The following is a 245,023-nucleotide window of genomic DNA, read 5'->3' on the forward strand; positions in this document are numbered from 1 at the left end:
CTGCTTTTACGCGCACACACACACAAACGCATACACACAAGCGCGCACGCACATCCTGAAACACAAGCTCCAATAACATCCACAGAGGTAACACTAGAATTTTTATTGTATCAAACAGGTGGCGCCGACCTTCACGCCCGCTCAAATGTTGGGCATCAGGCACGCTCGGAGTCTGCGTGCGTGTGTGTGTGTGTGCGTGCGTGTGTGTGCTTCACACCTCTGGAATAAATGAAAATGCGTGACAGACACACACACACACACACACGAGCGCACAATGGCTACCCATTATGTGTTTGGACAGTAACGTTATTCCGGATGATTTTTGAGGAAGCAACCTGTTGAAAATAATTCAACCCTGTGTCAAAACACACACACACACACACACACACACACAATCGCAGTGCAACTTTAGGCCTACCCGTCAAGACGAGCGCGATGAATTGTAACTTGCTAGCTACAAATGAATGGGAAGCAAACTCGAGGCTAAGCTAACTTTAGCAAATCAAATGTCGCTGCCATTCTAAACAACATTTTTATATTACGGCTTTTTTCGAAATAGTCCAAGCTGATGAATTGGCATATGGATTGACAGGGTAAGCAATGTTTTTTTTGAAGTTTCTTATGTTGAGGAGCCCCGCCCGTAGCTTTGGTTCTTATTGTTGTGATGAAGCCGATATCAATCTGTCATCAAGTTCCTTCCAAAGAAGCGCAATTAAAGACAGTCACGCCGGGTCATCAGAAAGCATCAAGGCGGCGCGAGCGTCCGCGGGATCAGACGGCGGTTTCGGGTGACAAAGGTCCGTGTTCTTTACCCACCGTGGCGCGGCTTTGCTACGTGTTGTTTTAAACGCGGGCCATCGCGCCACATGATGTCAGCGCCCACATCCATCAATATCCCCTTAGATTCTCTCTGGAGCCGGCGGCATTAAAAAAAAAAAAAAAAGCCTGATGTTTATCTGGTAACGCCATCCGCTTTGTTGTTTGGCGGAGGAGCTCCGCTTGCCAATTCGGGAACTCATTTTAAAAAGTTTGCCGGCATTTGTTGAGAGGTATGAAATCTCTGTCGCAAATACAAAATCATTTGAGGACCGACCGAGATCTCGGCCCACGTCGTGATCGTCTCGTGACATCAAAAGCCTACGGAATTTTTTTTTTTGTTGGAAGCGCCTCCAGACGAGAGGTTGGCCGGCGGGGTCAGACGAGATGGCCTATCGTCTGCCCGCTGACTCCACGTTAGTCCGGGTTACTAATCCGTCACTTTCCCAAATGAAGACAGAATCAATCAGGATGCGAGCGCGGCTCACTGACAAGTCAACGGCGATACGCGGCTTTTATTACGAGAGCGGTCCGTCGAAGAGACAAGGCGAAAGGCCCGGCAGCTGCCGTCCTGTCGCTAATTAGCCCCGGCGGCCATTGGCCAGAACGACGCGATTGAGTCATAACGCCGCCAGCTCATGGAGAGTTAGCGGCCGGCTCCTCCTCGCCGCTAATTGACAAACCTCAGCCGTTTGCACTTTGAAGGCACCCCCACCCCACCAGGCCCACCAGGCCCATCGGGGCCTCCCTACCCGAGCCGCCTTTGAAACCCAAGCCTGCCGCGTCGGCCGCCATCTCGGGCCACGAGTGAGAGGAGCCGTCTGTTAGCTTAGCTTAAGGAAGGAGGGGGCGCTTGCTTTTGTTTTGGGTTTGACTTTTAGCTAGCGTGCACTTGCAGACTTGAGCGAGACAGGTTGAATCTTTTTGAACCTCAGGCCGAAACGGGTCTGGTAAGAAAGACTAAAAATGATTTTCAAGCGGGTGAGAGTCAAGTGACAGTACTTACAGGTCCTTCCGACCGCGTTGAGGTCCCGGTCCACATCCAAACCAACAAAGAGACAATTAAAGGAGATTCCTACGGGAAAGAAAAGCATATGTCAGCAACGATCTTCATTCTGTATGTTATAAACATGTCTTTTTTTTATTGTTGCTTAAAAGTTGCTATCTTTATTGAGATGAGCTCACTTTTCCCGTGGCCCCTCTTAACATCATGAGCCCCCCCCCGCCCGGGCCGATCTATTTCCCAGGTGTGTGCGAGCCCGCCCGGAAATGGGCGTCCTGTCGGGAAGGGAAAGCGGACAGGGGGGGGTTGCAGGGCGAGGGGGGGGTTGTCCCAAAGTTCACGTTCATTAACAAGTCTGCTGCTGAGTGTCCGTGTCAGCACTGCCACTAAGTAGCTCCCAACTGGAGGCAACACACACTTGCAAAACAAAACAATTGCGTTTTTACCATCACTTAGTTCTGCTATGGTAATGAATGACGACGTCAATTGCATGAATTGATTTGGTCATACGATTTGCATCGTTAGTCTTCGCTACGCTCGCGTTACCTTTAACTATAAAGCAAAAAGAAGACGTAGAAGAAGAAGCGGTCCATCCATGACGAGAAGTATTTGTAGCGTTAGAATTGGGATGTTTGACGACTTTTGGGGGGGCCGTGGGACAGATTTACGCTCGGAGTGGCCTGCTTGACTTTGCGCCCGGGATATGTCATGATTCTCCCTGACAGCTGAAGCTTCGGCACCCCCGCACGCCCCCCCCCCGACGCGAATGCTGAATTTACGGCACAGTAGCTCGCTGGCGAGAAGATGCGATCGGGGGGCCGTGGCAGGGAGGCTGAGGAAACAATACATTTATGTTAGAAAATGCATCTCAAGCTAAAATATTCAGAAATGGAGTCTCTTTTAGGAGTCGTTGGCTTAGAGCTAACATTAGCACTGAACTGGGGGCAGGTCAACATTTTACTAAAACACAATATTTTGTTCCATTTTACTCAAAACGAATGAATACACTTTAATGAACTCATTTTGAAGAAAAAAAAAAAAAAACCAACAAATATTACAGGACTGGTGATAATTCGAAATTTTAGCGTCATTCAGCATTTCCTCAACGTCCCAAAATGGCTGCCACAATACAAGCGTGACTCCATTTCCACGCCAGATGTGTGCTAAAAAGCGTACAATTGGCCTTCATGGCCAGGTCAAGTTAGTGTTTGGGAGAGATGCAACAGTCCACCTTTGTTTTGTTTACAAGGCAAGAAACGGCACAGCCGGCTAGCGGCTAACGCTAGTTAGCACTATGACATCACACAAGGTCAGGCAGTAAAACTATGCTTTTTTTTTTTTTTTTTTTTTTGTTCACGCTCGACTCGGATTAGATTCGATCCGAATTAAACTGGCACGGCTGTTGTTTGATAGCGGGGAGTTTAGCGAAAATATTCCGTGTTTGCCGCACCTGTTGTGAAACGTGAGGTGACGTTAAGTATGGCGTGTGTGTATTCCCCGCACAGTGTTTGTAAAAAAAAAAAAAAGATGGCCGCAGGGTCGAGTTTCACCTTCTATATATAAGCCTGGCGGGTGCCGAGTGTCGCGGCTATTTAAATGCCACGCCAGCGGCGCTGGAGCAAGCACACGCCGCGTCGCCACCGCCGCAACATGATGGACCTTTTCGAGACCAACGCGTACCTCTTCAGCGATTTGCGCTACTTGGACGAGAGCGAACATGGCGCGCTGCAGCACCTGGACATGGCGGGCGTGTCGCCGCTGTACCGCGCCGCCGACGAGGACAGCCCGCCGTCGCCCGGCCGGGACCGGACGGCGTCCGAGACGGGCGAGGACAGCGGCGACGAGGAACACGTGCTGGCGCCGCCCGGCCTGCGGGCCCACTGCGAGGGCCGCTGCCTGATGTGGGCCTGCAAGGTGTGCAAGAGGAAGTCGGCGCCCGCCGACCGCCGCAAGGCCGCCACGCTGCGCGAGCGCCGGCGCCTCAAAAAGATCAACGAGGCTTTCGACGCGCTCAAGAAGAAGACGGTGGCCAACCCCAACCTGAGGCTGCCCAAGGTGGCCATCTTGCGCAGCGCCATCGGCTACATCGAGAGGCTGCAGGAGCTCCTGCACGGCCTGGACGAGCAGGACCGCTCCGCTGAACGAGACGCTGTAAGGGGACCGGGCTAACGTGCTAACCGCATGACGGCTAATGCCTTTCCATGCCCGGTGATGTCATAATGAAGTGGAAAGAAGAAGAAAGTGAGCTCAAATTAGGAAAAGACAAAAGCACCGCGACTTAAAGCTGAAGGTTCAATTGAGACGTGACCTTTTTGATTTGTTTGTGTTGCGATCGTGCGTGGCGCCAACGTTACGTTCATTCCACGATTGACATATCGGGTTGCATCTCCAGGCGATCGCTTCGGCAACCCATTGGAAAAAATCCTGCGAGACCTGGACCGACGCGGCCGACCATTCCGGCGACGGATCGGCGAACCCGAGGGAAGGTAAAGAGCGGCTAAGGTTTTTCCGCCACGACTCGTTCTCACGGTTTTTATTTCCAGGGTCCGGCGAGTCGTCGGCGTCCTGCAGCCTGCTGCGTCTGTCCTCCATCGTGGACAGCATCAGCAGCGGCGGCCTTGCCGCCGCTTCGGAAAAATAATTTCCCACAGTTCCCTCTCCTGGTGTACATATTTTCTAAGTGTCAGAATTCAGATGTATTTATTTTATAATGGAGTGAGGACAAACTTAGGAAGCCGTTGTACTCATTTAAATAAATGGCTTCATCTTGAAAAAAAAAAGCCTGTTGCTTTTGAATGAGCGCATCCAACACAGGTTCGGTGTGTGAGCTGTTTTGAGCGGCGAGCAGACACAAGAAACTCGATAGCGCCAACAGTGATGTGATTTTTTTTTTATGGTGCTCCGCACTCCCCCCCGACTTCACCCGTGACTTTTTTTAAATAAAGGATGACAATGAATTAAAGTGACATTCCAATCTAACTTCCCATACAAAGTAAACCTTATCAAAAAGAAACTTTTAGAAATGCATTTATTTCTTATTCAACTTTGACCATCTCGTAAATATTTCAAATGTGTGTGTTTTTTTTTTTTTTTTTTTAAATATCTAATATGTGCAATATTAACAAATCTTAGCAACGTGACCCCTGACCTTTGACACCAACAACGCATGCGAACAAGCACACTCATTAAGCTTCGCCCCACTCTCATTCCCAAGCCGCGACACGCGCTTGATCGCCACCGCCGCCGCCGCCGATGTGTTCGTCAGCTGTGCGGGTACGATTCGGGGGTGTCGCTGTGTTTTTTTAGGTGCGCCCAGTTCCCGGAGAGGCGAGACAAATGCTTTGACACATTGTGCGAGATACCGCGATGTTGCCGTGTGACTGTCAACAGCGCAAGAAGACGACGGCCACTTTCGTTCTCTCTCCCGCCAATCTGACACATTTGTGCATTGTAAAATAAATTCTAGCAATTTCTTCTTCTTCTCCAAATTGCTGGATTTTAACATCTGCAATTTTGGAGTCCAAGTGCTTTGGTGTAGGAAATGGGGGCCAAGACAAACGCTCGCCATTTGTGCTGCGTGGAAGGAGTGTGGCCGAATGTGAGGAAGGTGGCGCTAACACCTCGGCCCGTTTGCTTGAAATGTGACGCCTCGGCGTCGCAGCTGCAACGTGCCGCGCTCAAAAGCGCCACCCGCGTACTGGTGACAAAATGATTCTTCATCCGGGAAACTCCATTTTTTGCCCGTCTCTCGACGGCGAGCGCTTAATTGGCCTGCGCATGGGCAACGTGTGACATTTTGGATTCCTCCAAAGTGCAATTAGTGGCTGAGCAAGTTTGTTGAGGAGCAGGGGTGGGGAAAGATCAGCAAGGGCAGATGTGGGAATGTCAGCAGGCAGGACAGGGCACGGGAGGGGCGGGGCTAATGGGCCACGGTAATTAGATCTGGCCAATGTGGGCCCTGGGGCATAAAAGGGGGGCCCGTGGGCAGCGGAGCCCTCACATCCCTCAGAAGAGGCCTGTGCTCCCCAAAGCTCGGACATGGACATCTTCTCCCCGTCACAGCTGTACTACGCCGCCGCCGCCTCGTCGCCGGACGCCCTCCAGCTGGCCGAGGACGACTCGGACGAGGACGAGCACGTGCGGGCGCCCGGCGCGCCGCCGCACCAGCCGGGCCACTGCCTGCAGTGGGCCTGCAAGGCCTGCAAGCGCAAGTCCAGCTTCGTGGACCGCCGGCGCGCCGCCACCATGCGAGAGCGCCGGCGGCTGAAGAAAGTCAACCACGCCTTCGAGGCCCTGCGCCGCTGCACCTCGGCCAACCCCAGCCAGCGCCTGCCCAAGGTGGAGATCCTGCGCAACGCCATCCACTACATCGAGAGCTTGCAGGAGCTCCTGCGCGAGCAGGTGGACCACTACTACAGCGGCTCCGAACCCGCCAGCCCCTTGTCCAGCTGCTCCGACGGCACGGTGAGAACCCCGCGCACCACCACGTGGAGCACGTTGGACGTCTTTTGAGTTCACGTGACCGAGGTCAGGGAAAATGGTTATTTTTACAATCGTCTGGCCCTCGCATCTCAATGATCTCAAACTTCTTCGATAACAATCTTCCTTCAAGAAAGGTTTCGGGGTTTCTCGACATTTACGACGAGCTCGCCCCCTCTGCCGGGACGGGCACACATTTACAAGGAGAACTTGTCGTCTAGCACAAGCCGCTGCGGCTCAATCGATTGGCCACGCTGGGGAAGGGGAGGAAGGAGCCCTGGCTGCCCTGCTCTGGGCTTCAAGACGCCCCCCCCTAGCAGCCCGGGATTTATTAGGCTCTCCACAATTTTAGGAAGGGCAGAAATATTGATGCATTCTGCTTTTTTTTCTTCCAGCCGGACAGCAGCAGTCCAGTGTGGCAGCAGCTCAACTACGGCAGCACTTATCCCTACGTCAGGAACGGTGAGAGCCCCTCCGCATCACCTCGGCACGCTCGGTGATGAATAACAACAACAATCTCCCTGCAGAGAGTTTGTCGGACAAGATGGCGGGGGCGTCCAGCCTGCAGTGCCTGTCCAGCATCGTGGACCGACTGTCTACGCCCCATCTGGGTCGCCGACCCACCCAGGCCGTCCCGCCCCACACCAACACGGACTCACACCCGTGTACGCCGGGTAGCCCCGTCTACCACGTCCTGTGAGGAGCCCGCCGCGGCGGTTTAGGGGGAACAGTACACGACAAAATTGTAAATATAACATTTAAATGCTCATTTATTGACACACTCATTAAATATTTGCTTTTGTACCTGAGAACTTGGTGTGATTGGTGTCAAAATCAAAGAGATTGACCATTTTTCAGCCTCCCTGTGTGTTTGAAGAGGTGCTGGTGAGGGACCCACCGAGTATACTTATTTGTTCTTTTCACCCAAATGTGAGTCGTCATCATCAACACCCTTGATGATTCCATCAACACATTCACAGCAGAGAGCAAATGGCCTTTAATAGCACGTATTGTTGGATAGGGAGGGTGAGATGGAGGGGGGTCTTTGTGTGAAAGGCATCACTACTTGAAAAACAATAGAGAACATTTGTTTGCTCAAAAACACACACGCCGATGTGGTTTGGACTTACCGATGGCACGGACGGGCAACAGCGGGCATTCCAGGCGGCGGATCGAGTTCCACTGACCTCCCGAACTTTGTGTGCAACATTAAATGTCAGCCATGACATTTTTCCATGAGACACGTCATGCTCAGGAATGGGTCCAATGTCAGGCCTGTGTTGAACAAACCAGGATTAGTATGAATACGAAACAACTTTGCATTAAACATATTTTTTTTTTTTTTTTTTTTTAAACAACTCACCTAGTTGGATCGCGTATTATTCAAAAACCGACTGACTGTAGTACCGCGGTAAGCCACGAGGGGGACGTGTTTCCATCACTTCATTCTTTCTACCGATTTCCGTCACTTGGCTCATCAAATAAAAAACACCAATTCAATTATGGTTTTACTTTATCTTAAAAATATATATATACATTTTTAGCTAGAAGCTTTTTCCCCATCGTGGAATGTTGTTAATGCACTTGACTCACTTGACCAATGAGAAATACCCGGATGTGAGCTTAGTCAGTCACACGACGACGTTTTTATGTCTATTTAACTTTGCCAAGTTAAGTTTACTTTGAGTTAAATTCCCATCAAAGTAATGTAGTGCTGTCGTTGTTTTGATAGACGCAGTAAACATTGCAAGTGAGCCACATTCTTCGTATCAAAGGACGATTAAAGTGAGTAATTGCCATTACCTGTGGCGGGTTCTTCGACATCCGGTGATGCGACGGAAGTTAGCTTGGTTTGCAGCTCCTAATGTGTGCGAGTTTGCTGCCCTCTTGTGGCAAGGAGTGTAGGTACGTGATCGACAGATTCCGTGTAATAAAGTGAAAACAAGGCCATTGTGTTCACTGTACACAAGCACATAGATTTATTTATACAAATATAGCAATTGCATATCAACAACGTCTTATGTTTTAATGATTTCAATATAGAAAACAATGCAATGTGAGCCCCTCCCCCCCAAAAAAATGTATTATGTTTATTATTGTTATCATATGACTTGTACAAATTTTACGAATATTACAAAATGTGGGAATAAAGTATCGATTCTTATGTTTTTTGGTCGGTTTGGGATGGCCAGAAGACAAGGGGAAATAAAACATACTCACAAAATGAATTGTTTAAACAAGGAACACTGGATTATTGTATCCAAGGAAAAACATTCCACATTTTTACCAGCAATGATTGTCATAATATCAACAGCCACATCATCTGCACAATGTAACGATCTTCCATATATGTCAATACACAAAGGGAACAATAAAACTCTCTTCATAAATATAACTATGACAATTAACGATCAATCTCGTGTGACATTCGCCTCGTCGAAGAGAATTATTGCACAAAGGGAAGGGAAGTGTTTTAAGATGAAATCCTTTGTTGAGGAAAAAACCTTTCCAGGTTTGCTCCTATTATTGATCCATATTTATCGATGAGTAATAATTCATAATCCAAAGAATTAATTTCATTGACACTTGCTTGGCTGTTTATTGCTAACGCTACAGAATATTTTTGCTACCATAAAAAAAAAAAGTTTGCCTCAAAAACAATTCTCGTGAGGCGTGATGGAGAAATGGGTCAGTCGAAAGAAAGACAACAAGGAGAAGACAAAAGGTAAAAGTTCTTTTCTTTTCCCAAGCACCGAATGTGCGACAAAATACTTGCTTCGTTTTTCAGCTCGGGAACAAACGCCGGGATTGACGGGACGGTCCACCTCACTCCGAGAACTTGGGATCGCTCGGCACCTCCAAGAGGTCCGGCGGACGTGGCATGGGCCTACTTATTTTGTCTTCTTCTGGAACAACCGTGAGAAGAAAGAGCAGTTGTCTGGCAGGTCATCAAGCAACAATAGGAGTCCAAGATGGCCGCTTCAAAGCAAAATGGCCACCTCGAAGGGCCTCACCTACGAAGTGTGATTCTGCTGAGCGGACGTGTTGTGCTGCTGCTGCTGCATGAGCATCTGCTGCTGCTGGCGGCGGCGGGCGGTGCGCAGCTTCTCGAAGCGCGCTTCCATCTCCTCCAGCACTTTGGGCGTGTAGCGCACCACCAGCTTGACGTTGTCCTTGGCCGCCTTCAGCAGCTCCACCGCCTTCTCGTGGTGCTCGCCCTCCACGCTCTGCACGCGAGCAAAAATGGGAGGAACCGAGCGCAAACATTTCTCCATCTTTTCCCGCACGAGTGGAACTCACCACGCCGTTGACGGACAGGAGCTGGTCACCTCTTTTGAGGCCGCCGTGGCGCTCGGCCACCCCGCCGGGAATGATGCGCGAGATGTAGATGGGCGAGTTCTGCTCCTTGCCGCCCATCACGTTGAAGCCCAGCCCTTCCTCCGTCTTGGGAAGCTCCACCACCCGCGGGTGCGAGTGGCCCTCGCTGGCGGCGAAGGCGGCCACCGTGGCCTGCGTGCGGAGGAGACGCTGACGGCCCGACTCGATCGAAAGGCGGAACTTCTTACCTTGGCCGTGGCTCTGGCCTGGTACTCCGGGCAGCCGTTGACGGTGATGGTTTCATGCATGTACTGGTACACCTGTGGAGAAGAGAGTCAGTCCGGCCGGCGCAACCAGCCCGCTTGACTCGATGGGCGGCTCACTTCGCGGATGGCCGTGCAGAACTCGCTCTGGAGGACCTTCTTCAGCGACTGCAGCTTGTAAGCTGGAACGTCGCCCGACTCCTGCAGCTTCTCCAGCAGTTCGATGGCCCTGGCGACATCTGTGGGCAGAGAGTGTGAGCTTTTATTTATTTATGTCTTTCCCAACAACGTGAAATGGCAAAACGGGCACGATGAATTGCTGAGAACTTTTTCGAAACTTTAGTCTCCCTCAACGTCCTTTTTTGATTCGCGCAATATTGAGTTTTCAGGAGTTGTTTTCTTAAGCATGTTCAAACCTGGAGGAAAACATTCCTGACGCGGGACCAACTACTTCCACGTGACTGTCGAGTTGCAAAATGAGAATCATAAATGTATTTATAGTCTACGCCTGCTTTGCGCCGAGCAGCCGCTGTATCTGCTTTCCGCCGACGTCAGATTTCAGATAGGCGTTTTAAAAAAAAAAAAAAAATGGAAGCAAATAAATGGAACATCATAAATCAAGGTAATTATGAAGCTCAGGGCACAAGAATACGTTGCGAAACGCAACATTTAGAAATATAAGACACGCGAGCACGCCTTGCTCGCACGCGTGCGCGCGCAGCTTACATAATATGAATAATAACAACACCGATAGCACCATAATAACAACGGGTCGCGTGAGAGCACGCGAACGCCCCATCGTGCATGCCAGCACGTGAACGCAACATTGGGATGGCGTTAACGCAGGAAATCTTTCAACGTGATGATCGAGACGATCGAAAATGACGTCGTGTTGAGCGGGGAGAACCTCCTTACCTCGATCCAGAGTGAGCGGCTGTTGGAGCACCGTCGCCATAGCTGGATGACGGAAAAGGTTGAGCGTTGGAGGCGAGCGAGCGAGCGAACGAGCGCCGGATAGATGGATGAATGGATGCACGCTGCACCAGCTCACGAAAAGAAAAAAAAACGACAGAGGGAGGGAGGGAGCGAAGTAGAGAGAGAGCGAGAGAGCAAGAGAGAATAAAAGAGGAGAATAGAAGTTGTAACTACTCGTTCCGTAATGACCTAATACAAATAAATAGGATTTGCATTCACAATGTTAGTGGCTTGTTTGCATGGTGACAATAATGGACATTATTGATTGGCAGTGGAGGACGTCAACGATTGCTCCACATGCACGACTCCATCACATGCAGGTCGCCGACCTCACGTGCAAAAGCTTAACTCGGAGCTAATCCATCCTCCCATCATCCATCCGTCCATCATCCATCCGACATCCTCCCATCCGGGGAGGTTGACGGTCATCAACTTAAGCTCTTAGGCATTAATCCACATGTTGATGTCTTTACACACAGCAAAAAACTCTCACGTGACCGAAGCATCCATCTCCGCATATTTGGAGGGTTTTAGGGGAAAAGTTTGAAATTCACCAAGTTGCTTGTCATTTGCAAAGAGACCAAGGAGAAGTTGACCAAGTCTGCAAACGCGTGAAAGATTCCTGATTAAATTCCTTGGTGATGTCACTTGTTGCTAGGCAGGGATTTTAGCAGCTCCATCTGAAAGGCAGGAAAGATCGTTCATCGAGAGAACGTCATCATGGATTGTAGAACATTTATTCCTACACCATTTCATAATTAAAACACCACTAAATGCTTCCGGTCGAATACTTATTCAATCAAAAGCGGAGAAAAATAATGTGTCTGATATAGCGCTCTCTGGTGGACGGATTGTGTAGTGCACGGGGTAAACAACCCTCGGGCTTTGCTCGCTTCCAGTTTCGCATGGCATGGTGTGGAATATTAATTACATTTCCACCATGTGGATATGCATGTTATTAGTTGGAAGGGCTCAGAAAGGAGTGTGTGTGTGTGTGTGTGTGTGTGTGCGGCGGGGGGGGGGGCGGGGGGGTGCAGTCTGGATTAGTCTGGAGCTCTTGACATCATTCTGCAAGGATGATCCATCAAATTGGATTTTTTTTTTTTTTAATCGAATGTGATGTTTTCCGCACATCATTTAGCTACCATGTAGTCGGGCAGTGATTTCTTAGGGCGTACCACTAGAGGGAGCCCATGTACGCACTGTAAATAAAAAAGTACATTTAATATGTATTTATGTTAAGTTATTTTTTTTACAAAATGTGAAGTAAACATTGGCCTTTTTAAAACATTTATTCTGAATGATATCTGCTTTGTATCGGGGAAATTTGTCCTCTCTCAGGAATGAAGGCATCTCATTAAATCGTGACGTAAGTGTTTTTATCAAAAGGAGGCGTGGTTAAAAGCCAGTTCGAAGTTCAGGCTCTTAAGGATGCAAGTTGGAGGAGTTGTTCACTCAGGTATCCTCCGACGTTACCAAAAGTCTGCGTGCGTGCGTGCGTGCGTGTATGTGAGTGAGCGTGGTTGAGCAAAAGTTTTCAAAAGTAGCAGAAGAAGCAGCAAATATGCACGCGCAAATCTCCAAAGTATGCACAAGGAGCAGAAGCCTTGGGACTCGCCTATGGGGCGTTTGCGTTCGAGGGAAAAGTGCAACTGTGAAACGCGGCTGCGCGGGTGAGGCACACGTGGTGGACTCGGCGGCGGCAGCGGAGCGCTACGCCCGAGCCTTCGCGACGGCCCGGGACCGGCCGGAGCAGTACTGGGCCGAAGTGGGCCAGGACATACGCTGGTTCGAACCGTGGAGTAAAACACTGCACGTGGAGGACCCTGTGTTCCCCAACTGGTAGGGAAAATAACGACGCTGGGAAGTGGAACGTGAATGCACCACCAACACATAACAATAACACGTCTGTTACCCCGAACGGTCTTTTTTGATTGTTCACGTTCATAAAATAAACAAAAGTAACAACACGTTTAAAAAAATGTTCGAACTTTGTTTTGTATGCTGCAGAATTTTTTAAAATGTATTTATCATTATCTGTTAAAAAAAATGAAACTACCGTAATTTTCGGACTATAAGTCGCGTTTTTTTTCATAGTTTGGGTGGGGGGGCGACTTATACTCAGGAGCGACTTATATACATATATATGTTTTTTTTTTTCACTTTTTTGGGCATTTTATGGCTGGTGCGACTTATACTCCGGTGTGACTTATAGTCTGAAAATTACGGTATTTCTGTGGAAGTTCATGCTTGTTAATGCTTTTGTATAATATGCAAAAAAAAAAAAAACGCACAGAATATTTTTTTCTTTTCTAGCAACAGTCCTTGTTAGATGTGCTCGATATAATTTGAATCTTTTTTGGTCTATGAGGTTCGTGGGAGGCAAGCTAAACATGTGTTACAACGCTGTGGATCGTCACGTGGAAGACGGGCGCGGCGAGCAGGCGGCCATCATCTACGACAGCCCCGTGACCGCCACCAAGCGGATCATCACCTACCGGGAACTGCAGGAACAGGTAAGGCTCCATCCACGACAGCTCCGACCAACCAATCAAAGGGCACAAGAATGATGACATCATCAAGAGTGTGAAGGTCCTGATCAGATTGATGCTAAAACGTGATTGGACAAAAAAAAGGGGAGGAGTCAGTTTCGGACATTTCACGAAGCAAGTGTTGCAATTTTTATGCTTCAGGTGTCGCGTCTGGCCGGCGTCCTGGTGAAGAACGGGGTCGGCAAAGGCGACCTGGTGGTCATTTACATGCCCATGGTGCCTCAGGCCATGATGGCCATGTTGGCGTGCGCCCGCATCGGCGCGCCGCACAGCCTCATCTTTGGTGGCTTTGCCTCCAAAGAGCTGTCGGTGCGCATCGATCACGCCCAGGTGAAAAACGGGGGGGGGGGGGGTCCAACGTCTTTTGCATGCTGACTTCCTCAGTCAACATGATGTCAGGAAAACAAACAAACTTGGGGGGGGGGGGGTCCAACGGCTTTTGTATGCTGACTTCCTCAGTCAACAAGATGTCAGGAAAACAAACAAACTTCATTTGCAAACCCCGCAGCCCAAAATGATCGTGACCGCCTCGTTCGGGATCGAGCCGGGCCGGCGGGTGGCCTACGTGCCCCTGGTGGAAAAGGCCTTGGAACTCAGCTCTCACAAGCCCTCCAAAGTTCTCATCTACTGCAGGGACAACACGGTGTGTACCGAGTCCTTTCATTTGAAACGGGTGGCTTCTTGGATTTGGGATCAAAGTGCGATTTTAATGTTCCGATAGGAGAACGTGTCCATGAGGGGGGGCTTGGCCCTGGACTGGGACGAAGAGATGGCGGCCGCCAGGCCCCACGACTGTGTCCCCGTCTCCTCGGACCACCCGCTCTACATCCTCTACACCTCCGGCACCACCGGAACGCCCAAGGTCAACCAAACGTGCTCTTCGATGTGATCTTTTCAAAATATTCTTTAAAAGATGCAAGCCAAATTTGCGATCCCTTTCTCTCCTGCCAGGGTGTGGTGAGGGACACGGGCGGCTGCGCCGTGATGCTCAAGTGGACCATGTCCAACATTTACGGACTTCGACCCGGAGAAGTAAGTAAACGTTTGTGTTGAGCGCGAGTTAGCGTGGAGGCTAACCTGCGGCGGCAGGTTTGGTGGGCGGCGTCGGACCTGGGTTGGGTGGTGGGCCACTCGTACATCTGCTACGCCCCCCTCCTGCACGGAAACAGCAGCATCCTCTACGAGGGCAAGCCCGTGGGAACCCCAGACGCCGGCGCCTTCTTCCGCGTCTTGTCCGAGCACGGCGCCGCCGCCATGTTCACGGCGCCCACCGCCATCCGTGCCATCCGCCAGCGGGACCCCCAGGCTCAAAGCGCCGCAGCGTACCCACTGCCCAGGTATTGGGCGGGATCTCCTGGGCGCTCGACGCCGTGCTTGACGCCGTGTCTGTCCTTCCAGGCTGCGCGCCGTCTTCTTGGCGGGGGAGCGCTGCGACGTGGAGACGCTGGAGTGGGCCAAGAAGAGTTTCGGGGCTCCCGTGCTGGATCACTGGTGGCAAACGGGTACAAGAACGCACAAGCACTTTTTGACACATTGCGCTTGACTTATTTGAGTCATGATTTTGAAATGAATTAGCTCCGGTTTTGATGGCGTCCCTAATATTCCGAACCCCAGTAGTCCTAAAACGGAGCATTGTTATCTGGAGGCCATCATTTTGTGGTTCTTCCACTTGCTGCTCATCCGTGTTAAAGGCTGATATTAATCCTCGTGCTATTTTCGGAGGTGGCCGCTGATGTCATCGGTGTTGCCGGGCAACACACGTGCGTTTTCCAGCTGTTCGCAGAGCTCTGATGTGCCTAACCATCTTCATCGTGTCGGGCCCTTAATTAAAAAGGCTCGGCGCCACACCCGCCCACGCTGCTAAATGTCAATCGCGACGGGAAAAGAAGCGGACGCAAAGAGGACAAAATGAGAGCAGGAGACAAAGACGGTTTCTGTTCTCCTTTCAGAGACGGGCTCTTCCATCACATCCACGTGCATCGGCCTGGGCAACTCACTGACGCCCCCTGCGGGCCAGGCGGGAAAACCCGTGCCAGGCTACGACGGTACCGCTCAAACGCCGCCCCCGAAAAGAAATCAATCGATCGATTGTAAACATTGCCTCGCAGTGACCGTGATTGACGACCACATGAGACAGGTGAAGCCCGGAACTTTGGGAAACATCGTGGTGAAGTAAGCGTCTTGGGCTTCTTCTTCTTCATCATCATGAAGCACAGAAAGACACGATTGAACGAATTTGTGTCGACTCGCAAGTAACAATTGGATACAGTGAGTAATAGATTACTTGTGGACTGTGTGTAGGTTACCTCTGCCGCCCGGCGCAGCATCGTCCCTGTGGCAGAACTCGGAGCTTTTCAAGCAGACCTACTTCACTAAATTCCCAGTATGAATCGCCGCCAGGGCGCCCTCTGGCGGACAAAACCTGCAAAACTATTAGCAGCAACTCGGAAATGAAACGTCCAGCCAACTGCAGCTTTTTTTTTATCTTCCCAGGGCTACTACGACACCATGGACGCCGGCTTCGTGGACAAGGAGGGCTTCCTGTACATCATGTCGCGCTCTGATGATGTCATCAATGTGGCTGGACACAGGCTGTCCGCAGGTGCTTTGGAGGAGGTACAGAAATGCTGGGATCTGTCCATCATATTGGACATTGCTGATTTTTTTTTTTTTTGCAGTCGGTTCTGCAGCACCCAGCAGTGGCTGACTGCGCCGTTGTGGGTTTGGAAGACCCTCTGAAGGGCCACATACCCCTTGCCTTGTGCGTGCTCAAAAATGGTGAGGGGGGGGGGGCACACAAAATTAAAGTAAGTCACCAAAACAGACGGAATAAATCTTGTTTGCGCCCGCAGGAGTGAAGCAGCGCCACGAGGAGGTAGCGAGCGAGACGGTGAAGCTGGTACGAGATACGGTGGGACCCGTGGCCGCCTTCCGGAAGGTCGTTTTCGTCCGCGGGCTTCCCAAGACGCGTTCCGGAAAGATCCCGCGCTCCACGTTGGAAAATCTGGTCAACGGGAAGCCGTACAAAGTTCGTCCAACGTCAACTTCTTCTGGACTGTTGGAGGTTACCATGACAACCTTTAAATTCCTCTGCGCAGATCACGCCCACCATCGAGGACCCTGAAGTGTTCAAGGAGATCGAGGAAACTCTGAAGTCCCACGCAGCCTGAACTCGCCGCGGGCCAAGAAGTCACAAGGGCCGTTCGCTTTGGTTCAGTTGTGAGGGAGGAGTTCAAAAGGGCAGCCGTGAAGATGGGGGGAAAAAAAAGGAAGAAAAAGTTACAAAAGTATAAAAGGAAAAATGAAGTTCAAATAAATTTTAGTTCAGAAAGTAAAAGGTTGGTTGAAATGAAAAACTAGTTCCAATGACAACAATAACATTTAAGCAATTTCAAATCAAATGAAAATATGCAAGTTCAAGTCAAAATAAAAAAGGCTAACTACGATGGTTTACATTTAAAAAAAATATATATATATCTTACCGGCTATTGTGGTGCGTTGGGGCTCCGGAAAAAAATGTGACGTGTAGGCCGTCCTCGTTGAATGACGTCTGCCCATCGTGACGTCATGTGACGTTCAAGAGCGCTCGTTTCTCCGTCAATTCAACCACCTTGCACTTCTGAATGTTTCTTCAAGAATGAAACCATCCACTCGGTCGTTTTTGCTTTTAATGTCTTTTTTTTCTTTTTTGCTCACCACTTGAAGGTTTTCCACCACCAACGTACAAGAAGTCAAAAATAAATCAAAACGTATTCACACAAAATGGAACCGTGATGACGTCTGCGTTCGTGCAAATTGTAAGACTTCCAAAACAAACATTTGAGTCCATCAGAAGTTCAGAGGCGGAAAACGTCGAGTGACACCAAGCGTTTCTGGCCGTTTTTTTTTTTTTTTTTTTTTAAACACACACACACACACGTGCACACAATGAGCTGAGGCTGCCTTCCCCGCTGAGTTAATTCGGGTTGCTCGTGTGCTTTGTTAGTCCTCCGGCCGCTAGAGGGCGGTGATGGCATCCTCCGAGGAGTTTGCAATCCCCCAAATTAAAAAAAGAAAAAAAAAAATAGAAAGTTTGCCAGGGTCCGAGAGCAGCATATATTATTCATCTATGGTCCACTAACTTCTTATTTGCTCAATAATCTTTTTTTTTTTTTTACACATATATATATATATATTAAAAAAATGTCCTATTTATATGAATTTACATAACCAACTTGAAATACACAGTACGCTTTAGGGAAATGTCGACCAGCCCGCTGCGAGAGAGTTTAGCACCGAAGGCGGCGGCTGGCTGGCGTCCACATTTGAGAAATAAGAGATTTGTTGGAGGCATGAGGCGGCGAGACGAGGGGCTTCTTGGCAGTGCGCGGTTATCCCGATGGCGTAGCCCCCCGACCTTGGCCCCTCCCCACACACCCCGTGTGTGGGCCCGTCCGGCGGCTCCGCTCAGAACTGGACCTGCGAAAAAGAAAAAAGCAGGTTGTGACGGGACGACGTGGGGCTGTCGAGGCCCACGGCGGCTGTTCGCCGCCTCGACATGCCATTGGACAAAATCAGGGAAGTCAACAAGTAATAAGAAGAAACCTCACACTCAGCACAGCCCATTATAAAAAAAAAAAGAAAAAAAAAATTGTTGCCGCTGCCAGACTGGGAGAAAAATGTCAAGCAAGCGGCATGGAAGGATATGTCCCATATAAAATATATGCTGTATTGTTTGGAGTATTTTTGTGCACCCCAAAATGGCGACGTGGCTCGGGGAGAGCCGAGCAAAGATGTGCCAAGCCTCCGGGGGAAGAAAAAAAAAAAGAAAAAAAGGAAGCGGCGGTCGGTCGGTGTCGTTCTGTGTGTTACATACAGCGGTACATGTTAAGGTCCGTCTCCTCAGCACGAGTAGGTTCTCACCGTGGAGCTGTCCAGGCGCTGAACCGTCGAGGCGCCCACTGTGGGGAGGGGACAGCAGGGGGCGACAAAGAGACGTGATCAGCGGCGGGGCGAGCAAAGACGACACTTGTGAGCACGGCTGGCCAAACATCGCTTCCTTTACTTTAGTCCGCCTAGCAACAGCTGCGGGCAAAGAGGCTGTTTGCTCGTTGGGGCGAGGGGGTTGGGGGGGGGGGGCACAGCCACCACGACACTCACGGCCCACTTTGATCAGGGGGCGGGACACGTGCGGGGGGGGGGCGGGGCATAGCTGACCTTAGAACCAATCCAAATACACGTTGTCGCAGCCGTCGTCGGGCACCTCGTAAAGGACTGGCGAGCGGCCGGAGCAGAGCGGCAAAGTCAAGTTTGGCCGCGTGTCGGACAATACGACGGGCGGCGGCGGCGGCTTACCGTCGGGCGGGAGCCTGCGCGAGTGTCCCGACGTGGTGGTCAGACGGAAGCCGGCCGGCAGCGTCTCGGCCGAGCCGGGCATCATGCTGATGCCGTGCACGTCCCGCGGCGGGAACTGCCGCCGCCACGACGCCCCTCGGAAGTCCTTGTCGTCGCACTGGCGCACCAGAAACGGAGGTCAAAGTGCAATTGCGAACAACGTTTTGCCCGGCGCCCGCTCTCACCTCGTCCAGCCGCCGGTCGGTGCCCAGCGCCAGCAGGTTATTGTACTCGCGCTCCAGAATCTGACGGGCCTGAAGAAGGGTGAGAACGGAAAGAAAGGGGTCGCCTCGGTTCTTCTTCTGAACCCATGGACTTTGGGGCCCACCTGAGTGTTTTGCATGGGGATCTGGAGGAGCAGGGCCAGGCTGCTGTAATCAAAGTTGTCGTCCAGGGCGACCAGCGCTCCGTGCACGCCGCTCTCGTGCAGGATGGCGGCGTAGTCGCGCAGGCCGATACTCTGCACCCAGCGCACCACCCGCTCGTTGCTCCACACCAGCACGTCTGAAGGACAAACGCGGCTTCTTTACTCGGCCTCTTCGCCTCGGCTTTTGCCTTTGCGAGCGTCACCTCGCATTTCGTGCTGGCTCGTCTCCCGCCGCCGTTCCAGCTCCTTCCTGTCGTAGTTGAGCTTCTTCAGACACATGATGCCGTATTGTAAACTTGTTCTGGGATGAGAGCAAAAAAAAAAAAATCAGGGCAATGTCAAGAGGTTGAGGAGCTTGGCCTGTGTTGGCTTACCTGTGGAAGCTGTCCACCATTTTGAGATGCACCCTCAGGTCCTTCTTGGTGAGGTGGTCCAGCATGCGCGCATCCACCAGGCACTCCATGAAGTAGCTGCGGTACTGAGGTAGTCCGAGACTGGGCAGCCACTCGTTGCCGATCCACTCGTGGTTCATGTCGCCGTAAGCCAGCGTCTGGAGCGCAAATATGGGCATCTCAACGTGGTTCCTATTGGACTCGAGGTGCGCTTGCGTGTTTGTTCCCCTTACTTGTGCCCAGCTGCCCTCTTCAGACTGGGATTTCTGGGAGAACACAAATCGAAAAGTCATCTTTCATGCGGAGGACTGGCTCGACAGCAGCACGCCAGGGTTCACGTGGCGCAAGGAAAAGGCGAGCACGGTCAGGCGGCGTTGGTTAAGGCGTGGCAGGAGAGAGGGGGGGGGGGGGACTGACCGTTTTGGAAGGGGCCGCCATGGTCTCCATCTCCTCATGGGTCACCCATACGTTGCCTGACGGCTACAAGGGCGGCGCCCCGGAGACGGAGGGGCGGGGTGCGGTGGTAGTAGATGTCCAGCAGGAGGCGCAAGCAGCGTTAAAGAAGAAGAGCAGCACCACTGTAAGCCAACAGTGTTAAAGCATCACAGTCAAGACCACCAACGGCCCCACGTCAAAGGGAAGGGAGGGGGGGGGGGGGGGTGGGGAAGGGAGGGGGGTGGGGTGGGGGAGGAGGGGGCACTGGACAAAACACAGCACACACGCGTTAGCATGCACGCTAAAGCTAATTGCAGCAGGGGACAATTTCCAGACGCAGCTGCATGAGGTGTCCGCTAGCTGGAGGCTAACCTACAATGTCAAACACCATAGACAGGCTAATGAAATTAGCATCAATTTTGTGGCAGACCTTCGAAGATGGGTGAACCGCCATTTGGCGGAAGGACACTGTCGTCATGACAACACAGAACACACAAGAAGAAACCCCACCCCGCCGGGTCCTTATTTTGCAAACTCACGGTTCTGGAGGTAGGGGGCGCCGACGGGCTGGTGAGCGAGACCATCTCCTGGATGGCCAGCCGGAGTTTGAGTCTGTGCAGGGGGTTGCTGATGCCGATCTCACGCTGGATCTCCGTGTCGGACAGCGCCGACATGATGGCGCCGCTCTTCACGTTGGCGCGGCAGGCCGCCACGTACCACGCCGGCATCCCCAGCCACAGCTGGAAAGGCAACAGTTTGGACCCGGGCAGCCACGAGGCGTCAAGTGCGCGCTCACCTCCAGCCAGGCCACCACGGTGGGTCCGTCCCACTGCGCGAAAGGCAAGCCCTTCCTCCTGGCCTCCTCCAGAAGCTCGTGTCTACGTGCGCGCAGGAGACACATGAAGGCATCACTCGGACGTAGCGTATTTCCTCACCCCCCCCCCCAACCCCACCCACGACTCTTTATTTCCCAAAGCGTTTATCGTCCGTGTTCGTCTTATTACCCGCTCGACATTTCTCGCCAGCCGAGTGGACTTTGCATGTGTAAGCATAATCCCGCCCACATGCAAAGACCAAATCTCAGACACACACACAAAAACAAATCAGGTGGTATCTCGCGAAATGGAAGGTCCGAAGCAAAACATATCAAATGGACACGGCACAGCATGGAGATCCGTTTTCCCAAAGGCAAGGCAAGCGCTTTGGCTCTTCGTCCGTCCAGCACATGAGGCCAGCTCATGTTTGCATGTTCAGCTCGATTTCGAACGAGGCGTGACGACTGAACATAGCTGGGGAGAGGCAACGGTTATGAGAGAAATCAAGAAGAACACAAATAAAGACGCAGAATTGAAGAGGGTGGCATTCCAGGAGTGAAAATCGGATCCAGCTGTCAATCGACTGTAAGAAGGAAGAAGGGAGGGAGGGGGCGGGGGCTAAGACAGGACAGGATGTGTGACGGTGGAGATCAGCGCCGCGTCCTGGCCACTTACCCGCTTTGTTAGAGGCCAAGGGAGGAGAGAGGAAAAAAGTACACACCAGTTAGTCCACATTTTCACCGTCCGCCACACAAAAGCAAACAGACAGACAGACAGACAGACAGACAGACGTCCGGTTGGCATCTCGTGCGGTGGCGGGAAGTCAAACAAGGACGTGGAAGAAACGCTCCAGTGGCTTTCCACACAACGACAAGTACGAGAGCACGGCCATGGACCAAGATACTGAAACGGGAAGGAGAGCGGCAGGCTGGCATGCATTTGTGCGAGGGAAGATGCAAAAAGATGGCGGCGAGGGCGCCCTCCGTCCCGAAGAAGAAGAAGGCGGAGGAGGAGGGAGGCAGGGCATTCTTCGTTAGGCAACCAACCAACCAACCAACCAAACACAGAGATCCATTGAGACAAAACAAGCCTTGTAGCGGCGCTGACGGGAACCGAGCGGCTTACTTCTTTCTCAGGCGCCGGTCCTTCTCGGCCTGCGTGCCCAGCTTGCTCAGCCCCGCCTCCTGGCCCGCCACGTCGGCGTCCATGGCGGTGGCTGTGGAGGAACGGGACGCCGGTTAGGCGCGGCGGCGGGCGGGACGCGCGGCGGCTCGCGCTAACCTTGCGGATCCAGCATGACGTGGCGGTGCGCCATGTGCGCCGCCATGTGCCCCATGCGGCCTTTCTCCTTCTTGCCGAAGAGGCGGCCGATGGACGACTTGATGCCTTTCTTCTTGGGCTGCTTGTGCAGCGAGTCCTGGCTGCTGGCCACGCTGCTCGCGGTGCCTTCCGCTTCCAGGGAGGACAACCTGGGGAGCCGGCCGGGCCGGCCGGCGCTCGAGTTAGGTGTTGGGCGCTCCGCTGATTTCGCCGAGCCTACCCTCTGGCGTCGTTGTGCGAGGACGCCGGCAGGGTGTGCGTCATCCGGACGGTGCGCGGCGTGGCGGGCGGCGAGGTCTCGCACTTGATGGTGGCCTTGTCCTCGCGCCCGTCCTCTTCCACCGCGGCGATCTGACAGACAATCCGTCACGTGGAGCAAAGGCGGGCGAGCGGATGGCTTTTGCGTACCTTTCGCCGGTGCTTGCGTAAATCGCTGGGCTGTCGGGACACGGTGGATGACAAGATTGAACGCCTGGAAATGGCTTTGGGACGGCTTTGCCGGTCAAGCGGGCTCATACCGTACCAGCGTCATGACCCCCATGCGCTCCATGGCGGGGCTGCGGGGGTCCAGCTTGGGCGTGGAGTGGCCGCTGGGCGGCGACGAGGACGCCAAGGAGGAGGCGGTGGCCGAGGCGGTGATGGAGGCCCCGTGGTGGTGATGGTGGTGCATGCGAGCCAGGTTCAGGCCCTCCAGGCTGACGCTGGCCACGCGGCTCTCGATCTCCTCGGCACGCAGCTCCGTCGACTCCTTCTCCTCCTGGATCAGCCTGCGCGGAATCCCACGCTCAACGTCAGCCTCCGGAAGAAGCCTTGGCGTTTTAAAATCCAAGCGGCCACGAGGTGGGCGGCGGACCGGATCTCCTTGTTGATGGCGTCCAGCTGCTCCTGAAGCATCATGGCTAAGGTTTGCGCGTCAGAGTGTCCGCCGGGCGAGAGGAGGTCCATGGAGCTGAAGAGCGTCTCCCGGTCGTCGTCGTCCATGTCGGACATCTCCGTGTCGCTCTCAAAATGGTGGCCGCCGCCGCCCGCCACGCCCAGCTGCTGCGAGCGCCACTCTTGCTCGCCCAGAGACTTGGCCTGAGCGACAAATACAGATTTATTATTTCCATCATTTCTTTCTAATTATATATATGATGTATATTTTAGACGACATTATTTTATTGATTATTTATCATTATGATGATGACAATGAATAATTTGGAGTTGATATGGGCAAAGTGACCTTGGTTTCCCGCAGGCCCACTCGACCTCGCCTGGGCCTCCGTACGACCTTGGCCGAGCGGTAGTGGTCCGACTGGGTCTCGGCCAGAGAGCCCAGGGAGAAACGGAGCTCGCCCGAAGTGTCCAGGTGAGACCTGGTTGAGACGTCGGGTCATTGTACAATTATTTACAATTATTAAAAAAAAAAAAAGTAGCCGTACCGTGACAGGGTGGGCTCGGTGAGGGACCCCACCCTCAACCTGAACTGGTCCAATTCTGACCGCAGCTTCTCAATCTCCTCAGCCAAATGCGTCTGCAACCCCCCCAAAAAAGAGATCTTCACCAGTTCCCCTCATATTCATCAGTTGAAGAAGTCACCTTCGCGTGAATGGACTCCTCATACTGCTTCCTGTAGCCCTCCGAGTCCTGGATGAGTAAATTCTGGAGGTGCAAAAAAAGAAAAGTGAGACGAGGAGACAAGGAGGAGAGAAGCGAGAGCGAGGGAACCTTCTCCTCCAACGCGGCCATGCGCTCCTTCAGGTGCAGCTGCAGGCGCTCGTTGGACTCGGTGAGGAGGCGGTCCACCGTGTCCGACAGACGCTTGTTGTGCTCCTCGTTCATCTTCTCTCGCTGGCGAGCCTGCCGCAAAGGAGAGGGAGAAGATGAGAGCCGCGCGTCCTCCCGGCCGCCCGCTCGTCCGTCCGTGGTCCTCACCCGGAGCAGCTCCTGGTTTTTCTCCTCCAGCTGGCATTCCAAGTGGCGCATGCGCTCTTCGATGTTGCCGTGACGTTCTTCCGCCTGCGACGCACAGCGAAATAAAAAGACCTCCAACATTTGGTCAGCCGAGCATTTCTTCACCTTAGTGAGCGCGGCGATCCTCTGGGCCAGCTCGGCCTCCACCTCGGGCAGCGTCTCGGCCTTGCGCATGGTCTGCTGGAGCTTCTGCTCGGCCAGCTCCAGCCTCTCTTGCAGCTGCCGGTTCTTCTCCTCCATCTGGGAGTGCAAAAACAACGGCGCCTTGAAGCCGGAGCGGCCGGGACGGACTGAGACGGGGCGGGGCGGTACCCACCTGCCTGAGGAAGGCCTCCTTGTTGGCCAGCTCGTTCTCCAGCTTGTCGTTGATGTCGTGCACCGAAGTGGACTCGCGTTGGGCGCTCAGGTAGCGCTTCTCCAGCGTCACGATGCGCTCCTCCATGTCCTCCTTCTGGCACATGGCCTGCGCGCACGCAAACATTCCCAGGACCAGCTCGCAAAGCGCCACGGCGGGCGGAAATCTCTGCGTTTCACCTCCTTGATGTCCCGCTGGTACTTGTTGTTCATCTCCTCGGACTTGATGAGGTCCTTACGGGCCGTCTCCAGCTCCTGCTCCACCTCGGAGACGCGCGACGACAGCGAGGACATGCGCTCCTTCATCTGGGCCAGCTCGTAGTTCTGCTTCTCCAGCAGGTCCTGCAGCTCCACCACTTGGCCGGCTTCGCGCGGCGCCGACTCCAACGCGCCGTTGGACAGGCGCTTGGGACGGACGGGAAAAGGGCAAGTTGTCGGTAACGGGTTCGCGGCCAGAGTCTCGCCGTCGCCACGGCGACGCACCTTGCTGTGGACCTTGTGCTGCGTCTCGCCGCCCTCCGGGATGTCGTCGGCGGCCTCGCCCGACGCCACCTTCCTCTGGATGTGAGCATTCTGCTCGCGTAAGGCCACGATCTGCAGACAGGGGGCGCTCCAGCGTCATGTCAAATGATTACGAAGGAGGAAAAAAAAAAACGGCTGCCTGCAGCGTCCACCTCCTCATTCAATCTAACCGAGGCGTAATTAGGCCTGGGCCATTGTTCCTGTCACCGATCCAGCTGGGAGATCAAACGACACATTCACGCCAGCGCCTGACACGAACGACGTGGCGCCAACGCTCCTCCGTCCCTGTGCTGCTCATTTGATATTCCCTTCATCTTATTTTTTACGCTTCCGAATGACAACCGTCTGCGTCATTTCAGAAATCGCTCAGCCCCCAGCGGCCCCCCCCGAAGGTGCGGACGGTTCAATTATTCCGAAAGCGGAGCGGAGGTCCGGCGGGTTTGTATAGCGACGACAACTTTGACGTTGGATTTCAAATCTCGGAATTGTGAGGCCGACGGCGGTGAGCGCTTCCTACCTCCTGATTGGCTGCCGTAAGCTCCTCCTCCAAGGCGGACACCCTCTCCAGCGACACCCGCAGTCGCTCTCGCACCTGCGACGGGAAAATCGTTTTCAACCCGGATGGACCCGGCGAGGCGGCTTTTGACGTCGCGCACCTTCTCGTCGAGAGCTTTGTGGTGTTCGAACAAGGACTTGAGGGCCTTGAGGACCTCCACCTCGCTGGAGACCCCCGAGGGGGACTGCGCCTGCCTCTTGACCACCGTCATGCGCAGTGAGCGCTCGTGTCGGGACACCAAACATTCCAGATGCTCCAACAGCAACTGCACGGACAAAGAGGAGCCGTTGGAGGCCCAGGTTGGAGAAGGAGGACGGACGGAGTTGGCTCACCCTGGTGTTGTTCCTCTCGGCCTTCAGCTCCGAGATCTCCTCTTCCTTCTCCAGCAGCTGCTCCCGGCAGGCGTTGAGCTCCTTGGTGAGAGCGGCAAACTCCTGAACGTGGAAGAAGAGCAGATGCAAAGACGTCAGCTCCAATTGCTCTCCACAAGGTTCCGCCTTGACAAACAAAAGTCTTCGAGGTGGGCCACCAGTTGGCATTTTTAAAAGGGCAACAGGTTAAAGATGACGCCATTTGGTTAGCTTGCCAGCTTTGGCCCCTCCCCCTGCCGTGACAGCGGTCAACACGCGTTAGCGTCACGCCCCATGCTAGCGATCGCTGGCATTTGGAGAAAGGTCTCAAGGAAGGAAGGAAGCTCTGTCTGCTTGGAGGCGGGGTCAAAAATTCATCCGATTATTTATAACATTCCTCCCTAATTAAAAACGGAAACCCGAGCAGTTTGAGCAAATCTCGGCGCACGGATGATCAACTTGCTAACGACGATGCCTCGGGGGAAGAAAAAAAAAAAGAGCATCTCCTCATCCCAGCGCGCTGGTCGCCGTGGCAACCGCAGCTCCGTTACCATAGCGAAGCACGTAACCTCGCTATTCCTGTTTGTCAGAAACGCAAAGCGGGGTTCGTCAACTTTTGTAAAAAAAAAAAAAAAATCGATTTTTCTTTCATTTCCAGTTCCAGCGTCTCATGTGATGAGGCCTGGAATAAATGAGTCTAAAAATAGGCGTGGCTCTTTGAAGGGGGGGGGGGGGGAAACAGCATGCTGCCACTTTGCATTGGGAATAACCCGAAAGACGCCGGAGCCAAAATTAGATCCTCGAGTCCCATGCCTGAGAGCGCCCACCTGTGCCAGCTGGCCTTCAACCATTGCAGGCACCCGAGGGTGCGGCCCCGGCCGGATCTTTTGCGAGCGACTGTCTCTGTCGCCATGGCAACCGACTTCAGATGGGCAGGTGCCCCCACCCCTTCCCCAGGGGTGTCGTGAGGCTCAGGTCAGATAAAATCAAATTGTCATCTCGGCATCCCGGCCGTCGCAAACACAAAATCATCTCCCGGTGAGACGGAGATGCACAAAATTTATATCGACATTGATCCAGATCGATATATTCATCGACACTTAATCAATCAGTCAAACAAGAGGAAAATTGTCTTTATCAGCTTGTTACGCTTCCGCGTCACGTTTGTGGTAAACAACAGAGCTAGCCGCTACATGCTATCCCAGCTGACTTGATATTCAACAGATCGGGACAATTCCCTTTCTCGGGCGTAATGGACTCCGTCGCATCTATTGATCGCCCCGAGGCGTCTTTCCAGTCCGAGCAAAAGGCCGCCACCCGCAGATTCCCGACCAGAGCTAAAAATAAAATAAAATAGACCCGCCTGAGGAACATTGGCAGCACTTTAACGGCACAAAAGCAAAGGCGGGCTAATTGAACACATCCGGATTTTTATGAGCTTTGCATTATTCACGAGGGCGCCGGCTGGCCGGCCGTAATAACGCCGCCGCAACAACACAGCGGGAGAGCTCGCCACGCAACAACAAAGCTGACGCCCGTCGCCAAACACGCCGCCACTTAATCCATCCGTGAGAATCTCCAAGAAGACAAGAGAGGGGGGGGGGGGGGGGATTTTCGAGTTAATGACAGAGCACCCGCCGCTCCCTTTACGATGCTCGTAAAATAAAAGAGCCAAGGAGGAGCAACGCATATTTCCTGCTTCAGCACCATGGAGAGCGAGCGAGGCGTTGGAGGTTGGTTGACGTGTCCAGGGCAACGTGATTTTGAGTGTGTTGCTCATGACACACTGAAGCTAATTGCCCGCTACAAAGCTAACTATTTAGCATATCCGGGACATAGATGACACAATGGGGCTGGGGGGGGGGGGGCTTGCATTCGAAAGCGGGCTCATCCTTTTAATCGCAGTGGAATCCATCAAAGTGGGTCAAACGGCATCGCCCATCTGCCCCGCACGGATTTTAAACTCCGATTAAAAAAAAAAAAAAAGATGGAAAATAGGGCAAACGCCTCCTTCGGCGTGCACAGTCAAGTGACCGATGCGGCGTGCGCAATCACACGTGAGTCAACTCGCAAACAATGCCAAAGGTCAAACGTCTCTCTGTGCATCGATCGTGCCCGCCCTGCCCTCATTTGCGTGCGGACGCCAAACGTGTACGTCGGGCAGCACAAAGAGCGTCACTCTGCCACATCCACGCTTGATTGACAGCTGTCAGAGACGTTTCCACACGGGAAGTAGCTTAGCTTCACCCGTGCTTGCTCGCCTACTCCTCAAATCCCCTCGCCGTTAGCAATTAAAGAGAATTCAATTACAGAATGGAGGTGCTGCGTTGTGGCTGAGATGATGATGTTCATCTCCGTCTGTGCCCCCCCCCCCCACCCCGACCATCCCCTCAGGCTGTGCGCAAACATGTTGTCATGCCAGAAGTGTCAGAGGAGGAAGATTGTGCAGCTGTGTCTACACAGATTTGCAGGAAATCAGCAGATTCCTTCGTCAACGACGACTTTCCATAGCAGGAAGTCTTTTTGGGCCATATAGGAGCACCCCACCACAACCTGACACCCGCCCGGACGAGAAAGGACCAAAACCGATTGCTAACAGCTCCAAAGCATTCTCAACAATTCTCTCTTGTCTAATTGAGTCGGGAGATTCCATGTCAAAGTCACGTGACTTGCCTGGAAGGTGTAGAACCTGGTGCCGTTGGGCGGGTGCGCCTTGGGGGAGTTCGTCCCCGCGCTCAGCTCCGAGAAAATCATAATCCCCACCGCAACTCGCCACTATGCAACATCCCAGATCAGGACATGACTGGCGTCGAGCAAACAAAAGACAGGGGAGGGAAAAAAAAAATCCAACACAATCAGCACGCGCGTGCGCGCGCAGCAGGCGGCGAGGGGCGGCGGCGTGCCCGCGCGAGCCGCCCAGCAGCGGAGAGCCCGAGGAGGAACCGCGTCAATCAGGTTCCATGGTGACATGGAGACGCCCGACGCCGCTGCGATGGATTAAGCACGACTCGGCAACCGACAGCCAAGTCCCCCCCGCTCTCTGCCCCTACCTCGGCCCCCGCTACCCCTCTTCCTCCCCGCGAACCAATCAGCTGCGAGAGCATCACAACAAGCCGCGCCCCGAGGCAGCGAGGCGACATCATTGCAAAGAAATACGTCAATGCATGACTACAAATAATTTGGAAAGATTTTGCAACGGACAGACATTTTCATTGGGATTTAAAGTACAGTAGGACAGTAAAGGCTGTCGTGTGCACATTGCACCGACAGGTGGCGCCAGAGCCACAAACTTTGCTCTGAGCCAATTCTATGCCATACCATGTTTAAAACAAAAATGAAATTTGAACTCCAGACATTAAAAACTTAGAAATCATCAACTAGACAGAGAGCATGTTTTTGTTTGAGCCTCATTTTGAATTTGCAGCAAGTGCAATCAAAATGTTGGCCTCCCACTCCTTCTTCTCTACCTTATTTAACTCATCTGTCTTTCCATTGACGACCGGCAGGAGGGAGAGGAAGAGGAGGCAATTTCATAAGTTCCTCATTAACGCCCCCTCGTGAGGGATGGCGCTCACATTTATTTTAAAAAAAAATCAATCAATAAAAAAACAAACATACAAACTAACAGAGGCCCCCAGCAAGTCTAACGAGGTTTGGAGATGAAAAAGCGCGGGAAAATGAGACATAAATCCACATTAGTTCCCCCGAATCTGGTTAGGGAGCCTGCAAAAGTCTTTGCGACGTTACTTAACAGCTAAAATTGCCGTTGGGGAACAACAATATTTTTTTTTTTTTTTTATTGCTCTGTGAATAAAAGTGAGCTGTGTTTAGCCAATTCCCGCATTGCTCCCCAAAATGCAGTTTGGGATGCACAAACTCCTTGCTGAAGGTCATTCCCAATCGGATGACAACAACTTCAAAGTCCAATGGCGCCCTCCGGTGGACAACAATGGACAGCGCGTCAAAATAAACCACATTTGTCAGAAACGTTGATCTGGGTGTAATACATAATTCGGCCACAAGGCGGCGGCATCCAACTAAAGGCAACATCTGTGTGCCTTCATATTTCTTAAATAGGCTTTTTGTGAAGGGAAAAAACTGTCATGTTGAGACTTGAGCATTAAAAACATCAAACCGCTTTATTCTTTTCTCATCTGTGAAATGGTGGAGGGGGTGGGGGGGGGGGGGCAAAGTTATAAACATCTGCTGGCTAAAAATAGCCTGACGCCCACTGCCAATTCAAAACGGTCCCGTGTTCCTCGCCAGGCTGCCGTTTGTCATCAAAAGATTCTTTGGGCCTCCTTGATCTCATGCTAATCGTGCTAATTCAGCTCGCGTGACGAGCGACGGCTAACAAAAGCGGTCTTTGTGTCGTGCCTCGGGTTGTCATGGGTTTAGCGTGCGGCTAATGCTACAAGACGCCGACGGGTGTGGCTCGTCACAAAATCCAAAGTCGTGCTTTGCCAACAGCTTGCGGCGTATGTTACGAAGGGCCGCCATTTAGACAAAAGTAGGGCTTTGCTGCCATTTTCCGGAAGTCCATTTTTTAGTGGAAGCATCAAATACTTTGCAAAATATGACTTACTGGCAAATTTCACAGTTTGATCGCATCTCACCAGCGGCGCCGTTTGGCCGTGACCTACTTTTTTTTTTATTTGTAGCTGTCACTCACTCACACGTGCCGTGCGGCTGCCACGCTCGCACGCGCTACAATCGTATTTTCCCAGCTCGCCGATTAGCGCGCAAAGGTGGCGTCGACACCCATTAGCGTGGAACGAACGGCAGCGGAAACGGCGGGCGATCCATTAAGTCGACAGGAAGTGGCCGGCCGAGTCGGAGACGATGATCGGAGACTTTTCTTCTACGGCGCACTAGGGAGCTGATTTCAGCGTCTGGCTGATGAAATGCCGAAAGGGATATCCATTAGCGGCGCTATCTAAATTCGGATCCCCAATCACAGGTTCCTCTTTGGTCGCCCTGCGGCTCGGCACGGCCAAACCTGTGACGCTCACATGCCGGCGCGGAGGCCTGGCCCTCAAACGCCTCTTTGTCGGGCCAAACAATGGCGACATTTTGCTGCGGCCGACGGGATGCCGCGGGACTACAACGTTGCCGTCAAGGAAAAAAAGAGCAAGGCGGGGGAATGTGACTCGGCTAAGTAGCTTTAGCCTAACTAGCCTGGCTTCAAGAAGGCAAAACCAAGCGCGACCTCCACGTCTGCCCTAACAATTGTTTATCGGCGTTGATCGGCAGTCGAAGGCCGTCGCTGCGCTAATTCCGAGCCGCTAATCACAGCCTTTTCTTCGTTCGTGAGGAAGCGGCGCTCGGTGGGCCCAACCTCTTGTTTAAGAGGAAGTTAGCCTGCGATTATCCACAGTACGTCAAAGAACGACCGTCGTTAATTACTATGTCAAGCCGACCCCGCGGTGACGCCCCGGATGTCGTTCACGTAAGCCCGCCGACACGCGAGCGACGTTCCCCGACAAGGTGGGTCGGATGCCCGAGGCGACGAGAAACATCTGGTTACCTCGTTACGTTTCACCTTCAAAGAGGATTTTGGCCTAAGCACCCGAAGCTAAACCACGAACATAGCCACAAGCTACTGGAATACGATTTCAAACTTATCTCATGACATCACCTTCTATTCCTGGCGTTCAAATGGAGCGACTGATCCCAGACCGGGGTCATCGTTTGCCGGTGAGCGACACAAAGCCTTTGAGGCGTACATTTTGCTGACTCGTGCTCCTCGCGCATTTTCCCTTTCGTAGGATCCCAGCCAAAGATCAATGACGTCTTTTCCGGGAAGACTTTGGAAGTTGCACGTCGCTCCGATCCCAACGACTAGCGATTTTTCACCTTAATCAGGCCTTAACCTTTTGCACCGTATTGATCGGTCGCCTCCGTCGGGACCGCTCCGGACGCCGCCGGAGATGAAAGGCTCACTCAGATGCAAAAACAATCGATGCTTGTCAGAAATAAACTACACAGCGGCACGTACACTCCGCTGCCCTCCCCAACCATCTCAGGGAAGGGTCATGTGATGCAGAGGAAGGGAAGGCCAGCTGACAGGCCTAGAGGGGAAGTACAGTAGCTTAAGATCCAGATTGTGTACTGGTGTGAGCCCCCACGAACGCTATTGGGTAGAAGAAAGAATAGTCAATCTTGCTATTGGAGATTTATATGGCGAGATAAAAAGGTCAGCCGTCGAAGCAACCGGGAATTCAAATGTCACGGTTGGGAAGAGCCTGTTACCATTTTTTTTTCTTTCTTTTTCTCTCAATGCCGCAGAAAGCGAGGCCGGGAGAGGCGCCATTCCTTTTTGAAAAGACAATTCGGGTGCCTATCATAATGTGGGCGCTGAAAGGAATCGCCCTAGCTCGTTCCGGTCCACGATTACCGCTATGAGCTGGCCGAGCAGGAAGCGAAACGCTCAGAAAGGGGGGGGGGTCTACCCGAAGGGCCTCGGCACGGCCCCTCCCCCTTCCAGTAGAGTGCTCAGCAGAGCGCCGCGCAGCCTGCGACGGCGCGATAGTGTCCGAGCTAGCCTCCACTTGCGTCCTTGGCTTTATTTCAGCCGCCGGGGTGCGTGGCAACGTTTGCACGGATACGGCGCCGCCACGCCAGGGTCGAGGCGGGACAACCGCGCAAAGAGGATCCGACCGCCGAGACGTTAGCGGCATCGCATTCAAAAGGCCGCCGCATCTTCAAAACGAGGACACTGATACGCTCGACCGCTTTAGTATTCGATAGCGGCTCCGGAAAAAGATGAGGGGTGACCCTACCTGGGGCAGGGCGGAGCTGAGCTGCCTCTGCAGCGAGTCCCGGTCGTAGACGACGTCCTGCAGGTGCTGCTGGGACAGAGCCAGGCTCTCCTGCGTCTCCCTCAGCGTGTCCAGCAGGCGGTCTCGCTCGTCCAACATGTTGACCATCAGCTGCTCAAAGTGCGAGTCCGGGTCCGACGAGCTGCTCTGCGAGCCGCGCTGGCTCAGCGCCGTGTCCTCGCTGATGGTGGGCATCACCTCGCACATCATCTTGACGCTGAAAGACAACGGTCAATGGCGTCACGCCAACGATGCCGTCTGTCGAAACTTTCATCCCGAGAGAATTGTTGGGAGTCTGATGTCTTGTCCCGAAATCAGACAAATTAGGCTTTCGGGCTAACGCTAGCTCGACTGTCACGTTTATGTCTAATAATGCTGACAGCGCGTCCGACGGGGCCGGCCACGCTTTGCGTTTCAAACCCGAGCGGTCGCGTGAGAAGCGCGTTTGGCCTACATTCGCCATTCGTGGCGAAACTTTGGTCACGGCGAGGAGAAAGACTGGCCAGCAGAGACCAGGAAGCCAACCCCGGTCCTGGCCGGGCTTTTAATGTCGGGCCGGCGTCCCAGCGGGTTCTGGCAAGACTGCCAGACGCTCCGGCCAGAGTCCCCGTGGCTCGCCATTCAGCCGCCATCCGCTAACGTTTAAGCGGGAGAGCGCGCCAACTCGCTCCGAACGGATCGGCGGCTCGCGATCGGCTCGTACATCAAGATGGAGGCCCGTGTTTTATATTTCCTTGGACAAGCGCCGTTAATTGACGTTTTTCTGCTACACGGCGCCCGCCGCCGCCGCCGTGACGGTCCGCTAAATCATTGGCGCCATTTACCAAGAATCGATAGGCAGCCGAGCGGCCATTGAGCGGCCAGCTAACGCGCTAAAAACGAATGACTTTGATCACACGTGAATAGAACCCCGTTAGCGTCCGCAATGCGAACAAACTGGCGAACTCCGGCTAATTCCGTCAATCACCTCCAGCTAATCTCGTTAACGACGTGGAGATAAGTGGGAGCGTGCAAACGAAAGAAATTTGGAGAAAGAAAAAGCGGCGCCGGCCTCAAGCGCACATCAAAAGGTTCTTTAGAGATAAGCGGGAGGAAAGGACGTTCCGATTTTTTGCCGATCGTCGGCTGCTTGACAAGTTCTCAAACAAAACGAGCAGAACGCCAACCCTGATTAAAGGGGGTCAAAGATCAGCTCTGTCAGGAAATCAATGGCTGGATTTTTGACGGGCCCGACTGGATGGCGGGAGATGAAACGGAACCGCGACGGCGGCAGGTGTGATCACGAGCTCATTAGAGATGAAATGTTTGGCGGCGTCCTCTCGCAACACGACTACATTAGCCACAGTGACTGTTTTGCGACGTGCTTATGAATGGAGCGGCGCTGGCACTGATGAAGCCTGTCCAATCGCTCCAGATAATATCAAGCCTTCTCGTGTTGATTCGCTATGAAAGCTAACTCCGGGTTAGCATTTCTGGCTCCGACTCCAGCCAATCAACAGTCGGACAGTGTGACTGCCCACGATGCTTTGCAGCAACAGTCAGCATTCATCCATGAGTGAAGTGGAGGTTTGAGACAAAAGTATTGGGACACACCTCTGAAATGATCATTTTGGCCATTTTTGTCATTGATCACTCTCTGTTTGTGACCCAATACTTTGGCGTGTATTTTAACACACACACATACACACGGTATTTGTTCGATGTGTCCCGATATTATATCTTGTTATATTTGATAGAAATAGTGCGTGTGTGTCGAGGATGTATCGACATTGTGAAAACGATATTCTTGCAGGCATTCCATCGGTCTGAGTGTGTGTGATGCTCATTCATTCATTCGGCTCGACAGTTGAGCGTGTGTGTGTGTGTGTGTGTGTGTTGAACGGAAAGATGACGTCTCCTGCATGCCGCCGGCCGTTCCCCCTCGAGTGCACGTGAGCGTGCGCTTAATGCATGCGTGTGTTCATTCATTCAAAAAGCTTGACGCTAAACAGCAGCGCCTGTGTGTGTATTGGTGGGGGTGGGGGGGGGTTCATGCTTGGCTATTGTCTCAAGTGCATTACATCATGCCACCATGAACCCCCCCCCCCCCTTCCTGGCAATGTCAAGCACGCACACAATCACCTTGGCGATGTAGGTCAGGAGCGCGCTTACCTTCTCTCCGTGCGCGTTCACGATGCCGACGCTCCGCTTGTCTGCAGCCTGCGCATGCACCTCCTTTCCCAGATGAGGAGGAAAAAAAACAAAACAAAAAAAAAACAGGATGGCCTCAGTGGTGCGTCCGCGCAGCAGGAGGAAGGCGCGGCCGGCGCGCTTCCGCGGCCACCGCCGCCACCCTCATCTTCATCATCATGGTCACGGACGACGTGCCCACGACGACATGTTTCCGGGGTGGCTTCGCGGAGAAGAAGAGCTCGAGGACAAGGAGGAGGAGGAGAGCTGGGAGAGACCATTGAGGGAGGTAGGGGGGAGGGAGAGGAGTCTTAAAGTTGCAGCTGTGCTTTTCATCCTCATTAGGAGAGACAACCAATCAGGAGGCAGGTGACACTTGATTAGGAACACGCAAAAAAAAACATCTCGAGGAACAAACGAGTGGAAAGAACGCGGAAGGAAGATAATAGATGTACTTGCGGTTGCCGTGGTAACGCGCACGTGTTGTCCCACCTGAAAGAGAAAAGGCATCCAAATCAATACATTTCACAATTGCCATGGATTTGGATTGTACACGTGTGACGTCGCTGTCCGTGGTGCTGAAAGGGCATTTTCTGCCATTGTTTTGTCAAACGCCAAAACACAACCGCTTTTGTCACATTCAGCAGCCACAATCATTTCCTATTTCAAGCCTGGGCTCAGCGTGGACGTGTTTCCAGATGTTCTATAGGGTTGGACTCCTGTTGCATGCGGACCCGATTAGCCCGAGCAGGGTTCCAGTTGCCAGGCAACCTTGCAGCTGGGGCCGAAAGCCCGCAGACGGCGCTAATGAAGAATTTTTTTTTTTCCTTCTCCATGCCTCGCACGTCCCGCAGCTGCACAGGTACATGCAGATCAACACACAGCAATTTGGTGGCCCTCGTGGGGGTGGAAGCCACGTACCTAACATCTGCTTCGCAACGCCCTCACGCGACAACAAGCGAACAAAACGCTGGCAACTTGCGGGAAAATGTATTTTAAAAAATTGAAATGTGTGGTAAGCTCAAGCCTCCTCTTCCGGTGTCGTCAGCATCATCAATCATTCAGATTGGCGTGCAGGAAAGGAAACGCCGGGCGGCAAAGGGCTGCAGAATTGCCACCTTCTTCCTTTCCGGTTGTGTCCAAAGGATATGGGAGTCATCAAAATCATGAATTCTTGATTGGGTTGGAAAGAAGATGACTCAGCGGGACGTTCCAAGCCCCTCTGATGGGAGTTGGGAAAAGTCACATCATGAGTGTGGTCGCGTTTTTGGACAGTTGGAGAAGGTGAGCTGAGCTTTGGAGTTTCTTCACAAGGATGTTCTCAAACTGGCCCGTATAGAAAATAAAATCCAAATTTTTTGAAGAAAAAAAACAAACTAAAACTATCATGTGTGAAAATACCCCCCCCCCACCCCCAATATTTTTCTGACTTTCTAGGAACTAAACTGCTAAGAAATGTAAGACACAAATTGTCTTTTGTCCATGATGTCTTTTTAAATCTTCCAAGGCCATCTTGGTGCTACTCCACAATGGTGGCATGGAGAGCTCGGTCGGGAGGAGGCGTATCCTAGCAACAAGAAGCGGCCCGAGGTGTTTGGTCACAGTGACGCCATGAAGTCTAGAACGGAGGACACACCTTCCCTACCTCCCTCCCTCCCCATCCCCAAAAAGGCAGCTGTAGCAAAAGCAGCACTGCCGCTAGTTCTTCCAGGGCCAAAATGGCGGCAAACCAGAATGGACAAATATTGCAACACAGTTGAAGCAAGATATGGACAAAAGTATTGGCTTGCAGGTTTACAGCTTTGAAAATGTCATTGTGACCAGAGACAGGTGTGCCTCAGACAATAATATGAGGAAAAATGGATTGGCTTGACTTACAGTGGGGGGGAGCAGCTGAGGTTGACGGGAGCACTCCTGGAGGATCATGCCACTTTCACTTCTGCAAATTGAAGGAAAAAGAACAAGGGAGTTAGAGGGGGGAAAAAACATTGCTGCCAGAATAAAAAAAAAAAAAAAATTAGGAACCAACGTGGTGACGCTGCCCTCTTGTGGAAGAAAAAGGAAGTGCCGCAGGGCAAAAAAACAAAACTTATCCATCCATCCATCCATCCATCCATCTTCTGCAATGGATGAAAACCTTCCCTGATTTTTTCAACTACTACTTTTAGGGTAAGGATGCCCCCATTTTGGCAAAGATTTAAGTGGCAAAATGATAATGGAATGCGAGGGTGCACGAGTGCAAGCGGGGTCTCGTTAGACATGTTGTTGCACCGGTTTTGTGCAGCTGCACTCTTCCTCCCTATCCCTCCCTCCCTCCGAACTCCTCCTTTTCTGTGTCGCACATAAAAGCAAAACTGGGGCCTCCAGCATGTAAACTGCCGGTTATTCCATGAGGCCCGGGGGAGGGGGGGGGGAGCGCTGGTTGGCTTTGGGCCACTTCAGCGAGAGCCAATCAGTGAACGAAGAAGTTGGGGGGCGCGGAGAGGATTGCTAAACTTTTTCGAAGGGGCCCGACGGAGCATCTTGGGTTGAGGTCGGCGGCGTGATGCAGAAGGAGGACGACGGCGCTCGGCGGGACGAGGCGGTACACTTGCGGCGGCAGATCGGGCCGGTGGCCGCCGCCTCTTTGATCCTCGGCACGGTGGTGGGGAGCGGCATCTTCATCGCCCCCAAGGGGGTTCTACTGAACAGCGGCAGCGTGGGCCTCTCGCTGGTGGTGTGGGCCCTCTGTGGGCTGCTCTCCTTGTTTGGTAGATGCGGCCGTTCTTGAACGTTCATTGCGATGGGACGCAGTGGCAGGTTTAAAGGTTTTTTTTGGCCATGTGTGCCATTAGGAGCCTTGTGCTACGCTGAACTGGGCACCACTTTCAGCAAATCGGGGGGCCACTACACTTATCTCCTGGAGACCCTGGGGCCACTTCCTGCCTTTTTACGCCTGTGGGCAGAGTTCATCTTCATCAGGTGGGAGTCATTAGGAGTTATTCACATGGGGAATTACATCATTTAGTCCCATGATGTCACGTAGTTGTTTTGCTGCCAGGCCGGCCGTGGCCTCCTACGTGTCGCTAGCTTTCGGACGCTACGTGGTGGAGCCATTCTTTGCTCCCTGCGAAGCCCCCACGGCTCTCATCCGATTGGTCAGCCTGCTGGGAGTGAGTAAGTACATGCGGCCCTTTCCCCCTTCTCCCACAATGGACTTTTTCTACTCACCGCAGCCTTCGTGGTGGCCGTCAACTGCTGGAGCGTCACCGCCGCCGCTCGCACTCAGGTCACCTTGACCTTCATCAAGACCTTCGCCCTGGTCCTAATCATCGGGGCCGGAGTCACGGCGCTAACCAAAGGTGGGCTGCGGGCTGTGGCGGAAGCCAGACTTTGAAACACGCCATTGGTCTTCTCAGGCAAGACGGAGAACTTCCAGAAAGGCTTCGAGCTGGAGGCGTTGACGCCGGAGAGGCTGCCGCTGGCCTTTTACAACGGCCTGTACGCATACGGAGGATGGTGAGTGGTGGAGACGTGCGTGAGAATCAAACAAGGCGATGATGTCAGACGCTCGGAGCTCAGCTCTTTCTCGTAGGTTTTATCTCAACATGGTGACGGAGGAAATCATCAACCCAAACAGGTAGGACAGCTTATATCAATGCGCTTCGGGGCGAGGTGCGCCAGAGTGTCGCCCTGGGTCCTCAGGACGATCCCGCTGGCTGTCATCTGCTCCATGGTGACGGTGACAGTGCTCTACGTGCTCGTCAACGTGTCCTACTACGCCGTGATGACGCCTGGGGAGCTGCTGGCGTCTGAAGCCGTGGCTGTGGTCAGTCAGTCACAGTCACGCCTTTGACATAGTTGTGACCTTGATTGCGTGAACTTGCCTGTTTGTCCGCGCCAGACGTTTGCCAACCGCGCGCTCCAGGCTGTGTCGCCCGTCATTCCCCTCCTGGTGGCGCTGTCCTGTCTGGGAGCTCTCAACGGGGGCTTCTTAACCGCGCCCAGGTGACCTTTTTTCTCGGCCGCTGCGGCATGACGTCTAATGGGGAAATTCGGAAATGCGCCTTACCGATGCCGATGGTTGCTTTCGTGCCAAGGATGCTGTTTGTGGCGGCCAGAGAGGGTCAGTGGCCCCACATCTTCTCCATGATTCACATCCACCGGCGCACGCCGCTTCCAGCCGTCTTGTTTCTGGTAAAGGATGCGGCCATTTCACGAGAAAGTCAGGAAACGTGACGTGCGCTTCAAACTGCCCGTGCAGTACCCATTGGTGGTGCTGATGCTGCTCACCGAGGAGATCCAACACCTCATCAGCTTGGCCTCCTTTGCACGCTGGTTCTTCATCGCCTTGGCAACGCTGGGGATGTTGGTGCACCGCCACCGCTTCCCGCAGCTCCATCGGCCTTTCAAGGTGAGAAACGCCGACAATTCATTCCCCCGTGGTGGCGGTCGACTCACCCATGGCGTCGGGCAGGTCCCCCTGGTCATCGCCATCACCTTCACCTCGGTGTGCTTCTTCATCGTGGGCTTGTCGCTGTACTCGGACCCCTGGAACACGGGACTCAGCTGCGTGTTGACGTTGACCGGCGTTCCAGTGTACTACGCCACCGTACGTCGGTCCCGACTGCCGCCCAGATGGAGACGCTTGCTCAGTGAGTCGCGTCGGGTCGCGTCCCCGCACCTGACGCCGACAAAAAAAATGTTAGCCATAGGTATCTCCTCCACGACTCACACCGAAGGGAAGTCGCATAGAGATCAGAGAAATTATTTGTAAAGTGACATAAATCAACATATTGGGAAAAAATAAAAATAAAGTTTACATACAAGTTGAGGGACAGTCATAACTAAATCGAAATAAGTACCGTAATTTTCGGACTATAAGTCGCACCGGAGTATAAGTCGCACCAGCCATAAAATGCCCAAAAAAATGAAAAAAAACCCCATATATATGTCGCTCTTGAGTATAAGTCGCCCCCCCCCACCCAAACTATGAAAAAAAACCACGACTTATAGTCCGAAAATTACGGTAAGCCAAATGGAAAAACGCCACAGAAAAGTTTGCAACCGCCCCAAAAAATAAAAACGAAAAAAACATCCCACCACGTTAGAACTGAGAATTTTAGAAAATATACAAAGAATGGGGGGAAAAAAAATCATTTAAAGTGCCAAACATTGAATTGAAAAAAGAATTGAGAAATAAACAAGAAAAACATGACGGGGGGGAAAAAAATGTGACAATACAAATGCATCTTATAAAATGAAACAAATGTTGTTGACATTCACAAACACAACTCAAAGAGTGGAAAAGGTGACGACTTTTTTCCTTCCTCAGATAAGTGCAGCAGAAAGATTCAGATCCTTCTCCAAGTGGCCCAACAGGAGGTGAAGACCTACTGAGGACAAAGGCCAACCTGCCGCCCAACCCATCAAGTGACAATTGTCGAAGACAATATTTGTCCAGCCTTCCTTTCACCTAATCCAAAGGCTGAAATAAAGTTGAGCGCGAAACTTTTTCTTTAGAGGCTGCAACAGCAACCTATTTATTGGACCGATAACGACGCCACGGGAACAGGAGGCTCTTGAATACTAACAGTCTTATATTGCTGCTCGAATACCAAGTAGTGCTTTCTTTTTTAATCCGTCAAGTAGCTTATTGCTAATCAACCGCTAATAGCATCTGTACGAACCGCTGGAAGTATTTCTCCGCGTAACATAGGACTCTCAAAATTAAATAACAACATGTGCAAATTAACAAGGGTATTTTTCTGAAGGCTGAACAAACCAAAAGTGTCAGTGAATAAGTAGGTCAAAGGGGGCGGGGGGGGAAGAAGTCCAAAAGTGATTTGGAGCGCTGTCAGGCAGCTGCAGAAACAAGCACACAAAAACTCCAGTGGGGTGGGTCCGCATGTGAGCGGACTACGCCAGCTGCGGCATGAGCTCCGACAGGCTGACGTCAGACAAGCCCAGCTCGTGCATGTCGTCCAGGCTGAAGCTGAAGTCCACCAGGATCTTACTCAGGCTGTCGTTGGTGGTGTCCAGCACCAGGCCCTCGCTGAGTGAGCGGTTGGCGGGCGGGCTGCCTCCGCCGCCGCCGGCCAGAAGCGGCTCTCCGGAGCAGGCCATGCCGGTGTCCGGGAAGAGGGCCCAGTCCTTGAAGGGGGTGGGGCTCAAGCTAAAGGCGGCGTGGTCGCGCAGGGGCGTGCGGATGGGGCTGAAGTCCAGCGCGCTCTGACCGGCGAGCTCGGCCAGCGGCTTGCTGGGCGTGGAGGACGCCAGGCGCCGGCCCGCTTTGATGGGGGTCTTGTAGGAGTGAAGCCGCCCCTCCTGGAGCTCCGGCTCGTCAACCACACTGGAGTCCAAGTCCGAGGTCTGTGTGTAGAGCAGCAGCGGTTCCTCGTGCTGCTTGCGCACCAGACGCTGCTTCCGTCTGGAGCTGCCGGCTTGCCGTCTGCGGGCGAGCGTCATGGGGCTCCCACGCTTGGGGGTCACGCACGACCCTTCCTCCCTCATTTCTGCTTTCGGTGCCTTCGCCCGATGAGCCGCATCCCTCAACAGCGCCACCTGATGGCCACACACGATCAGCATGCACTCGTTCGCTTTCCTTCCCAATATGGCATGTCAAATAAAATACCATTTCTAAAGCCCTCCCAAAAATGTAAATGTGTCACCTTTGGAATGTTTCTGCGCCTTTTGGCTTTGCAGGGGCTGCCGTCGGCGTGGCGAGCGGGAGCAGGAGCAGGAGCAGGAGCAGGAGCAGGAGCAGGAGCAGGAGCAGGAGCAGGAGCAGGAGCAGGAGCAGGAGCAGGAGCAGGAGCAGGAGCAGGAGCAGGAGCAGGAGCGGGAGGGCCCGGCGTGGAGGAAGAAGCCAGACAAATGGAAGCGCCGAGGGTGAGCTGGATGGGGACCGGGAAGGGGGACATTTGGGGGAGAATCGGTTTCATCCGCTTTGTTGAACCTAAGGGGGAGAAAAAAAATAAAAATAAAATCAACACACTTTCCTTTGTTCATTTTGTGCATACCAAACTCACCAGAGCCAGTATGTGCTTTCTTGGACACAGGAGGTGTTTTCTGCTATTTAAAAATAAACAATTAAACAAAGAACGCAAGTGTCATTGGTGTGACAACAGACTTGCAATCCAGAAGGGCTTACTTGGCGAGGCGATGACGCAGCAGGTAGGGCAAAAGAAGCTGCCACGGGGTTACATCCGGGCTGGAAAAGGAACACTTATTTCAGGATCGAGAGCAAAACCAAAGAAAACATACCGATGCCGTGTCGAGCCGAGCATTCGCGCGCGTGTCAGACCGTGTACACCTGATCCAGCGTGAGTCCTCGATTGGCCTCCGGACGAATGGTCCAAAAGGAAACTTTCTTGTCAGGCGACGTCTTTCGGAGGAACATTTTATGCAGGGAGAGGTTATGGCGGACTGAATTCTGCGAGAAGCAAAAAAAAAAAATCAATCAATTCACGATGGACATTGTTGTCGAGGCGGCGGTGGGGGCGGAAAGAGGCTGTTGGCACCTTCCAGCCCTGCCTTTTCTCATCCCTGAAGAAGTCAAAGTGGTGCTCGAGCCAAGTGTAGATCTCCTTCAAGGTCATGAGGCCGTCCTTAGTACTGTTGATGGCAAACTGGATCATGGTCATGTAGGAGAAGGGCGGCTTCATGGCCGTATCGCCTTGCGGGCAGTCCCCGGATTGCTGCAAAAGACAAAGGGGCAGCACAAGATGAAAAACTCACGAGGGATTATTTTGTAGTTTCCCACATTTCGTTCATTGCTTGGCATAACCTCAGGTGGTGAGCCACACGCTGCTTCACGCACAGGGGGCGTTGCTTCTTCCAACACGGCTACCGCAGTCTGGTTCTCCTTATCGGACTTGTCATGGCCGGGCCCCGACAGCAGAGCATCGCACCTTTCCAACCACTCAATGTTGGTGAGGCTGTTGTTGAAACGGCCGTCCTCATCTTCCTTTTTCCCTGGAATGGGATGAATCATATTTTGATCCATTTTCCTAGCTGAATCAAGTCAACTACGTGGCACAAATACACATTTGGACTAAAAACTGTCAATTCAAAGTCAAAAATTCTTACGTTGTTTAACTCCGGTGAATACGGAGCTCTGAGACAATTGTCCCAGCGCGCTCCCTGAAAAACCGGAGTCCCGGTCCATCTTGTCCAGCCAGCCTGAGTCCAGGCTGCCGCTTTCGCCCAGGAGGATGAACTTGTTGGGCCCTTGGGCGCCGTGCTCCTTGCCTTTAACTGTCAGTGCCTCAATGACACTGCGCAGCTCGGCCGTCTTGGGAATGACCACCACCTGTGTGCCGGGGAGGTGGGGGTGATCCAGGATGCGCACGCCGTCTGGGAAGGACTGACAAGCGGATGAGCTCCCTTGAGGCACTGATGCATCCTGGCTCGCGGGAGGCTCGCTCTGCTGAAAGGGAAGCTTGCGTCTTTTAAGAATCAGGGGTCTCCTTGGGCTCCGTCTCATGGTCAACCAGTTGCACAAAATGTCCCACAGATATGCTGGAGAAAAAAAAAAAGTGAACATATTCAGGTATATTGTCATGGTGCGGTGGGTCTGTCTTTGCTTTGCATGGGTAAATGTTTTTAAACTGTCACGTCATGTAATACTTATAGAGGTTCTAGTATTTTTTACATCGAGACCTTTTATTAAAAATGATAGCTTCAACAGACTGTTCTATTCCAAATTAATTCCGTTATGTATTGGTACGTTTGGTGTAAAGGCTAGTGAGACCTAAGTGATGTTAGAACATGATCTTATTAGCTTAATATTTATCAAACGTCACCGTACTGAGGCATTAAAATACACAATCAAAAGTGACCGTGAAAAACACAGTTCTATCCAATGTTAGGTTTATTGTGAGCGGAAGTGATAGCTAAGCTAGGCTAGGCTACTTAACAGCTAACAGCTAACCAGAATGTTACCTTCACATTACAGTGACGGTCGCGTCTCTTGGGTGGATATTTTCTTGTGGAATTGGTTGTAATGAAGTAATAAAACAAAATTTCACAAACTCACTTTGATGTTTTCAACAAGAAGCCAATAAATTCATTTTTAACAATAAGCGTATTTTGAATTTCGGCGCTGGGGTGCTCCGGTCGTGGCTCTCGTCACGTGTCTAGACAACTAGCCCAACCACCCAATGGTGTGGGGGTAAACAAAGTGTTGGCCAATCGGATGTAACCAGGGCGTGGTTGTCTCGAAACGGCAGCCGAACTACAGCCCAACTAGAAAATTACACATTTAAAGAAAATACAATTGCAGCTAATCCCCACACCGAGACAGAAGATTAAATAAAAGTGATTTGACTCCAAATGTCCCCTTTCGTAGACGTAATTTTGAATTTTGGCGCCGCTCGGGACCTCTCTGGTCACATGGATTGAAAACCAACCAATGGTAGCCGCTCATAGCTGGCCAATCAGATGTGAAACCGGACGTAACCGGAAGTACGTTGGTCAAAACTACGGCGAACTGCAAAGTACAGCAAAATAACATATGACTACAATCTCCACAATGAAACAAAAGAAAATCAAGTTTAAGGTGAGTAACCTTTCAGATTAAATGCAACATGTTCCTTGCTCAATGAAGACACTTGATATCCTCCAGGTCTTTGGACATGTTATTTAATGCCTCGCAAAAGCTCCAAGACTGCAAAGCCTTCGTTGCTGTTCGCCGAGAAGCCTGTGTGCAGCACGAGCCTCTCGTCCTTTCCTGAAGTCCGGGCTGCTTTGCATCCCAAAGAGTTCTTTGCCGAGACGCCAACGCGCAGCCACCTCAGCTCCTGGGTAACTTTACATGCACACATACATTTAGTAGCATACGGTTAATCTCTCCTGTTATATTTAAGGTAAACCCACAGTTTGAAACGTCACTGGAGTCCACGGCTCCCACGAAAAGACGCGGCCGGCGTAGGAAGTGCATCTTGGGCAAGAACCTCCAGGACACTTGCAGCCCGTCCTCCAAGAAAAGCCAAAGCAATTTCCCCCTGCTGTCGTTCCAGTCTAACGGGCACCTGCCTCGACCTCACCGAGCAAAGAGGTCGCACGTGAGCCACGCAGACTCTGGAGGAGAGGCGTCGAAAAATGGGGCGTGCCAAAGGAATGCACCGACGAGGCAAATCTTCAAAAAGCGGGACATTGCCTCATGCTCTTCCTCCTCCAGTCCACCGGTGGTGAACGAAGGGACCTCCATCTGTGCACCACCGAATGTGGATACTCCAAAAGTGATGCTACATGCTGGTCATGACTCCTCCATATCCCCCTCCTCCTCCTCTTCTTCTTCTTCTTCACAATGGCTTCTCACCCAGCCCTGCACACCGCCACGCAGCCAGCCGCCCGAGACGCTGGTGCCGGACACACCTGAGCGCCACTACAACCTGAAAGTGACCTGGAGGAGGCGCCTGTGGTTGATGGCAATGTTGGAGGAGAGAGGACAGCTGACGCCATGGAACAAGCTCATCACCAGCTAACGTTGGCTTACCACTCCTAATGCAAACGTTATGGACAATGTGAGGAAACTGTGCATTTTACATGAAACAATTATGGCTAGAAAGAGTTTTTGGTGTTCAAACGAATGGTTAGCAGCAAGACAATTGACATTAAAGTCACATAAAAACCTTTTATTGGCCCCCAAAGCCAAGCCAAGCGTCAAAACGTTCACTTTGTGACTGAGAAAACACGAGCGCGACGAAAAGTCGACCAATCACACGCCACCTAGCTGGTCCTTCCGCCAATGAGGGCGCGCCTTGTTAGCGTGTGCCGTAACTAAGGACGGGGTTGCTCCTCGGCGAAAAAACGGAGGCACGAAGATCTTCCTTAGCAACCGCGAATAAACATGACTTATTACACCATCAGGTAAGAAGAAACCACTTGATGCTCACTTTTAGTCACTTTTTATGTGTTTCCTGAGCAAGGGCCGAGTTGCCATGGCCACGGCGTTGTTTTCGCCACGCGAAGACGATCGTAACTTTTTGGGCGAGAAAGGGACGACTTGGGCTAATGCTACGTGCTAACAGTAACGATTCTCCGCGGCGAAGAGAAACTTGAACAAGCATATTTTGGGGGAGCTAAAGTGACGTCAACAAACGCGTTTGAACGTACCCCACGACGCGAAAAGCGAGTGGGTGGCGTGTACTTCCAAAGTTTTCTTTTTCACGCACTACATTGCACTTAAATGAGTCATCCAATTGGGGGAAGAAAAATAGGACTTGCATGTTTGAACTCGCTCGCCTGCTGTGCTGCTACATTCCTGCGAGGCAATCCCCTTCACCCCCCCCAAATAAAAATCCCCTTTGCATTTTGATAATAAAAGGAAACGATTCAATTCGCCTAAAATGCATCTGATGCAGAGTACGATCGGGGCTGCACGGCAAATGAGGTGTGAATGTGAGCTTGAATACTCTTTTAATTTTTCCCAACATGTTCTAAATTCAAGCAGGTCGTCCCTGTTATAAAATGGGTCACCCTGGCCACCCCAAATGTTTCTAGCTACGCCCCTGTGAACTGCGACGAGCTCGCCAAGAGCTGTCCTTCAAAATAAATGGGGTAACTTCGCACACATTGACGGCGCTGTTAAGGTGTGATTACCGACACCCGTCACCTTTTTTCCATGCAATTAGTCCTACCCGTCCCCTCGCTCCTCATCAGTCCACTTAGGTGTCACTTCAGCCTCGTCCCTTGAGGACAAACACACACACACAAAATACAAACGGGGCCCTCGCTATGGCAACGAGAGCCTCCTCTTCCGCCGCCTCTCCAGCCACCCGCCCGCTCGCTCGCTCGGTAGCCCGGCCCGGACGCGGTTTGCTCGCCACACGTCTCCAGCGAGCGCCTCGGGGTGGGAATGAGCCAGGATGGAGTCGCAGCCCGTCTACAGCCGCTGGTCGTACAGGTTAGGCGTTTTGGCCGCGTTTGCCGTTCGAAGCAGACAATCGTAACGTTCGTAAACGGGCTCAGAAGTATCAATTGGCTTTTGGAACAAACGATTTTGTGCACGGCAACTTCCAAAGTCACGGCTCTAAACACTTTCCTCTGCTTCTCTTCCTTGGACAAATCGACATCCTGGAGACCCTCCAGCTCTGCCAGCTTGGCCAGGTAACGGCGCCCGGCGACCCACCCTGTCACCGACACCTGTTCTCATCCAGTATCCGGATACTCTTAAGCCAGGAGTATTCCCACAGAAGAGTCCCCCCGCTCCCCGCTGTTGCCCTTTCTGGCCGTCGCTAAGCGACGCAAGGCAGGGCAAGGCAAGGCCTCCCCCCCCTCCTCACCAGGTCCGAGGGTGGCGCCGCCGCCATTCTCTCCTGTACTTCCTTCACTTCTTACTTGTCAGGCACTTTTTGGATCTTCTGTGGGTCTACTCCTGATAAAAAAAAATAAAAAACACTCACCCATTCAGAGAAATTCAAAGAAAAAAAAAAAAAGGTGCGGAGGTGCACCTGTTTCACTTCTCGGCTTCATCTTGCAGCGGATTGGACGAGCACAGCAGCATCATGCAGCAGAAGCTGGAAAAACAGGTCGGTGGGTCGGCAGTCGCCATCCGGAAGCGACGGAAAGGAACCGGCGCCGACCCCTTCCTCTGCTACGTTGCAGAGGTCTTTGCTGGAGCAGAAGCAGCGGCGGAAACGGCAGGAACCGCTCATGGTGCAGCCCAACATGGAGGCCCGGCACCGGCGGAGCCGCTCGCGGCGCGGTGAAGAGCAAGCCCCGCTGGTGGAGTCGCAACTCTGCGACGTCAGCGACATCATCGCGGACGGTGAGCAGCGGCACGAGACGGGCCCGTTCGCCGGATCGCAACCGACGTTTTGATCCTCCTAGGCTTCAACGGCCCGGCGGCATTTCTAGGATCCAAAAAAGGAATGAAAATCCAGATCACATCCGTGCAGCAAGGCCAAGTTAAGACTCAGTCCCCGCTCAGGCCTCCGCCGCCGCCGTCGCCCGCAGAGGACAAGGCCGGCGACGCGGAGACGCCGCACCAGAACAAGACCGACATCCACGAACTTCTGCGCAAACAAGGTGAAGAACCAAGACTTGGGATCCAGCTCGCTCGTAAACCTCAAATGTCTTTGGCCAGGCCTGTCCGGCAGCATGAACTTTGACGAATCTAGCGAGGACGAGGATGACGACGAGCGTCCGCACGCCCCGACGCCCGGCACGCAGACCACCAGTTCCGCCTCCAGCGCCAAGGACCCGGTGAGCTGTCTCGGCGCTCGCCGACGCGTCGGCTGGCCGGCGCCGTTTCACGGGGGTCTTGTGCCGACCGACTAGGAGGCGGTCGCCAGCGGCGGCGGCTCGCCCTCCTCCAGAAGCTCGCCTCTTCTGGAGGTGTCCAACTTGGACGAGTTTGCGTTGCTTCCGGCCCCGCGCGGCGCCACCATCAAATGCCGGATCACCCGCGACAAGAAGGGAATGGACGGCGGCTTCTACCCTACGTACTACATGCACATGGAGAGGGAGGACGGCAAGAAGGTGAAGGCCACGCCCTTCCGCTCATCGAGCTGCTCGACCGACTTGCCGCTTTCCCTTTCAGGTGTTCTTGTTGGCAGGGAGGAAGCGAAAGAAGAGCAAGACATCCAACTACCTCATTTCAGTGGACCCCACCGATCTGTCGCGAGAAGGCGAGAGCTTCATCGGCAAACTGAGGTACAAATCCCAGAAATGCAAATTCCGGGCGAGGCCGTTCCCCACAATGTTCTTCGTCCCAGGTCTAACCTCATGGGCACCAAATTCACCGTGTACAACAACGGCGCCAACCCTTGCAAGAACGGCGCCGCCATGGAGGACGGCGGGACTCGACAGGAGCTGGCCGCCGTCTGCTACGTGAGTCGGGCGGCAAAAGCGCCGTCTCGCAAGCTCTCATTCGGCCTTCTCCCCGTCAGGAAACCAACGTGTTGGGGTTCAAGGGACCGCGCAAGATGACCGTCATCATCCCGGGCATGAATGCCGACTTTGAGCGAGTGCCCGTCAGGCCCCACAACGTGAGTCCTTGACCAGATGAGGCTTCAGTACCACCGACGTCGACTCTATTTTGCGGGCGCTCAGGAGCAGGAGAGCCTGGTGAGCCGCTGGCAGAGCCACTCCTTGGACAACCTGATCGAGCTCCACAATAAGGCGCCCATGTGGAACGACGACACGCAGTCCTACGTGCTCAACTTCCACGGACGCGTCACTCAGGCCTCCATCAAGAACTTCCAGATCGTCCACGACAACGACCGTAAGTGGCGAGACGCGGCGGAACGTCGGCGCGTCTTTAACCGCCCGCCGGCTTTTTCCACCAGCCGACTACATCGTGATGCAGTTCGGCCGAGTGGCCGACGCCATCTTCACGCTGGACTACAACTACCCCATGTGCGCCTTACAAGCCTTCGCCATCGGGCTGTCCAGCTTCGACGGCAAGCTGGCCTGCGAATGAACGCACGACTTTTGTTTTCAAGGACTCCGATCGAACAGAGCGGGCTCTCCTGCAGCGCCCCCCTCAGGACAAAAGCAGACATCCTCAATCATTGGAAGGCTGGCTGACTTCTTTTTTTTTTTTTTGTTGACCTGGATGACAAGTGCATTATTGTTACGGTTGATTGTTTTTCTGTGACACGCATGCAAAATTGCACACACCCTAAGTACTGTAAATAAATTTGGAAATCACCACCAATTTGTCTGAGCAACGGCTCCTTTAATAAACATTGCTTTGGTCCCAGAACAAAACTGCACTCATCCAGTTTTGAACTAAAGTGCAGGCAGTTTCAACAAGGAACATTTCTTCTTCTTCTTGCGCTAACAGTGGCGGTACGTTTTAGAACAAACGTGGATACTCAACAAACACGTGGAAAGAGAACAGAACACTCACAGAAATTCGCCGCCGGGCGGGTCTCAGAGCTCCACGACGCCTTTCACCTCTTTGTACTTGATCAGGTAGTACGGGTAACACTGGCAGCTGTCGAACACGGCAAAAATGCTCGGCCGCGACACGTCGTCCACGCAGGCGTCGTAGAAACCCGGGCCCGGGTCGCATGGAGGCGGGTGGAGATACCCCACCTCCCCCTTGGTCACCTTTCCCACCAGGACTTTGGCCAGGAAAATGTGGCGCAGCCCGTCGGGCGCGCTCTCCACGGCGTAGTCGTGCGACATGCCGGCCGAGACGGCAAAGTAGGAGGCGTGACCCAAGATCTTCCCGTGGACGCCGGCCAAGCCCGGGTCAAAGTTGAGGTAGCAGATGAGCTCGGCCGCGTCTCGGGAGGTCCCGTGGAAAAGGTGACGCTCCGGAAGCTCCTGGGAGTCGCCCAGCTTGTTTTCCATGTGCACCTTCTGCCTAGAGGTACAAAGCCACGTCAACTGCGTGTCCGTCAATCGGTCCGATCGCTTCTTTTACCTTTGATACTTGTCCCAGTGCAGTGGGTTCTGGACCTGCTGGATGATAACGATATCCACCTTGGTCTCAGGCAGGCCCTGGTAGAACAGTTTCTTGATCATCTGGAAGGTCTTGGTCTGACGCGGAACATCGAGCAGCTGGCAGTCCGCCTCGCTGTCCGGTTGCCACACGGGGGGATACCATGTGGTGAAGTTCTCCAAAGGGTCCACGTTGAAGTTGGGATGAAAAGGTTGCGGGATGGCTTCCAAGACAATCCCTGTCCTGTTTCAGAGGAGCATGATAGTAAAGAGGAAAAGCAAAACTCCATGCGGCAGAAGAAGATACCCACTTGAGGTGAGGGCAGAGGGACTCTAAAGGGCGATACGCCGGTCGGCAGCGGATGACCCTCTGGAAGCCCGTCATCACGTTGGTCTGCGTCATGTCGGTGAAGTCCACGACGTACTTCCGCGAGCCTATCATGAAGGCGGCCATCGGCTCCTTGAGGGCCATTCTGGACAGGAGCAGGACAGACACGCCCTGGACACAGCACCGCTTAACATCAGTCGGACGGGGAGAGGGGAGGGGCTACCGAGGTCCAATCGGAAGTAGCGGAGCAAGGGCGGGCACCTGGTCGTACTCGGCCCAGTCGTTCTCGTTCCACCAGTAAACGCGCCATTGGCAAAAGAAATGCGCATTGGCCAGGAAACTGTCCGAGTTGCTCAGTCGCCTGGCGTGAGTGTATTTATACTCGTCGATGATTTCCATGTCGTCCAGGTCCAGTTTGAAGCGGACGGAGCTGCGGAGGAACGTTAGCCCGGATCACAACTATCAGAGGACTGGACTTAGAATCTGGCCCGACTTACCCTTCGATTAGAGTGAGGGTATCCTGGTCCACGTTGCAGTACAGGCGCTCCAGGAGCAGCTGGGCCCGGGACTGGATGTCCACCCAGCGCCCCACCTCGCTGTTGTACAGCTGCCAGTGGAAGGGGAACGGAGTGTGATGCATCGTGCACCTGTACGCCAACGGGCACACCCCCAGCAGGAAGTGGTCACAGATCGCAACGTCGTCAATGCTCCAGGTAAAAAACAGAGGCACGGAAGGGGCGCCGGCGGCGGCGGCGGCTGCAGCGGCGGCGGCCTGGATGGTCAGCGGCGCCGGCAGGCGCCAAGGGCCGCCGGTCATCAGGGGGCACCTGTTGTTGCCGCCGAACACTATCGGGCATGAGGTCCAGGGCAACCTGGGAGTAGGGTGAGCGCTGGGGAGGCGGGGCGACACCGTCCAGGTGACATTCAACTGGGGGGGCAGGAGGTTGCTGTGGCCCACCGGCATCTGCAGGAAGACAGATGGCGGCTCGGGGGCGTTTTGGGGAGGAGATTGGGGATCTGGAGACCTCACCCCCTTCATCGCTGGCAAAGTTGGTCAATCTTTGCAGATGTCTGCAAAATAATAAGTCATCATAATATTAATGGCGAACTTTGCTTTGGGCCAGTCAAAAGCTCTCTCATAACATCGGGGACTCATTTCTAAAAGCAAAACAAGAATCCATCCACGATAACAAGAAGTGTGAGACTCGAGCTCCCTCTAGCGGTTTGCCTTGGAATTATAATACCGATGAGTCAAGTAACGTTACAAAGGTCAAATTCAAAACGGTAACATTGTATCTTTAAAGAGATTTTGTGAATAAATGTATCTTTGTTTGGGGATTTTTTTAATTTAACTTTAATATGCATGTTTGATGTAGGCTACAGTTTTGTATCTTTCCGTTGAACTACGGGGGGAAAAAAAAAAAAAATCACTTTTGTTTTAAATGCACAAACACGCTTAGTGTTGCTCGCAATGTTGCTCCATTTCCAAGGTTCGTTTGGTGTCAATAGTTTGAGAAAACTGATATTTACGTAACACGGTCATTCTGCAAAAATCGCCATTAGCGTTGCAAGTGCGCATTAGAAGAAAAAAACACGAGGTCCAAAAGTTTGAGAACCTACCGAGTGCATTTTTGAAGTCACGCTAGGGTCTATCAAATAAAGGCACTTACTTTTCTTCGTTCGTTTGCTTCAGGTAAGCTAATTGCGCGTTTAGTTGCAAAGAAAAATGGCAAAGCTCACGCCGACGCCATTTTCGTCGCAGCGAAGCACCTCTGAAGATGGAATGCAACTTTGCAATTAAGACCCACGCGCTTCATTTGCAGTCTCGCTGAGTTCATTCCCTTTACCTGTGTGAGTGCCGACGAGGCTGGTCGAGCTCAGAAAGATGAAGTCGAGGAAGATGAAGAAAAAAAAAGTACGGAGGCGAATGCACGGCCGTCCGTCTGCTTAGGACACAAAATGCGCTTGCAGGAAATTACCACGAGGCTCGTTTAGATTTTTTTTTTTTCTTCGAATTATTCTGCTGTCGGAAAAGTAGATCAACAACTTAATTCATTTCATGTAAGAAACATTTCACTCATAAAACTATTTTACCCCGTTAGTCACATGTCATGTTATATAATGGCATGTTACGAAGCTTCATTATTCAATTGTGTTCATTAAAACTTTGCACTTGTTCATTTTTTCAAATTCTACGATATATTCTCTCTAAATATAAAACTTCGAATTATTTTTGTATGAGGTGTTTTTAAAGTGGATGGATGGATGGATGGATGGATGGATGGATGGATGGATGGATGGATGGATGGATGGATGTTTTTAAAGTAGATTCCTATTGGATCTGTATATATCAATATTTCCTCATTTGTACTTTGGAAAGCATATTTTTAAAAGAATCTAATCTAAGAGTCAGCACCTGATTAAAAAAACAGGACAGATTAGTTTTGTCATTATTTATTGCAAAAAAAGAAACAGAATTGAATTGTATGCGGTACGTAGGTCTCGTCCCAAAACGACTCCTTGTTTAGCTAACACGCAAAGAGTCACACACACACACACACACACACACACACACACACACACACACACACACACACACATGGTAGCGTTACTTGACGAGTCTTGTGGCGTCTTCATCGCATCGGTCGCCTTCCGGCGGGCTTGCTGAGATCTCCCCGAAAACCTCCTCGTCCTCCAGCATGCTCTGGAAGCAGACGGTGAGCTCAGGTCAGGTCAGGTCAGGTCAGGTCAGGTCAGGTCAAGGCATTGACTTGGCAGGCCTTTCCTCACCGTCAGATGATTGAGTCCCTCGGAAAAAGCGCCGATCTGCCTCACGGCGCCCTCGGAGTCGTCCATCTGGCCCGAGACAAACTTGTGGTATGGGCGAGGGAGCCACCAAGTGACGGCTGAGGAGCGGTCGTACCTGTTGAAGCTGCTCCAGGTGGTCCTCTGGGTCCCTGTGGAGCCCCACGCCAATGTCCATGTCCACGTCCATGGGGCACACGTAGTCGCCGCAATCGTCGTGACGCTTCTTCCGGAGCGTTCCGAAGCTGCCGAACGACAAACGTCTCGGCTGCGGAAAAGACAATGTGCGCAAAATGCTCCTTCGTCGAGATTCATTTGGAAATGTCGTCCGCTCTCCCACCTTGACCTTGGCGGCGGCAGTGAGCACCACGTAGTCGGGGTTTTCCAGACACTCCTGCTTGAGCCTCTGCGCGTCGGATCCCACCAGCAGGTGGAAGTGCGTGGCCAGGTGGCGCCGCAGCAGCGTTTTTCCTGCCGGGATGTTGAGCAGCAGAGCCAAGGCGTCCGCGGTGAAGCGCGGCTCCAGAACCTTGGAGAAAAGAAAGAAATAAACAATAGCCGGACCTTTGGATTGGCTGACCTGACTTGTTCTGACCATGAGACCGCCGTGCACGCCGCTGCCTCGGAGGTTGGGCGCGTACTCGGCCAAGTCCACCGAGCGCAGCCACTCCATCACGCGGTGGTTGCTCCACTGGATCACGTCGAGCGGTCGGGTGCACGTCTGCGGGCGGGCGGACGGACAGGGCGCGACAGTGACATTGGCGCCGAGCCGGCCCTGGGCTACTTTTACCTCTTGGGCGGGCCGGCGGCGCAGACGGTCGGCCTGGAAGGAGTTGAGGCGCAGGACCTGCACGGCCCGTTTGATGCTGAGGTGGTGAAGCACGCTGCCCACCTTCAGCGACAGGAGATCCTCCTAAAAGAAACAGAGGGTTGTCCAAAGGAAGACATCCTTGAAGAAGAAAGTCTTGTCCTGACCACAGTCATGTAGTGCAGCATGCGGGCGTCCACTCGGGCCTCCTCAAAGTGAGTCTTGTACTGCGGCAGGCCCACGTCGTCCAGCCAGCCTGCAACGCACACGCTCCATGAGGTTCAGGTCCACGTTGCCGCAACACCACCCGGAACACTCACGCGTCACCCAGTGGTGGTCCAGGTGGCCTCGGAGGAGGTCGTCGTGCGACACCAGAGCCTGGAGGGCCAGCTGCAGCTTCTTCCTGTGCAGAGGGTGCTTCATGCCCAGCTCCTGCACAACCACGCCTTGTGTCACTGCGGTCACATTCTGCAGATGTTTGCTGAGCAATGTCTGACCTTCTCCAGGTCTTGCTGGGACGCCTGCAGCAGGCTCTGTCCCGAACGGATCCAGTCGTGAGCCGCCGCCGCGTACAAGCCCAGGCCCTGCTGATGGAGCCACTCGCACACGTCCTCTCGGGTCCAGCGCGCGAAGGGGGCCTCCGTCGGAGATGGCGAGCCGCCCAGGCGAGGCCCCGCCGTGGCCCGGACGCCCCCGCGCCGGAAGTCGGCCTCGTCGTCGGCGTTCAACGACGTGGAGTGGCTCCTCTTCAACCTGAAGGGAATGAGAGCCACGTTGTTGAGGACCAGACGGCGGCCGGACAGGATAGTTCCCTACCTGCCCAAGAACTTCCTCAAGCCTTTGGACTTCTTCTTGCTCTCAGGCGAGGAGGTCAGAGGGGAGGAGGCCAAGTCTAGGTGCTCCGGGACTTTGCGCTCCGTCTCGGCTGCGCCACTGGCATATTTGCCTCCCCGCAGTTTGAAGAAGCCCCGACCGAGGGAGGCCCGGACCCGCTTGGCGCCGAACGCGTCTCGCTCGGCCAAAGTGGCACATTTGCTTTTGGCCTCGAAAGGGAAGACTTGATGAAGTCAGCGGGCGCTTTGGATTTGGGGGGGGGGGTGTGCGCCTACCTCCGCCGAGATCCTTCCCGCCTCGCCCTCCGATGCCGGCCCGGCCTGGGCGGGAAGCGAGCCATCATCTGCGATGTCGGCGTAGTCGGCTTCCTTCGGCCTCTCTGAGGGCAAAAGTAGAAGTTCAAATTGAGCAGGAAGCAAGGATGACATATTTCAAAGCGCTACACGGATTTGAATTAATAGATTATGCTGCCCCCTTGTGGCCAAAGAGTGAATAAATCAATGAGCAGCATCATGAGCTGAGCCAAAAAGGTGACTTGTGTCGCTTTCTACCTTGGACGTTCTCCAGAACTCGGGTGCTCTCCAACTCTTTGATCCTTTGCTCCTGACCACAAGAACAAATCTGTGAGTGACATCAACTTTTGTTTTGGTTTTTTCCCCGCACCTTCTCGTCATTGGCCGACACCAGGGAGTCCAACAGCGTCTTCATCTCGGCCATTTGGGCATCTGGCGGGAAGACAAAAAGCACACGAGGGCCGACACGGTAAGATGAACGAGAAGCGCTGAAGATAAACGAGGAACCGCTCCGATTGAACCTCGGCGTGACCGAGAATCAAGAGAAGCTTTTTTTCCTCCCAAAGTTGTTCTGGTGATCATCAGCGTGGCATCTTAGTTTTGGCGCTCACCCCTCGGCAGCCCCTCGGCTCCGCTCTCCTCCTTCAAGTTCCTCAATTGCGCCTCTCGCTCCTCCAGCTCACGTTGCAGCAGCCGCAGCTCTTCCTGCGTGCCAAAGAAGCGCAGTCAGACCCTGCGTGCCGCTGACGTTCAAAGGTCACGTGACGGCGGCGGCGGCGACGGCGTGTCGGCGGCGGCCGCACTTACACTCGCAGTGCGGGAAAGTCGGGGGAAAGCGGTGAGGGGGGAAGCGGCGGGTTTAAAGGCCACAAAATGAGGAGGAAAAAGAGGACGAGAAGCTCAAACCTTCAGCTCAGCTCCGGCCGCCCGCTTTGGAGGCGACGTTAGGAGCGGGAAAGACGTTAAGAGCGAAGAATAGATGCGGATACAAAAAAAAATAAATGTCAGTCGACGTGCGACGGTGGTCAAATGAATTGAAGGGAGGGAGGGAGGGAGGGAGGAGCTCACTTTGGAAGCTTTGCTTTTCCGGTCACACTGCAGACGCTCACTCTCCAAGTCGGCCACACGGAGACGCAAGTGGCCCACTTCCTGCAAAAGAAGAGCGTGACCTTCCATGTCGAGGCAGGAAACAGCTGGCGGGGCCTGTCACGTGACCCCCCCCCCGCCACGGAACCTCCAAACAATGAGCGGGAGAGTGCCCTTTCCACTACCTGGTGATCTGCGCGGTCCCTCTCCAACGCGCTCAGCTGCAGCTTGACGGCCGAAAGCTCCGTCACCAGCTCCAGCTTCTGGGTCTCCAGCGCCGAGCGAGTCCGAAGTTCCTTGGGAGCAGACGCGGAAGCCGCTTCAGCAGGGGAGCGCGCCAACGCTGGCCGTCTAATACCTTCTGCAGCAGTTCCTCGGTGGCGCAGAGCTTCTCCCGGTGGCGCTCCAGGCAGCTGTCCAGGTCGCGGATCTTCTCCCCTTGCACCTCCACCTGGTCTGTGAGGACGCTGACCTGCGAGTGGAAACCATCTTTAAGCTTTTGCAGCAAGCTAGGAGCCATTTTAGATGATTGACCTGGAGGATGAGGCACTCTTTGTCGCTCTCCAGGCGAGCCAGACGCTCTTGGTGGACGTTCTCGACAGCGTGGCCGTTTGTCTGCAAATGGGTCTGTCAGCTTTGTTTGGACAGGTTCTCCCGGCCGCTTACCATTCGGCCCCGCAGCCACTCAGCCAGTCCCTCGGCGGTGGAGTCGGGGATCTGGCAGCGCAGGTTGTCTCGCTCTTGGTTATCCATGAGCTCCAGCGCCCCCCGCAGGTCCTCCAGCAAGTGCAGCACCCGCAGGCCGCCCAGGAACGGCGACGAGGGCGACTGGCAGTCAAACAGCCCGTTGGAGTAGTCCATGGCCTTGGAGCCTGAGAAAAAAAAAGAAAAAAAGAGCCATCACATGTTGGCCAATCAGAAGTAAGGAAATATGAGCTCAGAGTCTTCTTGAAAACAACCATGACGGCGGCGCTTCTCATGTGATCCCCCTTCCCGTTGGAAAGGACAGCGGAAAAAAAAAAACCCGAAAGCCTGCACTCGCAAGTGCCGAAGCTCGAATAATGATTAGCGTGCGTCACTCAATGGAACAGTGGAAACTTTTTTCGCTTTGCTTTTCAAGAAGGAAGCCGTCCAGTAGCAGCCATCTTCCAGATTCAGATGAGCTCACGTTACACAGCAGGTAGGAGTGGAATTGAGGGGTCGGGGGATCACGCACATTCCCACTGCAATGCTTTCCAGATGTTCCCGCAGCCCCCCTCCCCCATTTCCTACCTGCAATAATCCCATCCATTTGCTCCAAGGCGGCCGCCAACATCTCGCTGGCGTCAGACATCATCTTCTCCTCCAGTGGGCCTGGCAGACAAGAAGAAGAAAGTCATGTGTGGAGCAGATTGCAACTACTACGGTTTGACAGTAGGGGGCGCATTGGGGGGACGTCGGTGGACGTTGATGGATGAAGATTTTTTTTCCCACAACGGGCATGAGCGTGATTAACATCAGGACAGTGGCTTTCCTTGTTCACTTTTCTTGAGGGGGTGGGGGGGGGGGAGTTCTAGGCCTGACCTCATTTCCTGCGTGGTTAGCACAACACAGGACACGAGGCCTGTTGGAAAAACGTCAGCTTCTCCACTCCCAACGTAAAATTCTTTGCAGGTATTTCCGCAGGAAGAGGGAACGAGTCGGCTCATCTCGGCGGGGTGCGAGTTCCATTTGGCCAGCTGCCACAAAAGGAGAAATCGAGCTTACCCCCCCCCCCCCCCCCCCCGAGTCCAAATATTTTCCCTCTCACGGTTCAATCCAAGAGAAGACACGGAAGAATGTTTTGGGTGGCGATTAAAAGATGATTGAAAATCGCAGGGTGGGCCATATTTGATTCTTAAAACAGACACCAGAAGGAAAAAAAAATGCGTCTGGAAAATATATCAGCGAGTTGCAGTGGACCCCCTTCTCGTATCCAGATTTTTGGCAGAAGCCGTGACTTGCTGCCGTCGGCTTCTCCGCGTTGGCTGATGGAACTTGGAAATAAACAAACGTCTGGCGTTGACGTTTGCCAGGTGATCTGGGTCGCTCCGAAGAGGTCGAGCGAGGGTCGCGAGCGCTCCGCATTCCTCAGCAGGTTAACGCTCCCCAAAGCGCCTGGTACGGACCTCCCCGCTGACGTTTTGGACCTTTCGCACCCGCTGCCTCCTCCTCAGCGGCGGCGGCGGTCACGAATCGCCAGATCGCTGAAATGCTCGTCGGGACGGAACCATAAAAGGGATTGAAGAGACCCCTCAGGAAGAGCCTGCCTGCCGTGGGCCTTCCAGGAAGCGTTTCCTGCCTGCTAAATGACCACGGAAAAAAAAAGAGCCACGGAACAAAACAGCCTCCGAAAGTTGTCACGGGGTGGAGATCATTTCAATGACATTAAGATGACCGAGTCATAAAATTGCAAAACAACTTAATGAGTTTAACTCAAAGGCGGGGGAGCTTCAGAAAAGGATCATGCGCAATTTTAATTTGAAGCTCACATCAGCAAATTTTGTCTTTGTTGCAGGCGATTGCAGCCCAACGAGTCGGCTGCCTGGTCGGGCTGCAACATGGAGGAGCTCAGCTGTCATCCTGGAAGCTGAGCATCACCACCGGCTGCCCACCACAGCGTTTTCTAATTTAATATCCCCAAAACAATTTGAGTCACTAATTTTAAGTAGAGTTGCCAGTGACTTTAAAAAGCAATCCATTCAAAATGGAGACAGCAAGAATATTATAATATTATTAGTCAATAAATATTTAAATAACTCACTGCTGTCTATTGGTTGTTTGGTATATCTAGACGAAAAGTATTTTCTTAATGTTCATTTAAAAATCATTAAAAAAAAAAAGAAAAAAGTGGTGACCGCAGTTCTTATGTCGCCCGTCCGCATTGAACGGCAACAAAAGTGTCAGAAAACTTACCGCTTTGGGAAAATGTTAATTCTTCGGGGTGAAGTGGCCTCGCTTCGGAGCACTTTTCATCGCGGACGAGCACCTTTGCGCATCGACGTCCTCCTCGCTCGACTTTGTCTTCTCACAACTGGACCGAACTGAGGGGGAAACGCCATCAAGCTCTCCCTTACGAGACAAGAGCGCAAAAAGAGGTTCCTTTCACGCCTTCAAAACAAAACCGGATGTGGAACAACATTTCAAAATAAAACTAGGAAAAGGCGTTCATCTCCATGGTGGATGATTTTGGTCGTTAAAAATAAAGCACCACGAACAATTTCAATGCGACGAAACGCGAGCGTGAGCCATATTTCAAAATGGAGACGAAACGAACGCCCTATTTTCAGCAGCAGAGGGCGGTAGAGGCCTTTTTATGCCGACGTACCCAAATTTGACAACATTACATAAATGTAGCACTTCGCATTCAAATAACACTCGCAGGCTGCAGTCAGTCATCTTTTATTGTTCTCCACCTTTAATAATAAAATCAATAAAGTCTGGAAAATCAACGTGTCATTTTGCGGAGAGCCCATCACGCAGTGACCATGGTAACCTTGTTGCTTGGAAGTACAAGCGCAGACAGCAAGGAGATTTCTTTTATTACATTAGACCTCTCGGAGGGCGGAATTTGTGTGTACACACAACTTAACACACACAAAGCAGACTGGGTGGGCGGCGATGTGCTTCGCTCAAGGGCATTGTGTTGGGACTTGAACAAAGTGTTTCGAGACGAGTCATCGTTGCCTGTTTGATGGTACGCGAATATAATCAATGAGATTTCAGAATGGAATATTAGTCTCTTTGGATATTTATTTGTTGACGTATTGTTATAATAATATAATATAAATATAATAATTATATATAATAATGGTTATAATAAGCGCCACTAGAGGGCGACTGTTTATGTTTCCGCCTATTGTAGGGGGGAACCCCCGATACTGAATTATAATAACAATAATGATAAAACACGCAGCAAAGACGTTGACGCAAAGACGTTTTATTTGGCAGATAGTTCAAATGACAAGCATCACATACGGTGTGCGTGCGTGTGCACGTGCACGTGTGGCAATAGGTTCACTCCGCATCTCCAAATACCAAGGCAGTCAAGAGGTGGCGATGCGCCGGCAAATCACGCATGACAGCTCATTTGGGCATCAACGGCCGTCCGTTACTTCACCTGGCCTCCCCGCGGGGGGACGCTGGTGGAAAATAGCGAGCGAGAGCACCCCTCCTCTCCCTGATGATAACCCTTCATTTTCTCCTCGTTGTTAATGACAACGTGCCGGACTTAGCGGCCCTGAGAGAGCGCTAAAGTTCTTTTCGCCCCATTGAGTCGCCGCATTACGGCTATTAGTTTGTCACGCCCAGCGGCGTCGGGCCATTAGTCTGTCTCGACTATCGAGCCATCAGTCTAGCGCCGAGTTCATCGTTGCCAACCATCCGTCCGTCAGCGGTCTCTCTCCAACCATCTGACAAGCCAAACGTCTGCCTCCACATGTTCCCGCCATTAGAATGTGTTCAAGGTCATCCCTCACTCTCCCCAGGAATTAGTCTGGTTATTCTTCTGGAGGTCCAGAACGCCTAAACCTTCGCTCCACTCGGTCTTCCAAGCCATCCCTCATGAGATGCAACTACAAGAGCATCAAACGATCGAAACGAGCGAAGATTCGCCAAACGCGCCGAAGCGTGCACCGTGAGCTAAATGCATCATGGATGGATTTTGGTTGCGAGCGGCGTACCGGAAGGAGACGTTTGAAAACAGGATCAAGTGTGAAATCTCGGTATGCTCGACAGGCCTTGGAGTCGAGTTGATGAGCTGCTTTTTTGTTCTCGCAAGCACGTGGCGGCGCCCGTGGCGGCGCCCGTGGCGGCGCCCGTGGCGGCGCCCGCGGCGGCCCGCTGCAACACGATGAATGGCTTTGTCGCCGCCCGGTGATCAATCTGGCTCCCGTGCAGCCCTGATTAAAGATCAGCAGATGTTTGCTTCCTGATGAGGTGGAAGAAATTCCAGGTCCAGAGTCTATCCGATGAGCGGATCGAGCACAAAAGGCTGCAAAGTTTGGAAACGTGATGAGCTCGGCGTTACATAACGGCGAGTCGCGTCTCGCTGCGGCGAATAAACGAGACGTTGGAAGTAAGTGAAAGTGACAGGCGCCCACCAGGGGTGGTGGAGACGCTTTGCATGGCGGCAATTTGAGCTCCTTTCAGCGAGGAGGGAGGGGCCGATCCAAATGTATTGATCTGGAAAATGAAAATTTATTCATCACAAGCCACGTCAGGCAGGAGACCCAGCCAGAAGAAACTTTTTGGAGCGTCTGAGAGTAATCTATTACTCGGGCCTGAATAGTTGCTAGCTTGTCTGCAGTCTGCAAAATAGCTGAACTTTAAAGGTGTCTGCGGCGTCATGGCACTATTTTCTCCCCCCCCCAAGTCTGCTACGATGATATTTGCCCACATTTCGCTCTCGTCACAAATGCCAAAGAGCGGCGGCGGCGACTGCGTCTGAAAAGTAAAAAAAGAAAAGCCAGAAAGGAAAAAGTTAAACATCAAATGATGAGCTCGGGACTTGGAGGGGCATCCGCGCTTATTGCAGAACCAGTTGATTCGAGGGCGGTCGCCATGGCAACAAGCAGCAATATTCTCCGGCTCGCACGTTGCGTGCCGGGCCTTTTTTTATAAATAGACACGACGGCGACTCGAAGTACTTGAAGAAGTTATGAAAGGACTTTCCAGTTGAGGGTCGCGACGTCGAGTCCCGATCGGGTAACGCGATCTCGCCCAATATGAGCCCAATCGCATTTACGACGCCTCCTCATCGCTCAGCAGGCCTGGACAGAAAATGGGCTGAGCCCGCATTAGCCGGCGGCTAATCGAATGAGCCGGATCAGATGAAAGACGCCTCCGTCGAGGAAGTCACGGCGAGAGAAGCGTTTGGGTTCGTGACGTTGCGGCGCCTTCGTCCAGCGGGGGGTGAGAACAATTTCCCATCGAGCGGGTAAATCCCAGCATGTGGCTCCAGAGGTGTTACACAACCTGCGATGTCGCCATTATCTAAGCGCTTCCGACCTCGGCGCCTCCATTGCAGGCAAACTTTTTTTGGGAGCGGCCAACTCGGGATTAGCTGAAGGCTGGAATTTGCCTTTCCGAATAGCTCGCCCGCCCGCAAGCGTGTCTCCGGTGCTCCCCAGGTTGTATTGAGCGGCCCTCCGGTCGCCATGACGACAGCTTTCCCAAAGAGCAACACTGCGGATGCCGCCGCGTTGTCAACAAAGAGCGTTTCAACGGCGTCCATTCCGTAGAAGGGAAAATGGCTTCTTCATCGAGACGCGCTTATTGATCCCTTGCTGGTTTAGCGCGCTAGATTAGCGGGGGGTCAGCAACACGTACGTCTCGGTCAAGTTCAATCAGACAGAAGCTCTTGTTGGCTTTGTTCCAGCCGCTGGAAGCCAATTGGAGCCAAACGTTAAATGATGAATACATTCCTGTCGAGCGAGACCAAAGCGCCTTGTTTGGCCTCGAAAAAAAAAAAAAAAACAAGTCAGCCTGATGTCGAAACACATGTTGGCAACTAGAAAAAAAAAATAAAGAACATTTTGTGTCTCCTTTTGACATTTTGGCACCACCGCAAAGCCAAATTGAACCTTTTGGGCTTTTTTCGATCAACAGATTCCTTTCTTCATCCACAAAAGCTTTTTTAGCCATTTTTTGATGCTCGTCAAGCTTTATTTAGCTTGACATTTTTTTGTCGGTATTTTTGGACGGTTAGCGATTTTTTTCACATTTTTATTTGGCATCTTGAGCCAGTTTTTGAACTGTCTTATTTTTAGCTTCTTTAGCTAAATTATTCTTAGTCTCCATTTAGCCATTTGCGTCATGTTTGTTGTTTTTAATTTTTTGGAGACCTTTCTTCATTTCAGCCACTTGTTGGCCAGAACTTTGAGCTTCTTTGAGCCCGCTCGGGCTGATTTTAGCCACCTTAGCTATCTGGCCGCTCACCATGCTGCTCTCTACTGTTTGTAATGAAAATGTCCTTTTCTGACAGCACATTGAGAGGTTACGAGTGGTATTAATGAGCGTAACCACGGCAACAAGAGGTGCCAAAGCACCAGCCGCCGTGCGTAATTATGATTATCTTTCAAATCGTTAAGGGCAGAGAAACAATGATCAAATTTGGGGAGGATCAACGACAACCCGCAGTAACCTAGCGCACGGAGAGAAAATTGCTTGACCTTGCCTGAGCAGATAAGCATAATATTTGTCATCGTCGTGAAGGTCCATTTGTTGTGTCGCTTATCGGCTGATTTCCCGATAGCGACACACCGGCGAATATGTTTTTTCTCCCTCCATCGCTTTCAGCAGACGAATTGACGGCAGGGGAGATTGCTCGGACAGACGCTTTAACGAACAATTCCCCGTGTGTACTGTTGTCAAGGAGACCGACCGACCCTTTTGATGCACCTGTGTGGCTCGCGTTGGGAGATTTCAAGTTGGGGATTAAGATCAAAATAAGTTGTAGAGTAGAATAAATTAAATTAATTAATTAATTAATTAATAAATTAAAAATATATATTAGATGTTTTATTTCATGTTTTTTTTTATTCTTGTCAAATTAAATGTATTTATTGAAAAGTTTTTCTCATGAAATTTGATCCAAGATAAAAGTACTCTCATTTGATTTTTATGCCTCGTCATGTGAAGGACAAAAAAGTAAATAATAGATTCCAAATTTGTGTTGGTTATAAAAGACTGTTGATAAGCGAGTGGCGTAGCAAGCGAGGGCTTTTACCGTATTTTCCCATGTATAATGCGCAAAATTTAACTAACTAATTTATTTAAATTTTTCTGAAATAATTTTACGTTTACGGACTTAAGTAACCCGGCCGGGTCATACCAAAGACTATAAAAATGGGACCCATTGCCTCCCTGCTTGGCACTTAGCATTAAGGGTTGGAATGGGGGGGTTAGATCACCAAATGATTCCCGAGCGCGGCGCCGATGACAATCATTGGGACTTTAAAAAAAAATAAAAAAAGTCAAAATTTGGGTCCGTATTATACATGGCTTTTTTCCAGCATCGACATGCCATTTTTAGGGTGCGTATTATACATGGGGGCGCATTATACATGGAAAAAAACGGTACTTCTCATGGCCGCAGGTAGAGCGTAACCATGGCGCCACCACTGTGTTTGTATTCAATTTTAATGGCAATGACAGAAGCGCGCTGCGTGCTCCATTTTCACCACTAATATTTAAAAGCAGCCCCGTTTGCTGTCCGCCGCCTTTCTGAAGTCATTTAAAAAAAAAAAAAAACTGGAATCATGGCATTATTTATTTATTTATTTTACCCCTTGCGCAGAATGTATGTCAACTTGTATAAAAGTCAAAAAAAGAGCATTGTAGAAATATCCAAATGTCGTTTTATGTAACAGTACATGCTGCAATCATTGCGTGCTACAGGTGGCCAGTCCCCGAAGAGGAGGGGGTGGTCCCGGGAAAGGAGGGTGGGGGGATGTATTCTCGTGGCGCAACAGGTCCCTCTCACTGTCTCGCTGCACTCGACGCACACGTGGAGGCTCCCCGCTCCACCCGTTGCTCTCGCACGCTCCTCTCCTCAGCACCGCCACGAGCCGGCGCGGATGCCGAGGCGGCCGCCAGCCCGCCACCCGTGACCGGCGGGCCCGATGAACCCCCGCCGCCCCGGCCCCCCCTCCTCCTCCTCCTCCAGCATGCAATGGCTTAATCGGAGAGACATGAGCATCCGGAGTGGGGACGGCGTCACGCTGTGCCAGAGGGCTCTGCAGATCGTCACCGATCTTTGCCTCACCGGACACGTGGACCGTGAGAAATGTTCGGATATTTTCCCCCTGGAGAGCGGCATCCCGGCCAAAGGACACGCAGGTAAAGTCCTCCTTTTTCTCAAACTCCTCTTGTGCAAGATGATGAAAACAAAGCAAGGAATCCCCCCTCTTCCCATCCGTTGCATGGTCGCGCTCGTCCTAGCACGTTTTTGTCCCATCCGTTGCATGATGGCCCTCGTCCTCGCACGTTTTTGTCCTGAACTTTTGCTTTCCGCCGCATCTTCTTCATTCCTGTCGTCTTCTCACCTGCCGTTTGTCTTCTCCGCAGACGTCTCCGTCAGCCTCCTGGCCGTGGTGGTGGGCTTCTGCGGCCTGGCCCTGCTGGCCGTGTCACTCTTTGTCTTTTGGAAGCTGTGCTGGCCCCTCTGGAGGAGCAAGGCGCTGACGGTGCACAGGGGGAACAACGTGGGGCTCCGCGTCGCCTTCCCCGAGGCGCCTCCCGACGAGTCGCCGCCGCTGCCCGCTAAAACGGCGCCGGCGGAGGAAAAGACGAAGCAGTCGCCCGAGGCGAAGCCCAACGGACGCAGCACGGTCAAGCTGCTGGAGGCGGCCATGAAGATCAGCCAGACGTCGCCGGACATCCCGGCCGAGGTGCAGACCACCGTCAGAGAGAAGCTGAGCCACCAGGCCAAGATCCAGAGGCAGACCACCGAGCCCACGTCGTCCTCCAGGTAGAACCCCTCCGTCCGAGTCGCGCTGACCTTGCTCGAGCTGGACGTGTGAATCCAGCTGCCATGGCAACGGCCGCAAGCCGCCGCAGTCGTTAAACAATCGCCACACACTTGGCCTTTGTTTTCGAGGACGTCCGTAATTAGCAACTTGCCCCAAGCTGGGTGTGTTATGAGTGTGTGCGTGCGTGCGTGTGCGCGTGGGCCCTCACAGCACGCACTCGCCACTTAGCATCACTAATTAAACACCGGCGAGCTCTCGGTGACTCCAACGCCTGTCGTTACCGCCACGAGATTCCAGCGAGTTCTTCTTCCACAGGCACAATTCGTTCCGGCGCCACCTGCCGCGTCAGATGAACGTCAACAGCTTCGACTTCAGCGTGGACGCGGCGCCTTTCCGCCAGTCGTCCACGGCCAGCATCGGCAGAATCAAACCGGAGCTCTACAAGCAGAAGTCGGTGGACTCGGAGGGCGAGCCCAGAGAGCCCGCCCAGACTTGCGGAAAGCTCAGCTTCGCGCTGCGCTACGACTACGAGGAGCAGGCGTTGGTGGTGAAGATCCTCAAAGGCTTGGACCTTCCCGCTAAAGACTTCACGGGAACCTCCGACCCCTACGTGAAGGTCTACCTGCTGCCGGAGAGGAAGAAGAAGTTCCAGACGCGGGTCCAGCGCAAGAACCTGAACCCCACGTTCGACGAGAGCTTCCGTTTCCCGGCGGCGTACGACGAGCTGTGCAACCGCAAGCTGCACCTGAGCGTCTACGACTTTGACCGCTTCACCAGCCACGACGTGATCGGCGAGGTGGAGGTGGACAACCTCTTTGAGCTCTCTGACCTTTCTCGCGAGGCCGTGCTGTGGAAGGACATCCACGCCGCCACCACGGTGAGTGGAGCCAAACATTTTCCAACGCCAACGAGGAAGCCAATGTTCTTTTCCTCCCCCTCAGGAGACGGTGGACTTGGGGGAGATCATGTATTCGCTGTGCTACCTCCCCACGGCGGGGCGGATGACTCTGACCGTCATCAAATGCCGGAACCTCAAAGCCATGGACATCACAGGCTCTTCAGGTACGGCCAACCCGACGGCAGGGGGTCACTTAAGGGAGCCGACGCAGAGGGAGGGAGGCGGCGGGAACTCGTTAATAGCCTAAAAAGCACTTTTGTCCTCCAGATCCGTATGTAAAAGTCCATCTGATCTGCGAGGGACGCAGGCTGAAGAAACGCAAAACCACCACCAAGAAGAGCACTCTCAACCCCATCTACAACGAGGCCATCGTCTTCGACATCCCCCCGGAGAACGTGGAACAAGTCAGCCTCTCCATCATGGTGATGGATTACGACCGGTGAGCGTACGCGCCACACGTGAAGCGCGTCGGAGGCGGCGCTGACCGCATCTCGCCCGCAGGGTGGGACACAACGAGGTGATCGGCGTGTGCCGGGCCGGGCCTGACGCCCAAGGCCTGGGACGGGATCACTGGAATGAAATGCTGGCCTACCCGCGGAAGCCCATCACCCATTGGCACGCGCTGGGAGAGGTCCACCTTCTTTTTACTCTGCCGCGGATGAGTTTCGAAAATAAAAACATCCACCATTGTTTTCCTTTCTCGAATATTTCAGTGGCCCGGAAGGGGGGCGAGCTTCGAGAGTCAAGCTTCGTGTCCGTCGCCCAAACCGCCGCAGACGCCGTGATTCCTTCCGTCCATCACATGAAGGCAACTTTCAGGCTTCTACTTGAAGAAAAAACGTATTCTTTTCCTCCAATTTCAGACATTCCTTCCCCCACACTTGACTCCGGAACGGCACAAGGTGTAAGGGCTCCACGGCTCTGTGCCATAAAAGCATTTATAGGGTCAAGAAGAAAAAAAAAAAAATCGATATCGGTCACTGATATCTCAGAGCGAGCAGAGATGAGGAGAACGTAGCAGAGACATGTAGCGGACAAATAGATGAAAAAATAGACACGAGATGGTATTTATTTATATATATATATATTTACATGTAACTACTCCTAACCTGTAGTGGATTCTTCAGTCTACAATCACGGTTCAAGTGCAAAGTGAAGTGATTCTAGTGTGCTTTGGTCCCACCCGAACAACTCGACAGTACAAAATAGCACCTCGTCGTGCGTGCGTACAGTGCAGTGAATTATATCAATGGATGTTTTCATGTGGGCGAGATTTCATGTATCCGTGAGTGAGGAAATAAACGTAAAAAAACAAAAAGAGCTTAGGAGAGCAATTAGCACGTCCGCTACTCTGGGCCCGGATGCTAAGCTAAGCTGACAATGTGAACGTTTTAGTCAAGTTTTTGTCTTTGATCAACTCATGTAAGACTATAATTCGTTTCACTGGACTTGTGCGAATTGTTGTGGGTTTAAAAAAAAGAAAACATTTATGGCTCCCTCTTGAGGTTAAACGTGGGACTACAGAAAACTTGCTATCTTAATAGCTTTACAAATACATACGTTCTTGAATTTATTTTGGTATTTATTGTACAGTACCTTTTATGGGTTAAGTGTGTGTGGGGGGGGGGGGGGGGTAAAGACATGTCCGTTTATTTTTTCACACAAAGCCATACAAGTGTTTGATGCATCCACGACAATTTCTTGTCCGTAATAATAATAAAAAAAAAAAACAGCAAGGCTATGTACTGTTATATTAGCACAAGCACATGATACGTGCAACTGCCCTTCGTGTTCCAAATCCGGATTTTCTTCTGAGCATGCCTCTCATGTGCTGATTTCAAATTGTTTGGACTTGTCTATTGTTTGGTGACCAGTTTCTTCCGCCACATCATGTCAGGACAGTTTGTGAGAACTTTTGTAACTCAAAGTCCACATTTGGAACATTATTTATTGTATCGGTTTCATATGGATTTGATGAAAATAAACCGACATGGATGTCAAACCTGAACGTTTTGCTGTTTGGAAACTTACCGGCTCGGCTTGATCGGAGCTTGCGGTGCCAAAAACTTTGCGGCCAACCTGAAAGGACGACAACATTTATTTGGTGTTTTTCTTTTTTTTTTTTTTAGAAACCATTTTGCCCGACTTTGCGAACCCCGACGGCCGACGAGAAAAAAAAGCTTTCGCTTCGTGCAGTCTTTGAATTGAAATATCAAAGCGAGACGCTTCATTTTGTTAGCGGCGTCCATTAGCATCCCGTTAAATGTCACAAGTGCTTTTAAGGCCTCTTTTTGATGGGCACGCATAAAGAGAATATTCTGATCTTGTGATGGAAACATCTTCCTTTTCCAAATTGGCTCGCACAATAGCGGCCAACGCTAACGTTGGATCCCCTTGGCAACCAGCGCTTCCAAAGGCCTTCTTTGGACGGCCTAATTGGCCCGTACTCTAATATGTGTCATTTCAGCTTAAAAGGCGGGCGGGCGGGTGGGCTGGCTTTTTCCAGGGGGCTAACGTCAACAACGCAGCTGTGGCACTCGAACAAACGTCTTCCAAAGATTTGGATTTCAGCTAGTGTTATAAAGCTTGGTTGTTTTTGCACAAATGGCGCTAAACCCATCCATCCAAATAATTTGGTGTGAAAAGGATCATTATGAAAACAAAGCTTCCTTTGAGACGAACGCTACCGCGGCTTACGCTCGGGCTAGTAGGTGGAGATTTTTCCTCGCATGAATATTTATGAAATTGTGCTCAATTGAATCCGTCGAGGGGGTTTTGCGCCATTTTGTCATTAGGCCTTCCGCCACAAACGTAGCGGGTCAAGAGTCACGACGCTAATGGCGCGCTAGCGGCCCGCACTCCTATTCCAAGGACCGGCGACAATAAAGGACCAAACGGGTCGATGGTTATGCAACGTCGGCGGCCATTATGGCGCCTCCATTAAAATGAAGAATGGCGTCATTGTAAAAAAAAAGACAAGTCGACATGGCTCTATTATTTATTTTTTTCTTAGGCCACATAAAGAGTTTATTGCACGCAAGACGACCGTTGACTTTTTACAAGGCGGTGAGTCACATGCTGCTTCACCAAGTCTCTTGTTTGTGAAAGGCGGCTGTGCGCATTTATAAATAGATGTTTTACCCGACGGCTGCAGCTGCGATCATCTGCTCTCATCACTCGGCCGCCTTTGCTTGATGCGCCACGACAGGACGAAAAAACAACAACAACAACAACAACTCGGGGATAATAGCAAAGAAATTTCCAGCAAACAAATTGAAAGGTAAAACTTGAAATGGGCTCAAATTAGCCCCGAGAAGCCCAATTAGAGCACTTTGAGTCTTTCACCTCCACAACACAGCTCGCTAGCTAATAGCCGGCTGTCGTGTGATTCATCCATCCGGGGCCGCCTCGACACTTTTCGACGGCGAGCGCCCGCGTGTGGGAGTGGCCGTGAATCACGCCCACGGGCACAGGACGTGAGCGTGAATCTAAATGAGGCCGTTCATCAGAAGACACAAAGCATTCGGGAACCAACGTCACCTGACTCGAGTGAGCTACGGTAGCGGTCATGGCGTTCCAATTGATTGGAGAAAAAAAACATTCATCTCCTGGATGCTAACAACTGGTGCTGAGAAGGTTCTTCAATGTTCTGAAGGCAGCAGTAATAAAGTGGAGGGCCCGCCAAGTCGGAGCCGTTGCTGGCTTGAAGACTCGCCCGAGATGATGAACGTGCTGTCGGAGGCACCCGAATCTCGTTCAGACCTCGAGTCCCACCTCAATTTGAGGGAGCCCACAATGGCGGCCTCTCTTTAGTGAGCTACTATATAAAAGAGGATCTTTCTTCTGTCAGTTTTCCTCATCTGGACTTCCTGTAAAATCGGAATCAAAGTCCCAAAAGCCGACAAAAACAGAAGGCGGGGCAAGGCGGCTTTATTTTCATGTGCTTGACCTCATTCAAACATTTGATGGCAAAGACCACAACAACAACAAACAAAGTGAAAGGAAGCTTGGAAAAAAAAAAAAAAAGAAAACGATGTCACTTCCAGGAGCCGGACTTTCCCTTAGCGCCGCGTAAGGTCTTGGGCGCTTTGGAGCCACGCTGGTGGTCGCTGACGCGGTTGCGCAGCACGTGGATGTCGTACTTCTGCCGCTTGAGCTTCTCGGCCAGCTCAAACTTCTCGGCGTGTAGCTGGTGGAGCCAGGCCTGCAAATCCTGCGCCTTCTGGGCCAGCTTGTCCTGGTTGAGGTGCTCGATGTTGAGCGGCTTGCGGCGCTCCAGCAGCGCCTTCTTCTTTTCCTCGCGGGCCGTCAGCTTCTTGCCCTTCTTCTGGTCGGCCCTCTGCAGGTAGCCTCCGAAGGACTTGTTGGTGAAGATCTTCTTCTTCTTGGCCTCCTCCTCGGCGCGCAGCTTGGCCGCCTCCTCCTCGCGCCGCTCCCGCTCCTCCGTCACGCGGGCCTGCCGTTTGCGCTCTTGCTCGGCGCGCTCCCGCTGCTGCTCGGCCCGGTCGGAACGGCGCCGTTCCATCCGGGTGCGTAGGGCCACCAGCTCCTCCTCCTCTTTCTGCCGGTTGGAGAAGTGCAACTCGATCAGGCCCTGCAGGTCGTTGAAGTCCTTCTCCACACGCTTGCGGTGAAGGTCGTCGAAATCCACCTTCTCGCCGTCGGGCAGCTTGGGCGGGGCGATGTTGGGCACGTACGTGGTCTTGGGTCGAGGTTTGGACTCCTGTTTCTCCTCCTCCTCCTCATACTCTTCCAGCTTGTCTTCTTCCTCCTCCTGATCGTACTCCTCCTGTTCCTCCGGGATCTCCTCGCCGTCCGACATGTCTTTCCTGGATGCCGTCTGAAGACTGAGCTCTGGCTCGACTCTTTTAAAGCTTCGCCGGGATCATGTGACGCACACCGTTCTCCACGGGAAAGATGGCGAGACAGATGCGAGCATCTATTTTCTCCAAGTCTCTCGGCCGACCCCCCTTCCCCAAAAATCCCTTGCCTACGGTCTGACCCCGAAGCGTTCCTCATTCCACCACCGGAGACTATTTCGGAGGAGCGACAGATGCACGACGCACTTGTGTCGCTGCCGCCAATAAAATTCAAGCGCGCCCAAGGCTGTTGATAAGCTCCAGTGCAAAATGAAGTTCATAAATCTTTGCAATGACGCCATCGGCGGCCGCCTGCGGAACGGCCCGGGGGTCGCATTAATCCGTCCGGAGCATTTTTGACATGACGCTACAGTTAGCGCTGCAGGCCTGCTGGCTAAAGTTCACGCTGAAAGGTTCACGCAAGGGTGAGCCTTCCTTTGTTTATTCCATCTATCCGCAATTCACCCATTACATCCACGCTTCCGTCCGTCAACATTTGCATGTCTCCGTCTGCGCTCTGGAATGTAATTAAAACGTTTCTCGGGGCTCTCGGAGCATTGGCTTAGTGGGAGGGATTGCTCGCCGACCCTCGGCTCGGGGTTATTTGTAGAAATGGACAAAAGGCGCCTTTGGTGAGGATGAGCTCGCTCGCTAAGTGACGGCAGGGACAGGTGCTCGCTCTGGTTCTGGCGCCTGGGAATCCCAATTCAGAAGGCCCCACCTCCCCCTGCGCCTCCTTCCAGTCATTATTTTCAAGCGGAGTTGAATTTCAGGCAGCCTCGAAAGTTAAGCTCAGCGGGAAAACCGGGACGGGAATGGACTGTTGCGCAAAGGTGCAAAATGAGCCCAACAGGTGGTCACCAAGTGCTTTGCTGGTAGCCACCAACAACTGAGAGTCAGAAATAGCCCAATCACAATTGTTTACTGTCCAAGTATGTTAAAACGCATACTTGGACACGTGAGGGATTTGTTAGTGGGATGGGAGTCAAAATGAATTGTTGTGAATTTGAAGTTGTCCTATCAGTTCTTTTGCAAAAGCAATACACAGACACAACTCAACTGTATTTTTGGAGCACTTTGAAACAAAAACGACCTATTGTATTATGAAGGTTATTTTTTTACTCATTAGCTGATGATTTTTGGCTCATATTGCTTTGGGACCTTATTTGCGCTTTAAACTGATTTAATGGGACTAGTCATATATGAGGTCTCCTCAATCGTGTGAACGCGCATTGAGCGCCCTCTACTGGCCAATATTGGGTGGTACAAGTGATTTGGGTCAATCCAGAAATTAAAAATTTAAAACAAAATTAAACCAAATACACTTTTTCATCGGTGATATTTGAACCCACAACATCATCATTACGTTGAAGTAACCGAGAGTCGTATTACTCACCCATTACAATGCGTTTAACCTGGGAAAGTCCGGTAGAAATGTGCATTTTTTTCCGATGTTGAGCTAGGCTAGGAGATGAAACAGAGAAAATCACTTTCGCAAATGTGTTCATAAAGAGGTTACAAGTATATTTAAGTATATAAGTAATAGAAGTAATTTGACGTAACAGCCTACCTTAATTGCGAGCGTATGTTTGGAATCAAGTACATTTATTAAAGTTAATTCTTCCATTTAAGAAAGTTCACGTATCGCTACTGTCGCCATTACATGACGTCAGAGGCTTTTCGCGCCGGACGGCTGTTGTGACGTCATCGCTACGGCAACCCGACAGATGTTTGAATTCATAATCGATTTTGGACACTTGATAAAAACTGAACCCCGAATTCCATAACGGACGTATGCAAACATATCCCCAAAAAGAATGCAACAGCAGTATTTTTAAGTTATTTTAATGAAACAAGCACATTTACAATCAATTGTTTGAAGTAATAGTTCATATATACAACGGTGGCAAGGTGTCATAGGTCATGAAAAGGTCAAAGTGATTTTGCATCCACAGTGGAAAACACAAGCAGTCAACAAGCACTGAAGCCATTAAATAGGCTCAAATGGGAGGAAGTGAACCAGACAGCAACATTTTTCATCCTTTTTTTTGGGCCCTTTATTGGAGAGCATCACCCCCCCCAAGAAAAAAACATCCATTAATGACTCTTTAGGTTTTTTTTATCATATCAAAAATATATATAATGGATCTATGATGCTACACAAAGAGAGAGGACACATACAATATAGTCAAATATGTACAACTTGTATGTGAGGTTTTTTTTGGGGGGGGTTCTTTATATACACGACAACTTTTTTTGCATTCAACCCTTCGATGAAGAAATAGCACGACGTTCTCCCGGGATGTCGGCATTTCAACAAATGACTGCAAGGTGCAAAAGACAAAATATGAGTATTGGAAATGAATTGTGGCGTGTAAAGGTGACGCGAGAGTAAAAGGACAAACTTTTTTCTTTTTTTTTTTTTGTCCTCTCTCTGTCCTGAGTTAGTGTCTCTGGACTTTTGAGCTTTTGCTGTTTCCCGAGTCCTCGCAGTGACGCTTGCTGCTCATGAGAGCGTTGCTGGAGTGATGCTCCATTCCTGAAAGAGAATAAAAATAGGACGTAAGCACAAATTCGAGGAATAATAGCCATTGCTCCGTCACCCGAGGAAAACCGACCTTTGCGAAGCGCGGGACTCTGGCGGCTGCCTTGAGGGTAGCACATCATACTGGAGCTGACGTAGCCTGCGAAAACAAAATGGCGGGCATGAAGGACTGCGGCTCTGCAGGGAACGTGAGAGAGCTACAGCCTCTTTTGACTACCTTGCTGGTGCGCGCCGGCGCTAGCTTGCGAGTCGGCCTGCAGGTACATCATGACGCCGCCGTTCTGCCAGTCGGCCTGCGGTTGACCCGCCGCCGGGTAGCCTGCGGGGACGAGAGATCGGCGGTCACTCGACAAGTCCGAGCCGCGCGACCTTCCCACTGTTAGTTGCCTCACCGGAAGGGGCGGCGGCGGCGTGAGGCGCTTCGTAGCCCATCACGTCCGACGAGCCTTTATTGTTTCCGTTGGAGGTGGTCGGAACGGACGCCAGGAGACCTGCCCATCAAAATGACACGTCAGACGACAATCGGCGCATTTGCTCGCTGGGCCCGGCCCGGCCCGTTACGTACCGAGGCCTCTGTAGCAGGAGAGCTGCTGGTAGATCTGCTTCATGCGCTCGATGTTGAGGCGGCTAGCCTCGGCGTGGTGCACCATGGGCTTGGGGTAGTGCACGCCCACGATGCAGCGCGCCGCCTTCTGCACCGCCTCGGGCGCGTTCCACGGGTCGTAGATGTACTTGGCCGGGAAGCCTCGCAGCACGGGCAGGTAGCGGCGGATGTAGTCGCCGTTGGGGTCGGTGCGGCGCCCGAACACCACCGGGCAGTAGCAGTGGAAGAACTGCTGGAAGAACGAGCTGCAGGAGAGCCACATCCAGCTGCCGGCGTTGACGCTCCAGTCGGCGTCAAGCAGCAGCTCCTCAAACACCTAAAAAAAAAAAAAAAGGGATTTAAGAACTGGAGATAACAAAAGTTCTCTCGGAATTTTCCGCCTTCCGGCCCGCCGCCTACCTTCATGCCCTCCTCCCAGCTGATCCACAAGTCTCCGCGGGTCAGGAAGCAGGCCACGGCGTGTCGGGCCAAGTGGTGGATCCAGCCCTCCTGGCGCAGCTGCGTCATGATGGCGTCGATCCAGGGGAAACCGGTTCGTCCCTCGGCCCACTTGGCCAGCGCCTCGGCGTTGCGGTCCCACGGGATCTGCACGCAGATGGGGTTGCCCTCCATCTTGTCGAAGCACGGGTTGTTGGTGGCCGCCGTGTAAAAAAACTCGCGCCACAGCAGCTGGCCGTACAGCGACAGCGGCGGCGAGCTGTTCTTCTTCACCTGTCGTTTTGGACAAAAGCCAGTCAATGTGGGCTCCGAGGAAGGAGAATGATGGGAGGAGATTTTCATTGGCACCTTTCGGTAGAGGTCGGTGAGTTTGAAGTAGAAGAGGCGGCACGAGAGACACCCGAATCGCAGGTAGGGGCTGAGGCCGGTGGGGCTGGCCAGCAGCGAGTTGGCGTTCATGCGAGGACGCTCAAAGTTGGCCACCCAAGCCTGCGACCAAGAGACCAGAAGTTGCCGGGAGCGTTTCCTCGTGCTGTGTCATGCCGCCGCGCCACGCTACCGACCTTTCTCTCCAGGTGGCGCTCCAGTCTGGTGAGGGCTTCCGACTCGCCTCCGGGCCACACGGCCGACGACAGGCCCTCGGTGTCGAAACCTGCGAGGGGAAGGTCCAACGTGAGACACGCGGCAAAGCCCACGCCCGGCAGATCTGGCCTGCTGGCGCTGCACTGACCCAGCTCCTCCAGCGACGGCACCCCGAACTTGTCGTCGTGATCCTCTGACAGCGGCGTGTTGCACTTCCCCATCACGTCGGCCGTGATGAACTCGGCCGGGACCTCCACGGGGTCCATGCGGCTGATGAGGCTCTGGAAGCGTTTGTAGGTGAGCGGCGACTGCCCGCCGTTCAACTCGATGATCCTGCCGGGTGACATCGACCTTCAGTGGTGCTCCGATGAAGATGGGCGGGGTGGGGAGGGGGGTGGGGTGGTCCACTTACTTGTCGAGATCATAGAGGGTGTGCGAGATGCGCACTGTCACCTCCACGCCGGCCTCGGAGGCCAGCTTCTTGATGGCGGCGTCCCGCTCCTTCCCGAAGGGCTCCGAGTCGTACTCGTAAGACAGGCGGGATATGTTCCACTCCTGGGGAACCCGACGGCACCATCAGCAAAAACGTCCGTCGGCATTCAAAGCAAACGTCAAAAATAAACATCAGGCGTCCCACCTTGAAGAGTCTCGGAAAGACATCGGTGGGCTGGCCCCGGATCACAAACAGACGGGAATTGAGCTTGCGTAGGTTCGAGTCCAGGTCCTCTAGACTCTGCAGCAGGAATCTGAGGGAAGGATGATGACAATGTTCTCCGATGAGCAAACGGGTTTGCGTAGGTGGCGGGCAACACACAACTTTTTTCCGCCCAACTCACAATAAGCGGCACTAATACGGAGCTTCCCGTGCGGTTGCCGCAGCAACTAAATTTGGGTAGGCGGAAACTGCCGAGCGTCATTGGTCACTTTTTCCGAAGCCTTCTCTAAATTTCAAAAGTGAAGCCCTGAGCATACCGTATTTTCCGCACTATAAGGCGCACCGGAGTATAAGGCGCACCTTCAATGAATGGCCCATTTTAAAACTTTGTCCATATATAAGGCGCACCGGATTCTAAGGCGCACCTTCAATGAATGGCCCATTTTAAAACTTTGTCCATATCTAAGATATATACATTTGGCCCGCGGGCCGGACTTCGGACACGCCTGCTGTAGCGGCTCAACGTTGGTAAGGCGCACCCGATTATAAGGCGCACTGTCGGCTTTTGAGAAAATTGGAGGTTGTTAGGTGCGCCTTATAGTGCAGAAAATACGGTACTTTTTTTGGACTTTGCGGTCACGATGGGCAGGATTAGCTTTCTCCCCGCTCCGCTCGGGTGGGCTAGCCCAAGGGTTAGGGTACCGCTGGCAAATTAGGTCGCAAACACAAGGAGGTTGAGTCACACACTGACCCACTTGTGTAACAGCTGGGGGTTCACCTCGAGTGGTCACTTGCTGAGATGTTCGAGAAAGTTCCCTTTTATGCGCCGGCTTTCCATTCACGCATGACAAAAGGCGTCCGCGTCGGCCGTTGCGTAACCGACACAATTGCGGACTACGTACAAAATAACAACTTTACACTGGCGCTGCAAAAAGGCTGCTCTAAGCCCTTAAGGGTCATTTGAATATTTGAATTTTGCTTGATATCTGCTGAAGCATGAAGAGTATGCAGGCTCCTCACCTCCACCTGTTGATGCCCACGTTGGACGAGCCTGCAAACCAGGGGTCGAGAATGTAGATGCAGCGGACGGTGTCGGCCCCGAGCAGGGACTCCTTGAGGGCCGGATTGTCGTGGAGCCGCAAGCCCTTCCTGAACCAGTGGATCGTATTCACGACCATCACTCAAATGGATGGAGGCCTCAAGACTGGAAATGTCCTTTTATTTCTCTGACTGTTCTGATGTATTGATACGAACGCAAAATCCAGACACAAAAAGGTATTTCTGGAATCTGTGAATAGCCTGGCCAAGGTGTGTAGGAGTTAACCTTGTTCTAATAAAACCTTTTCCATGTTGACAAAGAATTTAGAACGGGTCAGAATCGGAACCATTTGGCCCTTAAGTGCGACACGCGCTGCACGGCAACGTGACAGGCAACCCGGCGGGCGCTAGGACTTGCGCGTCTAACCAAAAAGGCAGCCTCGTTGTGTAACTTGTTTTTCGAAAAGGGGTCAAAAATCAAGCAAAATTCCGCCAATTTAGATTTTTTTTACGCTATGATGCACCCAAAAGACATAATCTCAACCCAAAATTGCAACAAGTGATGCTTTTAGCGAGTTTGCTGTCCGATCAAAATGTCCCCCGCCAAAGCACGGGCAAAGCTGGTTATGTAAATTCACGCAACAACAGCGATTAAATCAAATCAAATAGAAAACCACGACGCAATCTGACACTTATCTTTCCTAAATGCCTCCTGGATCTTTGCGCCTCGTATCCAATGCGGATGAAGAAGCCTTTCGTCTGTTTTGACGGCTAAACTTCCGACGCAACGTACACAAACGTCAACTGAGTCCCTCGCACCGCACCTTCTGCCTTAGTCCCGCCCACTGTGTGACGCACATTGTTTTGCAGCCGGTGATTGGTCCGATTCGCCCTCGACGCAGTCACGTTTCCACAGCGTGGTTTCCTCACTGGAGAACACGCGAGAAGCTTCACAATCATGTAACAGTGGGGCGGATGACGACTTGTGACCTAATTATTATCGTAATCTGCGCATTATTTTCATTTATCATACTCGTGATTGATTTTAAAATAAATACGAATACTCAAAATCCATAACTAGTTCGGGCTGACATTTTAATTCACACAAAGCAATGTACAAAACTCTCGATGGGAGATAAACATTTGTGTTTGTACAATAGCTTAAAAACGACAAATATTCATCAAAAAGGAAAAAAATAACAATTGGATAAAACTAAAAATATCAGCAAGGCGTTTTGCTTGGCTCATATTCTTTGTTTACAAACACAGAAACTCCCATCCATATTTCACCTGCAGTTTTTAATCAATGCACGACTAATTCAAATTTTTGAAATTTGAAAAGACATGCATGTTTTTACGACGGTACCGCTGCTTCTTACGATACGTTTAACTTTGTTTTGGTTCCTCTGCGACATTGCCTTACATAAATACAACTGCTCTAATTATATAAGGGAAGTAAGGCGGGCACGTGCGGAGCACTTTTCACATTTGTCCACTGGGTGGCAGTAAAGCATCGGAACAAACAACAGCCCGTGGGACTTTGCTGCAGAACAATTGAGAGATGATGTGGATGATCCACTGGGAGATGTTTGGATAAATGCTCCTCATCTTTGGATAACGGCATTTTCCATTCCATCGATGAATCGATATTTTCTTCAATCATGACTGTATAGAAATGAAATGAAGCCATTTCGAAACATTTCAGGGGAAAATTACCGCATTTCAATTGCTAACCTTGGACGATATATGCTGTACTTATAATAATATGATGACGACGATTTGCTGTTACCAGGCAACCAGGACTTAACAAATGCGTTTTAGCGGATCCACACTCGTTTCGTGCGTGGATTCATCGAGTGCTGCCCACCTCATCATGCAGCAGGTGCAACTCATGCGCAACAAATGTGTACGGAAACAAATATACGGCGAGTAGATGACGTGGCTTTACGCGTTTTTACATTCACTTATTGACCTTAGGAAAGGGAATAATCGATGAAATGATGGAAGAAAGGAAGAACAGAAGGAGGATGGATGGTCGAAAGGAGGGAGGAAACAAGTATGGAAGGAACAAGGGAGGAACAAAAATATAAAAAGTAAACAAGGGAACATGAAAAGTATGAAAGGATGGATGAAGGAATGGACGATAAATGGAAGGAAATAGGGATGGATGAGAAAAGGAAGGGAGGGAGGAGGGATGTAAGAATAAAACAGTAATCATTTCATTTTATTTGAGGGGACAGGCCTCTTGCGGGAGGGCTATTGCCCTGCAATTTTCCTTATTTGTTTGTGCAGGTTGTTTTGTAGCTGTCACTCAACACGGACTCCTCCTCCGAGTGTTGCGCGAGGAGCCACGCGCGCCTCCGCAGAGCGTCGGGCAGAGGGAGGGAGGGACGGAGGGAGGGTCGCAGGCAAACTAAAGTTTCGTGTGCTCCGCTGCCGGCCCGTGTCGCAGCAACGCGGGGCAATGACGCACAGGGCTCCGTGAAGAGCCCACCGAGCTCGCATGGCTTCTTTTTAAGAGTCGCGCAGGGAACCACGAACGCACGCACGCACGCACGCACGCGTGCCCAGCAGTATGCGGCGCGGCGATGGCAGGCAACGCTGTTGAGAGCACCGCGGTGAGGACGCTGGAGGACCTAACGCTCGATTCCGGTTATGGTGGCGCGGCGGACTCGGTCCGGTCGTCCAGCGTGTCGCTGTGCTGCTCCGAGCCGCCCCTGCAGTCCCTCCCGCACGGCGGCAACCGCTGGCATCTGACGGGATCCATGCACAGCCGACAGAACAGCTTGGACACGGTCAACACCGTGCTGGCCGAGGACACGGAGGCGCTGGAGTGCGCGAGCCAGCTGTGCGCCAAGCTCCCCGAGCCGGAGGAGGTGCCGTGGAGCCTGGCCGAGGTGGAGGGCGCGCTGCGGCGGCGGCGGCAGCGGCCGGGACCCGGGCCGGAAGAGGAGCCGCCGCTGCCGCCGCCGTCCCCGGAGGTGCTGGCGCGGCTCTCGGTGCTCGTCAGCCGCGCGCTGGTGCGCCTGGCCCGGGAGGCGCAGCGGCTCAGCCTGCGCTACGCCAAATGCTCCAAGCTGGAGGTGCACAGCGCCGTCAAGGTGGTCCTCTCCTGGACCATCTCCGTCAACTGCATCGCGGCCGCGCTCAGCGCCTTGTCCCTGTACAACATGAGCGCGGCCGACAAGTTCGGTCGCGGCAAATCAGCGCGCTGCGGGCTCGTCTTCTCCGTGGGCAAGTTCTTCAGGTGGATGGTGGACAGCCGCGTGGCGCTGCGCGTCCACGAGCACGCCGCCATCTACCTGACGGCGTGCGTGGAGAGCCTCTTCCGGGAGGTTCTCGACCGAGTCCTGCGCAGTGCCCTGCTGCAACGGGACGACGGAGCGGCCGACCTCAGCCTGGAAGCTTTGGAGCAGGCCGTGGCTGCAGACTCGGAGATCTGGGGGCTGCTGCAGCCCTGCCAGCACCTCGTCTGCGGGAAGAACTCCAGCGGTAAGTTCCCACCTTCAGGGGGTGAAGTATACTGAGAACTTGGAGTTTCCATAGTCCTGGAAACTTGGAGTTCCCGGAATAGTTGAAGGACTAAAGCCAAATTGTCAGAACTTGGGTGCAATGCAACTAAGACCTACCTTGTTCTGAGGGAAGTTGCTATTAAAACTTCCCGTCTCTGCAGCACAATCCTTTTTAGATTACGTAGACTGTGTAATAGAAACGGAATTTCCTCTGGGGACATCTAAACGTTTGCCAAACGATCCAATTATCTTCATTAACTGTGCGCATTCATTTAGTACTAACGATGTCGCGGTTTCATCATGGCAAACGCGCGCGTTCATTTGGGACGCAAATGCTAATCTGCCTAATTACGATAAATGTGATGATGTCTTTCCAACAGGTGCACGTTTTGCAGAAACGTTCAGAATCCGTCACGATCACATTTGTTGCGACCTTCCCCAAGGAGGTGTCGGGCGCCGGACGGATGACGCGCCAGCCAAAGGTTCTTGCGTGGCCGCTCCATTAAATTAGCAGCGGGACGTCTCCTCCGCCTGCTCCCATCGTTCACGATGCCGTCCGCCACGGGAGGTCGGGGCGAGCGCATTTGCATAATTCTTCCCGATCCTTTGTTGTCCTCGCGATTATTAGGCGCCCTCCGAGCTCGAGGCCGGCCGGCTGACAAATGGCCGTCGTTCCGCCGGCCGTGATGAATTTTTATGCGGTGGGTAATTTCATGATAGAAGACAGATTAAGCCGGATGGCAAAGTTGTTTCCGCATCCCGTTGACCTTTGTTTTCTTTTTGCGCCCTCCGCTTTGCATTCCAAAATGGCTGCTCGGAAAGTAGTAAAACCTTCTCCGCTAGCAGCTCTCTGCGGATGGATTTTCAATCTCAAGAGCTCAAGGACGCCTCTTCGTCTTCGGGTTTTCGGAAAATGCCGATTCGGCCGATATGTCTTTTTATGGCGGTGACAAAAGTTAGCTCGTACCTTTCGACAAACACTTGTTGACATTTTCCGTGTCGCCGCGGTTACCGTGGAAAAGTAACACCTGCTGATTTATCGGTAAATCAATCAATAAGGGTTTTTCTAGATTCATCTGGAGCTAGCTCATCCTATTTCGGACCTTTCGGGTGATCTTCTTGAGCATTTTGTTGCAGCATTTGGTCACGGATAAACTGAGATTAGCCCAAATGCTAACATGGAGATACAGCTTTGCTTTCATGTTGCGTCTGATTAAAAAAAAAAAATTCCGGGTCGCTGTCCTCTGTGAGCTTTTGGAAGGCGACAGGACCGCCGGCTGCTGCTTTAATTAACGAGGGCGAGCGCGGGGCGAGTTCCCGGCGCCTCTGGGGAGAACCATCTGGCGGCACCACCGCGCAAAATAGGCCAGTGAGATGCGCTCGATGGAGAAGAGCATGCAGAGGCGGCCACTCGGCCATGCATTTCGTAACCGTTGTGCTGCAAAGGGGAACTCTGTCCAAATCTGCAGCCGCCTCTGAATTTCACCAGATCCGTTCACTTGTGGCGTTTCAACAAATGCGGGATTAATCGACGACAGACTTCTTCTCAGCCGACAGTGTCATGATCCAAAGAGCCGTCTTTTCTCTGACCTGCATGTTGCGGCGTGAGAGCTTTTAGTTTCTTTTTCTTTTTTTTTTCTTCTAGTCCTTTTTTCTGTAAGTGGATGAGTCAGACACGTTCCACTTGAAACTGGCTGCGAGGTTCGGGCCTGGTATTGCAACCTAAACAATGGCGGCGGCTATCTTTAGTAGGAAGGTGATGAAAGCAATGAGGAAAATTCCAATAACAATCCAGAGGGCCCATCTGTCTTCTTTTTTTTTCTTTTTTTTTATAGCAATTTGAATAAATCTGTCTCTCTTTCTTACTTTGTGCATGAAATGGCTAGCGGTGGCTATCGTTAAAAAAAAAAAACGGGCTGCTGCAAAATCCAAATCTAACTTTTTTGCCTGTCGAAATCTCTAAATATATATTGCCAGAATAGCGAGGATATTTCCCCCCAAACGTTTTGCAACGCCAGAGGTGCTGATCCAAATTTGTTCCCTCCTTCGTGGTTCGCATGTCAGGCGTGACGCCTGCCACTCGCGCTGTGCTCCTGACGTCCCATTTGTGTCAGGAGTCCTCTCGCTGGATTCCTGACACTTTGGCTTCCCCCCCCTCCGCTCGCTCGTGCCACGAAGAATTCACCAGCCAGCTCCTTTATTATTTCACACACACACGCACACGCTCGCCGGAGACGTCAAGCCTTGACAGCCTCCTACGGGCTGGCTGATGTGTCTACTTGAAATTTAGAGGAGCAATATTTGAGTTGAGTCTGCAGGATTCAAATGGGATTCTCTCTCTTCCGTCAGTATTGATAGCAGTAACGCATTAGCATCCATCTCTCTCGAGCACTCTCTCTTTCTCTTTTCATCCATCTCATGCATAAATCAATGCACCACTGTATGACACGACCACCGTGCATCCCGCCGTGACTGTGTGAAAGCGTGCTCGCTCGGTGATTCAGCCGCGGATGAGGTCACGAGCGAGTGTAAACGGCGCCGCGGAGCATGAGGAGCTTGCCCGCGGCCCGTCTAGCGAGGCGCCGGCACGCCGGTTAGCCGTTATAGACATCCTCGACTGGATTCTGGGGGCTTTGCAAAAGTAGGCCAGCTCGTAGCCGAGAGCGCCCGCGACCCGAGAAGTTCGCCAGACGCGGCTTTGGAGACGTTCAAATCCAGCCGACCTTACGAAGTTGCAGGCGGCAGGGTGAAAAGGTGATGAAGACCATTTCAAATTCGGAGTCGACGTGATGACGTCACGTTGGCGCATACTCAAAGGCAGATCCAATGCTACTACGATTAGCATCAAAGTTGCGCATAAAACGCCGTCTCGTCAGCCAAAGTTTGTTTTCTGCACTTTTGGGTTGAAAGGAGGTCGTTTGACTGAAGCCAGCCCATCTGCGACTGCTGAATGATTTTTGTTTTTGGACTTAATTGCTTGGTATTACTTTGAAATATGACACGGAGCCACGCAATCCGTCAAATCTGCCGTCGCGCTCGTGCGAGCGAGCTTATATAAAAACTAATGAAGCCGTTTTGATTAGATTTCTGCAGCCTGCTAGATAATCACCCCGAGAGCCATCCATTCGCTAGTGGAAATGATCCGGAATGTTTTTTTTGTGAGAATCCCAGAAAAAGCATCCGGGAATTTCCCCTAGGCGTGCCAACATCGGCTAAATCTCAACGGAATATTTCAAATGAGCTTATTTGAGCAAAATCGTTTGTAACTGTCGTGCGGATCACAACGTTACCAAGACATTTGATTGGGAAGCGCATCCCGCCGCCCGCTAGAAGAAGACGCGAAGAGGCCGAGCGAGCGTTTGTTTCCGCCTGGCAAAACGGGGATAATCACGGTGGGCAAACGAGCCGAGTCCCGAGCGCCCGGGCCCTCGTCGACCGCCCCGGAGCGACCCCGTGACAAGCTTGATGGATGGCGCCGCTCGCCGAGCTCACTCCCGGAGGAAGCTTTCGGAATACTCTATGGGTGGTCACGAGACCGACGAAACGGGAAGGAACAGAGGCGGAGCTTGATCCGGCAAGGGTCAGCGGGTGAACGTGTTTGCTTCAGCCCACGGATGATGTGTGAGCTCATGTGAGAAATGAGGTGGCGCCAGGGGGCAAAGGTCACTTTCAAAAATCCAAAGGGGGTGTGAGTGAATAACAACGATTATCATCGCGCGGCACGAGACTTGAATAGACTCAAGCGGATGTCAAACGCTGTGGAAAAATCGTTGAGATCGCAGCGGGCGGGCCTGCATTGCCCACTTGGCACATCTCTGTCAACAATCATCAAATAAACAATTTTTTTCTTGCCACTGTGTTGCCATGGCAGCACTCTGAGCCGTGCTGTGGTCACAGCATACATTAGCCCCGCACCATCACAAAAATATTATTGGTAAATAAAAATTTGAGTGGCAACACGGTTAATGTGCTCACCAGTTGGCCCACACACACACAGAAATGCACAAGAGCGCTAATCTCATGGCATGACATCATCCAATCCAGCTACAACACGACACGTTTTCCCGGGCTGGCATCCAAAATGCGCTGTATTCCAAATTGATTCCGGCCCGAGAACAAGCTCCCCCGTGGAAGTTGACTTCATTTGTTTGTTTGTTTTTTTCTGTGCCTTAAATAGTTTGAAGAACGTCCCGACTGATTTGACAAAATATAGTAGCTGTTGCCAAGTGTGGGGCCCATGGTGGTTTTTGGGACATTTGAATGGAAATTCATAATTAATTATTATTTTCTAATTACTTTGTGAATATGTTTCTGAACACGTTATATGCAAATAGTACTCTCTTCTTGTATCAGTGGCGAATATTTGGGGATTTCAATAAGGCACCTGCCTGGGACAACTACAGGGGTCCTCAGTACCCGGAAGTAGTTGACAGTGAGCGGGAGTTTCGCCGAGTGTAATTGACGCTGTAGTGTGTGTTTCAGGTGAGCTAATTATTGTTTTGGAATATGATACATACGGTTGTACAATGTATCATTTTGCGTATAACATGGAACCCGGAAGTAGTTGACAGTGACTAACCGCCGCTGTTGTGTGTGTTTTTCAGTCAATTTATTATTTTAACAACAAAGCCCGCATGCGTGGAGCGACACAAGTAAGCGATTTGTTTTCAATTCACTCGCGCTAAAAACTTGCTCGTTTGAAATGGATAATATTTGACATTTTCATGAATTATGGAATGGTTTTCCATAAATGTTTGAACCAAATTGACTTTTTCCTAAGCATTTTCTTATTCATGATTAGTAACGTGTGCATAAGTCGTGTTTTTAGAGTCATCATTTCTTCCTCTACGATTTTTCCTCCTGAACCAAAGTGCATACACGGCACCCCACTGCCCCTAGAGGCCAAGGCGTGCATAGCCGTAACAGTCCCTTTTTATTTGTAGTCATCCTTTTGTACTGTTGCTATATTATGTGAATTGATGTTGTTACTAATCTTTCGTTATATTTTGAAAATTGGCAGTTGAATATATCGTATCTTTTGAAATTAATTGTGATTTCAATATCAGTCCAAATAATGGTGATTTTTATTCAGTCCATCATTGAGTCAACATCCAATTGTTGGGCCTTCAGAAATAACCTTGGCAAAAGAGCCGCATGCTGCTTCACCAACTTGTTCTTCTCATTTGGTCCCACGCTCGGAATTCATCGCGAACAAGGCCAAGCGCCGCCTTCTCTGAATTGATGGCATTTTTGAGTGTGTGCGTATTAATATTGATGCGTTGCTGATGAGCTTTCCCGACTCACTAACATTTGGAAAGGTCGTAACCCAGGGGAGATGATGGCCATCGTCCCCGTCGCTCGCCGTAAGATTCCGGGTCCTTCCAAGCCAAACGTCTTTCTCCGTTCCTGCTCATTTCTGACCTTGCTGAAATTTGCTGAAGGTGCTTCCCGGCGTTTGCATCGGCACTTGGTATTCCGCTCTCCTCTCGGGCGCCTTCTCCGTATCCGCGGGGAGGCGAGTCAATGTCTTTTTTTCTCCCTCCGGGAGATAATTGAAGGCCGGAACGTTTTATTTGCTGCGCTCGGACAGTCTGACGTTCTTGTCCTGCCGCATCGCAAATCTCGACATTTCTCCGTGGCACGGCCTCGACCTTTCTCTTTTCTGTCTTTGTTTTCTCAGCTTCTCTCTGATGTTAACTTCATCCGGAACAATGTGGGCAATGCTCAGCCCATCAACAACAACAACAAAAAACAATCCCCCACTTTGCGTCCACTCGTGTGAAAACGTTTCCAGCGTCCTCAAATAAACACTCGCTCTGCCAGCAAGTTGACAAATGCTCTCCGGGGAGAACAAGCTGCACTTTTTGGCACCGTTGCTCGCTCTCGCTGCCAGATGCTAAATGGGCTCTCCCGCAAGAAGGCGTGCGCAATATTCCGGAAATTAGCATGACGGATGTCACGCGGCCAATGCTCGTCCATCACTGCTTAATGGCTGCAACTTTCCTGCTTTTTATTCATGTTGACTCTTCTTTTTTTATTTTGCATTCTGTGTGTGTTCTGTAATTATCGAAGAGAGCGCGAGTGACCTGGTTGACCAATTGTGGTCAATGGCGGTCAATGGACTAATGAATGGCGGTTGCGATGGTATAAATCGGGTCGGGCGCTGAGCCGCCTGCCTGCGGGCAGCCGCCAACGATCGCCCGCTCGCAACACGATGACGTCAGGATTGCTCATTGCATTGCGTCTTAGTTTTGCATCATCACCGCGTGATGAAATCGAATGCGCACTTGGGATTAAAACGGAAGTTCTTCTGGCTGTTAAAGGACGACATCATAAGTGATTCATTCGTCTTATTTCCATTTCGCGAGCGAGGCTGCTAATTCCATTGTCTTTGATGCTAACGATAAACTTGTGCGCGTCAGCAAGCCTCGCTGTCACCCGCTAAGAGGCATATCTCACCGCCTCCTCTCTTATCACCCCTTGCTTGGCTTTCTTTTTTCTTTTTTTGTAGGAAGAGATGGGCCGCAAAGACAACAAGCGATGTAAAGATATGGCTGGCTGCGGAGCGCAGCTTGTGCAGCCGCTGACTTTACAATCTGTCGCACTGCAACACGGATGACATGGGGCTCGCTGGAGAGCAAAAACAATCAAGGGTTTTCCTCCCCGGGCCGGCAGTCCATATTTCACCGCCGTAAAGCCCTTATCAGCACGGGCTGCCCCCTTTTGGCTCGGAAGACTTTGCGCCGGGTGGGCTCGAGGGTTGATTTAGAGATGCTTTGAAACGTCTTGTTATTGGCGCCCTCGTGTGGACACGGAAGGAATTGCAGTATCGATTTCCTTGGTAAGCGAGCAGGTGAGCGGCAAGCATTAACGCGGTGCTGAGCTCGTGCAGTGAAAATGGCCGCTGCGCGCGGGAGTCGTTATTGATCAGAGCGTTCGTTGACTCGGTTGATCGGTCGCGATGGCACAAATCGATGGGGCGCGTCGTGTCGGGAGCGGACGCCGCCGGCCTGCGGGCAGCCGTCATCGATCACGATGCCGCGTCATGCTTTCAAAAAGCCCTAATTTGGAACTTGATCACCAACCCTCACCCGATTGAAAAAAATCCAAGTGAGTTGGAAGATTCATTGGCAGCATTTCTAGTGACTTGTTGTCGGGTGTTGGAGGAGGACAAAAAAAAACACGTGAGTGGGGAAGTGTCCAGAAAGCCCGCTATTTTTTTTCTTTCTTGAGGAATGATGAGTCAAGGTGCGAACAATGAAGCCGAGGTATGAAAAAGTGTCGCTTGACGTCGATTCTGCAAGTGACTCACGGCAGTTTCTTCTTTTTGAGTGCGCCTGCATGTGCAAATGTCCTCAGCTGCTCTCCTGGCTCATGCGCGCCGCGTGCACCTGACCCACTTCCCCGATTGGACGCACACTCCAAACCTCAAAACAATAAGAAAAAACTCTGTGGTCCCCGTGGTAGGAGTCATCACGACAATTAAAGTCAAGTTGGGAAAAAAAAGAAATTCGGGAAATTACATGTTCTATTTTAAAGTCTATAGAATGTTGCAGGGATCGGATTTGGGTTCTCGTGCAGGAAAGAAAAGAAAAAACGACCCGACGTGCCCGTTTGACGCTTCCTCCGCTCCGCTGTCACGTCATGGCCGTCCGATGGAATGCACACCTGACACCTCCATTAAGGGCCCGGCTGACGGCCTGCGCCGTCACCCGCAATTTCCCCAGGGATCGTCACGGTGACAGGGAGTGGCAGGCCGGGACACTCCCCCCCCCCCCCCGTGACCCCGACCTTAACCTCCTCCCTCGACCTCAGTCAGCATCGAAGCTGTCAGGGGCGTTGCCGCCCACGCCGCCGCCGCCGCGGTGCTGACAGCGGCCAAAAGAATATGAAGGTCTCGGCCGCTGTCAAGACTTAGCTTAGCTCGTAGCTCGAGGGAGCTTTTGTTTTCATTGCTGTGCAAAATGATTACTCCAGGTAGGTGGACACTAGAAAATGAAATGGCACAAGTTGACGTTTTGGAAAGGAATTTCTTTTCGGGTCGTTTCTTCACGTCACGCCGCCTCGGCGGTGTCGGCCATCGCAGCTGCGAACTCGGCAAGCGGCCAAGCTGGGTGACAGATGGTGCGTTGACCTGGAAGCGCCAAAAGCCGCCCCGAATGTGCCAGAACGTGTGCAATTGCGTCAGAACAATTGTTGCCGCACTTTGCCGGCGCCACCTTTAGGGCGCCGGAAGGTTTTTTTTGACCTTGATGTCAACTGCACCATTTTCAACACTTTCCAATTGCCGTTTTTTTTTTCCCTTTGGGTCGCTTACGAGGCAGCAAATGAATCGCTAACGATATCGCAACGATGCTCTAACGATTGCGCGGACGGAAATCTTTCGACGTGTGCTCTCGCTTCCTCTTTTGCTTTCATCACGGCAGCAAATGAAATGAGAATTGGCCCAAAAATAATGCATTGGTTTATTATTTTGCGGGACCGCATTGTGCCCAAGCACGCGTGCAGCTGTGAGGTTTCCTTTTTTAAATTTTTTTTTTTTTGCTTCCCTTACACTAAGGCCTGCTGAGCCAATCACAGCCCAATCGCCTGTTGCCATGGCGACTACCTGTTAATATTCCGGGAGAGTTTTCTCACCGGTGAGGGGGGATTGCCGCACTCCTTCAGAAGAGAATCGATTCCTGCAGGTGGGAAAAAAAAAAATAAAAAAAAGGGCCACCCGTTTGATTCGGCGGCTCATCATCAATGTGGCCTAATTGACCTTGACCAGGATTACGGCCTGGCTAATCCCACCCAAAATGGACTCCTGCCTTTTCCTTTCGGCTTCATCCCCACATCAATGACAAAGTGCATTTTCATTGAGCGACGTGAAATCGTGTTTGACCCACTCTTGTGTTGATGCTTACGCAGGTGTGCTGAGCCTCCCCGAGAGTCTGAACCTCCACCGGGATCAGCAGCAGCGCTCGGGTCACGGCTGCCTCACGCCGGCCGAACTGCGCACGTTGGAGCAATCGTTGCTGGCCACGCGTGTTGGAAGCATCGGCGAGCTGAGTGAGTATCACGCACCATCTGCAGGCAGGGACATCTATTTTTGATGATCCTGGACTTGATAGGCCTCATTTTTCTTGCCGTGACACGTTGGAAATGAAGGTGAGGTGGAATAGAAGGGGCCAGCAAGACCCCGTTCCTTTCTTCAACACGAGAAACGCCCCCGAGTGCCGATTTGAGCGCTCTTCAGACATCTTTGTTTTCTTGGCCTGACGTTTGCTCAGCCTGCGTCCTCCACAAAAATCTTTCTGGCATGTGTCGGAAGGGCGGCCTTCCGGGAGCGATAGCGAGGACGACACGAGCCGCGCCGGCCTCGCTTGCCAAGGATTCACTTGAAACAATGAATCCATTCATCCTAAACTAGAAGGTCCTTGTTTTTCAAAATAAACATCAAACAGGGATATTATATTATTTGCTCATTTGCATATTTCATCAGCACAGAGGAGAAAGTCGCGAGTCCTTCCGACAGGGAAAAGCAAAAAGATGTGCTTTCCCGTGTGTGTGTGTGTGTGTCTGTGTGTGGTTTGCTGAGCTCATCACAGCATAGACACCCCCCCCCCCCTCAAAAAAAAAAAAAAAAAAAACAAGCAACGACAGCAGAGGAATTAATGAAGCAGCACAAAAGCGCTTCATCAAGGGAGGCATTAGCAGTTTGTCTCGTTAAAAATCAAAGTTGTTATTTGCAGACGCGCTTTGGGCCCCCCCCCCCCTTCCCCTGCCACTTCTCAGCTCGCCAGGCGTGGACGCCTTCTAGGATCTGGCTTTCTCCCTTTTCTTTTATGCTCTTTATCTTCTCGCCGACCGAGGCCGCTTCCTGGAATGCGGGCGTGACAGCCAACCTTCAGCCATTACAAGAATTAAAAAAAAAAAAAAGATCAGATACATCATGCAAGCCTTCATTTGCAGCTGAATTGCATACAAAAGTCCAAGCGCGTCTTAAGATGGCCGTCCAACACCTAAAAAAAAAAAAAAGATCAAATTTGAGAAAATGCTATGTTGCATGAATTTATTTTTTGTTCTCGCAGGCGATTTGGTGTCGCGGGCCATGCACCACCTGCAGCCGCTGCACGTGAAGAACAGCAGCACCGGGAGCCCGCTCCACCACCACCACCACTATCCCCACCACCACAAGATGGCCGCCGCCACCGTCAGTAGCAGCAGCAGCGGCAGCTCGGGCGTGGCGGCGACTTGCGGCGGCGGAGACGTCCACTGGGAGCCCGAGGCGCTCTACACCCTGTGCTACTTCATGCACTGCCCACAGGTGGAGTGGGAGAACCCCAACGTGGAGCCCTCCAAGGTCACCCTGCACACCGAGAGGTACGTTGCCACTGGTGGAAAGTAAGTCGGTAGTTTTCCTCCCAAAACAACAATTTAGAGTTATCGGACAAAAGTAGAGATTTCGCGGCCCCTGAAATATGAAGCTCAGTTTGATTGAGGGCTGCTCGTAAGAGTTTTAGCATCTCTCTCTTCCCCCTCACAGCAAGTCTAAATCAATTTTATGGGCTTGGCTCGGCCTTTATAGAGACGTGTAATGAGCAAGTCGATGCGGCGCGATTCACGCCAGGCGCGGCGGCGGCGGCGCTATTGACGCCTGCGCTGCGGCCCCCTCAGGCCCTTCCTGGTGATGCCGCCGCTGATGGAGTGGATCCGGGTGGCGGTGGCCCACGCCGAGCACCGCCGCAGCCCGGCCGTGGACAGCGACGACGTGCGGCAGGCCGCCCGACTCATGCTGCCCGGCGTCGACTGCGAGCCCAGACAAATCAAGTCAGCCCGCCGGACCGGAGCGACCCGACGATAGACGCTTTTGAAATTCACAATATTTCCGTTTCGGATGGTGTGCAGAGCAGAGGATTGTTTCTGCGGCACCCGCAAGCTGGACGCCGCCTCCACGGAGGCCAAGTTCCTGCAGGACCTGGGCTTCCGGATGCTCAACTGCGGACGCACCGACCTGGTCAAGCAGGCCGTCAACCTGCTCGGACCCGACGGCGTCAACAGCGTCAGCGAGCAGGTGCTAAACGGGTCTTGAATCCTTTTCCAAAAGCAATTGGGGCTCATGGCATGTCTCTAGCGCCCCCCCCCAAGTGGAAGGGAGGTCATCGTCGTCCGTCACTTCTTTTGGCACTTTCTTTTTGGCACCGCCGAGAGTTGAGAGCGAGAAGCATCTTCTGGCGGCGCCTGCCAACATACGCGGTCGTCTCCCACGCGAGCAAATGCTTGTTTGTCTCTCTCAGTTTTTGTTGCCAGCCTTCGCCCAATCAACCCTTTGCTCAAAAACCAATTTCACCAGTGAAAAAGTCCGACTTTTAAAAGAAGCATTTTACATTCAAAGACAAATAATTCAACTATTTTACAAGAAAAAGATCATCAAATTAAATTCAACGTGACCATTGCGTTGCAGGGAATGACGCCCCTGATGTACGCGTGCGTGCGCGGGGACGAAGCCATGGTCCAAATGCTCCTGGACGCCGGCGCCGACGTCAACGGCGAGGTAAGCGACTCCCGGCCGTGCTTCGGCTGCCGCATGATGGTAACGAAATTGCTGTGGCGCCTCTGCGGGGCTTTTTCTTGCTTGTTTATTTTGCCGCTCATCAATAATGCATGCTCATCATTCCCGGAGAGAGCTCGCGTGCGCGCGTGTGACTCATCTAATCGCCGCAGTCCAGAGAGCACGCCGCCGCACGTTTAATGAACGAGTCCGCCGACGTCCATTTTCACAAACGCTCCTCGGCAACCTTGACGTCACCTGTCCAAAGCGCCACCTCACCTGGAACACAATCTCTCAAAGTTTGATGAAAGAAAATGAGCTTGAAGTGGCCATAACGGCTCATTTTCAAAAAAAAAAAAAAAAAAAAATCCCCCAAAGCGAACTCGCTCGACTTTTCTATCGGCTTTTCTAACCAAAAACGACGCTTCTTCCTGCAACCGCCTGCTAGCGCCCCCCCGCTGGCCCGCCGTTAACTTGTGTAATGTGACTCTCCCAGGTGCCCGCCACAGTGCGCAAGCACCCGTCCGTTTATCCCGACGCACGCGGCGGGACGCCGCTCACGTTCGCCGTCTTGCACGGACACGCACCTGTCGTGCAGGTAGTGACGGCCCGCCCCTCGATGGAAAAAAATAAGGAATACAATCACTAATGGATCTCAATGGATTCATGCGCACCACATTCTAAATCAACCTGTTGTGTGTCCATAACTTCATACACACTAACGTCAGCGCTTCCAGACTATTCCATAAGTGTGGGAAAATGCCCACCTTTGACCCCCCACTCCTTCCCTGTTGCTCCCTTAGCTGTTGCTGGACAACAGCGCCGGCGTGGAGGGTTCGCTGCAGGACGGCGCCGACAACTACACGGAGACGCCGCTCCAGCTGGCCTCGGCCGCGGGTGCGCATGAAAAGAAATTTCAAATTTGTCTGAAATATCGCCCTCTTGAAGTTGCCGTCGTCCCACGCAGGCAACTTTGAGCTGGTGAGTCTGCTCCTGGAGCGAGGTGGCGACCCGATGATGGGCACGGCGTGTCGCAACGGCATCTCGTCGGCGCCGCTCGGCGACATGAACTCTTTCAGCCTGGCGGCGGCGCACGGGCACAGGTGGCACCTTTTAGCCCAATATTGAGTTCCCTAAAATGACAGCGGTCCGCTTTGTTTGTAGAAACGTGTTCCGGAAGCTGCTGTCCCACACGGAGAAGGACAAGGCCGACGTCGTTTCCCTGGAGGAGATCCTGGCCGAGGGTTCGGCGCCGTCGGCGCAGAAGGCGGCGGCCTCGCACGCTAACGGCGGCGGCGGCGGCACGTTGCGAACAGGAAAGGCCAAGCTGCGCGCCCTGAAAGAAGCCATGTACCATAGCGCCGAGCACGGCCATGTGGACATCACCATCGACATCCGCAGCTTAGGTCAGAATCACGCATGCATGCCACACCTCAACGTTTTTCGTGCTTTGACTTGAGAGTACGAGTGAACAATTTCTTCTTCGCTTCATGCTAGCAAGCATGGCGCTAACCTCTAAGCATCACAAACGGTGGCGCAGCTCATGCAGATAGACAACTGAACCGTTCCTCTCAATGGGGAAAGATGATTTGAGATACGTGCAAGGCACGGCATGAATTCACTCGGAAGTCAAGGCACCGCCGTCATCGATAAGTGAGCACATTTCACAAGCTTCATTCTCCACCTGACATAAGCGACACTGTCAAAACATTCATTCTCTCATTCATCCGAGGGGGTGGGGGGGGGAGGGTGAAGCTTTTCAAAGTCACATTTTTTTTAAATTCTCATTCTAGTAATGCTCATGAAATGTTGATTTATTTTCCTAACCAAGCAAAAATGTTCCGCCTGTATATCTAATCCTCGACTTGTGAAAATGATGGAGTCTTTCCCATCACGCGCATCCAGGCGTTCCGTGGACGCTGCACACGTGGCTGGAGTCGCTGCGGACGGGCTTCGCCCAGCAGCGCCGTCCGCTGATCCAGGCTCTGCTTAAGGACTTCTGCTGCATCCGCGAGGACGAGTACACCGAGGAGCTGCTCACGCACGGCCTGCCCCTCATGTTCCGCATCCTCCGGTCCTGCAAGGTCCTCCGGCCGCCGCTTGGCTTTTGTACATTTGAGCGCTCCCGCCCTCGCTGACTGTGGAACTGTCCGCTGATGTGTGTAGAACGAGGTGATCAGCCAGCAGCTGTCCGTCATCTTCACGCAGTGCTACGGTCCCTTCCCCATCCCAAAGCTCACCGAGATCAAGAGGAAGCAGACCTCGCGCTTAGGTGACACCCTCGACTTGTTTGCCGCGGCGGGCTGACGACTTGAACGGCTTATTTCTAGCTTCCCGTCAAATGTTAAAGCTTTTAAGATGCGCGGCGAATGTCACCGCGCTCTTTTGCGACAAAATTCCACCTCTCCGATTATTTTTGACATTTATTTTACTTTTTTGAAATATGAATCCGACTGCTCTGAGTGCACTCCAGCTGGAGAATGCACCTCCTGTCGTGTTTGAAGGAAAATATGGTTTGAGAAAAAAATCCAAGAGAAGCTCATGGCTGCGCTGTAGCGCCCCCTACCGTTTGAATGTCGGATTGCACTTTAATTCAACCCCTGATGACAATTTGGCTAAGCGGGATGAAGTTTGGTTGGCATGGAGTACACCTACCAAAAAAGTCTCAAGGATCGACGGCCAAAAAAGAGGAAGTTCACCCTTTTGGGCTGAAGTGTCCATTTTAGGGCGACCATTTCCCAGACCTCTCCTCAAGATTCTGTCTGATTGCCACCAAATTTGGCTCACGCGGACCTGACAGATGGGTGAGAATTTCCATGGGTTCTTATGTTATTGCGTGTTGGCGGAGCATGGCACCAAACGTTGATGACTCACCCAGAAAGCAGGCCAAACAGCACAAGACACGGCATGCGGCTTTAATCTACTAATTGTTGTGTTTTCATTTTTCATAAAGCCACTCGGCGAGGCGTGTAGCACCCGAAGGAGCACGTTCGTTTAAGCTGCTGCCGCCGCACTCAGACGAGATGACTAACGAGGCGTTTTGTGTGCTGCTGTCGGCAGACCCGCACTTCCTCAACAACAAGGAGATGTCGGATGTCACCTTCCTGGTGGAGGGGAAACCCTTTTATGCACACAAAGTTCTGCTTTTCACCGCATCGCCCAGGTAAAGGCTCTTTTTTTTTTTTCTTCTTCTTCCTCATCATCATCTGCAGACTTAAACAAAATGGGTCGATCACTTCCAGGTTCAAATCGCTGCTGCAAAACCGACCGGCGGCCGAGAACACGTGCATCGAAATCAGCCACGTCAAGTACAACATATTTCACGTAAGGCCTCCTCCAAACCACTAGGGCGCAGTGTGGCCACCAGACACCTCAATAAATGTTTCCGTCTGTCCAGTTGGTGATGCAGTATCTCTACTGCGGGGGCGCAGAGTTCTTGCACATACGCAACACCGAAGTCATGGAGGTAAGAGGGCCTTGGCTTAGCCTGCGTTAGCTAGTGCGGGTTAGCATTTGTAACTGAGAGGGACGGCCGCGTGTGTCGCGCAGCTACTGTCTGCCTCCAAGTTCTTCCAACTCGAGGCCCTTCAGAGACATTGTGAGATCATCTGCTCCAAGAACATCACCAACGAGACCTGCGTGGACCTCTACAAGCACGCCAAGGTCAGACAACGGCCAATAGCAAAGCATAAGCGCGATCCCGGCACTAAGCGCTAATGTTGCGTTGATCTCTCGAAACGCACAGTTCCTGGGCGCCTTGGAGCTGACGCGCTTCATCGAGGGCTACTTCCTGAAGAACATGGCGCTGCTGGTGGAGCTGGACACCTTCAAGCAGCTTCTGTACGAGGCCCCGCCGCCGGCTCCCTCCTCCCCAGACGGCCCGGCCCCCCCCTGCTCGGACATCCTGCACGACCTGGAGAAGACGCTGGCCTCTCGCGTCCACTCCATCCACCTGTCCACCTCCAAAGGCTCAGTGGTGTGACGCGCGCGCCGCCATCAATGATCAGTAGCAAAGCCAGCAAAAGGAACCTTTTGGGCCAAACCTTCTGCATCTGGGACACTGTGTTACCAAACTCCTCCCACCCTGATTTTGTTTTTTTTTTTTTGCATGAGGCCCTTTTATGCACAGCCTTCTCTCTGAGGAAGTGGAGGACCCCACTGACATAATGCGAAGTATCATTAGATCCACGTTTGTCCAACTTTGTCATCTCTGGCTTGAATGTGCGCGTCGGACATTTGTAGCCGGCCGCCGTCCTGCTTTCGCGGCACATTTCCCCCCTGTAATATTCTGGTGAGTTCGAGTCAAGCAAAGGGATTGAAATGTGATGGGAAATACAATAGGTATCGATCAGCAGTTGTTCTTAATAAAGTGGCAGCGTGTCCAGTCCAGCAGGCAACCAAAAACATAATAGTAATGCAGTACTGTACTACTATTGATTGTAGGCACTTGAATCGTGTAAATAGAAACAGAAATCCTCGACTATTTCTTTATTTTCATACATATAGCCCCATAGATTTCATTTTAATCTATTTTGTTGATATGCATAGAAAGAGGATGTTTAAAAAAAAAAAGATCAATTATGTAAGTCTGACTGAGACACAATGTGAGAAGCAAGGATGTAGTTGCACTCGTGCTACACTTTCCGTGTTTCCAATAAATGACATTTTCATTTCTATGTTGCAATTGATTGTTTCCCCACGTATGATGTGCATAATATTTAAACGGGGCTTTGACTTTTTGATCTTTTTATTTTGCCGCCTAACCCTGCAGTACTCCAAATGGTCGGTAGTCGGCGGTGTTCGTTCACTTCACCAAGCAAAGAAGAATCGTGCCTCTTCCTTTTTCCCCCCCACTTAGCGAGGGAGAGAAAGTTTGCTCATGTCCGCATTGTGGAGCTTTTATTCCCTTGTAAACGCGAGAATATCAAACCAAATTCAACGTTATCATGATGGGAGACAAGTGACTGAAGACGAGAGAAGGACGACGACGCCTGCGCAGTCGGGAGAGAAAATCGAACCGCCTTTTCCTTCCCCGCCAACTGGCACCGCACCGTAGGGCCGGGCGGACGTCGTCTCACAATCGAACCCCGTAGTACTCTTTATTTCGGGCTTTTCCAAAGACCTCCCTAGCAACATGGAAGCGTTACATCGCGCCGAACACGGTAAACGGAACAGAAATGACAAATGTATCACTCCTAGCGAGTTGACTGTGTTTTCTTTTTTGCCTTGTGTGCGTCCGATTCGTAACATGGCGTAGCCCGCTGTGAGATGGCGCTGAGCTAACGTAGCCGCTTAGTTAGCTGGAAGAAGCTAAGCAACGGCTAGTTATGCTATGCTAAGTCATCATCATATTTTGAGATGTATTCGGAAGGTCAGATGGGCTGAATTTTAAATCCAGCGACCTCCACTGATGAGAAGGTTTACCAACTGACCGATGCTGTGTTTGTTGACTTGACCAGAAACTGGATTTTCTGCCATTACTTGCTTCAAAATTGCAAGGACAAAACTCGATTAAAGTCAAAACCCTGGGCACGCACTAGCGACGAGTGTTGTTGCACTAAAGCGGCAAATGGCGTCAGTTTCACCCCAAATGTTGACGTCCAAAAGTGACTTCTGTCGTTGTGTTTTAAAATTACCACGCAGTTTGTCTGTCCCTGAAGGCAGCGGCAGTTACCGCTTCCTGTTTATTTATTGTGACGTTGAAATGAATGTGTTTGAATTCAATTCAATTAGTGGGAAAATAATGAAGGGGGGGGGGGAAAGAATATTTCTTGATGATCTGACGGCTTTAGATGATTGTTTTGTTTGTTTGATGTGTGTCCAGATTCTCCTCTCCTGCTGCCCTCCCTGCGCCTCTTCATCCCGCCTCTGCGCCTGGTGTCGGCCGCCATGTGGCAGGTCGTGCAGCGCGGCGACGTGCGGGACTACGGCACGGTGGAGGAGTTTGTCGGCACGGTCACCGACATTTTACCCGAGCTGTTGAATCCCGACCAGAAGGCGCAGTTGCTGCTGGGTCTTCGGGCACGGGTAAGCTCGAGGAAAGCTGGAGTGAGCATCAGATAGGTAGCCGTGGGAAAAAAAATGTGTCCTTGGTTTCAGGTGGTTGTGGATTTGTGTCGGTCCGTGGAGAACCCAGAGAGGGAAACCGTCGAGGTGCATTTAGAACGAATCAAAGGCCTCATATCGACGTGGGCATCTCAGGTCGGCGTCTTCAATTCAGATCCAACGAGCTCATCTTTTATTGTCCACTCGAACCGCCCGTGTTTGTCTTCCAGCCGTGCTTTGCCGAGGTCCAGTTTGCCAAATCCAACTTTGTGGATCAGATCGAGCTACTGCTGAAAGACCCTGAAGAGCGGGACAAGTTCTTTCAGGTTTGCTGTCAAAAAGATCTTTTTGTGGCCTGATTTCCCAACAATCCGTCCTTTTCCAGGAGGCCTTTCCAACTGCCTTTGGGCCAGAATATGACAGCGCCCTGCAAGTGCTCATGTTGGACTTCCTCTCCAGGCTGGATAAGCTTCTGCCTGTCCCGGACCTCCAGCAGGTACCAGGACCACAGCCGAATGACGTGATGATATGATACGGTAGTGGGATGATTGTCTGTCTCCTCTCCAGACGGCCGCCATGTTGAGCAATGTCCCGGAGGCCCTGGACGAGTGCGTCCACTCTGTTCCCGACCCGCCTCACTTGAAGGCGGCGCTCTTGCACCACTCTGCGCTCGGACATTTCGATTTAACCGGTGAGGCTCCTCGGTCGAGACGATCCACTCGAGGAAAGTCGCCAGTTTTGGACGTTTGCGTTTGTTCTCCCGGCTAGACGACTCTCAGAGCATCCTGTCCTCCTTCGGGAACTGCATCCTGTCCTCGCTGTCCCTCCCGCAGCTGGAGAAGGTGGTCATCGACGCCGACCACGTCCAGGTGCGGGCGCCCGCCGAGCAGATGGCGGGATGCGTCACGGTGCAGGTGGAGGGCGAGACGGTCACGCTCTTGGACTACATCCACATTGAGGAGGCGCCTGGCTTGATGGAGCCCGGCCCTCAGGAGGATGAAGAAGAAGAAGACAAGGAGGGAGAGAAAGCGGACAACGACGACGCTTCGTTGAAGCCGGCGGCGTTCCAACCGCTCAAGCAGAGCAGGCGTCTGCAGCTGAAGAGGCAAGCGGCCCAGGCGGAGAAAGACGAAGAAGACGACGACGACAGATTGGCCAAGCATCAGAGGAAGAAGCACCCCAACAACAAGACGTGCCCCGTGTGCGGCAAGAGCTTCCTGCGCGCCGCCGCCATGAGGCGCCACCAGGAGACGCACTCGGAGAACCGCGAGCTCAAGTACAAGTGCGAGCGCTGCGACAAGCGCTTCCGCGACCAGTACGACATGAAGCGCCACAACATGCGCGTCCACGAGCGAGACGACGACGACGCCGCCGCAGAGGACGACGAGGCGGCGCCGGCCGAGCCCGAGTCTCCGGAGATGCCCGGCGATAAAAACTGCGCCCTCTGCGGCAAGTACATTGCGCGCAAGGTGGACATGGAGCGCCACATGACGTCGCACTCGGAAGACCGGCCGCACGAGTGCTCCTTTTGCGACAAGAGGTTCAAGACCCGCTACGTCCTCAAGCGACACCAGAAGGAGTTCTGCAAGAGTCAAGGACTCAAGGGTCACGAGGAGCAGAGCCCGGATCGGCGGCCGGCCACGTCCGCCGAGGGCAAAGTCTGCCCCATCTGCAGCCGCACGCTGCCGTGCAGCGCCGACATGGACAAGCACCTGCGCTCGCACACGGAGGAGCGCCCTTTTGTCTGCGTGGGCTGCGACAAGGGCTTCAAGTACCGCGACACGCTCAAGAAGCACCAGATCATCCACGGCCACGAGGGCGTCCGCGAGGAGGCCAGCAAAAGCACCGAGGAGATCCTGGCCCAGGCCGAGAAGAACCCGGAGAGCGCCGGCGACGCCCCCGAGGCGCCGCCGCCGGCCCGCGGCAAAGCCTGCCCGGTGTGCGCCGGCTCCTTCGACAACATCAAGACGCTGAACCGCCACATCCAGAGCCACACGCAGGAGCGGCCCTTCCACTGCGTGCACTGCAAGAGGCGCTTCAAGCACCTGCACGGCCTCAAGCGCCACCAGATCTACGCCGTCTGCCACAAGAAGACGGCCCGCTGCCCCTGGAAGAAGGAGGCCAAGGCCGGGCCCAGCCACGGCGGCGACGGCCAGCAGCTCCAGATCCCCGTCTGGTGCTCCAACTGCGGCAAGCACTTTGAGGTCCTGTCGGCGCTCAAGGAGCACCAGGAGAAGGTGTGCAAGGCGGACCTGCGCGATGTCATGACCTGCGGCGCCTGCGGCAAGGAGTTCAAGAGCCTCACCATGCTCAAGGTACCATCTGCGCACGTTGACTTTCGGCACCTGCTCGCAAGATACCGATCGATGGGCCGATCGATTGAAACGGTTGGCGTCTGTTGTGACGACAGGTGCACCAGAGGATCCACGACCCGCTGTACTGCAAGGAGTGCGGCAAGATCCTGGGCAGCCAGGCGGCCTTCGAGCGCCACCTGCTGATGCACCGGCCCATGGCGTGCAGCATGTGCGACAAGAGCTTCACGCTGATGCGCCGCCTGCGCGAGCACTACGAGAAGCAGCACGCCTTCAGCGGGCCCTACCCGTGCTCGCAGTGCGACAAGAGCTTCTCGCAGCTCTCCTACCTGGCTGTCCACCAGCGCATCCACAAGGGCGAGTTCCCCTTCGCCTGCGACTCGTGCCCCGCCCGCTTCCGCTCCTCCAACTGCCTGACGGTGCACCAGCGCAAGCACACGGGCGAGCGGCCCTTCCTGTGCTGGCAGTGCGGCAAGTGCTACCGCTCGGCCTCGGAGCTCACCGTGCACATGGGCACCCACTCGGAGGCGCGGCCGTGGGCCTGCGCCCAGTGCCCGGCCGCCTACCGCACCAAGCAGCAGCTGGGCAACCACGTGGCGCAGGTGCACGTGGGCGTGCGCTACCCCTGCGCCAGCTGCGGCAAGCAGTTCATGAAGGAGACCTCGCTCAAGCGCCACGAGCTCATCCACACGGGCGAGCGGCCCTACCAGTGCACCGTGTGCGGCAAGACCTTCCTCACCGCCAACGAGCTGCGGCTGCACACCCGCTACCACACGGGCGAGCGGCCGTACAAGTGCGACGTGTGCGGCAAGGCCTTCATCCAGTCGGGCTACCTCAAGTCGCACGTGCGCATCCACACGGGCGAGAAGCCCTTCGAGTGCGACGTGTGCGGCAAGGCTTTCCGCATGTCCTACCACATGAAGAAGCACCGGCGCACGCACGCCGCCAAGGCGGCCAAGACGGCCAAGGTCAAGACCTACGCTTGCGACCGCTGCGACCTGGCCTTCCTGCACAAGAAGGCGCTGTGGGAGCACGCCGCCGCGCACCCCGTCAAGGTGGAGCAAACCTTCGCCCAAGTCACGATCCAGTTCCAGTGACCTAAGACGCCGCCGCCGCCGTCCGTCCTTGCCTATTAAATCTCGTTTTCAAGCTGTCATGTTTTAAATAAACAAACGCCGGATGTACGCTACTCTACTCGTGTTTAGGGTTTTTTGGGCCGGTTCGGAATTCTCTCTTAAGGTAAGGAACATACATTCCATCTTTGAAATGAAAAACTGTTTGTCGGAAGGTTGCTGCCAAATGTTTCTGTAGTTGGGTTTTGCATTAGCGGTTGGTAAGAATGAAAAATAAGTTGTAAATTGTACTTCTTACAAAGTCCGTCCTCAACTAATTGGATCTAAAAAGTGACTTTGTACACAATGAAACTGAAGCGTGTTGTGTGCGTTTCATGTCGTTACCAACTTTGGCCAATAGGTGTCAGCAGAGTAACGCAAATCATCACCGGGCAGCCGACCGCCAGGCGTTGTCGCCCCCTACTGGAGTCCCGCCACGGTACAAGATGCACACTCCTGCAAATGATGCTCGGGCTCGTCCTTTTGTCCTCATGTCAATCTTTCTCGGTGTCTTCCAGCTCGACCTGACCACAATGACACTTTTCAAATGGCGCCTTCCGATGTGTCGTCTGCAGAAGCGACAATGACTCCGCCGAGCCTCTCGCTGTCCAGACCCAAGCTCTGCTCTTTTATGCCGGCCTGTAATTGCTTCAGCGTGCGGCTTCCCTGCACACCGCGAGGTATCGCAATACACACACACACGGGCCTCATATATGTGTGTGTGCGCCGATAAATATTCCATAGCCTTGTGAAGCTCACAAAATGTTCACCCGCCAAAACGACACGTGAGCTCATGTACGCGCATTCTACACCGCTTGCACTTTTTGCCCTTTTCATCTCACAATATTGATTTATGGCCCAAGGCAGGGATATTTGCATAAAAGTGGATTTAAATGAGTACACAGTGTTTTCCCCCCATAAAAAAAAATAATAGCCTCATACATCAAAGCACACCATTTACCTTTGATTATTCTAGAAAGACTTTGTGTGATTTATGGCCTCATCCACCGCTTTCATTGTGTCATGTCAATAACTCTGCCATAGCAACATTGGACAAGCCAGCTTTTATTTGCATGCAGTTTTACAATTCCAACAGCTGGCCAAAAAGCGACATTTACGAGCAGGATTTCTGCGGTAAAAGAATAAACGCTGAGCTTCCCCCCCCCCCCCCCCCCCCCCCCCCGTGTCGTGACGCACTATGTCACACGTCCGACAAGTGCGCTGCAGAATTGCTTTTGATTGTCAGCAGGCGCGCTGGAAACTTTGAAATCCTCCCGTGTGGATGGAGAGCGCATTGGAATTATTCGTGCACGCTTCTCAATTTTAGCGAGTGCAAATTGAACAAACGTTTCAGTCTTGGAATTTCTCCCTTTTTTGGGACAAGATTTCAGAGTCGGAAGCGTCACAGTTAATCTGGAGAGCGGAGGATTAATGGCTTTCTTAATCAAGCATCCTCATGTGACCCTGCTTGCCCGCACGGACATGCTAACTGGCACTTTGCATCGTGGCACTCAATAGATCCACTCGAAATAATCCAGCGAAAAATAAATCAAGAACGATCCGCTGCAGTTGCTTTAGAGCTTTTTGACCCACAGAACATTGTGATGCTTTGACATTTCTTCTGGGACCCCAAAAAGTTTGTGACCAGCCTTTCGGGGTCTTTACCGACAGTAAAACCTATAGGTTGGTATCACCAAAAAAAAAAAAAAAATGCTTTAAATAAACGTGAGTTGAGTTTGAAGCAGTGCAATGCCGCCATCAACTGGCGGCTGTTCGTCATTACAATTGACGTCTGAATTGAACCCACTTCAAAACATACATGACAAATGTGTTAAAAAAGAAAAAAAGAAATGAACCCATCGACCCAAAGTAATCCACACCGTCCACACCGTGCCAAAAGTCCAAACCCAACGCGCCACTTGCCACCACCAACAGGGTCATACTGTGATCCCAAATCAGCTTTCGGCGTCGTCATCATCATCTTCGTCATGGCGCTCCTGCGCATGCGCTTTGACCCACTTCCCCTTAGCGTGTCTTGGCTTCCCTGGTGGCCGATGCAAGCCGGGAGGGCCGCATGCACGCTCGGCTGTCCTGCTTTGAGATTGGCTCTCGTCGTGCCAGCGCTCCCTCCCTCCCTCTTAAGCCCTCCGTGCACTGTCATTACTCAGTGGCGCCCCCTAACACCCCCCCCCCCTCTTCCTTGCAACATGTGTCAAGTTGCAAGGTGAAACCGACCTATCATGTGCATATTGCAAAAAAAAAAAAAAACAACTGCGAGTTTTTTTTTTTCGATTCCTTTTCTAAGAAGGAGAGAAGAAAAAAAAACTGAGCGAGAGAAAAAAAAGAATGACGTGATTTGAGCGCGTGCCCAAAAATCCTTAATGAATAACTTCGGCGGAGGAGCGCGAGCTGGGTTGAAGGCTGGCCCAGCTGTCTTCTCCTGCTCCCTCCATGCGCATGTCTTTGCAGTGTATGCAATGTTAGTAGATAAATGTGAGGGATTTTCTGGCTAAATCCGTCTCCTGTTCGCTAAATCTCACTTCTCTCCAAAACGAGCGTGCGCAATGGAACAAAAGTGGCAACGTTGAGATGTGACATTGGCCCCCGGCCGGCACGCGCATCTCGTCCGTCCGCTTTTTCTGCCCCGTTCGTTCTTCTTCCTCCTCCTCCTCCTCCTCCTCTTTTCCCGTCTTTTCTCTGCTTTTTTTAATGACTTGAAACAAGTTGATTCCTCGCCTCTTTCTTTTTTTTTTTTTTTTTTTTTTTAAAGGTTGCGGAGACCCGCGGGGATGTCCTGCGCTCTTTCCTCCCCCTGTTGGCATTTATGGGACGTCCTCAAGGTAACTTGTACCTGCTCCGCGCGCGCACACTTTTCATGTTCTTTTCATGATGTGCTTTTATTTCCAGCACATGCCATGCGCGCCCGCCGTAAGTTTATTCCCTCGCATGCAACCTTCGCCTTCATTTCTGTCCGCCGTCTTTTTGATCCTTTTCGCGTTTTTCTTTTCTTCGCCTAAATTGCACGCATGGCTTTATCGGTCCTTTCTTTCCCCTCCACGGATGGACGTGATGATTGTTGCCGATTGCGAGCACTCTGGAGGTGTTTATGACGTTTTATAGCACTCGCGGGGCCGCTTTTTTCCCCTCCTCGGGGTGATGCGCATCCGTCAGTGCTCGCAGCGGTGCTTGTGCGTAATTTCGCCAGACATTTTTTTGGGCTGCACATTCAAGCCGGCTTTTTTGTTTTGTTTTTTGGGGGTGACGTGTTTTAAACTCTTGAAGTGTTTCTCCGGTTCAATATTGGTTGGATGGATTTTTTGCAATTTGTTTTTGCGGACGTGAAAGTGTGGCTCTCATGCAAGCGAGCGGATTGCGGGAATGCGTGCGCTGTTCGCGCCTTTGACTTTCTCTCTCTCTGTTGATCTCCGGCAGAGTGCGATGTGCTGCTGGATGTCCCGTAGCCACACCCTCTCACTACTGCTGTGCGTCCTCAGCCTGACTCCGGCGGCTTCAGGGGCGCGGCCAGAGACGCTGTGCGGGGCGGAGCTGGTCGACACGCTGCAGTTCGTGTGCGGAGAGAGGGGCTTTTATTTCAGTAAGTGCAGCCCGCATGCATGCGCGCGCACGCTGCCTTCTTATTTTTTATTCATGACTGAGCTCATCAATAAAAAAGCAGCCGCCTTGACATTCACATCCTTTTCCGGGAGATGCTGGTCCCGTCCCGTTTTCTCACACCTGCAATGGACAATCGTGCAAATAATTGCATTAGGCCGCTATAGCTCGTTTTATTTTTTTTAATTTTTTTTTAAGTGAGTGCATACCCACAAATATTCTGATCATGTCGAGTTGAATCGGTGTGACCTTCTTCCACCTCCAGGACCTCGGCTCCAAAGTTTCCAACCTCCGCTTTTAAATGGAATTCTTTTGAGTTCAGATCATGCCTATTCAAAAATGATGTATACCGTATTTTCCGCCCTATAAGGCGCACCTAAAAACCTAAAATCTTCTCAAAAACCAACAGTGCGCCTTATAGTCCGGTGCGCCTTATATATGGACCAAATACCTAGATTTAAACTGGCACAAAGCATTGTGTCATGAAATAAATCATACGTGGCCCGCTGAAGACTATGAATCAAAAAGACTATGGATCATTATTTTATGATTATAAAGTAATTTGTTCTGTCTGAAGTTGAAATAAAAAAGATAAAATGGAGAATGATTTGATTTGGATTAAAAATCTGACATGATGCATTCATGGTGCGCCTTATAGTCCGGTGCGCCTTATATAAGGATAAAGTTTTAAATTGGGCCATTCATTGAAGGTGCGCCTTATAGTCCGGTGCGCCTTATAGGCCGGAAAATACGGTATTTCAATATTTGATGATATGATGCCAGATATTGAATTGATTGAGCGAAACGTGCGCGCCTGTCTTTAGCGGCCAACGCTAAGCAAGGCGGAGAGACGTGCGAACCGAGCAAACCGCGAGTGAGGCTTCAAGCCAGCAGAAGAAAGATGATGGCGGGTGTCAAGTGGCAGCTTTGGCCATCAGGGAAAGTCTTTAAGGCGGAGTCAGGGGGGTCGGAACTTCATGTTTTCCACCCGAGAAGGGGAAAAGAAAACCAGAAGTTAAATCTCCCCTTGTTCCATTACGCTTGCTTCCTTCCCTACAGTGAAACATGACATTGCCGTTCTTGTTTCTCCAACGTGTCCCCCCCCCCCTCGAAAAAAAAAACCCTTGCCAACCCCTTCTCGCTTATAATCGATGGAACGGCGTGCCGCTTTGACATCCATTAGCGAGGCTTTGGTCTGGTCCCAAAGCTGCGAGAGATTTTTTCCACACAACGTTTGGCAGCTGCCAATTCCAGAAAGACATTTGGGGAGGGGGGAGGGGGGGTGGGGGGTGATCCCTTGCAGCATCTCAAGTGCTTTTCTACTTTTGCCCACTAATTGCTTGCTTTAACCTGAATGATGAAGGATTAGGCCATGAGAGACGGACGGTGGTGCCGGTTCCACATCTCCACCTTGTCATGTGTGCTTCAACTCGAGTCCACTGCTCTCCAATGGCGTCAGAGTGCACCTTGCTCCTCGCTTGGCGCCACGCGTCCTTCCCAGCAGGCGGCTGCCAGGCACTTTGGATCTGGCCGCAGAGGCTCGGTCGGCTGCTGGAGGGGCACCAAGCTTCCGAGCGCCAGCGAGCTCTGCCCGTCCAAAACCTTGCTGGCAGCGCTGGGGCGCCAGATTTCCACCAGTCGCACTTGGCTTTTTCTCTCTTCGTCATTGCCGCTCCGGTCCAACATACCATGTTCTTGTCCGTCTTTAGGACGTGGCCGCTGGTTACGTCACCAAATGTTGGCTAGCCAGCGCTTCTCCTCGCAAAGTGTCGTCTTGACGTGGACGCCTTGAACGGCGGCCAAGTGATCTCGCGGCTCCTCAAGGCGGCTCCTCCTGCTGGCCTGGCTCCACGATCTGGAGAATCCATTTGGGCGGCGTCCAGTTCAGGACCTCCCCTCCCCTCCCCGACCGAGTGTTCCCATCCGCCGTGCTTGTGTTGGCCCGCTGACATTGCTCGCGACCACCGCCGCCGCCGGCCTCGCCGGTCCACCTTCCGCGTGTCACTTAGCCTTCAGGACGAGGAGGCGCTTTCTGCCCTGACGGGATTACTAAATACTTAGCTGGGTGGAAACAAACTGCGGTAGCGCAAGAATCCACATCCGTAGTCACTTTTTCCAATTATTGCTCTGACCTAGAAATCCCGAGTCGGCGCGTGTGCAGAGCTTCTGCCGCCGGACCGGCATCTCGGCTTTTTCCGCCTCGGCCGGAGTCGAAACTCTGGAGTGAGCGCGGGAAAAAAAAAAAAAGCGAAAACTTCCCGAATTGTTTCGGGACGCAGCCACACAGGAAATTGGTCTCGCTCCATTTCACTCCCGATGGAGAATGAGTAAATAGCACGTCACATGCGTGCGCGCAAGCGGCGAGGCCTTGGCCCTCAGCGGCGCTTGCGGATTAGGGGGGATTACGGGATGAGCCAGCGGCCTGCCCGCCGCAAACCTGAATGCGCGGCCCAGCGCAAAGAAAGACCTCCCGTGTCCTCGGCATCTCAAAGACGTCGGCGGGGGGTCCAAAACATCGGCGAGACCTCATTAGTTTGATGCCGTCACACACGCGGGCGGGGGCTTCTCTGCAAAGACGTGAGCTCCAGCGGGAGATTCTCTTGAATTTCTTTCACGACCTTTTGGAGCAATGGCCGCCCCATGTTTCCCATTTTCAGTTCCAATTTTGTGTAAGACGGCCCGGCCCGGCCTCGGAGCCAGCTCACCTTTTCCCAATCAACCGGGGCGTCTTAAAGTTTTTACACCTAAGATTGGATTTGAACACCGCTCCAAAACGAGCTGCTCCCATCGGCCGTAAAGCCTCCACGGCGCCGGCCAGCTCCGACAATCTTTGGGTTTTGAGGAACAGCGTGAGCGCACTGTAAAAGTCAAGGACCTCGGCGTGCCCTTCTGGAATGATGGCGGAAGGAGAATCCAAGCCGTTGATGCTTCCCAGAGCTGCCGCGAGCGTTGGCTCGGGGCGGAGCCGCCGCTACCGTTTGCCGGGCCGGGCCGAGTCGAGTATTCCCGACAGATGGACTTTGAGAGTAAATCACTTGTTGGGGGAAAAAAAAGAAAGAAAAAAAAAAAGTCGGCAGCCGGCCGACGTTGAAGGGGAAAAAGTGTCAATCCGGATCTGGAGACCTCGACGGCGAGTCGGAAAAAAGAACTGGCTGTCGTCGTGCGGCCTTCTGCCTCAACCGATAGCGCGGGCAGATCGGGGAAAAAAACAAAAACTCTTGTTTGCGCGGGATTACGGGCATTATCCGCAGAAGCGTATCGAGCTTTAAGACCTGATTATTATCATCGGCATGATTTTTTTTTCCCCCCTCAACCTGCCCGTGCTGATTATCTTCCGAGCGATGCCATCTGATTTGTTAATCCGGATGGGGGGGGGGGGGGGGGTCTTAGTTAATTTGCTTTTCCTTGAAAGTCCCGACGGCTCCTTCCATAATCTCGCAGTTTGTGCTATCAAGGTGTTTTGGCTTTGCCTGCCGCCGGGCTAAATAATGCAGCCACGCGTCGTATTTTTAGCTCGGGCGACCCGTCGTCACCTCCGCTAGCGCCGTCGCTGGTCTTCTTTGGCTCCGGAACGCGGCCCCGGCAGAACCTAATGGACTTTGTCAGCGCCGGTGAGACTGAGAGCCAAGAGCTATTAAGTGTGAGAGGGAAAGGCATTTCCTCCTTGTAAACGCCATGTTAAATTATGATTCTTTCATTTGCTAACGAGGAAAAGGCCATCAGGTCCTCGAGCCAGCGGGGAAATAGCAAATGGGCCGGGGCTTCCAAAAGCCATTCCACCTGTGGCCCGAACAAAAAATGGTCGGCTAAAAGTTGAAGTGCACTGTTGACGCTTTTGTCACGGAAGCCGCAAGCGCGAGCGGTCGTGAAATAGCTCGCAAATTTACGACGCGGGCGACGCGCAGACCGTTAAACGCGCGAGGCGGGTCCATTTACGCCGACACGTGGACCGCGTAAGGATCCTCAAATATGACGGAATTTTCTTTTGGAACGTATGCAGCTGCACAGACGATTAAATATGGGAGGACATTGAATGCTTGCTGGAGCCACCCACGCAGACAAATGAACTTTGCCTTTCGCCAGGCAAGCCGACGGGCTACGGCCCCAACGCCCGGCGCTCGCGGGGCATCGTGGACGAGTGCTGCTTCCAGAGTTGCGAGCTGCGGCGGCTGGAGATGTACTGCGCGCCCGCCAAGACCGGCAAGGCCGCCCGCTCGGTGCGGGCCCAGCGCCACACGGACGCGCCGCGGGCCGCCAAGGCCGGCGGCGCCGGACACAAGGCCGACAAGAGCTCGGAGCGACGGGCGCCCGCCCAGACGGATAAGACCAAAAACAAGAAGGTGAGCAGAGAATGCGGCGAGTCGGGGAGCCGCCCGTCCATTAATGGTGTCTCCTTCTTCCCGCAGAGACCGTTACCCGCCGCCGGACACGCTCACTCAGCCTTTAAGGTACGCGGGCGGCGTTTTCTTTTGGCGCTCACGCGATGCCTCCAAAGGGGCCGGGTGTGCCACGCGTGTGCGTGCGTGCGCTTCTTTTTCTCCGAAAAACATGAGCTGGCGAAGGAACTAAGTGGTTTTCGTGGTCGGGCGAGTGGCACTCCCGCGCCGCTCTGCCACTGCGCATTACGCGTTCCGCATGCCGGCGTATCGAGCGACACGACACGCGAGGGGAAAAAAAACATCTCTCAGATTACGAAACTGCCACCTTGGATGTTCCCCCCCCCCCTTCCAAAGTGCGCCATTGTCGTCGGATTGAAGGAGCCATTTTGTTTCGTTAAGTGTGTTTCTCCCCCCCCCCCCCCCTCGCAGGAAGCGCATCCCAAAAACTCAAGTCGAGGTCACGCCGCAGGCCGAAACTACCGAATGTAGGCGAGGGGGAGAAGGCCTCGCCCGACCTGACCCGGTCCACCCCGAACCACGTGACAAAAGGATGGAGAGGCCAGGCCAGGCCAGGCATTTTTTCATTGTTTTCCACACTGCAGCGCTCCAAATCGTGCAAACGCGAGCTAAAATATGCTAACTTAGCTGCTAGCAGACAAGTCAAAAGAACCATTTCAAATCTTTCCGCCGTTTTGCCCCTTTTTTGTTTGTTTCATTCTGAACCAAACCCTAAAGACCAAAGTTGGGTATTTCTTTTATTATTATTTTTTAAATCAGGACTTTTGGGTCCCGTCTTTAAACCAAACCCTGACAACTGACCGATGGAGCAATTCTCAAACTTTTTGGGTCCAGGACAAAATACTTTGAGGCCAAAGCGCCATAAACCACCATGACAAAAATGTTGCAAGAGCAAAATCAGATGTATTGATGATGATATTAAAAATCCGTTCGCAATCTGTAAAAAGAAGCAAAAAGGTGTAGAAGAAACAATGACATTTTAAGAATCGAGAAGAGATTATAGATTATATTCTTACAAGAATAAAGTCGTATTTTTCCAAGATGAAGTCTAAAAAATCCAACTTTATTCTCGTCATATTCAACTTTTTATTCTGGTAAAGACTCATTTATTTAAAAAAAAAAAAAAAAATAGGATTATATTTTTGACCAAAACTTTGTTGTGGGGAAAAATAGAACTTTTTTTCTGTAATGATGATCTTTGTTCGGGGGGGGGGGGGGGGGGGAGACAAAACTACTAAGGCGGAACTAATTAAGCATCTTTTAGTGCAAATGATTTTGTCCGGGCACCTTCGTTTGAGAACCGCTGCATTCGGGAAAATTGACGGCCACGCTGCACTCGCGCGACCCCCCCCCCCCTCCCCCCTTCTTGATGTTTCCAAACATAAATAAACACAACTGTATGGAATGCAGGAGCCCAAAGTGAATTATTCTCCTTTTACGGTGCTCGTCACAAATGAGTCGCTTCTGGACTCAAAGTGCATTTGGGCGGGTGCAAGCAGACGGCAAAAAAAAAAAATAAAAGGCCAAATTGGATTCCTGTCAACCGTCCGGTCGGGCCTGAAAGTGAGCAGAAAAGGGGGGGCGGCGGCGTTCAAGGCCGAAATTTGCGAGCAATTTGCGACGCACACGCACTACCACGCACACACCGAGTCATCGTTTTCATGCTCATCGCTCCGCCTGCGTATAATCCTAAACACGTATGTTATAATCTATGCATTACTATTTCCTATACGAGCAAGTGTCCACTGTATCATGGTGCTACTTTGTGAGCGACGGGTGGGCGCTTCTCTTTTGCACAACCTAGCGGCCGCCCGCGGAATTGTCTTTGTTTATTTGAGCGCTTTGCGGCGAAAACCTGCCACTTCCAAAGAGCAGACGGTGCCGCAAATGTCATTTTTTTTCTACTGTTTTTAAATTATTTCTTCCACGCTCCAGAGCCGGAATGCCAAAACATGAACCAATTCCTCCACAAATAAAAAAAAGTACTGTGAAGTGAAACGACATCCCGCTAATGCTACGCTACGAAGGTTGAACCTAATCGAGGTTGTGTATTCCAAGCGAGGCTACGTAACATTTGGACGTTATTCAACACGAAAAAAGGCGCCTAGCGTGAAACGGCTAACCTGAACCGAAAGAGCTAACCGGATCCCATTGCTAGCTAGCGATGACGACGTGTGTTGAATGAACGCGGCGGTTACGTAGTCTCCCTTAAAGTTGAGTTTCACATGTCGGTCATCGGAACTTTTCTGTCATCGGAACTTTTGAAGCACTTTCGGTCGTACAAGCCAAAGACTTTTTTTTTTTTGAACTTCGAAATTGACCCCTCATGTTGACAAAGGTCATCGCTAATTGTCTAAGCCCCGACGACGACGACAAAGACAAGGCCGCGTAATAGTCGCGGCGCACGGTTGCCTTCTGTAGTAAAAAAGAAAAAACGACAAAAGTGACAAAATTGTTCACCATTCCTGCTGAATAAACCACTTGTCAACATCACAGCGAGTGTACGGAGCCTTTTTGGGATTGGGGCGAGCGCTGCGCGCGGCGGGCCGCTTTGTAGCTAGCAAACGACAACGGGCGCCACTTTGCTAGCCGCCTTTTTATTCCCTTTTGGGCTCGGCGATAGCTCGATGGTTATCGATCGCAAACGTATCGCGTGACTGTATCGCTAAGGAAGGTAGGAGAGAGTCGAAAGGCAAGACGGACAGAGAAAGCAGGCAGAAAGGAAGGAAGAAACACGGAAAGGCGGAGAAGAAAAATAGAGTGGCGAGGCGTGGCAGCGCCCGCTGGTTGGAGCTGCCGAGTCAGCGCTTTTTTTTGGGGGGGGGGGGATGCTCGGAATGCACAACCCCCACCTCCTAAATAAAAAAAAACCTTGAAGAGCTGGCCGGCGGACAAGCTGGCACGTCCGCCGCGCCCCCCCAACTTGTTCTTTCTCTCTCGCTGCCATCCTGGATGTTATTTCATCCTGGGAATCGATGAGGTGCACCCGCCGACCCGCAGCATAGCGAGGCCTTGTTCAACAAATCCCAAACGCTCCCCGAGATGCTCCGGCGTTTGGTTCGGTCGGCAGTGGAAATTCACTGAGGCTCCCCGCCGCCGGCTCAGCTGTGAGCTCCGAGAAGCCGTGATGTCAGATCCTTGTTTTCTTTGGAGGGCTCCTCATCAGCTGCATTGTTTCCAGGAAAGCGCGGAGGCTCTTCTCGGGGGCAACCCACAAGAAACCGCAACACTTACCGGGCCCGCGGCCTTCTCCTCTCTCGCTCTCTCTCTCTCTCTCTCTCTCTCGTGTGAAGGAAGAAAAAGAAGATGAAGACTGGCGCTGATGAGGTGTTGCTGATGTCACACTCCCGAGGTTTGCTGTGATTGATGAAAACATGAACAAATGAGCTTTTCTAGGAAGCTTTGGAGGACCGCAGCGGATGCCGACTCGGGGGGGAATCTTACTTATGAATATGGCTGGAGCTTTAGCTCAGAGCGGGCCGCGTCGTCGGTGGCCGCCCGCCCGCCTGGCGCGCCATTCACAGTTTTGCGCTCCGTAATGAAGCCGCCGCCACCTTTGACCTGTTCCCGACCCCTATTACCCAAAGAGACAAAACGACTCCATTCAGTCGGCCTTTAAAAGAAGTATGACATTTGCGAGCGACCCTGCGGCGTCATCTCCTCACGAGCCGTGACGCTCTCGGGCCGTCGGCCTATAAAACGCCGGAGCGCAGGCCAGGTGGGCGCACCCGAGCGGCAACATGTCCTCCGTTCACCGCGTGCTTTTGGCTCTGCTGCTCCTCTCCAACCTGAGCCGGCGAGCCGTCACCGCTGCTACCGACGATGAACTGAGTCCGCTGATGGGGGACGATAGCGTCGCCGCCGCCACCGCCGCCCTCGGGACCAACTTGATGTGGGACGTCGCGGATGAAGACGGAGGCCCCAAAGTGCTTCTGCTGGCGGTGAGCCTCACTAAACCAATTTTACTGGGCGGACAAAATAAGACTATTGACATTTTCCAATGAAATGAATAATAATTCAATGAAAATAATAAAAATCAATTCAATTAATAATGATAATCCAGTTAAAATCATATTAAAATAAATTGCATTGATGTTTTCAAATGAAATGAATAATTCAATGAAAATAATAAAAATCAATTCAATTAATAATGATAATCCAATTAAAATCATATTAAAATAAATTGCAATTTAAATTCATCTTCAATGAAATGAACAAGACTAGTGTATATTTGCAAGCAGGACAAGAGGCGGAGAGGATTGCATTTTCGAGGTCTCCCCCGGCGACTTCCAGCCATGGACGAGCCCCGCTGGAGCCGAAATGCGGCGGCGGCAGAGAGACTCGAGCGCAGGGACAACGAAAACGACATTGACAGTGAGTAGCCTCTGTGAAGCTTCCACGTGCTCTGCTGAGCCTCATTTTGCGTGTGTGTGTGTGTGTGTGTGTGTGTTTTGTCCCCCGCACAGTGTTGCGCTGCATGATCGGACGAGTGTACCGACCCTGCTGGGGAGCGTCGTGAGCGCCGGCCGGTGTCTTCGGCAGAAAGACCGACCACAAGTGTGTAGAACAAAATAAAAGTTTATTTCAAATCAACTCCTATTTACAGCGTGGTTTCATCCTTTCAAAATAAGGCTCGTGGGATCGATTTTTCCCGCACAATAAAGAAACACAAGCGTCTCCAAAATGGCCTCTTAAGCAGTAAGTGACCAAAAAATAAATTCTCTCTGTGGGTCGTCACTGGTGGTTGGAAACTCTGAAGAAGCTGGTGAGCGTGGCCTGTCCCGTGATCATCTTGGTCTTCTTGGTGCTTTTCAGCGGCTGCTTCTTCTTCTTCTCCGGAGCTTGGTTCTCCGTGCCCGCATCAGCCCGCCTCCTCTTCTTTGTCGTCTTTCCAACTGCGCTGTCTGAAGCCGCAGCTCGGACCGGGTCGGAGTTCGCGCTCCTGGGAGCCAAGGCGGCGATGGTCTCGGAAGGTTTAGCTTGACAAAACACGGGCTCGGTAAATAGGCGGGAGAGGCGGCCGTCGTCGCGAATGAAAAATGGAAGCCGTTTTACCTGAGGTCGCAGGTCGGCTTTTGGGTGCCGGGTGCGCGCAGGTGGGCGCTTGGCTGGAGCTCGGGAAGAGCAGAACACGATTGAGGGCCGCTTCTTCGTCCTCCTGGTAGGTGCAAGCAAACTGGGATCGGATTGCTCGGGGTCCCATCTAGAAGACGGAGTTCAAATCAAAACTCCTTCCAGCTGCAACAATATGCTTCCACTACACGGCTCACACCATTTTTTTTTTTTTTTTGGGGTGGCCGAGGGGTTAAGCAGATTCCAGCCCCTCTGTGTTGCCATGTCAACTAAACTGCAGAAAGGACTAGCGGGCATGCTAATTAGCAAGTCAGGGGAAGGAAGCCACGGGATGCCGCGTCTTAACGGGGGACCTTGAAGCCCCTCAAATCCCCTCCCTCCCTCCCTCCCTTTCTCGCTCTCTGGTGCCGGTGGACGGCAGGAAGCCCAAAGGCAGCTGTGCAAACGCTCAGCTGGGACAAGCAAAGCAAAGCTAAACAAGCGTGGGGAGAAATGACAGGATGTGAAGACATTATATGACCTTGGCTTTGAGCGGGGCCAGGCGGCTCCGGGCTCGCTTCTTCAGGGGCTCTGGGGAAGATCCGGTGGACACCTCAGGGGACCTGAGTGGGGGGGGGGGGGGACAATCTTAGGTGATCCATTCCACTTTTGGTGCCGCCGTGGTTGACAAACCTGAACAAGGCGAGAACGGAGGTGGCTTCGGTCCCGTTGAGTACGGGCTGGTCCTCGGACAGCAAGTCGGCCTTGTTAGAGCAAGGCGGCGTCACGGCTTCTTGGTCCAGCAGAGCCAGCAGAACCTTCACCGTATCTCGGCCGCCGTAAGCCGTGGCGCGGTTCACGGCGTACGCCTTCGGCTGCGGGGAGAGCCCGAGAGCCGGAAAAGAATAAGGCCAGAGTTCTATGAAAAGGGGGGACGGGGAGTTTACCCTGGCAGGGCTGATCCCGCTCCCGACTGCGTCATCTTTCTGGATTCGGTGCAGTTTGCAGATTTCCTCCTTCAGCTGGCTTGCCGTCTCCTCTGCGGCGGAGCGGATGTCTCTGGAATCACAAGCCTTCGCCAGAACCCCGCGGATGGCGCACACCAGCTTTGACCCGCACGTGCTGGAAAGAGACAAAAATTAGATTCAAGTCAAGACCCAAGTGAAGCAATATTTGGTACCTGGGGTCAGGTGTCTCCCCCAGGATGTCCTGCAGGTGGTCCATGAAGTGGACAAAGGCAGACAGGCCCTTGATGTGCTTCCTGAGCGGGTCAGAGGGCGCCGGGGCGTAGCCCTTGCCACCCAGCTGGACGGTCCTCACGAACGACGTCAACGCCTGGGAGCAGAAGCGTCACATTGAGTGACATTGGCTTCAAAATGACGAAAAATACTCACCAAGAAGAGCGACAAGTCGCTCCGGCGCGCCGCACGCTTAACTTCGGTGAACGTCTGTGGTCCCAGCGCCCGGTCGGGGACGTCCAGAGTCAGCGCCGTGGCCAGGTCGTCCTTGGCGTTGACCAGCAAGCTCAGGTAGGAGCAGAATACTCTTCTCACTGCAGATTTCACACGCCGGCCGCATGCCGGGCTGCCAGCCGACGGTGTTGACGGGACGGGAGCGTCCGGGACATCCGAGCTGCCTGATAGGAACTCGTATAGCTCGACCTTTGGGGGGGGGGTAAGGTCAGATATCAGCGATGATGCGTCACAATCACATCAGAGCAGCTGCCGGTGTTTTTGTCTACTCACAGGACTGACCAGCTCCTCGGGGTCCTGGAGCCCTTGGCACATGGCCAGCACGTGGACCAGATCCACAGCGTTGGAGCGCTTCAGGAAGGCCTCGTACGCCTCCGGGATGACGTCACCGCTTTGGCGCCGCGCCGCCTGGCCGTCCGGGGGGCGCAGGTCGAGTTTGTCCACCAGCAAGCGCTTCCACGCCAGCAGGACGTCGCTGAGGGCCACTCGGAACTCGCCGCCTTCCTGTCGCCGGGAGAAAAGACAGCTGCTCTTCGTCAGCGTTCGGTGGCGCCGCCGGAACGGCGTGAGGTGCGAATGTGCCGACGGGCAGCTCGAGGCGTGGCGTCAACGCCAGGATGCAGACCTCTGGGAACTAACTCACCTGCTTGTTGACTTGGGCCATGACCAGCTGCAGCACCATCAGCATGGCGTCGGCCCCGTACACGGTGGTTCTCTCGGATTCCAGCGAGCGATGGCTCTCTCGCCTAAAGAGTCTCATCATCTGCTTCAGACGCTCTCCTACAGCTTTCATTGTAGACTGAAACGAGGCACGTAGCTTGTTTTATGTTACACATGTGAGCAGTCACTGTTTTAGAGTCCATTAATAACCACAACACTTAACTTGAAACAGCTAAATAGCATGCTAGTTAGTTCTTAGTGGACTCGCCACTAACTTAAAGCACATTACATAGTCATTACGAACAAAGTACAGGATATATATACACATTTAAGTAAATATTCGTGTATAAATAATACAAATTGTTGCTAATTTGCAACTAACCTGCAATTTTGTTGTTCAAATCAACCTCCAAAACACCTACGACGTCCAACAAAACAAGACAAGAAAACAGCTGATTTTAAATTTTAAACTATTTATGACGTCTCTGCCGACGAGCCAATCAGCTTGCAGTCGACTATAACATCTTTTTGTTTCTCGCGTTTAATATAACATGTGAATAACACAACGTTAAAGCTCAAAACGTGTTAAATCTTATTCGTGTTCGATATAAATACAAATAGGATGCTTGAAATATGCACTCCGGCGTTTTTAAATCGTATGTCACAAAATTGTTTCCCCCCGAGTTTAGTCGACAATGGTCTAGTCTGAGAAGAACCCGGAAGCGCCCGGCAGCATCCTCCAAACCGCGCTCCATTTGACTCCACTGGAACTGATTGTAAACACAAAGGTGACTTAAAACGACTTATTTTCTCTGCTATTTGTTTGTGGTTGATGGTCATTATGTTTCAGTAAATATTGTGTCAAAAAGTAGATTATAAAACTTTTGGACTAAGCGTTAAAGCGGCTGCTAGCCGCGTGTTTTGGCACGTGCTTTACAAAGTTCATTTTCACTCCTGAACAATAGAATTAAAATGTCATTTGAAATGATTCTTTTGCCCCAGAAGCGCACCGAGAGTTGGTTGTTAGGTCATTTGTCAATGAGCCGGTGTCTCGTTTTAAAATGTTTCGTCTAATTCTGGTTTGCTAATGAATGAAGTTGTCAATGTCCATGAAAATATTGACAGTGGTGACAAAATGGCGGATGTTGTTCCAAAAATGGCGTTAAAAGACATGTTTCATCGGTCATGTATTTCTGGGGGCACACACAGGACCACAGTGGTTCGCGTGTCTGCCTCGCATTGGTGGAGGTTTGGGTTTGAATCTTTTGGACAGAAATTTCATTCATTTCAATTTTGGGACTGTACAAAATAGTCATAGTTTTTTTTAAATTTCTTCCAGTGATATTCCGGGATGAGCGTTGCCAGGCCGCTTGGCGCTGGGGACGACGCCAGCCGAGGCCCCAGCTACACGGTGCCGTGTGATGGCTACGTCGACGTGGTGGAATTCAGCCCCTTCGCCTCGGGCACGCCCGCCTCCCTGCTGGCTTATGGCTGCAACCAGTGCGTGGTGGTGGGCACCTGCCTCTTCCAGGTGAGCCATTGGCACACAAGTCTGCGTCCATCCACCCTCATCACGAAATATGACCTCAGGAGGAAGACATGAGCGTGGAGGGGGTGGAGTTCAATGTTCTCCGTGCTTTCCATCACGATTCACGAGTGGACGCGCTGGCTTGGAGCCCGGAGTCCCGCCTGGACCGGATTCCCACAATCAGGTTTCTCTTGGCTCAAAATGTTCCCACTTTGATATTTACTTGACAAAACATGGACTAACGTCATGAGATGAAATGAAAATCACGTTTATTTGACTGCGACGGACACAAAGGAAGACGACTTTCAATATTGGTCGTGCTTCGCAGATATTCCGCGAAATCCCAATTACGTAAGCCTTCGTACAGCCTGTCCAGGTTCTGATTATTCATTCATAATTCCGTCCAGCACAAGCAACAGCTGTGTTGAAGTAGCCGCCGCTCGCTGCCAAGTCGCCGCTAACGACGCAATCGTTCGACAGCGCCGCTTCCGCTTAATTGACCTGGCCCGCTGGGCGGCGGCGTTGCGTAACGCCACCGTGACGTGCGCTCGGGTTCCACGGGCGCACGGAAGCTGCCGGGAAACGGAGGGGCCGGCCACATCGCTTCCTTTCATTTATCAACAAGGAGATTCTTTTTGATATCCCGACGGGGAAATTGTATTTTGCGTTTTTTTTGTATATTGGAAAAATTGAGAGGTGTTGAGTCCTTTCCAACATTTGGCCGCTCTTGATTTGAGCACGTCCATCACTTTCCTCGAATAACATGTGAATGTGCGGCCCGCGCTAATGTCATCTCGTCTGATTCGCCACGTCACCTCGTGCCAAGTCCCGCACCGCGTTTTCCCCGTCAGGAGCCATTCGCTGTAATCGTGTGAAGAATGACCGAGGAGAGAATCTTTCTTGTCTCTCCGCGTGTTTACATTAGCGCGCAATTACGATCTCCCTTCTCCAACTTTCTACCACACACGCACGTACGCACGTTTTGGTGGGACGTGGCGGGTCATGTTTTCAAAAGCGGCTCTCTTGTCTTTGCAGAATTTGCACGGCCGGCCCCGACAGAAAACTCCGTTTGTTGACGTCGGTCCTTCAGGATCAACACGAGGTCAAGGTACGGCGGTGGCGAAGGGGGGAGGGGGTGAACATAAACAAAGAAAAAAATGGAGAAAATGTTTTTTTTTGTTAGGTGATGGAGGGCCACAGCAGCTACATTAACCATTTGGTCTTCGAGCCCAGCGAAGGGAAACAAATCGCTTCCGTCAGCGATGACCACACTTGCAGGTTCCAGCCTTCTCTTTCTTTCTTCTTTTCTTCTTTCCGCTGCGGATGTTACAGTACGTGCGTGTGTGTGTGTGAGTGTGTGGGGGGGCTTCTGGTTTGGAGTTCTGTTCTCCTTCTTCTTCTGTTACGGGTTCAGAAAGTCCCGGCCGTGTTTCCACAGTGAAACGTGACGCTAAGCACAACACGCTCGGCTGCGACCGTGCGTAAGCGCCGAGCTGTTTTGCGAGCTAATTGCTTTAATATGGAAATCCAATTAGACGCTTTTTTTTCGCTCTCTTCGAGGAGAAGACGAGGAGGAGGAGGGGGGGGGTCATTAACTTCCCCCTCTCCAAAAAAAAGAGCGAAAGAGTGCGAGGAGTAGCAAGGGTCACCTCCGGGACACGCCCCCGGAGAGGGCCCCATGACGGGCTTTCTTGGGCTTGTCAGCGGCTTTTTAGCTGCTTGTTTTGCTGCTAATGTTTCCATCCACTCGCCGGCGGAGAGGAAAAACCACAAAGCAGCGCAAGACGCTCGCTCGCTGGCTCAGGGGAAAGGATCAAGCGCCAGCCAATGCGCCCCCTAGAGAGCAAAAGGGCGAACGGCATGCTCCTGCCGGGCTCGGGTTGACTGGGTTCACTGCGAACAGCTGACAGGCACCTGCCGCCGATGTCGCACGGGGAACTTTTAAGTCCCTTTGTTTTGCATTTCAAGCAAAGAAAATGTGCATGTGAGTTGCCGTCTTTTTTTTTTTTTATTATTGACTCGATTTAGCGTTCCGGCCCAACGGGGTCACTGATGGTCAAATCAAGTTCAGATGTGCATTTTGGTGAACATTCCACCAAGAGCGAGGACTGCCGTCGTTCATCGTGCAGGTTCTCAAGGCTGCGTCGTCCATTTCCATGTTTTCTTGCTCCGACCTCAGATGTCCTTTGGAGCATCCCGAGCGATGCGGTGATCAGGAGGTCAGCCGTGTCATGTGTCTTTTTTTCCTTTTTTTTTTTGGGCTGCTCATGTTTGTCCGCGGAGCCCCGTTTGAAGGGTAGCGCGGTGGACCGCACTTTGGCGCCGATCGAGTAGCGTGCAATAGAGCTTCGGCTTGGCCGGCGCTCTTCGAAAATAAGGTCGAGTCATTGTTTTGCTCCTGTGGTCTGGTCTGCTGTGTGTGTGTGTGTGTGTGTGTGTGGCGGGGGGGGGGGGCGTCAGATGTCAGCTGGGAGCATTCTTCCCGGGGGGTGAAAATGTAGAGCGGCCTGTCTGTGAAATGGGCCATATCTGCACAGGGACTGAGTAGAGCGTGGTGACCTCATCCGCCAATTCCCGTCTCTGCAAGTTCCCTTCTGCCCTCCCCTCCACCTCTCCTCATTCCGAGGTGGTTAACCAGAGATCCACGTCTCTCAGAACCGCAGCTCTCCTCCCCGGCCAAGTCCTTCGTGACGTCCGTTTGCGTGCGTATGTCATAGCTGTCTTTGCGATCACCCCAAAAAAAAAAAAGAAAACAGCTCGCCTGCCTGCCTGCCTAAGAAAGTGATTGTCATTTTCCTACTGTAAAAGTAGCTTGTTCTGCAGTAAAGCCATCAAATCCACACCGGGGCGCCACGTCCAAATCGCCGCAGCGCTTCCAAGTGTCGTCAGCGCTGTAAAATGGAAGTGCCCGTATCCAGAGCGAACGATTTTGGCAGGCATGTCCAACAATTTTTTTTTTCCCCCCCCACTCAGGGCCACAAAGAGAAAACCGAGAGAAGGGGGGCCTCCCACAATGTGAAACATGCTCAAAGCAATTCCAGTCGCTGCTCTTGTTTTAAGTTGGACTCACTGAAAGTTGTTCATATTCAAGTGTATTGCCAATACCGTAATTTTCGGACTATGAGTCGCGTTTTTTTTTCATAGTTTGGGTGGGGGGGGCGACTTATACTCAGGAGCGACTTATATACATATATATGTTGTTTTTTTTCACTTTTTTGGGCATTTTATGGCTGGTGCGACTTATACTCCGGTGCGACTTATAGTCCGAAAATTACGGTATTTGGCATTTTGACGCAAATGGCCTTTTTACGGGCTTGACTGATTGATGACATTTGGTCCGCAGGGTGTGGGACCTGGACGGAAACCAAAGCGGCCTTTTCCGCCTGCGCTCTCCCGGCATCAGCGTGTGCTGGCACCCGCAGGAAGTCTTCAAGGTAGACGCCGCCGGTCCTGACCTTTTGCGCACGCCCCAGCTGAAGCGCGTCTCGCCGCCGACCTCCCTCAGCTGATGGTGGCCGAGAAGAAGGGCACCGTTCGCTTCTACGACCTGCTGAGTCAGCAGGCCATCCTGTCGCTGGACTGCGGCCAGTCGCCGCTCAGCGCCGCCGACTGGTGCCTGGCCAACACCGTCAAGGTGGGCGCGGTGGCGGGCAGCGACTGGCTCATCTGGGACATCACCCGCTCCAGGTAGCGCCCGCGTGACCCGCGACAGGCGCATCGCCCACGACACCTAAGCGGCATTTGTTTTGGGCAGCTACCCCCAGGAACGAAGGCCGGCGCACAGGCAGAAAGCCCAGCAGTTCAAGTAAGACACCTTTGCTGCCAAAAGATGTCAAAGAGGTTCTTTCCGCCGGTTTCTCTTTTTTCAAATCGCCGCGGCCCGGCCTCACTTCACGCGTAGTACAAGAACATAAATAAATGGGGCAACAGCATGAAAATCTATTTTGAATTTGGGACTCGAGAGCCATTTGACGCCTCGGCAGGTAAACGTGCCGCCTCCCTTCAAACTTTGTCGTGGCGAGGGGGATGAGTTGCGCTCAGGGGCAAAGTGTGGCTCTTCCGCCGGCAGGTGGTCACGGGCCCAAGAGAACCTTTTCGCCACCACCGGATGTCCCGGCAAGGTCAACAGCCAGCTGCTCATCCACCATCTGGGCCACCCGCAGGTCAGCCAAGTTTGAACACGTTGTGATTTTTTTTTCTTCTTCTTAACTTCCTCCTCTTTGCCGTCGATCCCAGCCGGTGGCGGTGGGCTCGGTGACGGTGGGCTCGGGCCTCAGCTGGCACCGCACGCTCCCGCTGTGCGTGATCGGCGCCGACCGCAAACTTTGCTTCTGGATGACGGAGATGTAAGCACGTGCTCTCTTCTTTGATGTTGTTCTTGAAATGGGTTCAGTAAAATATTTTTCTGAGTAGATGTGGCGTGTGCGTGGAATTCTGTGGACGTGTTGTGTTCGCTGCCCCCCCCCCCCCCCCTCCCCTTTCCTGACCCTCATGTCAGCCTCACCTCATCTGTCTTTCCCGTGAGCACCGATGTGGCAACTCCTCGGCCAAAGCGGCGCAATTCACACAGCAGAATTTTCTCACGGACGAGATTTTACGACTTGGGCACATTTCTCCCCCGAAGTGCGCGGCGCTCTTCAAACTTCCTATATCTGCTCCACTTTTCCATCCCGCCGTGTCGTAACTCATCCCGATATAGCCCTCGCTCTCGGCCAGTCAGGTGCTTGGCGGAATACGGTCCCGCTGAGCCGCGGCGCGGTCGTGCAGGCCTTCGTTGGCACGTAAGTCAGCCCGCCCGGTTTCGGCCTGTCATGTCGTGCCAGCGGAGGCGCGGTTCAAAGGCGAAGGCGGAGCGGCGTTGGCACGGCCGCCCGTCCATCCATCTATCTTTCCCAGCATTCCCCACCCAATGACACCACGCATATTTGCCTGATCTCTTAAGCGTGTAACCACGGCAGATAGGCTCAACCACACATTAGCAATCAATCACTCCGTCCACGGCAATCAATCATAAGCCTCACGTCCGCCGCCGCCAAGTGTGTTGTTTTATTTCCGCCGCCGCCGGGAAATTGACGACGCTGTCATTTTTTTTCGGTGAACTGAGCGTGGCGCAGACGCAAACTTGTGAGGTCTCAATTCGGGGAAATGTTCTTCTTCCTTCTCTCTTTAGATTTCAACTAAAAGACATTTGATTTTTTGAGTAGCTTGCAGATTTCCAATATGGATCAACATGAAGCATTCTTGACCCGCTTCCTGAAAGAAAATTTGTTTGCATGACTGCGAAATGTAAAAAATGTTTGAGATTTCTCCACACAGTATAGATGATCTGCTCGCTCGGTTCACTGCCTCCCACGGAATCATCTGGCCGATCTAATTAGCCTCCAGCAACGCCGCCGGGCCTCTGGAGACCTTCAGAAGCAGTGCGTCAAGCTCGTATGTTTCTTGGCCGCGGCGGTTTGAAACCGCCGGCCGCAGAGCGTAACGCGCTACCGCTCTGCGCGTACGTCCTTGTCCAGTGCGGTCGCCGCGAGCTTTGCCGGAGCAGCGGCTGCACACGAGCCAGACGGCCAGAACTGTCTGTGCGTACTCTGATTGTTTTCCAAATGCTATCAAACTTCCCTTTGCACGCTGAGATACTTTTTTTTTTTCTCCTCCCCTGAAATATGAGTCGGGAGTTTCGCGAGCTTCGCCCGGGGCTGCCGCGAGGACGCCATCTCAAGGCCGACGAGAGGAGCAACAAGGATGGAAGTAAGTTTTGACCTTGCAAAAATCGGACGTTCTACTAATTGCTGCGGTTCTTCTTCTTCTTCTTTTTTTCTGCTTTAAAACTTAAAAGCTCAAGATGAGCGGCGGAGCTAATGAGCAACATCATACGCGGGCGGGGAGATTAAAGTTCTTTGAGGCGGGTGTTTGCTCTAATCTCGTGAGTGTTTTCCCACGATGAAGAAAGTCCGGTCCGGAAAGCAAATGTCGTCTTTGTTGCAGTCGTCGGCGCTCCCCGGGCTGCGATCGATTCACGTACGACCTTGCTCAAGTGTCGATATCCGAGTCCTTGCTTTCGTGCCGTCAGTCAGGCTCAGCTCGGCGTTTGTCCTCTCGGTGAACTTGGGCGAAGAGGATTTGTTAAGTATAAACCTCAAAGTGTTTAGAATGGAATGGTGATCTTCACGCTGAACCCGCCGACCCGGGCGGGCGGGCTCCGGCTCGCGCCAAGTCGGCTCGGGATGTCCACGCAAACATTTTGGGATGATGCGTTGGATGCCGTTGGGATTTGTGGCCGGCCGCGCCAAGAGCAAGAATTTTGCCTTGTCGTTGCCGCGGCAACCTGCTGATATTTGGCCCTCAGGCAGAGCCGCATCCTGGCCGCGGTTTCTCTGGGATTTGTGGCTTTGAAATGGTCGGATGCGAGGATTGAGCGAGCGCTCGCCCGCGATTGTTCTCTTCCTGCCGAGCTTCCCACGGAGGCCAGAGCGGGCTCTGATTCGCCATCGGGAGTTTTGAGGACTTGCGTGTCGATAGTGGAGCGACCGGCAGCGGATGGGAATCTCGAACCTTGCTGAAATGTCGAAAGAAGCGGCTGTCCCGAGGAACAAGGAGTGCGTGCCAGCACTTTTCGATTGACTGTGAGGTCCCGCTGACCTGGCCCGCGAGGCCTTGCCGTTGGCTCCGACTTGAAGCGGCGGAGGCAACTCGATACTTAAATCATTCATAATAAGCTCATTCTGCCTGCTCGACCGCAACGCCTTCCAAGAATTGTCGACATGGAAATTGTCGGTTTGGAAACAAACGGCCTCTGAGCAAGTGTTGCTTGTGTAGCCGTTTTACTCCCACCGCCTTTTTTTTCTTTTTTTTTTTCTCGCGCTCGTCACGTATGTCACTGACATGCAGTCAGGAAAAATAGATCTTTATTTCTTTCACAATACAACACGGTATTTTGAACGCCCCGGTCAAGTTTCCTCAGGAGGAGCCGAGTTTGTCCAAGGCGCTCTGCAACATCCTCAGGTCATCTCGTGTCTTGCGCAAGGCGTTTTGGATCTTACTGGGCCCATCCAGAACTTCCACGCTGCACGTAATTGGCTCGTAGCGCACGGCAAAGGGTCGTTTAATGGTCGTCGAGTACTTCCTGGGAATTAAAAAGGATGGATTGCGGTTCAAGTGTGATCTAGCAAAGGAGTCCAAGCAACCTTCAGTACCGCAATTGGATCTTGGCGTCCTCAAAGCTTTCCGAGACAAAGTAAACCGGCTGGTAGCTTTGGTCCTGGTACGGCTGCACAGCGGCTTCCTCGGGATTGAACGCCTTGTACTCGGGTTTGTTGGACAGGGCGTACTAAAAAAGAAGAGAGTGTCAAAGCACGTCGAACGGAAGGACATCTGCTCGACGGTGCCACGACTCACCACCAGTTCTCCGTAGGACGAGAGAAGTCCCGCGCCGTAGGCTTTCACCGTTCCGTTCTGTTTGCAAAGGCCGAACTCCACGGTGAACCAGTAGAGCTAGACCGAGGAACCAAATTGGGTGCGGCTGTGAGCTTTCGCCACTGGGTGCTGCTCAAGTCTCACAATGAAACAACCAGCCCAGCAGACACAACCTCAATAGAGATTCATTCATCATCTCAAACGCTTCTCCATCAATGGAAGGATCTCATTCGGAGTCTTACCGTGGATAATTTCTCAATGTCTTCTTGCGACGCTCCGAGCGAGGCCAATCCAATCTCCTGTAAGAGACCGCGTCAATCATCAGCGTCAAGAACCGAAGGACACCATGCACCACGTACCTGAGAGAACTGAGCAAACTCTTTGTCCGCCAGCATGGGGATATGACCCAGCAGCTCGTGGCAGCAGTCCCTGTGCAAGGAAGTCCGACCTCAGTAAAAGGAGCACGGGATGGGGGGGCGGAGGAGGAACCCGGCAGGACTTACGGCTCAGGAGAGTGCATGGGCGCCGAGGCGTGGCGGATGTACTGAGTGCACTGAAACACCCGGAAAGCCAAGCTGGCCAGGAAATCCCTGGCCGACAGCAGGCCGGCCACCGGACGCAACTGGAACCCCGTTTTTTCTGGAGACAGCAACAAACTTGTCACTCTCCTGGAGTTTTCCATTTCCCATCAGAACCTGAAGCGTTGCCACGGACACCGACAGGAAGCGGGGCACTTCCAAGTCCCGGCCACAATACGGACGGCTTCGACCGTCCATCAACAACCAGGCGGTCGTCCGTTCACCTTTGAGGAAGGCGGAAATGTCTCTGAGCTGAGGGACGCGCTCCTCGCCGTAGCCGCAATGGCTCTCCAGCTGCTGCAGGCCGTCCAGGAACTGTCGGCAGGCCAGATCGGGGTAAACGCTCCGCAGCCTCTTGTACACCTGCCGCCATGTGGCGATTTCCTCCGCCGTGTACTCCACCTCGGGCAGCGGGTCACCCCTGCGACAAGCCGGACCAAATGAACGGGCGGCATTTCGGACAGGTGAAGCAAGCGGCCATCTCGTCAAACTCACTGTTTGTACGTGTAGGACAGCTCGGAGATGAAGGCACGGCGCTTCCTGTATTCCGGGTCGGTGTAGCCCTGGGACAGAAGGTGACAGATTGTTTGTACGCCACTTCGCTTTTCTCGGGCCCGAATGTTAAGCGGATGCTCACCGGATGCTCCTTGTCCATGTCGGGATCGAATTTGGTTATCAGCAAGTTGCATCTGTCCAGGTCCTTTATCTGTCGAGGGAACCAGGGCACTGCCGTGGAGATGGAAAAAAAACAATTTGATTTTTTTTTGTTTTTCAATCAGCAACCGGGTCACTCTTGTTCAAAACGCACCTTTTTCTTCCGGGATTGACCTAACGTTGTCCACCACTCTTTTCAGCGAGTTGATAAAGACGTCCAAGTCGGAGCTGTGCACCTCGCACTTGACCAAGAACTCCAAGAACTCGGACGTGCCGTTCTTGGACCGCCTGCCCGGCCGGCTCTCCACGTGAAGAAGTTTGGCGTCGAAGGTCTGCAAAGGTGACAAACACTTCACACGGCTGTCGATTTTCACGGAGAACCGACCCGCGTTAGGAAAGGGAGAGATTACCTCGAATATTTTGCCTGTCTTAAAGAAGCCCACGTTCTTCTCATTGCTGAGGTTGAACACCACGTTGAGGGTGACCCGGCCCTCCTTCTCCTCAAAAACCTGCGGGTCCGCCCCCGGCGGACTCCCGACTCGCTCCCGCCGGGCGTCCTCGATCAAACTCTGGCTCCGAGCACCGAAGGGTGCCGCTTGAGCCGCCGCGCTGCCTTCCGTCTTCATGCTTTAAAGATGCTCCAGTGTGAGCTCCAGCCATTTAAATAGCGTCTCATCTGAGGGCTGAATGCAGATGAGTGGGTCCTCTTCTTTTTTTTTTTTTCTCGAGGAGGGGCACCTTTTGCGTCACCCAGCCAAAAGCGGGTCAGCGAACAGCCGCTTGTTATCTAACGTCAGCGCGCGACGGCCATTCAAGCGAAACGGCTCCTCGCAGCTTGCATAAACGGCGCTAAAAATATGAATGGAAAAACATGACGTGTATTTTTAGCCTTTCTGTTTGTCCCATATGATTAGAAACACCCGGAGGGCAATATTATGAATATCCTGTTTATTACCGTAAATTCCGGACTATAAGCCGCACCGGACTATAAGCCGCACCAGCTAATATTGGGGGATATTTTATTTTTTTTTCTTATATAAGCCACACCGGACTATAAACCGCACGTGCACACGCGTTTTTTTTACAAAGAAAGACCGTTCACAGAAAGCCTTTTTAAAGTTTTAATAACATACTTTAACATGTCTTTCTAAACATTGCCTGTGACGAAGGGTTTAGAGCCCTTTGACGCAGGTCACCTAGCGTGCATTCCTACTAACGCTCATAATAGTCACAAGCAACACAGCCAGAATAAGCAGCAGCCATAGTAGTGTTTCAAAATAGTATTTTTGTTGTTGTTGTTTTCTTCAAGATGCCGCAGTGTATAAAAGTGATCAAGTCATCACAAAAATCACGAAAGAAAATCCTTACATAAGCCGCACCTGACTATAAGCCGCGGGGTTCAAAATTTTGGAAAAAAGGCGCGGCTTATAGTCCGGAATTTACGGTAGTTTCATTCAAATGCTCCAAAATAGAGGGAGAAAAAAAAAAGTCTCACATGAGTTTTCAAATTTGGTTATGTACGTCTATTGGAATACAAATGGACATCTAGTGGTGACACATGATTTACTCAACTAAAATACATTGAATATTCTCGATCCAATCCCGGTAATTGCTTTAATACAAAAAAAAAAAAACAGACGCAGGTTTCATAAGCTTCAGGTTGATCACTCGAGTTTTTTCAAGGCTTCGCACAATTTGCCCATTTCGCCTGAAAGCAAAAAGAGGAAAAGCATGTTAGGAAGCGGCGTTGTGTCAAATAATGATATTGCCGCTCGCTCACTCTTGATGCTGTTGGCCAGGTTGCCCAGCTGCTGGGTGTTGTCCAGGATCTCCACGCTCTGAGTGTACGGGTTATAGCGCACCGAGAAGGGCCGAGGGATGGTGCCGGCAAACTTCCTGCAAAGGCCGCCCGCTCAGCTCAGCGAAATGTACGGCCGCCGATCGGACCGCTGCCATACCTGACTCTGTCTTTGGCATCCTCAAAGCTTTCGGCGACAAAGTAGACCGGCTGGTACTCGGTGATGGGGTATTTCTGGACGCTGGTCTTCTCCGGGTCGAAGGGAAGCAGTGTGGGCTGGTCCGTCAGGCAGTACTGCAAGACGAGGAAGGTTCTCAGACACTCGGCGAGTTCATTCCAGTTGAAAGCAGGAAGTGGAGCATGATTTGGGACTCGTCGGAGTGCACGTCCTCCGCTGATGCAACTTGACCTCCTTTGGCCCACGCTGAGCCACTGAACTACTTTTTCCGCTCGGGTCGGTGACACATAAAAGCCCAACGTACCACTAACACACTGCCTGAGTCCAGACCCCCTCGACGAGCCTACCTGCAGCTCTCCGAAGGACGACAGCAAGCCCGCTCCGAACGCTCTCGTCTCGGAGCCCTGCTTGCACAGGCCGAACTCGACGGTGAACCAGTAGACCTGATGCGCAAAGAAAGACCCGGTGAACACCCGCTTGACGGAGAATGGAATTGCGGAAACCCACCGTGGCGAGTTTCTCAATGTACTCATCCGGGGCACCGAGAGAAGCAAGACCGATCTCCTGTTTGGAAGGATAAAGAAGTTAACGATACTCAGGAAGTCAGTCCCGGCGCTCGGTGTACCTGGGAGAATTGGGCGAAACCCGAATCGGCAAAGAGCGGGACGTGCCCCAGGAGCTCGTGGCAGATGTCTCTGGAACAGAAATGCCTCACTGAGAACATCCCGCGTCATTTGACGGGAATCGGACGCCTTGGCTTACGGTTCGGGTGTGTACGTGGGCTTTGAGCCGTGGCGGATGTACTGCGTGGAATGGAAGACGCGGAAGGCAAGGCCGGCCAGGAAGTCCCGGGAGGAGAGCAAGCCGGCGACCGGCCGAAGTCGGAAACCGGTACAGGCTGCGGACAAGAGTAGATGTCAGATGACGGCGGATGACGCCGGTGCCTCCGAAACAGCGACTCCGGTCCACCCACACTGCAGGAAGCGGGACACGTCCTCGAGCTGCGGGATGTTGTCCTGCCGGTAACCGCAGTATTTCTCCAACAGCGGGAAGACCCGGTTGTGCTCACGGCAGGCGTGGCTCGGGTACAGGGTCTTGAGTTCCTTGAACACGGTGCCCCACGTGGCCTTTTCGTCTTCCGTGTACTCCACCCGAGGAATGGGCTGTCCGCTGAGAAGGCAAAGACGCAAACCTGAAGCACCGAAAAGCGACCAGGCGCAAAGACAACGTTCAATTACTGTCTGTAGTTGAAGGCGATGTCAGCAAACTCCTTCCTGCGGCTCCGGTACACCGGGTCTGTGAAGCCCTGGCGGACAAAAAGGGGAAACGGCGTTAGATCTCACAAACCACGGGCAAGGCCGCGGCCTCGGACAGCACGAGCGCATGCAAATGCCGATTCAGATGAAGCCTTTGAGGAGACGTTTTCCAGCGAATAGATTTCGCTTTAATGACGGTGGCAAAAGGGAGCAATTATCTATAATTACAGGGGCTCCAATCAAAGCGATGACATCAATTTGTGTGTTTCCATGACAATAGGCCGCCTGCCCGCTCGTCTTTCATCGGCCGCGTAGGCGTCAGAAGATGCGCCCGGCGACAAATGAGTCACAACTTTACCGGGTGATCAGCATCCAGCTCCGAGCCGTAACTGAGGATCTGGTTGGCGAAGCGGTCCAAGTCCTGGATGTAGTTGGGGAACCATGGCACTGCGGAGGAGAGTTTGGATCGAGTCCGTACGCAAAGAAAATCACATGCCCGAAACGATTTTTATTTAGGCCAAACTCCCTTCGATTTGTTCTCGTAGCAGCCCCAAGTACGGGAACGTGCGCCCAGCGACTGTCACGTCTTAACAAATGGCCGTCGCTCAACCTTTTGTGCGGCCCGAGAAACGAACGGATAATGATGACGGAGATGAGAGTTTGGGCCGTCTTGACACTCGGCAGAGCCGCCCGCGCGCACAGGCCATCCGCTTGTTCTGCCGGATTTACGACCCCCGCCAATTTCCATCTGCGCCGAAGGCCCCAGGCCTAGCCGGGACAATGAGCCTCTAACAACGGGAGCGCGACTCTCGTCTGGTCCACTTGACCCTGACCGGTAGTCGGCCGCGACCCGTCGCTCTCGGCCCGCCGTGACCTTGGCGTGTTCCCTCCGGCCCGAGTTTAGCCCTGGATGGAAAGCACACAGAGGTCCCTTCTTCCCGCCGGGCCTGTTGGTGGCGAGTCGCAAAACTAATGTCATTCTGGAAACGACTAATAAAGGGGTCAGCGCCGGTCGGGGTGGCCGGCCCACCCGTCTGGATAAATAGAGCGGTTTGTCAGGAGCCGGACCTCCCTAGCCGCAATACCCTGTTCCTCCTCTCGAGTGCGGTCATCCATCCCGAATGTTTCTCTCACCCGTGTCCTTCTGTTTGTTGCGCGACAGCTCGTGCACTTGGCCGCTGATCTGCGTGCGCAGGCCGTCCACGACCTCGTCCAAGGCCTGAGCGCAGTTGGAGTCCACGCTGATGAAGAACTCGTACTGCTCGTTGCTGATGCGCGACGGCCGAGACTCGATGTGCGTCAGGTTGATGCCCTTCTCCTGCCACCAAAATGCCAATGTGAGTCAAAATAGTTGCACTTCCCTAGTTTGACCACAAGGTCGCGCCACTCGTGCTCTTGATAAGGATTTTTTTTTTTTTAAACTCACCTCAAAATCAATATTGCCCACAACGCACACAGTCCGTATCAGGTCGCGGAAATTTCCGAACGTGACCCCATGACGACCCCAAAAAATGGCTCGTGTTGTTCAAACGGGTTAAAAGGAGGCAAAATTATTGCCGTCTTTGTTTGTGATGTAACGCATGGTTGCGTAAACCGGCAGACAAGTCCAAAGTGAGCTGAAACATGCAGCAGCAAGATGGCTTCTCAAAATGAAGGCTTGACTTATTGCTCAAAATAAATTGGATCTTTGCATCTATTCTTACAATGGGCTTGAAAATTCCACTTTTGCGATCGGCATGCGCACACATTGACCTCGTTTGCCCAGACTATAAACGTGAAGTCGTGAAACAAACGTGAGGATGCTCGCGAGCCCCCGGAACGCATCTCGGCACGCCGAGGGAGGGAGGGAGGGGGTGTCGGCGCTATTCTCCTTTGCGATAGGCCGCTTGCGACGGGAGGGCCTTCCATCATTCCCGCATCTGGTTCAGATTGTCTTCAACGCATCTCGTTAAAAGCCGCAACATCCCTCGCAAGCCCCAGAGAAGAACGGCACTTTTGCCAAGACATCGGCGAGGTCAAAGGGCACATGAAATTGTGCTACATGAGCTTCTAGAAAGTCAGAACCACTTGAAAGCCCTAAGATGGCATTTTTGACTCGTGGCTCCTTCGGGCCGAGGACGGCATTCTTGTCACCGCAAAGCTCCTTTGATTATTTTATTTTTTTTCGTGACACCAAAGTCCCCGCTCCGAAATCCCTCAAAGCCAAGTCAGGCTAACACATGACGGTCAGCGTGCGGCGTCACATGAGCGGCACTTTGCGCGCCGGTTGGGGCTCGTTCGGGCCGTTTTATGGAGGAGGCCCGGTTCGGGGGGGGGGCTCAGGGGGAGGATCGGAAGACTGTGAGCTCATAGGTCCAAAGAGAATCAGTCAAGTGCTACACCCCTCCGCAAACCCGTCCCGGCCCCCGCACGCAAAAACACATTTTAACAATTTTAACTCTTCTCACCCCCCCCCAAAAGTGGGAGTTTGTGTGCGTAACCTCGACGACGGTGATTAAATAATACAAGTACTGCCAATCCGTGTTTGATTTGAGCAAAAAGTCACGTACCCAGGCTCGGCTAATCAATAAAATCAAAATAAAAAAGTCGTTAATGAGTAGCCCGAGCGGGTTAGCGTGCCGCCGCTCCGCTTTCAAGTTAAAGACAACTGAGCTCAACTTCGAAAACATCCAACGTGAGCCTCGCTCGTTGTCGAAGCGGACACTCTTTGGGGTCACCTTCAGCCGGGTTGGCGGATCAATGCGGCCGGCCCACGTGCCAGATAAGCCGCGTTTGTTTAGCGGTGGGGCCGCTCGGGAGCAACGTTTTGACCGCAGATGCGTATTTTTTCGTCTTTTTTTTTTTTTATCCCTCTCAGGCAAAACTGGTTGAAGTCTCGCCACCGAGTTTGCCACGAAGTGAAATGAAGGCCAGACACCAATCACGTGGAAGCTGCCGCATTCTGTGAGGTCATCATCAGCATTTTGTTGACTTGTCTTCTCTCATGAGATGGAAAAGCCGGACTTTACCTCAAAGAGTCTGAGCGCTCGGGCCAAGGCGCCCACCTCCTCATTGAGCGAGAAGATGCAGGAGACCACCTCGCTCTTCTTGCTGGTCTCCTCCTCCAGGTACATGGAGCCGCGCCGCCTCTGGTAAGCAAAACAACACCACAAGTCTGCATCAATTGGAGTCTCGAACGCTAAAAACCGATGGAACCCCCCAAACATTTGCCGTGATTAAAAACACGCGTGGGATTGTCTCGTTTCATCATTTGGCTCTCCGGAATATTTCAGCGACTCCACAAAGCTACTCCAATTATTTTCATTCAGCTTTTCAGACATAAAAAAACCCAAACTTTTTTTTCTCTTTTCAGTCTTACCCCTTTCTCGTTGTCGTTGGACTGCGCATCCCCGTTGACTCTCTTGTAAGCCGCGTCCATCGTCTCTTGACGTGCAGGTGAGCTGAGTGTGTTTGTGTGTGCAGCCTTTGCTGGATTTTGTTACGCGGGGGCCGCCGCTTATGACACGGCGGGTCATGTGACTCCACACACACCCACAAAAGCACACACCACCCCTCTGCGTTGGCATGTGACGGGCCGCTGCTTGTGAGAGAGAGCTGCGGCGGGCCCATGTGGTCCGTCTGCTTGCGGTTGTGGCGGCGCTGACCTACAATTTGAACTCGTTTGTTGACCTCCAGAGTCTTGTGGGGATGTCAAAGCGCACACAAAGTCTTCAAGCCGCCGAGCAGTTGCATCATTTTGAGTCTTTTGAGATTTTTTTTTTTACAATTGATTGTTTTGGAATTTTTTTTGTATCTCACCAAATAGTCCAATCCATTATTTTTCTTGTATTTCTTGCCAAACCTATTTCTTTTTAAATGGACAGCAAACTATTTTTGCATCAAAAATAGAATTGATATTTTTCACAAGTGATGAGTCCAGCTCTTCGCTTCGTCCAAAGGTCAATTCTGTCTGCGTCGGGCCCGCCGCAGTCACAAGCTAGTCAGTCGTTGGCGGAGCGCCCGCGGCGGTGGCGCATGTGGTCACAAAAAGTCGCCTTTCAGCCACAAGAGGGCAGCGGAGGACCAGGCGTGAGGCGCTCGCTCGCTTTGTGAGGCGGCCTTTTGGAAAGGCCCCGCCCACCACTTTGTTTGGGCCTCTGCAAAAAGCAAATTTACGTTCCTCAACACAAAAAAGCCTCATCGGGATGCATTGTTGACTCATACCATCCATCCCCAAAACAATCCAATGGCCCAATATTTTTGTCCACAACGTGGGCCTCATCACCTAGATCTGGAATGAGAGCCACAAGTGTCAACAGGACAGATGCACACTTGCTAATCTTGTTAGCGTCCCAAACAACTGCGAGATTCAGATAAGACGAAATGGGAGAAAGAGCGCTGTGACCCGGCCTCCCCGGTGAGGGGGGTCACCGCCCCCTCCGATGGCACACAAAAGGTGTTAAGCGCTGGCAGGCGTGCTGCTCACTTTCACCTGTCACTCAACACTTCCTCCCTCGCTCAGGTGAGCGACGGAGCGCGGCCGGGACCCTTAAGGGGCTCCTGGCTGACACTGAGGCCTCGCAGCGAGGCCCAATGGGGCGTGCGAAGGATTCTTCCGAAAGCTTCAAGCTGTTCCTTGACACTCCCGCTTGACATTTCCGTCAAAGCACGAGCAACATGTTTGCTCAGCTTTTCAAGGACAAAATCGATCCCTGTAACACAAAAGACATCATCGTAACGAGAAGGCGATGACAACACGTTCGCCCCGTGACGGGACGGGCCACTAGAGGGCGACGGTCGCCCGCCGCCCGTTCTTTTTGACTTTTTCTTCCCCGCTAATCCACAGCGGCCCCTGTTGCCGTGGCGACCCGCCACCGAGCAGGTGACGCATTGACGGCGAGCAGATGGTTCCCCGCCGAGGTGAGCGCGGCGGCCGGCCCACAATGCGTCCATATTCATCATAAAGTCGGGCCCGACCGGCTCAAAGTATCAACACTCCACTTGATATTTACTCACCGCGCGCTTTGTGCCAGGCCGCATTCAAAAGTAGTTTTTGTGCGGCTGTAAAGAGCGTGACAGGTTATTTAAAGGGGCCACCGATGAATAGAAAGTGTTGCGTTCGGGGGCCTACTGTACATTGCGGCGTTGAGGCGGGCAGATAAAGTCAAGATGGACAATCGGGCCTCTCTTGCAGGTGTTTTTGGCCTCTCGCTGGAGAAAAGGAGACGCCACTTTGGCCCCTCCTCCCCGGGATAGTCTCTTTCTTCTGACTAACTCCCGAATAATCCGCCAACAATGCGGGCAGGCGCTGTGCAGTGGTTCACTTTTTTCGGGTGGGGTGCTGGTAGTATGGAGATCAGCTAACGTGCCTCGGGACATTTCGGAGCGGGCCCCGCAGAGAGACGGTTTATGAAGTTTGCTGAAAAGCGGAATATTGCAATTTTTTGTTTCTGTACGACTAAAATAAAAAGTGACACTCCCTATCATAAAAGGTTTTAAAAAAAAAAAAAAAAAAGTAGAGCGCCCAAATATAGAAATAATACCGTAGGAAAAAAAAAAAAAAAAAGGGCTATACTTTAGATTTGGAGGTGCAAATCATTTTCCCTGCACACCTGGAACACACAACAGAGGGGGGAGGGGGGGGGTCTTGATTGGTGGTGTGGTCTTTGTGGAAGGAGGGGCCAGGCTGCATTCACGGCCCACTGTGATAAAGACGCACAGTGAGGCGCCATTCAAAAGCCCCGCGGCCATAATGGAGTCACTAATAGGTGGCCATTCAGCAGGGAAAGTGTTTTCTGGAAGTTTGTCGGGGGGGAAGGGGAGGGTGACAATCACTTTGTCTGCAGTGTATATGAAATTTATGCAGCCACCCCCCCAGCTTTGTCTCTCTTTTTTGCTGTCTTCTTTTAAAGTGCTGAATAGGCGACATGCATAGTTTGGAGTCGTCCTTTCATCCTTCCTCGAAAATACATTGAATAGTCTCTTTTGGAGTGAGTTGAGTACATCCCCCCCCCCTGATTGCCCCCCTCCCCTCCAGCCACATTCATTCCATCCATCCCCAAAACAATCAACTATGTCTTTTGCTTCCTGGAGATAGAATGGCCCAATACTTTTGTCCATCACTAAAATGCTGTAATATCACTTATTTGTTTTTTTATAATTGGCAAAAGAAAACAATTTTTTTTTTTTTTGCAGCTGATCACAAAAAAAAAAATAGCTGTCAGGGCTTGATCACGCCCCTCCCGTCCGGGCGCCCCCTTCCGGGGTCCCGTGGCAGCAGCCGGGGGGTCCAGACCTCTTGGACGAGCTGACTAATCTTAAAAAGCTGGAACCATATTGAGCCAGGCCCAAATAAATGGCGGCGGCGTGTCAAAGGCTTGAGCTGACAGATTGATGAGATGAGGAAATAAGGGAGCATGGCGGGGGGCGGCAGGGCGGGGAGCCGGCACAGGTCAGCGCCTGGCAAAGGGCGCCGCCCGGTGCGCGGCGGCCCCAAAGCCCTCGTAATGCGAGCGGCGGGTTGTTTTTGTGTGCGTGATGTGTGATGATGGGTTTATTTCACTCTGGCTTTGTCTTTAGGGAAGAGAAACGCCAGCGTTGCTCTTTGACTCGTCGTCGTGCAAACAAAACCCGCACAGCGGTCAACCTTGATTATAATCGCTTCTGTTTTTATTTTGCAGGTGATTCAAGGAAAAGAGAAGGTGAGTTTGCCTTTTGTAGGGGGGAGCTTTAAAAAATAGTTTCATATTTTTGAATTTTTTTTTGTCGCTGCACACAAATGCACTAAAAATCATTTTTAGAACATATCTTTTTTTTTTTTATTTCAATTTTATTTATTTATTTTATTGCAAGTACTAGATTTTCAGTTTCTATTCAAATTTTATTTCATTCAAGAAATATACAAACTCCACTCAACTCTCCACTTTTTCTTTTTTTTAATTTCAATTTTATTTATTTATTTTATTGCAAGTACTAGATTTTCAGTTTCTATTCAAATTTTATTTCATTCAAGAAATATACAAACTCCACTCAACTCTCAACACTTTTTTTTTTTGCTCAAAAGGATTTCCAGCATATCTTGTTTGATGACATTTTGACAAAAAAAGGCCACATTTTTGGGGGGGGGTCCCTTAGCAACGGTCATTGTGGCTCCTGCGTTACCCACAATCCACTGCAGCGCCCCCACCGAGCACTTTTTCCCCCCGGCACTCTCGCTTCTTTAAGTCGGGAAGTTAAATCAAACTTTTTTTTTTTTCTTCGCTGTTTGCAAATGTGAGGCGGAGGTGGGAGAGAGCTGCTGCGGCGGCGGGGGTGTTTGTTGTGGTCGTCGTGGCAACGGGGCCCTCAGTGCTCCGCGGGCGCAGTTAATACGACACCGGCGTGCCGTCTAACTGGATTTTGCACGTCAGAAAATGAAGCAGCTCCGCTTTGAGACGCACTCTACATAATAAGCTTTGCGTGCACGCGGGCGCACACGCGGCCAGCGGCCGATTTGCGTGCTTGATAGGCTGCCTTGTTTGCACACAGCTCGCCACTATCTGACCTTAATGTAATTAAGCGCCGGCCGGGGACATTTGTCGGGAGGACACAAGGCGACCCCTGCTTTGTCTCGTCGCCTTTGGCACGGGAAAAGCCTCGTTATATCGCCGTCGGTAGACAAGCTCGGCCTTGTCCTCGAGCGGGACGATGTGCAAATGAGCATTTGCGGCGAAATGCGGCAAATGGAAGCGGTGCGGTCCAAGCGTGCTAATAATTAACAGGTGTGAGCTATTTGAGGAGGCTTCACCTCCCGCCGACAAACACAAGAGTTTGCAGATCCAAACGGGACGACATGTCTTTGTGGGCTGCCGGAAAGGCCGACTTGAGGCGTCCTCGACGGCTTTTGCTCAGGCGGCCCGTCGTCGGCCGGCCGCCCGAGGCGCTCGGGGTGAGTCCGACAACCTTTTCGAGCCACTTGGGTTTGGATTCGATTTGCTTGGCCAGAATCCAAAGAGCAGCATGACAAAAGGAGCAACTTTTGCAAGCCCATGCCGGCCGGCTGGGCCCATCGCTCAGATTGGAGCCGGCCCGCCCGCCCGCCCGCCCTCTGTGCACCTCTGTGACACTAATGAATGTTAAGTAGGTTATCTACTGGCGCGCCACCGGCCCGACTCTTTGTCAGCTCGGCTTTTGTGGCCCCCCTCGGAGACCCCCGCCTCCCCGAAAATCACGCCGATCGTCGGCGTATTGATCCGGAGGATTGTGAAGCCTAAAAGGAGCTCTGTTGCACCAGCAGGGGGCATCAGTGACTCCCGGAGCTCATTTCAGGGTCACGGAGTCCTTGCAGCCGTCCTGACCCGGACCCCGACCGGCGCGCGGAGCGACACCCGGCGCCTGAATGGTATTTGCCGAGGATTGCTCGGATGCTCACGTCGGCGCTTGATTGCGGCTGACCTCACTCATGCTGAGCCGCTCGCCCTCCCTTCTTTTGTGCGCCGGAGGTCCTGCTCATGGTGTGCCTTTTTTTGGATTTTGTTTTTTTGTCCTGAGGTCAGCCACTGTGTTGTTGTCTTCACGCTGCAGGAGGCAATGTGTTCTTTCCGCTATGCATACCTTGGCCATGTGGGGGCAGTACACTGCATGCATGGAGATGGTCAAAACGTAAAGACGTCGAGGCCGTCATTTGCGCCAAAGCTGCCGTGTGAAGTCCCCGGGGGACCGAAGCGTCCACTGCTGGCTTGGTCTTCCAGCGCCTGCTAATCAAACCCTGATGAAATGCCTATTAATAGGCACCCAGTGGCAGGCTGCGCAGTAATCAGGCGAATTAATAAAACATCCCCAAGTGGGAGAGGCCAGCTCCCCGAGGAGGCCGAGCAGATGGAGTCCAAAAAGCATCCGATGAGCTCCAAATGGGTAATTCGATCAGGCCGTGGAGCGCCACGCGAGTCACGTGGACAGGAAGTACCTGGAGGTGGACAGCGACTGCAAAATGCCATCTGCCGTCCGGGGCAAAGATCTCAACGCTGCCCCCTGTCTTCCACCCACCTGCGGTGTCACCCCACAAAAGAACCCCGAAGCGGAGCGAGCCGTGCCGAGGGCTTCGCCGCAGTCAGCCCGTGATGGATGACTGGACACCGGGGCTCCTCATGGCCGACCCCCGGCCGGGCCGGGCCGCTGTCCCTCCCGCTGAGGGAGCAGATGGAGCCCAAACGCGTCTGCCGCGTGGGACGACTCCATCAAGTGGTGGCGCTAATCAAGACAGAGGGCTTATTAATGAACTCCATCAATGTGTGTGTGTGTGTTGTCTATCACTGTACCGGTTTTGTGCTGCAACTCTTAATCAAAACCATCAACATTGTGTCTGTTTTGTGTTTGTTGCAGGGGCCCGTCTTTGTGTCTTTTGTCAGCAAGGCCGTCTTGTGGGAAAGGCCCGTCGTCTCCTGCCGGACTGTGAGTCCTCGCATTTATGATGACCGACATTTGCAAGTTGCCAGAGAAATGAAAGCCGCAAGATGCTAGCGTATCAAGCTAGCTCTCCCACTTGTCGCTCTTTTGTTGGGCGCGAGCGCTATTTAGGGTTGCCGTGGCGACCGCAGACTTCCTGTCTCGTTGTCCCGGCTAAACAAACAAGTAAATGGCCCGCGCCGGCCTCATTAGCATACGCGAGCGTGTTTGCCGCTCGTGCCTGCCGCCGCTGTGCAATAAAGAAAAAAAAAGCGACTTTGTCGCCCGGGGCCACGCGGCAGAATGCACAGGTGCCCAAACAAGCCCACAAGTTGCGGGCAGGAAACTCAAAGCGCAAGCGACCTCGCCGTGATTTGCAGCGTCACTGGGCAATTCCATTTCAGAGCCAAATCCAAATCCAGCTCATTTGAAGTCAAATATCCCCAAAATCAGACAAAAACTGTTTCCATTTTGTCATTTATACAAATGTAGCACAAGGACTGAGACAAATAGAACCTGATGGACTCACTCCTGCCTCAAAGAGACTCTTAATCTGTGTGGTGTTTTTGTGCCGGGGCACCGGCGGGGGGGCTCCCCCCGCAAAGCCAGCTCATTGTCTCAAGGCGGAAAGTTTCTAAGCTGCATGCGAGCCCGGCTTCTGACACCGGCCCATAATCACATTTGCGTCCTAGCCGCCACAATGCGGCCCAGTGTCGGGCCTCGCCGTTCGCCCGACCGCCCCTCGCCTTCGTCCAGCGCCGCGGGCCCCCCCCCGAACCCCGCGGCAAAGCTAATTACGCCCCGCAGAAACACAAATCTCCCTGATGCAAAAAGTCACTTTTGGGGGCTTTAACCTTGTTAGGCCCCAAATCTGCTTTCTTGCCAAGACGCACGCGTGCGTGTGGACACAGACACGCTTGTGTCCTCGCCGGCTAATGAAGCGCGTCTGCATCGGCTCATGGAAGGTGGCCCGGCCCGGCCAGGCCCGGCCCGGCGTCCATCTGCAGGCCACGCGGCCCGGACGCGCTTCCTGCGTGGGCTCGGACGGCGCGCCGGCGCTGCTGCAAGATGGCCTCTAATGAGGTTAGGCGGGGCCGGCCGGCGCGTGGGTTGCCGGGCGCCGGGAGGTCGCCGCTTTTCCCGGGTCTGGTGGATCAAGGCCATTGGATCTGGTTCCCACAAAAAAAAAGTCATTTCGATTTGAAATCACTTGAATAAAAAAGTTGACATTTGTCACCCAGTTGGACGGCGTTCGCGGAAGCAGCATAAAAGCAGCTTCAGGTTGGCGTGCGACATGCCCACACCTGCCCCCCTCCCTCACTTTTGAGAGCCTCGAGTGACAGGTAATAAAGGGGGGGGGGCGTCCTCCGCTTGTGCCTTACTCGTGTACATCACAAGAATGCAAATCTTTAAAGCTGCACATCTGAGAGCTTATGATTTCCAAGCTGATCCTCCCTGTGTGAGGTTCAGACAGTGCCCCCCCCCGGCCCCCAACCCTTCTCCATCCATCCCTCCCTCCCTCCCTCCATCACTCTGCTGGAAAGGGTGAGAGCCTCGCCTAAATCCAAGACAAACACATTTCTTCTTATTTGCTCTGGAAAGGTCACTGTGGCTGTTTGTTCACCTTTTAGGGGCCATCTTGTTTACTGCGGCACTCAACAAAACGCTGTAGTGGGTGTGGTGGCCACAAGAGGGCGACAGAGTTGCCTAGATTTAGTTGAACTCCTTCAACGTGCATTGGAAGCATGTGAAATTTGCTCATATTTCATATATTTGTGGCTAAAAAGTTCAATTAGGACTATCATTTTTTATTTCCCATTTCACAAATATTTTTGTATTCCTCCGCAGGCCCGCGCGAGTCCCCAGCGTCCCTCCGCACTTTGCCCTCGCTTCTTGTCTCACATGAAGTCCGACTGCCAAGGCCTCCGACCCCCATGTTTCCTGAGCTCCAAGCCGTCAGCTCAGCCTCCGTCTGCAAGCATACGGCCGGCCGCTCGCCCCTACCGACCGCCGCCAGGTGAGGCCGAATTCGAATGCTACACGACGTCTCTTTAAAATGCATTTGCTTCAGTGCAAACAGCGCCGCCCTGTTGGCGGACAATATAGCCACACGCCGGGGGTAGTTTGGCGGCTCCTTTTGATGTGAAGTAATGTCGTCGAGCCCTCACCTCGAAAGGGGAGCGCGACGGGGGCCGCATATCTCGGCACGAGCGGCCCAAAAAGTCATTCTTCCGCCATATGGCGGCGGGCTGGCTCACAATTGCCCGCCGGCGTGCCTCGTACGCCCCGACACATGTCATTTCCCCGCGCGCGCTCAGCCCCAACAGATGGGAATGGCGTCGCATTGTAAGGGGAGCAGTGCAGCAATGTGTTCTCTTTATCCCCTGCGCTGACTCCTCATGGTGGAGGAAACAACAGGAGATTGTCCAGCCAGCCACCCCCGGCCCCTCCCTCCCACCTCACACACACACACACCCCTCTAATCAGCGGTCCGCCAAGAAAGAGAAAGAGCGCTGAAAAGAATTGGGCGGTGTGCAAAAGGGGAAAGGAGAGAAAGGCCAAAGGGAAAGGGGGCGGAGCCATAAGGACTTGCGCTGCGGCCTTGAAAAAGAAAGAAGGTTTCAACTGGTGTCCCTCACTCGTAAAATGATGGAAGGAATGATAAACAGTTCACAATAGAAAACAAATTCAGGCTTGAGCTGGAAAGAAGCCCACAAGAACTTGGTTTGGAAACCTCAGGTCAAATTGTGGAGCTTCAGAGAATTAGGAACGGTTCAAACTAGCACTCGCTATTACGGCAAATGTTTTGGTTCCGATCCGAATCCCGCGCCGCTCGTACTCCTGCTGGCTATTGTCAATTTGGGAACGGCGACAGCTGCTCCCGCAGAGTTTTTTCTTTTCCCGCCTTTTGTTGGCTCGCCCAGCAGGGGAACGAGCGTTCGAGGCCACTGGGAACGGCCATGTCAACCACAGATGAGTCGAGCGGCGCAAGAAACAAAAAGCTTTTCATGTCGTTTTGTCTTTGAAGGCTCCGGCCACGGCCAAACCCACGGGAGAGCGCGTGAAGGCGTCCGATATGCCGTCGCCGGCCGACCTCCCGTTCCGCCGTCATCCACCATCGCGAGACCACACAGCAAAGTTCCCAAAGATGGACGCCGGCCAGCGAACGGACCCGAAGCGGGAGAACCCGACGGGGAATTCTGCTTCAGTCCGAGCGGGGCCAAGCGTTCCGAGGTCTCTTCAGACTTGGGTCGTCCGACATCCGGTCTATTCAGCGGCGTCACATCTGGTTAGCTTTAGCTTTAGCCTCCTTTCTGCTCATTTTGCCTTTCCATCAACTTTGTGTCTCATTTGGCAGGAGATCCGAGGCAACCGTCATCCGCATCACCGGGCCTTCCCGAACGATCCCACCGTCGACCGACTCCTCGGAACGCCTTGGTTCCAATTCACGCCGTCCCGCCCGAACTGCCTAATGTCGATGGTTCTTCGGAAAAGCCCGAGGACACCTTAGAAGGTGCCAGAAGTTCCTCCACAGACGCCGTCCCACCGTTGGACTCCCGTCGTGGTGTCTCTGCACTGAGTCCCGTTTTAGCGAGCAGGAGAACCCCCTCTGCGGACCCCCGGCGCTGGCCCGTGCTGCCTCCCATTCCCCCCTTGAAAGGTGGGCTCACATGCTCTTCATTTTCCACGAAAAATTGTCAAGTTTCTTGATAAACCGTTTAATTGAAGGCTCCGTCGGGCCCCTGACATCTGACTCCTTCCAGATCTCGGTGAAAGGAGGCAAACAATGTGCAAATTGTGTTGGGATTTTCTCTCTCGAGCAGGGTGAGGGGCGTCGAGGGGGTCTGGTGGTCCGAAGCCATCTTTGGAATATTAGAGCAATCCAATTGCCCCCGCCAGCACCAAAATTCTGCTCAATTCCATCAAAATGGAGTTTGGGGAGCAAAGTGAGATCAGATAGCGAGACCTTTGAGTGCCTGAAGGACGGCGGACCCCGGAAGGCTTCCCGCTCTAGATCTCCCCTGCGATAACGACACCTTAGATGACGTCCTCGGGGGAGAAGCTCCGCTCCTTCACCCAAAACATGTTTAGCCGAACACACACGATGTACATTCAGCTCATCTCTGGTGGTTGCAGGTCGCTGCGGCCCGACGACAAAGTCACTGGACTCAGAAGTCAGTGGCGTTCACCGCGACCCGTTTGAGGAAGCGGACGCCGTCGCCCCCTCGACGCCTTCGCCCCGCTCGTCTCTGGACCGAGCGGCCGACTCGACGGGCAGCGGAGATCGGGATCGGCGCGGTAAGAGAAGACTTTAATGGCACAAAGTGTTCATCAAATGGGCGCGTCTGCCGGCGACGGAACTCGCCGATGATCGTGATGATATTATGTGGTGATGTCATTTTGAATTGATTCCGTTGAGCTGATTCCGTGTCAATTAGCCACGCTCGCCTCCCTCCAGATCATCGGGGGCGAGCAAGCCAGCTCGTGTATCCAAATGAAGACTTCCCTCCTGGCTAATCCCCGACAAGGTGGTTAACCCGCTCGCTTGTCTGACCCACCCGACCTTCGACCCCCAGGCGGTGGAAGGATCAGGGTGGGCCGCTGCCACAGCGACCACAGTGTCAAGCAATCAACTCACGGGGGGGCAAACCTTCCCCCTCCCCTCCAAAATATGAAGTAGAAGAGGAAAGTAAATTCTTCCGCATTTTTCGATTTCCCCGATGTTTTTTTTTGAGTGTGATTCCAAATTGGATTGCATTTTTGACTGGACAGTGGGTGGTAACGGCGGGATTAGCCCCCAGATTAGCACTTGGCTGAGGCTGCTAAGTGTCCACTTTCTGGCTAATGATGAAGCGGCGGCAAGTGTGGCCGTCCGTTATCCCCGGGATTTCCTCTCGCAAAGTCCACAAAGCTCGTTGCCACCATGACACAACAAATCCATATCTCAGGGGACTTTCTCTTCCCTTCCCGCATAGTTGGTGGCTACGAATTCCACCTCCGCACCCGTCCAAAGCGGGTCGGGACGGATTTGCATGGGCACCCTGCCACACCGATCCGCATTTAATCGGGTGTGATGTGCGTGCGTAGTTTCCCATTCCGGTTTGACGAGTCGGCCCAAAATGAACGTCGATTTGGCGACTGAGAATGTTTCCTTTAAATTCAAATCAATCAATAGCTTTTCGACTTGTTTGTTTGCAGGCCGCCGTTTGTCGTCGGGGGATTCGGGCTCGCTGGCGCGTGTGCGCCTGCTGCTCCTAGAGCGTGGCATCACGCCCGAAGGCACGCCTGACCTGGCGCCAGGCGAGCAGGACGACGTTTGTGATGTCACGGCCACCTCAGAAGGTTTTGCCTCACGCTCAGCAGTTTTGCATAAAATACATTTTGTTTGTGATTTACGGCAGTTTCTATTTTTGTTCTCATTTACCGTCCATGTAAAAAAAATGAAAAAAAAATATAGAATATCTTTTTCAAATCTTCATTTCGATTAATGATTCTTTTCTTCTCAGTAATTTGAAGTTATGCAAAAAAAAAATGAAAATTCGATGTCAGTGCCATCAATCTCAGCCAGACTTTTTCGACAGTTTGCAGGTGTGTGCATTTTTTGTGTGTTTTTTTTTTTTTTTCTTCAGCAGAAGGGGCGCGTGGGCTTTATTGGCAGCGTCTCAAACGTGCCCTCCCTCTCCCCGAGCTTTAACCGATATTCGTAAAGATATTCATAAAGATCAAACCGCCGCCGTCGATCATTAACCGCGGAAAGTCCGACACACATAGATAAACTCTCCTTTATGGGCTTGTAAAAAGGCCAGAAAGACGCCGGGCGGGGTTCAGCGTGCCTTCGGAGGCGTCGGCCGGCGCTGCCAGCCCCGAGGCGGCGAGCATTTCGGCCAATCAGAAAGCCGGGAGAAAAGAGAATGACAGCTACCTGTTAGCATTTCTACAACACGTCGCGGGAAATGCCCTCACCGAGCGATGCCGCAGTGTGACCTCGGGGAAAAAAAATAATAAAATGCCGCAATCGGCGACTTCTCCAATTTGGACTAATGTTGACAATAAGCTTTCCCCCCCCCCCCCCCCCTCCTCCTTTTGCGTCCAATGTTTGCACCTGGCAGGCTCCCGCAGACAGGTGCTGCTCTTTGCCGCTCGCTATTTGCTAACAATACACACGCTGTGCGGCCTCACTCATATCTGTGCACACACACACGCCATCACAAAAGACAAGTCGGCGTGCGTCAGAGACAAGCATTTATGTACACACACGCAGACACACACACCTGCCTGCCTGACACGACCTCACACAAATGACTTCCTGTCAGGTCCCACGGGGAGTCCCGACTCATTCTGGAAGGTCCCGGAAGCTGACGAGTCGGTGAGTGACCCCCAACGTGTTGCGCGATTGCAAATGATCCCACATTCCACCCCACGTCATCATAACTTGCACTCAGCACAAAGGAAATGATTAGAATGACAAAAAAAAAAAATGGAGACAATCATGAAAAGCTATCTGCTGTGTTTGTCCTTCTAGGATTGGTCGCTGGGAGCTTCCAGGTCTCCTTCGTCATGCCTCCTAAGCGCGACGCCGTCATCTGACGGCTTCCCGTCGGGGTCCTCCTCGCCCGAAGAAGGTAGCGTAGCACTTTTCTTTTTTTTTTCCCACCACATCACATTTCCATCAAGCGTGCGATGCGCTGAAAGCTCTCCCGGCTGCCGGTGGGCGGGGCGAGTTGCTCATCGCCCATCGCTCTCCTCCGGTACACTTAAGCCGGCCTAATCCTCGGCGTGTATCGTCTTCGGCTGCCTACGTGCCGTATGGTCCAAGCCGAGGCAAAAGGTCAGCTGTGCCCCCTCCGCCCACCTTCTACAGCAAGGAGTTTCCTTCCATGCTTGAAATCCCCAAAGATTCCAAAATGCGCTTTCCGACCAGGACAAGAAAGCGAGATCTGATTTCGCTGTCGTCTCAAAGCGGTTCATTTTCCACTCGGCCGAGTCTCGAACCAGCTGCGGCCGACTCGCCACCATCCGACCTTTGAGCTCATCAGGAATTCATAGGTGGACTAATCCTCGGGTGCTCCCAAAACGCCCCTCCCCGGTTAGCATTCAGCTGCTAGCCACCAAGACGTTATCGCGGCCGTCCACAAAAGAGCGCTAATCTGAGTTGTCCGATTAGCGGCGTAAGCGCGAGACCACACACTGACAGCGTTGCCGTGCCGCCATTGTCTGCCGCCCCCCCCAAATCCTCCGGTGGTTGTTGAAGCCCCGCCCACATGGCTGCCGGCGCCTTTGATTGGCACTTGTCAGGCCTGATTGAGAGGCCCATGAATAATCATCGGCGCATTCTTGCAGGGGGCGACGGCGCTGGCTTGAATAGCCCGGGTGCCGCCCGTTGTCCCGCCGCCGCCGCTCATCCTTTTGGCAAACAGGCCAAAACGAGTGGCAGCGCCTCGCCCCGGCCTGCGTGAGCCACACGGGCGCCCTTTCGACCCTAGCTTAGTTCCCAGCGTGCCATCAGGTTTGCGTGGCCGCATGCATCATGTTTGCTCGGCGCGGCGTGCAAACGACATCGCTCAATCTGCCCTTCCTGTCGTCCCCGGTTCCGGCGTGCCGGATGGCCGGCGCCAAATGAGTCGCGGCGCCATCAATCGGGGCGGCAGAGCTTTCAAGGACGTGCGTGTGTCGACGAGAGGATGCCCGACTGAAAAGCCGGATGTGAAAAATGTGCAAATGTGAAATTGTCAATGAAAACTTGAAACTTGATGGAATGTCCTGAATGCATTTTTAACAGTGTAGCATTTATTTTATTTTTTTTATGCATCCAGGTTTTGATGCAGATCTTGGATCCCAGACGGCGTTAGAGGAGGCGAAGCACTCGAGTGTAGATGCAAGGAAAAGCAAAGTCCTCAACATGCTTTACAAGATGGCGGAGCCCTCCAAGCGCATCCCCGCCGACGCTCGCGTCTGCTCCGACTTTGACGACTGTGAGTCGGTGCCATTTCCCACCTTGGTTAGAAGAACGTTTCAAAATGAGCGAGGTGCTTTACCCGAAATCAGGTCACCAAAATATTACAAATAGTTCCCGGAGCCAAGCAGTCTGCTTTCATGCAAATGAATAGTCTGGATGTTTCAAAACAAACGTTTTGGGACATGTGTGTGCGTGTTTGCACTGTACGTACACTTAGTGTGTGTGTGTGTGTGTTTGGAGTTGTCGTTGGAGAGTGCACAGGGTGTGTCGTATTTACAGAGCGTTTGCGGGTACAATCTGTCATATCGTTTTTTTGTCTTGTCTTGTTTTTTTTTGTTTAATGTCGCGTGCGTCCTCACACACACACACACACAGAGTTTGTGTGTGCACACGTTGGGCCGCTCACATCCAAACACTTGTGGCGGCGGCCCCTCATTAGCGCTGTGAAAGGGCCTAATTGCATGGACCCGAGTTAAGGACAAAAAAAAACAGACAAGCCGCGCTCGTCCATTCATTTGCCCGAGCGTATACGCAGCCAAGTTAACAATAGCGGTTAGGCAAACATTACCGTATTTTCCGGACTATAAGGCGCACCTAGTAACATCCAATTCTCTCAAAAGTCGACAGTGCGCCTTATAGTCCGGTGCGCCTTATATATGGACCAAATTCCTAAATTTAAACTGGCCCAAAGTATTGTGTCATGAAATCAATCATAAGTGGCCCGCTGAAGGCTATGAATCATAAATCAAAAAGACTATGGATCATTATTTTGTGATTGTAGTCATTTGTTGCGTCTGAAGTTGAAATAAAAAAGATAAAATGGAGAATGATTTGATTTGGATTAAAAATCGGACATGATGCATTATAGTCCGGTGCGCTTTATAGTCCGGAAAATACGGTAATCCCTGCTTCCAACCCAGCGTTTTGATTGGACCGGCGACGTGCTAACGAGCCCAGTGTTGATGCGCTGCAGATACAGTTAGCATGTCGTGCTAGCAGCTAACTCTGATACGAAGGCTAAGTCCACTTTTTGTTGGGCGGGATGAAATGTAGCGTGACGTTTAGTGCTGGCGGTTCCCCTCTAAACTGTTGTTTTCCTTCTTCCCGCCGTCTGTTGGTGTGGGCGCCCTGCAGCGCTTTGGAGTTTTGCATAGCTAATTGGGCGCCACACGCACTTTACGGTTGTTGCTCGGTTGCTTGGCGATGACAAAAAGAAAAAAAAAGTTGAGATCTTTAATGCTCGATTAATAGTCAAGCGAGTTGTCTTCTTTTTTCCCCCCTGTTGTGTCAACAACTCGCAAACACCTGGCGACCTCGCAGTCAGCCTCACTTTGGCCCCGCCCACTCGCTTCCGACTTTTAACCGAAGGGGTGGGGGGGGTCACCTCGGCGTAATTCAAGCAGATGAATGGAGGCGCGTGCATCCAGCTCCACGGTTCTTTTATGTGCGCCGTGTTTACCGTCACTCGCCATTGACGAGCGGCGGACGGCGTGCAAGATGGCCGCCGCTCCTGTCAAAAGCTCCAAACGGGCCACAATGGGCCTCGTTGACGGCGCCGCGCTAAGGAGCGGCCTTGTCATAATAGGCCGTGATTTGGCTTTTGTGGAGGCTATCGGCGCACATCTGTTCCGCCGGCGTTCAGGTGGGCGTGCGGCGCCGTCTGATTGGTCGGCGGAGGGGCGCGTGTGCGTGCGCCGCTAACTTGTGGTTTGTGGCGAGGCCGCGAGCGTGGCGGCTACGTGTGGCTTTGTTTGTTTTGCCTTGCCGGCGCACGCACGCTAATAAGTGCACACAATCGCACAAAGACTCGAATACACACCTGCGCACGCTCTTGTGCAAACACACTCCGATCGATTAATTCCATCGAGTCGCTTTTTCATTCCAATATCAATACGTCACGTGTCGACGCTGGCCGCTCTCGATTGTCACTTTTCGAGCCAAAGTAGGTCGGTGACATTCTCCCGCTATTAGAAATAAAAAGTGGCGTGGGGTGTGTGGGGGTCGCCCGTGCTGAATGTGAGCTTTGTTGAAAGGCATTGTGGGACACTTTGGCTACAGTGGCCATGAGGAGCGGCAAACAAAAGTCTACCATTAAGCACACACGCGCACACACAAAAGCGGACTATTGTCCACTTTGTTGCGTGCGTGTGCGCAGCCAAAGGAGGTGGCGAATAAATCCCGCTCGCCGCCATTTGTCATCAGCCAAGCCAGCAAGCGCTCAATGAGCCGCTCGTGACGGACGATCATCCCGCCGTGTTTTATTTCCTGTTCGTTTCACTCGCAAGCCAGGACCCCATCCGTAGCCGTCCGCGGCCGTGCCCGCACGACAGCCAAACAAACACGGGGCTCGCCGCCGTCTCGCCTTACAGCCTTTTTCCTCGGGCTCGTCTTTCCCCATTCACTCGTCTGGCTGATGAACATTTTCTGCTCGGCTTGACAGCAAAGGCGCAACCTGCGCTGCTGCTGGGGGGGGCGGGGGGCAAGCGAGAAAAGGCGTCAGGCGCTGGAGTGGAATCAGATAAGACTCTCAGGCGGGAGCTTTTCCAGGCCGGCTTTGTCCCGCCGCTGGTCCTCCCTCGATCTCTCACTCCACTGCACACCCCCTCCCTCCCTCCTTCCCTCGCCCCCCGAGACGAACGGATCCGAGGGCCGAGCAGGTAGTCGGCTGACCTGTGAGATATTTGCAAACAGATGCTGGAGCTTTTTTTTTTTTTTGATCCATCAGGCTTCAACAAGTCAAGTTGACTGCACGCCAATGTCGCACTCTGCATGACAAAAGAGGAGGCCCGCTTTGGATGAGAACTAAGCTGATAAATGGCCCGAGCTGCACAAAGCCCGCCGGTCCAGAGGTTTAAGTCAGACGCAAGTGAAATCAACTCTGTCGCCCCAGCCCACCCCAAACGGGCCATGAATACGACCTTCGTGCAGCACGGTCACTCTCATCTGCTAAATTGAAGTGGCAGCAGCTTACCCCCCCCCTCTCGCTCGCACCTTTAGGGAGCGTCAACAAAATGACAATCCCAACACGATCAAACGCTTCCTCCTGATTGGAGTGTTTGAAACGTCCTAATGAACTGCGCGGCCATTGCACGTTTCTCTTTGGGACTCGGTGCAAGATCATGAATGAATTACCATATTGATGATGTGCTTTTCCCTCTTGGGAATCGGATCAGGAATCTTTGCCCCGGCTTCCCCTGTGACTCCTCCGACATCTATTAAGCTGCTTTTATAGACGGAACCATTAACCCTCTCACACACACGCACGCCCCGAGGCCAACTGGATCCACTCCTGTGAACCGCTCGCCCCACATTGTCCCGCCCGCCTGACCCCGTGTCGGCCATGTTGCTGTCCATAGAAATGTCACGTCTGTCCTCTTGTTGTTTTTGCAGTCGACTTTTTGGCAAAGTTCTGCATCTTCAGTCCGGAGAAGCTGGAAGAGTACAAGAGAGCCTTTGAAGAGGTACGTTGGAGAGAAAAAATCTGGCAAAAGTATTGGGACACCCCTACTGGAATGTTGCACGCGTGTTTGCAGGAAGACTCGGACGGCGACGGTTACATCTCGTGCGTTCAAGTGGTGGACGCCCTCAAGGGAATCGTCCCGGCTGAACTTCTCTCCGAAGAGGAGGAGATTTACGTTTACAGGGTTTCATACATTTTTCCATGTTTTATGGCAGATTTTGGAGGAAACATTTTTATGGGTCTGGAAGTTAGAATCATAGCTTTGCTAATGTTTGTTAGCCTGCCAATGGCGTTTCCCATCCTATGTTAGCGTTATGCTAGCAGAGTGGCGTTAGACTTAATGTGTTTCAAGATCAAATTTCTTTTCTTGTAGATCCTGGCCCTGGTGGACTTCCGCGTGACAGACGGCCTGGTGGACGTGAGACTTTTTGCCGTCGTCGCCAGCCTGGCGCAAAAGATCGCCGCCATGGAGTGAGTGGCTCACCCCGCCATAAATAATCATTCATTTTCTCAACTCATTGTCACGGTTCGTCCAATCACCTTGGTGGAGGTAATAAGTGCAAACTGTTGTGGGCTGGAAAAGTGAAGAAAAAAAAATAAATCATGTGTGCCGTCCTTGTGCTGCTCCCCGTGTGCGCTTGCGCAACATTCCCACACACAGCGCCGTCTACTTGCCCTGGGGGTCTTTGCGGCCTCCGAGCCGACAGGGGTCAAGGCCCGCCGCCAGTGCCCGGCCCACCGCCATGAGGGCTCGCTCTCAGACGGTCACGAGATTTACGACCGTCTCGTTGGCACGTCCCGGGTTGGGAAGATCGGCGTGACGCGAGGCCGCGTGCGGAGATGAGCGCCCATGATAGCGGGCAGGAGGGAGGGGGGAGAACAATAGGATCCTTCTGCCGACAGACCTGGTCTGGTCCGGCTTGGCCCGGTCCCGATCCTCTTACCTGTGGCTAATCCCGCCGCCCTCTAATCCCGCTTTACGTGCGAGCTGCAACTGTACTTCCACAATCGGCCTTTTCTTTCAGGCTCGCCGCCCTTTGAAAGCTGAGCGGGCGGGCGTCTCCAATTTGCATCGATTGTCCAAAAACGTTAAGAGGGCAGCAGAGCCACAAAAATCTTTCTGTTTGCTAAACTTCACCGAGCCCAAGTGGAGTCACATGACCCAAGTTGTCATCGGTACTGCCAAAATTCAAATTAGGCCACGAAAATTGGGGGGATTGCAAAAGTGACAAGTCTGCTGTGCTAGCCTAGCGGGAGGCCCGGGAAGGAAAATGGGTTAGGTTGCTCCTAACACACATGACCCCGAAGCCCCCCCCTACCCCAACTCACCCCCCAGCTTGGTTTGCGTGAGCCATTGTCACACCAGCGTCGTCAGCACACGCTCGCGTTTGGACCTCTAAGCAAGTGCAATTAATGATCATTAGCTACCCTGTCCCGGCTCATCCACGTCACGCCCCGCCTCTTGCTCCCCCACATGGCAGCCAATCACGGCGCAGGAGCGCTGAAGCATAGCGCACTTGCTGGCCCACGTCCGGCCAGGAGGGGCTTCTTTGGGAATTTTGGGAAAAGTTTTTTTTAAGTAAAATCTGCAAAATATTAGGAATTGTACTTTTCTTTATTTCATTTTTTTTATTGTTTATATTGTTTTTTTTTTTTTTTTTAACTTCATATCATAATAAACATTGGGTGCATCCCAGACATTTTTTTTTTCACCTACTTCCCCATTGTTTCGAACTGTCCCGCCAAACCTACTTTTTGGTGTCACCCCCTTCCTCCCCTCGCACCCCAACAAGAGTTCCCCGACTCCCCCCCCCCCCTTTCCCAAAGCAGTTGTAGCCGTTATTGTGGCGGGATGTGTGTGTGTGCCCGCGCATTGTTTGGCGGGCAGGCCGTGCTGAGCAACCACAATGAACTCACAACCCTTTACCATCACCTCCCTCCCTAAAAGTGAGCTGTTGTCCTTTTCTCTTTGCCAGTGACTTCATGAGGTCGCTGGTCACCAGCATGGACTTTCGCTCTCTCCAAGTCCGACTCTTCAAAGTCAAGGTAACGCTCGCCCGACATTGGCCCATCCTTCTCCGCCGCACAATACCTTGACTCAGCAAATTAGGTCAGGAATTTAGGTCGGGGCCCAAACAGTGAGTCGCCTATTGCGGCCGCAAAGATGCACGACTGAAAAAAAGAGGACGCAATAAACAAGCTTCCCCGAGCGGGAGAAACCCGGCCTCTGCTTTTCCCCTTTAACAGATTAGTGCAGCCTTAATCTCATTAAAGAGCTCGCCTTGTCATCGCCACCCGCACCGGCGCTCGCACCCACACCGGCGCACGCACCCGCATCTGTCCAGCCGGCTCGCAGGTAGCTTGGCAGCTTTGCAGTGGCCGAGCTGTCAGAGATAGCGTTGTTATCCTGCAGGCTTTACAGGGGGGGTGGGGGGGATTGGCTAATTGCCAAGGTGGGGATTAGTTGCACCCACTGCCCCCCACCCCCTCCCACTAACTCCCCCCCTCCCCTCCCCTCTCCTAGCAATTATTCTCCAGCCTGCATTAAGTGTGCAAACAGGTGCACTTCAACAAGAGCACAAACAAGCTGAGGTAATCTGACGCCCGGCGGACCGGCACGCTCACACCTACATAACTACAAACACACACATATGCCAACCACTTAACGTTTCATATATGTGCGGAATAATACATCTCGTGGTATTCAAGAATTGGCGTCATAAAATCCATTCAATTGGGTAGTTGATTAAAAGATTAAAAGTCAAAATCCATTTGTGTGTTGGCTTTGTGTTGACCCGACCTGACGCCGGATCGGAACGTCAACCCTAATGCAGTGCCCACTTTGCAGCAGCTTTTCCTCTTCCTGCTGGACGAGCACGGGACAGAGGCGGGCGGGCGGCGAGCTCTCATCAGCGGCGAGCAGCTGGCGCTGGAGCTGAAGGCGGGCGGCATGGGGCCGGCGCCGGAGCTCCGCACGCTCGCCCCTCTCGACCTGCTGGACTTCCTGGCCTACCTGCCGCTCTTCATGCGCATCCACACCTCGGTCGTGGACAACCCGCTGCGCGACGCCACGCAACTGGCGTCAGGTAGGCCCGATGCAAACGGAATCCAGAATTGTGTCCTCAAACAGTAAGTGAAGGTTGCTGTCTCTGGTGCTGAAATGTCAACCTTGTTCCATTGAGTCTGTGTAAAGCTCCCCTAAAATTGGACTCATTTAAACGGGCAATATATTCCCGCCCCGACGCAAAATCAAACGTGGCGGGCGAAGCAACAATCCGTCTGCAATGAATAATTTGCCCAATCAGAGGCGAGACGGCGCCATTGTTGTCCAGCGGACACGGCCGAGCTCGCCTGCCGGACCCCTAATGTACTCTGACAGACCACAGCGCGGGAATATCGCAGCCAAAAGTCTCAATAACTTTTTTCCCTCTTGATGACATTGAGCAGACATATTGGCTTGAATAAACGAAACAACAGATTTGATTCAGTCATGCTCATGTTCTGCTTGAGTAAAACTCAAATGAAACCAAGCGCTTGTTTCTGGCGGGAATTTGGACGGCCAGTGACTCGCGTGGCAGGACGCTGCGTGTCAGCAGGCACACGCCAAAAGCCTCCCGCCCCCTCCCTCACCTGTCAAACTTGGTTTGGGCTCAAACAAACCACAGAGCAAAAAAAAAGGCCCTTTTCATTCCACTCCAGAACGTCCACCTAAACGTCTTTTGGATGCATCGATGAAAAACATTTTTTAAATCTATTATGTGTCAAATGTTCCCCCCCCCCCCAAATTGCACAAACAGTAAGAGTCAGTATCAAATCATTTATTGTTGCACTATAGAAAATATGCTTCTTCTTCATATTAAGCTGATAATAACAATAATAATAATGGTTTCCAACATGGTGCTGGCTTGTTTGGACACTAGCTGCATGATAAGTTTTGATCAAGTTTAAATAAGACACGTCGGTGGTGCGTTCAGGGAAAGGATTCATAAGACACGTGACATATATATAGAATTATGTAAGCAAAATATATATACAAAAAAAGGATGCGTACCAAAAAAAAGTCTATAAATCTCTTTACATAGAAAAATAGTTGATATATTTCCAAAAAAAAAAAAAAACAGTATCAGAGCACTTGAGATGATTTCCTACGACTTGGAAGCTGTTGTGACAAAGGCTGATTGGATTTAGCATAGTTTCTTCTTCGTTCCTGTGAAATAATGTTTTTTTTTTTTGCGTGTGGTCCGCGGTCCCCCCAAAGTCTGTGTGCGTCCCCTCTCGGCGTCCTTCTTTTGCAACTGTTGCATGGGCGCTTCTTGACTCTCGGACTGGAGGCTTTTTTTTCTTTTCTTTTCCTGTGCGGGAAGAAAAGGGGAGGTTGGTTCTAATTCCAAGGAGGAGAATCGGTCGAGGCGAGACGCGTAATGGGCCGGAGACTTACCCGCGTGCGTAGGAGCTCAGAACCAGTTGGTGAAGTCGAGGAGTTCCTGCTCCTCCGGGCTGAGGGGGTCGTACGACACCTCGTCCGACGAGTAGGAGGACACGGGCGAGCCGGCCATGGAGTTCATATCAGCCGTCGCGTAGCCGTGCGCCTGCAAACCGGGCGACGACGCTTGCAGGACGCCCGCCTGGAAGGCAGCACTGACCGCGTCGTGCTCGTCCAGCAGCTGCTGCAGCGCGCGGATGTACTCGACGGCCGAGCGGAGGGTCTCCACCTTGCTCATCTTCTTGTTGGCGGCGCCGTTGGGGACGTGCTCGCGGAGGGTGGCGAAGCCGTTGTTGACCAGCTTGACGCGGTTGCGCTCGCGCTCGTTGCGACGCGCCACCGCGTGCGGTTGCTGCAGGGGCAGCGAGTAGCCGAAAGCCGCGAAGTTCAGCCGACGCTTGCAGCGGAGGAGCTCCGGGGACGACGAGCGGGGCCGCTTGGCGGACGCGGTCCCCGCGGCCTTTCCGCTCGGGCTCAACGGGATGCTCTGCGCGCTGAATAAGCAAGCGGCCGGAGCGAGCTCCATGGTGTGCCACCCCCCCCACAAAAAAATTGCAATTGAAAATCAAGTCAAGTAAGAAAATCTGAGGGTTGAAAAAAACGTTTTTTCCCCTCCCAAAGTTTTGAAGTGGCAACAAAACGCTTGTAAACAAAGAAAGTTGGGAGAAAATACTAATGGGGGAAAAAATATATAAAAAAATACTAAGCCCCCCAAAAATCCCTTTCTTTTAATTAATTACAAGTGTCTTGCGGATGCCGGTCACGTGGTTGGAGGCGTGCGTCTCTATCTGCCTGTTTGCGCGTGCGAGGTGCGTGCGTGTTGCTGTGCGAGTGGAGTGTGAGCCGCAGACAAGAGACGGCCGCTTTTCAACGGCCGTTGACGGCCTGCCGGCCGCGTGGCCACACCTTGGCTCCGCCCAGCGCGCCGGTGCGATGCGCGCGCCTGACGCGTGCCACTTGGAGCACTAAACAAACACCCTGTCACTCTGCGTCTGTGTGTGTGTGTGTGTGTGTTTTAGGGAGGGGGGGGGGGGGGGAAGTTGCAAAGAAAAAAAACACAAGTTCAGTCAAGTCGACAAAGTTCCTATTTAAGTTGAGCTGAACTGGTTGCAAAAAGACAAACGGGAAAAAATACGATGCATGAATTGAAATTCATTCGAATTGTTTTCTTCTTTTTCTCCAGAGTGAAGAGTTGCATCTTCTGCTGATGCTGCAAGGTTCCACTTTGATTGAAGCGGATCATCGTCCGGATGGAAAAAGGCGAGGGGGCCGGGCGGGCGGGCGGAATCGTCTTTGTGTGCAATTGGCTCCACTTGATAGTGTTACAGTAGCGTCCAGCAGGCGCTTTGGGAGAGTGCGGCATAATAAGACTTGTCAGTCAGGCTGGAACAAAACACAGCAAAGTGTACCCCGCCCCCCTCCCCCCTTCTGCCCCTTGCACCTCTGTCCCCCTCCCTTTCCTACTCCCTCCTTTATTCCCGTCCCTGCGTCCTGAAGAGGGATTGTAATAAATTGTGCAATTTTCTGCATTGGCCGTGGCATTCAAAATCAAGCGTGCATTGAGTGAGACCCCCACTCTCTCGCTCCACCAGTACTTTCCTTTATTTGAGCCCACCCCCCAGCCCTCTTTCCCCCCAGGCCTGCCTGTGTGTTTGGCCCAGCAAGGGAGTTTGGAAAGGAGCGTGGGTTCTATTCAGAGCCTGGCCACGTCCGGCCTGTGTGAAACCAATCCAGGCGCTCTCAGCCGCTCGCCCCGCAGTCCAATTAGCGCTTTGTGAGGACTTGCGGTGCACTCGTCCGCCCGCGGGCCCGCGGGGGCTTCCCGTGCGCCTTAATGAAGGACGTGACATCTGGGTGCCCTTCCGAACAAACACCTTGAAGGTCTCACTCGGTGTCTGGCTCACTCCAAAGAACACAAAAATGTATTTCCATCATAAATGAATAAAAATGAATGACTAATCAAACATACTGCGTCGAAAAGTCATTTGCGAATAAATCCCCAAATTAAATTGAAGTGATTTTTTCCCCCCGTTCATCACTAGAGGGAGCCACACACCATTGCAATTTGACAATCATCGTCGTTGATGATCTATCCGTTTTCTATTCACATTGTCCCTATTTTGGCAAGGCACGTATGTTATCTACTCGTCCGTCATTTTTCTTCATGTTGTTTCAAAGTAAATAGAAAGTCCACATATATGGATGGACTTCCACAGTCTCCCCTGGAGTTTGTGTTACGTCATCAAAATTAATTGATGACATCACTTGTCACATTTGAATATAAGCCCAAAGTCCTTCACTCAATAACAATTCATAAAACGTTGCTTTCGCTATTTGTATGACCTTGCTCATCTCTTTGGAGTCGCTGTCATAAAAAAAAAAAGTTAGCAAACAACTCCCTCCTGTGGACAGAAATGTCATTGCAAGACAATTCGCGATTTGGTTTTAATTGTCCATTCTGGTTTGCCGTACTGTGCCCAGTCCTGACTACTACGGTGCAGGACTAAGCACAATAAGTTCAATTTTCCTTTTTGCAGAAACACACATTCTCTGTTTAAATGATAAATGATGGCTTTCGGTTGTCATGCGATCGTGGCAAGATAACGAGTCCCTCCCTCACGTCGATACTGCTAGATGGAACGAGTGAAATGTGTTTCTCATTTGCACTTGATATTATTCGGAGCACTTTTGTCATGGAGATTTCATTTGAAGGCAAACGCGCTCTGCTCACCGGGGCAGGAAAAGGTAAACACAATAGACTGCTATTATTATTATTATATTTTTTTATTATAATTATTATTTTGCGCCATATATTGAGACTTGCTCCATTTCGACCATGTTGCGCTTATTTATTGATTTATTCACTGCTCTTATTCATTCATTGTATGTGGCTTCTTGTTTTTGCTTTTTGTATTGTTTACTTTTGGTAGTGTATTGTACATAGAGGTCGTCTGGTCAAGGATGAAAAAAGAAAAATTGACATGGTCATTTTACGCTGGGTTAAATACAAGTGAATGGGGGCACTGCCATCTTGCGGTAGCCTGGCGTCATTACATGAATGGCTTTATTTAAGGATAGTCAAAAGCCTGTATGTTTAATATCGTACGACGTACGTGTTTATTTAATTCTGCTTATGTACAATTAAATACTCACATGTTTAAGTTCTAATAACCATGTTGTAACTAAACTAAAATCATATTGTCATTAAAGAAAGAGCAATGATGAAATGGAAATGGACATGGTCATTTTACGCTGGGTTACATACAAGTGAATGGGGGCACTGCCATCTTGCGGTAGGGTAGCGTCATTACATAAACCACTTTATTGACGATAGTCAAAAGCCCATTTAATATATTAATTTAATTAATATATCATTAATTCATACTATATTAATTACATTATTATATTATATGAATAATTGCAATATAGTAATTTAATGGAAATAATAATATATAATTATTATTATATTATATATATATATATATATAATTTATATAATGATTTATAGTGGTAATTTCTGTATAGATTTTATTGTAATTACTATTAGTATTAGTATTATATATTATTATTTTCGATAGTCAAAAGCCCATTTAATATATTAATTTAATTAATATATCATTAATTTATACTATATATTAATTACATTACTATATTATATTAATTAAATTATATGAATAATTGCAATATAGTAATTTAATGAAAATAATTATATATAATTATTATTATAATATATATATATATATATATATATATATAATTTATATAATGATTTATAGTGGTAATTTCTGTATAGATTTTATTGTAATTACTGTTAGTATTAGTATTATATATTATTATTTTCATCAAATATTATTATATTATCATTTTAATTAATATTGGGCTTTTGACTATATCCTTAATAAAGCCATTCATGTAATGACACTAACTTACCACGAGATGGCAGTGCCCCCATTCACTTGTATGTAACCCAGCGTAAAATGACCATTTCCATTTCATCATTGCTCTTTCTTTAATGACAATATGATTTTAGTTCAGTTACAATATGGTTATTAGAACTTAAACATATGAGTATTTAATTGTACATTTAAAATATCATCACATAAGCAGAATTAAATAAATACGTACGTCGTACGATATTAAACATACAGGCTTTGACTGTAGTTTATGAAGCGGTTCGTGTAATGACGGCAACCTACCGCAAGATGGCAGTGCCCCCATTCACTTGTATGTAACCCAGCGTAAAACGAACATGTCAATTTTTGTTTTTCATCTTTGGCCAGACGTCCTCTATTTTGAGTACACTACCTAACAAAAACCGCCGACTTCCCTTGCCAAAATGGCAGAAAGGTTTATAACTTTACCCGGTGTTCGGGAGACAATGGTTCGAGCCCCACACGAAGCGGACTTTGAGCTAAAGTTTGCATAGTGTGAGACTCGAACTCGGTTCTCCCGAACATAAGGCAAAAGCGTTAGCCATTACACCAGTTGGTGTTCTGTATTAGCATGGTGATTTGGTAATTTTATCCAGTTCACGTCACGTATGCTATGAATACATAAAAAAACTTTGAAAATTTCAACGGCAAAATGGCTGAACGGTTCACGACTTGGGTCGGTGTTCAGCAGCCTCGAGTTCGAGACTTGCTCTTTGCAGCTTTTGCAAATTAAATAGAGCGACATATAAGAATCGAACCCGCCGCTCCCAAACTCAAGGCAAAAGCTAGAACCATTCGGCCATCCAAGATCTTATTTGCAATGGTCAAATGTTTGTAATTGAAGGTTATCCTGAACCTTTCCTGAAGATAGCTTCATGATCTGGGATGATACAAAGAATTCATTTGTCAACATGCAACGGACAATGGTCGAGGGGTTAACACCATTGCCTCCGAAAATTGCAGTTCTGGTTCGAGCCCCGAACCCTCCAACGATTTACCTTTGCCGTTTTTCTCTCGTGTTTGAAAGGTTTTTTTTTCTTTTTTTCCTTCTTTTTATAATGACGTCATCACAAAAAGAGTATAAAAGACGTCAAGAACACGAAGCTCATTTCGCACTCACCACTGACGGCGAGAGCCACGTTGCTCTGGTCCACCTGCTGCGGCGCCCGTACAACAGCTTTTAAAAGTGACAACTTTTGTTAAACCTTTCGAAACTAACTGCTTTTGCTCTCTTTCAGCGTCTAGTTGCACTTTGGGCGTGCTTCCATCATGCAAGCTCAAAGGTTTGCAGAAGCTAGCGTTAGCAGCTAACATCTTCAACGACCACCAAAACGCATTTGTTCGGCGTCCACAAACAATTGAAGCATGGAACGGTGGTAAGTACATGTACATTTTGAAAAGTGAAGCACGCACCGTGTGGAAAGATGACTAACATGATTTGCACAAACATTTAATTTTCTTCTTTCTGTCTGCAGGTGCAAACCTTCAAAACGAGCATGCATGGCCGACTGACTTTGAGTTTTAAAGTAAACTCTTTCAATCGACTGCTTCTAATTGTCTTCTCATTTCTGTCCCCAGGCAGGCCTGCATCTGGAACCGAGGGAACAGGTTGACTGCAAAATGGCAAAAATATTTTTATTAACAAGGCATCTTGTCAAATTGACTAAAGCAAACATTTGTTCTTTTTCTTTTGTCTGCAGGGTCCAAAATGGCCACCTTGCAGTCCTCTCATGGATTCATGAGACACTTGCAGGTCTACTCTTGCTCAATTTGCATGTTAGGCGGAGAATGGTTGTAACCTTACCGTGTCTTTCAGAGCAGCGAGCTGTGGTTGCAGAGACGTCCGGTGCTGCCCTCCATTCCTCACTGGTGAAACACGCACGCGTCCAAACGTTTGACACATGTCAAACATTTCACCATGTTCTTCCTCCTTTTGTCCACTAGGTGGGACCAAAGGACCTGTTTCTATAGCATGGTGAAGATCTACACGGTTTTAATCTTGTGGCATCATCAACCTCTTGTCCAGGTGACTATAAACTTGGCATTGTTTAAAAGCACTTACCCGCCCCCCTCTTCCTGCAGAGACCTTTCCAGTAAGGATGCAGTTGGAACATCTGCTACCTGCTGGCCAAAGACGAAAGCCCTCCAAAACCATGCAGAGGTACCTCAAAGTTGTCTCCATTTTCAGAGTTGACACACAAATAAAATGTACGAAATGGCAGCTTGATTGGTTAGTGTTGTGTGCAGGTGTCCATCCTGGAGAATTTTTACAACAGTTCAGAAACTCTGCCTGTGCACCAGCGACTGGCTGCTTCCACTCGACAGTAAGAAACAAAAGCAGTAAACTTAAATGGAGTCGTGTCAATGTTCCTTTTTCTTTCCAGGCAGAGGTGGCAAACCCAGGTCCAGAAAGTGAAAAGCCTGCCACAGTTTGTCTTCAGCCTCTGTGCTGCCTGAAGAGCCCTCCGCTGGTAAGGGAAGGAAAGTAAATGACATTTTAGCAAACAATCATTTGAATTACTATTTATTTTTTTTGTCCAGTGTGGATCACCATCTGGTCGTAGGGGAAGCGGAGGACAAGAGCAAAGCCACATACCAGCAGCACTGTGGTGTTTACTTACTTGGCTCTAAGGCAACCTGAGAAGTGAGGCACTTTCAATGCTCCTCATTGCACACTTATCTTTATTCCAATCATTTTTTTCTCCTATTTTCTGACAGGAAGCAAGGAACAAAATCCACTTCCTGGGTCATGCAGCCAGGAACAAAATCTGCTTCCTTGTCATGCAGCTTGCAGTACTCTGTGCCATAAACAACTCAACTTGCGCACTGGTATGTTTCATGCCAAAACATTTTCTGCACAAAATGTTGACTAAGCTTTTTACTTACCGATCACTTTTTGTCTCAGGTCCAGGCATGGAGTACCACTCGTCCCACTGGCCGACCACTCGTCCCACTGGCCGACCACTCGTCCCACTGGCCGACCACTCGTCCCACTGGCCGACCACTCGTCCCACTGGCCGACCACTCGTCCCACTGGCCGACCACTCGTCCCACTGGCCGACCACTCGTCCCACTGGCCGACCACTCGTCCCACTGGCCGACCACTCGTCCCACTGGCCGACCACTCGTCCCACTGGCCGACCACTCGTCCCACTGGCTGACCACTCGTCCCACTGGCCGACCACTCGTCCCACTGGCCGACCACTCTGCAATGAGCAGACTGCCATTCAACTTGTTACTTTGTTGTGATTATTTACTCTGCAAAAGAAATAAAGCTTTATTACAAATAATGCAAACCTTCAACTCTTCATTTTCAAACATCACAACTTAAACTTTAAAACTAAAATAATCTATTTTCTTTCCAATAAATTTTTTCCCCCTAAATAAAATTCCTGGATTTTTTTTTACGAATTTTTTTTTTTTCTAGTGAATTTTTTTGAGAAAAGGGGCGGGATCTGACTAGTATACTGCTTCATGATTGGCTGAAAACGCCAAAACTGGGTGGAGCCAGGAGAATAAAAAGCTGTGATTGGTCGAAAGGCGGGCGTGGATATGCAAATGAGGTACTCTGCGATTGGTTGGCCTAAAAGTGGGCGTGGTTTCCTAAAAATGAAGCAATTTGATTGGTCAGATGTGCACAGATGTGGAAATGCCGCATTCTGATTGGCTGTCAGAAAGTGGGCGTGGCTATGCAAATTTTGAGCCGAGCCGTGATTGGCCAGGCTGAATTTGGGCAGAGTTAGGAGGCGGGCACAGTGGCACTTAGGTTTTGGAAGGCTCTTTTCAGCTTGGATTGAGTATTTGCCTTCAGCCAGTGAACAGAGCCAAGTGTTTGACTGCTTCTCTCGCTCTCCACATGACTCAAAGTGACTGCAATTGTACAATTGCATCACTTTGACTCATGTGGAGACAGAGAGAAGCAGCAAAGACTTGTGTCTGTTGCAGTGACACTCACCTCAAGGTTGAAAACCTGTGTGCATAGTAGTTAGTGGACACTTAGGTTTTGGAAGTGGCCAACTCGAGACTTCAAACAGCACCTTGCCAATGCAGTGAGCACCAAGCATGGAAGACTTCAAATGAGCAAATTTGCTCATGAATCACAAAGACTGGCGTTCCACTTGAACAATTTATTGAATAGAAAAGCAGTTTGAAAAGGCATGGAAGCAGCTTAAGTGCTTGATGAACTCAGGTATGATGTCACTTACTTTTTCAGGGAAGGTGAGCACATGCAAAAAATCTCTCACTGGGACAAAACCTAAGTCACAGGTACTGCACAGTACCACCACCACTCTTGGACCAATTTTTCCATGACACTGACGCAAACCAAATCAGTTAAATAGATGTTTCTGACTAACTTGGTTTTCATCAATGTCATCAAAAAACACATCCAGACGAGTGTGATGATGATGATGATATTGTGCAGTACCTGGGACTTAGGTTTTGTGAGAGATGTCAGCTGCTTACATGTGCTCACCTGTGGCCCAAAGAATCAACGGGACAAGGTCCACCTTGCTAGTCACCAGAGGCATAATGCTACATGGAAAATGGGGAGGTACCTTTCGAGATATGCAGATAGACGACCAGCAGCCGACGTGGAGCCAGCCTCCAGTCTTCAAGTTGGACATGGAAAAACGTAGAAAAAAAAACATTGAAGTCAAACGTTTTCGTTGATGAGCCATTGATTGACAGCCGAGTGAGTGCTGCTTGTGGGCGTGCTAGCTAAAGCTCCACCTCTTGTTTCACGAGAGCTAGCGAGTTCCACTGACCTAACGACTAACAAATATTCTCCTTTCATGTCATTGTTTACATGTACGCGTTTACATACATACAGCAAATCGAGAGCTTGGAAAAAGTTGACATGACTCTCTCGAAAGCCCGAAAGGTAGCTACCTGAAGAGCTAGCTGCCCACTGAAGCGGAAGTGTACGGTAGCCGAGAAAGGTCAATTCAAATCAGCAAAAAGCGCGTCTTTAGCAACCTACAGAAAGGACACTCCCACATCATGCATAAAACATTAGTTCGGATAATTAAGTAAACACGCATAAAAAAAGCTCAAAAACTAGTTAAAAAGACCGGCCTTGTCAAAAAATAATATTCTGTCATAATGTTTGACTTTCATCCAAATTTGTCTTGTATAATATTAATTTGCTTTGAAAATACCTGAGTAATAAAAATGGATGGATGGATGGATGGATGAATGATGATCACAATTAAGTAGAAAGTCTCCTTTGTAATATATTGGAGTCGGAGGCGGAGTGACAAACGACGGTGCCAACGGCAGTTGTTTTAATGACATTTATAATTACCTTCATTCAACCACGGGCCGACTCTTTTCCCTTCGAGATCCTAACACAAACTCTACTAAACAGGAAAGTCCCACACGTGTAAACCATCCCACTGGAACTAGGCAACGTGAACTTAGGTTCCGGGTGAATTATGTCAACCCACTACAATATACTCCTTGTAGCCTGTACCCACAAAGAGGAGTTTCTTTGCATCGAGGTTTATGCAGAGCTCACGTAATTATAATAATTATATTGTTGCTTTTTGGTGAAGTGAATGAGTGTTCGTCTGTACGACTGGTCTTTGAATGCACCCCGCTTCAATGGCAGAACGCGGATGAATCTAAATGAGAATAATCTTTTCTAAAAATTAAAATTGACTGACGCAAACGTGAGTTCTTCATGTTTTTATTGAAAACAACATAGTGCTGACACCGTACGACATCGGTTTTTCGCTTTCCAAAAAAGGCGTGCGCGCTCCCGCGGCAGGGGGAACAAAATTTCACGGGGGGACCAAATCAAGCGCAACACCGGGAAAAGCGCGACCGTCAACTTCGCTAGCCCAAAAAACGAAGCAAAAGTCGACTTTTTGAAAAATAAAAAGTCTTCAGAGTATACTTTAAAAACCGTGCTGACTAATAATGTCGTTTTCGGATTGATTGATTTACCGTCGGCTAGCACAAAACAGCAGCGACAAACGAGGAGGTTGAGACGTGCTCGAAACTGTTTCCGAACTAATGTTAACGTTGCTATTTGGCTAAATTTGGTCACTATGAGGTCGTTGAATTACGTCCAACGTGTTAGTTTGGACTTTTCGGGTACGCTCTTTCCTCACGCCATCTGCCTGGGAGATGCCGACAACGACACGGTGAGCATAACGTGCTTGAATGAAAGTTACCGTTTTTTTCCATGTATAATGCGCCCCCCTGTATAATACGCACCCTAAAAATGGCATGTTGATGAAGATTTGACCTTTCCTTTTTTTTCCTCCAACCAACTGTGCGCGTAGCTCAACGAGCTTGTGGTGGGCGACACCAGCGGCAAGTTGCACGTGTACAAGAACGACGACAGCAAAGCCTGGATCACCAGGAGCTGCGTGGGCATGGTGGGCAGAGTCACCTTGATCTATTTTGGATGGTAATAATTCAATTTCTCTTGTCTGTCAGCTGACGTGCGTCGGCGTGGGAGACGTGTGCAACAAGGGGAAGGTACGTCCCGGACCGGAGCGTGCTCTCGCCCGCTGTTGTGAACCAGTGCTCATGAAAGATCTTGGGTCAGAACTTTGTGGTGGCCGTGGGGGCGGAGGGCTGGTTCCACCTCTTCGACCTGAGCGCCGCCAAGGGCGACTCGGCGAGTCTGCACGAAGGTTTCGCCGCGGACGAGCAGAGGCCTCTCTTCACGCAGCACATCCCCGCCAACACCAAAGTCATCCTCATCAGCGATATCGGTACTCGCCCATCATTGAAATGATCGGGTCAAGTCATCGGCGCCGATTTCCCTCACGTCGATGAATTGGCCAGACGGCGACGGACGCAGCGAGCTGGTGGTGGGCTACACCGACCGAGTGGTGCGAGCGTTCCGATGGGAAGAACCGTCAGACGCTTCCGACTCGGGATCGGGTCAGCTGGTTCTACTCAAGAAATGGCTGCTGGAAGGACAGGTCGCGCCTTGGTTTTGAAGAGTATTTGCCGTCGAGCCCTCTCACTCATTTTTTATGTCGTTTCAGGTCGACAGCCTTTCGGTGAACCCGGGTCCCGAGGGCCTGCCGGAGCTCATGGTGTCCCAGCCCGGCTGCGGCTACGCCATCCTGCTCTGCTCCTGGACTCAGCAGGACTCGCCGACCCCCGGAGACCGCCACTACGACGAGGGCGAGGCCTTTGGGTCCAGCAGGTAGGAAAAGCGCTCCAAAATGTCAGGTACTGGGATCAATTTGATGGTGACTTTGCTGGTTTTCAAGTGAGGGGCCTTCACAAGATATCATCCTCCATCTGACCACCGGGCGGATCCACAACAAAAATGTGTCGACGCATCTCATTGGGAGCATCAGCAAAGGTGATCATTGATTCATGATTGATCGAAATTGGTTAGGAATCAATAGACGATGTTAATCTGATTGACAGGCTCGAAAGAGGAGTCTTCCAGATGCGGCCTCTTTGCTCTCTGCACTCTGGATGGTAAGCCCATCAATCATTCATGACGGGTGGGATTATGCCACCTCCCCCAAGGCTTCCAGCGTTAAAATTAGACGCCGGCATTCAAATAGAATGACACCCAGGAGAGCCATGACCTCCGCCAAGGCCAAAGTGTCCTCATTTGGATGCAGTTGAACAAAAAGTTTGACACTTGGAAAAAAGTGCAAATGTTAAATGTGCCGCAGGGACGCTGAAGTTGATGGACAGCTCCGAGCAGCTCTTGTGGTCGGTGCAGGTGGACCATCAGCTCTTTGCCCTGCAGAAGCTTGACGTCACGGTCACTTTTTTTTTTTTTGGGACTATTTTTACGAATGTCTCGCAAAGTGAAAGGGTCGTCGGCAAATTTCGGGTTCTTGTTTCAGAGAGACGGGCGCGAGGAAGTGGTTGCATGCGCCTGGGACGGACAGACGTACATCATCGACCACAACCGCGCCGTGGTGCGCTTCCAGTTTGACGAGAACGTCAACGCTTTCTGCGCCGGTGAGGAATCGGCAAACTGTTACCGAAAAGAAAGTTACCCATCAAATGATTCCATTTGTACAATGTTGTTGTCATTATTTTGTTTGGCCAGCAGGTGGTAGCAGAGAGCCTCACATGCTCAAGCCAATTCGTTTTTTGTCAAAATGAAGTCAATGTAAAATGATGGCTATTCATTTCATTTTTATTTCATAAGAAGAGCTACCGATTTCTAATTTCCCGTTTTGCGCCTCGCAGGCCAGTACACGTGCAAGGAGGGCAAGAACAGCCCGTGTTTGGTGTACGTCAGCTTCAACCACAAGATCTACGTCTACTGGAAGGTGCAGCTGGAGCGCATGGAGTCCACCAACCTGATGCGGTTGCTGGACGAGCGGCCGCAGTTTACGCAACACCTGGCGGCGCTGGGACTCGGTGAGTACGCCAAAAAAAAAAAAGCTCACACGCTTACTCAGCAGTGGCTGAGGTTACGCATCGGATGTGGTCGGGCGGTGACACGACACTCGCCCTAATGAGGAGGAGGTGGAATGCTGCTTGTTAGTGACAGAAAAAGTGAAAAGTCCCGTTCAGGTGGCATGAACGTAGACACAATTAAAATAGAGTGGATATAAAAAGTCTACACACCCCTGTTTGAAGGCCAGCTTTTTTGCGGTATCAAAAACTAAAACCAAGATGAACCTTTTGAGTAAAAAAAAAAAAAGGGACAGCACCGCAATGTGGGACCCTAAGAGGTCTTTGCTTGTGTGGCACCTCCTCCCCACAGGTGGCGAGGACCCGGCGGCTGTCAGATCGCTGCTGTCCGACGTTCTCTACGAAGACGCGTCCCCATCTTCTTCTTTGTCTCGGCTTTGTCCGCGCTAAGAAACGCTTGGCGACGCGCCTACTCCACTTCAAAAGGGAGCCGCCAATCAAACGTGACAGGCCGGTGGAAGCGCTTTAGTCACTCCGCACGTCTCCCCCCCCCCCCCCCCCCCTCCCCCTTTTCATGGACGGGCTCCCCGTGGCCGCCCGCGTGCCCTTTTGACACGCCAAGCCAATTGTCCTCGCTTGTTTCGTGTGCCCGGTGAGCTCGTTACGTAAGCTTGACGCGATGGATGCTGACGAGCAGCGGCGCCGCCAGCCCTCGGGAACTTAACATGACACCACCGAGCGCAGCCCCTCTCAAGATCCCAGCGGCCTACAAAAACAAGCCCGTCGTTTGACACAATCCATAGAAGCGTATTAAAGGCACAATTTTAATTTATTTGAAATGAAGCCCCGGTGCGCGTGTTTGGATTTGAAGGGAATCATTTTGAATTTGCCACGCTAGGATTTGCGAATCCACGGGCGGATGGAAATATCCAGACGGATCTTCTCGTTGTCTGGCCGACTCGCCGGTCTCTCCCTTGCTCTCGCCGGAGAGTTACATAAGCCCAGCACATCAATATTGGCCTTCCCTGCGGAGATCCCGAGCTGAGCGATGCCAGCTGCAAAAATATTGGGACGCCGAGAGCAAGAAAAATCACATTCTGCTGCTCTTAGTTGAACTTGAGGGAAGAAAAGCTTTTTTTTTTTTTTGTGGGTTACCGCTCTCTAACAGGATGCGGCGAGGCGAGTGGGAGCAAGCAAAGAGGCGGCGGCAAATTGAAGCGCGGGGATTTTCTCTCGCGCGCCTTCTCATACTTCCGTTGTCGCCTTCATGTTGTGCTCGGCTTATCGCCGGCGTGAAAAAAAAAAATAAAGCGCCTGACAGGGCCAATTTAAAAGTGGAGAGACCCAACTGGAGAAAGGATTAAGGACACCAAGCCCAATGCTGGCTCATTTTGGCCACTTTTTTCCCCCCTCCTCATCAGAGCCAGTACACAAATTCCATATTGAATTCCTTTCAAAATGGAGTTCTAAGAATTTCCTGTTTCATAGCTACACATCAAACTTCCGCCTACGCGCAGTGACTCACTCGACGTTGCCAATCACTCAATTTGGGCAAGCTTTCAAAACGTTGACTGACGCGGCCGAAATGAAGCAATGGCAAGAGGTCTCGTTTGTGCAAAGCATCTCGAGTATTTAAGAGGCTCTCGTGTTGCTAAATGAGGAAAGCGCAATCTGTTATCCTCCCTCGGTCGCAAGCCCTTATTTGGAGCTTTTTTTTTGCCGATAATGGGAATGAGCGAGGTAACCTTTGGCGAGCCGTCTGCTCGGGCGCAGATAAGACAGACGTATATGAGCCCTTTAAAAATAGAGGGAAAGATGCACAGAGCTAGCCAGAATACGTCTCTTTTTATTTGTCAGCCAGAGAAAATACGCTTGTACAGAAGAAGAGCAAGGAGAAACGCCAAAAATAAACCTGTCGTGACATAACGGCACTGGGTGACGGAGGGCAAAAATCCAAAACAAAAAAAAAAACAAGCGGCTGCATTGATAATCTGCCAACCACAGATGTGCAATAATTCACATCGACGCATTTTAGGGCATCGTTTCGTATGAAGTGTGGCGTAGTACCCGGGCTGACCTTTGAGAGGCAGTGTCGTGCCACAAAATTAAATGGAAAAAAAAGAAGAAGCTAGGCTAGCTGTTAGCTTACCTGGTAACTATGTTTTGGTGAATTTATATTGCGTAAGAATTTTTTTAATTGAATGACACAAATCGATTTACCGACAAATTAAAAAAAAATTCAATAAAATTTAAGTTTGAGCATATGTTTAGCAAATGTAAATGTGTAACATCTGTGGTTCACAGAATCCTTCAATGCATTTTTTTTTTTTTTTTACTAAATAGTAAATGCTCTACTTCCAAAGTTAGCTACCTTTAAGAAAAGATCAGAGGCAAACGTGGAGGTCTCAAAGGCGCTACAATGCACAGAATGATTCCAAAAAGATGCAACGCTTTTAAAGATGTGACAAAGGCGGCGTGGGAAGGCAGCTTGTTTGGCAGCTTGTACCCGCTCGGCTTTTCTTTTTTTTTTTGTGTGTGTGAGCCAGAAAAACACACATGCACACATTCACAGACACACACACACACTCCCGGGGTTCACTCAATCAGACAAGTACACGAACATGCAGGCGGAACGCCACAACGTCATGCACATGGAATGTTTTCCCATTTCAGTGTGACTCGGATATAAACGTGTGACGGGCTAATTTTATTTGGAGGATTTGCTGAAGCCAGCCGCACACCGAGCGACAAAACAATTTCCGGAGAAATTGCACGTGAACTAAAATCAATGAATTGTTGAAATGAACGATAATTCGTACAATGTCGCCGTACAGTTGGGAATTTTTGGTTGGAGTGTATGTCTTGAAAAATATGAGCCTGAATTCTTTTGGTTTAAATACGGAAGGATGTGCGGCCGGTTTCAAAGGTCAGTTTAAATTCTTCCGTCGTTGTTTGTCGAGGAGGTAGAGGGATGTCTAAACACTTGGTGAGTGCAGTCGCTTCCTATGTGAGTGAGTTCACACGCTAATCAGCCTAGCATAGCCTACTGCTAGTTAGTTGGCCTTTGATTTAGAATTTCTACCCATTGGGAGTCCGGTTTTCGTTCTTACACTAAGCTAGGCTAAGCTAACATTTCGGGAAGGCCAACGAAATTGATTCATTGAATTCCAGTCACCAAAAAACTCCCGTTCTCTCAATAATCTCAAATGAATTGATAGAAAAGTGCCAATTAACACACACAGGCTAATTTCTTGCGCGGCTAACGCTCATCCGGGCTCTGGCGGCGTGAACCGCTTGCGGCCCAGGCGGTCCCAAACCGTTGCGATGCGGCAGTGGGGGGGGATCGCTCACACCTTTTTCGCGCTGTCGGGTTTTTCGTCACTCAGGAAGGGAAGCTCCTCAGCGTCGCCCCCTAGCTTCAAAACCTGGCGGTTCAGGTCCAGGCAGCACTGCAGGAAGCAAGTATGGATCACTCATCTTTTTCTCTTGAGTTGTATTTGTTGATCTTGCTTACTTTGAGTTTGAGCAGAGTGCGCAGGCCGAGGCTCAGCTCGCACGTCTCGTCGTCTGAGAGGTAAGAAGAAATGTTCAAGCTCTTCAGCAAAAGCCAAGCTTTTTGAAATGGTTGTACCTTGGACCAAAGCAGAGCACTGGATGGTCTTTGAGCCCAGCTGAAGCTTGAGGTCGTTCACCGAGCCGCTTTGGACCCAACCGCTCCCCGAGAGCCTGATGGAACACCACAACATCACCGACTTCAAATTGGATCAGCGGCAACAAGTAAGAGTTCAACCTCACATTTTTCGAAATGATGTATGATACGCACAAAGAAATTCAGTTGACTTAGTGAGGACGTTCTTACCCGAGCCGTCGGCAGCAGGACGCCGAGATGTGGTTGTCTACGCTGTTGGTGTTTAACGAAAGTGTCACTCGACGCTCGCGGCACTGAGGACACAAAATGGAGTCTGTGGTTGTCAAAACACAAAACGGACGCCTGATTTGTGCTGACTTCGTCGCAATTGGTGGTTAATCATCGTTTACGAATGGACTTAATGGAACATGGACAGGATGCCCATGTGGACTCTTCAATGCTGCGTCGGCAAATATTAAGTCAGCTATTCTGTAGCTTCGACTGAATTTCCGCACACCTGTTGAAAAATTGCAAATTGTAAGGCGCCCACGGGCGACTCAAACCCCCGAGTGGAAAAAAAAAAAAAATCCCTCCCGTTTTGGTTTGAAGGTGTTTTTTAAAATCAATATAGCTGCCGCACTTCAGTCCCTCGGGTAATTTTCCCCCTTAAGGACAAAAAAATAAAAAAGCAGAGCATGTTTTTTCCACCATTGTTTTCAAGTGCTCAAGCTGAGCCTGCCTCTTATCAGCAACACCGCAAAAGGCTCGGCCTTTTTTTTTCTGTCTTTTGTCTCGGTGCTAAAATCTCTCTTCTCGCAGTGAAGTTTAAAAATAGATGTTGGATAAGTAAACCACACGCGCTAGAGCACTTAGCTGCGCTAAAAAAAACAAAAAAGTGCTGGAAAGGTTGCACAAATATTTCACTTAGTAATTTTTTTACCATAATGAAACCGTTTCAAAGGCAATTTTGGATACCTTGCAGTGAACGCGCAGAGCGGCGAGACGTGTCGTTTCGGAGGCCGCCGCCGCCGCGTCGCCGCCGTCATCGTCCGATCGCAGACTCTTGTCGCTCTCGGCCGAGGAGTCGTCGGCGCTTTCGTCCTCGCCGTCCGCCTGCCCGTCGTCGGCCAGCGGCGAGCGGACGTGGGCGGCGGGGTCTCGGGCCTCGCCCCGCAGCCGCGTGATGTTGCCCTCTAGGAGGCGGCGCTGCACGATGCTGTGGGGTTGCTATGGAAATAAGCGAGTGTCATGGATGTAATCCAGTCCTCTCACGTCTGGCCTTGTCTCAAATTGCCTTTCAGTGTCCATCTGGGAAGATGCTCAGCTCCACCAGGGAGGCGCGTTTGGCAGCCGCGGAACGGTAAGATGAGGAAGCGAGTACATTGTCCGCTTGGCTGAACACCAAAATGGCAAACAAGGCTCCCTGCACTCCATATTCGGGGCCACTCTCAGAATCTCCTCACAGTCTTGGGATTTAGCAGTCAATTCCAATTGGCCCCTAACGCTAATTGCTAGCTAACTAGCCTGAACAAGCCAGAAAGAGTCTGGCAAATACGACACCTGCTCATTGCCAGACACAGAATAACAAATGCATGCTAACTTATATTAGCATAACTCCTTTCAAGCATCCCAAGAACACCTAATAGCACTCTGGGTGAAAGGCCGCCTATTAAATGAATACTGATGTGTATTGTGCCTAATAAAGTGGCGAGTCTCCCATCCGCCTGCTGGCCGCTTGCATCCTAACGTTATTTGCGGGAGGGTTGCAGCCGCCCGGAGCACAAACAGACAACCATCTAAATTGAATTGCGCTCATAGATTGAATTTATCTATAACTGCTTCCCTGCACGGAGGAAACACCTCGAAATAAGATACGACCAGTGGCTAGCTACTTTTGATCTAACGGCTGCTAACCGGCGAGCAATGACTCAACTGTTGAGTTAGCGATTTGCTTTTGATAAGTGTCAAGCTGTTATTTAGTCATTGATTCCGCTGTGCTCAGCATATTTATATGTTGAGAAGTTGCTAGCTTAACAGTCTCCATTTGCACTTCACTGCTGTCGTTGGGCTCGTTCGAGTCGACTATTTTTAGCCGCCCAACTTCCAGCGGAACACACAGAAACGCTCACATTAGCACGCATGCGTAGCACCGCTAATTGTCCTGTGGTGGATAATAATAAGAATGCGGCCAGGGTGCATTTAAGCTGTCTATATTTTCCTGCCATAATGTTTCTTGTGAGTGTGCTTGATTTCGAAGTGCTGCTCTGCGGCTGCCTGCTGGGAAAAAAAAACAAACTCATATTTGGAGATGAATATAAAACGCCCGCTGCAGGATTAAGTCAACTCTGGTCCATCTGCCTCCATGTGGCACATCTTCTGGACTCGGCGTTCCCTTCCATTTTGATGTTTTATGCACAAGATGGCGGTGTATGTGGAGCTCAGGTGTTTTGTGTCACTGGACTCAGATGTTGAGCTAGCAATTCCCACACATCTGCGCTTTGTCTTTACATTTAATGGTTGCATAATACCCCCCCCCCCCCTGAGACGACGTTTCTCTTGCGTTAGAGGGTGGCCATTTTTTTCTTTTCTTCCTAACATGTTCGCTGATGCTCGCCACTCGGCACCCACTAACCCTCGGGCAAACGAGAACAAAAAAACAAACGTTGCGTAACCAACACTGCTGAATTACACATCAGAGCGGAAAGGCCGCCGGTGGATTCTCGTGAAGGATGGCATTTAACTGCCAATTATGATAGCAATCTCTTTCATTATTTATAAGTGTTAACCATGCTTCCCGTTTTCCACCCTTATTTTGAAATCCTTTTTTTTTTTTTCCGAAGACATTTATCAGAATCAAACTGCCAGCGAGCCAATTGCTAGCTCGTCGACAACAAGCTAGCGACTCCAACGCTAATGACAGTCAGCTCTCGATGCGTATCTTTCTATACCCGACCATGCTAATTTGCTACTTTTCATCCAGAGAGAAAATGTGGAAAAGATGAAATAAACAGCTGTCATGTATGCAGGCTCGCAGACATCCTTAGGACGTCATTCTTGTCATTTAATGACTTTCTCGAGTGTATTCAGCGGCTAAACGGCGACCCAGGCTCTCATCTGACAATTTCCATTCAGGCCGGCTCAAATCGTCAACGCCGTGCTTGACAGATTGCTTTTTTCTTTTTTTAAATTTGCCTATCTGCGCAGAGACGAGCGTCATTCCAGATAATTGGTTTTAACATAAGACGTAGCGCTTGGAGCGCCGGCAGCTAGCGTGTTAAGCTCCTCAAAACGAATCAAGTTTTAACCATTCAAAGCTTGCTTGGTGGTATTTCAAATTTCCTTTCCCTGTGACTTATTATTCCTTCGAATATATTGCCAAAATAGATGGAGCGGCTGCGCTAACTTTCAGCGTTAGCTTCCTAGGTTACTTCCTGCAATAGCTTCTGAAGTTATTTGTCCAGTCAGTGCTTGGCTTCCAAAATTGGAGTTTGCCACCCTGCTTTCTTGTGGCCCCAATGAGCTTCAAGTGCCTGTCAAGAGCTGTCTTGAAATCTTCCATCATGCTGTCAAGATGGCCAGCGATCAGCTGCTGGCCATGCTCACTCACTTAATTGCCAGCGTGAGTTATTGTTAGGCGTCCTTGGGTCCTTTGAAAGGTCCCTGCTCGTAGTAGTGACATTACAAATGACTGACATTTTCTATGCTCGCCCATAAAAATCACGTGGAGGCACCAGTGAGTTCATCCTTGATGTCCTCCGGGGTGTGCGCACTTACCAGGTCTTTAGACGTTCCCAGTCTCTTGAGACCGTCCAGGGGCAGCAGGTCAGCCGAGTCCTTGTGCGTGAACTGCGTGGCCTGCTTGAGACGGCGCTGCTGGTGCAGGATGGCTTTATCTCGGATGGCCAGCTCACCTTTTTTGGCCTCACTCATGGTCTTCAAAACGGGAATCCCGCTCGGCCCCCCTCCACCCCCCGAAACAAAAGACGTAGGAATGTAGCTTTAAGGAGAACAGTGCTGATTTGGTGTGGTCCTCCTGGATGATGGTCTGATGTGGTCGAGCATCCTTCTGCGTCTGTCTCCTTCCGAGCGGATTCTCCTCCCTCCCTCCCTCGCCCGCTTGCTTTCTCTCCTCCCTCGACACTCCTCTCCCCCTCCTCTTCCTCTCGTCAGACACCGATGAAGAGCGAATGTTTTGCTCACTTGCAACTGGCGTCCTGGTGAATGCTCGCTGGTGAGCCTCCGCGGTCCCGCTGCGGAGGTGTGACCCCACGCAGCCCGAGCCAATCAATCGTGGGGCAACGATCGTTCCCTTTCGCTCCACTAGACACTCAATTGTAAAGCTGTTTAACCCTTGGAGGCATTTTTCAATGGTGACATCAGTCGGATGTGGAATTTGTGCGTGAATTCTTAAGTCCTTGTGAAGGTTAGATTTGGTTCTAGGTCTTAGTTGGCGCCCTCTGTTGGCCTTTTGTCTGAACTACACGCATTTCCTGCTCTCCGACGTCGTGTGCTGACACTGAGCTGCATTTTTAATAATGGCATCCGACATTAAACAGAAGTCGTCGAGTCCTCATGGAGGGGAATTAGGGTGGATTGCTAGCTGGTTTGTGTCTCCCCCTGTTGGCCAGACGCCAGCATTACACGTATTTGTCTCTTTTTATTTTCTTGCTATTGTTTAATTCCCTTTGGAATTTTTCAGAAAACAGTTTCCACTGTCAGGAAACCGATTTATACTTGTAAAAATTTACTTGACAGGTTTTTAAATTCTTGAGTGCTCGTGAACGTTATTTAGCTTGGATTTCTGGGTTGTTTCTGTTGCCCTCTGTTGGCCACCTGTCCACACTACACGCATTTCTATCCGTCTTAAACTTGCATATATTTCAGTCCAGGTTAACAACTTACTTTATATTAATAATGTTTATTTATAATTCTCAATTTATTCCACAGATTGAGGAATGAAAAGCACCTTTTATTCAACAAACTTTAGCAACAGCCCAAAAAAAAAAAAAAAAAAGCAAAACCAGCAGTATGGTCATTTTGTGCTTTTTGTGAGAGGATTGAGTTTGTAATGGAAAAGGCACGTATGCAATTGAATGTCACAGAATTTCAACTCTTTCTATCTTTATCATAGGAATGCTTTTTTTTTTTTTTTTTTTAACGTTTGTCATGAACATCTGCAACCTGTATTCCAACAAAAATGAACATTTTGACCGTAACTATTTTTTGACCACTGACATCTGTCTGCTCATAGACCCCCCCCCCCCCCCCCCGTAGGTCTGGAGTGTGAAACATTAAGTGCAATTTAGCTTAATTTGGCTTCAATGTAGTGGCAGATGTAGTCTCTTCCATCACAGCACGTTGGGGAGATAAAGCGAGCAAAGCAGCATGTTCTGTCCGAACGCTCGCAAGCGCCTGAAGGCCTCCCAGGCGTCGTTGAAGATGTTGTACTTGAGGAAGACGCGGTGCTCCATGCTGGTGGACAGCCCCACGTCGCGGCTCATGATGTAGATGCCGTCGTTGTGCAGCGTGCACGTCAGGTTGAGGCCCGACTTGGACGTGTTCTCCTTGAGCTGCAGCCACTCGCCGGTGGTGACGTTGTACGACTGCACGGTCAGCACGTCCTCCATCTCGCTGGGCCAGCGCCGCGCGTGCTCCAGTTTGTGCGTGTAGCCGCCCACCAGGTAGATGGTGTCCTCCACCGACAGCATCTGCTGCTTGCGCACGTGCACCGTGCACGGGCGGAACGCCGTCCACGTGTCGGCCGCGGGGCAGTAGCGCAGAAGGTTGGTGTTGCGCACTGTGGCGAGACACAAACGTTAGCAGACAATGGCCAGATGCACACTGGACCTTTGCGCCCACCTCTGGCCGTGTATCCGCCCATGACGTAGATCATTCCCTGGCACTCGCAGGCCGAGAACTCGGCCAGCGGGTCGGGCATGGACGACACGCAGGTCCAGTAGTCGTTCTCCGGGCTGTAGCACTCCACCGTGCCCAGACTTTGTCCCCCCACGGCGTACAACTTGCCTTGCACGGCCAGGAGCTTGAAGTTGGACCTGAAGGACGGCAAAAAAGGGGTCAGGGTCTTGAAAGAACTTGCCAAACTGCCGCTCCAGCCATGAGGACGTTACCTCTTCTGGTTGAGTGGCGCCACCTGGTTCCACTCGTTCCTGCAGGGGTTGTAGCAGTGCGTGGCCGAGATCTCCTGGCTGCTGGTTCGGTAGCCCCCGGCGATGAAGAGGTAGTTGTCCAGCACGGCCGAGCCGTAACCTCTCACGTTGATCATGTCCGCCGGCAGGTTGTTGGCCAGCGGCTTCCAGCGCTGCTCGGCCTCGCCGTACCTCAGCATGGAGCAGGGCTCTTCCTGGTCCGGCATGTCCAGGCACAGGCTGCTGAAGTCCCCCATGACCACCAGGGTGGCGGCACCTCTCATGCGCATCTCCTTGGCCTGCTCCCTGACAGTAGGGGGGAGGCTGCAGAACTCGGGTCGCCTCATCATGGGGTGGTAGTAGCAGCTCATGAATTTGAGGCAGGCGCCGCGCAGCTCGTGAGTTCCGTAAACCTCCGACAGGGTGTAGAGCTCCACGCAGTTGTCCGGCCGGATCTCCGCCATCAGCACCTTGAGGATGGAAGTGACCTGCAAGAAGGACGCTGTCTCGATCAGGTCCTCCAGGGTCTCGTTGACGACCTCTACTTTGGAGGTGTTGATGAACTCCAGGACCAGCTCCAAGCCGGGGGCGCTGAGGCCCTGCAGCTGCACGGAGTCCTCCGTGGACTCCCTCATTCCCGAGCTGTACAGGGCACGGAAGTAGTCGCTCTTCTCAATCAGCTTCCTCTTGTTCACCTCGTATCTTTTGTCCTCCATCACGATGGCGACGTTGTGCTCCGATGACATGTCGAAAAGGGTGCGCGTCTCGAGCAGGCCGACTTGAACGGATTTGGTTTACGTCTCACCGGTGTGAACCGTTCCAAATATGGCCATGTTTGGCCCACGGCTCGTCATCGAGCAACTTTCTATAGCCGGGGAAGCTAACCTGCAAACGACGCCGGACAGAACCGGCCACAGACAGGCCAGCAACGCACTTTAACACCCGGCAAGAGTCCGATAAAAGATCCCCCGATAATGAAAGTGGTCGTTTAAGTGATGTAAAGAACTTCCGAAAGCGACCGTGGTGATTTGCATCCCATTTTGTCAGCCTTCGCTGCCAACTTTGGGATTGTTTTGGGTCCGGGCGCTCTTCGTCGTTGGTGGCTTTATTGCTAACTATTGCGTGCTGCTGCCGCCTGGCGGTGTTTGAGCGCTACTGCGTTTGACTCGTTCTTTGGAGAATTCTCTGCTTCTTTCACTACGAGGTAATAACGTTTGGAAAATATGGTTCGGAAGAGCTCGTTAAATACAGGAATGGTGGCGTTTGAAACACTCTTGGCAAGTGTCTTTTCATTCGAAACCGGGAGATGGCACGTAGGCCTTCCCGCTTGGCTTAACGTGGGTGTTTATGCTTTTAGTTTGAAAACCGGACGTCTCGTCTCATCTGTGCATTCCTTGTGACTTGACGTCGGTTGTGTTTATTTGCGTGTGACAGGCAGACGGTGGCACATCAATGACTGGGGCGTTACACGTCCGGACCGCTTTGACTCTGTGGCTCCAGGCAGCGGGCCGTCCGCCGTTCGTTCGTTCTCCGAGTTGATGATGTGGGAACCGGCGTGCGCCTCCTGGTCCCCCCGCTGCCTGCTGATGCTCATCATCGTCGCCGCTGTCAAGCCAACCTACGCCGACACGACGCTACCGCCGTGCGACGAGGTATCGATCCTATTATTCATTTGTAGAATGAGTGCAAAACATTGATCAATGATAACACTGGTGATATTTAAGTTGTTATGTATAACATGTTAGCCAAATAGTTGAATTGCACGTTGAAGCTTGAACAAATTGTTCATTCGATACCATTCATTTGATCTCATTTTAGCCAAGCTTGTGCTAAAACTAACCAGTAATGGAATATAATCCCATTTTTGGTCCGTGCATCCACTCATCTTCAATTGTTGCCACCGCTGCCTTTTTATGGCTTGCCCCCGTCCAATCCCATCTCCTTCCTCTCGTCCCCTCATCCATCGCCATGGCAACCGGCACGAGTTACCCGGGAGACCAACAGATTGCGCGAGCCGGCTGTTTGTCTTTCTCCTCGGCCGCTTATCGGTTTCACGGCGCTTTTAATTCGCGGGCGCCCGTCGTTCTGCCTGGAGGCCGAAGCGTCGCCGAGGTGCCTTTGTCGCCTCGGGCGGTCGTGGCTGGGAAGTCGTGCAAGCACGACACGGGAAATGTGGTGAAAAGTGAAGAATTTCAAAAATTCCCACCCAACCTGTTTGTTGCCTCACAGGGTGTAAAAGGAAACAAGTTTGCAAATGGAACTGAACATTTTTTTTTTTTTTATTCAGCAGTGCACACTAGAAATATTGTCACGAGGATTGACCACGCTCCTCCGGCCAAAACATGCATTAACATGCATTTCCCGCTCCGGCCCATTAGTTGCCATGGCGATCAGGGTCACCCAGGCCACTTTCTCCGCTCCGCCGTCCATTAATAATTGCCGAGGGCCCTTATGTCCTGCAGATGGACTACTACTACCAGTACACAGAGTGTGACAGCACGGGGTCCCGCTGGAGGGTGGCCATCCCGCTCAATCCGGGCACCTGCTCGGGCCTCCCGCCCCCCAGCAGAGGAACCGACTGCAGTGAGTCTAGCGCCACCTGGAAATGCTCTTTCCCGGCTTCATTTTGCTTTTGCCCAGGCTTCTCGTGCTCGGCCGGCAAGTTCCTGGAAATGTCCACGCAGTCGTGCACGCCGTGCGCGGCCGGCTCCTACTCGCTGGGCAGCGGCCTGCGCTTCGATCAGTGGGACGCCCTCCCCGGCGGATTCATCAGCATCGCCAGCTTCCTCAACGCCAAGCCGCCCAACGGCGACTTCCAGGCGTGCAGCAAGTACGTTTATCTTTCCCGTCCCCACGGTTCGGCTGGATAATTGAGCGATTGCGGCGCAGCTCGACGTGGACCCCGCATGGCGTCTACCTGGAGTCCAACCGGGACGAGTGCACCGTGTCGCTGGTCTACGTGGTCCACCTGGAGAAGCAGGGCTCCGTCTCCTTCACCTACCAGTACCCCGACAACAACATCTTCTTTGAGTTCTACGTGAGAACACCTTTGTCCTCGTCGGCCACATGTCGGCCCTCTCCGTATGACTGTGCGTGCGTTCAGGTCCAGAACGAGCAGTGCCAGGAGATGAGCCAGAGCGACGAGCAGAGGTGGATCAAGGTGACCAGCAACGGAGAATGGGGAACGCACGCGGTGGGTGGAAGTCGCCAACGACACACAAGGTACACGTGAACGCACTCTGACGCCAACTTGTGTCGCAGATCAACTTGTGGGCCGGCACCAACATCCTGTACTGGAGAACCACGGGCATCCTAGTGGGCGTCAAGATGGTCCAACCTGTGCTGCTCAAGGAAATCAGAATAGAAGGTCAGGAAAAGAAAAAGTGGCCAACATTCCAGCAGGAACATTTTGCTCATCTTTTGCAATATTTTAAAAAGGTGTGGCCTACACGTCCGAGTGCTTTCCCTGCCGACCCGGGTGGTTCAGCGCCAGCCCCGGCTCGTCCTCCTGTCGCCCGTGTCCCAGCGGCACCTTCTCCGCCAAGGGCTCCACTTCTTGCGCCGCCTGCCCACCGAATCACTACTCGCGTGCGTACGCATCCACATTTCGAAAACCGACAAAGAATTGACGCAGCACAAGATGTGGAGGAAGTAAAAGTGCTGAGTCACACCTTCCAGGAAATTCAACAATTTCATTTTGTGTTACAGCCAAATTAATTATAACTGACTATAATATTGTTGTTGTCTTAGTGGAGGGATGGGCCGAGTGCAAGGTGAGGCCTCCGTGTGCCGACAGGGACTATTTCCAGATTCACACGCCTTGTGACAGCCAAGGAAAGGTTAGTGTGTACACGCGCGCACACGCACGCACGCACACACACGCACACGCTTCCTGGTTCCTCATACCAGGCCCACATGTGTGAAAGGAAGTCAGTCCCTGGACCAGAGTGAGCAAAACCGTTGCTAATGCTACGATTGAGAAGATGCAAAGGAGAGGAACAAACATGAGAGCTCTGAAATTGTGGCCCCCTCTAAGCTCATCTAATAAATCATTTATAATATTAATTAATTTATAATAATAATAATAATATTGTTAAGTTTGTACCATCAGTTTTTTTTTTTTTTTCCACCCCCGCTGCAGACGCAGGCGGTGTACCGCTGGGTGGAGCCTAAGATCTGCGACGAGAACGCCACCGGCGCCGTGGCGCTGCCCGCCTCGGAGCGGCGCAAAGCGTGCCCGCCGTGCAACCCGGGCTTCTACAACAGCAACGACTCCACCTGCTCGCCGTGCCCGGCCGGGACGCGCTCGGATGGCACCTACGGTAACGCTCGCGCACGCCGGCTGCCGCGTTATCTTGGCCCCCCGGCATGTCGCCCGACTGGTCGGGCCTGAAAAAGAAGGTCGGGGGTCACAGACGTTTTCGCAATGCGTCGGCAATGTCGAGAGAATTGTGGTTTCTTCCCGCTTTACGAGCATTTCTCAACATTTGCGCGTGTGCGCAGCGTGCACGGCGTGCCCCTCGGGCACAGAGCCGGTCCTGGGCTACGAGTTTCGATGGTGGAACGTCCTTCCGACCAATATGAAGACTTCCTGCTTCAACGTGGGGAATTCCAAATGCGACGGCATGAACGGTAAGAATTTTTGGCACGCGTCCATTCGCTGCGGTTTTTCAGACCGACATAACTTGACTAACCGATTTATTGCACAAGAGCCGTAAGAACTCGAAATCGGTTTGATGGAGCCGATGGAAAAATGTTTGGCCGCGTGTCGACGTTCAGGTTGGGAAGTGGCGGGCGACCACGTCCGAAGCGGAGCCGGCTCGTCGGACGACGACTACCTTATCCTCAGCCTGCACGTGCCAGGCTTTAAGTAAGGATGCCCGTGAGGCTCACCGGCGTTCCCACGCATGAACGGGACGTGTTTTTGTTTCGGGCGCAGGGTGCCGGCGTCACTGTCGGGCATGAGCGGCGGCGAGGTGGGGCGGATCACCTTCCAATTTGAGACGCTCTGCAGCGGTGACTGCCAGCTCTACTTCATGATGGTGAGTGCGAGGAGGACGTTCGTTGGGCCCCCGGCGGCTTCACGCTTGTCCTGTGGCGCCCCCTGCAGGACGTGCAAAGCAAGAGCACCACCGTGGTGGAGTCGTGGGAGGGCACCAAAAGCCGCCAGTCGTATTCGCACAGCATGAGCAGGAACGACTCTGTCACGTTCACGTGGGCCTTCCAGAGAACCAATCACGCTCTGGATGTAAGTTATAAAAAATGAAAAAATTGGGATCATCGACAAATGCTGGGCGTCCCTAATGAAGCTTCCCGTTTGCACAGGTGCGTCGCTACGTGGGCGACAACGTGAAGCTCTTCTCTATCCACGTGACCAACGTGCTGGAGGGCGTGGCCTCGGGATGCCGAGCGTGCGCCCTGGTGCCCGACGGCTCCCGGCGAGCCGGCTCCACGTGCGTGCCGTGCCCGCCGGGCTTCTACATCCACGCCGAGACCAACCGATGCGAGGAGTGCCCGCCCGGCACGCACCTGGCCGGACGCCACACCTACGGCCGCGAGGCCTGCGTGGCGTGCGGGCCCGCCAGCGTCAGCGACCGGGTGAGCGAGCGCTCTGCCGACACGCGGCGAGAGAAAGGAAAGAAAAAAAATCCATAAATGTGCCTTTTCTTCCAGGAACATTCCCGTTGCTACAGCGACTGCTCCTTTTCGCGCCCGCACAACAACCGCACGCTGACCTACGACCTGAGCGCGCTGAGCGACGTGGCCTCGCTCACCCTGAAGCCCAGCTTCACCACTAAGGGCACCAAGTACCTTCACCTTTTCAACATCAGCCTGTGTGGCCACCAGGTCAACTGAAAAACAACCTTTGACAAGGTGAGACATTTTCCAGGCGTAACCACGGCGACGCGTGTGCGTACAGGGCCGCAGAGCAGCAGTGTGCAGGAACAACCTGACCGACTTCAGCGGCGTGTTCAACAAAGACGAGCAGGGCAACGACGACGGCGCCGCCCGGCTGGCCAACGCGGTGGACGGCTTCATCTGCCAGTCCACCATCATCCCGGCCGACGGGCGCGGCTTCCGGACGCCCATTTCCTCGCAGTCCGTCCGCCTGGCCGACACGTTTCTCGGTAGGTCCGCTTTCGAACGGCGCCGTTCTGCTCGGCCGCCGCTCAGTGTTAGTTTGGCGCCCCCCCCCCCCCGCAGGAGCGACCGTGGACCGCTTCCTGGACGGCGTGAGGGCTGACCCAGGGCTCTTCCCGGAAAACACCAACAATGTTCCAGACCTCAACTTCTTCTACAGGTAGACAATCAAAAGATGCACCTTTGTGTTTTTTCTACCCACGTGACACATTTCTTCACGTCATTTTCATTTCAGGTCGACACAGGTGACGGCGTCCTGCGATCAAGGCCGCAGTTCGGTCATCGTGGTTCGCTGTAATCCCCGAAAATCTCAACGTGGCGAGCTCTCTGTGCCCAGGTCAGTCGAGCATGTGTGAAAATGTCGAGACATTTTTTTATTTTATACAAAGTTGTGAACATATTGCAAAAAAAAATCTTTTGTGGGGGGGTTTCTAGCTCCTGTCCTGCAGGAACCTGTGACGGCTGCGCCTTCCACTTCCTGTGGGAGAGCGCCAGTGCCTGCCCGCTCTGCACGCGAGACGACTACCACCAGCTGGATGGCGCCTGCAAAGGCGGCATCCAGGTTAGCCGCGTGCACCGCACACTCGTAATCATAACGTCACGTGTCATCCGCCCAATCTGTTTCCAGGAAACATTTTACTTGTGGAACGAGCCCAAGCTGTGCACCAAAGGCGTCCCGCTGCCTCCCAGGAGCTCCACCCCTTGCGAGTCTGTCGCCTTGTGGCTGAAGTTGGGCGTGAGCGGCGGAGGCTTTTCGGCCGCGCTGCTCGTCGTCCTCACCTGCTATTTTTGGAAGAAGAACAAGAGGTGTGTCTTCATACCTGTGACCACGTTTTGCCTTGGGTGATCACGTGACGTGACGTACTCGCCACAGGCTGGAGTACAAGTACTCCCGTCTGGTGATGTCGGCCAACAAGGAGTGCGAGCTGCCCGCCGCCGATAGCTGCGGCCTGGACGAGGGCGAAGACCCCGACGACGACACCGTCTACACCCGCAAGCCCTCCCTGCTACGGAAGCTCCGCTCCATTGCCAACAAGGTGTGTGTTTGCCACTTTAGGATGTTTTTAAACTTGTCATTTTTCCACTCAACCCAATGGTGTCTTTCAGCATGAGGGAGGAGACAGCAGTGAATCTGTGCAGCTCAACAGCTCTCAGGCGGATCGCTGGGTCATGGATTAGTCCTACTGGACTCACCTGCCATTTGATGCGCCTCGGTGTTTGGGGAGGAAAAAAACGGACCTCTTTCTATTGTTTTTATACATTTTTATTTGGGTTCTTTTAAGGGCCATGTATTTATATCAGTGTTGTTTATTTAATAAACTATTTTTCCCTGGAGTTAACACTACAATTTATGTTTGGCCCAGTATGTTTTTGGCCCAGTAAATGACGTCAGATGTTGGCATGTGCTCGTCTTCCCCCTGGCGGCACTGTGTGCCATTACAAGTGACAGGAGAGGTGGCTGCACTCGCGAGACTAACCTTTACAGACATGCGCACAACGCGGGGCAGTGTGCGCCGTCTTCCTCCGCCGCAAGCTCCGCCCTCCGCACATAGAACCTCCTCTTTCTCGTACTGTGGATGTACCTCGGCGGTGGCGTAAACTTTGACGGGCTTTCTGTCGTCTCCCAGCCTTCGTTTGTTGTTTTTAAATTAACTTTTCCCGCAGAAGCAGTATGTGAAAAACGAAGGCTGGCAAGCAATCTGCGGAATGACAAGCTTCAGTTCATAGCGCGGTAAGAAATAGTCCCTCTTTTTCCCTGTCTCCGCTTGTTGTGATTTATTTTTTTTTCCTGGCACAAAAATGGTCATGGCGTTGTAGAAAGCCCTCCAAAGTGGACTAAAAACTATTCTTTATCGTTCTTGTCTTGTAAGTGACCTTGTTGGTGGGAGTTAAAATGCAGCTGGTTATGTTTTTTGCAGCGCAAACTTCCAAACTTGTTAAAGCCTCATTTGAAGTTCACTCCCGTGACGTCACTTGGCAAACATTTGGCGTAACAATAAATGCAGTTCAACTATAATGATATTTATTTATTTATTTATTTATTTATTTATTTATTTATTTATTTATTTATTTATTTATTTGTTTGTTTGTTTGTTTGTTTGTTTGTTTGTTTGTTTGTTTGTTTGTTTGTTTGTTTGTGATTATTATTATATAATTACGAAGTTCCACTCCGTGTTAATGTTGATCTTTTCCAGATCGTCCTCGTTTCTCCTCCGTCATCGTATTCAAGTGGTAAGTTTGTTGTGATGTTACAATGCCAAAATAAAGATGGAGTAAATGAATTTTCTACTTCAGGTCCAGTAATCGGCAAAATGGCTCGCGGCTGCGTCTGTTGCGTCAAGTACATGCTCTTCCTCTTCAACCTGCTCTTTTGGGTAATGGCGTTTCCACGACTCAGCGGGAATGGAACTCTGAGTGAGCAGTATGTTTGTTGCAGCTGGGCGGCTGCGGGCTGCTGGGCGTGGGCGTGTGGCTGTCGGTGTCGCAGGGCAACTTCGCCGCGCTGTCGCCGTCCTTCCCGTCCATGTCGGCCGCCAACCTCATCGTGATGCTGGGCACCGTCGTCATGGTGACGGGCTTCCTGGGATGCCTGGGTGCCATCAAGGAGAACAAGTGCCTCCTGCTAAGTGTGAGTCAGCTGCCATCCAAACGCTAATTGATGGGCGCTACAGCTTGAATATTATTTGTGTTTTCCTTCCCCAAGTTTTTCATCGTCCTGTTGATCATCCTGCTGGCCGAGCTCATCCTCCTCATCCTCTTCTTCGTCTACACCGACAAGGTTGGACGCGCTCGTGTTTCCGCTGCCGAAGGACGCCGCCGCGAATGTGTCCATCTGTTTCCTCGCAGGTGAGCGAAAACGCCCGGCGGGATCTGAAGGACGGCCTGGTCCTGTACAACACGGACAACAACGCCGGTTTGAGGGACGCGTGGGACGCCATCCAGGGGGAGGTGAGACGCGTGGCGATGCGGCTGAAGAGCCAGAAAATGCTTTGTCGTGACGTCTCCATGTGGCAGTGGCACTGCTGCGGCGTGACGAGCTTCAGCGACTGGCGCGCGGCGCTTCAGGTGGACGCCGTTCCCGACAGCTGCTGTCAGCTCGTCCATTCGGGATGCGGACGCAACGCATCCGATGCCTTCTGGACGCGGGTCAGTTGATCAAGGCGGGTCAAGGCTGTTTGCATTGAGTTGACTTCTTCTTGGTTACAGGGCTGCTACGAGAAGATGGAGGAGTGGCTGGACGACAACAAGCACCTTCTGGGCACCATCGCCATGTGTGTCTTGGTCATTCAGGTGGGCAGCAGCCTTCAGCGGCCGCCGTTTTGTGACGTGACTGCGCTCTTTTAATGGTGTGTCGCTTTCAGCTCCTCGGCATGGCCTTCTCCATGACGCTGTACCAGCAGATCCACCGCGGCGGCATAAAATACCAAGCCTGACCCCGCCCGGTACATTCCACTACCACAAGGCGGTATACGCACACGGATCCATTTATTCCTTTTGAGCAGTTACTTTTATACCACAAGTATTTCTCGAGTGTCCTGACATGTTCAATAAAAGCACAACCATCTTCACAAGGCCAGCGTCTTGTCGTTGTCGTAGACGACGTCGCCCTTGACGACCACGAAGCGGATGAGCTCCTGATGCGCCCCCAGCTGGTAGATGAGATGCTCCCACCTGTGCAGAGCCGCTCTCATCTTTCCGTTTACGGTCACCGTGTGCGCCATTTTGAGTAAGAGCTATTTACCGCGGGGCGTTGATGACCAGCAGGTCGCCGTGTTTTCCCGCCTCCAGCGAGCCGTGCGTGTGCGAGCGTCCCAGGGCGTAGGCGGCGTTAATGGTGGCCGCCGCCAAGGCCTCGGGCATGGACATCCTCATGTTGACGCAGGCCAGGTGCATGACGATGGGCTTCGGGCGGGAGGGCAAGAAAAGCGGCATCGGCAAAGGCGCCTCACGGGAAGGCACGGGACTCACCATGGAGCAGCAGTACGCGTTGGGGTTAAAGTCGCTGCCCAGGGCCACGATCACGCCCGCGTCCAACATGGCGCGCGCCCGCGGTTGGGCTAGCCTGAGGATGTAAGCCGTGGTCGGCAGCAGGACGGCCGCCGTCTTGGCCCGGGCCATGGCGGCGATGCCCTGGTCCGTCGCTTCCTCCAGATGGCTGACGGCCAACGCTCCCAGCTCGGCCCCCAGCTGCGGGTGGGACGTGAGAAAGGCCGCTCCTGGACGGACGGCAAACGGAGGCCTACCTGAGCGGCGTTCATGGGATGCAGCTCGTCTCCGTGGAAGTTGGCGTTAAGACCCATCTCCATGCCCGCCCGCAGGATGGCGCGCGCGGAGGGCACGTCGAAGACTCCCTCCTCGCAGAACACGTCGATGTTGTCCACCCGCAGCGTCCCGGCCGCCATGCGCTCCTTCAATGCGGGAAGTTGAACCTGCAGGATGTCCTCCGTGGCTTCTGCCACACTTTTCCCTCTTCGGACACATTGAAGTAAGTTCACAGTCACTCCGGACAGATTTAGGAGGCAGAAAATCGAGGTGCAGCGTACTTGGGCACGGCATGGGCGCCGCAGTACGTGGCGGAGATGCTGATGGGCAGAGTGCGGCGGGCTTCCTCCATCACCTCCAGCATCTTCATCTCGGTGGGCAGATCCAGACCGTAGCCGCTCTTGACCTCCACCAGCGTGGTGCCGGCCCGCCGCATGCGCTCCAGCCTGCCGCTCAGCGAGGTCAGGAGGTCATCGGCGTCGGCCGCCCGTGTGCGCTCCACTGTGAAGTGGATGCCGCCCCCTGCTCGGTGCACGTCCATGTAGGTGGCGCCCGCCAGCTGAGGCGGAAATCAGTCCGTCTGAGAGGGTCACCGCGGCGACGTGGCGGCTTACCTTCATGGCAAACTCGTGCACGCGGTCGCCGGCCCAGATGGGGTGGGTGTGAGCGTCGACCAAGCCTGTCGACAGAATTCTACTCCTACTACTTTTTAAAAAATATTTGACTTTTTATTATGAAACTCACCAGGCAAGACACACATCCCCGTGGCGTCGATCACACGATCGAAGGAAGCATCCGAATACTCCGATTGGATCACATCGAGCGGGCCAACCGCTTTAATTAGCCCGTCGCTGAGCGGCACAAAGAGACATTAAAAATGTATTTCTAAAGCATAAAAGATTTCAATAATTCATCAAGAAAAATCCAGTTAACATCCACAAGTAAAATGCTGGGAAAGAAGAAGAAAAAAAATAGTTCTTTATGGTGACGCAGTGACTGGCATCAGCCGCTAGAGGGCGCTGTTGAAACGCGAGTAGTAGCGTTAACGACAGCAGAGATGGCCCTGATTTTGTGGCTAACCTGCCGACGACGACACTTGCACCGTGGATGACGTGGATGTCGATGTCCCTGTCGCCTTTTGTCAGGTATTTCTCGCCGTTGTTGCAAATCACGAGCACCTGCTGCGCGTTTTTCACCAGTAGTTTCAAACCACTTGTCGACATGTTGTCTCTTTCTCCAGATGACGCTGTGAGCTTTTACGCTTCGGAGAGCAACCTGGCTTTTTTTTTTTGCTCCTCATTCTGTTTGACAAATATTTGAGCAACAGAGGCTAAAGTGCACAAGGGGCGGGGCTTCCAAAAGACAACACAGGTCAGCCCGTTACTCGCGTCTTGTCTACACGTTACATGAAGCTTAACGGCTTGTTCCGTTACCGCGTTGTATTTGTTTTGCACATATGCATCCGTCTTCTTTCACATACCCAGAGATGCATGAGCCATCTTTATTCTAGTCTTGGGTTTATCATCATCCTAATCATATAACAAACTTGGATAGAATACATTTTTAATAAGCAGAGGTGTCCAGTTTAATAAAGAGCACAATGTTTTATTGTCTCCTAACAACTAAAGTTGGTCACAAACGGTACAAAAAAAAAAGAAATCAATCATCCGTTTAGTTTCACATGGTGAAAACACAAGCATACTTTTTGACTATAAATCACACACACACACACACGCCTTGATTGTTGGAATCACTCTCTCATTTCTCCATCCTCCTCCTCTTCTTCCACCCCTCGGATGTAGAGAACATTGTTGCACCTGGAGAAGAGGAAGTCTTTGAACCACTTGTTGCACGGCATTTACACCTGCTTTGAATTCCGATTCAATACCTGATGAGGACTTCACCCAGATGACCTGCCAACGCTCCGTCCACGTACTCCTCCGTGTTCGCCAGCTGCCGACAAGCACGACACAGCGTGAGGTCGACTTTTCATTTTTGATGGATGTGATTGTGGCGCTCACCTGCATGTTCATGTAACCATCCACAGAGACTAGGTAGCCTTTGTACTCCATGCCCCACTTGAGCTTCACCATCACTGGCTTGCCCGTCAGCCCGTTCAGGAAGGGCTTAGGGTTCAGTGGTAAACTCTGCAACAACAAAAAGATCAAACCTAGTTTTTAAAAATGCCCTTTGCTTAAGACAAATAAGTCGGTGACATTTTGTACGACGTTTAATATGTCGTACGAGCTTCCATAAGACTGTCTGCATGAGTGGAGGCGAAGCGCTTCATTCATTCCATTGGCGAGGGAGCTAACTGCTAACCAGCTAAACAACCCCGAGGAAAAACGCACAAATGACGAAACTTAATCCCGCACAAGCGCATTGATGAAAATAGATCATACGCACCATTTCGAACTGTTAGATGGATGGAACGTAGTAGCTGGAGTTTGCTAACTAGCTTGTCGTCACAATAGCGTTCGGTTACGCACACACGCTCTGCCCGCCAAACCGGAAGTACTAAGTGTTGACCTCCGTGGAGTCATGGTTTTTTTTCTTTCATACTGCCACGCATTGGTTGGAATGCTGTATTACATCAAAACCGTCTAATGAAAAGAAATGATTTAAAATTTGTTTTGCCAATGTTTTCACTTATTAATACTCATTTGATATTTAAATTTTACACGGTTCTTTTAATAGACTGTAGGAAAAAGAGCAAAAAGAAGGCTTAAATTATTATTAGCCATACAATTTGGGCGTTAATACATATTTCACTGCGTCGTTCCAATAGCGTTCTTTCAAAAGTCACCAAAATACTGTCTTTTGTCTTTGACAAATATGTAAAACACATTTTTTTTTTTACAATTTGTTTGAAATCCACTTGGCTGTGTCCTAGCAAATAGAGCAAGACGAGAAATGATTGTCATATTGAGGTCGTGGTGTCTGCTGGTGCTAAAATGTCTGACGGTGTTTTACGCAGCCAAGCGTTGCTGAGCCATGTGGCAAGTTTAAACCTGATCTTTTTTTTTTTTTACCCGCCAAAATGTCTGCGTTTCTCTCATAGATCAAGCTCCCCCGCAGTTGTTAACGCATTTTTGGAATACTGCTGCTCTTACATCACCTTGTGACTCGTTAATAAGCGCCATGTCCATCAGCGGCGAAGGCGTGGTGACCATGATGTGTCGACAGCTATGTTTGCGCAAAATATTAGCCCCAACTTGGGAGATTTTTTGCAGCAAGCCAGAGAGACATGCTGTGTCCACTGGAGCATGACCCAGACGGGAAGAGATGGAGAAATCTTGATGTACCATTTGTAGCCACTAGAGAGCGCCAGTTTCCCTTTTTCATAGCTCACACTGATTGGACACTACTTTAGGTACCCCAAATCGAATCCTTTGCCTTTTATAGAGATGGAAATGCTCAAGCTGGACGACACCATTTTTTATGGATTATACTAAAGGCTCAATTGAATGGGCAAAATATTAGGAACACCACTCAGGACCATCCATCACAGCATTCATGTAAAGATGTACCTCATCAATATTGTGCAGGTGAATCAACTGTATGGTTTTCAAAAGGACATACTTTTTCAGGTACTCTGGATGTGCGAGAGCTCCATCCCATTCCGGAATGTTCCTTTAAGTGAAGTGCAAGAGCGGAGGAGGAGGAGGAGCCGGCTTCCTCACACTACGTGAGTGTGTGTGTGCGTGTCCTCAGTTGGACTGGCGGGACGAAGCGCTGCGCGTGGAAATGAAAGACGCTGCAGGTTGCCGAGCGGCCGCACACGAGCTGGACTTTTGCTCGTCCTCCTCCTCGGCGCTCTTCCTCGCAAGATCATGCTTCCTCCTCCCGTCGCACTCTGCCACCTCCTGCTCCGCCGTGCACCTTCGCCTCAGCTGAGTGACAGACAGAGGCCGCAGCAGATTTGAAAGCACGCCGTTTTTTTGGGCTTATTTTTTGGGTGCAGAACATCCCTCTTGGTGGATTACCTCGGAGTGGAGTCAACATGCCGTTGCCGTTTGTGGTGGTGCTGCTGCTGCTGAGCGTGGCTGTGTTGTCAGGTGCAGGTCAGTGTTCAATGTTTCACTTTTGTTCTGCTGTGACCATAACATGATTCAGCAAATGTACACGGTAAACATGTTGGACTGTTCCTCGGATTCGGAATCAAGTCAAACGCGACGAGAGTTCCAAATGTTCCCTGAAAATGTTCCTCGTACATAATTGCCAACCTTTTGTCGCGCAATAACATGGGCCACCTCATCGTTGTTAATCTCAAGCTTCATCGAACGCGCCGGAGCGTCGTGGTTGAAAGACTGAAAAGATGCCGCCGGCCCCACAATGCTCCTAATTTGCCCCCCGGCGACCAGCACAATGCGTTCCTCGCCTGACCTCTCCCCACCTGCAGACGGTTACATAATTTGCCGGCGGCTCCTGTTGAAGGCAAAACACGGCCCCTGACAGCTCCCCGGCCCGCCCGGGCCTCATTTGCCATAACGGGCCAACGTGTGGAGCGGCTGACGCGCATAAAGGGGCACCAAACGGGAGCGGCCACCCCGAGGGAGGGAAGCGAGGCGTCCCAACGCCGCCGGCTGCCAAACTCCATCGGCGTCACGGCCGGCAGGTGCACAATGGCGCCATTATCCCCTTTTTGCGTCACGTTTCCGACCTCCTCGACTTTTTGGATTGACGGGGCCGGGCCGCCGTTTGTTCAATGACGTCATTCACATTTCAGACGTCAAGTTTCCAAAAAGTTGTGCGTGGGCTCAAATGTTTTTCTTTTTTTCCCAGGCGCGGCGCCGGAGGCAATGTCGCGAGCGGGCGTGGCCCCGCGCTGCGAGAGCCGCGCCTGCAACCCCCGCATGGGCAACCTGGCGCTGGGCCGCCGCGTCCTGACCCAGAGCGCGTGCGGCAACAACGGCACCGAGCCGTACTGCGCCTACGCCGAGCCGGGCCTGGCGTGCGGCCCCGCCAAGTGCGGCAAGTGCAACGCCGCCCTCCCCCACCTGTCGCACTTGGCGGGCGCCATGTCCGACTCGTCCTTCCGCCACCCCGACACCTGGTGGCAGTCGGCGGAGGGCGCCGACTCGGAGACGCTGCAACTGGACCTGGAGGCCGAGTTCTACTTCACGCACCTCATCGCCGTCTTCCGCTCGCCGCGGCCCGCCGCCATGACGCTGGAGCGCTCGCAGGACTTTGGCCGCACGTGGCGCACTCTGCAGTACTACGCCCGCAACTGCAGCGCCGCTTTCGGCGTCCCGGAGGGCAAGGCGCTCACGTCCGGCGTGGACGGCGCCACCTGCACGTCCAAGTACTCCGGGGCCTACCCGTGCACCCGAGGAGAGGTGAGCGCCGCTTTTGCCGAAGATTTCTTTGCCCCCACTTGAGTCTGACACGCATGTTGACGTGAGGCCATGAAAGCGATAGGCTTGGCACCTTCTCGGTTAGCAATGGCTGCCAAAGCAAGTGCCAGGCAAGTGTCAAAAAGCGCCACTCGATTTTGCCGCCATTGAATTCCAGCGACAATAGCGGCGCCCCCGCTCCACCCCTGCCGGACCGTTATCGATATGCCTTGAGTTATAGAAATGTAATCCGATGAGCGGAAAGGCCCCCCCCCCTCAAAGCGGGAATCTGACGTGATGGATGGCGAGGGGCGACGAGTTCAGACGCCCTGAGCGGGCGGCCGGCTTGTCACCTGCGTTGTATTATTTACAAGAATGCGAGCGTTGCGAAACCGAGCTCCACGTCCGTATCGACGCTGGGCAAAATATCTGGCGGGAAGGAAGCGCTGCCGTCGGCCCCGACGGATCTTGTGGGCCAGACGCCCTCCCGGACCGACTCTCCCTTTAATGCCCATTGTGCTTGTTTACCAGGTTACAGTCCAGCATGCTTTGATGGAATTAGCCGCCTCAAAGCCAGACTTGCCGGCTTTTTTCGCCGGCCGGAACTCAGGCGAGGAAGATTACGAGTGGCCCGCCGTGAACCTGCTCGCTTCCTTCCCTCAGGCTTCAGTGCAGATATGGATCACGCTCAGTCAAACGTTCTCACCCTGAGCGCTAATCATTAATACGCTAAGACGGTGCAAAGGTTCTGTTTTGCTTAGACGGACGCGGCCGTAATAACAACAACGGTGGCAGAGTCCAGATGCCTTGTTTGGCTAACCTCAGACTAGTCCAGTAGGAGGGAAATGTCATTTGGGTCCCTGTTGGAATGCTTCAAAAAAACATCTCGTGCAATTGTGTCGTTTTGGGAACCGATCCGTGCGTGTGTGCGTGTGTGTGTCAGTTGCTGTGCGATGGACGCGCTGTCTCGATCCTTTTGTGGCGCCCTGAGTTATGTGCGTCTGCGTCTCTGTCCCCCGTCTTTGTTTCTCTGTACCCTCCCGCCGACCAGCGCCCCATAACCGCCCCCCCCACCCCCCGCCTCGGCCCCTCCCTCCTCGTCCCCCTCGTTTGCGGCGTTCCCTTCACCGTGCGCCACAAAGCCGCGACCCCGCCAACTTTTGCAACGAGCAGGAAATTAATCGCTCTCCTCCCATCGCACTTGAGCAGCCCAATCGGGGGAAGGCGCGCACACACACACACACACACACAAAACAATGTCAAGAGACACACTGCAAACACACACTTTCTTCGGGGGCGCTGGTTACCAGCGGCAGCCGTCGCCATGGCGACATAATAAAGGGGCATCTTCAATTTTCAACTGTCCGACACCCTCGTGGTATCGTTGTCACGGCGACCGGACGGGACGTTCCGAGCGCCGGAACAACAAGCGAGGTGGCAACAAAGTGAAAATGTGCACGCCAACGCACGAGATGTTTCTCCAACCGCCGTCTGATGGATTTATTGACTTTGAAATCTCCCCCCGAAGGTGATCTACCGGACGCTGCCCAAGTGGGAGTCTCTGGACCCGTTCGGCCCGGAGGGCCAGCAGCAGCTGCGGGTGACCAACGTGCGCATCCGGCTGCTGGAGCGCCAGCCGTGCCCGTGCCAGGCCAAAGACGCCGCTGTCGCCGCTGAGACTCCGCCCACACGCCACTTTGCCATCTACGACCTGATGGTCAAGGGCAGCTGCTTCTGCAACGGGCACGCCGAGCAGTGCGTGCCCGCGCCGGGCTACCAGCCCGTCCGGGATCGGACCAACCACGTGGTAAGCCGATGTTTGTTCAGGGAGGGGGGGGGGGTTATGATTAATGATGGACCCCCATCATCAAGCCAGTCAACTCTTTTGGCCCCGCCGGACATGGTTGTCACGCATAATGGTGGCTTGATGAAGGTGCGAACACACACACACACATATCCATCTTCTCTTTCGCAATCAGCGGTGGGAAGCAAACCCGTTTAGCCATTTCCTCTTTTCACTCAGACAGCTCGGCCGTTTGTTTGCTTTTCTAGTTGGCGGCGGCCGATGTTGAAAAACAAAACGTAGCGAGCGTGTCGGAGGGGTGCGGCGACAAATGCGGACTTTCCCTTTTCTGCGCTTTGAGCCACTGGCGGACAAGGAATGCATGAGAAGGATATCCAGGGCCATGTAGGGAAATCAAAATGGAGGACGGCGCTGATATTTGGAATGCGGCTCCACCCGAAAGAAAATTTGGGAGCCGACCCAAAACAATTTGCTGTTTTCTCGCAACGTTGCAGGGCGAGATTCCGACGCCGTCTTTGTTTGCAATATTGCTTGCAAATATTTGCACAGCGCCGCAGCTTTGAACACCAAATCCTCTCTCGAGGGCGGGCGGGCCGGCGGGCCGGCGGGCCGGCGAGCGGCACCTGGACAGCTTTTTGGACAAACACGTTTACATAAGCGGCGCTCGTCGGCGGATGAGGGAACGCGTCACGTCGGGAAGGATTGGGGTTGGGCTTGACTTGCTGTAGAGGATCAATGCAAAATTGAAGACACAGCATTGGCTGAAGTGCTAAGCCGGGACAGGTTCTGCTTCTGACCCGGCCAAGTCCCGGGAAATGAACGGAACACGCTGTAATATCCTGTGGTGGCTTTGGAGCGCACGTCCAAATGACAAGTGGAGAATGTGTTTTGGTTTGGCCAAGTGTGTGTGTTGGCGTCATTAGAGTCCAGACAGTGTGTGTGTGTGTGTGAGTGTTTGGATGAAGGGAACTCTGTTCGGAGTGATTACACCGTCTGCTAGTTAGCCACAAAGCTAACACTCATACACGCGCTCATAATAACCTTCCCCGGACAGCAGACACACACACACACGTACACACGCACACTAATTGGTCCAATCTTGCTTCCGCTCACTCTTTTTTTTTTTTTTGCCCGGCTCATCCAATAATATGAATTATGTAACCTCGACAGCTTGTGTGTGTGTGTTCACCGCATTAGAGTGCCTTATTGTCACCACACATCCAATTTTTAAATCGTAAAAGTTGTATTTGAGAGTTGACAGAGTGTTTTGAATTAATATTTGTTTTGAATTCTTTCAAAGTTAAGGCCACTCTCGAACTTGCCGACTTTGGGATGCGTACATTCCATACAAAACACCTTTCCCACTGTGTGTGTGTGTGTGTGTTTGTGGCAGGCTGATCCGAGGTCAGTTCAGCCGGAGGACACGTTGGGCCCGTCACGTGTTGGGCTCGAGTTGGCAACATGTCTCACACACATGCACACGCACGCACGTACACACACCGTGGGAAACAATTTAGCAAACATACTTTGTGTTGGCATGTAGCGTGTTGTATAACCCAACGTCTGTCCCACATAGCAATGGCACGGTGCAACGCAAACAAATAAAGAGCTTCCTCAGATGCCTTGCCCCCCCCCCTCCCCTACCTCCCCCCCCTCCCCCCATTCAATCATTATCCAGCATACATGGCATTCCAGCACTCAGGAATGACAAGGAGATTGTTATTGTGCTCTCTGTGCTGCATACTTGCACTCTCCTCATGCACGCACACGCACACACACGCGTGCACGCAGGCCTTTCAGACCCAAGCCCCACTTTTATTGTTTCCAGCGATGAAGCCAAACAATCAATCCGCATTCACTCATTTCAGTCGGCCAGGGAAAGCGATGGAGCGGGGGAATGTTCGGGAAGTTATTAGAGGTGGAGAAGACGGAAAAGGAGAAGCATTTTGAAATGTGTGGCTAACGGCGTGGCGATGTGTGCGGCAGGTGCACGGCAAGTGCGTGTGTCGACACAACACGGCCGGCGACCACTGCGAGCGCTGCGCCGCCCTCTACAACGACCGACCCTGGCAGCCCGCCGACGGCCTGACGGGGGCGCCGCACGAGTGTCGCAGTGAGTGCCCACGCATTTCTCCTTCCTTAGCCATTTGGGCGCCCGGCACGCCATTCGCAAGCTTCCGATGTTTTATACATTCAAACCGAACAAAATTGTCTTTTTTTATGTGAGCTCCTATCAATTTAATCGACCGTGCAAAAATCTGCCACCTAGTGGACAAGCATGCGCGTGTTGGGCAGCCATGTTGGTAAGGTACAAGCGTGAGGCTTCAAGTGTGGTTGCCTAGCAACGCTGCTTGTTGATTAGCTAATAGCAACCGTAGCTATAACGATCAAGTCTTATTGTTTTGAATCTCGTCATGACGGCGTCCTGGCGGCCATTGTCTCTTTCCGGCAGAGTGCAAGTGTAACGGCCACGCTCACAGCTGCCGTTTCGATTGGTCGGCGTGGCGGGACTCGGGCCAGCGCAGCGGCGGCGTGTGCGACTGTCTGCACAACACCGAGGGGCGCCAGTGTCAGAACTGCAGGGCCGGTTCCTTCCGGGACCCCGGACGCCCCCTCACCGCCCCTGACTCTTGCAAGCGTAAGACACACACACACACACACTCAGTTTGATTAAAAAGGGATTAGATGGGGTCAAGGACAAATAAGCGATGATGTCACATCCTTGCGGGAAGGTCACGAATCGCTCGACTAGTTGAGACAGCAAAATGTCCGCCAATCCGACGAGCGTTGAGTAAACACCAGATAGTCATCTGTCAACACGCGGCGCTGGCTACATTCTCGCCAGCGATTATCTGTCAGATGCGACCGTCGTCGTGAGCTCGACCCCGCAGGTACGAGCCACGTGTGCGAAAGCAACTGTCCAAACGCACCAGACCGTCTCAAAACACGCCGTGTTTACCCGCAATCAATTGGCTGCTCTGTAACCACGGCAACCAAGCCGCCTCACAAGTGTTTACCGTAAGTAGCGACGCAAACCATATGGGTGACGTCAATAGATTTGGAATCTTCAGCTCAAAACGATGCGCACAGCAGGCGTACCTAATGAAAGGTCCCAGACGAGGGGCCTGCGTGCGTGCGTGCGTGCGTGCGTGCGGCTGAGGATCGAAAAGATTGAGCTGGCGGAATTTTTTTACCTCCCTGGCGAAGAACATTTTGATCATACCAGAGTCGGTGGGGGGTAAAGAAAACAATCTAGTCATGTGCCGCCACGCAAGCTGGTACACACCAAAACAGCCACGGGAGGACAGGAAGCCAGTCTTTGGACTTGCCGTCACGTACGTGAGATCTTTTTCTTCCAGCGTGCAGCTGTCACCCTGTGGGCTCGGCGCCGTGCGACCCGACCAGCGGCGAGTGCGTGTGCAAGCCCGGCGTGGGCGGCGCCCACTGCGACGGGTGCCTGCCGGGCTACTGGGGCTTCCACCCGTACGGCTGCCGGCCGTGCGACTGCGCCGGGGACTGCGACCCCTTGACGGGCGACTGCGTGCTGGGGTGAGCCCAAAAGTATTCGGCGGCCCGCTCCGGCTTCATTTGCACGAAGCCGCCCCCGATTTCCCCAATGTCCCAATACTTTTGACCGAAACCGCCGCCCGCTGTGTTGCAGGTCGGACTTGTACAACCTGGAGGGAAACTCCAGCGAGCCCGTCAGGATCTTCAGAGTGGACGAGCTCTTCTCTGCCCTCCACTACTCAGGTGTGTGTCCACTTATGAAAATCAGACAATGAGTCAGACCCCACCGCTAGCTTGCGTAGGCGCATTCCTCAGTGGACACACACTAGGAATGAAGACGACACACACACACACATACATGCAATAACGGGTGCTGTGATTGCCCCCCGCAGAGAAGTGCGAGTGCAAAGAGCAGCCGCTGACCAACAGCAAACTGTTCTGCACCATGAACTACGCCTACGGTGAGCCATTTGGATGACATCATCTCTCATTTTTGGTTCACTAAAATTGGGGGGAAAGAATTTTTTTTGTTACGCTACGAATGTTTGTGCGCGTCTTTCAGTTCTAAAGGCGAAGGTGCTGTCGGCCCACGACAAGGGCTCGCACGCCGAGGTGGAGGTGAAGGTCCAGAAGGTGCTGAGTCAGAAGGTGAAGCTCCAGCGAGGCCGCGTCACGCTCTACCCCGAGTCGTGGACGGCCAGAGGCTGCACCTGCCCCATCCTCAACCCAGGTCAGGTCGCAAGCTCGCAGGCCGGGTTTGTTTTGCCCAATATGTTGATTTTTCTTGATTGACAGGTGTGGAGTACCTGGTGGCGGGTCACGCCGACCGGAAGCGGGGCCACCTGCTGGTCAACATGAAGAGCTTCGTCAAGCCCTGGACGGCCACTTTGGGCCGCAAAGTGCTGGCGCTGCTCAAGAAGGACTGCAACTGGTAGACGTTTTCCCCCCCGGAGACGACCTCCGCGCCCGGATTATTCAAACTCGGATTATCGTTTTGACCTCGTTACCTGGATTGATGATGGAGGGGGAGGAAAAAAAAAAAAAAAAACCTCTCTGCGCACTTTAACCAGCAAGATGGACTGGAACGGAACACGGACGCTCAAAGATGCATGCACGCAGTCGAGTGAGAGAGAAGAAGCCATAAAAGCCACGACAGGTGGTTGAGTCCTTGCCAGTCAGTCGTTGCAGCCTGTGCGGAAATGGCGCCCGCTCCCCCCCCCCCTCCCCCGAACGTGAATGTATAAGCCCGAATGCCAATCGAACGAGGACGTTTAAGCACGAGCCCGATCTTCCTTTCTTTGTACAGTGTTATTTGTGTATGGATTATTGTTCCTGTCACGTGACGGCAATTTTTTTCAGCTTTATGATAGTTTTTGCCCGTACGCTGTTTTTAGCATCCCGTCACCACGGAAACGACCGCTGTTTGCCACCGCCGATGGCTTTTTCAATGCAACGATAATACAATTATCAACGCACCTTGTGGGGTGTTTTTTTTTCCTTTCTTCTTGACAACAACATTGAAGCCACCTGACAAATTTTTTGTCACACAATTTTCCCCATTCTCTCGCCTTGCGTGTTGTTTTTTTGTTAATCTTGTTTTCCAGCGGTGGCCACGCAGACCTTGAAATTCTTCACACAGCTTTGTGGAAAATATCCTTATCGGCCGTGACGTTCTCTCCGTCGGTGCGGCTCCCAAAACAGGCGAGCCGGCCGTTCGCACGGCGCCGCAGAATGTCGACCGTCGGCGCTGTTTGGGTTTGGGCCCCCCACTGGCCGACGCATTCTTGGCTCACCTGTTTGACGGCCGGAGGTGGTCGGAAGCTCTGCAGTCTTTTTCAGGAGCGCGCAGGAACCATCGCATTCATTTTGTCTCCTGAGATGTGCTTGTTCTAAAAATAGCTAAGCAGTCGTGGGTCATTGAGATTTGTGAACATTTGTTTTTTTTGGATGGCTTTCCTGCCTCCTCTTGATCGTATTGAGTTGTGGGCTTTTGTTGAAGGAGCCAATCCCTGGGCTGGGAATCGTCCTTGGCGTGAAGACACAACAACTCAACTGAGCCAAGGACCTTCCTTCTCTCGGAGCTGAGCTGAGCTGAGCTGTCACTTCTCTAGCGCGTCTCGCTCAAGGACACTTTGACGGCCACGAGGTGCTTCGCTGCGGTTTGTGTGTGGCTGCATGCCGGCCGACTGTGCGGCCGAAAAGCGCACAATGGGCCGCTTGTGCTGCCGTACGAGCCAGTTATGGCCTTTTGTCCCGTCAGCATTCTTGCGTCGTGGCAGCTCCCTGCAGACATGCCCCTGTCATGTTGGTGTTTTTTTTTACCAAAACATAACGGTAATATTGATTTATATTTATTGTCTTCTGTGAGACAATGTTCGGTGTTTTCCTGGTCGTCTTAGCCAAATCAAATCTTTCTCCTTGAAATGGATCAGCGAGTCATGTGCTGGGAATTATCCCGTCAGCAGGGATTGGCTCCCAGGGCAAAGGAGAAGATTGAGGCGAAGCAGAGAAGGCCTGGTAGCCTAAAAATACCCCGCTGAGGTGCCTCCTCCCTCCAGGGAGCGACCACGCGCTACTTAATTACACCGAAACACACACACACACACACGCATGCATGCCGACACACGCGCATCAGGAATGCTTCAGTAGCATGAGAGCAAGCCAGAACAGGGAGGGCCCATGTTGACATTGAGACACTCGCTGATTATTATTACTCAAGGGCCTGATGTCATATGCCCACTCACTCACATTTTTTCAAAAGATGAGCCAACATCACATCGAGAGGCCGGCTGAAGAAATTACAGGTGATGTGCTAGCGGAGCAGACAGCACCTGTGTCAATACCACCATGTCGACACCTTTCACTTCAACTCAAGATTGGCTAACACAAAACATTAGGGTACTCGGGACGGATCCTTGGGGTCTTCCTGAGGCACCCCAAATGACAAGTTATACTGTAGAAAGAAATGCCCACCAGTGGACATAAAACCAATAGTTCCGTTCACCCTCAATTGGGCTGTCTCACAATTGGAAAATGGCTTCAGCAAACAGGTCAGAAGTGTCAAGCGTACATTTAATCGGTCGTTAACGCGACACAAAAATGTGTTTGGGAAGAGGGGGAGCAAGAGCTGGCGTGTACCGACACGAAGGCCCGCGAGACACGCAGCCAGAAAAACATTACGAGTCATTCACAGGCATCGCATGGCACATCAACACATACCTCTTACCCGACTCACACACTCTCACACACACATATTCGAACGCACGTCTGTGTGCGTGTTGAATTAGAGTCCAATTAAAAAGTAGCGACAGTATCCAAGTCTTCACTCGGGCCCAAACTGAGGCCAAGAAAAGTTGTCAACAGGCGGGTGTCAATCCCCGCTGAGGGGATTATTCCCAGCTCATGACTTGTTTATCTGCTGTGCCACCAGCAGCCCCCATTCAGCCTGCATGAGCTGCTCCACCTGCATCCACTGCCTGCACACACACTCGCACACAGTCCACCCTCAGCGACACCGGCCTGATAACATCCACGCATGCCGTGATCCGTAATAAGGTTTGTATTAAAAATGTAAATTCACTTTGTGATACAATGAGAGCACATTTAGTCGGCCATTTTGCTTCTTCTAACTCATTAAGAATGCCAATAATACATCTATATATATATTTATATATATATAAAGGTTTACATTATATGTGCAATGATAAATGTTAATTGTAAATTTCCATTCTCCCTCACTTCCTTTGTTTCCATTCTGGGATCTTTCACTCCATACAATCTGTATTATCCTCTCTAAACTAAGTATTTTTTTTTAGTGTCTGTACGTTTGGCCCACATTCCATATATTAAACAGTAAGGTGGCACCATCTAGTGTTCAGAAACGTTACTGCATGTTTTGTGTTAGTTCAGGGACGAGAGTTTGTTTGAACTTATTTTTATTTCGTGTTTAATATTGGTAAAGATAATGAATGATTGAGTTGCACCAATATGGACACTCGTGATTGTCAATGTGATTTACAGCGATTGTAACATCTTTCGTTTAACATGAATCTATACTCCAGTCCACTTGAGGGCGGTAAAACGACATTGCGATAGTATACACCATCGAAGAAGAAAAGCCACCACAAAAGAAGAAGAAAAAACATGGCTACCCTCCGAGTAGGAAAAACAACAGCACATAAATGAAATAAAGAAGGAAGGTACGTATGTTGTTGCTGTGTTTGTAATTATTTAGTAAAATGAACTTCTTTGAAAACGTTGTGATGTCGATATTTAATTCAATTTTGATAACGGGAAGTCCACCAACTGGCAGGTTTTACAGCGATAACAAGCAGGAAGCCTACTTAACTTATTGCTCCAAATCCATTACAATTGCGAAAAGCAGATGTTGTATTTATTTGTTTTGTATTCTTTATTTTAATGGTTTAATTCAGGATTTAAACAATAAATGAAATGGAGCTCTCCGATTGGTCAAGGACGCACTTCCGGGAGCAGCAGCAACTGGTTCTCGGCGGCAGCGCCCCAGGTGTTCGAAAGAGCGCACTACAGGCAGAAGTCCATGTTGGAAGGTGGAGGAGGTGAGCTCACGATAAAATGTAACTATTAATGTTTGCAACAAGATATTGGCTGTGTTTGTGTTACTAGTTCGGAGAGAGAAAAGCTGATAACATCTTTATTTTCGCATGGTTTTATTCTTGAGCTTGACACACTGCAATGTAAAATGTTGTGTCATTTTATATATCATTTATAGTACAAACAAATCATCATTCATCCCAAAATCACACACAAACTGTAAATTATAAGCATAGTCCCCTCTGGAGGCTTCTGGCATATTCACTCACCATTAGTCGACTCCATCCTTGGTCTGAGGGCGCGGTTGCCGTGGCAATGTGTACCAAGACCATCCGAGGGTGTCCGATAAGGATCGCAAAGATTCCATTTGATTCCTTGTAAGGTCCGGCCGGCTGTTGAAGCCGAGGGAGTGTGCGCGCTGACGCTCTGGCGGGTGCTGACACAGGAAGCAACGCTTTTCACAATAAGGGTGTCGAAAGGGCCCCGGTGAGAGTGTGGGGGGGGGGGGGGGTCTTTCAAAGAGGCTGAAGCCATTTGTCACTGTGCACTTTGAGTCCATGAGGAAGAACCACAGCGCCTTGCCGCTCATCTTCGTGACAGAGGTAGTGTTGTTTTGTTGACTCTTGAGCCGGTCTGTCTTCTACGGAAAATATCAAGATGGTTGGATGCGAGTTGCGGCATGTACTTGCGGCTCGTAGACGAGTTCCGCCACGTTTGGGGTGACGCTCAGAACCGCTGCTGACCTTTGCTTGCTTGTGTCACGCTTCAAGAATGTCAAAAGGTGCAAAGGGCGGGCGGGCGGCCACACCTTTTTTATGATTTCTAAGTTAAAAACTCACACACGGAGACGTCACGTGTTGTGTGTTTCGCGAGTCGTAGAATAATAGCAGTTGTGTTGCTACGCCTGGGGCAAATGCATGTTTTAAAATCCGTGTCGGTTTTACATTTAGTCCCTCTTTCTCTTGCTTGACAACTTGGATGCACGCAAGAGTGCAGTCCACGCTTCTGGTTGGAAACACAAACTGCTACGGCCTCATTGATGTGGCTTCATGCAAGTAAACAGCGTTTAAAAAAAAAAAAAAAAAAAGCGACAAATGTTGTGTAACTGCTCCGGTTTAATGGGGCACTTCCTGTTTTCCCACCTCCCCCAACAAGGACATGCTCAAAAAGGGCGATGACCTCAAATAAAAAATGTTATGGTGCCACGGTGGCATAGCCATGCTATGTTAGCGATTAGCATGCTGATTAAACACGCCCCCTCGATGATGATGACCTTGTGGATGATGAAGCTGGTCGTGAAGTAAATAGATTCCGCCGACCCCTCATCTTCATTATGCATGGCATACTCAATTTGTCACCATGGTAACCGGAGAGAAGCCCCCCCCCCCCACACACACACACTTCCTCATTAATGAGCATTCGACACACACATTGATTCTAATGATAAGCCAAGACGTTTTTCACCATAAATGTAAATCCATCACAAATGGACCTCATGTGACCTCCGTAATGAGAGTCGATCTAATTTTGTGACGCTCCTGAAAGCTAACAAATGTAACGCATTAACATATTTGCCGGCGCAATGAATTCGTCTTATCGTTGCCTCGCTCTTCTGTTTTCCTGATAATGGCAGCCAGCGTGGGCCGCGTCCCCGCCGCTGTTGTCCTTTAGCCCGGCGAAAACTTCAAAACACTCAAACCAAGACAAAAGGCCTGAAAGGTCACGGGCACCATGAGTGTGTGTGCCAGGTGACGCATAAAAGACACCCACGCATGCGCTGAAAGCAACTAACATCTTTTCAATAGACTTTGCGACCATTTTGCAGTTCTGTATGCGGCCGAGATTGTTTTTCGAAGGTGCCGCTCGGCCTTGGAGGAGGTCTTGTCGGCCGCAGATGTTCACCGCCACGCTGAATGGCTCCATCTGCGTGCCACAATCGAGTCCGAAAAGCGGTGTAAAAGGCCAACGTGTCAGCGTGTGATATGCGCCAACAGCGCCGCATCTGCTGGACGCCCGGCCCCGCCTTCGTTTTATCGCCGCGAGATGTGCTCCGGCCTTGCTGGGTCCATTCATGCCGCCCGGTGATTTAGTTCCCCTGCCAGGAAGGTACAAAAGAGGCGACCCTCGGGAGGGGGGGGGGTGGAGCCCAGGCACCAAAATGCTCACATTGTTACTTGTGGTCAGATGAGAAAGCTCACGAATTGATAAGGAGCGTCGCGCGTTCCCCTCAGGACACGCGTCAAGTGTCGCCGAGCGACATGATGGACGCTTGTATTAAAAAAGTAGCAAAGATTCATTGGCTCCCTCCTCGGAGCATCTGTGAGCGAGGAGGTCGTGTCACTCGGTCGACCTTTCGCCGTCTGTCACTTCCTCCGCACAGGGCGTCACGTTATATCCAGCGACTCTCAAACCGACTGGACCCGACGAATGTGACCAAAGGGACCCCAACATCATCGTGCAAGTCATTAACCGTATTCGCATGTCCCACGGGAACATTCTGACCCCCCCCCCCACACACACCTCCTTCTCCTAAACATTGGAGGACGCTCCCATAAGTTTGCATCCTCCCTCCAACATTCCAGCCCAGAAGGGTCCCGCTCGTGGCCTAAACATCCCCCTCGGCTCCGCCCCGCTATCAGCGTCCGCTAGACGGGAAGTGGGCCAGGAAGTCCGTAAAGAACACAAACAGGAGCACTCGCAGAGAAGAACAATGGTGTCATGTGGGGAGCTTACATCTCTGCTGGCTCTTGACGCACATCGACAAGAGGCATAATTACGTCCGCAATGAATAACAATTAAACCTCTCCCTTGTCTCTGTTTCACACACGTGTGTCGATCACGCTAATCGATACGTGGCTGAAATGGACTGGAAAGTGTGTGAAGTTATTAGTATTGATCATAGCTGGGAGGCTGGCCATCCATCAAACACACGTAACAGTTTCATCAGCCCGACTCCAATAACGGAGCTTCAGGCAAAGACCTCACGGGGCTCCGTGCCGTCAGCGCCGACACTTGTCATGGCGATCCATATCCTGCAGAGTGTCCTCCTAAGGTGGATTTGGGGATTGGGGTCAAAGTTCACTTAAGAAGTACAACATAGCCAGCTTTTTCCACATACTTCAGGTGACAAAATAGCCAGATTAGATGAATAATTAACCAAGAGTGGGCCCTGAGAGATCACGTTACACTAAGCAGACTAATTAGCTTCATTATTGTTGGGCTCGCATGTTTGAATGATTGATGACACAACGCCTGCGGCGGTAAAGCAGCCCGACGTTTGTGGAAACTTTTGTGTTCAGGACCACATTGGATTCATTCTAATAATTATTAAAAGACCACATTGGATTTTTAATTCATAATGATTTTAAGTAATAATAATTAAAATAATTAATAATTCAAATAAATTCTTAAAATATCATTTATACCAATATTTAATGTTATTTATTGTTTTGTTTTTTTATGTATTTATTTTCTGCGAAATGTTAAGGGGCGCGCTCGATATTGTATTTTTCTGCGCCAGGCCACGCCTCCTCGTCTTAGACGCGGCGGGCGGTGCTCAACAGCCTCTCAGTCGTTTGACGAGTTGCTGGCGGCGTTTCGAACGTGTCAGTGGCGCCGGGCTGCCACGGTGGGCGAAACTCACCATCGTCACTGGAGGAGTCGATGTAGTGTGTTGTGGTGCAGTCCGGTGTCTCGGAACCGGGCGATGTTTTCGTGTTGTAGCCACTAACGGATTACTTTAGAGGCGAAGACTGGAACCCAGTCGAGCCGGGGACTATGTCCGGAGCCGGTGGAGCAGTTGCGGGGCAAAGTTTACCACAAGTCGGGCTGCGGTTACGCCGTCGACGCTAAAATGGTAAACGCGTTCATGTTGTTCTGCTGTCTTATCGATACTTCACCGAACGGCACTTTGTAACTCTGCAATAGTCGATGACAATTGCACAATGTCACAATGTGCATTGCACGTTTGCACGCCACGCTGATGAAAACCAATCAGGTAACTTGTCACCTACTTGGCAGCAACAAGCGATTCTGCTATGAAATAAAAAATGGCCATGAAATGGAAACAAACTATCTTTTGTGTAACCACAAACATCTGTCATCTACTCTTGGGAACGCGCCAGACCTCATTGTAAAAAAATGTAATCGTGGATGAATGATGTTTGGCTGTGGCACTCATTATACAGTATGAACTCGACTTACTGTCATGGAGGTTGTGCATAGGGCAGAGTGGAACAGGTTTGTTCAGTCTTCACCTTCTGACTCAAATAGTTTCTTTGCTGGATGTTGTTTTCCCTCGGGTTGATGCTGTGCTTTGTTGACATGCACGCTGACCTCGAGTGGTCCTCCATTTAAAGGTCACCACTACGAGAGATGAGCAAAACATGGTCCCGCTCTCGTTTTCAACCAGACGAGCTCCTCCGGGAACGTTCGAGTGATACTATGCGCCGTCATGCTCGGACACGTTGGCTCCAGGGCGTCTCATTTACCGAGCGGCCGTTTTTCCATGTCGACAAGTCCCGGAGATGCGATTGTAACGCTCCATCTCACTCTGAATACTTGATTACGTTTTGGAGGCCAGAGGTTCCCTTTGACATTTGCTGCGTTCGGCCTCATCCACTCCTCGCTAACCATTCCGAAAGGATTTTTGTATGTTTCAATATTGTTCGATAAATGCCTGTATTTTGTGTTTCGGGAATCAGATGCACGATTTTGACTGCAGATTGAGACACAAACTACGAATATTACTGCAATTTACTGAGTTAGCAGGTGTCTTTTTATTGTATACTGCCCTCAGGTGGCCAAGGTGAGCGTTACAGATACACTGTTGATTTTTTTTTGGTGCCATAATGGGGTGGAAGGAAATCTCACTTTCTGACATCAAGCTTGTTTAGACCGATGTCACACTTTGTGCTTTTCTGCATCGAGAGGCAAAGAAAAATAAAAAAAGAGGCGAGTGATTGCAACTGGCGGCTTCACCGCTGCCTCTCTTCAGTCATCTCTGTTGTCATGGCAACCGGCATCATGTTTTTCCAGGCCAGCGGCGGACGGACGCCGCGTCGGCGACGGCGACCGTACGCGGGTTCGACGACGGATTAGCAAGATAATGCGAGCTAATCCCGCCGCGCAGAGACGCTCACGCACCACTGGCAGCCGTGTCGGGTGTGTGAGTAACACGCTGTGGATTAAGCCAGCCGCAAATACTCTCCCTATTAAAGTGAGAGTGACACGTACACACGTACGTTTGTCATACACACACATCTGATCCAGCGTCGGTGTTGGAAGCACAAATATGATCTCAAAATGGCCTCCGTGGGATGATCCAAAATGTTAGGAAGAGGAAAAGTGTGTGTATGAAACTTCCTGTTTGTGTGTGTGTTTTTTTTTTTTTTTTTTACGACATCTTGGTGTTCTTCCAAGAACCGAGGTGAGATGCATTGTCCTTCCAAAAACATCCCGGACGCTTTGACGCCAAAGTCTCAGCATATCAAATCCCTTTTTTTTTTTTTTTTTTCAAAAGACTTGCCGAGTAATCTTTTGGAGATTAAACTGTTGGGATTACAAGAGTAGAGAAGAGGAGGGATTACCACTTTTTTTTTTTTTGTTATCATTATTATTATTTTATTATCTTTTTTATCCCACGTGTGGCATAGAAACCCAAAGCGAGGCCTTGAAACTTTTCTCGTGTGTTGTCCGTGTGTGTGTGCGTTCAACCCACACCCGCCAGGATGTTCTTCTCCGAAGCCCTAGGGCCTCATTTTGCATTTCACCTTAACATGTCCTTTTCCCTTTGCGAGTGAACTTTCGCAACGTTCCCAACTGTTTGCCTCGTTGTGTACGCGAACGTGCTCCGGATTTCAATGCGGCCCTAATTTAGACGTTGACATTTTTACGTGCACGCTCATTTAAGAGAAGAGCTTCTTCTATCTGTCGCCTTTCTTTTTGGCACCGGCGTGGATGTGGGTTTTTTTTTTTTTTTGCCTTGCTTAATGAAGTGAGCCAGCTGAGCTGCGTGGCTTCCTCCAGCGCCGCGTTAGCAACGGGGCCCACTTCCCTAAAAGGGCCATTAGCACCAAAACACACATTATGTTCTTTGAGTGTCCATTACGGGGAAATGAAGCTGCTGCAGGTTATCTGTGTGATGCGTTGGCCCCGTTTATGTTCATGTAACCGCATCAGTGTGTGTGTTTGTGTGGCAGAGAGTCCTTGGCAAAACCGGCAGTGTGATGGATTAAAGGCTGCTGAAGTCCAGTGTTAAATTTCCATATTTGCCCCGGGAGTAGAGCGACTAATGCACTGAATTAACTTGACGTTGTGCTTAGTTTGGGGAAAATAAAAAAATCTGTGGAACGACGACATCGCCCCCCTGTCAGCTAACGTTGACTTGGGTGTCCAGGCGGAGCGCAGCGGCTGCGATGTCCTCAGCATCCCGGTGCCCATGCGGCGCGGCGGCTCCGAGTCCAACCTGGACGTGGTGGACGGCGTGGGCCTGGACTTCAACAAGGGGGCGCTGGGCATCGACAGCCTGCAGCAGAAGATTGTCAAGGTCAGCGGCGCTCGCCTATAGATGCTGCGAAATGGCGGCAAAGCGCAACGTTTGTCTCAATGTCGCTTCTCGCTATGCGCCGCTTTAGGTGACGGAGCAGATCAAGGTGGAGCAGACGGCCCGGGACCAAAACGTGGCCGAGTACCTGAAGCTGGTCAATAACGCCGACAAGCAGCAGGTGGGGAAAATAAACTCGGAGATAGGCGCACCCTGCAGTGGCGACTTAGGGGACCAGTTCTGGGTTTTTGCCACCGCAGATGGTTCGCATCCGCCAGGTGTTTGAGAAGAAGAACCAGAAGTCGGCGCACTCCATCGCCAAGCTGCAGAGGAAGCTGGAGCAGTACCACCGCCGCGCCAGGGACGGCGAGGCCAACGGCAAGCACGGCCACAAGAACGACACCCGGGACGCGTCGGGGGGGCACGGCAAAGAGGGCGGCCTGCCTCACTCGGTGCGCCACCTCGCGCTGGACAAGGTCAAGACCATCGGGCCGGGCGTGTCGCTCTCGCCGCCGTTCTTCTTCAACAAGTCGCGCGGATTCGCCAACCTCATCCGCAACAAGTACGGCAGCGCCGACAACATCACGCATCTCAAGAGCATGGAGGCCGGCGCCGGGCTGCGGGGCGAGGCCGGCGGCCGGGGCCTGAGCGGCAGCGCCACCACCGTAGCCAAGCCCGCCAAGTACCACAGCGACGACGAGTGCTCCTCCGGCACCTCGGCCTCCGCCGACTCCAACGGCAACCCCGTTGGCGGCAGGCTGGCAGAAGTCCTGGAGACGGTGCGGGACATCCGCGAGTCGCAGACGCGGCTGGGCCACGACATTGAGGCGCTCAACGCGCAGTTCAAGCGCGACTACGGATACTTCACTCAGGTGCTGCAGGAGGAGCGCTACAGGTGACTACTGCACGCACGCCACAAGCTAAGCAGAGCCGCGGCCTGACCCTGCTCTCCGTCGGTTTTGGGCGTCAGGTACGAGCGTCTGGAGGACCAGCTGAACGACCTGACGGAGCTCCACCAGCACGAGACCGGCAACCTGAAGCAGGAGCTGGCCAGCATCGAGGAGAAGGTGGCCTACCAGGCCTACGAGAGGGCCAGGGACATCCAGGTAACAGCGCCCGCCCGCCCGACTGGGCAAACCAGACAGTCACGTGATGGCGTGCCCGTTCAGGAGGTGCTGGAGTCGTGCCAGACGCGCGTGTCCAAGCTGGAGCTGCAGCAGCAGCAGCAGCAAACGGTGCAGCTGGAGAGCGCCGACGCCAAGGTGCTGCTGGGCAAGTGCATCAACATCATGCTGGCCTTCGCCACCGTCATCCTGGTGTGCGTGTCCACGGCGGCCAAGTTCGCCGCCCCGCTCCTCCGCAGCCGCCTCCGCCTGGCGCTCACCTGCGTGGCCGTGTCCCTCCTGGCGCTGCTTTGGAAGAACTGGGAGCATTTGCCGTCCGCCTTGGAGCGACTGTGACGTCCGCCGTGATACGATGCCATGCATCTGCCATCTTCGGTGAATGTTACCCAAATGCACGTTGTGTCAATTTGACACATTTTCCAGTGTTTATCAGTCTCTCAACTGCCTTCTATGATGTTCTGTGCTGCGTTTAAGCACAGTTCAAAGCATTCCCAATGGTTTCTGAATATTTCCTTCTTGGCTTTTTTTTTTTTCTTTTAACCACTCGACTTGAAGAGCGTCCAACGAACGCGCAAAGGAGCAACTCGGAGGAGGACGTTTGTTGTAAAGTGGTGCCGCTTCAGTAATTCCGAGTTCACCACTTAAAAAGTTGAGTTGCAACTCGAGTGTGACCTGAATAATGGAGGTGGACTGTCGTGCTCGCACCAAATATCACTGTGAAGAAACAAAAATTTGGTTTTGTCAAAGCCAAATATTAAGAAAATATGTGGGATTTGAAGAAGGCATTTACTTTTTAGTTGAGCTTTTTTCTTTCACCCGCATTGTCACAAAAGGTTATCTTTTTTTTTTTTTTTCTGTCTCTGTTGGTAACCTACAGCATGTCTTTTTTTTTTTTTTTTTTCTAAATGAGGAAATGTGTGTTTTTTAAAAAATATATTTGATGTATTTTTGGTAACGTGCACTGCAAGCATTATTAGGAATTGAAAAAATAAAATGACAACTCGTGCCCTTTAATGCCAGCATGGTCTGTCTCCGAATGAAAAAAGAGAGCAAATAGTTTTCATGCATCATCCATCATTCATGGGGCTGGCCACACATGCATTATTCACACTTATTTTCTGCAGCTTTTTTCTCCCTTCTCTCTTTTTCTGCCTTCCTTTCATCTCGTCCTGCTAATGTGCACGACTGGCTCCTGGAGGACAGATGAAGCAACTGCGAGTTATAAAAAATGAATTCATACATTTCAATTATTTAATTAACCACTTTGTGAGGAAGCAATATTTCTAGATTCCGTGTAAGTGAGGGGCAGTGTGTCATCCACACCACAAGGCGGCACTGTTTCTTGTCTGTTGGAAGGCCAAACCGGAAGCCATGAAAATAAAAAAAGTTGAAAGAAAATTTATTCCAACCTTCTTCACGGGCAGGAACACTTGTTACAGCGCGAACGCTATGTTTACGTATCATTTATACTTTTAAAATAATTTTAGTGTCCAAAGTGGGTTTTGACCACTCTCGTCCTCTGTTAGCTATGTTGTAATGTTAGCTAATTGACGCCAATTTCGCTTTGTTTTGTTTTTTATCAATATTACTTATTTTTGCTTATGAACACAAATGGAGGAGCACAAGGAAAATATTCACGGCGAGGACGTGAACGTCAAGTCAAACGGAGACAATGACGATAAGGTGGGTAAAGTCCGCTTCTTTCGCTATATGTACAATTACGAGATGTATTTATATCAATAATGTCTGTCAGTTTAATGTAGAAACAATACCACAGCTTTGACGGCGAAGCAAAAAAAAAATAGAGGGCTTTGAAGCCGATGCTGCTTGTGCTGTGCTTTGATCACAAAGTTAGAAAGACGTGGAGAGAAAAAAAAAACACGTCAGTTCTTTCATCTATTTTAGGAAAATCATTATTTTACAAGACATGTCCTACAAGCTAAAAACCAAAAGGTTTCAGGTATTTTTCTGAAAAATCAGATGTTCCTGCTTTAAGAAACAATTCATAATAATTTAGGAGGGAGTGAAAGCGCAATTGTAGATAAAAATGACACCAAACCAGAGAAGAACCATTTTTACGATGTTAGCTGATCCGGAGATGTCTACCTCCAAAATTGCTCTGCAGGAAAAACCCTGTACTGTCACGATGAAATTACGAGTCGACTAATTGTGTTTGTACATCTTTTGGTGAAGCCTGACAGCACCAAATGTCCCAAAGGAGGAGAAGCCCCTCCTCAGGCATCCAACAGCAACTTCAGCCACCCCGTGTACAAGGAGATCGCCTTGGCCAACGGTCACATCAACCGCATGTCCAAGGAGGAGCTCCGGACCAAGCTGTCTCAGCTCAAGCTGGACACCAGGTAAGAACAAGCGACTGGCGGCATCTCCGCGGAAGAGGCGCCGCCGCTCACGCCAACCACTTTGGACAGAGGCGTAAAGGACGTGATGAAGAAGCGACTGAAGAGCCACTACAAGAAGCAGAAGCTGACGCAGTCGGCGGGCGACTCCGACTCCGACCCGGGAGGCTTCCCTTACGACTACATCTGCGTGGTGGATTTTGAGGCCACGTGCGAGGAGGACAACCCGCCGGACTTCCTGCACGAGATCATTGAGTTCCCCATGGTGCTCATCAGCACGCGCACCTTGGAGATTGTAAGAGAAAAATATATGATATAATATATAATTCCTCCAGCACTCGGTACCTAAGAACGTCTTTTTATCTTCTCAGGTTGGAACATTTCAGGAATACGTCAAACCACAGTTGTACCCGACGCTGTCTGACTTCTGTGTGAACCTTACGGGAATTACACAGGTAAATTTTTTTTTTTTCTTCCTTTTCTCCAATCCTCTTATTGTGCCACATGAAGGTTTAAATGGAATTTTCCAAAACAAATAGTTGTGAGCCCGTATCTAATCAGTGAAGAAGCGCTGTTAAATTGATAGTGATTGTATTTTGACGCCACAGGACAAGGTAGACGCGGCCAAGCCATTCCCGGCGGTCCTGAAGCAAGTTGTGAAGTGGCTTGCGGAGCGGGAGCTGGGCACCAAGTACAAATACACTTTCCTCACGGATGGGTGAGTGGCATGCTTCTTCTCATTTCGCCCAAGCTGGTTGGAAGCCTGACATCCTTTTGCCACCTTGCGCAGCGCGTGGGACATGAGCAAGTTCCTCAACATCCAGTGCCGCGTCAGCCAGCTCCGATACCCAAAGTTTGCCAGGAAGTGGATCAACATCCGCAAGGCCTACGGCAACTTCTACAAGGTTAGAATTTTGCATTTTAGCACAGACCTCCACTGGGGACAAATAGTGGAGCACGTGCAAGCTCGTTTTTAGTTGACAGTAAGTGGCAAAATACTTTTTTCTTTTTTTAAAAAGTCCTCAAAATAATGACATGCAAAATAATTTTACTGCTAAAAAGATGCAGACCTTTTAAAAGCGTAGCAGTACGTCGAACGGCCAGCAGAGGGAGACACATTCATGGGCAAATACTTGATTTATGTTTTGCTGCAGTTAAAAAAAAAAAAAAAAAGCACTTTCCCCTCCCTCCTGCTTTTGCTACGGTTTAAAAAAAAAAAGAAAAGAAAAAGCACTTTCCCCTCCCTCCTTTTGAGAGTAAGTCAAGCCCAAAACCGTCCGTTTTCCTCGCCTGAAGGTGCCGCGCACGCAGACCAAGTTGAGCACCATGCTGGACAATCTGGGCCTGCAGTACGAAGGTCGCCCCCACTCGGGCCTGGACGACTCGCGCAACATCGCCCGCGTGGCGCTGCGCATGCTGCAAGACGGCTGCCAGCTGCGCGTCAACGAGCAGTTGCACGGCGGCCAGCTGCTCACCGTGCCCAGCTGGGCGCCCGCCGAGGGAGCCCCGCCTCCTTGCTGGCCGGGCAGCCGCAAGTAGGGGCGGGGAGGTCCACGGTGCCATAGCGAGCTTCTGTTGGCAATGCCATCTCGCGGGACTACTTGTCCACAAATGGCTGTTAGTTTGAGAATGTGAGATGTAAACATTTTTCTATGATCGAGTTAAAACAGGAATAAACACTGCTGCCAAAGTGGTTGTGGCTCAAAGTTTATTTTATAAACAAAAACAAAGGGGAAGCCAAGCCCAACATTTTCATGACAACAATGTGATTAGGAGCAAAAATGTATACTTTTTATTTTGCTTGGAACAGAAAATACATGTTTTTGGTTAAGTAGGATTCCACAAAGTTAGTCGAGGAGACTTCAAAAAAGATTTGGTCGGTAATCTAATATTGTACACAAAATTGTACTTTGAGCTAAAATAGATTTAAAAAAAAAACCTTCATTTGAATGTTCAGTGTTTCAGGACTTGAACGAACAGCAAGTGTCACCCCAAAGTCCAATCTCCCTAACTTTGTGTAAGTGGTGGATGCTCAAATGAGGTCCGTTTGGCGTCTAGTGGTTTCCTTCTCACGATGGACGGGATGTCGACTCGCGCCTGCTCCTCTCACAGGCAGGTGCTGAAGAGCATCACCTTGCGGCTGATGTCGTCCAGGATGCGGCGGGCGGCCTCCTCCAGCTCGGCCACCTCCGTGGCTTTCGCCTCGAGGATTTCTTGGTTGTCCGCGTAGGAACTCTCCAGCTCTGTGAGCACAACACGGTGAACTTTGTGGACTCTGCAAGCGTGACTACAAACATACCTTGTAGTGTCTTCAGCTTGACGCTGCTCTGAGCCAGCAGGTCCCTGGCCTCCTGCTGCAGCTCGTCCGCTCGTCTCCTCGCTTGCAGCACCGACTCCCCTTTGTCCTCCAGTAGGTCCTCCACCTGCTCCAGTTTGTCCTTCACCTCTGCGTCAAACTCCTTCACGGGCGCAAAATCGCCCGTCACGCACCGAGAGACTTTTACGTGTCGGGCGGCGCGGTTGCACCTGCTGGGCCTCGTCGGCCGCCTTCGCGGCGCGTTGGCTGACGTGATCGGCGGTCTCCGCCACGCTGTTGACCTCCAGCTCGTTCTGCCGTAGGAAGCCCACCTCTAGCTCCAGCTGCAGCAGCCGCCCCGTGGTATTGCTCAGACGCTGCTCTGACGCGGCCGTCTCCGTATCCGCCTGGAACCACGTCCGTCTACGTCACGACCGAAACGTGCGGCCGCCACATACGGGGGGGGAAATGACGCTCACGGAAAGTAGAAGGTCCAGAGTTCCCTCTGTGTTGTTCCGGGCCAGTCGGATAGCACCCAGGGCAAGGTTCTGAGCACGCTCGGTTTCATCCAGCGCCATCTTCACCGTTTCCGAGCGCTCCTTCAGGTCTGACGCGTCCTTGCTGGAGGACAAACAAGCAGTTTAATGTCGCGTTCGGGCCACTCGGGATCGGGGGTCTTCTTACTTGGCGGCCTCGGCCTGCTTCAAGAGCTTCTCCGCAGCTTTCATGTCATTTGCACTCTGGCTGAGGATGCTCTCCACGTTGGTCAAAGCGTTGACCTTCTCCTTGATTTCCCTGGTCAGCTCCTGCAGCTTCGCGCTGGACGCGGGCATCTCCAGGGCTAAGACCTCGTTGGCGACCGCCTCGATGACGGATGCGTTGGCCTTGTCGTCTGCACGGCGAAGCACGCGCGAGAACTTTTGCTTTCGCTTGACGGCGAAGCGGCATGACTCACTGGTGAGAAGGTCTCGTATGTCTTTAATGAGGCCGCGCAGTTGCTGGTTGCTCTGCTCCACTCGCTCTTTGCTCTGGTTGGATTTGATCAGCACCTGCTGAGCGTTGACTTTGGCCTCCCTCGCTCGATTGCTCGCCTCCCACACCTGGAACCAAACGCTGGCCTTCCAGAACGCTCCGCGGCCAAAAACGTGACATCCCGCCGACGTGTGCACTCACCATCCTGGAGAGCTGGTTCACCTCTCGCATGGCTGCCAGGATTTCTTCGTCCAGCTCCTTGGCTGACTTGAGAGCATTTCCGGAGGTGACGACGAGGCCTCCGCATCCTTGGCCGCCACACCGGGAGCCGCCATCCCCGCAGCCCAAGCCGCCGCAAGGAGATCCGGCGCACTCGTCGCCTTCGGCCGAACCGCCGCACATCTTCAGAAAGACATATGAGCGACTCGTCCCCGACAACCCTCTGAGTTCTTCTCACCTTCTCGCTGAGAGGTGCCAGATCCAGTTTCTCCAGATCGCTCTTGAGCTTGTCCAGCTTCTGAGTGTTTCGCTGGTGCTTGCGATCAAAGTCCTTGTGACTTCCACTCAGCTTCTCCTCGGTGACTTTCCGAAGCGCCGCCGACTGCTCCACGGAGCTCCCGCGATCGCTGCTGGAGGCATTGACTCGGATTTCCGCTCTCAGCGACTCCTCCTTTGCCTCTAAGATGGTGTCCATGGCACCTATTTTTTTTGGGGAACAGGAGAACATCAAGGGAATTTTTTTGACAAGTTCAAGCGTTGAATTAAGTCGAATCTTCACCCTGGAAGTTTGCATTCTTGGCATCATACACCTGCTGCCTGAGCTCCTGAACACGGCGCTCCAACCCGTTTGCCCGCTCCGTCAGCTCATCCAAGTTGGTGTCGGTGACGTTGGCGTCACTTTGGAGGACATTTAAGGTCTCCTCTGATGTGTTGAGCTTCCCGTCCACGTAGGACATGACCCCACTGAGGAGGAGGAGACCTCAATTAAAGGACTCAACGGATTTGAAATGTGTTTGAGGACGTACGTAATCTGGTGCATCAGGTCCTGGATCTCTTCCAGCTTCATCGCCGCAGGGTTGGTCTCCACAATCTCCTTGATTGCCTTGATGTTGCTTTCCAGGCTGCTCACCAAGTCTTTGTACGGCGCTGTTACGCCGCTAGTCTGAAGCTCGGCCACCTTCGCCTCCAGTCGCCGCGTTTGGTTGCTCAGCTCCTCGACCACCCCGTCCCAGGTGGCAAAGCACTGATGACAAGGCTGGCAGTCCGGGAACTCTCCTTGGTAACCCCTGGCGCATTTGTCACAACGAGGGCCCGCCACGCTCTCCACGCACGTGCAGTGTCCGGTCACGCGGTCACACTGCTGGCTGGAAATCCCGCGGCTGTCGCAGTCGCAGGCTGCGAGAAAGGAAGACAAATGTCATGGAGACGTCTCCTCGGGGAAGGGAATGGACTTTCAGCTTTTCCTGTAAACAAACGACCTCATCCTGACCTCGGGGGTCACAACTACCTCCCAAGCATAGTCAAGAGCGAGGGAACGCCGGCCCCTTTCTGCTCCGACCAAAGGCATTTGAGGTGAAATAGGTTTGGAACGTATGCGGGGGCGCTGGTAAATCACAACGGACGGATAAGTTGGAGACTTTGGCAGCCAGCGTTTCTCAGCTGTGGAGGCTTCAACTGTCTGAAGTGACAACTTCTCCCACTTAAGCATCTGCGGCTCGCCTCGGAGATTTAACAGCTGCCGCAAATGCTTAAGGATTCCTGGCTGAAGGAAAAAAAAAAAAAAAAACTGGGAGTTGTGGAACATCTGGTTCTCATGAGCAGAGAACACGAGGTCGGTCATGCCTGTCTCATGAGACTACTTTGCTCCTCAAGGGGGCGCCAGTGAGTCTGTCAACAACTCTTGGTTGAAAATAGAGATGCTGGAAAATACGACGTGGGATCGCTCTTGTCGTACCGTGACATTTGACTTCCGGATCCCCCCAGAAGAGCTCCCTGCATTCCCGACACGTCCTGCCGCCAAAACCGGGTTTACACGAGCACCGTCCCGTCACCTAGAAGTCAAAGCAAACTTTTACAAAAAATGTCTTTGCAGCAACACAAACCACAATGGACCTTTGTACTGTGGATTATTTGCGGGACCTCCTTCCTCTGATGGCAGACAGCCATTACCAAGAAAGAGTTTTGATGTTTGTGCTGCCTTGCGTTCCCACGATATGTTTGAGAGAAACAGTACAAAGCCAGAGCTGCAATTCCCAACCAGCTGGACTCATCGCTCACCACGCTACTTGACCGTCACGGATACTCATCACGACTGACCTCATCACAAGAAGACCCAAATGAATGGAGCGGGTCGCAGTCGCACGCCTGGCAGCCCGTCCCGCTCGCCATGTTCCACGTGTCCTCCGCGCAGCGCTCGCAGTTCTGGCCCACCACGTTGGGCAGGCAGGCGCATTGCCCACTGTGCTGGTCGCACTGGCACTCATCCGGCGAGGAACATGCGTGCGGCGCCGTGCCCGTCGGCCGGCACATGCACTCTGCGAGACAAACCCGAGTCAACCTCGACTTCAGTGAAGCGACCGTAAATGACTCCACTCACTTCTGCAGCTTTGAGCGGCGGCATTGCCGTAGTAGCCGCTTTTGCAGTGCTGGCAGGCGTAGCCGTCCGTGTGGTACAGACACTTAAGACACGAGCCCGTGCGGACGTCGCAGGAGCCGGGGTCTTGCGTGTTGATGTTTCCGTTGCACTGGCACGCCAAGCAACGCCCGGCGGGCAGCAGCGGGTTACCGAAGTGACCTGGGGCACACTCGTCGCACCTGGCACCTGAAGGAAGCCAAAAGAGGGAATTGCGGACGAAGCGAATGACACAAACACGGATGTCCCGAATGGCGGCACCTCTGTAGCCGGAGCTGCACACGCACACCAGCGCGTTTGTATCGGCTTCTACGTAGCAGCTGTCGGCAAACTGACGTGCCGAACCAGGGCCGTCGGGGCACAGACAGGGTCGACAGTGGCTGTCGGATCCCAGCTCAGGGTCACCGTGGTAACCGTCCAGACATCTGCGAGGTTAAGGCGACAATCAAATGAGATCCGGGGGGAAAAAAGGAACCGGTCCCGTACCTCTCGCAGTAGTGCCCGGCGGTTAGGTCTCGGCAGCCTTGGCACTCCCCCGTCTCGGGGTGGCAGACTTCGCTGTGGCCGTTACATTGGCACGGTCTGCAATGAGGGAAGCCCCAAAATCCCGGTAGACAGTGAGCGCATTGGCGCCCCGTGGCGCCGGGAACACACGTGCACTGGCCGGTGGATTGGTGGCAAAGTGCGCCGATGGCGCCTCGAGGGTCGCATTCGCAGACTGCCGCGAGAAATCGTAAAATGTCAACAAACAAGCAAGCGGGAGGACCTCCCCGACTTCTGGCAAACACTTACGCCTGCATCCGGACGGACTGAAGAGGAAGGTGTCAGGGGCGCAGTGGTCGCAGTTCCTCCCGACCACTTTGGGTCGGCATTGACATTGGCCTCCGTGGGGTTCGCACACGGAGCTGACGGAACCTTGCGGGTCACACTGGCACGCTGGGAAACAAAAAGAGTTAAGACCATCGACCGAGGTGACTTCATTCGAAGAGGTTTGGGCTGGAACGTACGCATGGCCCCTTTGTGCAGCAACGCCGAGACGCTGAAAATGTATTCGTTGCAGATGTCCGTCATTGGGCTCTTGACCACGCTCTGGCTGCTTTCCAAGCAACGGTAGCGCTGGAACGTGTCCCACGCTACTTCGCCCTCTGCGCCCAGGAATATTTCCAGCTCCCGGACACGAGGCATCAGTACCAGCTACGCGGGGAAACAGAACACGGGAGGCATAACTAAACGTTCCGCAACACGTGTCAATCGACGCTTTTGGTGCCACCCACAGAATCGACGAGGGTGTAGGGGTTCTGCGTGTCGCTGTAGGACGAGTAGAGCGGCAGGCCGAGGTGGACGGTGTGGTTCTGTCCCTTCTCGAAACAAACGGAGGTGGGCAATAACACGTGTCTGCGGGAAAGGCGCGGTCAGGAGGAGGACCGTTTTGAACTTTGAGGCGGACCCACGGGTTGAGTTACCTCGAGCCGGGCGGCAGGGAGACGTACTGCTCGTCGCCGTCGCCGATGGAACCGCCGCAGTGGGCGGAGTAGTCGGGAGGGTTGAAAACGGCACGCTGGACTCGGAAGTCCACCTGCTCCCACTGCTCTGGAAGCTGTCGTCGAACGTCACTTCTCGGTCACTCGTTGATTTAAAAAAAGTAGGTCGAAGAAAATCGAAGCTAACCTGCGGCTCGTAGCGGATGAGAACATCGTAGTCCATGGAGTCCGGGATGTCGTCTATGATAAACTCTAAAGAGGCTCCCTCTGGTACGTTGGCAAACCCCATCCCGGTCCACGTGGGGGTGCGATCCAGAGGGTACGGTCGATGGACCGTCGTCGCACCCTGTCAGGCAGGCACTTGTTTTTAAAACCTTCTTCCTACGTGAGGTCGGAGGGTCGGGCGTTGGGCTCACGGGTCCGAGTATGGCCTCTTCGGCTTCGTAGGTGTAATGGTCCAAAGCGATGAAGTAGTAACCGGACTCCAGTTGGTTGCAGCGCCGGCCGAACATGTGCTCCCTGCATTCGCACTGTCCGGACACCGGGTCGCAGCTGCGGAATTTTTACAACCAGGTTTTGTTTTTAACCTTTTTTAACCACTGTAACTAAGAATAAACAAACATACTTGTTGTTGAGGGCCCCGCCCTTGTCGCAGTCACATGGTCTACATCCATCCATGTCATTGGATAGACCCCAGTGTTGTGGCTGAGGTTGAGCGCATGTTTGTTAGGATAAGAAGGCGAGTGACAGACGGAGAGTTCCTACCGGACACTGGTCGCATTCGTGTCCGGTGACCAGCCGCTTGCAGAAGCACCTTCCTGAATCGGGGTCGCAGGAGTCGCTTCCCGGCAGCGTTCCCAGGGGGCTGCAGGAACAGGCTGTCAAGGCGCAAAGTCTAATCACTCTTGTGTAAAAGTCAGAATGGGAAAACATTTCAAGTCGTAGGAAGTTCTCTCTTTGGAGTAGGACAGATTGTCTTTACTTGGAAGTCCCATGCAATGATTTGGCGTTCCTACCCAGGCATCCGTCCGGTCCCTTTCCCAGTCCGTAGTGTCCGCGTCTGCAGTGGTCGCAGCGGATCCCCTCAACGTGGGCTTTGCAGCGACACTGGCCCGAGATGAGTCCGGCCCCCACGTCGGTCCTGGCGTCACAAAGCCCTCCTTCCAGGGATCCCACCGGGTCACAGTTACAAGCTGCGGAGAAAGTTCTGATCAGAGAATGACTTGAAGAAGTCACGTGGCGCTTTTTCAACGTACGCTCGCAGACGTTGGGGTCCCGCAGGTCCCGGTTGGGGTGCTGATAGAAGAAGGGGGCGCACTGCTCGCACTGGCGCCCCACCGTGTTGTGCTGGCAGTCGTCGCACACTCCACCGCTGACGTTACCCGTCGTCGTGTAGACGGCCATGTCGAAGTGGCAGGAACCCGAGTGGCGGTTGCACTCGCACCCTGGGGAGAGCGGGCAGAGGGTGTGTCCAGGTTTCTGGGGAAGCTTCTTAGAGGTGAATCTTACTCTTGCAAGCGTGCGCGTTGCGGCCCTCGGCGGGCCTCCAGGGGAGGTCGTGATGGAAGTCCCGGCATCGCTGGCAGTTCAGGCCCTCGGTGTTGTGGGTGCACACGCAACGCCCGTGAACCTACGCAAGGCACTCGTCAGAAGATGTCCTCGGCGCCGGGGCGCGGCCCGACGCGCTCGCCCACCATTCCCTCGGCCCCAGTGGGGGCTCCCTCGATGGGGGCGCATTCGGAGGCGTGTCCGTAGCAGAAGCAGTTTCCCCGGACCACCATGTCGTAGAGGGCGTAGTAGTACTTCTGTGTCACCTCCTCGCGCTTGTCCAGCAGGTTGTCTCCCAGCGTGTGCAGCTTCAGGAAGTTGACACGCAGGTTGGTGATCTTCAGCATGTCTGAATGGAAACGCACGGACCAGCTTTACGTTAGAGCTAGACGTTGTCATGTTGACTGAGATTTTTTATCCCACCCCCCAATCGCTTTGGACAAAGATTGTTCTGACTGGGGGGAAAAGTCTTGTGTACACGGACATATCCGCCTCCACGTGCGAAATTCCTTCCCAGCGTTTTCTTCCCGTCTGACCTCATTTCCCAGACTGCATTTTGCTAGCATTTTCCAATCCCTTCCTGGAGGGGCTTAGCAGGAAGCGGCCCGCTCTCCACTGGGGTCAGCGCATCTCAACAACATCTTACTCTGAATCCTCAAGCTGTACGGGTCCTCAATCTCAAAGGCGGGGTCCAGCACCCGGAAGATCACCTGGTGAAGGTACGTAAACATCCGTTGGGTTCCGTCGCGTGTTTTATTTGACCTGGTTTCATTGAACAGACCTCTCCCTCGGTGGAGGGTTCGATGTCGGAGTAGTGCGAGTCGCAGATGATGTCGTCCACCTTAAGCATGGGCCCCGGGGACACGCCGGGGAACGCCGAGCGGCAATCGTAGGCAAAGTAGCGGTACACCTGCCACGTCGTCCCAAAGTCCATGGAACGCTCGATCACCATGGCGGCCGGCCGGAACGTCTGGAGGTAAGCGGCAGAATTTCGGGCCATGTCACGGGCAGCTGGCTAAACGTGCGAGCAGCGCCACCTTAAAAGTCATGATGAGATGCGTGAAATGGAACTCGGCTTCCAGGTCCAGCTTGATGGTCACGTTCTCCACACCTGCACGCAGGAAATGAATGATGACGCAGCTGCCTCGCTCACATTAACACGCTGGGTGGATGTCCAACACATCTGCGCGTTCAAATCTAAACACGTCCGAGTGATTAAGTGCCTCCGCCGAGGGGGCTCGATGATGATGTCTCCACTATTTGGAGTTTTTTTTTCTTTTTTCTAAATAATAGGGAATGAGGAAATCCCAAAGCATAGCACGATATCGCCATGCGCGGCTTCCTGCTGATTCTTGGCCATCTGCTGCGCTGGCTGCTGAGCTTCCTTCACCCCCCCGAAAAAAAAAAAAAAAACAGATGAGGGGATTCCTCCTTTAGACATGCAGCGTAAATCCCACATCCGTTCCCACACCCCGTTTAGGATTGATGGATTGATCAGCTGCCATTCGCCATCTTCTCACGGGAAGGCCGACTCACCGTTTTGCGACTGCCACCACGTCTTGAGGCGGTTGGGGCCGAAGGTGGTGACCACGTGCTCGATGGTGTGGCTCAGCGGGTTGACGTCCTTGTCGTACGGGTGCCTGGAGTCGCACACAAAGCAGTTGGTCTCCTCCTGAGGGCGTTCAAAATGCCAGTGGAGATGTGAAAAAGAATTGGCCAACTCCCAATCAAAGTTTTGAAATCGGACGTCGAATAAATCCCTAATTAAAGCGAACCGCGTGCGGCAGCCATATTGGAAAGGTACAAATGCGCCACATCCGCTCGCAATTCATTCAATGTTTACGACCTCACGTCAGCCCGAACGATCCGCACTTGCGTGTTTACATGGTTGTGCTGAAAAGTGTGACGAGACTCCGAGGCCTTCCTGCTCTCATTTATTGCGCATACTTGAAGGCTGCGCTCATCCCGAGGCACAAAGACACCCCACAGCGTGAGACTTAATAAGGACGCCTTTCACCCAAGCAAAAAGCCGCCAGGGCCACTTTGACGGGTACAGGCGGACATTTGTGTCACCGCATAGAGCTTTTTATTGTTGGCGCGAGAATGTCTGCGCTCCCACTCGTCACTACAGCCCGCGCCCACGTAGGCGTCGTGATCGGTATTACTGTCCTGGAAGTGCATCAACTCAAAGATCCATCAACTTCCTGCAAGAATTCCCCAGCGCGGAATTCTTGTCATAGTTTTCTCAGGTTGCAACATCTCGACACACTAACAAACCGTCAAGATGATCCGTTTGGCGTCCGGATCGCCTCACCTCCAAGTGTCCCACGATGCAGAAAGTTTCGCCTCCGCCGAGGCCGCAGGTGGACGAGGCGTTGAGCTTGTGAGCCCGACCGATCAGTAGGTTACCTGTGGCCGGGTAGCAGCTTCCTTCCGTGCACCCGTCTGATAAGTCGGGTGCCTGCGTCCAGGCGGGGCACCACAGCAACGCTACAAGCAGCAGAGAGAACCTCCTCAACATCATCATCACACACTTGCAGCTCACTTGGAATTCAACTTAAGCTCCCGAACATCCCGGCTACTGTCAAGACAAGGAAAAGTGAGTGGCATGTGGCTTCTATTAAGAGACATGTTGTTGTTTCCTTTTTTGGCAGCAATGAACAAAACACGAGCTTCTCCTCACTGAGCTGATACTAATGTTTTTCTCGTAAAACTCACCCAGAGTGGTCCAAATGTGGATGAGGAGCGACATTTCGGAGCTCTGACAGCTTGTCCGAAGTCTTGACGGCTCCTGTCTGTGTGTCTTCTGGAAGTTTGTGTGTGTCTGTGCGTGTGTGAGCACAGGAGAAATTCTGAGGCGTGGGAGTTTTCCTTGGAGTAGTCCGCATCCCACTACCAACAGCTCCTCCCAGATGTTAGTGATGCGCCCTCTGCTGGGGACGAAATGTATTGCGAAACATCAAAATTGCGCAATCGCAACATTAGCATGCACACACATTAAGGTAAAGATATTTCACTTTGCTACGAAAGGGAATAGTGGTAGGCCTGGGTTCGAATTATTTGTTGAGGTTGGAACGGTGAGAATCGGTTTATTTTATTATTATTATTTTTACATCAAATGCCAAAAAAATGTAAGGAACAAAATAGAGAAGTTAATGATGTAGAATAACATAAGAGTGAAGGCCACTAGCCGTCACATAATGATGTAAAAAAAAAAAAAAAAAGCTGCATAGTTTGCGGGTGCGGAACTTTAGTCGCCACCTTTTCGGTCGGGGGAACCTTTTCGCTGACGGACTCGGAAGCGCGAGGTTACCTCGGTAAGTTTCGAACTTAGACTAGTCGTTTTTCTACACATCTCGTGTTCTACACCACTTTGTGTTTTTTTGAAAATAACCCGCATTACTAGTAGGGTTTTAATATGCGATAGTCAAATATTTAGTTTTCATTCAATGGTGGTAGACTGCGGGTACCTCGTACAGTACGACCAGCTTTCATTGTGGGCGGGCTTCTCGTTGGAATATTAATCTTACACATTTTCTGTTTGCAGGTTTAACATCTAAAAGTGAAACATCATGAACATGTTCAGGAGATCTTCAACACAGGTAGGACAGCAAACACAACCGCCCTGAGAAAAATGGTGTTTCAAATGTGGACTGGACCAATTTGAAGAAATTGATGCAAAAGTAGCAATTGGATATTGCACACACATCAATTAATTGCATTTGTAATGTTTTGAATTAAAAAGATCTGATCTTCTGAAACGGTTTTCAGGTGTTCAGGCAGCTGATTAGAAACAGCACCACTGACTCCAGCCTCATTTTGGAGAGATGTGAGTACAAGTCATTCTTTCATTTCTGTTTGAATCGCAAAGGTTTCTCTTGAACCTGATTCCACTGTTTCTTTGGTAGCAATCAATCGTGTCCAACTACTGGGCCGGGTGGGCCAGGAGCCTGTGATGAGACAAGTGGAGGGCCGCAACCCCGTCACCATCTTCTCCATGGCCACCAACGAAATGTGGCGTTCAGGGGATGGCGAGACCAGCCCATCAGGTAACCAGTGCTTGACTTCCTCGCTCATGGTATCAGACTGGCGTGACTTTCTCTAAATGACCACTAGAGGGTGCTGCTACACATGCTAGATCTCCCTCCACTTGAATGCAGAAAATGAGTAAATCCTTCAAGTATTTCATATGAAGTATAATCCGCACATTTGTTATTTACATTTCCTGTAAAACACAGACACATTTTCACTCTGGTTTTGTTTTAACACTCCAGGCGACATCAGCCAAAAGACGACGTGGCACAGAGTGTCCGTCTTCAAACCCGGTTTAAGGGATGTAGCCTACCAGTACATCAAAAAAGGGTATGGACAAGTGCTTTGTCGTGACAACTAATCTCAACGGCCATTTACAACACAAATTGCATCCTCCAGGGCCAGGATTCTTGTGGAAGGGAAGCTGGATTACGGCGAGTATGTGGACAAGAACCAAGTGAGACGCCAGGCAACGACCATCATCGCAGGTTTGGAAAACCGCCAGCAAAGGCCCATCTTGCCTACTTGACTAAAAAGTTGCCTTTTGTTTTCTCAGACAACATCGTTTTCCTGAGCGACAATGTTCGCGACAGAACATGAAGGCCTGGTGTTTCAACACGCAGACAACGCAGTGACTGTTTTCACGACACAAAGGCGTGTTGGACTGTACCGCACTCGATGGGTGCCAAAAGTCATCCAGTCAGTTCTCGAAGAGAAAACTGTTGTATTCTTGTTTTTGTAGTATCGTTCGTGTAACAGGTGTCCTTGTAATAGAGAAAGAAACTGACAATAATCCATCCTGCTTTAAGAGACCTGTATGTGGGTGGTTTAAAAGCTATTTTTGAAACATTCGAAGCACACATTTGCATTCTTTTGTTCCTGCTTCATTTTTCACTTGTAAGCAGATTGCGTGTTGCTTTTCTTTGCTACAAAGTCTGCTGGTTTCACCATTTGCTATGAAAGATGTAAATAAATAAATAAACTTTTGTGTTAATTTCACAAGTTTGCCCACGTTTACAAATGCAATGGACTGTAATTAGGTGTGGACAGTTATGGCGTACCTAATGTAGTGTCTAAGAGTGACGTCACAAACTAAACAGCCAATCAGGAAGTGGTCTGCTATTAGGTACACCTGAATATGGCATTGATATTTGCCGATATTTTAAAGTCTGCTGTGATTCATTCGCGATACATCACGATATAGTGCTCTACTATCGATATAGAACAATATCCTGATTTATAACAATCCATACACAAAATCAACAAGGTACTGCAAACTATTTAGGAAATTAGAAAGTGCTTCCAAACGCATGACTTGAAGCCCAAAGGCGAGCGAATTGCCTCGTCTTCTTGGACACTAGCCATAGCACCAGCCCAGGAGCCGCGTAGTTGTGGCTCGCTCCCCTTTTACGTGCCTGCTCTGCTCACAGCACAACACGGCGCGGACTGCTCCCGGAAAGAGGAAGCAAGCAACAATGAACTGGATTTCAAAATAAAGTCGCGTCTAATGTCCGAGGTCAAAAACGGGCGATATAGATCGATGTTTACGTTTAGCATCGGTGCCAACAAATCGTAGTGCATTATATCGATTAATCGATGTGTATCGATGGATCGTTACACCCCTAGTTTCAACGTATAGAGTCCGAAGCAACCCTTTCTACGACAGGCGGTGACCACCTGGTGGCGCCAGTGTGCCAAGCGCCGTTAGACGATCAGGAGAAGAAGATTTGAATTGACGGATGTGACGTCAGGTCAATTGGTGAATTGAAGACAGGTGTGCTCAAGGGGAGTTATCAAATGCAGGTGGCACCGAGCGCGTGGCGGCGGCCGCGGGCGGTTTCTCAGGTAAGCTAGCATCCTGGCAAATGTGTGTCGTCTCCTGCCGTTTTTCACGACGGGCGCCATGTTGGTTGCAGGATTTTCGAGCTCTCGAATGCAGGTGCCACCGAGTGCGTGCGTGGCATTTTCTCAGGTAAGGGAGCAAACGTTTGTCGTTTCTTGTCGTCTCTCACGACGGACGCCATGTTGGTTCGTTGCAGGATTCTTACACGGCGACTGTAGGCGTTGACGTGAACTGGAGGACGGCCGCAAGGAGAGTTTTCAAGTAAGCCCCAAAATGTGCGCTTTGTTGCCTTTTCCCACAAGCCTTTTTTAATCTGTTTGTTGCAGGATTGTCGTACTCGCGTGACTCGGCAACGAACGTCACGTCCACCGCGACGGTGGGCCTGGAGGTAAATTGTCGGCCGCAAGCAATTTAGCTCGCGAGCAAATGTTTGCCGTTTCTTACGATGCCATTTAATATTTCTTGCAGAATTTTCCGCTGTCTCGGGAGTGTTTGAGGTTTGGCCACGGCACGCCACAATCGACTTTGCGTCGTTGATGTATGATAAAATTAAAATCGGAATTATAATCCTGATATATTGACATAATTTACTACAATATAATCTATTTTTTCAAATGTAAAAGTCCACTTGGTATGTGTAAAAATACTATTAATTATAATTTTGATAAATTACCCTACTTTACTACAATATAATGATAATTATATATTTTTTCAAATGTAAAACTTAGTATGTATAATTGTTGCCAAAATATCATGCCATTGGCATTCTACTCAATGTTTATATTTGTTGCAATAATTTGTTTGTCTTTCGTAGCACTAAAAAATGCCGCCCAGCCAGCATCCTTCTATACAAAGCAAGCAGGAGGCTCTTGAGGAGCCATTTCAGTGATGTTGAGGACACTGAGTAGTCCTGAATCAGGTGAAAACCTGTTTTTGTAAACTTTTAGCTTCCAACACACAATTAATGGCTGCCTGTGTCGCGTTTTAGCTTCCCAGCACACAATTAATGGCTGTATGTGTTTTTGCAGGCTGCAAGAGAAGCCAAATGGGATGAGGAATAGTATCATTCAGTATCCAAAGGCGCAATGGCCTAGCCAAAGGAGCAATGGCCTAGCCAAAGGAGCAATGGCCTAATCCAAAGGAGCAATGGCCTAATCCAAAGGAGCAATGGCCTAATCCAAAGGAGCAATGGCCTAATCCAAAGGAGCAATGGCCTAATCCAAAGGAGCAATGGCCTAATCCAAAGGAGCAATGGCCATATCCAAAGGAGCAATGGCCATATCCAAAGGAGCAATGGCCATATCCAAAGGAGCAATGCCATATCAAGTCCAGAATCTTGAGCAGCGCGCTGCAAAAGTCAACGTGTGGGGATCATGTGGCCAGGAGGGGGCAGTGTGGTTGCCTTTGGTTATGGGTGCACGACGGAAAGGTTGCAGGTGTGGACAGACCGTGTTTGGGGGTCTGATGGTTGCTCTTGCTTAAGAGGTGTGCTGTGGTTGTGGCTTGTCTGGATCCAGCGTTGTCTTGCGCTTGGTTGCCATTGAGGACTCACTTGGGGAAGGTTGTGGTTACGTGGATGGACACAAAACGAAACTTTGCCATATGACTTGTACTATTTTGTGTCTTTTTCTAACCTGCCACTGTGGTACTTGCTGCGTTCTTTGTTCTCCCCCCCCCTCGGTGTAGGGTGGTGTTGGAGAGAGGCGATCCCGAATGTCCAGTTTTGCAATATGACTTGTGACCTTTTGTCTTTTTCTAACGTACCACTGTTGCACTTGATCTAACCCTAAGCTACCACCACTGTGGTACTTGCGTACTTTGTTCTCCCCTAGGTGTTGGAGCGAGAGTCTCATTTTGTCTTTTTCTAACCTACCACTGTCGTGCTTGATCTAACCCTAACGTACCACTGCGCGTGCTTTGTTCTCTAGGTGTAGGTTGTTGGGACGAGCCGGTCCACGAGGAAGCCATAATGATGCGAGCAACGCCCAACTCATGGCATGTTCTACCTTTTGCAGGCCGGACGCAAAAGGGGGGGCGCACGGCCCGATCCGACCCGGCGACGGTCACCAAGAGCCGCTGTGATCAAGTAAGCAAGTGACCTACAAGTTGGGGTGCTCTTTAGGTGTCTATCTTTTGTTTCTGTATTTGCAGATGGCGACCGGGACGCGACACGATCTGATCAGAGGTGGACGGACGGCTGTGGCATCGCTCTGAAGTAGCCGAGTTCTGAGGGAGGCCCGCTTCCCTGGAGAAGTCGACCTGCGCAGCTTCAATGTGTGAAATGGATTTTTATTTTTTTCTCCTAAATTTCACACCAGCGGTGTCCAAATGTCTGTTTGAGGGCTGCATACTGAAACAAATTAAGAATTCTTTGACACAGATTAAATCAATCACGAAATGTTGCCATTCATATGTTGCCATTCATATTTTGTGCTCCTGCTACAAAGGTGTGTTGTGTTGATAAAGTTGCCCCGAAGCTGCCATTTGGACACCTATGGTGACATGTGTAGGGCTGCACGTGTATTGGAACACTGCCACATGGTGGTCTAGGTTATTGACATGCACTTTAAGAAAGCAAAGATTTCTTTTTTTAATGTGGCAAATGAAACCTGTTTTCTTGCTAACTATTTTTAATGAGTTTCGAAGATGACAAGTCATTGATGCAAGTTAGTTAACGGATCTCATTGCGATCGAAATGTTCATCTCCATCCCAGAATTTTGCACAGCTGCTCAATGCAGTAGTCTGGCCCAGTACTGCCATTTCACTGATTTTCCAATATGTCGTGCAGCCCTGATTGAGTGCCAAACGCGCAGCGACGGCTAGCGCAAGCGACGGCAAGCGACCGCGCAAGCGACGGCAAGCGCAAGCGACGGCAAGCGCAAGCGACCGCGCTAGCGACGGCAAGCGCAAGCGACCGCGCTAGCGACGGCAAGCGCAAGCGACCGCGCTAGCGACGGCAAGCGCAAGCGACCGCGCTAGCGACGGCAAGCGCAAGCGACCGCGCTAGCGACGGCAAGCGCAAGCGACCGCGCTAGCGACGGCAAGCGCAAGCGACCGCGCTAGCGACGGCAAGCGCAAGCGACCGCGCTAGCGACGGCAAGCGCAAGCGAGACTTTTGTGCTTGTCTTGCAAGGTGGAAGAGACAATACACGAAACAAAGAGCCGGCGGACTGAATCACCCAAAGAAAGCAGTCGGCAAGTGATGAAGAAGAGCCTGATGCGTGACTGGCCAAGGCTGGCCAGAGGTGACATGGCAATCCAATACGCAAGGGTAGTGTACGCACTTGTTGGTTTTAATTTGGTTTCCTTATTTGTCTGCCTTTCAGGGTTGCAGGGGATGGGACGAGCGCCACCCGGCACAGAGAGGGACCGGGCCGCACCGACAAGACCAGGGAGGGGGCAGGTAATGAGTACGTCGACACCAGTGAACCGCATGCAACTGAGTGCTGTTTGTCTTTTCGCACTTGTGCGAGGCGGAAGACAAGTCCAACATCGGCCGGAGCAGACCCGGACCTTGGCCCGTGACGAGCGGAGATTCGGCGAGGCCGGGAGGGCAAGGCGCCCAGCCAGCGTTGAGGGGGAGTATGACTGTTTTTTCTTTTGCGCTCTCCCTCCCTGTCTGTTTGAATAGGGTAACTAGCAGCACGCACGGGCAATTGGGTTGCCGTGACCCTCTAGATACGAATTGGCAAAGTAGACACCCCTCCCTCCCTCCCCCCCACTCTCTCGCTCTCTTTCTCCGAAGGGCCCGGCAGTACCTGCATGGCCTGGTGCACTCAGGGGGGAACGTGGCTATACCTTGCCCTTTGTGGAATACCAGGGTATAATGTCTGCCCGACTGGGTCCCAGTGTCGTCGACGGTGTCGAGGTCGAAGAGATTCTCCGTGACGCCCTCCGCGACGTCACGTTTTCCTTTTTTTCCCCCCTCGGGGCCAAGCCAGCTCTCCTCAGGAGGAACTGGCCGGTTGTGCTTAAGTGCGCACCAAAGCCTCTTCTCATCTCCCCTCGCTTTCTCCCTCCCTCCCTCCCTCCCTCCCTCCCTCCCTCCCTTTTTGTAAGGGGTTAAACTTTTCATAACCCGGATCGCTCCAATGCGGGAGGGCCGTATGAGACGTGCGCCAGGTGCCTGATTCAAACTTAACTCAGTCAAGTTTGCTAGTGGAAATGTTCCTCTTGCCAAAAGCACCACAATATGTCTGCCTTTCAGGATTGCCGAGGCAGCGGATTGGACGAGTGGCTGCACAGAGAGGGACTGGACTGGACCGGACCGCGAGACCAGAGGGTAATAATAATAGTAAACTTTAGTTGTATAGCACCTTTCATACAAGAAATGCAGCTCAAAGCGCTTTACAACAAAGAAAGAAATGATAAGCATTGAATGCTTCACATAGGAACAGACATAAAAAGAACATGAACACATTAAAACAAAAACATTAATGAATGCATCCACAATTAATAGTGAGTTTAAAATAGGAGCAAACTTGGATAAATAGGTAACGAGTACGTCCACAGAAGCGAACCGCATGCAACTGAGTGCCGTTTATCCTTTTTGCAGTTGCGCGAGGCGGAGGATGAGTCCAAACGGTGAATACCGGCCAGGAGGGGAGCAGAACCAGCGGCCGACCTTTGCCCGTGACGAGCGACCGACACGACACGGACGGACGGGTGCAGATGCGGCGAGGGCAAAGCGCCCCGCCAGCATTTAAGGAGAGTATGACTTTGTTTTTCCTTTGGTGCTTTCTTTCTTTCTTTCCTTCCCTCCACTTTTTCACTGGGTGTGCACACTGGCTGTCTGCATGATGCCTCTTTCTTTCTCAGCGCAGCGTCATTTTGCAATATTGTTGTTTTTTTTTAATACATGAAGTGAACTGTTTGGACTGTAATTGTGTGTGTGTACCTCTGAACCTGAATTAAACTGTGAACTGAATTCAAGTGGTCCATTTTAAACATTGGCATGAGCACTATAGTGCGTAATCAGAGTTAAATGACAATATACAAACTGGAATCATTTGAGACATTCTCAATGATAAGGCAATTGTAAAGTTAGTCTCAAACAAAATTGCCTTGTTAATTATGCAGTGTCAGGCTTTTTATTTTTACTACACAAAAAAGCTGAATGCATTCTAAATGGTTGACAAAAGCCAAATAGCCTGACACCCATAGATGCAAACGACAAGCGTTGCCATCGATAAGTCATCTTTTGCAACCCTGCTTTAAGATGGCCACCGAACTCAATCTTGCTTTGTTTGTGCATTTTTCTGTACGAGTAAAAGTCAATTTTAATCAAGTCTGAGGCTTTTTTTTTTAATCATGCGTCATGTGGGCATTCTTGTGAATAAAGTTCACGTTGGTGTGTTTTCTTCCTGTTTGTGGTCTTGTAAATAAAGTCGACTTTGGTGTCCGTCATCATTCACGATGCGCCTCAATTGATGCTGCATCTCTTAAATATGAGCCTTATTGCATGTTTTGTTACAGGGCTTGGTTTCATTTGCTGGCTGACTACAAAGAAGGCTGTTGCTGTACAGTCCAGGGCGTTGCTAAAGTAAATTGAATTTATAAAGCCAGCATGTAACGTCCAGGGCCTTGGCTTTCAATTCAAAGCGCAGTTGCGTGTTGCGGCCAGCCTTTGTGCATGTACTGGGTGCCACCACCCAGTTCAGAGTTAAGTGAAGGCCACACAGTTGAGGCACTCTGATCAGACAGGCGAGATGAATTCCAAGTGCTGCCACCTAGTGGCGGCGTATTTGCCTCAACCTGTCCAACGCTCCATTTAGCTGAATGCAATCATTTTTATCTTTAAACAACTACATTACAAATGATAGGTGCCCTAATTAGACAGCTGGGTCAATGCGACCCGTTTTTTGCGGTTTGTTTTGCCCAAAGCAAGCTAACAAATACACACAATGCACACTTGCTCCATTTTTGCTCTTATTTATTTTGTTTTATTTATTTATTCATCACTCATTTATTCATTGCGCCTTGTTTTTATTTCTTTGTGTTTACTTGTATGTTTATTGTGTACTATGTCTTGTCACCGTGGGATAGTGGGAACGTTATTTCGATTTCTTTGTGTCTTGGCATGTGAAGAAATTGACAATAAAGCAGACTTTGACAAGTATTGCCGCTATCTCGCCAATGTGCATGTGTCTGAAAAGTACAAATCATCAAATTTATTTGCACGATCAACTTCTAAACCACATACTAGAAAACATTCACCTGATGCAGAATGTCGTCTTCTGTAGCTAGCTAAGATTTGCCAAATTCAACATTGCCGTACTCCAACGCGAGGTTGTCCTCAGCACTGCAAACCTTTGTGCCGGTACACCATATGAAGTAAATGACGGGAATTTATTTTTACACCTCATCTAATATGTATCAAGCATACCAGATGGTGTTTTAGAACAGCCTACAATAGTCAATTACGAAAATAAAAAAAATAAAAAAACTTGGCAAAGTACTAAAAAATGTAATGTTTTTATCTCTTCAAACGCTGCAAAGTGGGAGTATTGGTAAGCGCTAGCTCGTTCATGGCCAGCGCAGAGCAGTATATGTTGCAGCGCGGCGTCGGAGGCAGCATGGGGTGCAGGCAGTGTGGGGGGCCGGCGGAGCAGCGGGAGCAGGGGGCGCAGGCAGCATGGAGAGCAGGGGGCGCAGGCAGCATGGAGAGCAGGGGGCGCAGGCAGCATGGAGAGCAGGGGGCGCAGGCAGCATGGGGAGCAGGGGGCGCAGGCAGCATGGGGAGCAGGGGGCGCAGGCAGCAGGGGTGGGGAATCGAACCCTGGATCTCAGGTGTTCAAGCGCAGCGACAGAGCCACTCACCAAGCGTGGTGAGCTCGGCAATCACCCCGCTTCCACTTCGAGTCATTCTCGTCTGCTTAGTGGTGCGTCCCGCGCGCGTAGGGTGAGTACAAAAAAGTACAGACCGCCGAGAGCTGCCAGGTCGAAACAGCCGACCGGTTAGTGACACGGCCTCTTGCCCCGTAAGAACCTGGTTCGATCCCAGGAGGGAGCGCACTCTCAGAGTTCCTTTTGCAAGTGTGTGCATACAGCTTGCATATATAAGTATTTATTTATTGGTAAACGCCCAGTGTGGCCCCGCCCACAAGTGGGCGGAGCGATGCAGCTGGGCCCGCCCCCAGCACACTGGCCCCGCCCCTGGGGAAAAAAAAATTCAGTAGCCCCGCCCCCTGCCCTACTATGTTACAGTAGCGCAGGGGGCGGGGCTTCGCCCCGCCCCCTGCGCTACTATGCTACAGTAGCGTAGGGGGCGGGGCTTCGCCCCGCCCCCTGCGCTACTATGTTACAGTACGTAGGGGGCGGGGCGAAGCCCCGCCCCCTACCCTACTGTCTTTCAGTAGGGTAGGGGGCGGGGCGAAGCCCCGCCCCCTACTCTACTGAAAGACAATTAAAAGTGTATTGAAAGACAGTAGGGTAGGGGGCGGGGCGAAGCCCCGCCCCCTACCCTACTGTCTTTCAATACACTTTTAATACACTATTAAAATTAAAAGTAAAAGTAAAAGTAAAAGTAAAAGTAAAAGTAAAAGTAAAAGTAAAAGCAAAAGCAAAAGTAAAAGTAAAAGTAAAAGTAAAAGTAAAAGTAAAAGTAAAAGTAAAAGTAAAAGTAAAAGTAAAAGTAAAAGTAAAAGTAAAAGTAAAAGTAAAAGTAAAAAAAAAAATATATATATATATATATATATATATATATATATATATATATATATATTTTTTTTTTTTTACTTTTACTTTTACTTTTAATAGTGTATTAAAAGTGTATTGAAAGACAGTAGGGTAGGGGGCGGGGCTTCGCCCCGCCCCCTACCCTACTGTCTTTCAATACACTTTTAATTGTCTTTCAGTAGGGTAGGGGGCGGGGCTTCGCCCCGCCCCCTACCCTACTGAAAGACAGTAGGGTAGGGGGCGGGGCTTCGCCCCGCCCCCTACGCTACTGTAACATAGTAGCGCAGGGGGCGGGGCTTCGCCCCGCCCCCTACGCTACTGTAACATAGTAGCGCAGGGGGCGGGGCTACTGATTTTTTTTCCCCAGGGGCGGGGCCAGTGTGCTGGGGGCGGGGCTACTGGATTTTTTCCCCCCAGGGGCGGGGCCAGTGTACCGGGGGCGGGCCCAGCTGCATCGCTCCGCCCACTTGTGGGCGGGGCCACACTGGGCGTTTACCAATAAATAAATACTTATATATGCAAGCTGTATGCACACACTTGCAAAAGGAGCTCTGAGAGTGCGCTCCCTCCTGGGATCGAACCAGGTTCTTACGGGGCAAGAGACCGTGTCACCAACCGGTCGGCTGTTTCGACCTGGCAGCTCTCGGCGGTCTCTACTCTTTTGTACTCACCCGGCGCGCGCGGGACGCACCACTAGGCAGATGAGAATGACTCGAAGTGGAAGCGGGGTGATTGCCGAGCTCACCACGCTTGGCGAGTGGCTCCGTCGCTGCGTTCGAACACCTGAGATCCAGGGTTCGATTCCCCTCCCCTGCTGCTTGCGCCCCCTGCTCCCCCTGCTGCCCATGCTGCTTGCGCCCCCTGCTCCCCATGCTGCTTGCGCCCCCTGCTCCCCATGCTGCTTGCTCCCCATGCTGCTTGCTCCCCATGCTGCTTGCTCCCCATGCTGCTTGCTCCCCATGCTGCTTGCTCCCCATGCTGCTTGCTCCCCATGCTGCTTGCTCCCCATGCTGCTTGCTCCCCATGCTGCTTGCTCCCCATGCTGCCTGCGCCTCCCGCTGCCTGCGTCTCCGCACTGCAAAATATACTGCTCTGCGCTGACTATGAACGGGCTAACGCTTACCAATGCTCCCTCCTTGCACTAATTAAAGAAATATATCTTTTTAGGACTTTGAGGTTTTTTTTTGTTTTCCTTTTCGTAATTGACTATTGTAGGCTGTTCTAAAACACCATCTGGTATGCTTGATACATATTAGAAAAGGTGTAAAAAAAAAAGTCCCATCATTTACTTCATATGGTGTACCGGCACAAAGGTTTGCAGTGCTGAGGACAGCCTCGCGTTGGAGTACGGCAATGTTGAATTTGGCAAGCTACAGAAGAAGACATTCGGCATCACGTGAATGTCTTTTAGCATGTAGTTTAGAAGTTATTCGTGCAAATGAATTTGATGCTTTGTACTTTTTAGACACATGCACATTGGCGAGATAGCGGCAGTATTTGTCAGTCTGCTTTATTGTCAATTTCTTCACATGCCAAGATACACAAAGAAATCGAAATAACGTTCCCACTATCCCACGGTGACAAGACATAGTACACAATATACATACAAGTAAACACAAAAAAGTAAAAAGAAGGCACAAACAATGAAGGAGTGATGAATAAATAAACAAATAACACAATAAATAAGAGGAGCAAAAATGGAGCAAGTGTGCATTTGTTAGGTAGCTTTGGGCAAAACACACCGCAAAAGACGGGTCGCATTGACCAGGTTGTCTAATTAGGGCACCTATCATTTGTCATGTAGTTGTTTCAAGTTAAAAATGATTGCATACACTTAAATGGAGCGTTAGACAGGTTGAGGCAAATACGCCGCCACAAGGTGGCAGCACTTGGAATTCATCGCGCCTGTCTGAACAGGTCAATTTAATAAAGATGCCGGTATTAAGAGTGCCTCACTGGCGTGCCACCTAAGCAGGTTGCGGGGTGGCCTTTACTGAACTGGGTGGTAGCACCCAGTACATGCACCAAGGCTGGCCGCAACATGCAACTGTGCCTTGAATTGAAAGCCAAGGTCCTGGACGTTACACGCTAGGTTTATAGATTCAATTTACTTTGGCAACGCCCTGGACTGTACGGCAACAGCCTTCTTTGTAGTCAGCCAGCAAATGAAGCCAAGCCCTGTAACAAAACATGCAATAAGGTTCATATTTAAGAGATGCAGCATCAATTGAGGCGCATCATGAATGATGACGGACACCAAAGTTGACTTTATTTACAAGACCACCAACAGGAAGAAAACACACCAACGTGGTTTTTATTCACAAAAATGCCCACAAGCATGATTAAAAAAAAAAAAAGGCTCAGACTCGATTAAAATAGACTTACTCTTACAGAAAAATGCACCAACATAAAGGGAGATTCTGAGTTCGGTGGCCATTTTAAAGCAGGCTTGCCAAAGATGACTTATTTATCACAACAGACACTGTACGCTTACGCTTGTCGTTTGAATCTATGGCTATTTGGCTTTTGTCAACCATTTAGAATGCATACAGCTTTTCTTTGTGTAGTAAAAATAAAAAGCCTGACACTGCATAATTAACAAGGCAATTTTGTTTGAGACTAACTTTACAATTGCCTTATCATTGAGAATGTCTCAAATGATTCCAGTTTGTATATTGTCATTTAACTCTGATTACGCACTATAGTGCTCATGCCAATGTTTAAAATGGACCACTTGAATTCAGTTCACAGTTTAATTCAGGTTCAGAGGTACACACACACAATTACAGTCCAAACAGTTCACTTCATGTATTAAAAAAAAACAACAATATTGCAAAATGACGCTGCGCTGAGAAAGAAAGAGGCATCATGCAGACAGCCAGTGTGTACACCCAGTGAAAAAGTGGAGGGAGGGAGGGAGGGAAAGAAAGAAAGCACCAAAGGAAAAACAAAGTCATACTCTCCTTAAATGCTGGCTGGGCACTTTGCCCTCGCCGCATCTGCACCCGTCCGTCCGTTGTAAGCCGCTCGTCACGGGCGAAAGTCGGCCGATGGTCGGGTCCCCTCTCGGCCGGTGCTCGACGTTTGGACTCATCCTCCGCCTCGCGCAACTGCAAAAATGAAAACGGCACCCGGTCGCATGCGGTTCACTTCTGTGGACGTACTCGTTACCTATTTATCCAAGTTTGCTCCTATTTTAAGCTCACTTTATTAATTGTGTATGCATACATTATTTTTTTTTGTTTTAATGTCTTCATGTTTCTATGTGAAGCATTCAACGCTTATGTCTTTCTTTGTTGTAAAGCGCTTTAAGCTGCATTTCTTGGATGAAAGGTGCTATACAAATAAAGTTTACTATTATTATTACCCTCTGGTCTCGCGGTCCAGTCCAGTTCCTCTCGGTGCAGGCACTCGTCCGATCCGCTGCCCTGGCAATCCTGAAGGGCAGACATATTGTGGTGCTTTTGGCAAGAGGAACATTTCCACTAGCAAACTTGACTGAGTTAAGTTTGAATCAGGCAACTGGCGCACGTCTCATACGGCCCTCCCGCATTGGAGCGATCCAGGTTATGAAAGGTTTAACCCCTTACACGGAGGGACGGAGGGAGGGAGGGCGGGAGAAAGCGAGGGGAGATGAGAAGAGGCTTTGGTGCGCACTTAAGCACAACCGGCCAGTTCCTCCTGAGGAGAGCTGGCTTGGCCCCGAGGGGGAAAAAAGGAAAACGTGACGTCGCGGAGGGCGTCACGGAGAATCTCTTCGACCTCGACACCGTCGACGACACTGGGACCCAGTCGGGCAGACATTATACCCTGGTATTCCGCAAAGGGCAAGGTATAGCCACGTTCCCCCCTGAGTGCACCAGGCCATGCAGGTACTGCCGGGCGCATCCGAGAAAGAGAGCGAGAGCGAGAGGGGGGGAGGGAGGTAGGGAGGGGTTGTCTACTTAGCCAATTCGTATCTAGAGGGTCACGGCAACCCAATTGCCCGTGCGTGCTGCTAGTTACCCTATTCAAACAGACAGGGAGGGAGAGCGCAAAAGAAAAAACAGTCATACTCCCCCTCAACGCTGGCTGGGCGCCTTGCCCTCCCGGCCTCGCCGAATCTCCGCTCGTCACGGGCCAAGGTCCGGGTCTGCTCCGGCCGATGTTGGACTTGTCTTCCGCCTCGCACAAGTGCGAAAAGACAAACAGCACTCAGTTGCATGCGGTTCACTGGTGTCGACGTACTCATTACCTGCCCCCTCCCTGGTCTTGTCGGTGCGGCCCGGTCCCTCTCGGTGCCGGGTGGCGCTCGTCCCATCCCCTGCAACCCTGAAAGGCAGACAAATAAGGAAACCAAATTAAAACCAACAAGTGCGTACACTACCCTTGCGTATTGGATTGCCATGTCACCTCTGGCCAGCCTTGGCCAGTCACGCATCAGGCTCTTCTTCATCACTTGCCGACTGCTTTCTTTGGGTGATTCAGTCCGCCGGCTCTTTGTTTCGTGTATTGTCTCTTCCACCTTGCAAGACAAGCACAAAAGTCTCGCTTGCGCTTGCCGTCGCTAGCGCGGTCGCTTGCGCTTGCCGTCGCTAGCGCGGTCGCTTGCGCTTGCCGTCGCTAGCGCGGTCGCTTGCGCTTGCCGTCGCTAGCGCGGTCGCTTGCGCTTGCCGTCGCTAGCGCGGTCGCTTGCGCTTGCCGTCGCTAGCGCGGTCGCTTGCGCTTGCCGTCGCTAGCGCGGTCGCTTGCGCTTGCCGTCGCTAGCGCGGTCGCTTGCGCTTGCCGTCGCTAGCGCGGTCGCTTGCGCTTGCCGTCGCTAGCGCGGTCGCTTGCGCTTGCCGTCGCTTGCGCTTGCCGTCGCTTGCGCGGTCGCTTGCGCGGGCGCTTGCGCTAGCCGTCGCTGCGCGTTTGGCACTCAATCAGGGCTGCACGACATATTGGAAAATCAGTGAAATGGCAGTACTGGGCCAGACCACTGCATTGAGCAGCTGTGCAAAATTCTGGGAACGAGATGAACATTTCGATCGCAATGAGATCCGTTAACTAACTTGCATCAATGACTTGTCATCTTCGAAACTCATTAAAAATAGTTAGCAAGAAAACAGGTTTCATTTGCCACATTAAAAAAAAGAAGTCTTTGCTTTCTTAAAGTGCATGTCAATAACCTAGACCACCATGTGGCAGTGTTCCAATACACGTGCAGCCCTACACATGTCACCATGGGTGTCCAAATGGCAGCTTCGGGGCAACTTTATCAACACAACACACCTTTGTAGCAGGAGCACAACATATGAATGGCAACATATGAATGGCAACATTTCGTGATTGATTTAATCTGTGTCAAAGAATTCTTAATTTGTTTCAGTATGCAGCCCTCAAACAGACATTTGGACACCGCTGGTGTGAAATTTAGAAAAAAAAAAAATCCATTTCACACATTGAAGCTGCGCAGGTCGACGTCTCCAGGGAAGCGGGCCTCCCTCAGAACTCGGCTACTTCAGAGCGATGCCACAGCCGTCCGTCCACCTCTGATCAGATCGTGTCGCGTCCCGGTCGCCATCTGCAAATACAGAAACAAAAGTTAGACACTCAAAGAGCACCCCAACTTGTAGGTCACTTGCTTACTTGATCACAGCGGCTAGCTACTCTTGGTGACCGTCGCCGGGTCGGATCGGGCCGTGCGCCCCCGCCCCCCCTTTTGCATCCGGCCTGCAAAAGGCAGAACATGCCATGAGTTGGGCGCTGCTCGCATCATTATGTCTTCCTCGTGGACCGGCTCGTCCCAACAACCTACACCTAGAGAACAAAGGACACGCAGTGGTACGTTAGGGTTAGATCAAGCACAATAGTGGTAGGTTAGAAAAAGACACAAAAGGTGACTGTCTCGCTCGCGCCAACACCTAGGGGAGAACAAAGTACGCAAGTACCACAGTGGTGGTAGCTTAGGGTTAGATCAAGTGCAACAGTGGACAACAAAGAACAAAGAACGCAGCAAGTATGACAGTTAGAAAAAGACAAAATGGTACAAGCCATATGGCAGTTTCGTTTTGTGTGTCCATCCACGTAACCACGTCCTCCCCCAAGTGAGCCGTCAACGGCAACCAAGCGCAAGACAACGCTGGATCCAGACAAGCCACAACCACAGCACACCTCTTAAGCAAGAGCAACCATCAGAGCCCCAAACACGGTCTGTCCACACCTGCAACCTTTCCGTCGTGCACCCATAACCAAACGCAACCACACTGCCCCCTCCTGGCCACATGATCCCCACACGTTGACTTTTGCAGCGCGCTGCTTGAGATTCTGGACTTGATAGGCCATTGCTCCTTTGGATATGGCCATTGCTCCTTTGGATATGGCCATTGCTCCTTTGGATATGGCCATTGCTCCTTTGGATAGGCCATTGCTCCTTTGGATATGGCATTGCTCCTTTGGATATGGCCATTGCTCCTTTGGATAGGCCATTGCTCCTTTGGATATGGCCATTTCTCCTTTGCCTTGGCCATTGCTCCTTTGGCTAGGCCATAGCTCCTTTGGCTAGGCCATTGCGCCTTTGGCTAGGCCATTGCTCCTTTGGATATGGGATGATACTTTTCCTCATCCCATTCGGCTTCTCTTGCAGCCTGCAAAAACACATACAGCCATTAATTGTGTGCTGGGAAGCTAAAACGCAACACAGGCAGCCATTAATAGTGTGTTGGGAAGCTAAAAGCTGATTTAGGACTACTCAGTGTCCTCAACATCACTGAAATGGCTCCTCAAGAGCCTCCTGCTTGCTGGCTGGGCGGCCTTTTTTAGTGCTACAAAAGACAAACAAATTATTGCAACAAATATAAACATTGAGTAGAATGCCAATGGCATGATATTTTAGCAACAATTATACATAGTTTTACATTTGAAAAAATATATTATCATATTGTAGTAAAGTAGGGTAATTTATCAGAATTATAATATAGTATTTTTACACATACTAAGCTGACTTTTACATTTGTAAAATAGGTCATTATATTGTAGTAAATTATGATCCTTTATCAGGATTATAATTCATATTTTAATTTTATCCTTATCAACTCACCTCACATCGGAACCAGGTTAGCAGGGTCCAAAACGGGAGAAAATGACCCGCACAAATGTTTGTCGCGTAACGGAACGAGGGCGGGCGGGCGCCATCTTGGAATAGATTTAGTCTCATTTGGACATAAATTGACCAATTCGTTACATTCTTCAGTTTGCATAACACCTAAATGGCACACGCACAATATAAAATTAATAAAGAATGGTTGAATTGACTAGAGTCAAACTAACATTTCCTACGGTCAGACAAACACGCGCTTATCGGCGGCGTCCTTTACGAACCTTCAACAAACGAATGAAAAAATGCTTTCATTAACAGAAATAAACAAATGCCAAAGACATTTGAAATACCGTAGCGGCAAAACGACCAAAACGCGCAACGACGCGACGCAAAGTCGATTGTGGCGTGCCGTGGCCAAACCTCAAACACTCCCTAGACAGCGGAAAACCCTGCAAGAAATATTAAATGGCATCGTAAGAAGCGGCAAACATTTGCTCGCGAGCTTAATTGCCTGCGGCCGACAATTTACCTCCAGGCCCACCGTCGCGGTGGACGTGACGTTCGTTGCCGAGTCACGAGAGTACGACAATCCTGCAACAAGATAAAAAAGACTTGTGGGAAAAGGCAATAAAGCGCACATTCTGGGGCTTATTTGAAAACTCTCCTTGCAGCCAGCCTCCAGTTCACGTCAACGCCTACAGTCGCCGCGTAAGAATCCTGCAACGAACCAACATGGCGTCCGTCGTGAGAGACGGCAAGAAACGACAAACGTTTGCTCCCTTACCTGAGAAAATGTCACGCACTCGGTGGCACCTGCATTCGAGAGCTCGAAAATCCTGCAACCAACATGGCGCTCGTCGTGAAAAACGGCAGGAGACGACAAACATTTGCCAGCATGCTAGCTTAGCTGAGAAGCCGCCACGCGCTCGGTGCCACCTGCATTTGATAACTCCCTTTGAGCACACCTGTCTTCAATTCACCAATTGACCTGACGTCACATCCGTCAATTCAAATCTTCTTCTCCTGATCGTCTAACGGCGCTTGGCACACTGGCGCCACCAGGTGGTCACCATCTGTCGTGGAAAGGGTTGCTTCGGACTCTATACGTTGAAAACTAACACGAAACTATCAATTTAGAAACCCTCTATTGGTGTCTCGTGTATTGCAACAACTCGCTGTCATTTTGCTGGGATGGGAAGGAACCCGTGTTCTCTCCACTTTTGTTTCCCAGGGAGCCAGAGGACGCACGTCGCGGATCAGGATCGCTCTAGACAACGTCTCCAAGGCAGTAGGAAGCACCGACATCATCTCCAAATTCTCCCGTTTCAAGCCGGGCTACCCTGTGGTGGATAGCGACCATGCTGAAAAGCCTCTGGTGAAAAAGCCCAGAAGGTCTCATCGACTCAGCCGGATGGATGGCTGGCTTGCTGCCTACCAAAGCCACCCTAGAAGATCCAGATTGTGAAAAATGTGAAGCACGAGATGAGAACATAGAGCAAGCTGCAGAAAAGCCCTTCAAGAACTCCAAGACAACTAACTTGGATGAGACCTACGAGACTTTAGACCAGCACAGCAACTTGGACAACATTTTGGAACGCGGCCCCCAGGACTAGAGCTTGACTCCTGTGACCTTTGACCATGATATTTCCCTAATAAAGTGGCCTGTTATTAGGTACACTTGAAAACGGCGCTGTACCTAATAGAGTGTCCGAATATGACGTCAAAGCCCATGATAAAATATTTTGGGTTCCACTGGTACACTAACCACTACACTATATCTGAAGTCTCAGCCTATCTGGCCTTTCTTTCAATAGCTTGTACTATTTTTCTATACCTCCGCCCTTTTTTCTTTTGTTTTTCGCCTCTTCACCTTTCTTGTT

At 51.7% G+C, this 245,023-nt stretch overlaps 36 protein-coding genes and 4 long non-coding RNA genes across 67 annotated transcripts; 21 read left to right on the forward strand and 19 right to left on the reverse strand.

Annotated features, from left to right (window-relative positions):
- Window positions 1-3,322: 3,322 nt before the first annotated feature.
- myf6 (myogenic factor 6) lies at window positions 3,323-4,593 on the forward strand. Its single transcript, XM_061269080.1, has 3 exons — window positions 3,323-3,970; window positions 4,212-4,305; window positions 4,363-4,593. Exons 1-3 carry the CDS (start codon window positions 3,416-3,418, stop codon window positions 4,458-4,460), a joined length of 747 nt encoding a protein of 248 aa, XP_061125064.1. The 5' UTR covers window positions 3,323-3,415; the 3' UTR covers window positions 4,461-4,593.
- Window positions 4,594-5,781: 1,188 nt separating this feature from the next.
- Window positions 5,782-7,110, forward strand: myf5 (myogenic factor 5). The gene is made up of 3 exons (XM_061269082.1): window positions 5,782-6,283; window positions 6,694-6,760; window positions 6,826-7,110. The coding sequence occupies exons 1-3, from the start codon at window positions 5,858-5,860 to the stop codon at window positions 6,996-6,998; spliced, it is 666 nt and encodes a 221-aa protein (XP_061125066.1). The 5' UTR covers window positions 5,782-5,857; the 3' UTR covers window positions 6,999-7,110.
- Window positions 7,111-8,248: 1,138 nt separating this feature from the next.
- lin7a (lin-7 homolog A (C. elegans)) lies at window positions 8,249-10,950 on the reverse strand. The gene is made up of 6 exons (XM_061269083.1): window positions 10,795-10,950; window positions 10,000-10,118; window positions 9,865-9,936; window positions 9,599-9,808; window positions 9,313-9,525; window positions 8,249-9,204 (listed from the first exon to the last, which is right to left on the reverse strand). The coding sequence occupies exons 1-5, from the start codon at window positions 10,832-10,834 to the stop codon at window positions 9,313-9,315; spliced, it is 654 nt and encodes a 217-aa protein (XP_061125067.1). The 5' UTR covers window positions 10,835-10,950; the 3' UTR covers window positions 8,249-9,204.
- Window positions 10,951-12,231: 1,281 nt separating this feature from the next.
- On the forward strand, window positions 12,232-17,309 carry acss3 (acyl-CoA synthetase short chain family member 3). Its single transcript, XM_061268274.1, has 15 exons — window positions 12,232-12,696; window positions 13,226-13,370; window positions 13,548-13,736; window positions 13,915-14,049; window positions 14,128-14,268; window positions 14,358-14,438; window positions 14,496-14,743; window positions 14,805-14,908; window positions 15,356-15,451; window positions 15,515-15,578; window positions 15,708-15,789; window positions 15,900-16,022; window positions 16,085-16,184; window positions 16,259-16,434; window positions 16,505-17,309. Exons 1-15 carry the CDS (start codon window positions 12,419-12,421, stop codon window positions 16,574-16,576), a joined length of 2,034 nt encoding a protein of 677 aa, XP_061124258.1. The 5' UTR covers window positions 12,232-12,418; the 3' UTR covers window positions 16,577-17,309.
- ppfia2 (PTPRF interacting protein alpha 2) lies at window positions 17,275-38,185 on the reverse strand. 3 transcript variants are annotated; one of them, XM_061268273.1, is made up of 33 exons: window positions 38,044-38,185; window positions 36,712-36,772; window positions 34,816-35,325; window positions 32,626-32,881; window positions 25,826-25,927; window positions 25,594-25,758; window positions 25,455-25,529; window positions 24,899-25,009; window positions 24,596-24,820; window positions 24,378-24,512; window positions 24,167-24,301; window positions 24,023-24,106; window positions 23,816-23,947; window positions 23,687-23,749; window positions 23,530-23,621; window positions 23,331-23,463; window positions 22,962-23,185; window positions 22,632-22,875; window positions 22,517-22,546; window positions 22,329-22,459; window positions 22,070-22,257; window positions 21,914-22,004; window positions 20,770-20,851; window positions 20,513-20,713; window positions 19,956-20,018; window positions 19,772-19,804; window positions 19,521-19,696; window positions 19,350-19,447; window positions 19,108-19,283; window positions 18,965-19,033; window positions 18,741-18,897; window positions 18,262-18,346; window positions 17,275-17,864 (listed from the first exon to the last, which is right to left on the reverse strand). In XM_061268273.1, the coding sequence occupies exons 4-32, from the start codon at window positions 32,872-32,874 to the stop codon at window positions 18,288-18,290; spliced, it is 3,723 nt and encodes a 1,240-aa protein (XP_061124257.1). In that variant the 5' UTR covers window positions 32,875-32,881; window positions 34,816-35,325; window positions 36,712-36,772; window positions 38,044-38,185; the 3' UTR covers window positions 17,275-17,864; window positions 18,262-18,287. The 3 variants fall into 3 exon arrangements, with proteins under 3 accessions (XP_061124257.1, XP_061124255.1, XP_061124256.1); XM_061268271.1 differs by having other exon boundaries at window positions 24,378-24,524; XM_061268272.1 differs by lacking the exon at window positions 19,956-20,018 and having other exon boundaries at window positions 24,378-24,524.
- si:ch73-352p4.8 (cystine/glutamate transporter) lies at window positions 37,265-40,334 on the forward strand. Its single transcript, XM_061268284.1, has 12 exons — window positions 37,265-37,583; window positions 37,668-37,794; window positions 37,874-37,989; window positions 38,049-38,174; window positions 38,232-38,331; window positions 38,408-38,452; window positions 38,518-38,641; window positions 38,717-38,820; window positions 38,913-39,009; window positions 39,077-39,226; window positions 39,290-39,467; window positions 40,148-40,334. The coding sequence occupies exons 1-12, from the start codon at window positions 37,379-37,381 to the stop codon at window positions 40,210-40,212; spliced, it is 1,437 nt and encodes a 478-aa protein (XP_061124268.1). The 5' UTR covers window positions 37,265-37,378; the 3' UTR covers window positions 40,213-40,334.
- foxm1 (forkhead box M1) lies at window positions 38,844-44,281 on the reverse strand. Of its 3 annotated transcripts, none has more exons than XM_061268276.1 (10): window positions 43,853-44,281; window positions 42,904-43,335; window positions 42,602-42,789; window positions 42,336-42,512; window positions 42,119-42,247; window positions 41,966-42,025; window positions 41,844-41,886; window positions 41,484-41,770; window positions 39,106-41,376; window positions 38,844-39,006 (listed from the first exon to the last, which is right to left on the reverse strand). In XM_061268276.1, exons 2-9 carry the CDS (start codon window positions 43,298-43,300, stop codon window positions 40,732-40,734), a joined length of 1,926 nt encoding a protein of 641 aa, XP_061124260.1. In that variant the 5' UTR covers window positions 43,301-43,335; window positions 43,853-44,281; the 3' UTR covers window positions 38,844-39,006; window positions 39,106-40,731. The 3 variants fall into 3 exon arrangements, with proteins under 3 accessions (XP_061124260.1, XP_061124261.1, XP_061124259.1); XM_061268277.1 differs by having other exon boundaries at window positions 41,844-41,883; window positions 43,759-44,281; XM_061268275.1 differs by having other exon boundaries at window positions 43,759-44,281.
- Window positions 44,245-45,451, forward strand: rhno1 (RAD9-HUS1-RAD1 interacting nuclear orphan 1). Its single transcript, XM_061268285.1, has 3 exons — window positions 44,245-44,374; window positions 44,441-44,619; window positions 44,682-45,451. The coding sequence occupies exons 2-3, from the start codon at window positions 44,461-44,463 to the stop codon at window positions 45,300-45,302; spliced, it is 780 nt and encodes a 259-aa protein (XP_061124269.1). The 5' UTR covers window positions 44,245-44,374; window positions 44,441-44,460; the 3' UTR covers window positions 45,303-45,451.
- An 80-nt stretch (window positions 45,452-45,531) lies between these two features.
- On the forward strand, window positions 45,532-49,480 carry tulp3 (TUB like protein 3). Of its 5 annotated transcripts, none has more exons than XM_061268282.1 (11): window positions 45,532-45,687; window positions 46,900-46,926; window positions 47,300-47,348; window positions 47,425-47,587; window positions 47,650-47,847; window positions 47,906-48,024; window positions 48,100-48,300; window positions 48,362-48,474; window positions 48,537-48,651; window positions 48,711-48,809; window positions 48,874-49,480. In XM_061268282.1, the coding sequence occupies exons 1-11, from the start codon at window positions 45,668-45,670 to the stop codon at window positions 49,348-49,350; spliced, it is 1,581 nt and encodes a 526-aa protein (XP_061124266.1). In that variant the 5' UTR covers window positions 45,532-45,667; the 3' UTR covers window positions 49,351-49,480. The 5 variants fall into 5 exon arrangements, with proteins under 5 accessions (XP_061124266.1, XP_061124267.1, XP_061124265.1 ...); XM_061268283.1 differs by having other exon boundaries at window positions 46,909-46,926; XM_061268281.1 differs by having other exon boundaries at window positions 45,594-46,926; window positions 48,874-49,045; window positions 49,110-49,480.
- Window positions 49,481-49,698: 218 nt separating this feature from the next.
- Window positions 49,699-51,581, reverse strand: LOC133145657 (protein mono-ADP-ribosyltransferase TIPARP-like). The gene is made up of 5 exons (XM_061269302.1): window positions 51,040-51,581; window positions 50,804-50,972; window positions 50,526-50,713; window positions 50,198-50,458; window positions 49,699-50,137 (listed from the first exon to the last, which is right to left on the reverse strand). Exons 1-5 carry the CDS (start codon window positions 51,579-51,581, stop codon window positions 49,699-49,701), a joined length of 1,599 nt encoding a protein of 532 aa, XP_061125286.1.
- Window positions 51,582-52,980: 1,399 nt separating this feature from the next.
- Window positions 52,981-59,460, reverse strand: LOC133145573 (liprin-beta-1-like). Its single transcript, XM_061269190.1, is given in 21 exon segments — window positions 52,981-53,246; window positions 53,333-53,398; window positions 53,466-53,615; window positions 53,688-53,876; window positions 53,943-54,068; window positions 54,138-54,260; window positions 54,323-54,411; window positions 54,476-54,587; window positions 54,653-54,908; window positions 54,972-55,198; window positions 55,265-55,368; window positions 55,541-55,592; window positions 55,653-55,714; window positions 55,894-55,987; window positions 56,189-56,212; window positions 56,351-56,431; window positions 56,554-56,664; window positions 56,727-56,840; window positions 56,903-57,240; window positions 57,641-57,721; window positions 59,303-59,460. Coding segments are annotated over 20 exon segments (2,478 nt in total). The 5' UTR covers window positions 57,705-57,721; window positions 59,303-59,460; the 3' UTR covers window positions 52,981-53,150.
- A 4,505-nt stretch (window positions 59,461-63,965) lies between these two features.
- On the forward strand, window positions 63,966-68,345 carry syt10 (synaptotagmin X). The gene is made up of 7 exons (XM_061269356.1): window positions 63,966-65,227; window positions 65,456-65,858; window positions 66,175-66,736; window positions 66,801-66,921; window positions 67,025-67,196; window positions 67,259-67,388; window positions 67,471-68,345. Exons 1-7 carry the CDS (start codon window positions 65,011-65,013, stop codon window positions 67,540-67,542), a joined length of 1,677 nt encoding a protein of 558 aa, XP_061125340.1. The 5' UTR covers window positions 63,966-65,010; the 3' UTR covers window positions 67,543-68,345.
- A 2,325-nt stretch (window positions 68,346-70,670) lies between these two features.
- tnnt2c (troponin T2c, cardiac) lies at window positions 70,671-71,719 on the reverse strand. The gene has a single exon (XM_061268483.1). It carries the CDS (start codon window positions 71,577-71,579, stop codon window positions 70,794-70,796), a length of 786 nt encoding a protein of 261 aa, XP_061124467.1. The 5' UTR covers window positions 71,580-71,719; the 3' UTR covers window positions 70,671-70,793.
- A 1,726-nt stretch (window positions 71,720-73,445) lies between these two features.
- Window positions 73,446-78,331, reverse strand: cry1a (cryptochrome circadian regulator 1a). Its single transcript, XM_061268481.1, has 12 exons — window positions 77,461-78,331; window positions 76,423-76,531; window positions 76,198-76,340; window positions 75,934-76,118; window positions 75,767-75,855; window positions 75,552-75,692; window positions 75,165-75,476; window positions 74,727-75,081; window positions 74,554-74,652; window positions 74,379-74,480; window positions 74,235-74,300; window positions 73,446-74,155 (listed from the first exon to the last, which is right to left on the reverse strand). Exons 1-12 carry the CDS (start codon window positions 77,616-77,618, stop codon window positions 74,061-74,063), a joined length of 1,854 nt encoding a protein of 617 aa, XP_061124465.1. The 5' UTR covers window positions 77,619-78,331; the 3' UTR covers window positions 73,446-74,060.
- Window positions 78,332-79,873: 1,542 nt separating this feature from the next.
- On the forward strand, window positions 79,874-97,197 carry LOC133145225 (ankyrin repeat and BTB/POZ domain-containing protein 3-A-like). 3 transcript variants are annotated; one of them, XM_061268478.1, is made up of 17 exons: window positions 79,874-80,970; window positions 89,901-90,041; window positions 91,064-91,355; window positions 91,650-91,802; window positions 91,881-92,046; window positions 92,437-92,526; window positions 93,020-93,121; window positions 93,327-93,420; window positions 93,491-93,626; window positions 93,688-93,929; window positions 94,429-94,607; window positions 94,690-94,795; window positions 95,584-95,686; window positions 95,766-95,847; window positions 95,921-95,989; window positions 96,073-96,186; window positions 96,269-97,197. In XM_061268478.1, the coding sequence occupies exons 1-17, from the start codon at window positions 80,067-80,069 to the stop codon at window positions 96,503-96,505; spliced, it is 3,210 nt and encodes a 1,069-aa protein (XP_061124462.1). In that variant the 5' UTR covers window positions 79,874-80,066; the 3' UTR covers window positions 96,506-97,197. The 3 variants fall into 3 exon arrangements, with proteins under 3 accessions (XP_061124462.1, XP_061124463.1, XP_061124464.1); XM_061268479.1 differs by lacking the exon at window positions 93,020-93,121; XM_061268480.1 differs by lacking the exons at window positions 95,766-95,847; window positions 95,921-95,989; window positions 96,073-96,186; window positions 96,269-97,197 and having other exon boundaries at window positions 95,477-95,632.
- Window positions 97,198-97,326: 129 nt separating this feature from the next.
- On the forward strand, window positions 97,327-102,069 carry LOC133145354 (zinc finger protein 11-like). The gene is made up of 8 exons (XM_061268772.1): window positions 97,327-97,685; window positions 98,348-98,550; window positions 98,623-98,724; window positions 98,799-98,894; window positions 98,954-99,064; window positions 99,136-99,259; window positions 99,337-100,883; window positions 100,979-102,069. The coding sequence occupies exons 1-8, from the start codon at window positions 97,658-97,660 to the stop codon at window positions 101,975-101,977; spliced, it is 3,210 nt and encodes a 1,069-aa protein (XP_061124756.1). The 5' UTR covers window positions 97,327-97,657; the 3' UTR covers window positions 101,978-102,069.
- A 155-nt stretch (window positions 102,070-102,224) lies between these two features.
- Window positions 102,225-111,213, forward strand: igf1 (insulin-like growth factor 1). 3 transcript variants are annotated; one of them, XM_061268774.1, is made up of 7 exons: window positions 102,225-102,431; window positions 102,511-102,672; window positions 104,763-104,832; window positions 105,425-105,587; window positions 109,688-109,944; window positions 110,011-110,052; window positions 110,413-111,213. In XM_061268774.1, the coding sequence occupies exons 3-7, from the start codon at window positions 104,782-104,784 to the stop codon at window positions 110,470-110,472; spliced, it is 573 nt and encodes a 190-aa protein (XP_061124758.1). In that variant the 5' UTR covers window positions 102,225-102,431; window positions 102,511-102,672; window positions 104,763-104,781; the 3' UTR covers window positions 110,473-111,213. The 3 variants fall into 3 exon arrangements, with proteins under 3 accessions (XP_061124758.1, XP_061124760.1, XP_061124759.1); XM_061268776.1 differs by lacking the exon at window positions 104,763-104,832; XM_061268775.1 differs by lacking the exons at window positions 102,225-102,431; window positions 102,511-102,672; window positions 104,763-104,832 and adding an exon at window positions 104,843-104,920.
- A 2,502-nt stretch (window positions 111,214-113,715) lies between these two features.
- On the forward strand, window positions 113,716-114,569 carry pmch (pro-melanin-concentrating hormone). The gene is made up of 3 exons (XM_061268659.1): window positions 113,716-113,942; window positions 114,243-114,375; window positions 114,468-114,569. Exons 1-3 carry the CDS (start codon window positions 113,742-113,744, stop codon window positions 114,518-114,520), a joined length of 387 nt encoding a protein of 128 aa, XP_061124643.1. The 5' UTR covers window positions 113,716-113,741; the 3' UTR covers window positions 114,521-114,569.
- A 2-nt stretch (window positions 114,570-114,571) lies between these two features.
- On the reverse strand, window positions 114,572-117,680 carry parpbp (PARP1 binding protein). Its single transcript, XM_061268654.1, has 10 exons — window positions 117,568-117,680; window positions 117,169-117,324; window positions 116,799-117,029; window positions 116,448-116,714; window positions 116,234-116,388; window positions 116,001-116,175; window positions 115,747-115,928; window positions 115,595-115,676; window positions 115,057-115,204; window positions 114,572-114,980 (listed from the first exon to the last, which is right to left on the reverse strand). The coding sequence occupies exons 2-10, from the start codon at window positions 117,316-117,318 to the stop codon at window positions 114,736-114,738; spliced, it is 1,635 nt and encodes a 544-aa protein (XP_061124638.1). The 5' UTR covers window positions 117,319-117,324; window positions 117,568-117,680; the 3' UTR covers window positions 114,572-114,735.
- Window positions 117,681-117,894: 214 nt separating this feature from the next.
- nup37 (nucleoporin 37) lies at window positions 117,895-123,125 on the forward strand. The gene is made up of 10 exons (XM_061268657.1): window positions 117,895-117,973; window positions 118,525-118,716; window positions 118,776-118,897; window positions 119,749-119,821; window positions 119,897-119,991; window positions 122,057-122,147; window positions 122,219-122,400; window positions 122,468-122,518; window positions 122,783-122,876; window positions 122,950-123,125. The coding sequence occupies exons 2-10, from the start codon at window positions 118,537-118,539 to the stop codon at window positions 123,061-123,063; spliced, it is 1,002 nt and encodes a 333-aa protein (XP_061124641.1). The 5' UTR covers window positions 117,895-117,973; window positions 118,525-118,536; the 3' UTR covers window positions 123,064-123,125.
- A 2,512-nt stretch (window positions 123,126-125,637) lies between these two features.
- th2 (tyrosine hydroxylase 2) lies at window positions 125,638-128,018 on the reverse strand. The gene is given in 11 exon segments (XM_061268661.1): window positions 125,638-125,836; window positions 125,907-126,040; window positions 126,109-126,204; window positions 126,369-126,425; window positions 126,486-126,555; window positions 126,630-126,765; window positions 126,929-127,125; window positions 127,200-127,267; window positions 127,342-127,430; window positions 127,513-127,997; window positions 127,999-128,018. Coding segments are annotated over 11 exon segments (1,518 nt in total). The 3' UTR covers window positions 125,638-125,670.
- An 889-nt stretch (window positions 128,019-128,907) lies between these two features.
- pah (phenylalanine hydroxylase) lies at window positions 128,908-134,062 on the reverse strand. Its single transcript, XM_061268655.1, has 13 exons — window positions 133,949-134,062; window positions 133,599-133,718; window positions 131,725-131,908; window positions 130,949-131,037; window positions 130,573-130,640; window positions 130,308-130,504; window positions 130,097-130,232; window positions 129,960-130,029; window positions 129,842-129,898; window positions 129,682-129,777; window positions 129,317-129,450; window positions 129,139-129,254; window positions 128,908-129,066 (listed from the first exon to the last, which is right to left on the reverse strand). The coding sequence occupies exons 1-13, from the start codon at window positions 134,006-134,008 to the stop codon at window positions 129,023-129,025; spliced, it is 1,371 nt and encodes a 456-aa protein (XP_061124639.1). The 5' UTR covers window positions 134,009-134,062; the 3' UTR covers window positions 128,908-129,022.
- On the forward strand, window positions 133,676-157,856 carry LOC133145306 (serine/arginine repetitive matrix protein 1). 5 transcript variants are annotated; one of them, XM_061268649.1, is made up of 18 exons: window positions 133,676-133,721; window positions 133,943-134,025; window positions 137,250-137,270; window positions 139,930-139,998; window positions 141,841-142,009; window positions 143,021-143,281; window positions 143,351-143,653; window positions 144,130-144,291; window positions 145,192-145,335; window positions 146,307-146,359; window positions 146,516-146,615; window positions 147,807-147,965; window positions 151,340-151,410; window positions 151,483-151,593; window positions 151,783-151,880; window positions 153,386-153,455; window positions 154,258-154,538; window positions 157,076-157,856. In XM_061268649.1, the coding sequence occupies exons 5-18, from the start codon at window positions 141,895-141,897 to the stop codon at window positions 157,098-157,100; spliced, it is 1,953 nt and encodes a 650-aa protein (XP_061124633.1). In that variant the 5' UTR covers window positions 133,676-133,721; window positions 133,943-134,025; window positions 137,250-137,270; window positions 139,930-139,998; window positions 141,841-141,894; the 3' UTR covers window positions 157,101-157,856. The 5 variants fall into 5 exon arrangements, with proteins under 5 accessions (XP_061124633.1, XP_061124636.1, XP_061124634.1 ...); XM_061268652.1 differs by having other exon boundaries at window positions 154,258-154,495; XM_061268650.1 differs by having other exon boundaries at window positions 154,261-154,538.
- ascl1a (achaete-scute family bHLH transcription factor 1a) lies at window positions 155,851-156,728 on the reverse strand. Its single transcript, XM_061268658.1, has one exon. It carries the CDS (start codon window positions 156,416-156,418, stop codon window positions 155,864-155,866), a length of 555 nt encoding a protein of 184 aa, XP_061124642.1. The 5' UTR covers window positions 156,419-156,728; the 3' UTR covers window positions 155,851-155,863.
- Window positions 157,857-161,261: 3,405 nt separating the features above from the next.
- Window positions 161,262-165,213, reverse strand: LOC133145531 (uncharacterized). Of its 4 annotated transcripts, none has more exons than XR_009710928.1 (5): window positions 165,130-165,213; window positions 164,381-164,434; window positions 162,711-163,082; window positions 161,629-162,292; window positions 161,262-161,437 (listed from the first exon to the last, which is right to left on the reverse strand). It is a non-coding gene; the product is annotated as an uncharacterized LOC133145531 (long non-coding RNA). The 4 variants fall into 4 exon arrangements; XR_009710930.1 differs by lacking the exon at window positions 165,130-165,213 and adding an exon at window positions 164,591-164,772; XR_009710931.1 differs by lacking the exon at window positions 165,130-165,213 and adding an exon at window positions 164,654-164,733.
- Window positions 165,214-165,452: 239 nt separating this feature from the next.
- On the forward strand, window positions 165,453-170,197 carry itfg2 (integrin alpha FG-GAP repeat containing 2). Its single transcript, XM_061268184.1, has 12 exons — window positions 165,453-165,973; window positions 166,115-166,210; window positions 166,272-166,313; window positions 166,384-166,552; window positions 166,626-166,765; window positions 166,832-166,995; window positions 167,063-167,157; window positions 167,226-167,279; window positions 167,483-167,574; window positions 167,660-167,777; window positions 168,012-168,185; window positions 168,535-170,197. The coding sequence occupies exons 1-12, from the start codon at window positions 165,878-165,880 to the stop codon at window positions 168,630-168,632; spliced, it is 1,338 nt and encodes a 445-aa protein (XP_061124168.1). The 5' UTR covers window positions 165,453-165,877; the 3' UTR covers window positions 168,633-170,197.
- nrip2 (nuclear receptor interacting protein 2) lies at window positions 170,009-175,925 on the reverse strand. Its single transcript, XM_061268186.1, has 6 exons — window positions 175,585-175,925; window positions 172,786-173,037; window positions 172,042-172,124; window positions 171,814-171,908; window positions 171,697-171,749; window positions 170,009-171,631 (listed from the first exon to the last, which is right to left on the reverse strand). Exons 1-6 carry the CDS (start codon window positions 175,738-175,740, stop codon window positions 171,530-171,532), a joined length of 741 nt encoding a protein of 246 aa, XP_061124170.1. The 5' UTR covers window positions 175,741-175,925; the 3' UTR covers window positions 170,009-171,529.
- On the forward strand, window positions 171,503-185,445 carry LOC133145086 (endosome/lysosome-associated apoptosis and autophagy regulator family member 2-like). Of its 3 annotated transcripts, XM_061268181.1 has the most exons (26): window positions 171,503-171,644; window positions 171,712-171,756; window positions 171,826-171,959; window positions 173,112-173,170; window positions 179,391-179,608; window positions 180,419-180,539; window positions 180,597-180,786; window positions 180,846-180,993; window positions 181,060-181,149; window positions 181,218-181,323; window positions 181,395-181,544; window positions 181,707-181,795; window positions 182,098-182,278; window positions 182,460-182,588; window positions 182,736-182,826; window positions 182,896-182,998; window positions 183,067-183,204; window positions 183,282-183,554; window positions 183,630-183,803; window positions 183,877-184,084; window positions 184,161-184,257; window positions 184,333-184,434; window positions 184,533-184,659; window positions 184,726-184,904; window positions 184,972-185,134; window positions 185,205-185,445. In XM_061268181.1, exons 5-26 carry the CDS (start codon window positions 179,495-179,497, stop codon window positions 185,274-185,276), a joined length of 3,045 nt encoding a protein of 1,014 aa, XP_061124165.1. In that variant the 5' UTR covers window positions 171,503-171,644; window positions 171,712-171,756; window positions 171,826-171,959; window positions 173,112-173,170; window positions 179,391-179,494; the 3' UTR covers window positions 185,277-185,445. The 3 variants fall into 3 exon arrangements, with proteins under 3 accessions (XP_061124165.1, XP_061124163.1, XP_061124164.1); XM_061268179.1 differs by having other exon boundaries at window positions 171,615-171,756; XM_061268180.1 differs by having other exon boundaries at window positions 171,615-171,756; window positions 171,829-171,959.
- On the reverse strand, window positions 176,915-179,297 carry klhl42 (kelch-like family, member 42). Its single transcript, XM_061268182.1, has 3 exons — window positions 177,939-179,297; window positions 177,670-177,863; window positions 176,915-177,607 (listed from the first exon to the last, which is right to left on the reverse strand). Exons 1-3 carry the CDS (start codon window positions 178,700-178,702, stop codon window positions 177,159-177,161), a joined length of 1,407 nt encoding a protein of 468 aa, XP_061124166.1. The 5' UTR covers window positions 178,703-179,297; the 3' UTR covers window positions 176,915-177,158.
- Window positions 185,446-185,578: 133 nt separating the features above from the next.
- LOC133145092 (tetraspanin-9-like) lies at window positions 185,579-187,669 on the forward strand. 2 transcript variants are annotated; one of them, XM_061268188.1, is made up of 9 exons: window positions 185,579-185,829; window positions 186,261-186,329; window positions 186,393-186,472; window positions 186,535-186,726; window positions 186,802-186,876; window positions 186,945-187,046; window positions 187,113-187,244; window positions 187,305-187,388; window positions 187,460-187,669. In XM_061268188.1, exons 3-9 carry the CDS (start codon window positions 186,410-186,412, stop codon window positions 187,529-187,531), a joined length of 720 nt encoding a protein of 239 aa, XP_061124172.1. In that variant the 5' UTR covers window positions 185,579-185,829; window positions 186,261-186,329; window positions 186,393-186,409; the 3' UTR covers window positions 187,532-187,669. The 2 variants fall into 2 exon arrangements, with proteins under 2 accessions (XP_061124172.1, XP_061124171.1); XM_061268187.1 differs by having other exon boundaries at window positions 185,633-185,829; window positions 186,293-186,329.
- Window positions 187,567-189,669, reverse strand: amdhd1 (amidohydrolase domain containing 1). The gene is made up of 8 exons (XM_061268185.1): window positions 189,441-189,669; window positions 189,105-189,211; window positions 188,975-189,039; window positions 188,642-188,919; window positions 188,342-188,567; window positions 188,067-188,285; window positions 187,840-188,000; window positions 187,567-187,769 (listed from the first exon to the last, which is right to left on the reverse strand). The coding sequence occupies exons 1-8, from the start codon at window positions 189,581-189,583 to the stop codon at window positions 187,664-187,666; spliced, it is 1,305 nt and encodes a 434-aa protein (XP_061124169.1). The 5' UTR covers window positions 189,584-189,669; the 3' UTR covers window positions 187,567-187,663.
- A 275-nt stretch (window positions 189,670-189,944) lies between these two features.
- On the reverse strand, window positions 189,945-190,928 carry snrpf (small nuclear ribonucleoprotein polypeptide F). Its single transcript, XM_061269283.1, has 4 exons — window positions 190,767-190,928; window positions 190,382-190,507; window positions 190,249-190,313; window positions 189,945-190,177 (listed from the first exon to the last, which is right to left on the reverse strand). The coding sequence occupies exons 1-4, from the start codon at window positions 190,767-190,769 to the stop codon at window positions 190,111-190,113; spliced, it is 261 nt and encodes an 86-aa protein (XP_061125267.1). The 5' UTR covers window positions 190,770-190,928; the 3' UTR covers window positions 189,945-190,110.
- Window positions 190,929-191,580: 652 nt separating this feature from the next.
- On the forward strand, window positions 191,581-200,483 carry ntn4 (netrin 4). The gene is made up of 10 exons (XM_061269263.1): window positions 191,581-192,424; window positions 193,146-193,699; window positions 195,225-195,503; window positions 197,487-197,613; window positions 197,953-198,138; window positions 198,860-199,049; window positions 199,162-199,250; window positions 199,400-199,468; window positions 199,570-199,737; window positions 199,803-200,483. Exons 1-10 carry the CDS (start codon window positions 192,364-192,366, stop codon window positions 199,940-199,942), a joined length of 1,863 nt encoding a protein of 620 aa, XP_061125247.1. The 5' UTR covers window positions 191,581-192,363; the 3' UTR covers window positions 199,943-200,483.
- A 2,607-nt stretch (window positions 200,484-203,090) lies between these two features.
- Window positions 203,091-212,261, forward strand: LOC133145619 (transmembrane and coiled-coil domain protein 3-like). 5 transcript variants are annotated; one of them, XM_061269270.1, is made up of 7 exons: window positions 203,091-203,206; window positions 203,441-203,584; window positions 209,977-210,126; window positions 210,215-210,304; window positions 210,384-211,018; window positions 211,094-211,229; window positions 211,293-212,261. In XM_061269270.1, the coding sequence occupies exons 3-7, from the start codon at window positions 210,019-210,021 to the stop codon at window positions 211,581-211,583; spliced, it is 1,260 nt and encodes a 419-aa protein (XP_061125254.1). In that variant the 5' UTR covers window positions 203,091-203,206; window positions 203,441-203,584; window positions 209,977-210,018; the 3' UTR covers window positions 211,584-212,261. The 5 variants fall into 5 exon arrangements, with proteins under 5 accessions (XP_061125254.1, XP_061125250.1, XP_061125251.1 ...); XM_061269266.1 differs by lacking the exons at window positions 203,091-203,206; window positions 203,441-203,584 and adding an exon at window positions 204,080-204,181; XM_061269267.1 differs by lacking the exons at window positions 203,091-203,206; window positions 203,441-203,584 and adding an exon at window positions 207,122-207,576.
- Window positions 203,679-203,987, reverse strand: LOC133145633 (uncharacterized). Its single transcript, XR_009710955.1, has 2 exons — window positions 203,849-203,987; window positions 203,679-203,715 (listed from the first exon to the last, which is right to left on the reverse strand). It is a non-coding gene; the product is annotated as an uncharacterized LOC133145633 (long non-coding RNA).
- Window positions 212,262-212,615: 354 nt separating the features above from the next.
- Window positions 212,616-215,297, forward strand: eri1 (exoribonuclease 1). The gene is made up of 7 exons (XM_061269272.1): window positions 212,616-212,930; window positions 213,441-213,607; window positions 213,677-213,899; window positions 213,976-214,059; window positions 214,213-214,322; window positions 214,395-214,509; window positions 214,901-215,297. Exons 1-7 carry the CDS (start codon window positions 212,859-212,861, stop codon window positions 215,141-215,143), a joined length of 1,014 nt encoding a protein of 337 aa, XP_061125256.1. The 5' UTR covers window positions 212,616-212,858; the 3' UTR covers window positions 215,144-215,297.
- Window positions 215,296-225,434, reverse strand: LOC133145610 (laminin subunit beta-1-like). 2 transcript variants are annotated; one of them, XM_061269246.1, is made up of 33 exons: window positions 225,252-225,434; window positions 224,848-225,023; window positions 224,070-224,205; window positions 223,571-223,644; window positions 223,315-223,503; window positions 223,180-223,243; window positions 222,680-222,882; window positions 222,495-222,615; window positions 222,242-222,430; window positions 222,002-222,178; window positions 221,751-221,863; window positions 221,611-221,690; window positions 221,402-221,537; window positions 221,173-221,331; window positions 220,968-221,101; window positions 220,779-220,899; window positions 220,512-220,698; window positions 220,297-220,440; window positions 219,991-220,222; window positions 219,766-219,929; window positions 219,469-219,693; window positions 219,189-219,406; window positions 218,827-218,923; window positions 217,898-218,267; window positions 217,651-217,835; window positions 217,330-217,571; window positions 217,074-217,274; window positions 216,856-217,000; window positions 216,585-216,792; window positions 216,380-216,521; window positions 216,131-216,307; window positions 215,904-216,063; window positions 215,296-215,847 (listed from the first exon to the last, which is right to left on the reverse strand). In XM_061269246.1, the coding sequence occupies exons 1-33, from the start codon at window positions 225,283-225,285 to the stop codon at window positions 215,711-215,713; spliced, it is 5,340 nt and encodes a 1,779-aa protein (XP_061125230.1). In that variant the 5' UTR covers window positions 225,286-225,434; the 3' UTR covers window positions 215,296-215,710. The 2 variants fall into 2 exon arrangements, with proteins under 2 accessions (XP_061125230.1, XP_061125229.1); XM_061269245.1 differs by having other exon boundaries at window positions 219,469-219,929.
- Window positions 225,435-225,800: 366 nt separating this feature from the next.
- ssbp1 (single-stranded DNA binding protein 1) lies at window positions 225,801-227,567 on the forward strand. The gene is made up of 7 exons (XM_061269280.1): window positions 225,801-225,850; window positions 226,081-226,135; window positions 226,305-226,362; window positions 226,442-226,582; window positions 226,808-226,895; window positions 226,965-227,053; window positions 227,122-227,567. The coding sequence occupies exons 2-7, from the start codon at window positions 226,106-226,108 to the stop codon at window positions 227,163-227,165; spliced, it is 450 nt and encodes a 149-aa protein (XP_061125264.1). The 5' UTR covers window positions 225,801-225,850; window positions 226,081-226,105; the 3' UTR covers window positions 227,166-227,567.
- Window positions 227,568-232,128: 4,561 nt separating this feature from the next.
- On the forward strand, window positions 232,129-234,527 carry LOC133145634 (uncharacterized). Its single transcript, XR_009710956.1, has 2 exons — window positions 232,129-232,691; window positions 232,965-234,527. It is a non-coding gene; the product is annotated as an uncharacterized LOC133145634 (long non-coding RNA).
- Window positions 234,528-237,579: 3,052 nt separating this feature from the next.
- LOC133145635 (uncharacterized) lies at window positions 237,580-239,628 on the reverse strand. Its single transcript, XR_009710957.1, has 2 exons — window positions 239,454-239,628; window positions 237,580-239,196 (listed from the first exon to the last, which is right to left on the reverse strand). It is a non-coding gene; the product is annotated as an uncharacterized LOC133145635 (long non-coding RNA).
- Window positions 239,629-245,023: the final 5,395 nt, after the last annotated feature.

This window comes from Syngnathus typhle, linkage group LG21 (genome assembly GCF_033458585.1).
Source record: "Syngnathus typhle isolate RoL2023-S1 ecotype Sweden linkage group LG21, RoL_Styp_1.0, whole genome shotgun sequence".
Taxonomy (NCBI): Eukaryota; Metazoa; Chordata; class Actinopteri; order Syngnathiformes; family Syngnathidae; genus Syngnathus; species Syngnathus typhle.

Coding starts and splice junctions, on each gene's coding strand:
- ascl1a (XM_061268658.1), bottom strand. CDS start 156,418: ATGGAGCTCGCTCCGGCCGCTTGCTTATTCAGCGCGCAGAGCATCCCG.
- si:ch73-352p4.8 (XM_061268284.1), top strand. CDS start 37,379: ATGCAGAAGGAGGACGACGGCGCTCGGCGGGACGAGGCGGTACACTTG. Junction 37,584..37,667: donor TGGGCTGCTCTCCTTGTTTG/GTAGATGCGGCC, acceptor GTGTGCCATTAG/GAGCCTTGTGCTACGCTGAA. Junction 38,642..38,716: donor CGTCTGAAGCCGTGGCTGTG/GTCAGTCAGTCA, acceptor TGTCCGCGCCAG/ACGTTTGCCAACCGCGCGCT.
- acss3 (XM_061268274.1), top strand. CDS start 12,419: ATGCACGCGCAAATCTCCAAAGTATGCACAAGGAGCAGAAGCCTTGGG. Junction 13,371..13,547: donor ACCGGGAACTGCAGGAACAG/GTAAGGCTCCAT, acceptor TTTATGCTTCAG/GTGTCGCGTCTGGCCGGCGT. Junction 16,023..16,084: donor CCGCAGGTGCTTTGGAGGAG/GTACAGAAATGC, acceptor TTTTTTTTGCAG/TCGGTTCTGCAGCACCCAGC.
- nup37 (XM_061268657.1), top strand. CDS start 118,537: ATGAGCGTTGCCAGGCCGCTTGGCGCTGGGGACGACGCCAGCCGAGGC. Junction 122,148..122,218: donor ACCCGCAGGAAGTCTTCAAG/GTAGACGCCGCC, acceptor GACCTCCCTCAG/CTGATGGTGGCCGAGAAGAA. Junction 122,877..122,949: donor ACCATCTGGGCCACCCGCAG/GTCAGCCAAGTT, acceptor CGTCGATCCCAG/CCGGTGGCGGTGGGCTCGGT.
- tnnt2c (XM_061268483.1), bottom strand. CDS start 71,579: ATGTCGGACGGCGAGGAGATCCCGGAGGAACAGGAGGAGTACGATCAG.
- LOC133145092 (XM_061268188.1), top strand. CDS start 186,410: ATGGCTCGCGGCTGCGTCTGTTGCGTCAAGTACATGCTCTTCCTCTTC. Junction 186,473..186,534: donor TCTTCAACCTGCTCTTTTGG/GTAATGGCGTTT, acceptor TGTTTGTTGCAG/CTGGGCGGCTGCGGGCTGCT. Junction 186,877..186,944: donor TCTTCGTCTACACCGACAAG/GTTGGACGCGCT, acceptor GTTTCCTCGCAG/GTGAGCGAAAACGCCCGGCG.
- myf5 (XM_061269082.1), top strand. CDS start 5,858: ATGGACATCTTCTCCCCGTCACAGCTGTACTACGCCGCCGCCGCCTCG. Junction 6,284..6,693: donor CCAGCTGCTCCGACGGCACG/GTGAGAACCCCG, acceptor TTTTTCTTCCAG/CCGGACAGCAGCAGTCCAGT. Junction 6,761..6,825: donor TTATCCCTACGTCAGGAACG/GTGAGAGCCCCT, acceptor ATCTCCCTGCAG/AGAGTTTGTCGGACAAGATG.
- snrpf (XM_061269283.1), bottom strand. Junction 190,314..190,381: donor ATGGTTACATGAACATGCAG/GTGAGCGCCACA, acceptor GCTTGTCGGCAG/CTGGCGAACACGGAGGAGTA. Junction 190,178..190,248: donor CTGGGTGAAGTCCTCATCAG/GTATTGAATCGG, acceptor CCTCTTCTCCAG/GTGCAACAATGTTCTCTACA.
- ntn4 (XM_061269263.1), top strand. CDS start 192,364: ATGCCGTTGCCGTTTGTGGTGGTGCTGCTGCTGCTGAGCGTGGCTGTG. Junction 193,700..195,224: donor ACCCGTGCACCCGAGGAGAG/GTGAGCGCCGCT, acceptor CTCCCCCCGAAG/GTGATCTACCGGACGCTGCC. Junction 198,139..198,859: donor CGCCCCTGACTCTTGCAAGC/GTAAGACACACA, acceptor TTTTTCTTCCAG/CGTGCAGCTGTCACCCTGTG.
- pah (XM_061268655.1), bottom strand. CDS start 134,008: ATGGACGCGGCTTACAAGAGAGTCAACGGGGATGCGCAGTCCAACGAC. Junction 130,641..130,948: donor AGCTGGATGCTGATCACCCG/GTAAAGTTGTGA, acceptor TTTGTCCGCCAG/GGCTTCACAGACCCGGTGTA. Junction 130,505..130,572: donor ATCGCCTTCAACTACAGACA/GTAATTGAACGT, acceptor TTGCCTTCTCAG/CGGACAGCCCATTCCTCGGG.
- ssbp1 (XM_061269280.1), top strand. CDS start 226,106: ATGAACATGTTCAGGAGATCTTCAACACAG. Junction 226,136..226,304: donor TCAGGAGATCTTCAACACAG/GTAGGACAGCAA, acceptor AACGGTTTTCAG/GTGTTCAGGCAGCTGATTAG. Junction 227,054..227,121: donor GGCAACGACCATCATCGCAG/GTTTGGAAAACC, acceptor TTGTTTTCTCAG/ACAACATCGTTTTCCTGAGC.
- eri1 (XM_061269272.1), top strand. CDS start 212,859: ATGGAGGAGCACAAGGAAAATATTCACGGCGAGGACGTGAACGTCAAG. Junction 212,931..213,440: donor ACGGAGACAATGACGATAAG/GTGGGTAAAGTC, acceptor CTTTTGGTGAAG/CCTGACAGCACCAAATGTCC. Junction 213,900..213,975: donor GCACGCGCACCTTGGAGATT/GTAAGAGAAAAA, acceptor TTATCTTCTCAG/GTTGGAACATTTCAGGAATA.
- amdhd1 (XM_061268185.1), bottom strand. CDS start 189,583: ATGTCGACAAGTGGTTTGAAACTACTGGTGAAAAACGCGCAGCAGGTG. Junction 188,568..188,641: donor GGCGCCCATGCCGTGCCCAA/GTACGCTGCACC, acceptor ATGTGTCCGAAG/AGGGAAAAGTGTGGCAGAAG. Junction 187,770..187,839: donor CTGGTCATCAACGCCCCGCG/GTAAATAGCTCT, acceptor GGCTCTGCACAG/GTGGGAGCATCTCATCTACC.
- cry1a (XM_061268481.1), bottom strand. CDS start 77,618: ATGGTCGTGAATACGATCCACTGGTTCAGGAAGGGCTTGCGGCTCCAC. Junction 76,341..76,422: donor TCTTTCCGAGACTCTTCAAG/GTGGGACGCCTG, acceptor CGGGTTCCCCAG/GAGTGGAACATATCCCGCCT. Junction 75,693..75,766: donor AGCGCCACCTGGAGAGAAAG/GTCGGTAGCGTG, acceptor TCTTGGTCGCAG/GCTTGGGTGGCCAACTTTGA.
- klhl42 (XM_061268182.1), bottom strand. CDS start 178,702: ATGTCATCGGAGCACAACGTCGCCATCGTGATGGAGGACAAAAGATAC. Junction 177,864..177,938: donor GCGCCACTCAACCAGAAGAG/GTAACGTCCTCA, acceptor GCCGTCCTTCAG/GTCCAACTTCAAGCTCCTGG. Junction 177,608..177,669: donor GGGCGGATACACGGCCAGAG/GTGGGCGCAAAG, acceptor GTCTCGCCACAG/TGCGCAACACCAACCTTCTG.
- igf1 (XM_061268774.1), top strand. CDS start 104,782: ATGTCCTGCGCTCTTTCCTCCCCCTGTTGGCATTTATGGGACGTCCTC. Junction 105,588..109,687: donor AGAGAGGGGCTTTTATTTCA/GTAAGTGCAGCC, acceptor GCCTTTCGCCAG/GCAAGCCGACGGGCTACGGC. Junction 109,945..110,010: donor ATAAGACCAAAAACAAGAAG/GTGAGCAGAGAA, acceptor TTCTTCCCGCAG/AGACCGTTACCCGCCGCCGG.
- rhno1 (XM_061268285.1), top strand. CDS start 44,461: ATGCCTCGCAAAAGCTCCAAGACTGCAAAGCCTTCGTTGCTGTTCGCC. Junction 44,620..44,681: donor GCAGCCACCTCAGCTCCTGG/GTAACTTTACAT, acceptor GTTATATTTAAG/GTAAACCCACAGTTTGAAAC.
- syt10 (XM_061269356.1), top strand. CDS start 65,011: ATGAACCCCCGCCGCCCCGGCCCCCCCTCCTCCTCCTCCTCCAGCATG. Junction 66,737..66,800: donor ACATCCACGCCGCCACCACG/GTGAGTGGAGCC, acceptor CCTCCCCCTCAG/GAGACGGTGGACTTGGGGGA. Junction 66,922..67,024: donor GGACATCACAGGCTCTTCAG/GTACGGCCAACC, acceptor TTTGTCCTCCAG/ATCCGTATGTAAAAGTCCAT.
- foxm1 (XM_061268276.1), bottom strand. CDS start 43,300: ATGAGACGGAGCCCAAGGAGACCCCTGATTCTTAAAAGACGCAAGCTT. Junction 42,790..42,903: donor ATTCACCGGAGTTAAACAAC/GTAAGAATTTTT, acceptor ATCCCATTCCAG/GGAAAAAGGAAGATGAGGAC. Junction 41,887..41,965: donor CTGCGTCATCGCCTCGCCAA/GTAAGCCCTTCT, acceptor ATTTTTAAATAG/CAGAAAACACCTCCTGTGTC.
- tulp3 (XM_061268279.1), top strand. CDS start 46,676: ATGAGCCAGGATGGAGTCGCAGCCCGTCTACAGCCGCTGGTCGTACAG. Junction 47,848..47,905: donor CGAACTTCTGCGCAAACAAG/GTGAAGAACCAA, acceptor GTCTTTGGCCAG/GCCTGTCCGGCAGCATGAAC. Junction 48,475..48,536: donor AGCTTCATCGGCAAACTGAG/GTACAAATCCCA, acceptor TCTTCGTCCCAG/GTCTAACCTCATGGGCACCA.
- lin7a (XM_061269083.1), bottom strand. CDS start 10,834: ATGGCGACGGTGCTCCAACAGCCGCTCACTCTGGATCGAG. Junction 9,937..9,999: donor TCTGCACGGCCATCCGCGAA/GTGAGCCGCCCA, acceptor TCTTCTCCACAG/GTGTACCAGTACATGCATGA. Junction 9,809..9,864: donor AGGCCAGAGCCACGGCCAAG/GTAAGAAGTTCC, acceptor CTCCGCACGCAG/GCCACGGTGGCCGCCTTCGC.
- LOC133145610 (XM_061269245.1), bottom strand. CDS start 225,285: ATGTCGCTCCTCATCCACATTTGGACCACTCTGG. Junction 221,538..221,610: donor GGCGGGGCCCTCAACAACAA/GTATGTTTGTTT, acceptor AAAATTCCGCAG/CTGCGACCCGGTGTCCGGAC. Junction 215,848..215,903: donor CAAGCTGAAGACACTACAAG/GTATGTTTGTAG, acceptor TTGTGCTCACAG/AGCTGGAGAGTTCCTACGCG.
- LOC133145225 (XM_061268478.1), top strand. CDS start 80,067: ATGGCAGGCAACGCTGTTGAGAGCACCGCGGTGAGGACGCTGGAGGAC. Junction 90,042..91,063: donor TGGAAGCATCGGCGAGCTGA/GTGAGTATCACG, acceptor TTGTTCTCGCAG/GCGATTTGGTGTCGCGGGCC. Junction 94,608..94,689: donor GCATCCTCCGGTCCTGCAAG/GTCCTCCGGCCG, acceptor TGATGTGTGTAG/AACGAGGTGATCAGCCAGCA.
- itfg2 (XM_061268184.1), top strand. CDS start 165,878: ATGAGGTCGTTGAATTACGTCCAACGTGTTAGTTTGGACTTTTCGGGT. Junction 166,553..166,625: donor CATCCTCATCAGCGATATCG/GTACTCGCCCAT, acceptor TGAATTGGCCAG/ACGGCGACGGACGCAGCGAG. Junction 168,186..168,534: donor CCTGGCGGCGCTGGGACTCG/GTGAGTACGCCA, acceptor TCCTCCCCACAG/GTGGCGAGGACCCGGCGGCT.
- ppfia2 (XM_061268271.1), bottom strand. CDS start 32,874: ATGATGTGCGAGGTGATGCCCACCATCAGCGAGGACACGGCGCTGAGC. Junction 24,821..24,898: donor AGCACAAGGTCCACAGCAAG/GTGCGTCGCCGT, acceptor GTCCGTCCCAAG/CGCCTGTCCAACGGCGCGTT. Junction 18,347..18,740: donor GCGCAGGCTCCCGCCCGACG/GTAAGCCGCCGC, acceptor CCCTCCCCACAG/TGGGCGCCTCGACGGTTCAG.
- myf6 (XM_061269080.1), top strand. CDS start 3,416: ATGCCACGCCAGCGGCGCTGGAGCAAGCACACGCCGCGTCGCCACCGC. Junction 3,971..4,211: donor GCTCCGCTGAACGAGACGCT/GTAAGGGGACCG, acceptor TTGCATCTCCAG/GCGATCGCTTCGGCAACCCA. Junction 4,306..4,362: donor ATCGGCGAACCCGAGGGAAG/GTAAAGAGCGGC, acceptor TTTTATTTCCAG/GGTCCGGCGAGTCGTCGGCG.
- LOC133145619 (XM_061269266.1), top strand. CDS start 204,137: ATGAGGAAGAACCACAGCGCCTTGCCGCTCATCTTCGTGACAGAG. Junction 211,019..211,093: donor CTGCAGGAGGAGCGCTACAG/GTGACTACTGCA, acceptor TTTGGGCGTCAG/GTACGAGCGTCTGGAGGACC. Junction 211,230..211,292: donor AGAGGGCCAGGGACATCCAG/GTAACAGCGCCC, acceptor GTGCCCGTTCAG/GAGGTGCTGGAGTCGTGCCA.
- LOC133145086 (XM_061268181.1), top strand. CDS start 179,495: ATGATGTGGGAACCGGCGTGCGCCTCCTGGTCCCCCCGCTGCCTGCTG. Junction 181,150..181,217: donor GAGAATGGGGAACGCACGCG/GTGGGTGGAAGT, acceptor CTTGTGTCGCAG/ATCAACTTGTGGGCCGGCAC. Junction 185,135..185,204: donor TCCGCTCCATTGCCAACAAG/GTGTGTGTTTGC, acceptor GGTGTCTTTCAG/CATGAGGGAGGAGACAGCAG.
- nrip2 (XM_061268186.1), bottom strand. CDS start 175,740: ATGAGTGAGGCCAAAAAAGGTGAGCTGGCCATCCGAGATAAAGCCATC. Junction 173,038..175,584: donor TGGGAACGTCTAAAGACCTG/GTAAGTGCGCAC, acceptor TTATTTCCATAG/CAACCCCACAGCATCGTGCA. Junction 171,750..171,813: donor GTGCTCTGCTTTGGTCCAAG/GTACAACCATTT, acceptor CTTACCTCTCAG/ACGACGAGACGTGCGAGCTG.
- LOC133145657 (XM_061269302.1), bottom strand. CDS start 51,581: ATGAAGGGGGTGAGGTCTCCAGATCCCCAATCTCCTCCCCAAAACGCC. Junction 50,714..50,803: donor ACTGGGCCGAGTACGACCAG/GTGCCCGCCCTT, acceptor TGCTGTGTCCAG/GGCGTGTCTGTCCTGCTCCT. Junction 50,459..50,525: donor TCCCTCTGCCCTCACCTCAA/GTGGGTATCTTC, acceptor CCTCTGAAACAG/GACAGGGATTGTCTTGGAAG.
- pmch (XM_061268659.1), top strand. CDS start 113,742: ATGTCCTCCGTTCACCGCGTGCTTTTGGCTCTGCTGCTCCTCTCCAAC. Junction 113,943..114,242: donor CCAAAGTGCTTCTGCTGGCG/GTGAGCCTCACT, acceptor ATTTGCAAGCAG/GACAAGAGGCGGAGAGGATT. Junction 114,376..114,467: donor CAACGAAAACGACATTGACA/GTGAGTAGCCTC, acceptor TCCCCCGCACAG/TGTTGCGCTGCATGATCGGA.
- LOC133145306 (XM_061268649.1), top strand. CDS start 141,895: ATGAAGTCCGACTGCCAAGGCCTCCGACCCCCATGTTTCCTGAGCTCC. Junction 151,881..153,385: donor CAAAAGATCGCCGCCATGGA/GTGAGTGGCTCA, acceptor TCTCTTTGCCAG/TGACTTCATGAGGTCGCTGG. Junction 153,456..154,257: donor TCCGACTCTTCAAAGTCAAG/GTAACGCTCGCC, acceptor CCCACTTTGCAG/CAGCTTTTCCTCTTCCTGCT.
- parpbp (XM_061268654.1), bottom strand. CDS start 117,318: ATGAAAGCTGTAGGAGAGCGTCTGAAGCAGATGATGAGACTCTTTAGG. Junction 116,715..116,798: donor CCGAGGAGCTGGTCAGTCCT/GTGAGTAGACAA, acceptor CCCCCCCCAAAG/GTCGAGCTATACGAGTTCCT. Junction 116,176..116,233: donor GGGGAGACACCTGACCCCAG/GTACCAAATATT, acceptor GTCTCTTTCCAG/CACGTGCGGGTCAAAGCTGG.
- LOC133145354 (XM_061268772.1), top strand. CDS start 97,658: ATGGAAGCGTTACATCGCGCCGAACACG. Junction 98,895..98,953: donor AGCGGGACAAGTTCTTTCAG/GTTTGCTGTCAA, acceptor GTCCTTTTCCAG/GAGGCCTTTCCAACTGCCTT. Junction 100,884..100,978: donor AGAGCCTCACCATGCTCAAG/GTACCATCTGCG, acceptor TTGTGACGACAG/GTGCACCAGAGGATCCACGA.